Source organism: Copadichromis virginalis, linkage group LG8, assembly GCF_057382275.1.
Source record: "Copadichromis virginalis isolate Kocher_CV1m ecotype Utaka linkage group LG8, C_Virginalis_male_GT1.1, whole genome shotgun sequence".
Classification (NCBI taxonomy): domain Eukaryota; kingdom Metazoa; phylum Chordata; class Actinopteri; order Cichliformes; family Cichlidae; genus Copadichromis; species Copadichromis virginalis.
This window is the reverse complement of record NC_140625.1, coordinates 21,206,317-21,452,136: the sequence shown is the minus strand read 5'-3', so window position 1 is coordinate 21,452,136 and position 245,820 is coordinate 21,206,317. Positions and strand designations below refer to the sequence as shown.

Genomic DNA, 245,820 nt, shown 5'->3' with positions numbered 1-245,820 from the left:
TCTGTAGTGTGGTTATATAAAATATAAGAGAAAGAGAGAACTTTAAGAAATTAATATAGCCACTACAGTGACCATCAGAACGATGAAAAAAATATTGCCGTAAACAGTTTATTTTGCGACACCACGAAACAAACGATAGCGTAAAATGAAACGATAGACGTTTTTATATCGTCATCCGATATATATCGTTATATCGAACAGCCTTACCATATCATAAAGCTCAAAATATTTCAAAGGGGTTTCTTGAAGATGATGATGAATTCACTGTTCTCAGATGACAGTTACCTGATCTCTTAAACCAAATGCTCCAGATACAATTACTTCAATTATGTCTGAATTTAGAATCATAGCTTGTTCAGACCTTTGTGGGCTCAAGATACCTTTGAGGTGTGACATTTGATCAGGACTCGGATAAACATAAAAAACACAGTGTTTTTTAATAACATTGATTAAGGATCACATTTGTATAGTGAAAATTTGGGTTTTTATATTTTTGTTCATATTATATTCATGTTCTGTTTCCTTTAACGACAATATGTTTCACTGTCTGTATATAATTGTGTGATAAATGGGTGTCATAGGCAGGATTAAGATAGGAAGACAAATGTGAGGTTGAGTCAGTCGTCTAAACCTATTTCATGATTGTTGGTCACCACTGTTGTTACTTTGCTATGACGGAGTCGTGACATAAATAATTTGAAACTGTTTTTCAAATATTTAAGAAGTAAAAGTGAGGTTTGCTGAAAGACTTGGAAAAAAAGTAGGGTTTTTAGGTAGATGTTTTTACTTATATTTAATATTGTACCTAATTGCTTCCCTAAAGCTATAAGGTATCTGTAATAGTGAACCCCATATACAAAGTCATTTGTCACTACTGGGCCACAAGGTTTCTTCAAAGCCTTATTAGTGAGATGGAGGGCATCCATCAACAGCTTACCCTGCTCTTTGAAAGCATGCAGCATGTCTCCAGCACAGTAAAAGACTGGAGATTAGGAATGGATGGCTGGCCACAGGGACAAAGAAAAGTCTGTTGGACAGCGCTGTGGTGACTGGGAGGGGAGGCTGAGCGGAAATGGACATGGAGATCAGACCAGAACATAGTGTGACAATGTAACAAGGTAAACTGATCCAGGCTGTAATTCCTCTAAAAAACTGAATCAATGAGGGTTCTGTTAAAATGGAAATTCTCCAGGATATCGAGTTTAGGTGAATCTGGAAGTACATAATCAGCTGTAAATTTACAGCTGTCCCTTGCTGTAGCTGTACGAATATGTCTGGTAACCTGCGGATGGGTGTTCTGAACATCTCATTGAACCAGAACATTCATGAATTGAACCTATCGTTTGAACCTACAGGTGTCCAACTTTGACCTCTCGTCATTCAATATGGTCCCAAGGGTGGCTAGGTCAGGTAGCTGGTTTGACATTTTCTTTGTACAAGACATGGAACTCTTGCAACTTAGAGATGAAGGCCTAATCCCTCTTAAATAACAGCGAACAAGCCGCTGTCTCAGCCACAACCATTGTGTTTCTACACCACAGTAACTGTACTCACATAGGTCAGTCAGTACTTGAGGACTTAACTGTTTTTCCTCTCCAAAATGTTTGCTGCACTCCCTTTCACCTGCAGTTTCCCACTAGAATGTCAGCACTGCGCAAATCCAACAAACAGTTTGACCCCATTATGTGAGCGGCACATCTTCTGTGATGTTGCTGCTTCAGCTCGACTAGCTCAAAGGTTCTGATCAGACCCAGGTCAATGCACTCTTTTTAACTGTAATATTTTCTGAGATGCAAGCCTGTTTCATCTGTAGAGGGCCCTAGAGATGAAATTGTGTTGTACTCAGAGCCTAACCCTACGTGATAACCCTGTGGTTTACTGTAAGTGGGGAAATGGGTAGGAATAACTCCTGGCTCTGGTTGTGCCCTAACATAAACACTCTGAACATCAAAATACCTGAAATTGCCAGTGAATTTGTATTCAGCAGTTAACAATTCTCGACTTTACTCTGCATCTCTTATCTGCCTGTAATTACAGCGGCAATTTTGGTCCCGGTTTTGACACTTTAATGTATCCTGAACTCAAAAAACTGGCAAAATCTTACACAATCACCAGAACAGGTCAGGTCACCCAAATTTGAAAATGCTGTTTTTCTTACTTAAATCTGGCATGTGTCCATTTTTGAGTTATCAACCACATGGGATTTGGCTAAATTCAGTGTAATTAGTGTAAAAGCTAATTCAATCTGTTCATGGAAAGGTGTTATGACAATGGGTGGGGTGGGGGAATAAATCCATATATTTTGAGAAATTTCACAAAAACAAAACTGATCAGAAACCCTACAAATATTAATCGAATTATTGCAAAAGCATTACCAATGTGTGAAATGGACAAACATTACAGAGTACTGTGTGCTAGTACTAAGATATCATAGTAGATAAGTAAAACCTTGTACCAGTTTAGTTCAATTAAATTTTATTTGTGTAGCACCAAGTTGTGACAACAGTCGCACATTGAAAGACCCTCCAAAATTAGAAACCATTAGACAGCGCTCTATGATGAAGTACTTAAAAGTGAAAGTGGGAAGGAAAAACGCACTGTTGGTACTTTTGTACCAACAGTTATTCCAGATTTTTTTGGTCATGGATCTTACAGACCAAAAAGCTTACATCCATCCATAAACTCACGCAGCTAAAAATCAATGGATACACATTTTAATCTCCAGTAAACATATTTCAATCTTTATACTAAAGAAATAATGGGGCCAGGATTTGTGAAGATGTAGAAAAATGAATAAGGAACAAAATTCTGCTTCCCAAAACTAAAAAAGAAACAATCGAAAGAGGTAAATCAGTTATGAATCATTGATTGAACTGACAGCTCAGAGATGTGGGTGACAAGAGGGTTGAAAAAGGCTTACAAGCAAACCACTGCTATACTTTAAAGTGTTGTGATGTAATTTTATTGCATGTGTGAATAGTAAATGCTTAAAATACTCACGTATAGCACAGTATCCATGAGGAAATCAAAAAATCATGAGCTGGGAATAATCCTGAAAAATATCAGCAAAAGCAAATAGTAGATATTCCCCCTGAGAACTTTCTTGGCATCTGTATTTTTATAAAACTGATGTATGAGAGGGTTAAGAGTGCTTAAGAGAATAATGTACTGGTGTAACACAGCGAAAAATCTTTGAATGCATTTTACTGCAGCATAAAGTGTAATTTTGGTGAAAATACAACTGCAAGCTACATTTTACAGGCTTTTATACAACTACTACAATGTGATGATAAAAGGAGACGAGCCGCCCCTCTAATGCCCACCAACCCCTATTCTGTCACCACTACTTTGCTGAACAGCAATAAAGCTTTCAGAGTGTGAAAGCAGCAGGACTCGTAAGAGATTAAACATTTTCCCGCCTCTTGCGGATGTTCGAAATTAAGTGTCATCGAAATTCTATTAAATGTTCAATTTAATGTTTAGTTTTTAACACATTTCAGTGTCCGGGAAAAAAAAAGAAAAGAAAAGAGGAAATAATCAAACAGTTGTGTATTTATGAATAAATAAATAACGCAGGCAGGAAGAGACAGGAGGCTGCAGAAATTAGCCAGTTTTGAAACAACTTTCAAAAGCACCACACTTGAACGAACCTACAGGACAACAAAAGACATACAGGAGTGAATAAAATAAAGCTTCCTTGCCAATTACTGTTGCGAATGCGGCCACGGTGGGGCTTTTTGTGCTTCACACAAGCAGTCTTTTCTCCCCTTATCCCCGGCTATTGAGAGGGATACATTAGCCTGGCAGGATGGATGTGGTGGAGAGGAGCAGAGCAGAGAGTTCGCAGTCATACAGCTCACTTCACGCCCGGTATTACAGATCTCTTATGATTTCACTCACAGTGCTCGCACACGATGTGATTTTTCCAAGTTTTTTTCTGCTTCCTAAGACTTCCACACAAATCTGCTCACTGTGCTCTTTTATCTTAAACATTTGGGTACAAAAGAGATTTTAGTCTTGGAAGTCAGTCTACTTCATTAAAACACGGACATTTAAACGTTGCTGAAAAACTGTAACCTAAACAAGTAAACCACTTCGACACTGATATGCTTTATTATGCTGAATATGCTTTATTTTATTTATTTATTTTGTCGCAATCATACCTCTGGACCACCTCAGCTCTTTATTATTTATGACAATTCCAGCAGGCTCTTCAGAGTCACAGTTATGTGTGAGTAAATGCTGGGTTAATGCTGCGGATAACAGCATCCATCATGCAGTTTCATTAGCACTGTCCTCTGACCCCTTCCACATAATGTTGTGAAATGTGTCAGGTGCCAGATTATGGGGAGGCATGACGATCAATACAGAAATAAGAGAGACGCGTGCGATGTTTCTGGCCCGGCTGCAGAATAAACCTTCATCCAGCATTCTGCCGCCTGTCACAAATCTGAAAAACAAATGCACTTGCCCACGGCAAGAGCCATCAATAATAATATAATGTGTGGACAATGATGAATTAGAGCCAGACTTCTCAGTGCATTGCTGTTCTACACACAGAAACATTATTGGATGAATGAATTGATCTCTGTGTTCACATTAGTTTGCTTAATCTGTATTTGAGTCGATGGGACAACATACTGTTTCACTTCACCGAATTCAGAAAAGTTTATCATGTCCAATAATCAAAAACTGTTTATGAAAGCATCTCCTTTTTTGTCTCATTGATTAGGCAGCATAATGCACCGCAATCACTAATCACTCAGACAAAATGCACTTAGAAAATGACAAATGTATTTTATATTCAATAACATCGATTTTTCCCCCCTTGCTTAGGTAACAGGTTGGAGCTTAAACAGAGGGGCAATCAAATGTATTTCTCTATAACAATTACCGACGCTAACTTTGGACAAAGAACATGTTTAAAATAGGTCGTTGTGTTTAAACAAAGATGTAGTAACAGTTCAAATTCCCTTCAGTTTTTGTCACTGAACTGCTTGGGATCTGGGATGTTGCAGTATGATCACATCAACAGTTGCTGCAGGTTTGTTGGCTGCACATCTGTGATGCGAATCTTTCGTTCCACCACATCCCGGTGCTCTCTCTTCATGTTTAAGAAATAACTCTGAGATGATTCGACCAGAACTTTTTTCTAATGTTATGTTGTCCAATTTGGTGAACCCGTGTGTATTTTAGCCTCGGTTTCCATTTGGTTGCTGCTTCAAGGTATAACATGCTTTGGGTTCAGAGATGCTCTTCTGCATACTTCTTCATACTTCATACCTCTAACCTCTGGCATCAACAAGGCATTCCCTGGAGATGGTTTAGGGGAAAGATCTCAGTAGATCAACTGTTTCTGAAATACTCAGACCAGGCCATCTGGCACCAACAACCATGCCATGTTCAAAGTTTCTTAAATCATAGTTTTTCCCTAATGATGCTTGTTTTCAACTTCAGCAGGTTGTTTGGCCATGTTCACATGCCTAATGCACTGAGTCATTGCCATGGGATTGGCTGATTAGATTTTTGACATAATGAGCAGTTGAACAATTGAACAGGTGTAACTAACAAAGTGGCATTTGAGTGCATATTATTTAGCATCAGTACTGCCAAATATCGTAGTATAACTTGTAGTTTTTAAACAATACTATGGTCAACCTACATAAACGTCCACAGGTCCTTGTATAAACTAGTCAATATTACTGAATACAAAGAAAGCTAATACCAGAAAACAGCTCCAAGCAGCTTCATTTAAGTAGTTATGTTACTCTAGACCCATGAGATCCTCATGGCCCACAATGACAATAGCATTGGTATACATGTTCCTGTGATCAGTGTCTTGACCCAAATGTCACAGGGCATATACAAACACAAAAAGCAATAATAGTCCTAAGGGTTTTCATTTTCTTATAATGCAGGATTTAGACAAATAAATAAGAAGCAAATATAGATTGATAGTGAAAAGGAAATGGACTATATTGATTTGAACTGAAAATGAAGGCCACTGGCTACTGTGGCTTTTCCTTTCACCCATTGTGACCTGAGTGTTAATATAAATGCAAGTATTTAACCTTAAGCTATGCTGTATGATTGCATGGTAAGCCCAAGTTTAGCTGTGCCTTCTTCTATTTGACACTAACACTTAATTGTCTGATAATGGCTGTCTTGAAATTGTATTCTGCAAGGGATTTTGCCAATAACCTCTAATAAAGCAGGTTGAAATGGATACAAGGAGTAAGTTAAATCTTGGCCACACTCACCCAGAGGCACAGAGGAAACTTGAGCCTCAAAGATTTGGTGCATTAGTTCTGCTAAGCTAACCGTGAATGCTAATTGCAGGAAGGACAAACTGTAACCCCTGCCCTGTGGCCATGAACCCATTAAACAGCACAGAGAGTTCATAGGTATGGAGAGTGCACAAAGAGGTTTGCCTGAAAAGACCTGCAATCTGATTTCAGTTTAAATGGGGATACCTACTTACTGTTTTTCAAAGGTTCCCCGGGGATGTGCCCTCCCTGTATTTAAAGTAAGACTGCTTGTCACTCCAGAACTGACCGCAAATCATCTGTACAATGCAAAAGGTTCTGGAGTCTGTTGTGTGAGACAGAGAACTTGGGTGTCTCTCTACAGAACAGATCAGTTATGTCTAAGTGCTTGTGGTTTCACGCCCTGGAGGGTAACAACCCAGTCATGGTAACATATGACACCCTGTACATGGAAAAGGTGTTCTTTATGATCAGGAGCAATAAAGCATTGCCACTGAATCACCAACCTTAATTATTTAGATTGAACTTTCATTTAGGCATAGATTGCTAAAAACACGCCAGACAAAATACAAAACCATGCTAGTGATAAAACATTACCAGGAATGCTATTATGCACAACAGTATCCCAATTTACATTGATTGCATGCTAACGTTTGCTAATTAGCACCAAACGTAAATGTGTTTGCTCAAAACCAGATGCCGGACAAACCAGATTTATATTTGACATTTGATAAAGTATTTGTCCCTTTCATGATTTCTTAGTTTTTTCCATATTTCTCACACTTAAATGTTTTAAATCTTCAAATAAATGTTCATATTTGACAAAGGTAACTATAAAAAAATCTGCATTTTATTACTTTATGAAAAAGTCACAGCTACTTTCTGCCACTGAATGTGCCATCTGCATCTGCTAACCACTCTTCTAAAGAATAAGTGGTCAAATGGTCCATTTATGAGACCTTGGACAGTTTACATTGATGGAAGATACACACAAGTGTAACTGATAACCTGGTAGCCGAACGTTCCACATATTAATGCTTAAGTTTGTTTACGCTGTTTGTGTAAAACACAGAAATACATTTATTATGCGATGCCCTTTATAGTGAAGTTAGTCTAAATGTAAAACCTAATAAGATGTGGTAGTGTGATTAACACATTAGTGGCTCAGTAATTTAAAACAGCATCAATTGAGTTTTTATACAAGTTTGTTACACTGGTATAATTTCTTTCAGTTTCTACAGTCTCCAAAGTAAAGATCATGGTCTTGTCCTCCCCAGATTTAGCATGCTGTGTCCACTTCATCCAAACTTCGGGGGAACGAAACCCAACCCTTTCACTCGGGCATGGCTGTGGCCTGCCTCGCTCCTATCTGCCCCTGCCCCAGGGAGGCTTTTAAAGGAACTTTGGTGGGCGAGACAACATCTTCTCAAGAGCATTGTAGTTACATTAGAGCGTAATTAGGCGATAAAGCTTAAGGCCATGTAACCCACTGCTAGGTGTCACACTCACAGCTATCCATCTCTTTTACAGGGCTGACAGGGGACAGGGGCACTCCTCTGGGAGCTGGACTATAGTAAATTAAAAATCTCTGGGCATGACAAGGGGGGGTCACAGATATTTGGTTTGACATTCCATTTTGGCTCATAAGCTTTGCGCTGGAGATTAGGTTAAATACAGTGCAGTCCAAATCTTTATTTAAATCATTTAAAAATATTTAGAGACCTTATAAAAAATAAGGTCCTTAAAATTATAAAATTGGATTACATTTCTTTATTAAATTAAATGTATGAATGATATTTTAGAAAAATTACAAAATAAAATACTTTTTAACCTCACTGGTGGCATAGTGCTATGAAAAAGTACTTTCCCCATCCATATTTTTTTTTTTGCATGTTTTTCACATGTTTGAGATCATCAAATAAATTGTAATATTAGACAAAGATAACTAGAGTGAATGCAAAATGCTATTTTGAAATGATGGTTTCATTTATTAAGGGGAAAGACCTATCCAAAGCTACCTCACCCATGCCAAAAAGTAATTGCCCCATAAAACTAATAACTGCTTGTGCCTCTCTTGGCAGCAAAAACTGCAATCAAGCATTTGTGATAACTGACAATGAGCCTTTCACATCACTGTGGAAGAGTTCTGACCTACTGACAATTTTTTTTTGATTCAGCCCATTGAAGGGTTTTCGAGCGTGAACCTTCTGTTTAAGGTCACACCAAAGCATCTCAGTTTTAGGGCTAGACTTTGACTAGGCCACTCCAAAACCTTCATTTTGGTTTTTTGAGCAGAGGTGAGTTTACCGGTGTGTTTTGGATCTTTGTCCTGCTGCATAAACCCAGGTGTGCTTGCGCTTTAGGGCACAAACTGATGACCAGACATTCTCCTTCAGGATCAAAGCAGCTCCAGACTATCACTCTATTGTAATTTTAAAATTTGTTTGATAATTTGTGTAACAAATATGCAAAAATAACTGAAAAAATGTTTGCCCAGGAAGAGGGCAAACATTTTTCATAGCACTGTAAAGTATTAAAGGAGGCTTTGTTAGGGTGTCAGTAAAACCTCGAACACTGAACCATAGTAGGTGTGCTGATATGGTTATGAAATCTTGTAATCAGTTTTCTTCCAGCATGAAATATAATTTATGCTCATTAAAAATTACCATAGTTTAATTTTTATCATTTAAAATTGTGATTTCACAATTAAAAGCTTGAAGAAACTGCATTATAGCATGGTGTCAGTTTGTGTCTTTGTGGTCTACAGTAAGTAACAATGAAACGTAAGACAAACCAGAATGTGGTCAATATTTTCCTGATGCATCATGTGATTTCCCCATTTTTCCCCAGCTCACGAACGACGCAGGGCTATCATCAGCTTGATATAATATTAGAAACCAGTCTTGAGAGATAAGGTGTCTGCTGAAGGTCATCTGCGCCCTCTTGAGTGAACATAAGAGCCCTTTGTGGTTGGGTTAAATGCACCTGACAGGCTGTTGGAGGACAATCACCCATTTTAATTGTCATGTAACGGTTTCATGTAGAGCCAAAGTGTCTGCAACACTTCAGTGGTTGGAAATCAGAGCCCAGCCACACAACCACAGATGTGGTTATCTGAACATTTGCTAGAGGAAATAAAAAAAAAAAAGACATTTGGAAGAACATGCTGATAGATAATCCAGCTATCTGCAACAATTTGTTAAATTATAGAGCTTAATACATCTTTTAATAAAAGGGTTGGAAAAATACTAACTGCCTTAATGCACCTTTCAAATAGACTGCTAAATTACTTTTTCCTGTGTAACACCTATCCAATATGGGTTTAATGAACACACTAAATTTCGCAATTTAGTAGAAGCCAAAAATGGCAGGAAACAAGGTAATTCACTACACCCATAATAACAAACCCCTGCCCATTCTCCCTCTATTTCCATGAATGCCATTTCATATTAAGCTGCAGTCCTAATCTAACGTCAAAGACAGACTCATTATCGACAATCACAGGAATTAGTTACATCATTTCACCAAAGTGGACTAATCATTTCCAGGATACTGCAGAAGCAGATAAAACCATTTGGGAAAAAATAGGATCTCTTAAATAGAATAACTGACATCTATATCTTCTCTCATGCTTAGGCTGAAAGGGTTCAGAAACTGCATTAGATGCCATTGAAAATCTGCGGGAAAAAGACATCGCTTATATTTTTCCAGAGCTGCACTGTGCCAGTCGTATATTACCAAATACTGCATTACAAAAGCCTGTGTTGCATCTAATTCTGTCATCAGTGTAACAACTGGCACAGTCTATAGATAAATTCAGTGATAATAATACACTTTTAAAAAGTTTTAGCCCTCTGAAACATCACTGCTGTCATCTGCTAAAACAGCAGAATTAGCTCATTGTTTATAGGTTGGAAGTTACCATAAATCCACTACTAAGGGATATATCTATATCTGGGGAGAGAGAGAGAGACAGAGAGGGAGAGAGATGTATATACACACACACTTAAAAATGGATGATGAAAAAAAGGATGATTAAATAGGCTGGGTCATCAAGTTTAGTTGTTTTTTTCTCCCAATTTTCCCCAGTAATAAACCTGGATCTTGTTTAGGCCAAAGACCTCTGATGTCTATCAGCAGAGGTCACTGTCTGGGGGCAAGTGGAGCCCACAGCAAGATGAGTGGATCATCACTTTCCCTCAACACATCATCAAGAGAACAATCCTTATTGCCTTGACACATTCCTAGCATTTCTCCAGCTGTTGTTCATGCAGGTAGTATGTGACAAAGTATAAATTAACTTCATGATGGTCATATTTGAACATTTATTAAATTCCAAGTATCAAACTGTGAGCACTGAAAGACTGATCCACGAACAGCTGCAACTGTGCCTTGTTAAAATGTCAAAATACCAAAAAGACCAAGGGGAAAGAAAAGTCAAAAAGGTACAGTATATACAAAAATGATTTTAGTCGAGAAAGAACAAGACAAATACATAAAAGAATGAAATATTTAACACAGACCAGAAACGAGCAGAAAATGTAACAACTGTTACTTAAATTACAAATGCGGTTTGGGAATGGAAAGAAATGACAGGAAACGATATAGTAATGGTACACTGGATGCCAGCAGATAAATCCAATGTGATAAAGGCTTCAAAGGCAGAGGGAAGTCTTCCTCTGTGCACTTAGGTTGACCTGTAAACCAAAAAACACAAGAAGAGATTCAATTAACTTGAGCAATCACTGAATTGATACATGGAGACAAGTCATATCCCATTTGGTAACTACAGTTTTGTATCATTGCTTCTTTTCGAAGTTCTCGACAAAAGCCACTCACCTTTTAATTAAGTCGGTACTTTAAAATTACTTTTAACATCTGCTTATTGAGATTACAATCAGTCTTTCTACATCTAAAAGCTCCAATGAAAAAAAAAAGCACATTTAAGGCATCCTGAGGCGAAGGAAAAGATAACCTTAAAGAGATTTGGATTTTTGGCCAGAGTCCCAGTATAGTCATGGCTATGATATACACCACAAAGATAAGCCTCAAAATGCCAGGTCGTGGTTACCAAACACATGACAAGAAACTGTTGAGCTCTGCAACCAGGTTCTAGGGACAAGTATGGCTGACGGTGAAAGAGACAATCTGGTATTTGAAAAGTATGTTGTGATGTTTATAGACTATTATGGATGTTTACCTGCCAGTACCTATTCAGCTTACTCAAATAAAGCTGAAAATGAACTCTAATAAAATCTATGATTTATTTCAAATTAGATATAGAGGGAAATATTAAGAATTCCTTTTAAAATACTTTAGGTCTGGATTGAAAAACAAGTCAAAAGAACACCTCAATTCTTTTGACTTTGACAAAACAGGGGTAGTATTTATAACAGGCCCACTTTAATGGACTGCCTCATGCTATATAGAAGGTTTATGTTTATTTGGTCACTGAGTAGATATTTATAACAGCCACAGATGTACAAAGTGAAAGGAGGACTTCAAGTTCTCATCTATCTTTCACTATCGGATATTGAAAAGTGGATGGACAGAGATAAAGATCAGCATATGCTGCAGCTCGACCTGCACATTGTAAACAGCACTGCTCAGAGATTCAGCGGTATGAAACTGCCATTCTGAGCACTTTGCACAGCAGACAAGAGGAAGACTCACTTGGGCTTTGTCTCGGCATCTGTGACCTGGCGGATAAAGATGGCATCCTCTGGGTGGCTGATGTCTCCTTTCTCAAACATGTAGGAAGCGGCGATTGCAAGCATGGTGCCATCATTATTAAAGGCCAGTGATGCAATACTGGTTGGATACCGATGGAACTGACACAAACGCTTCTTGTTGAATGGATCCCAGATGTTCACAAAGCCATCTGAGCCACCTGGTAAAAGGAGAGGTTCAAGGTCAACCTCAAAAAGTTTTCGGCCTTGTTATTGCTGAGATATGGATCTATATTAACAAGAGTTCTGGATGCAACCTTGGCAGTTAAGAGGTGAAGGTCAGAGAAAAATCTAAGATATTTTCTGTAGCTGACTCTTTTTGTATATACATATATAAGCTAAGACAGATCTAAGAATAAACAAATACCTGCTTTTGTCAAGTACTAACTAGCCAATCTTACCTGTGGCAAAGGTGTTATGAACACTGTGAAATGAGATGGCATTGACAGGATAAACATGCTCGATTCCTTCTTCCTTCAGCCTGTGGCACTTGAAAGCGTATTTCTTCTTCTGAACTTCCTGGCTTGGGTCCAGGTACTCTACAGCTACACGTCCCTCAATTGAACTCAAGACATACCCCTGGAGCCAAGACAGAAAATATGAGGTTAAAATTTGACTCTATATTATCAGGTTCTATTAAGAACAAATTATCAGCCAGGTTTTAACAGTCTTCATATTTTATAGTCTACCTGTTTGTTGGGGAAGGCTCTAATGCAGCGCGTCTGATACTTCAGACTGGACTCTCTTCTTTGCTGCACATATCCCATGTTTCTCAAATCCCACACCAGTACTCGTCGTCCTGCTGTGCCAACAATCAGCCTATCTCCAGCCACAGAGAGGGTATACACCTTTGACAAAGACAAGTTATGAGACAAGATGGCGACATCACTAGCAGTGCCAAAAATCATATGAAATGTATATGCATACAACATTACTTAACCACATGCAAACATATTAAACTTAACATCTTTTTCTTTGTTAACCATTATGGGAAAGTAAATGAATACAATTACAATGTCTAATGTAGGGAGCTTTCTAGAAAATATATTAATAGCTACATCACTGTGTACCAGTATTAGGAGTAAAGCCAAAATAAAATGTAAATAAAATCCATCAAAAAATTTTCCTGTTTTCATTAATAGTCTTATCAACTCATTCTCAATAACAACTGCTAAACCTGTAATGCCCTCCTGAGAATCCAAAATACTTTGTTGCTTTGAAAAAGGATGAATCTCCAAAAATGTCATGTTTTCTTTTTTAAACTTTAATAGCAATTCTAGTGATTTAGATCTGAAAACATGTATATAACAATCTTATAAACAATATGGTTAAGCTCAGTGGTGGCTCTACTGCTTTACCTTGTCTGGCTGAGTAAAGGTGCCAGCGTTGCAGGGCGTTCGTGGGTCCCACAGTCGAACTGATCTATCCCAGCTACCTGTTACCATGACATTAACTTCTGGGCAGTACTCTACACAACGAATGGCAGCATCATGTGTTCCAACAATTGTGTCTGTTTAAAGAGAAGAAACCAGCAGAATATAGATGAAAGCATTCCAACAAATATGTTTTACTACTGGAAGTTTTTAATCCACCTACCAGATTAGTAACATACCTTGGTCTGTGTTCAAATCATGCATTTTTAACTGTGCATCTAAACCTCCACTCCAAGAATGTGTTGGATCCTGAAAGTTAAAGGTTTATCATTTGAGCACACCAGACTTCAAGGCTATAACATAACAAGAAGAGACCTAAGCAGAAAATATGTGACCTACATAAAATGCACAATCCAGAACTGGAGCCGTGTGCTGGTACTTCATTCGCATGGTGTTGCCTCCCACGTCATAGAGACGGACAGTGCAGTCCCAAGAGGAAACCAGGAGAAACTGGGCTGTGCTGGGACTGAACTTGACAGCAGAGATGCCATCCTCTGGTCCCTGATTGAGCTTGTACTCGTTTGAGCCTGTCATCTGCAGCAGAGAAAAATGAGCAGGCGATTTCAACTTTAATAGTAATCAACCCTGCAAGGTGTTTTAATGCAACCTAACTGACATTTAGACTGGAATCACAACAGGACACAACAGAGGTCAAACATTATAAACTGGGCTGTTAATTTCGATCTAACTGCCCAGTTTTAAATACTGCTCCACTATGAACATCTATGACACTGTCAAAACACATATTTTATTCATTTCCTCATTCATTTGGAAAAAAATGTCTGTACAGAAATTTTTAACACTTTATTGGGCAAGGAGCTATATTTGGTAACTTAATAGCCAAAATTAGCACCCCAATGCTTCATATTGAAATTGTAGAGCCATGGATTCCTCCCAGTGAGTCAGCAAAGATCAGGTCATATATATATATATATATATAGTTCCAGTTGTATAGTTGTGATAGAAGTTGACATAGGTGTTGTTTGTTTAGGATTTCTAGAAATTTGAGACGTGTGTGGCATAAAAACTGTAGCAACATATTTGATCATATGACCTGTTCACCTGAAACTGGTACAAGGGATGTCAAGTCCATTTTAGACATACACCGGATGTATCTAGCAAGCCATACTTGTGTTATGAAAAACAAACAAAATAAAAAACTATTATAAACGTAGGACAGCAGATGTCAATTGTATATTGAACCTTGCCACAAGTTTGTGTAATAACATAAAGTGATTCAGTGACAAATGTATTCCACTTGACATTTTCAGGCTATAAATAGAACCACAGATGCTATATTTAGTTCATTTTATAAGCATACATCCATGTATTTTTTACCGTGAGTCTTGTTACTGCTAAAATTGACTTAGTATTTCAATATATGCGATTAATTTATTTTGGACTGAATTACATGTAAGAGAAAATAAGTGGTACCACCACTAGTTATACCATTTTTTACTCCTTGTTATACATTTACAATTTCTGCATCACCGTTTTAGATTCATTTTAGGCTTCACTGTTAATGCGCACCTTCAAAGATGGCTGGATATTTATGTTCTCTCTTTTATTTTGCATTTGTGTAGTTGGAACTTTTTTTTAAGTACCATGCCGTATATAAACCCTAGATCCAGGTGGATACACATGCAGCGAAAAAACTTAAATTGTTGCTGAAAATGATAAATATTTAGTTACAATGTCTTATTGGAAATTATGTCACCTTACAGAAGCTTCAAGTATCATAAGGCCTGTGACAGAACAGGACTGCTGTTATCGTTGTGACAAATGCCAGTATTATTCAAGATAAAAATGTTTCCCTAAAATCTCTAAGTTTTTCCAGTACTTTATTTTATAGACACACTTTTTGGAAACATGTTTACCTAAGATGGGGAGAAGTCATTATACTGATTGTGATTTGCAACACAACGTGCTCCAATGACACTTCAGATTTGAAATTTTGAATTTCCACGTCTTTCAGTGACTCCCTTATAAAGGGTTACTATTACTTAGAAGTTATTAGTGGCTTCAGTGAAAACCAAACATGCGTTTTCATACACATTATAAAGCTACATAAATTCCCTGGTCGCAAACACAGCCTAACAGCAGTTGGTTAAAGGCTTTGTTGCTTGTTTTCAATGCAGCCCACCGACAGAATACCCGCCCCAAATAGTAGCTAGCAACCATATAAACTAAAATACATGTTTATATGCCTTTCTGTCAGTTGAATGACTGCGCTACTTGTGACTTTATAACCGCATTACTTTTTGTTCCACACTGACTGGACTCATTGTTCAGTTAAATCCAGGAATTACACCAAGCCCACTACTACTCTTGCCACTGGTGTTAGCTAATGCTAGCTCGAAAGGGCAAAAGCAACGAGCACAAATGTTAGTAGTTTCACTTCACTTACCGCTTCAGTCAGATGTCGTTCGGACGTGATCAGTTGGTTTATTTGCCAAGAGCGATTATTATACCTTTTTAGTTAACTATAAAAATATATGAATATACGAGAACACAATGTGGCTGCGTGAGGATAGCTCGCTACCGACGGTCCACAAGGCGCTGATTGGTTGAAAGAAATGTTCAAGTTCGCGCCTGCGATTTCATTGGCTGAGCTGATTTCTATGGTTATTTCCGTTGTCTCAATACAGAACACGTGACATGGGTCCCTTTTCTGTCTTACGCCGTATTTCTTCCTAGAGCCTACTTTCTAAGATGAATAGGCCTGATATCTATCTATCTATCTATCTATCTATCTATCTATCTATCTATCTATCTATCTATGCAAGCATTTATCTGTGGTTTTACTCTAAAATCATGAAGTTGTATAGCTCATATGTTAAATAAACAGGTAGCAGAAAAGCTGAGAGAAAAGTGAGCACATTTTGAAACAGGCACCTGTACAATGCGCCTTTTTTTGTTGTCCATTTTTTTGTTTTTGGCTTTTTGCTTTTGCTTTTTGAAGTTTGACTAGGAGTTTACCACATAAATTAACCACCATAAATCAACCATATTGAGGCACATGTAATGGTATATTTTAGTTTAAGCTGCTCTCAAGCGCTATTCAATAAGGAAAATAATAAAAAAGAATAATAAAATAAAGCATATAGTAACGTGATGACTTTATGAAAAATTAAGAAGGCCGGCTCTCAATCTTTCTGATTCATTTTGTAATTTAGGCTAGTACATTCTAATTTGTGTGGATATGTGACAGTTTTCTTCTTCTTCTAATTATAGGACATGTTTTCCGCAATACTTTTTCTTAATTATATAAAGCAAAAATTATATGATGAAAAGAGCTGACGCTGAGGCCTAAATGCTTCACAGAAACCCAACATTTGGTTCATCCAACGTTCCTATTATTTAGAATGCAGTTGTTTATTTTTCTAAGTGATCGGTATAAATATTGTTGCCACTCTAATGCTGATCCGTGTTTTATTTTCGATAGGCTCGAAAATAAAACACGGATCAGCATTAGAGGAAGCTTAAGAACCCTTAAGAACATACCCCTCACAAATGTTTGAAACCAAGAACGACATGACTTGAATAAACATTCGTGTTGCACACACCAAGGCTATATAAAAGGAAACATTTCTTGCTTGAATTAATTTTTACTGAGTGCGAGACCATATAATATACAGAATTTCAATAACAACATCAGAAGAAAACCATACACAAAAAACAGAGGCTTTTTTGGCTTTTTCATGGCTTTAAAATTACGCCAACCACTGCGTCAAAAAGACAAATGCCTGTATCATCTGCAGTTGTTTTTTTGGTGGTGGGGGGGGGGGGGGGTCTTTTAAGAATGACATGATTGTCCTGACTATTACCAAGTGAGCTATAGGCCTATGGGAGACAAAGGCTGGCAGCCTAATTTAAAGCCAACAGTATTGCACAATATTGAAAAATATTAAAATATTTAATTCCACATTCAAACACTGACACAAATCTCTGTAAATTACATATAGACAGCCAACCCTGTTCAACTTAATACGTTCAAATATATGCACCCAAAATGGATCATAATAATTAAAAAGAAAAAAGAAAATAACCAGAAAATCCATTACTTTTGTTCCCCACACGCGTGGGAGCTGTAAAAGGGACCCTGTCTTGCTCAAGGACACTTTAGTAGAAGAAAGCATGATTACAAATAATAATAATAATAATAATAATAATAATAATAATAATAATAACTGTGTCCGTTCAATCTACAAAATATACAAAACAATTTTTTTTCAGTTAATCACTCTCATTTAAAAACAAATGTACAATGCTTTATGACACAAATGTTAAACGGGTCTCAGCAGTGGGACTGGGTGAGAATAGTACATGTGGTGGGGGAAAGCCAGGAGTGCCTGGCCGCCCGGTGAGTTTGTAGCAGGGCCCCCGCTCGTTTCTGGGGCTCCATTCTCGTGGTAGAGTATGGGAACCCGCACAATCCTCTGTGCCGCCGCATGGCTCAGGTTGGCCGCCTCCAGCTCGGCGGCCAACTGCCTTTTCCACTTATTCCTCCGGTTCTGGAACCAGATTTTCACCTGTGTCTCGGTTAAGTGCAGAGACGCGGCTAGGCCTGCCCTCTCTGAGCTGCTCAGGTAGCGCTTAATGTCGAAAGTGGACTCCAGCTGAAAGACCTGACTTCTGGAAAACACGGTGCGCGTCTTCTTCTTCCGACAGGGCTTCTTCTCGGAGTCCAGCTCGTCGTTTTTTCTCCTCCAGTCGTCCTCCTGGTCTGTTTCTTTCTTTGGCTCCTCCGAGTCACTTTCATCCAGGGCGATGTCATCGTCGGCGCTTTCATCTTTGGCATCTTGATCACTTTTCTGGAGATCCGGAGAGCGCCTGTCCGGTGCCTGTGATGCTTCTCTTAAGCTGACCTTCTCAGACCCTGGAGAAAAACATTTTATTTTGTTAAAACCTATTCTTCAACGACAAACAATTCTGCAGTGAAAGCTATCCTACCTCTATTCTATTTTCCCCTTTATGTAATTGGTTTATTGTTGGGATACATTAAGTTTAATTTAGAGTTTAAAGTATTTAAAACGTTTTTATTAAGATTTACGTATCCATTCACGATGTTGAATACACCACAGCTTTTCCCGATAGAAGAACGTGAATTAATATTAAAACACTATACGTCCCTCGTCTAAAGCAAAACAATAATTTACCTCCAGTCCTAAAATGTGCTCCAAGCGTGTAGGGGTACCACCAGGTAGATGCTCTTTCCAGATATTGCGCGGATAGTCCAATTCTCTGTGCTGGCAGCTCAAATCGAGGAACAGACAAATCACCGAGCCGAGAAAAGAAACTGCCTTCCAAAACCCCCTTGTGCGAGCTGAGGATGCTTTTTGGCTTCGTGGGTTTGTCTTCAATATTCAGCAGGTTCTTTATGGAGAACGGCGAGTCTTTTGCAGGTTGGCGAGCCTCTTGAGTATCAGAGTCTGCCATCACCGTTTACTGTCCGACAGGGATCACCATCAAAAGCTGAAAAAAGATATTAAACAGATCTAAAGGATTCTCTGGCGTTAAAGTCCGAGCTAAAATAGTTCGCATAAGATGGAGGGAAAACTCAGAAAGTCGCGTAAAGCTGTGCCCAGCTTCCCCCCCACGAGAATGATCAGCGTGAGAGCGCAGAGATCACTGAGTCAGACTTGCTCCCGACCGTAGTGATGAAATAAAAATGCCATCCGAGTTAAAGCGTGCTCGGTCGCTGCTATTGGACAGGTACAATAGCAAATGGGATTTGAGATGAAACCGCGTGGGGGTCTGACAAGAATGGACTCCAAAGAAAAAGGCCGCGCGAGAGTTTTGGCTTCGGGCTCAGCAGTACGCACCCACTTGTCAACCAATTAGATAAAAGAGGAAAATGTATCAGGGTTATGAGGGGTGTGCGCGAGCCACAATTACCTGTCAGTAAATTGAATAAATGGTCCATTGATTAAATGGTCCAGCGAAATCAAGCAACTTAGCCTTATTAAACAAATTACGCATAGGGTTTACGCACGAATGTAAGCTACGATATACAATAACAAAATGGCGAAGTATTATTCTTAACGCACAAAAAGATTCAGAAAATTGTTAAATATTTAGTCATTTAATGATTTTTGTCATTAAACGCGGACGCTGAACACTATGACGCACGATTTCGGCGTGCCACTATTCTGTTGCGTCCTGACGCGCGTGTGTTCGGCAGGAAAGCTGTTCGTTTCACCTGCACCGGAGCGCATTGACTTCGGTGTAATTTTATTAGCCAGGAAGCGCTACAGGCAGACATCAAATTGAATGTTTAACCATCGTGATAAAGTCTTTTCACATCAGCTTAGTACCAAAGCAGACAAACCCACAGGGGCAGCAGGTGATCTAATGCGCGAGGATGACAATAGGCCTGTTTCTGTCACACATACAACAGTGCTAGTACTTGAATTAAGCAAATTTCAATTGTGTACCTGAAGAGACATGTATAAGAGCTGTTTGGTCACATTTTATTTGTGCGTATGATGAACGAAAGAAAGACCAGGAAAGAAAATGAATTTATAAGTACACTGCTTTTCTGATCTCTATTTAGACTAAGAGCATATATCTCCAAAAACGGAAGAGATATCAACATTTTGCGTGTCTATTTGGTATAGGCATACGCAAAGAAAAAAAGAGACACTAAAAACATTTAAGATGCACCATTTAAACCAAAGTTGAAGCAAATGCAGAGAACTAATCAAACAAATTGAATTTGCTCAACCTGCAAATATGCAGCCTGTCCTTTTAGCTCGTGGAGCGCTCTCCAGCTCTAGAGGACAACACTGTGTTTTGTGAAAAGCTACTTGAATCCTTGCATAATTAGAGGTCTCATAGCTGTGTTAAAGATGGGGGCGGAGAAAGAGGCTAGCTGAGCAGCATTTTGCCGATGCAAAGTGAAAAGCAAATAGCTGTGTTTTCATCAGATTATGTTCATTAAAGAGAGGGGGGGAGGGTCCACGAGTCAGAGTGGATCAGAGGGGCAAACAAAGTACACTCAATCAGTGATGTAAATGCAGGCTTGATTTTCTGTTCTATCTTTATGTGATTAAAAAAAGACAGAAATTTAGGTTTAAAGAACAGGTGTTTGTATGCAATTACACTGCAGCCTAGCACGTTTGATTCTAACTTCTATCAGCAAAGTCCCAGCAGTAAATAACACTCAATTCATATTTAAATTCAAAGCTTTTGTTACAGATACAGTGGTGGTGTCAAGAATTATACTGATCGTTTAGAAACACACACATAATCCTAAATTTTTTATGAGGGCAAATACATTTCAGTCCCTTTCACTCTTCAAATGTATTATACAAATACATGAAATAAGAAGCAAAAGCAAATTTTAATATAAAATTATCTGCTACAAAAACATTAAGTTTCTGTATTAGGAAACGGTGTGACTAATGAAAATCATCAAATAGTATCCGTGTCTGTTTTAATTTTTCCCTCTCCATTATTTAAAAGTAATAAAAAATATCACCACATAATTATTTGTAAGAAGTCTTGGCTAAAAGTTTAAAAGCTGTTCAAACAATAGACCTTATTTTGCACAGCACATGTAGCCTGTGCAAATTTAATCAGTCACACCCACAAAATTATCAATGAGTCAATTATGCAAGGCGAGCTCTTTTCATCTGAAGCACCGGCATAATTAAATTGATATAAAATATCATTAGAGGTGACAAGCTGTTAAAAGACATGATAATTGACTGCCGCTTCTGTGAGCGGCTGTCACTCGGGAAAATGCTGCCATCTAGTGAGAGAACTTGGTATTAACCTGGACTCCTCAGCAAATACAAACAACCATACACTGCACTACAGCATACTTCACATTTAATAGTACTGACAGATCATTCTTTACAGATGACTTCCTAAAAGGATGTAGAATCATACAGAGAGAACACACACCTTTACATCACTGATCTCAGTAATCGCAAATCTTACGAAGGCACCAAAACATAATCCTAATCATCAGCTTTCAACAACTAACTCCCACATTGCAAATGTATGGATCATTTATGTTACTGTTACATTAATAATAATCCTAGAACAAATGTGGGGTGAAGGTTGTAAAGGTCTTAAAATGATATACAGTTTGTTACTCATTGTATTTGAATCGATGGAAAGCTCACTGAATACAAAAAGCAAAATAAACATCATTAAACCAGAGCAGCTTTATCTCTAAACCTGAAGAAACGTAACCAAAACACCAGTAACTATGAGCTGCTGCACGAGAACTAATCTATAGTAGTATGGTCTGGATCAATCCCATTATAATCACTGGGGGGAAAAATGCGGAGTGTAACATCGCAGAGTACAATCGTTTAGGCTTTGCTCATAGAGTTTCAAACATTGTACTCCTTATCAATGAACTTGGCCATAGTGGACAGCTGGATATTCGTCGTGCCCTCATAAATGGTACCTGCACAAAGAGAGAAAACAAAGCATTAGCACAGATTCCTGCCATACACAACAAAGTCCATTTTGTCAAACTCCTCTGCACACTACATGCATCCGCCGCTTTCACTAGCAGGAGACAAGGAGGCTTAGCGTGCAGCTAGGTCTGCCGGTGCTCCAGCCAGAGAGCTCGGGAGCCAAAGTGGCAGTGATGAAAGGAAAAGTAACATTTTGAAATGGCAGCTTCCTTGGCTGTGTGCTGGTATAATGGCACTCTGAGGGGTCAGACTGGAGAATTCCAGCAGAGTCCGATTACAGCCACTGCTATCGGGCCTTCTCTCTCCGCCCCACTCTGCTCCAATCACGAACATCTACACCTGACCCTCCTGTAGCACTCACAAGTTTCGTTCTTTTCACAGTAGGACTCCAGCCACAGTTACACTAAGTACACCTTATTTAAGCAGCAATCTCACTAACAGCATACAAACACAAGCCAATATTTGCAGAGTGATCCAGAGTCCAAGCACGTTTGTCGAGTTAGGCTCACCAATTTTACAGTCTCTGTAGTATTTTTCAATAGGGTAGTCTTTAGTGAAGCCTACTCCTCCCATCCACTCGATGCACTTTGATGTGGTAAGGGTGGCAACCTGAAGAAAGTAAATTATAAAAAGATACAGAGAAAATAAAAAGACTTTTTGAGTTGAACTTGTAAAAATAATTACTAGCTGAGACAGCAGCAGAGATATCACAGAAATGATAGGATGTAACAGAACCTAAAAACTGCCATGGCTTCAGGAGAGTCTCAGCAACAACTTTTACTTCTTCTACCATTGGTTGTATGAAATCATGACACAAATAACGTTATGGCAACATACCTAAACAGGTCCAAAAATATCCTTATTCTGTCCTACAGTGTACTACCACAAAAACAGTAAGCTCACCTCTGCGCTGAAGTATTTAGCCATGCAGGCCTCTTTAATGAAAGTTCTTCCGGCTTCTTTCAGACGAGCAGCGTTGTACGTCAACAGCCGAGCGGCTTCAATCTGTGTTGCTACATGGGCAATTTGGTGCTGCATCCCCTGGAATATAAGGAGCACCAAAAGCAGCATCAGAATTTATTGAACCAAGCCTTATCACCACAAGGTGTTGTAAAAAATCCAAAGTCCAAATATGGATCGTGACCTGGAAGTCAAAGATACGTTTTCCAAACTGCACCCTCTGTCTGGTGTAAGGAACAGTGTGATCAAAGCAACCCTGTGCCAATCCAAGCATCTGAAACACACACAGAGTTAGAACACCGCCCTGCTGAATTTGACATTTTAACAGAGCAGATTTTGTGTTTTAATTTACCTGTGCTGCTATTCCAATCCTACCCTCATTCAACATCCCGATGGCATACTTATAGCCATGACCGATCTCTCCTAAAATGTTCTTCTCTGGCACCTAGAACAGAGAGCAGAGTTTAAAAAAAATCTATCTAACGCACTTGCCAGGCATTTCTCTGGTAACGTACATGATGTATGGTCGCACCTTGACATTGTCAAAGTTGAGCGGGCAGGTGGAGGAGGCCCGCAGTCCAAGCTTGTTCTCCTTCTTGCCAATTTCTAGCCCCTCGGTGTCCCGGTCCACGATGAAGCAGGTGATGCCTCTGTATCCCTGCCAAACAAAGATGACTTTATATTTACCTTTCTGTCACAGGGGAACGCATTTAATCACCACAAAGCATCAATAGAACCTATAGAGGGTGGGTATTATAAAGTATAGTTTCACTTGATGTTTTTGTTAAATGAATTTGATAAAAAAAAATCCAGCATGTCTTGGTAATTTCCAAGATAAAGAAAAAAACGCAATCAATATATTGTTATTAGCTTATAAGCTCAGAAGCGACTGTTGAGAGGGGCCTTAAAAATCTAGGCTCAAAAAGAAATACTGCACACTCTGAGAATAGAAACATCAGCAGTTACTCACAGCAGAGAGATCCACATTGGCCATTACCAGGAAAACACCAGCATGCTCTGCATTACTGATCCACATCTTGGATCCATTGATTACATAATAGTCCTTGTGCTTTTCAGCACGCGTCTTCAGAGCAAAAGCATCGCTTCCCGACTCTGCTTCAGAGAGACAGAAGCTTCCAATCTGGTATAAATAATACAAAAATACTAATATAAAATACAAATAAACAAGGAACAAATATAGAGAAATTACACATACGGTTTCCAAAAAAGAACGGCATATATATATGTATATATATAAATAAAGCTCTTTGACTTAACAGCAGATTAAACCAGTACAAAGAACACAAATCACATGATGAATGATAAAACAAAGAATGTTTCCTTTTTTTTGATGATTTTTGGAATCAAATAGCAAATCTTTGGACTAATGAGGAGAAAGACCAACAGTGTACAAGCTCAAAAGCCAGAATTCGTGACAGTAAAGGGACACATAAATGCATATCGAAGGTGTCTTATTCAGTGGAAGGCCATGCTTATTTCATGATAAAAGGCAATTAATCACTATTGGTTATGGCCAAGTCCTGGAGAAGAGCATCTTTCAGTGCTCTTGAAGCAGATGAGCTGGAGCAGCAGAAGACCACACCAGGTTTCTCTTGTATAAACTAAGAACAGAAAACTGAGACCACAATTTATAAGGGCTCACATAAACTTGGCAATATTAAAATGTAAAATCACTGTCTGAGATATTTTCATATTACCCTTTAGGCCCCTTAGTAGCAATTAAGCATCATTTAAACACTTCAATTAAATAGTCTTGTTGCTGACCATGTCCACTCCTTTACTCAACTGCTGCTGTGAGCACTAAATAAATAAATAAATAAATAAAACTAAACAGAATTGAAAGCATGATCAGAAAACATTAATCAGTTGCACTTGACAACATTAACATTGAATTGATGTACACTGTTTTTATTTCTTCCAGATTATCAAGCTGCTTACCATGTCTGTTGACAGTCGATTGAGGTACTTCTCTTTCTGAGCTGGGGTACCGAGTTTGACAAACAGCGTGTTGATCAGAGTGTTCTGGATGTCACATAGTACAGCCACAGAGGGATCCACCTTCGCCAGCTCCTCGATGACCAGAATAGAGGAGAAAAACGAGGAGCCAGTCCCGCCATATTCGGGGTCGATCTCAATGCCCATGAGCTGCAAAAATCAAATGAGTCACTAGAAGGGGAAAAAATGACACACTGGCGTACTTTTAATGACATATACGTTAATTCACGATTAAATTAGTTACGTACACCTTGTTCAAAGAGGGATTTGATCACTTCCTTATCCATCTGCGAATTCTCATCCATTTGTGACACAAGTGGGAAGATGCGCTCCTGTGCATATTTTTTCACTGTCAAGCAGCAATGCAGATATTTAGCGTTTTAAGAAACCCTGTCTCCAGCTGTGCACTACAACATGAAACAAGAGGTCCTGCTTACCTGCTTCCCTCATCATGCCTTCCTCCTCTGTGTATGTCTGAAGTGGAGGGAAAGAGGAGACCACCTCGGCGGGATGGTGTGAAGCCACATCTGGGACAGATCTGGAGGAAGTGCTCCTCCATCCTGCCTGGCATGCCCCCCATGGACGAGAGAGTTGTTTGAAAGACTGAAAAACAAACAGCAGTAGAAATATGTAACATCGCTTAGAAAATAATTAGTAATGAACACACAGTGTGACTGAGCATTACGCAGTAATCTCGGGCACGGTTGACCACTGTTTGAGGATTGAGTGTTGAAACTATTTTGGGATGAAACTACTTAGGTTTGAGCTTCAGCAAATATTAGCATCAGTTAGCTAAAAACGTCACGTAGGCAAGAGCCAGAGAGGTTACAAAATTCAATGATAAAAAAAGGGTTATACCGTAGAAAAGATATTCAAATGAGCGCAGAAACTCTTCAAATGCAAATAATAATGACCTAAATATTCTGTATAACCTTTGAGAAAATCCTGACCAACGGGATAGCCATGATGTTTGTTATGAAACGTTCAGCAGCGTACGTCCACCAGAGGGCTCATTTCTATTTCTGCCTTCAGTGACCTCCTGTAAGAGTCAGACACGAGAAGTTACACTATGTAGGAGACTTTAATGGCAATACATTAATCATTAACATGTCCTTGTGGGATTATCGTTATGAGCAGGAGTGGAGAAAAAAAACATAAATGGCAAGTGCTTCACTGTCTGTCCTGTTAATGTTGTGAATTTTTAACTTTTTGTATGTACTTATTAAATTAAGAAATCAAACGAAATATACAAACTTATGTCAGTGTCATATATGTGTCCTGTGCAAAAATATAGGGCCATTGTTGAAGACTTGTGAGAATGTGCGTGTGTTTCCATCTGTTTGTGCGTACTGAAACCCATGTGCGCGTATTCAGATCTCTGTGTGTGATCCGTGTGGTTCACGCAGTCAGATTTATACATATTAAAAAATATAATAAATATATATATATAAATATATATTAATGACAACCAGTTATATATTATAGATAGAGTGAGAGGGAGAAAGAGAACGACAGCCCCATACGAAAATAAACATAGGCTATGTTTTTCCGATAATAGAGAAGGCAACAGTTGCGTTTGGGTGGCCGCTAACATATCAGAAAAAACGGAAGCGATCGCATGTTCGCCAGGTAACAGCATGAGATGATAAACTGTCCCAACTCTGCTGTTAGCTCGAAGAAAAAGCGTTTGTTAGAGTTGTTACGGCAAAATATGGACCACAGTAACGATTGTGCTTAATTTGGGTGTTAAAATTTAAAATACAAGAGCTTAAATCTAGGTAATGTTAGCGCTGCTGCTAAAAGCAGTAGGCTAGTCATTAAGAACGCTAGCAGCAGTAGGTTAGCTGCTGTCAGAATACCAAAGCAGACTTGTAGTACATCGCCATCACATTTGAATCTTTTTCTTCAGGCTCAGCACACGAGAAGGAACATGGAGGCGATAAAGACCGAGCCCGTGGATTTTGTAAAGGAATTTCAAGAATACCTGACCCAGCAAACCCAGCATGTCAACATGATTTCAGGCTCCGTGTGTGGTGAAAAAGAGACAGCGGAGTCGTTTCAAGCCGGTGAGAAGGAAGCACACTAATATACAAACAACTGATTTACGTGTTTTCTAAGAAAAATCATATGTTGAAGTCATGCTGTGTTTGTTTGTAGTTGCCCCAAGGTGCGAGCAAAATGGTCTGGACCCCCCGTCTGTGGAGGTGAGACTGTCTGTGGAGGATGGGTCAGATGTGCAGATGGATGGCCCGGAGAGGACCTGCGATGGAAAGTATAAATGCAGCTACTGCAGCTATGCAAACAAGGGCATGGCTCGCTTAATAGAGCATATCCGCATCCACACAGGTCAGCGTTCCCACCATGTAAATATTCCCAATATACAGCTGATAAAGTGAAATACTGAAAAGCTTCACCTTGTCTAAACCTTGTCTAATAGACACTTCCCTACCTCTGTGCAAACCATCACAGTAAAATATGCTGGTTAATATCAGAGTTATAACTGCAATTATTTCCTTGCCCAGGAGAAAAGCCTCACCGCTGTCAGCTGTGCCCATTTGCATCTGCGTATGAGCGTCACTTGGAAGCCCACATGCGCTCACACACAGGAGAGAAGCCCTACAAGTGTGACCTCTGCGCCTTCCGATGCAGTGACCGCAGCAACCTGTCACACCATCGGCGACGCCGCCACAAGCTTTTCCCCACCAGTGTGGCACGCTCTCCTTTCTCCAACAAGAGAATGCTGAGCGCTTTGCAGAAGAGGACAGCTTCGCTGGGGTTCGGGCGGCGCCTCCTGATCAATCTCAACCCGGCCTCTGTGATGATGCCAAAATCGGATTTTCTGACTGACTTGTCTCACAAAATCCACCATTTAAACAGCAGCGAGTATAAGAACGCTGCCAGGGTAGATGAGAAGGAAAGTCGCAACAGGAGTGCTAATGGTTTGACTTTTAAAAACCCACTCGACCAGGTGTCTACACTAGCCGGTCAGTTGGCTGAGCTCCACCCTGAGTCTCAGACTCCCGTGTCCCCAGACAGGGAGTCAATAAAAGATGAGAAGCCCATCCTAATACATAATGTCTCCAGTGAACAGGTTGCAATGTGCTCAAATGGAGTGCAGATATCATCACTTAAAAAAGAATCTCCCACCTCACGCCACGAGAACTGTAGTCCTGCTCTGAGCCTTGGCTTTGAGAACAACATGAACGCTCTGACTGCGTGTGTTAGCAACAGCCAGTCGGGCACACCCGCCCCTGCCCTGACTATACCGGACCAGCAGGTCGTGTATAATTGCCAACATTGTGATATTCACTTTTCTGACAATATCCTCTACACTATTCACATGGGCTGCCACGGCTATGAACATCCATTCCAGTGCAACAGCTGTGGGCATAAATGCGCAGACAAATACGATTTTGCCTGCCATTTTGCCCGTGGCCAACATAAAAAGTGATTCCTGACAGCACAGACTTATATGGAGCCCTTGTTTTTATTATATTGGTTATATTTAGCAACTAAACATAGTGAGACTGTTTAACATTTCATGTTTTAAGTTGTTTTTTCATTTTACACTTCTACATCTGCACTATACTGTTGCCTTACTGCTTTTCTACCTTGATCCCTACTTTGGGCTTGTCGTATTAGTTGTGAACGTACAAAACCACAAATGACACTTTACAACACATCATAGTTTGTTGTGAGAGTTAGTTAATGCCTTGTGATATCTGTACTCCTTTGCTCATGCAACTTATTGGGTTTGGCATTAGACTGGGATGGGATTTGCAGTGTTTCATCACTTTGGAGTGAGTCATTAGGATTTCATTCAGCCTGTTGAGTAATCACATTTATAAAGGCAGCTATATACACTGATCAGCCAGAACATTGAAACCACTGACAGGCAAAATGAATAACAGTGATTATCTAGTTACAGTGCAATGAAATGGGCTTCTGTGGCCTGTCTACTAACTGGAAGGTTGGTTGGTTGATCCTCAAAGTATCCTTGGGTAAGCTACTGAACCCTCAAACTGCCCCCAAAGTATCAGTTGGAGTGTACGTGAGAATGTTACAAAGTGCTGTGTGAATGTGTGGTGTGATTGGGTGAATGAAGTCTTGCAGCTATACAAGTACCAGTTCATTTGCCAGTGTTCAGATGGGAAGATTTTGCATGTGGCACAATGTGTAGCACTCACGTGGCACATATTAGCACACCCATAACAAGCCCCACAGTGAATCACCCTGCTTCCAACATCCCAAAGGTGCTGTGTCCACACTGTGAATGCTTAGATCTCTGTTTTCCAGCAGGAAGGTGGGGCCCAATTCAATATTATGAGGGTGGTTTTAATGTTGTGGCTGTTGGGTGTGGGGCTTTTAAAAAAAAAATACAACACCAAAGCAGTATTAAGCACCAAACATTTCAAGCTCAACCAGCTTTGTATTCACAGTGGAGCCGTCGAGGTGCCATTCTCACCACCATTTGTAAATTGCTTGTATGCCTAATAATTATACACCAAAGTCTCAATCATGGTTAAATTAGCCAGACACATTCCTCAGTGGGAGTTGTAGTTCTAATATTTATTTATATGTAACCTCAGAGACTACAATTAGTAGGTTTTTTTTTTTTTTTTTTACAGTTGTATTATATCCCTTTTTAAAAAATATTTATATACTGTCTCAAGTAACTTTGTGTACATACAACTTTAAAATTAATTGTAGCCACTTACTGTCTGTATATTAGCCAATGCTGAGCCATATTAAAGATCCCATATAACCTGGGGTGGTTTATGATGCCAGCTGTCTGCCATCTATAATCCAGTTTGAGTTCCCTTCCCAGACGCCGCAACGCCCATTCACATTCTGGGCCATCTGACCTCAGGAAATCACATGATAGGGTTTCACAATGAGCTTACATGAAACCATGGCTGATTGTGACCTACACCCGTTTTCACACCTTGGCTCGTATGATTAGGTAGAGGATCAAAAGGGGGTCCATTGTCCCTCTTGGAGGGACACTCCCACAGGGCTTAAAATCTGGGACTCTCCACCATTTGACCCTAGAACTGAAGAAGCTTCTTGGATGAGAGGTGAAACATCTTCAAGAAACTTAAAGAAGTCCAGACGCTTTTCTTTCTAAGCTCTATAGATCCCATATAACCCTCATTATGTTACATGTAATGTGAACTAATGTTAGTGGCTTTTCGTTTGTGCAAATCTTGGACACATTAACTTGTTTGTACATGATAATGTTAGTATGGGCAGAAAATGTAATAATGATACTCTTAATTACACCACTGTACCATATCAGGAGAGAAGTCACGTAGACATCTGAAATCAGTTGAGGAGAATTTATTTTAAAAAATAAACATTTCATTCACAGTTGTAATAACCAAGTTATTACATAACAACCATTTACGAGTGTTTCACTTAGTAGCAGAAAAATAATTTTAAAAAAGCATTTTTAAATTCTTACATTTAATAAAATACAGTACATTGGCTATTCAGTCAAGCTTATTTGTCATTCATGATTCTAGACAAGATTTCTTTCAAGTCATCATTAAAAATTTCAGCTGCTCTCTTCGCTGCATGCTCTACGTTGATTTCTTCTCCTTGGATAAATGGCACTTCATGGAGGAAATGTTTCCCCAGGTTATGAAGAAACGTTGCTTTGGATTCACTCAGCTGAGCAGCCAAAGACCTCATGCGTTCAGGAGGTACTTTATTCTCTAAAATTAGGGAAAGACGAGTTGATCATTTAGCTAGGCTTCAAGTGGCAGCATGCTCTGGTAAACTTGAAATAATAAATATTATCCAAAGCTGACCTCTGGCAGTCTTCATGGCTTCAGAGATGAGGCGTCGACAGGCCTGGTCAGCCTGGTGGACAACACTATTGGCACATTTCAGACGATCAGCATCCTGCAAAATAGATGATGATATATGTGCAGGTGCATGTCTTAAGCCAATACCAATGTATATATGAAAACAGCAACATAGATTAAAAAAAAAATCAGTTATGCATGATGGTATTTCTCTGGCTTCTTGTATTTCCACTACTAATGATGCATTCTTATCTCAGTGCAAAACCGTCCTTTTAATATATTTCTAATTTTCCACTTATAATATGTAGTATTAAGGGACCTGTTATTACTATGTAATATCAAGACAAGACTACCTGCTAGTACTGTTGTTTATGATCATGAGTGAGTTTTTTTTTTTTAAACAGTATGTGTTAATAATGAGTCATTGTTATTATTATTGCATGTTGATGATGATGGTAATAATTGTTATATCTTAACCCCTCCCCTTCATTTTTTTCCTTCTCTGTCTCCTTTCCCATCCCTCATCCATCCCCTTAACGGTAGCTTGGTGTAATGATGTTCCAATATAGCTGACGGTTAAAACTTTCAGAGTTACATGGAAGAGGCTCTGGGTCACTTTCTTTACCACTGAGATAGACAAAAATCTATTTTACTCAACTGACAACCCACTTATAAACAGTCTCACTCCTTAGGGTCTGTGGGCTGTTTTAAAGGGGGGTCATGCTTGAGGTTGGCCCCCTCTGATTAGGTACTGTTGATTTGAGGACTCTTGACGATGCGTTATTTCATACGTTAAACCTTTAGAAATGATAGAAATGATCTGCTTCTGTAGCTACATCACTAGCATGTGTCTCAAGTTTACTCTACAGTGACGCACCTTTTGTTCTTTGTTGTCTTCTCCCAGGCTTAGTGGGTTATTTAGTGCAGAGGAGATCAACTCCATCACCCTCTGGCTGAGGATAAGCCACATAGGAGAACACAGAGGCAACAAATTAAAGCCTGACTTATGAATTGACTTTGGTAATTAATCTTTATGGCTGCTCTTTCTGCTGCCTTACATGTCAGATTTGGACACAGTTCCTGTGCTGTTAAGTGTAATGCTGTTAATCTCCCATGAGTTCTTCTGAGGATTCGGAGACTCCAACCGCTTCACCATCTCCAGTATCACCTCAGTGGGAACGGGCTGAGACCTGCTCTGGTTTCTGCTGATGCATGATTCTAAATCACACTGTAGGTAGACCTGGCAGAAACCCAGCGAATCTGCAACATCAGAAGACGTTAACCTAATATTTGAAGAGCCGCATACGTTAAGTGGCATATTCAGTTGATAAGAGGGGTCTTACACTTCCTTGCAAGCTGACAAACTTCATATCTCATACTTGGATAGTAGAAGTTGTCGTCCAGTAGGAAGACGAGAGGTGGCTTCAGACCTTTAGGCCCCATCAGACCTTGAGTGCACTGTTCCCAGGCAGCAACACTGATCCCAGAGCTGCTTGGTGCCTCTGGCAGTATTTCTGACTTCTGCAAGAACTGCTCAATACAGTACAACACAGCTTGTCTGTGTGACTTCCATTCAGTGTGCTAGAGAGGAGAATCAGTTCTAAAATTACTAGGACATACTCAAGCTACTTATGATGTATGGAGACAATATGGATTTTAAAAACAATCTGCTGCAGAATAAAAGTACTTTGAATAATTAATACAGTCACATATCGTGTAGCAGAAGGTAACATTACAGGGAAATTAAGAAGCTTGTTGTTTATGTTGGCTCAAGACTTACAGCAGGTTGTTTACTAATGTTGGGTCAATCCCCAGCTCCTGGACTGTATATGATGAAGTGTCCTTGGACAAAATACTTATCCTCAAATATCCTATGATGCAAGTGCTAAAATTTACCATGGCCTAAACTATCTGATGTTTTATCTATGTCAATGTTTTACCCTTTCCTAAACTGGGAAAGGGTAAAACATTTGATGGAAAAGTGTAGTGAGAGTTACCTGAATTAGCCAAAAGACCCCAAAACAAATCTAACCTCTAATCTTCAAGCACTGAACACATGCAATTTACTTACATGGATGGGTACATTGACCTAACTTAGTGCTGTCAAAGAGCTAAATTTTTTATTTATTTTTTTACCTTTTCTGTTAATTAGCACCAAACTATGTTATTTAATGTAAAGCTGTACTATTTTGATTGCGTTCTCTAATAGTCATAATGCCCTACTATAGATAATATTACGCAGGATGGTTGGTTCACATTACATTTGAATCATGTCCTTACCATTTCTTGCAGGTTAACACCATCCTCGACCACTTTGGTTCGAAAAGCTTGCTCTGGGATCAGGTCATCGTATGGCACCACAGTGGCTCTCCATCCATGCTGTGCGGCGGTACTGAGAATCCGGCGGGCCAGGGTGGACTTCCCAGCAGCGGGTAGCCCGCAGAGGACACACAGACAGGCCGAAGCCCTGCTGACACTCACGGCCTCCTCAGTTGCCATGGGCTACGAAAGAGCAGCTTCACAACCTAGCCTCTACTACGTACAATTGTACTCTGTTTGCAGCCATGTTGGATATTAACTTCCTCATATTCTTCCGCGTGCCATTTCCTACCGACGTCCTTCAAAATAAAAGCACATAATATTGTAAACGACGTCTTGACCAACCTTGTGTTGTACAGTACTAAATAATATTGTAAATAAAGGATCTAAAGGATTGGAATATCCAAATAACTTTCAAATACAAAATACAACGACTAGTGACATAAAACGAATCGCAAATTGTTTTAATGACTTTTTTCTTGATGTTGGTCCTAGCTTGGCTAAAGAAATTGTAAAATCTGGGCACCCTCCTAAAACTATCAATGTAGCAAACTCAATGTTTATGAGGGGAGTAGATGAAGAGGAAATTATAGATGTAGTTACATCCTTTAACTCCAAGAAACCAAATGACTGTGATGGCATTGATATGGACTTAATTAAAGATATTATTGGATGTATTGTGAAACCATTTACCTACATTTGTAATCTGTCATTACAAAGTGGATTATTTTCAGATAAGATGAAAATCGCAAAGTTAGATCCAATGTATAAAGCTGGAGATAGCAAACTATCGGCCCATCTCTCTACAACTGCAGTTCTCTAAGATACTGAAAAAATATTTTACAATAGATTATATGACTTTATCACAAAAAAACAATGTACTATATATAAAGCAAGTATGGATTTAGACCTAAAATGACCACAATGCATGCCTTAATGGAGTTTATAGATACAGTAACAACTGCTATTGAAAACAAAGAATATGCTGTCTGAGTTTTTTTTAGATTTAAAGAAAGCATTTGATACAGTTCATCGCAACCTTTTACATAACAAACTACATATGGGGTCAGAGGGGTGGCATTATCATGGGCTAACAGTTACCTTAAAAACCGTAAACAATTTACCCAAATAAATGCCATAAAGTCAGAATTGAAATCCGTTGTGGGGCTGCTGCTTTTCATATTGTACATTAATGAGATATGTGCAATTTCAACATCTTTGAAAATAATATTATATAATATAATACAAACTTACTGTGCTGTGGAAGTAACTTGGAACAACTTCTGAATGAACTAGAATATGAATTAAATAATCTGAAGACCTGGTTTGACCATAATAAATTAACATTGAACCTGAGTAAAGCAAAATTCATAATATTTGGGAAATGCACATATTCTACTAATAGTAAACTGACAATAAATAACAGTACCTGAAATAAAATTCCTTGGTGTGATAATACATCACAAACTATCCTGGATTCCAGACATTACTTATATCAAAGGGAAAATATCGAAGTCTCTGGCAAGGTTAAGGATCTCATAAATCAAACATCATTATATACTCTGTATTGTTCTATCATACTGCGGTACATGACATACTGTGTGGTTGTGTGGGGAAACAAGTACAAAACACACACCCATCCAATATACATTCTGCAGAAAAAGAGCAATAAGGATAACAAATAAATCTACTTCAAGAGAACCTTCAAATCCACTTTTTATCAATGAAATCGATGAAATCAAGAAAAGTAAATCAATGCAAAAATTCACACATTAAGCAAGTGTTAAACACAGGGTGATTAGTTTATGTAAAAATGTAGTTTGTTGTTGTTTTGGTTTATGTGCTGAAAATGGTTTTATTTGTGTATGTTCAATGTGTTAGACTTGTACATAGTTAAACATATATGGATCAAATAATGTTGAATTCTGGAGATGGATTTGTAAGCAATGAAATTTGAAATAAGGGGGTAGGAACAGGAAAAGTGTAAACTTCATCCTACTCCTTTTCAAGCACACACATTATGTAGAAATATATATGAAAACTTGATGATTTTTAAGTTTTGTTTTTTCTCTCTTGTTATTTCAATTATATTTGCATGTTTGAAATAATATTCTATCATCTTTCAAAATATGTCAAAAATATCTGATGTGATGAAATGATTTCAAGTTAGTTTTGAGTCACATTCCTGTCACACTTTTATATACCCTTTATTTAAAAAACAAAAACAAAAGAGTAAAAAAGAGGCATAGTATTGAGGGCAACAGAAATTTCAAAATAAATAAATTGCAGTTCTATCAACACATCTTAAGTGGCCAAAATGGGCTGGATGCTGAAGCTTTATTTAGTTTTACATTTTATTTATTTTTTTGCCATTTTGACTCTATGATTCTACACACAGTGTTTCTGTTTCTATTCTTAGTGTAGAAATAATTTAAAAGCCACAAGAATTTTTTACTCAGTTACAACGAAACAATCAAAGTCCATTTTTGATACCCTTCATTATTACATCGCACACATTATAACAATTGCATTTAACTGCAAGAAACATCAATAATATTTATTTTTTTAAAAGCACGATGATGTAAAATATAAAACTCTTTTTGAATTTTATTTGCATGTATCCCCAAATAGTAAAAAGACCTAATAAAACAGTCAGTAAACATTTACCAGCCTCATCCACTACCACATAATAACAGTCAATCTTACAAACAGCGTGCCTTTAATTAGTATTTTAAAATAGTCTCTTCATACAGTTTTGATCTGTAGCAAATTCATAACTTCAGAAAATAATTTAAATGATACTGTATGAAAGCAATTAGCTTGGTAGATGTTTCGGTTGGATTGGTCTGGGTACTCCAGGGCCTTGTACAGGAGGTGGTTGTTCAGGGGGGTCATGACTGTTTTCATCATCCCAGTAGTTCGTTTCTCCGTACTTGAAACTGACAGATTATGTTTAAAGTCAGAAACCAATCACACATGTTTGTTTGTGTACTGACAGCTTCAGTTTCCATTTATCTATGAGGGAAGTATGGATTTAGTTAAGTAAAAAAGTAAGTCCGTTCATACCCAGAAACTGGAGTTGAGGCAGCTGCTGGAAATGCAGGCTAGAATAAGAACAAGGCAAACACAACAATGAGCAACACTAAACACTAAACATCTAACAGAGTTACCTTTCCTGTTTAGGGATTTGCATTTTCACTAGAAAATAAACAAACATTGCACTTCACGTCCTTCACACAAGTACACACTCTTTAAGTTTTAAGGTTTTACGCACAAGGATATGACATATTGCATGATGTCAGCCAAAATGCAGAAACAGTGTGTGAAAAATGAACTACACCCTGTGATCCAACAGCATCTAAAATCACTTTAAACAGCAATAACTTCATGTAATCATTTTCTCTATAAGTCTCACGTGACTGTGGACAATGTTGCTTCTGTTAATTGAGCTTTGCATGCACAGCTCTCTTAAAGTCCTGGTTTAAGTCTGGACTTTGACTGGGCCATTCTTTGACTTGGCTCCTTTATTTTTCAGAATGTTACAAATTTGCTTTGCAAAGTTTGGTCAACTTCTTCCTCTTGCATTTAAATCATTTTAGAACCTGTTAAGGACATTTGTAACATGCCCTAAGACGTAAAAGCCTTGGATCGACAGAGAGTGTACTTTCTTTTTACCATAACTATGAAGATAAGTGGATAAATATATTTACCCGGTTGGTGGGACGCTCAGGTGGAGGTATGGGTCTGGCACCCGTTTGAGCATTGCTGTTTGAGCCTGCATTTGTGTTTTTGGTCTGAGTCTTACGTAACCTGAAAAAGAAAAAAAAAATCAAAATGTACAACACCATATGAAAAACAAAACTATTAGTATGTACACTTAATTTGAGTTGAAGTTTACCTTTTGAGGCAAGGCTCTAAGGACTCTCTCCTAAAGATGTAAAGGAGCACCAAAATGAGAAGAACCAGAAGAGGAACCACCAAGAGGAAGAAGATCAGCAGGCCGTTTCTGAGGGAGTAGTCTTGTGCAAAAAAGAGATGTTTGTTCAGATGTGAATTAGGAACAATAGTGAAAATTTTATTGCACCAGGAGGGAACTTTCTAAAAGTTCTGCTTTTTATTAGATGAAAATTAATAGTGAACTATCACATTGTTTTTGATTCAGCAGACATACCCTGCATGTCGTTGGTAAAAATGAAAATTTTCCCATACAGATGATACAACAACAAATGCTACGGCAATAATGTCTCCACTAATGAGGGGATAACAGATGACTGTGTATCTAATGATGAATTCAGATGGTCATATTGCCACACATGTGGTATTAGGGGACTTATTTGTCATAGGTCATAACCGGTGAATTAAGACGTACCTATTTGAGCAGGGCCACTGTCTATGCTGCCACCCCACCCTGACCTGTCACAGTAGGGTGGGCCCCAGCCATTTTCACAGTGGCAGTGACCTAGGTTGTTACAAACCTGAAATAAACATTAAAGAGTAAATATCCAGCAGGTCCTAAGTGGCTGGAATCTGAGTAAAGAAAGACAAAAAAAAAAAAGAAGAAACTTTACCCCTCGGCCATTACAGGTGGTTTTTGCATCACAGATCAAGTTGGGCAGGAGAGCAGAGGCATTCACACACTGAAAGTTCACACAGGTCTAAAAGAAAAGTAATGTTACTTACTGGTGCAGTTAGATTGAGTCATTAGCAGTTTTTCCTTATGATGTTGACAGTATTTTTGTAAAAAAAAGTGATACCGTATTTGCATTAGTTGTTACATTTCTTTACTTTGTCATTAAAATAGTTTGCTCACCTTTCCTGTAGCACAGGGGCTGCCAGGGTTAACATAGGCTGGGTCCAGCACATCTGTGCCAAGGTTGAAGTCTGCATTAACACAAGTCTTCCCAGCAACTATTTTGATACTGACTGTGGCACCAGGAGGAGGGTTATTCACATTCACGTTGGTGCACTGCACCTTTCCACACATGGTATTTCTGTGTAACAGAGTTAAATTAAGAAAATGAATCACAGTTGCAAATGACTTAAACACTGGATGAAAAAAAAGGTAAATCTAATCATTAACTGAAATGCTACAATTGTATCTTATCACTCAGTTACTGCCATCAGATAAAGTAATGCTACTTTTTTTTCAAACACATTCACATATGCTTAATCGAATACATGCTGAATTTAGTGTACCAGCAAAGCTTCACATGCTCACGATGAGAGAGGAGATTCATGACATCATACTTATCAGCAATAGGTTGAAGTTAAAACCCAAGAACCACACTTTTATTTTAAAAACAAGTATAATCTACACTTCTGGTTTCTCATGTTTTTGTTCAATGAGTAAATATAATCTCACATTTAACATTTGGCAAGTAAAAGGAAACAAGTTTGTTCACAAATAATGTTGTTCCATAAGAAATCATGGCTAGATTTAAGTATCAAACCATAGTTAGGAAGGTGCTTATTTCAACCAAACATCTTTGAAAAGTGAACTCCAACAGGGGCTCAAAAAATGGAAAATAAGAGGACTTAGAAAGTGCCAAATTATAAGAGTAAAATTGTCCATGTTTTCATTAGATATCATTAGATATAGCTATACATCATTGTACAAAAAGAGCAAAGTCTGAGGGGATGGGATTAAGATGGGAATTCTTCTCAGATTTGACCAACTTTATAAAAACAAAGTCGATGTTCAACATGACTAGCGCAGTACTTTTTCAACACATGTTATCTAAAATCCTTAAATTCATGAGATGATGAATTAATGACATCATTAGAGAGTACTTACGCTAAAGTACATTTGATGTAGTTTCCATTGCTGTTGGATCCACAGTTACCAAACCGATCTCCCTGAATATTTGCATCTTGGAAACAAATATCTGCTGCTTTTATTGCATTATCTGCCAAAAAGAGAAATAATATCCAGAAAAAAGAACAAGAAAAGTCTGAGAAGTCTTGCCTAGTGATCGTAACCACATTACTGAAAACTAAAAGCATGAAAAAAGTAATGAATTATTATTAGATGTACCTGGTGCAAACAGATGTCCGCACTGATAATCATATGTCTGGCAGCGTCCTTCATAGCAATACGCAGCATTGTTTTCACAGGGCAGACCATCCATGAGATAAAAGTCATTCGGACAGGATTCATTTCTTCCATTACAATATTCAGGAAGATCACAGGTATTGACAGAATTTCTGCATGGCGTTCCTGCAACTTTCAGCTAAAAAACAGAAGAGAGAAAAAAGTTAACTCACCCACATTTCCAAATGTTTTTTCTTGGTGCAAAAAGCACAATAATCAACCATAAAGCTAAATCCAACACATTTCAGACCTGACAGTTTTCACAACATGCTCCGTGAGCACATGCAGATCCGTGGGTAAATGTACATGTGGCAGCATTGCAGCACTTATTCGTACATTCCTGTATGAAACAGATGAAAAAAAGACAGTTATTAATTATTTAAACAAAAGATACAAAACTTCAACACCGCCAGAGCATTTTCACTCTCAGAGGCATGAAGCAGAAGTGTAATTGGGTAATTGTGCCGCAATAAGTGAAATTAATTTACAAAAAAGGTTGCAATTCTTTGCACATTGTATTTACTTTGTAAATGTCCGTTCCCATATTTAGACATCCTGATATGATATGATATCTAATATTCCCTCTTAAGACTTGACGCAATTTAACAGATGGTACTGTTAATTCAAATTTATAAGGCATGTAAGAAAAACCTTTACATGATTACCTATTGTTAATGCTTGTTATAAAGTATTATTTTCAGTGTGTTTGACTTTACAGTACTGAGCAAAAGACTTAAGCAACCCTTTATTTCATTATAGTTTGCAAGGAAACTGGAAAATAATTGCAGTGATTTACTGAAATTTGCAAACATACATGGAACTACAGTGTTTTTGTTTTTTTCATTTGCTGCAAATAGATTTTCAGGTCAGTCACTTCTCCCTTCCCCCCCCCCCCCCCATCTGTCCAGTTTCCTCAAAGATTTGCACACCATACCAAACATGCCATGTTTTTTGGCTAATGGCTCTTTGGCAATCACCTTGATGGTGCAAAAATACAATTTATGATTGCTAAACTACGCTATTTTTGGTATTTCCTGAATATTCAAACATTTAAGTGAAGTAGCTTAAAAAATATAATAATAAAAGAATAATAAAAGAAATGACCTTTAGATGAACTCTTAGAAAGTCTGAAAAACTATTGTTCAATAAATAAATGGAAGCAAAATATAAAGAAATGAGGGTTGGTTCAAGACTTCTGCACAGTACTATATTTGACAGTAGTACTCTACCTGTGGTTTGCCACAATCACACTGCTCCCCTTGTTCCAGTAGGCCGTTGCCACACTCAGGATTGCTAATCACATTTGATGCAGCGGGCTGATTTCTCAGACACAGGCCTCCTCCTCTTAAAATCAGTGCTTCAAAATCTGCTTCACTGCACTGGCTAAAATTTGTGGCACCACTGCAAAATAACAGGATAAATCATTTATAGAAATATACAGTTGGACAGGCCTCATATAGATGTTTTTAAAAACCGTACTATAGTGAAAGGTTTCTGTTGTCAAATTCTAAATATCTATACTGATCTAAAACCTTTATATATCTTTCAGCACTGATGGTGCCATTCCAGATGTTAAAGCTGCCATTTCCATAGGCACTAACGCTCCTCTTCAGTTCAGCACCCAGGTTTCCGAAAAAGAATTTCAAATTTTGATTCGTACAACCACAGAACAGTTTTTCACTTTGGTTCAGTTCATTTGGAATGAGCTAGTGACGGCGTTTTCAGATAACGTTCGCATACAGCTAGACCTTTACTAGTGATTGGATTCATTGTTTCCTTAAATTTGACATATCGTCCCAAATTTTCAGAATTGGAATTGTAAGGAAGGTTAAAAAAAAAGACTTCTACGGAAAAAACAATAAATTAAACATTTTTTGAACATTAGTGAAAACTGTATTACCTGGCACCTCCTGACATGATGCAGCTTTTTCCATTACAGGCGCAGTTCGCAGAGTCATGATTCATGCCCAGGTTATGACCCATCTCATGAGCCACCACAGTGGAGACAAAAGCCAAATTGTTGTTGCTAAACTGTAAAAAACAAACACAGGACATTAAATGGTGACATTTTAACAAAATTTATGCCCAATTTGCAGCTCCTGAATTTGAAATGAGAGTTTAAATCAATGATATGATAAATCATTATTCGTGTATAGCCAGAAGAAAAAAAATGTAAATGAACTTAAAAGCATATATCAAATATATCTACAAAAAATATAATATTATATAGTACATATAGATTTCTATTAATATTAGAAATCAATTTATTGATGTAATCACTTTCTCAACTGCAATAGTAATAGCAATTGATACATGTTATACATTATGTTGTTGGACTAATAAGAAAAGCAGTTTCCAAAAAGACTTTGTAATAATACAAAGAAAGATGCATTGTCACGGTGGTGGAGTGCATTCAAGTATAACTTGTTTGACTACAATAGAATGTATTCAAAGCCTGCGAGAATAAGCTGCAGTTTTTATGAATAATGTATGATTGGTATCAGTTTCTGTGTGTCAGCTGGTGTTAGAAGTTAACAGAGATGAACTAACCACATTGATTCCTCCAGAACTTGAGGCAGAGCAGACTGTGCCCACAAAGGCCATACCTAATACACCTCCTGGATATGCCCCAGACTGACCACTAACAAATATGGAAAAAGGGGTAAATGTGTCAGAGAGCAGTTGATATTCTGATATTAAGCATTATTGATACAACATCTTGCTCAGAATAAATAAATAAACCAAAGGACAAAGACCACGTGTTACTTACACAATGAGTTGTCCAATGTCATGCCTGATTTTGGGTATCAGAAAAGTCTTCCTCCACTGAACAAAATTTCCCAACACATTTCCTGCACTGCCGTCCACACTAAAAGGATTACTATCCTTAAAAATCTCCAGGCCCACCAGGACAACTCGGATGTTCAGCTGCTTGTAGTACTACAGCAAAGAGGAAAAAAAATACCAGTGTTTTAGTACAGAATCTAGTTTAATTAGGCACGTTTTCTTTTACAAACTACTTAAAATCTCACCCCGTCCAGTAGATTAGCCATTTGCACCATCTCCTCTCTCACTGCTGTTGCATTGTTTTTCTTAAAAGTATACTGTCAACACAATTAATTTGTATTTAATGGCATTTACATTAACATGCTGCTCAATAGCTTTGGCACTATATTTTACAATATAAGCACTCCAGATTTTGTGGGAAAAGTTATTTTAAAAACTATTATATGCCTGGTGACACCAGGAGTAATATATTCATTTACTGCATCAGTTTACAAAAGCCTAGTCATTATTTCCATATCAGTGAGTTCATAGACACATATATATCTATCTACATATATATTTACACACTCACCCTGAGATTATCCACAACCAGCACCAACTCCACATAACTGGTCTGTGGTAAATTGCGTTTTCTCTGTTAAAGCAACAAAAACCCCAATGATTTTCATGTTGCATAACCTTTTAACACTGCAAATATATGTTGAAGTAACAAATGAGCATTTAACCCGCAGCAGAGAAGTCAGGGATTGGCCAGGCTCAAAGGGTTCGTGGCTCGGCACTGAAGTAGCCTCAGTAACGACTCCACAGGTGATGGGCTCGGTCTGAACGTCCTCCAAAAGGTAGAGAAGGTGGTCATTGGTGGTGGACTGTGGCACAGGCTCCAGGCCAAAGGCCTTATTTTCAAAGAAGATCACACCCCTACAGAAAAGCATTCAAGACATTCTAAGTGACAAACGCTCTAATTCTATTCAGGGGCTTGGCATGGCAATCCTGTAGCAGGTACTATGAGCTCAGGAAACTTAGATACTATTCCTCAAAAAGGTTAAAGCAAATCATTGGCCCTTATCGAGAGCATTTCCCAATAACCAGAATAACTGGAAAATAATTTGAATTGTTTTAAATAGGGATAGTCAAACCTGAGACCAGAGCACGTGCTCAGCGCTACCATTGAATCCTTATAGCCTTCCACCTCCCCGTGGTAATAACAATGTACCTGAAAAAAACAACAAAATGAAAACAGGTTTTAGAGTTAATGCTCAAGACCAGCCTTATAACTTAAGGTGTGTTTCAACGTACATGTTCTTTCGGATACGATGTGTTGTAGTTCCCGGCAGCGTCACGTGAATATTGAACAAAATTTGGGTGTAAGAAGTCTCTGAAAAGAAAAGATGTATATATATTTGTCTGCAGCATTAATATAAGCTTATAATGTCACTACAACCAAATTCACATACCTGTTCTTTTTTAGATGAATGACATGCTTTTGGTTGTTTATGTTGACTGCATATGACACTGTCTCATCTCCATATTTCTTAATATGTAAAGAGCATTTAAAAAAAAAAAGTTCATATTAAACCATCAGCTGAAAAGATAATTCAGTCAGGTATCAGGTACTCACATCTTTTAAATGATGTTGTCTGTTGATGCTTCTAGACCCTCTATGAATCGCTTGAGGATTTACAATGGAATACTTGGAAAGCTTTGATGTAAACCCCTGGAAAGCATCTGCAATGTAAATTCAACAAGATACTATAAAAAAAGAGAAGTCGCTCCATGATTATATAATGCTAGTCTTCAGGAAAAGAGACATTTAAGAATACACGCAAATTAAAATGACCAGAACAACATTTAAGCTTATTTTGCTGTACTTTCAGGAGCTAAATATGTCCTGATTAATCACACACAGCTTTTTTTTCTGGACTTCCCCCCCTTTTTTTTTTAAGAATGAAAAATTCCAAGTTTTCGTTGTATGTCCTTTAACATCGACAGCCTACGCATTTAGTCAAGCTCAGAGGAGTCTTACCTTTGTTATCGATCCCAGAAATAAAGGAAAAAACAAAAACAGTTATTAGGATGTGATTTTTGATGATCATTTTTGAAGTCTGTAGATTGCGTCCCGGTTAGGCCCACAGAGTGCCTGCGTTGTGTCTTTGCTTCCTGCTCCTTGTCAGGTGGCTAACGATGGGTGTGGCTTTGGACAGGTGAGCGACTTAGAAAACCGGACTTTGTTGCAGTGACAATTCAAAGCGATTTGTCAGAGGATTTTTATATGAGAAGTTTTCTTTTAAGCGTTAAAGGTTATATTTCAGTCCTACCTTACAACTTTGTCCCAAATAACTTTTCTACCAAGAGACGCCTCCGTTTGTTTGTGTTGTTAATATAAAGATTGCAATCTTTTAACAATACTTGCTGAGTGGATATTTTCGATATATATTACGTCAGGGTTAAGATCTCGGAGGCTATTTGGAAGTCAGAAATTCGAGGAGCTTCTGGATAAACCAACTATAGCATATTAGTCTAGTGATGACATAGTATAGGCTACACACAGAAATTATCATTACGTTCTTTATTTAAACAGGTTGTATCACTGAGATCAAGATTTATTTTCCCCAAGAAATACCTGTGTACAAAAGACATTTACAGTCTAAGTTCAAAAAGTAGGCAGACAAAGCACATTATTCACGTTTACAAACTAGAAGGCATGAAAAAAAATAACTGCAGATGGATGTAATTATAACTTTTTTTTCTTTTCTTTTTTTAAAAACAACCAGAATTTAGCTTCATATTTTTTTTTATGAATTCATTAATATTTTATTTTTGGTAGCTCATTTCATTGGTCAAATCCATTCTTACCAAGTTCAGTGTGACAAGAAGTGCAGCTAAAATGAGCTGTAATTAAATACCTTCCTGCCTCATTATCTTTGATCAGAATCAGGTGTTTCTCATTATCCTGCTTTGTCCACTTCCATTGATCACTTTGTATGTATTTAAGCCCACTTCTTGCTTTAGATTTTTGTTACATTATACTACTTTTGGCTACTTGAGCTGCCACTGGTTGAATTTCTGGATTCTGTTTGTATAATGGCCTTTTGGATCTTTGGCTTCACCTTAATAAAGTACCTTTTCAGTGTACTTTGAGTCTGCATTCCAGACAACACCCAACCAAAGGTACACCTATTTATGACAACCAAGCATTCAAGTTTCGTCACCATGAAAAGTTTTACTATGTACCATTGGCTGCAAACTGGTTGTCTTTTAAAAGCAGACTTGAGATTTACAATGGCCAAATCAAAAGAAGATCCTTTGTGAACTGCATGAAAATATACATTACAATAATGACAGAAATAATAATAGTTACTTACACAGAATTTCAAGTCCAAAAAGCTGACCTGATAAACTCTAGTCTCAATTCTCCAGTCTCAGGTAGGTTTATTTGGATTTCAGCAAATAAAATGGCTCGCACTATGATGCTAAATGGGTGCAAGGCAGGGCAAAGGTGACAATAAGGAGCAAAGGGTCTGATTGATCCAGTGAAATGTCTCTCTGCCTTGACTTTGGAGTCTCTCAGTGCAGAAAAGTATGCTTAAGGTTTAGAAGACGGATAAGTAATTAGAAGTCAATGTTTCAAAGTATTGAGAAAAATTAAAGTGATTGTTCAGTTTGTTTGTGTCAGAGCTATTAACCGTTTCTATCATTGATCTCAATCCACTGACCTGTGTTATTTGTCTACAAAAGCTTTTAAAATAGTGACCCCTGCTGACGGTTTCATGACAAAACTGAACCACACATCCCTTCTCCTCTATTCTTCCAAACTGAACCTTTGGCTCATACATGGCTTTCCTGAACAGGTATTAATGATAAAAAAAAAAAAATACAAAGGAGAACATGAACCGGAACTGATAGTTTTTCTGCATTCCAACATTCCAGTTCTCCATACCAAACACTGACATTTAATTCAAGTGAAACCAGTTAGGCAGATCAGCTTGTGTATCTCCCTTTAAGGTAGATGTGAAATCAGTGAACATAAAGATATTATTGAAAGATACATTAAAAATATGAGTTTAATTTTAATTTAGTCAACTTCCCTTGCCCCTGCACTGATTACATTTTAAGCAAAAGCATCATTTCTTCCTTAAATAACAACAAAAAAGGCAGTGTTTCCTTTCTCTGTCGAGATGATTAAGATATTTACAGTGTGTCTCAAAATGTAGAGCGACACCAGAATGAGAAAGACCAGAGGATGAACCACCAACAGGAAGAAGACCAGGAGGCTGTTCCTGAAAGAGCAGTCTGTGGTAGAGAAAGTCTTATTACTTAATGGATTAGCAACGTATATCAATAACTTTTTGTTTTGTCATGTTTTTAAATCAGATTACCAAAAATCAGTGACTTTTAATAAATAGTAACAAGTAATAGTATCAGTGCCAGAGGCTATTAAGAGGTGCACAAATAGTTCACTTGTTGTGACCAAATTTAAACCAGATAAAGTTTTAGCTTTTTATCTGTGCAGGCATCAACTGTTAGATAGAACATGGATGATCACACATCATAACTTGATAATTATGTTATTTCTGATCCAACACGCATATAGTTAAACTGGGAAATTTACACAAAACAGTTTCACCAAATTGCCTAGATCAGAATAAGTTACCACAACCATGTCAGTGGAGGAACAGAACAATTTATTCAACAGTAATTTGAAATACTGTGTCTCTAATGATGAATTCAAAGGACTTTGTTAGCCCAACTCAGCATTGATGATCATAGGTCTATTCAAGTCCACCTACCTGAGCAGGACCACTGTCTATGCTGCCACCGTGCCCTGACTTGTCACAATTAGGTGGGGCCCAGCCATCTTCACAGTGGCAGTGCCCTTGATCATTACATACCTGAAATAAACATTAAAAAGAGAAAGTCTGACATGTCCTAAGTGTCTGTATGAAAAAAGAAAATGCAGTTTTACCCCTTGGCTATTGCAGGTGGTATTTGCATCACAGTCCAGGTTGGGCAGGAGAGCTGAGGCATTCACACACTGAAAGTCCAGACAGGCCTAAAAAAAAATTACTTACTGCTGCAGTTAAAATGAGTCATTAGAAGATTTTCCTTCTTATAGAAACACTATTGTCATAGAAAAAGTGAAATCACATTTGCATTACTTGTTACATTTCTTTCTGTTGTCATTAGCAACGAGAGTCTGCTCACCTTTCCTTTACCACAAGGGCTGCCAGGGTTAACATAGGCTGGATCTACCACATCGGTACCAAGGTTGAAGTCTGCATTAACACAAGTCTTCCCAGCAACTATTTTGATACTGACTGTGACACCAGGAGGAGGGTTATACACATCCACATTGGCGCACTGCACCTTTCCACACATGGCATTTCTGCATCAGGAAGTCAAAGAAACAATCAACAAACCTTTAAATGGTATGCCAAAGATGCCATTATTTTCTTTATTCTAATCAAAGGCTCTTTGTAATTGCACTTTTATTAAAAGTTTTCGCATTATCTCACTTGGACGGAAAGTATAGCTTATTTGAAAATTTTAATCTTGCCACAAAAAGTTTCAGCAAGCGCTGATGTGGGTTCACAATAAATGATTCAGGTAGCTAAAAGTAATCATGTAATATTTACGAACAGTGAACTTCATTAGTTGGCACTGTACACCTAGACAAGGTGCCAGTTTATCACATTGAGACAGACATTAGCTCATGCTCACATGCACATCTAGACCCAATTTAGAATCAACAGTTAACCTAATTGAGCTGTGGGAAATAAGCAGGATACCCAAGGGAGAACCAATGGAGGTACAGAGAGAGCAAACTACTTAAATTCACAACATGTTAAATTAATGATGTCTAATCATTAAAAGACAGTACTTACGCTAAAGTACATTTGATGTAGTTTCCATTGCTGTTGATTCCACAGCTACCAAACCGATCTCCCTGCATATTTGCATGTTGGAAACAAATATCTGCTGCTTTTATTGCATTATCTGCCAAAAAGAGAAATAATATCCAGATAAAAACAAGACAAATCTGAGAATTCTTATCTTGCCTAGTGATCGTAACCACATTACTGAAAACTAAAAGCATAAAAAAGTAATAAATTATTACTGGATCTACCTGGTGCGAACTGATGTCTGCACTGATAATCGTATGTCTGGCAGCGTCCTTCATAGCAGTACGCAGTATTGTTTTCACAGGGTAGGCCATCCATGAGATAGAAGTCATTTGGACAAAATTCATTTGTGCCATCACAATATTCAGGAAGATCACAGGTGTTAGCAGACTTTCTGCATGGTGTTCCCAAAGCCATGATCTTAAAAAAAAGAAAAAACGAAAAAAACCCAAAACTCAAATCAAACCTACTTTTATGTTTTTGGAATGCACAAGAAATGAAAAATTGCAACACAGAAGCAAAGTCCAACACATTTCAGACCTGACAGTTGTCACAACATGCTCCATGAGCACACATGGACCCACGAGTAAAGTTACATGTGGCAGCATCACAGCACTCATTCTTGCATTCCTGTATATAATAGATGGAAATAATTATTCTTACTTACACAGACAAAAAGATATGTCATGACGCAGATGTTTATGTGCACCCTAGTTAATAAAATGCGTAACATTTTAGATTTTGCACTGCACCAAGAATACAAATGATAACATTAGGTATTTTTTCCAGTGTGTGTGACCGTATCTTAAAGTAGTACCTCTGGTCTGCCACAGTCACACTGCTCCCCATTCTCCAGTAGGCCATTGCCACATTCAGTCACATATGATGCAGTGGGCTGATTTGTCAGACACACGCCTCCTCCTCTTGAAATCAGTGTTTCAAAGTCTGATGCACTGCACTGGCTAAAACTGGTGGCACCACTACAAAGTAATGGGATAATCCATTAATAGAAATATGCAATTGGATATGCCTCATATCCAATTACATAATTGCATAATAATAATTCATATGATTCCACTTGAAGGAATAATAAATGCTGAAAAATTAAGCATGTAGAAAACACAATAAATCACACTTTTTTATTTGTGGAAAATGTCTTACCTAGCACTTCCTGACATGATGCAACTTGTTCCATTACAGAGACCGTTCACAGTGTCGTGATTCATGCCCAGGTTATGGCCCATCTCATGGGCCACCACAGTGGAGACAAAAGCCAAATTGTTGTCGCTGAACTGTAAAAAACCCCCCACCAGTATATTTAAATTGTGACATTTTAATAACATTTATGCCAAAATGTATATATGTCTCTGTAAGCAATATGTATATATATATATATATATATATATATATATATATATATAACATTATTACATATCCAGTGGTATGTAGCCTATGTATTATCTCAGCAGGGCTGCTGTACATTGAATGGCCAGCACATATCAGGAAGCAAAGCAGAACATAAAACATGCAACGTGAGGGACTGTCAAAATAAAACAGGAACCAAACCACAGACATTCCAATTTACAGTAACATAGGGAAAATGTGAACAAACAATGAGAGCACACACACTTTGAAGACAGGACACAGAGGCTGGACAGAAAGAGGGGGAAAAAGCCGAGACTAGAACGGAAGACATGGGGCACAACTGTAGGGACAGACAGGGATACAATATAAGCAAAACAGAACAGAACTAGATAAGAAACAAAACTATAGATTGTTAATAAATAAATAAAAACAGGAAATGGGAAAACAACAAAAAACGCAAAAAAACTGGGACCAAAACGCAGGGATCCTAACACTGAAGGAGGAACTAGAAAGCTACTTCCAGTTATCAGGAGAAGGAGTACAAAACTAGCCTGACTCCAGATGAAGTAGAGTTGTTTATACCTGAGACCAGAGCATGTGCTAACTGCTACAAGTGAATTCTTATATCCTTCCACTTCTCCGTGGTAATAGCAATGCACCTGGGAAATGCAAAGAAAAAAACAGGTTTTAGAACTAGTCTTCAGATCCAGCCTTACAAATGAGTTTGAGCTTAAACTTACTTGATTTGCTGGATATGATGTGTCGTAGTTACCGGTGGCATCACGCAAATACTGAACAAAATTTGAGTGTAAGAAGTCTCTGAATGGAAGAGAAAAAAAAAATTATTCTAAAGCACAAAAAAGGAACTTACATTAATATCTGTGTGGCCTAATGCTGCACATACCTGTTCTTTTTCAGATGAAGGACATGCTTTTTATTGTCTATAGTGACTGCATATGACAAGGTCTCATCTCCATATTTCTAAATGTATACAAAAAATGTTAAATGTTCCATATTAGACCATCTGCTGAAAAGATGATTAGGTCAGGTATCAGGTACCCACCTCTTTTGAATGTCGTGGACTGTTAATGCTCCTAGACCATCTGTGAATCATCTGAGGATTTACAATGGAATACTTGGAAACCCCATGGAAAACATCTGGAATGTAAATTCAGTAAGATACTATAAATACTGAGAAGTACTCACTTATAATCTCATTATCACTTATCAGTAAAAGGTCTTTTAAATGCCAACACTCAAAACACAATCAGATTTCTGCGATCCAATCCTTTTAAATGAGAAAGAATTAAGTATACACTATAGAGCAAACAAAGCTCTTAGTCAGAGTAATAATGAAAATACAAATGAACAACAATATGTAGCAATTGTCGTTATGAGTGTACAAAAGAAAAAGTTCAGCAGACAAACAACACAACATTTAGCCCATCTCAAATGTGATGTATCCAGGTCTCGTGCCTGTTGAGTCTACTGAGTGTCTTTTATGCTTAATTCGAGGCAAACCAAAGTAGGTCTACCTGTTTTTTGCTTGCTTGTAATAAGGAACCTCCTTTGACGGGAAAAACAGGTATGATAAATTTAGGCGGAAAATAACAGCAATTTAAAATATTTGTCATACAACAGGTATGCATTGGTGCACCTATTTAATTTTAATTATATGTGTGGACTTTTAAGACAGGTGTGTGTAGAGCTGTTGAATGGAATGAGCTCCCAAATACACCTCAAATATGTGAAACACTTACGTAACATGATAAAAATAACGATTTTCTCTGTTTCTATAAAACAATGCTGTAAACCACGACGGTAGTATCGTGTGATGGGTGTGATGCAACAAGAGCAGGTTAGACTTCCGGCCTTCGAAGGGCGCTTTCAAGTGATGTACGTTTGAGTTATCGCGTTTTTCTCGTAGACATCTTACGTCACTCTCACGGAAGTGTTTGTTGTTTTTAAAGTAAGCTAATAAACTGTAGCATCGCTTCAGTGAAGTAAAAAAGTACGGGTCTACGGTTTAACAATAACAAAAGGCTGGAAAAGTTTCTATGCTGTCCTTCGAGTCTCTTTCTAAGTAAAACGCTATCGATTAACACAGCAGCTGCTCAAGTTTTTTGGATCATTGTTGGCTCAAAAATAGTTAGCACGTAGGCTAACCAAAAAGATACGACTGCGTGAGTCGTTTGTAGATAGCCTATCAACTATCTGCTGAATGTGAAATGCAAACATATGTTTCCCTTTATTGCCATGCATTAAATTTTTAGTGTGATAACTAGTAAGTTAATGGGCTAATTTAGTAATTACGTTCATAACTAAAGCACTGGCATCTACTTTCTAAAAAGAGATTGCGTTATGTATGGCTGCGCACCATTTTTTAGGATTTGTTCATCTACTGAAAAAGGGACTGTATAAGAATCAAGTCTGTGCAAAAAACAGCATCTTATCTTTGGCGTCAGCTCAAGTTGTCCTGTAAGTGCACATGTACGGTGCAGTCTTCAAGTTTAAATTGAACCCGCACGGCACGGACATGTTTTATGTGTTGTTCTATTCTTTTGTAGAATGACTGCACTGACAGACTTAGAACCTTTAGCAAAACGACTAAAGGTGGGAACAAGTGCTCCATTGTCTTCTTCATCTTCTCGTGGAGGTATTTGTCTAAAAATATTTCCCCCCCTGCAGAGCATATTACTACATTGCAGTATCCCCCCTTTGTAAAATAAAAATTCTGTGTTTTATTTGTCAGGCTCACTTTCGAGTAGTCAGAGCGTCGGTGCTGCGACTTCAGATCAAGAAAGAATGGAAAATAAAACCGAGAGAAAGGTGGTAATAAGGCCAAAAACAAGTGGAGCAGGTGACTTAAGAGGTGTCAAAATGAAAGGTCGCCTTCAAAGAATTGGTCCAACACAGCAACAAAAGTTCAGAAATACTCTTGAAAGATGGTTGATCAAGCCAATGGAAACCTCGAGTACAGGAGATGTGTGCCAAACCCAAAATGATGAAGAAATGATGGATGATGATGGTTTTCAAAGCACCTCAGCTCAGTCTTTAGAGTCCAAAGAAGCTGAAATACTTTTTGTCACTGACACAGATGAAGAAACCCAGCCATTAACTCCAGCAGACTTAGATCAAGATCCTCCTGTATCACCAGCTGCCAAAGATTCTGCAGGGAGTGATCTTACACCAACATTGCTTCAAAGTGATGATGATTTAGAAACAACAAAAATGGACACATGCCCAGCAACCTCCGATGGTTCAGTCAAACTCAATTCTAAAATTACAGACTTCTTTTCGGGGGTGTCATCACCAGGTTTTCCTGGGAAACGACGCAGGTCAGAAAAGTCTCCAGAGAAACAAGATACAGAAAATAAACCTAACCCTTCTGAAGTCAGTTGGCTCGGGACACCAATAAATGAGCTAAAGAGGATGCCAGAATGTGGCAAACCACTTCCTCCACTGAAGAATGTTCCTGGCCATCACACCGTGATGATTAGGGTTTGATCAGTTCTCTTCTATTCAGATGACAGCACAGATATAGTAATATACCTAACAATTCAAGAAGTTAATGTTAAACCTAAAAATTCAAGAATTCAATATTAATTGAATTTGAAATTCACATGTGATTTTAAGAGATTTTGTTGTGATTTCATCTCAGTGTTTATCCTGAATATATAGAGTAGACATACTTGTATTATTAATCATGAGACTGTTTGGTTTGTGTACGTGGAATGTCCATACTAATGTCATTTATTTTGATTCCCATTAACAGACAGATCTTCTTCAAAAGGATAAAGTTCCTGTTCCATATCCCACTAGATTTCAGGATGCCTGGGATGATGTACATGTCAAGATGCCTTGTTCCAGCAGGAACTTATTTCCTATAGAAGATGAGGTAAAGGCTCAAGTGTTTAAAACTTATTTTCGATGTGAATTAAGAAATGCACATGAAGTTACAGGTTGAGGGCATAAATTCGCAAGTTCTACTTAAGTTGTTTAAGTTGTGGGTTATGTAATCAGTGCAGTCACATGATACACATTACTGAAGGCAACTATTTAATTATTTAAAGCATCTAAAGAGAACCATAATTAGATGGCAAAACTATGGATGATGAATGAATGTAAAAAAAACAAGATGTATGTAAAAAACAGTCATAGTAAATTAATAGTATGTGGAAAAGAGAATATTTAGGACAAATGTGCATGGTGCAATGTCCTATCTGATGAGGCAGTGATGCTTCATGCTCAAATAACTAATCACATAGTGTTTTGAGTGTCACGTCTTACTCGTATAGTGTCCTAACATAACAGTGACAGTGGATGCTAGAAGCTTCTCTGCACCAGTGCTACATAGGCCATCACTGTAAACTCTACCCAGTTTAGCCTTTGTTTACTGTCTGTAATAACCTTTGATAACATAAAGGTATCATAATTCAGTTAGTTTTTAAAGATTTCTTTATATTAAATCAAAAACTTTTATTAATAATAAACAACGTCAGGAACATTCCATGTACTTTGTGATTTAAAAAAAAATCTTGCATTAATTAAAATTTAATGCATAACCTTTAAATTTACTGTTCATCAAATGTCACGTGCTTAGGCCTTACCTTTGACCTCAGTATTATCTTTCTCTCCTGTCTTCTCTTTCATGCCTCTTTCTTGATTTCAGAGAGTAAAGCTGTCACACTTTAAGATTTTTCTTCTTCTAGGGAAATAGAGCAATTGATGCAGGTTGTGTTACAAACTGCACAGAGGGAGTTTGTATGTTTGCTGATATTTGTTGAGCTGCATTTAAAAATGAAGCATCTTAAACTCTGTTTATGGTTGCTCATGAATTGCTAAGTCCAAAAACTGCAACTTTACTTGCTTTAATGACATGAACACATGACAGGAATGAGAAGTAAAAAAAAACAATGTGTGCAGTGTGCAGATGGGACCATGGGGTGGCGTTAATTTCTCGCTGATATCAGAGGTAAGCAGCACCAGGCTGCAACACAGAAAAAAAATCAACTCCTTTGATATTTTTGTGAATTCAATGGACTCTAAAATGTGGTTCACTAACTCATTAATGCTGCTCTGGATCCTGCCAGCTCACTTTAACTCCTGCTTGTTAGTTGCAATAGTTAGAACAGTTCTAAGTTTGTAACATTATAGCTGGCAAGATGTCAAAAAATAGCAAAGCGTATGGTGCTTATTCATCCAGGCTGGGGTTATTCCTTCAACAATAGCTGTAAAGATTCCTCACATCTCTGAAGTTATGAAGTACAACAAAACAACACAGTATTATTGTTTATACATAAAAAATCTCAGACCTGAAATGTATACTTCCACAGGAAACACAAGAACTGCAGAATAAAAGTCGGTGGGAGCTGATCAAGGAAACTTTAAACAAGACATTTACAAATCCTCATGAGCTGAAGGTACGTTTTGTCCCTTCATTGGCAAGACAGTATGTCTCCTCTAGTATGTCTCAGTTGTTGTTACCAGACTCTACCATAAGATGGCATGATTAACCCAGAAACCAAAATACTGTCACAGAATTTAAGTAAGCTGACACTTTAAAAATGCAGGGATGCATACATATGGAGTAATTGTGACTTGAAGTGATGTTTAAGATTAATTTTGATTATCAATCTTATATGTTTATTTTTGTGATATTACAGAATGCAATGTTGAAGTACAGTGCATCACATGCCAAGAAATGGGACTTCGCAGCGCTTCATTTGTATTGCACAAAGGTAAACAGCATAGCTATCAGAGTGTGATGATTAATAATTGTTGATTTTTTAATCGCGTTGAAAATATAGTGAATTAAGCATCTTTTGTTTGGAGCTGTCATCGAATTAATACTGACACAGAGGTCTGTAATCACACACAAGCACATCTTAAAGATGTCAAAAGATTAGCTGTAGTATAATAAAGTATTAAGTAGCTAAGTATTAACTGTCCAATCACGATGCTTAATTGCCAGCAGAAAGCACCGTGTTCATCTGTTAATTGTTCTGCTATAAAAACACTATTAAAAAGCAGTATGAATCATTATCAGTAGATAAGACTAATAACCAAATTTGCAGCTCCATAATTGCAAATACTATGAAGACATTACAGACACAACTTGTTTGAGGTTATTGATACTAAGAGAGATTTGTCTGGTTAAATCCTTGCCATCCACACCTGGACTTCATTAAAAGGATATTAAAATGATACAATTGTACCTTATAAAAACTTAAGATAATTGTTTTAACGGAGAATATAAGGTAATTCTAAATTATTCTAAAGTTCTCTTACTAATGTAAGGAAATCAAGTTTTGATAGATTCCCCTTGAAAACATTTGATTTGTTTTGCCCTTTTTCAGACTTTCCTTTTCCAGCATTACAGACATGAGAGTGAAAACATTGCTCATAATTATAGAGAATTTCACAGGTTTTAAGATGTTGTTTACATGATTTTTTTGGTACTGTCCCAAGCTAAGTAAAAGCACAAACAAAGATGAGCCTGAGTTGCATCATAATTTCCAGAGCACTGTTGGTTCACAGGTCTTTGCTCAGAGTTGTCAGCGTCTTCTCCGGCCTTGTTTGGAGCCCATCCATCATCTGTCTTAATGTGCTCTGTGTCATTCTGTGTAGAGAATCACAGAGGACTGTACTACAATCTGCCTCATGAAGGGGATGCGAATATTCCACTTGAAGCGATAGCTGTGTTTTTATGTTTAATATAAGTAGCACTGAGCCCGTAAGAGTAAGAAATACTCTTTTTTTTTCACGGTGAAGTATTGCTACATCACCATGTACTACATGGCATCAGCTATATGTTTCACCGATATCTCTTATGCCGCATGAAAAAGGACACGTAAACCTTTTTTCATCAATGTCATTATACCAAATGGGTTTCTGTTATTTTGCTGAGCAATAATGGATTTAACAGCGGGACAGAATCCTGCAGCCCTTTACAGGCAAAATGGGAGTCGAGAAAATATTTGGTCTTTAGTCAAAAGGTCACATTTAGTAACTTGTCAGAAATGAAAGTGGTTGAGTTTACATTCTCGGAAACTGATTTATTCCAGCCTTATGATGTTAAATAAATTGTATGGTGTATGTATGATATAATTTATGTTATAAAGGGAATTCTGTTAGCAAATTTTCAACATGTTAAGGCTGAGAAGCTTTAGCCATAGGCTAAGTATTATTGTTTCAGCTGGCTTTGGATTGTGTCATTTGTCAATTTGAATGACAAAGTTGTCTTATATCATACAAAAAAATACCAACTACCAATGAACATTTCATATAAAGTCACATTTTAGATGAGGCCCCTTGTAAAGTGTAGATAGAGACATCAAACATCTGCTTGTGTGCACATTTGACTGCTAAATTGTAAAAACAAAAATTGGTATAATTGAGGGTTATGTTTGATACCAGCTGATAACTAGTGACGTAAGTGTCACTGATGGGCACCGTACTTAACTCTTTTACTTTTGTGCCATATAGAATTTACTCAGAACTTTCATGTGTTACAAATCTGTGATTTTTATATCATTATTATTAAAGGGCTGAGGCCACCAGAGCCGAGCTCCACCTCCCGATAACGAAATCACTGCTTGTTAGAGCTCAGCTTTAGCTCCATCAGCATCACAAACTCGCATACAGAATTGCCCCTTAAACACAGTAAAGTTAGCCACAGTAGACTTATTATTACTTATTATTACAAATTCAGGAGATGCCAAGTGAATAAAAAGTAAAGAATTAAAAGACAGCTATTCCAGTTATTCTACTAATGGAAACACAGTTTCTTATATTAATCCTATAAGCTCTTTTAGATACAATATTTTATTGAATGATAATTCTATAATAAACAGAAAAAATAAGATTGCTTGTTTTTTAAATGCACAAATGACACAATAAATTTAAATAACTGTCAGTCTTCTGCTTTTTATAGTTTCAGTGGAACTAATTTCTACTAAAGGGTAATTCTCCCAGTTGAACCCAGAATTAACCCTGGAATAAGCCAATAGTCTTCATGTGTGTAAATGATCCAAGAGAGCAAGTAGAGTTTAGTATTTGTTGACATTTAATTAAAAATAAAAGCGTTTGCTTTACTTCCAATTGTGTGGAAAAGCGAACAGCGTAGAATAATGCACGCAGCTTTTCACCTCCTGACGTCTCCCGTGCTCCTTGCCACATTGTATGATTTGAGTGTCAGAGAAAAGGAGGGATTGAATAGCATGGAGTGACGGGCCAGGCAGTTTCATTGAATATTCATCTGAGGACGGATTCCTTATGAATAAGTGAACAGCTGTTGACAGAAAGCATCAGTTTTGTTCTCTTTCATCCGCCCAGTCAGTGCTGTATTTACAGTTAGGAGCATGTGTGTTTTACTTTTACATGGTCTCATGTCCGTGGACTTGGTTAAGCAGATTGCTTTAATTTGTAGACCTGTTGGGAAAACCTCTGGTTTCTTGCTGCTTACACCCCCACGTCTTGGTTGATTGCTTTGTCATTTCGGTGCGATGTACAGAGCAGTATGAGGTCATACAGAGAGTTAGTATAGCTGATTTGATGCACGTCTTCTTCTGATTTAAAGAGTTCAGCTTATACTGCCTCAGCTATTTCTACTGTCTCCTCCGTCAGCTGCCTTAATTTATAATGCCTGTAGGAGCAGTTTACGATGTCAGCTAGGTCATTACTTACAACACTGTTTAGTCAGGCTTCTTTTGCCATAATATAAATGTCCAAGGCTAAATCAACAGTAAAGGCTTCATGTGCTGGGAACACACTGTCCTTTCTATTTCAGACACTTGGTCATTTGCATCTCTTCCAAGAAGACTGTTTAATCAGTTGGCATGCAAGTGTAACCTTGATGAAATTGCTCTGTTATTGATCATTCTGACATTTTGTAGCCAATATGGATGTAAAAAAAAAAGAATATATAATGTCTGTTATCTATACGATTCATAAATGTGGTGTAGTCATGGAGGATATGCTACTATGGGGTGATATTATTATTAACATAGATGAACTGTCCCACTTAGACTTGATGTATTTTTATAATATGTCACCACATCTTTCACATTCTCTTTTTAATTATCAGTATAAGAAGAGAACAGTTAGCTGTAACAGTCATTGAGCTCCCATAGATGTTTTACATCTGCATATTGTGGATTGGAATGCCCTTTGATTTTCTATAGTGCAGATATTTCAACAGTATTTGTTTCACCCTAAAAATTTTGATATGGATCATAGCTCGTGATTTTCTCTGTCTGTCTCAAACTAATCAGCCGAAACAGCTAATAATGTCACAGCTGATATTTGTGGCAAAGCAACAAATATAAACAGATCTCTGGTTCTCTCCAAGGTCCTGGAGCCTGATGCTGCTGAACATCTGTTTGAGTCCCTGCTGCCAGACATGGTGCAATTAGCGCTGAGAGCATCTGAGCTCTGTACCAAGGTAAATCCGTTGCTAACCAATGGAGACCGACATACTGGTCTTTAACATTATAGATCATTGCAGCACATTGATCAGAAAAGTCATATAATCCTGTAAAATCATAGTAAAAATTATGAGTTCAAAACACATAAGATGAGATGTTTTGATCATCTGGATCTTACATCGTGTAGTTAGTGTGTTTTTGCAGTAGGAAAAAAATTCATGCCCTAATTTGACCAAGCAGCCTATCATCTTGTTAAATATTACTTCACTGCATTGATTTTATTTCTACTGTGATTCATTTAAAAACTCAAACGGTCCCTCACAAGTAGGCACATTAGCCAAACAGATTTGTAAGGGAACATTATTCATGTAGCAAACGCCGCATTGTTCTTCCTTGCTTATACAAATTTATTTATAAAATCATAACTGTAAATCTCCCAGACATGAGGGTGTATGGACTTTGATTTAAATTAAAGGTTGATTTAGGAAGCACATAATGGTGCAAGATTATTAGGATTTTTTTCAGCGTCTAATTCAATAAATTGACAGAACAAATTATTTTGACCTTCCTCGGTTGTACCTATTTTCCTCTTCTAGCCAATACCCCTCCTCAAGGCAGGCATGAACCACTCCATCACCATGTCTCAGGAGCAGGTGGCATGTCTGCTCGCCAACGCCTTCTTCTGCACCTTCCCCCGACGGAACTCTAGAAAGACCGAGTACTCCAACTACCCAGACATTAACTTTTTCAGGTAATCTGGGGATGTACTACTCTTTGACTCATGGTGCTAAACGTAATATGATGTTGTTCGGTAAAGTATGTATTCGGGACAACTAACTTCATTCACTATGCATGCTTTCCTTATTGTCACATGACATAATGCTGGTCTTTGTCAGGATTATCAATGTAGGTCTTCACTTGGAAAGTATGAAGCATGGCTTGAGGGAAACCAGGGCCCAGGATGTGCAAAAAGGGAATCTTGTAGTAAAACATTTTGAACATAGGAGTATCAGTGTTGGCTAATTGAGCCACGCAGCAAGCTCCTGGTAAATGCAAATCATCCATCAAGCCTATCATTGAACTTTTTTCATACATAGAAGAAGATAGATAATGGCGCATTTTCACATGGATTTTTTCTACTGAGTGAACACAGATGTCTCAGGAAATGTTTGTTCATGAAAATTTGCTTCAGAGATAGATGTAAAAGCATCATGGGAATTCATCAGTAAAATGTATGTGAGCTCAATTCAAGAATTTAGAGATATTACATAGTTTTGCATTTTCTTTGCATTTTGATTTTAACTTTCATTTCCTTTTTCTTTTTTGTTTTTAATGCAATCTAGTTCAGTTAGAGTCCAGAGTAGATTTTCTTGTTTCAGTTTAGTTTTTGCTGTTTGAAAATATTCAATTTTAGTTTTCAATGGTTTCATTGTTAATTTTTTGTCTTTTTGATTATTATTATTTGAAGGTGATTTGTCAGAGGAAAGATTTAGGAAATTGGTACAGCTATGAGAATAAAAACACAACTTACAGAGTCTCAATAAACACGCCCATCAGTGCCTCAACAGGCACTTTGTTAATACAATTTTACCAAACTAACAAATACTAGAAATATGGATGTTCCCTGCATTTTTTTAAGTTTTCTAAGTTAGGAAAATCATTAAAGTTATTCAATTAATTCTAATTAGGTCTAGTTTCTATTTTTATTTTTGTTATGTAAATTTTTACACACCCGCTTTTAGTTTTTGCTTTAGTTTCAGTTAACTATAATAATCTTGCAAAGATTAAGTGACAAACTATGACCTAAATGACAGGTTGAACAGAAATGTGCTAGAGCCAACCCTGAAGGGAGTGTTTCTCTGAACGAACTGGTGCTGGTGCTTTCCGTTGAACATAAATTTACATTTATTCATCGAATTTGAACGATGCTACTGTTTGCTTTCTCTTGCACTTGAACGTTTCTCCAGTATGAGAATGTAAAAACAAGTGCATTCCATTCAAAAACACTGCATGCGACAAACATTAGGGTGTTTTCTTAATTCTGCAAACTTTCACTGTGGAGATTGTGTGGGCGGTGTAATGTAAATGAGTCTGCAGTTCACTGCAGAGTCATCTCTGTTGGCATCACATTGTAATTATCTAAATGGAAGAGGAAATTAGATTAACATTGACTCAGATGGCTGCTTGTGACAATAGAGAAGGCCGTTGGCTATTTTGCAAAAGGCAGTAAAGGAGTTCACTGGCATCTGAATTTCATTTATGTTGTGGTTGTGCTGTAATTTCAAAGAAACTGCAGCATCGTCCCCTTTTCTTCCTGCGCAAAAGTGTCCTAAATATCCTATGTGGTATGAGACAGAAAATTAAGTTTATTTCATTATTCAAAATCCTTAATACATTTTTATTTCACAGGAATACCCAGAGGGTTACTAAAGGAAAAACAAACACTCATTATCTGCGAATTTATTTATTTATTTTTATCTCAAAGCAGTCTTCTTATTTGCATTGAGATAAAAGTGACTATAAACACTATTATCTTTGAGGGTTTTTTTCCAGCATTGACTCTGCCATTCAACATGTTCTTCCTGAAACTGTATCTATTATTTTACCACAGAGTGCAGCTAAGTTTATTAGAAACCCAGCAGTTACACTAAATGTAGCTATATACACCCTTTTACTGAGTTGCATCATACCTTCTGTACATCAGTTGGAGGTAAATTTATGTTATATAATTATATATTAATACCGTATTCCCTAAAGACTGTATGGCGATCTGTTACTAAAAGGCTGCCTTATGTAGTAGCTACCTTATGTCTAAGACATTTTCCCCAGGGACTACATGAGGCATGATTGTTTCTCGAGTCCACGCTGACAAAGAGAAATGAGTGCTGGAACTGACTTCAATGAATGAGTTTCCCATCCCCTAAAGGGCTCTCAGTGCACTGAGCTTTTGTCATTATTTCATTTCCTTCACTTGGAATTTCTCTCTTTATATTGTGGCATGTGGGGTGAGCTGCAGGGTTTTTTAGAGTGTGCTTGAGTGGGAGATGGTGGGCTTAATGCTCAAAGTGTATTCAAACCCATCCACTGCGCCTCGCTGTTAGCAGCTTTGTGTGTATCTGTGCTATATTCCAGGGGGATTGCCTTTTTGCCTCCTGAGGACTCTGTTGCTTAAAAGGGACGCGGGGCTTCTTAATGTATCCCCAAAGAGGGAGGCCTGTTTCCCTCTCTCTCTCCCTTTTTGAGTGAGTGCTGTGAAGTGGCACATGAGTATTGCTCTGTGATGGCAAGCCTGGGGCAACTCCGTTGTCGTAACAGCGAAGGAGCTCCTACATAACCGGCTACTGACTGAAAAGGGAACTGAGTGAGAGGTGAACTAATTCATATCAAACGTTAAAGCATGACTGAACTCACATGGCTAAAGTGGACATCCTGTGTCTCAATTTTTCTTGGTCCTAGCTGTGGCATTTTGATTGTGAGGGTTGGGCATTTGGTTGGGATGCTGTGTTAAACCAACTTTCTTAAGAAGTAAGCTTTTAATTTTTGTTTAAAAAACCGGATGTACAATATCAACAGTTATGTAATTAAATCCACGATTTGTTCTCATCTGCAGGCTTTTTGAGGGGTCCTCTGCAAAGAAGACTGAAAAGCTGAAAACCCTTATGTGCTATTTTAACAGTGTTACTGAGAAAAGTGAGTGGTCACATTTTCTTCATGTTAAAAATTTACTGCCACATAATTGTCTTGCCAGATAAAACATTTCCCTTGTTTTTTGCAGTGCCTACAGGTCTTGTAACATTCACCCGAAAAAGTCTGAATAAGCCACCAAATTGGAAAAGGTATAATAATATGATGTCAAAATAATATTATATGATGTATTCATTGGGCTGTTTGGAAACTAGCATGGATACATGTTCACATGTTCTTGATGTTGATTAAAAACTGGAAACTGTTTCAGCTCACAGACTCCACTCACGAAGCTCCACATCACCTGTGAAGGAACCATTGAAGATGATGGGTATGGAATGCTTCAGGTAAGAGAGAGTATGCGAGGAATGCACGAGTTGGAGAGACTTGAACCCATTGAATCTTTGCCCAAACGAGCTGTTTGTTGGAGTGTGCTTGGTTCCCATCCTCTTTCCCTTTACTGAGCCGCCTCATTCTAGAGTCTTCCACCCAGAATGCTTACTACTGCTGAAAAGGCCTTTGAGGGAGCATTTGATGTGTCGGAGGGAGTTTGCGCTGGGACTGGGGTCGAGGCCTCTGAGCCTCTTGTGCTCTCTGGGTCGACGATACTTCCTGTATACTGTCAGGATGGCCTGCTCTGGCTTTCACCTTTTGTTTGCCTCCAGTTGCCACAAACTGACAGTTGATGTGCACATATGAAAAGCTCCGGGGCACACTGCAACTTGGATTGATGGATGCTCCATGCTTTGTTGGGGTGGGGGCTGTGGTGAGGTGTTGACAGCCTGTCAAAGCAGACTTTGGAGGCTGGCTCGCTGTCCCAGAGAAGAGTGACCAGTTTAGGGAGATCTGCTCTCAAACTGCTGCTCATCCCTTTGCAGCTTCTTCCTGGGGTTGTGAGGGGTTTGGTCTGGTCTGTCTACAGGCCAATGAGCAACTGTCAGAGATGAAATTGTAAGATTATATGTTCCACATGGGTGCTTTCTGACTAAAACAATCAATTCACGTCTCTCTGAGCTGAATCAATGAGATGAACGTTTGTTCTGAATCACAAACAGACTGAAATAGCAGTATTTGTGACTGGAGAAATATGTTTATTTTCACCTGTAGGACTGCTCTCTTCATTTGAAATTTGCTACTGGCAGCCTCATACCTAAATGCCTCTCCTGGGAAGAGTTTATTTTGGCATGGAGGACAGATCTCTGAGTAATGCCAGCACCTTAGGGCACCTTTCCAATCAGCTTGTCAGGGATTCTGTCACAAACTGAATAAAAAGGGCAAAGACCATTTCATGAGGTGCTTTCTTCCTGTTTCCAAAGCTGTCCATTTTAACGTCAGACAGAATGTTAGCAGTTAGATATTTTCTTTTTATTTTCTAACATTTTCACATGTGACAAAACAATAGATGCTGCAAGAGTATTAATAATGTTTCATAATCTTTCCTTCATCATCAACCATCTGTCTTGATTTGCAGGTGGATTTTGCTAATCAGTTTGTGGGAGGAGGTGTCACCGGGTCTGGTCTGGTTCAAGAGGAAATACGTTTCCTTATTAACCCCGAGCTAATTGTTTCTCGTCTCTTCACTGAAGCACTGGATCATAATGAATGTCTGATTATCACAGGTAAGTGACAAACACTCTTTAACCTTGTTAAACAGTAGTTGTTACTAAAGGAATCCTATTCAATGATTCACAATTTAATCATATGATTCCGATCAAATCAATAACGCCATAGTCTCATTCTTCTACTTTTCTTCTACTTTGCTTTTTCGAATTTGACAGTAGAGAAATTGCATTGATTTCTAGTCAAACCCAGCATGGAGAACACATTGCACAGCTTCAGTTTACAGCTTTCTGACTCAGCATGGGGCTAAAGGATGTTTGTGGCAATTGTCCTGTTTTCTGTATCTGTCCTTGTCACCTGTTTTCTTTTGATTGGGTACACACGGTAAATTCTGGAGACAGACTATGCTGTTCTGATTGCGCTGTTGGGGCTTTCTGTTGAGTAATACTTCAGAAAGGAGTGTTTGCCACAAACAAGGCTGGAACAGGCCAGTAGACCCAGTAACAAGAGCATCCCTTAGGGAGCCCCAGCAGGAGGCTGATGGCACCTGTCTGCTTTGTGGCTTGATTGTGTTCGATGAAGACTTTAGACAACCAACCAAGATACAAACTAACAAAAAAAACAAACAAAATAAACAAACCATACTCAAATTCTCAAATATAATGTGACAGTAAAGGCCGCTAGTGGAACCAAGTCACACTAGTGAGTATGGTTGATGTGCCTTCTGATAGAAGTAAACAGAAATAGATTAATTGGTTTCACTGTGCAAGTGACCCAAAGCATACTGCTAAAGCAACCAAAGCAGTTTTCAGGGCAAAGAAATTTGATATTCTTCAGTGGCCAAGTCATCTAATCTCCGCTCAATAGAGTGTGCTACTCAGTTATTAAAAGCTTTAAAGTGAATACAGAGAAACTCAGAAACAATCATCAACTTAAGTACGTTAGGGCAAAGATTTGGCAGACCATCTCAAGGAAGAAACAGCATGTGGTGATGTTCATGCGCTCTAACTTCAGGTAGTCATTGACAGAAAATTATTTTCATCCAAGTATTAAAGACAGTATTTAAAATTCTGTTAGTTTAGTCCATTTACCGTAGTTTTCAGGTCATAAGCCGCTACTTTTTCCCCACACTGTGAACACTGTGGCTTATACTGACGTGCGGCTAATGCATTTTTTTTTTCATGCGGCCAAAAACATTTTGCCTGGTAACAGTAGACCAATAAAATTGATAAGTAGTATATATACAGTATATATTTTTAGCGGTTGTTAAGAGACTTTGTAATGTTGTTTGTGCACTGTTCCGTAAAAAAACCATAAGCAACGTAATTTGTGTGTTACCGATACGTACGTATACTTAAAGGTAGCCGTGTTACAGGCGCTGTTCGAGGGAAAAAAAGCATTTGCAGTATGTATTTTTGTATGTTACCATAACGTTTATGTTACCATGTTTATGTTACCTTACGGATTGAATTAAACGTTAAAAATCCTCACATGTAGTATTTCTGTGTAAATATCTCATATTACGAGTGAAACGCATACGGCTTAAAATCCGGTGCGGCCTGTACAAGTACAAAATTGATTTTCTTTCTAAAATTAGAGCATGTGGCTTTTAATCAGGTGCGCTCTGTAGTCCGGGAATTACGGTACTTTTGAGCCTCTGGCAGATGTCAGAGGTATGTAATGTAAATAATTCCTTTGCAGTTAATGCAATTCTTTTGTTAAACTATTAGAATTAAAGCTAAAAGTCTGCACTTTATTCACAGCTTGAATTTTTGATTTGACAAAAACAAAACAATTTGTCCTTGTCTAAATACTTATGGACTTGACTGTGTACCATTGATGTATATGTGTATTAAAAAAAATTAAAATTAACCAGATCTATCTCTCTTTGGCCCCACCGGACTTATTTATGCACCATTTATTTGAGTTATTTTATTTTGTATAACTGATAGAACATATAAGCTGCTGTAATTAATCCAGGTGTCTGCACAGGCCACATATTACACATTTTTGAAATCATGCTGAGTAAAATCACTATGAAGTACTCCAAATATCTACTATGTTTTTGCCTATTTCAGCTTGTTGTTTTGCATTGATTGCAATGTTTTGGTTAATCCACAACTCATTTCGATACCCTTAAGGGACAACAAACATCATGGATTACATTATATCATGTTTAAATAGAAACATCTTAAATTAAACGTCCTCCTTACATAGCACGTGCATTGGGTAAGAACAGGAAGTGAGGTCCTAGAGGCACCAGTCATACTGCAGCATAAGAGTTTCTCGCTCTCATAGAGTCACCTTGAGACTTCTTGCTGGCCGCCTTTCCCGCGTCTCTGCTTATGCCACTTAACTTTATTACTTGGGCCCAGAATTAATTATAGCTGGAAGACCTGACTCAGACCTGCTCTACTAATGGACTCTTCCATTCCATCATCTTTATTAAACCTGGGCTGTATCTCTTGTCCTCCACGGTAAAAGTCCAAGCCTTTGCTGCAATGTGGTCATGTGGTAAATCATGTTCCCTTGTGATACATTTTGGCATACAGTACTGAAGCTAATGGATCGTACTCCTGCACTGAAATTTGCAAAAGTGCCTTATCCTAATTGAATTTTCCTTGATTGCTAGATATCTGGCTGCCAGTGGGGCGGTCACAAGTATAAATAGTATCAAGGAGAACTCATATGAACCATATGAATGGTGGTGCTGACCAGAAAATGTGGTTCATGCTCGGTGCATGCAGGAGACAGTCATAGGGATTTTTCATTTTTATTTTTTCACAGTATTTTTTTTTTTTTTTTACAGCATCTACAATTTGAACATAATTAAAGCTATATTTTACCCATGTGCTATCCTCTTTCGTTCAAATGCAGAAGTAAAACTTGTTAAAATGAGATACACTGCTGACTTTCTAGTGTCTGGTCTTCCACAAGAATGTGAGACAATTTGTTTTGATGCATTTACACATGAATGGGACGACCTTCAGTGAATTACACCCGCTGTTTTTTAATACGACCTGTTCATTTATAAATAATTTCTAAGGAACAGACACATCTTCTTCTAGCCAAGATCGATCCTCTTCAATTCTTACTAGAATAAATTTTTAAATGGCAAATGGGTTGAATAAAAAGCAAAAGCGTAATCTGTTTTGCTCCTGAAGAATGTGCCATTCAAATGCAAAAATGTTTGAGAAAAGAAATCTTATTTGGAAAACCAGTAAAGGTCAGGTGTATGCATAGTGTATGCACACAAAACCATCTAGTACAACAGCTGTAATATCCCATCTTTAGATTAGATATCAACATCACGAAAGTATTTATTAAGTAGTAGCTTTATGGGTTTTTTTATTCAGTTATAGTGCTGGGTGCAAGTTGACATGTGTTTGCCATCAATAGCGTGACTGAAAAGTACCTTTGCATGTACCTCAGTCTTTTGCAGACCTTTTGACCCAAAGTATGCATCTCTAATTTCAAATGTGCCAATGGCACTGAAGCTCAAAAAACTTCATATGGGCACATAAGTCATGTAGAAGGTTTATTTTCTAGCGCTGTTAAACTACACGAGGTATGTCATTGTCTTACTCATTTTGCTTATTTAAAAAAATAGAGGCTGGTTAATTATTAATGATGTGTCTGTCAAGTGGAGTGCACCCTAGAGATTCCCCCATGTGTTACTAATAATAGCTGCTGACCAAGGCTTCTCTACTAATCGCTTGGTTTATTCACCTTGCAGCATGAAGCATCTCTGCAAGTGCTCTCAACAGCTAGGTACTAATGAGTGTTAATGAATGGGAAGTTAATCTGTGGCCCAATTATATTGACTGTCCTGTTGTCTACCCCCCTCTGCTCCCTCTTTACGGGTGTTGAGTGCTTCGCTGTGTGCTGGTGGTCAGTCATTGCTGCTTGCATCATTTCAAGAGGGGTAACAACTTGACCTTCTGTTTTTCAGCAATCGGATGCTCTTCGATCACTTTTAACCCCCTAAAAAGTACTTAGTGCAAAAAATTAGTAATAATTTGTTTTCTTTTTCTGTGTGCATGACTTGTTTTAACAATATTAATTTTCCTTGTGGTTTTAAGCATTGAGCTGGGTTTAGGAGCCAGTTGTTTGTGTTACACTAAAGTATAGTAACATGGGGTTTCAACTACTGATAGCATTTAGGTGGGAGCCCTAACAGAGTTTTTAAATGTCATTGCTTTTACCTATCAAAGATTTGTTATTCTGTATGTTAACACAATAAACTAACCCACATATTAGTTTTGAATCATGAAGAGAAAGATAAATAATCTTTAATTCTAAGTATGTGTAAATAAAATTGAGATTTATATGTTTATATGTTGCCTGCTTAAGTGTGCCTGAAGTTCCTGTTTGTTATTAGGAACGCAGCAGTACAGTAAATACACAGGATATGCACAGACCTACCAGTGGGGTGGCAGCCGTTTGGACACAACTCCAAGGTATCTGGTAATTTTACTTGGTTTAAGACCTTTAACATTTTAAAATAATAAATAAAAACTGTTGTAACTTTGTTAGATCTCCTTACATTGATTAGCTTGTCTTTTTCACCACCTTGGTCTAAAAATATCTTGTAAAATAGTCACACTAGTCAAACTGTAGCATGACCAAAATTACTGCCAGCGTGTGCAATGAACCTGTGAAATTGTTGCTTCTGAAATAGTTGCTATGTCAACACAGCCATAAAACCCAAATGAGATGGAATCAGTTTTTTATCAGGCTGAGACCAAGTTGCCAGTTACAAGCAATCTGTTTGTGATAATATGGCCATTCACTCTGATAAATCAGCAGATATTGCAAATCTGTTGCCATCTACATACATAGAAATTCACAATTACTAATTACTTTCAGAGTCCAGACAGAATTTTGTGAATCTGAAAGAAAAATTTATATATTTCTCATTAAATAGTGATGTGGTAGCTATGGAATTTAAGCTGCAATTATTAAAGGAGTTACTGAAGGAAACATGCAGTGGTAGATTCTTTCCTTGAAATGCATGCAAGCCACACACAAACTCAACCAAGGTTTCCACTGGCCAGCTGGCCCCACTCTGAGATCCCATTTAGAAAGGTTACCATATTTAGTACACATACGTTTTCCTTTAACTTTAAATCTCACAATGGATGGATTGCCTTGTCTTTTCTGACTCAGGGCAGCATTTTGTTCCACTAAAACATTTCAAAACCATTTCTTTGATTGAATTTTTATTTCATTTTCAGTGATGGCTGGCAGAGAAGATGCACTACGATTGTGGCCATCGATGCGCTGCAGTTCAGGAACTTTCTTGAACAATTTCAACCAGATCGACTCAACCGAGAACTTAACAAGGTTGTCTTTTACTTTTGTTTCACTCCTTATTTTGTGTTATTTTTTGCAGTTGTTTTTCTTCGCTCTGTATGTTACGATGAGTTGAGTAAAGTATTTGCCCAAAATTGTTGAAATTAGGACCATAAATCTCGGAGTTCGGTGTGGTCACTTATAGCTAGCTCCAAAAGTGAGTGAGTCCTCACAGACTTCATGGACAGCTTTGCAGCAGAAAGAATTATGTTTACAACTTCCTATGAAGAATTTTACCATAGCACACATCTTTAAAGGCCTAAATTTAGTATAATAAGGGATGTGGTCTCTTTGCATGCCAGGTTGGTTTTGTTGTAAGGCTGTCTCATATTAGCCAGTATTAACATCCCATTTATTATCATAGTGAATAATGGCTGCACCTTCATACCTATTGTGTGCTGACTGTTAACTCGCCAGTTCTATCCTTGTAGTAGATTCACTCCGGTAAGCGTTAATGACTTTGTGCTTCATCTCTGTCATCTCCTCTGGCCCTGCACCGGCTACATGAGGAGAGAGAATAATTATCAGGTGTGCCTGCTCCACCCCTCCCTCCAATTCTTGAGTTTACTGTTGCTGGAATTTGACACTATATGAACTGAAATCAATTGAATTGAAACACATAGAACCCCACAGCCAAGCCACTGCAATACCCAGATGCAGTTAAAACAATAGCTAAACAACAGATAACTAAACTTCACAGATGTAATCCACAAACCAGTTGGTTATGTCATAGTAGGTGCAGCCATCTTTTATATCCAGTCTATAATTTGTCTTATGCTTCACACCTGTTTAGATAGAAAAAAAAGAAAATTGTCATACATAGTGAGTGCTGCTGAAAATATACTTCCCCCCCCCTTTTTAAGGGCAGCACTGTACGTTTTGATTTGGCAAATTTTTACACTGCATGCAGAGGGATATGTGTAGCAGCCTAGCCTGCCAAGTGACTTTGTTAACCACTACACTATAGAGCAGCTAGGTTTTAAAAAAATCTACTCTTAATTTCTAAATTCTCGGTTAATTTTTTACAAATTTGTATTCATGATGGTGAATCTGTAGGGAACTTCTATCACTGCCACTGAAGTAATTTCATTTTAGAATTTTGATTTGCATTGTTTTAATGGTCTGAAGCCATTTGGTTGCGAATGGGGAAAAAAAGTCTCATCACAAATGTCACCTGAGTTGATATTGACTTGTGTTTACTTTTCTCAGGCTAAATAGATGAATTATGACGTGCCATATGCATGTAATACGTACTGATAGATTGCTGTATTTGTAAAGAATAAACATAATCATATTCATTACACTGTCCATTAGGCCCAGCATGAATTCTAATAAGCATAATTAACCTTAGTGCAATTAATCACCGTTAGCACATTTGCATCATGTTAAAGACACAAAAAACAAAAACAAAAGTCCTTTGTTATGTGTAATCTTCCCATGGTTGTCATATCTATTTGTAATAGAAAATCAAGATGTTGATGTTGTCAGGTCTGCTGTCAGAAATCATGGAGGGGTTTGACAGCTCTGACAAGGATTTAAAAAATGGACCAACATGAAGATCAATCCCAGTTCGACTATTGTTCAGTTAACTGTCATATCTGCCCTTTCACAGGAAGAATTTATGACTGGTCAGTTGGAGGACGGGCACTTACAATTCGTTTTCAGTATACATCATTAATGTTAAGAGTCCCCTGCAGATATCTCATGTAACAACCTTTTGCAAATAATTTGCCATGTCACTTACAACCCACCCAACATGTGATTTCATATGTATTTGGTTATAACACATGGGTTTAGTCAAACGAATCGATAACATTGAGTGAATAGCCATGAAGTGGAACAATGATGCTAAATGACATCGTGTTAAAAAGACATGTTCAGCCTAGTCAACCAAACCTTATTTTTCATGGCCTGTCAGCAGCATGATTGTTATTACAAAACAAATATTCAATTACTTTTTGTAGTCAAACCATTTCACTTACATCACAGCTGGACAATTACACTATTTTACCACTTCGTTAGGTGTACCATGCTTGTACTGGGTTTAACTGCCTCAGTTGGCCATGGCATAGATTCAACAAGGTTGTGGAAAAATTTATCAGAGACTTTGGTCCATGTTGACACAATAGTATCACAAAGTTGCTGTTTATTTTTTAGCTGTACATCCGTGATGTTAAGATCCCATTTAATCAAATCCCAATGTTGCCCTTTCGGACTAGGATCTGGTGACTGTGGATTTTGAAGAACAGTGAACTCATGGTCATGTTCAAGAGACCAGTTTGAGATTATTTGAGCTTCTTTACATGGCATGTTATCCTGCTGGAAGAAGCTATCAAAAGATGTGTATACTGTGATCAGAAATGGATGGACATGTACTCAGTATTGAACCCTACAGCCAAGCCACAAACCACATCCTGCCACTGCAATCCAGAAACACTGAGGTAGGCTGTGGTGTTGAAGCAATGCTCATTTGGGGCCAAAAAATATCCCCCATAAATTACAGGACCACCATCAGCAGCCTGAACCATTGATACAAGGCAAAATGAATCCGTCCTTTCGTGTTGCTTACAATATAATTACATTAAATGATTGCATTTCTAATTTTCTGCTGTCTTTGTGTAGGCTTACTGTGGCTTTGCATGCCCTGAAGAAAAAAGTCAGAACCTTTCAGCAGTTGCGACAGGAAACTGGGGCTGTGGGGTTTTCGGAGGTGACACACGTCTGAAAGGTAAGCACTGACGTAACACTGCCGTCAGAGGATCTCGTGGCGAAATGGGCTCCTGTAATCTTTGTGCACTTGGCAGTCTAATTGGAGTCTCTTCCTCGATATAACAGAATGTATTTTAGATAGAAAAGCTCCAGTAGATCAGTGTGAGCTCCATTTGTCTTCTGGGAATGCGTTCATTTACTTAAGGCCTGTTCGTTGGCTTCCTTCTATTGATCAAATGACAAAGTTAATATGTTTCATTAATAGAGAAATTGATCGCCTGCTTGAGTCCATCAATCTGTTGCAGCTTTCTGTCTGTGCCTTGTATCACTGTCACAGCAAAGGGAGCTCCTTTTTGCCAACAATTTGCAGTAATAGCTCTGCTTCTCACTTACTATCTGACTTGGAGACCTTGTGCTTACAAAGTATACATCCATCCATTTATTAATTAGCTGTAGCAAGGTACAGTCCGTTATAGGCACTATCACTACTGTCTGCTTAATGATGTGCCTCCAGGGAAGAGCTCTGTAATTCAGATGCTGTTCTCTGCCTCGATTTATTGTCTGTAGCATCGCATAGACCCCCTTTTTTTTAATTGCCGGATAATTTTTGAGGAAAGAGTTGAAAGGAGAAGGGGAGAGAAACAGCTGAAATGAAGAGATTCAGCTCAGAAATCCTGTGAAAATGTTGATTCAGTTTTGCTCATTAACTTGGCAGTGTACTAACATTCATTAATCAGTAGACACATTTCCGGTCTCTTAAAATATTCACAGCTCACCGGGGCCAGACCTGGACTCCCTTTGTAACTAATCCAGCATACTCAGTAGGGGTGAGACCAGTTCCCCAGATAACTTACCTTTTGCTGTAGGCTACAGAAGCTGATACTTCTCAGTTTTAAACAAAAGCTATTGGATGACTTTTCAGACCTCTGTTTTATTTGTCTTTGTTTTGTTTTTGCAACTGAATCTATGAACGTGTGTGGAAAACTCTTCAAAAGAATGTTCAAATTGTTTTTAGCTTCTATATTTTCCTTTCAAGCATTTGCTTGAATCCTTAATATACTTGAATACTCAGTTATTTTCCTTTCGAACTATAAATAACATTTTTTTTAAAGTCCAGTTTAGTTGATATACTGCATTGAAACATATTTTGTGTCACATACACTATTGAGGCTCATCACTGCCTTCTTTTCCTCCAGCTCTGCTCCAGATGCTGGCAGCTGCTGAGGCGGGCCGAGACGTAGCCTACTTCACCTTTGGTGACAGCCAGCTCATGACAGATGTCCACAACATGCACTCTTTCCTCATTCAGAAAAATATCAGTGTTGGTAAGGGGAACAGCCCAGGCATCATGCCAGCTTCTTGTTTTTATGAAACTTTTTGCACTTTTACATTCAACATTTTTAAATTGTCAAAGATGCAATTAAAGAAATAAAGTAAATACAGATAATATGTATTGAACACGCCACCAATTTTCTAAGTAAATATAAGTAATATAAGTTTTAAAGGTGCTATTGACATTAAATTCTCACCAGATGTCTGTAATAACCAATCCAGTCCATACATGCAAAGAAATCAAACCATAGATGTCCATAAATTATATGTAACAATGAGAAGTGACACAGAAATGGTACTGAACACGTGAAGAAAGGGAGGTGCGAAAAGGCATGGGAAGAGAGGACACCAGCTGACATCTATCAGTAATCAGAAAGCAATCCTGCCACTTTGTGCAAATTAATATCAACTGGTTTGGTTCCCAACCGATGGCCTATAAAAAGGTATCTCGTTACCATGGTGTCACACAAGAAACATTTCATGATGGGTAAAATCAGTGCGCTTTATCAAGACCTTTGCAGCCTTATTGTTGTAAAACATACTCATGACATTGGTTACCGAAGAATTTTTAAGCTACTGAATTTTCCAGTGAACACTGTTGGGGCCACAATCCAGAAGTGGAAAGAAGATAATTTCATCATAAACTGGCCATGACCAGGTGCTCCCCACAAGATTTCAGACAGAGGAGTGAAAATAATTATCAGAAGAATTGTTCAGGAACAATGGAGTTGACTGACTTGTGGAGAGCTACAAAAAGGAAGGATGAATGGAAAAACTGGGGATATTTTTGCTAAAAATCTGTTGCCATCTACCAAAAGACAATGGAAACATCCAAGGAAACTTTCAGTTGGTTTTGGAGAAAGCACATAAAGCTCTATGGAAAGCACTAAAGCTCAGAGTTCATAGAAGGGGCCCACGAAACCTTCAGGAGTTGAAGACTGTGTGAAAGAATGGCCGTGGCATGACAAGCTGTCATCACGATCAGGCTTTTGCATGTTCGATACTTTTTCTCGTGTCACTTCATTATGTAACATAATTATGTTACATCTATGGTTTGATTTCTTTGAATGTCTGGATTGGATGGGTTGTTGCCGACATCTGGTGAGAATTTCATTACAATAGCACCTTTCGAAACATATTTACTTAGAAAATTTTTATTATTTTTACCAGCTGTAATAATCCAATTATTTTTTGTTATGAGTTTTGGAAAATAATATGATCTCATGAACCATGAAATTTCCATCCTATATTTCAGTCTAATATGAAGATTAGACAATATCTCCTTGTCTTGTTACAGGAAAGGCGTATGATCTCTTGGGGCAGTATTACAGCTCAGAGTGCAAGAACTGCCTTGGTCGACGCCCTGACGTCAGCCTCTATTCCTTCATCTACCAGCAGGTCAACTCCTCCCTGGCGCCTGATGACTCCAACATGGGTTCAGCCAGACAACACGCACCCACTGACTGCCATTAACCCTTCGCTGACCCTTAAAAATGAGTCACCGTGATTTGCCTTTAAAAAATGAACATTAAATGAATAAAATATTTTCAGTTCCTTTGCTTTTTTAACAAAATCTATTTTCTTTTGTTCATATGATGGTGGATGTACCAGATGTGGTTTTAACCACAGGCTGATAAAAATGATAATGAAGGTCTAGCATGCATACCCTTTAAAAAAGGCAGGGGGTGGTTAGTTATGGCCGCGTCTGGCACTGTACTCCAAGATGTGTTCATTTGGCTGTAGCTGGTAATACTGCAGTAGATTGAGCTTCAGTGTGACGCGATTGTGATTTTAATGGTGAAGCAAAGGTTGCCATCCATCTTCTCAGTTTGTCATGTTGCCTATTTTTTACACCAGCACATATCCAGCCTAATTGAATTGGCTGTCAGAAATCAAGTTAGAGGAAAAGAGTAATAAGAATTGTGTGTTGGAAAGCTTGCGGTCCCAGAAAAGTGGTTTGATTTAAAGAGCAGCCTATTTCTCAGCAATAATCGCTTAACTTCTGTGTTTATTTATTTGCAGGCATTGAAAATGGATCCATTCAGATTACATTGTTGTGGGTGTTTCTCTGTTTGTGATTGCAATTAAGATATTAAAAAATAAGTGTTTGCGTCTTCCATTCATTTCAATGTAAAACAGTTTTCTTTGCCTTTTTAATTTTTATATAACATCACTAGAATTAAAATAAATATTCTTGGCAAATTTTGTTTTTCAAAGAATTAAAAAAGGTTACATTAAAAATCAACAGCACAATTTAAATTGAGCCACAAATCTCATCTCTGACTTGATGAATGATGGTTCCTTGTCCCACAGATGTTATAGCAAAATGACTTTCTACACAGCCTTACCATTTATCTGTCCCCAACTATTGCTTCATCCTTTCCTTCACAGTTTAATAAGGTCACACCTTTTATATAAACTGCACATGACACCTCATTAAGTGAAGAGTAGATCATAGAGCATCCAGTCAGATCTGGGAGTCAGGTAGTGGGAATCTGTGTGATTCGTCTGCCTGTTATACAAAATGCAGCTTCTTTTGCGTCAAGAAGCTGGCTGACCGAAGTTTCTGCAGGTAGATCTTTGGCACAATGTGTTTAGCTTTCATGGATTTCCATGGGTCTTTATTACAATTATGTATTTAAGCCAATTTGTGTTAAATAAAAGCTGATTAACACCATTAGCAGTCTGACATTGATACAGTTTTATCCTTTAATGGTAACTAAAGCATGGGCTCAAGCTGTAATTGTGTACTTCAATGAAATAGATGATGTTTTATTTCACATTTGACCATCATTTATTCAAACGCAAAAGTTGTTATCTTTCAATTTATAGATTGGCCAGTCTGCAGAGGTCTATATGCACTATTGTGCAAAAATCTAGAGCCCCCTGTCATTTCTTTATTTTGCTAGGAAAAGTGAGTTTGAAAGGCAATATTTGGTAGGACCACCTTATTTTTCAAAATCAGCCTGAACCCTTTTAGAAAAGTAGTCTTCAGGAATAGTTCTCCAGTCTTATTGAACCACATTTATGGCTCTTCTTTGCTTGTTGGCTGGCTTTAGTTCTGTTCTCTTCAAAATGACCCCACACTGATTCAATAATGCTGAGTACCAGGCTTTAAGGAGACTAATTCATGACTGATAGTGTTCCAGTGTTTTCTGTCCAGGTATGCTTAAACCGCATTGGGAGTGTGCTGGAGATGCATGGTGGATCAAAATCTAATGGTACCTTTCAGTATTTACAATTCCATTGAGTTTGACAAGATCCTCAAAACCTCAAAATTACCTTTGCAAACATTGCAATATTTCTGTTAATAGCTATTTGGGGCTAAATACTCATTTACAACTGGCATTTTTAATAAAGTCAACAAAAGAAAGGGCAACAAATTGTGTTTTTTGTGACACGTTGCTAGTAACAAAGCTCTACTGAGGATTCAGTACAATATAAAATTGGTTCTTTGCTAAGTTGTCTGTTGTGTGGAGACACACTGGTTTATCCCTTGAGTTAGGTGTCTTTTTCAGCTTCAAGGATGTATAGATGATTGCCAAGTTGTTCAATAAATGAAAATAAATTCTTCTGAAAATTGTCAGGTACAAAGACTGCACTGAAAATGAGTGAAAAAGCAGCAACTGTCCCAAGAAAGCCTGACTCATTTGAAAGTAAAACATAAATTACAATCTGCTCAAGAATTTTGCACAGTACTATATGATATTTTTTTTTGTTGAATGTTAATTTAGTTTTGTTTGCTGAATGGATTCATGGGAGCTTGTAAGTAAATGAGAGATATGTAGGTGCCTCTAAGCTTGGTGCTGTCTGCCTTTATAGAATCAGGGCCTGAAGCAGGGGGTCTCTCTTTGTACCTTGCTGGCTTCAAAAAAGCCTTTGGTGGCATCTCTCCAGAGGGGTTCCACCATAGACACACAGGGGTATCCTACTGGACTGATCCCTCTACAGTGAGCCTCATGTGTGTTTTTGACCTTTAGCCTGCCATCTGTCAGAAAGTCACAAACATGCCCTGTGTTTAGTCTTCTAAACATCTCTGTAATGCAGTCTGGTAATGAAAAGTCCTATTAATAATGGAGTTTCGAGATTGATCTCAGTATGGAGTGGGTCCTTTAAAGTAATTTTCTGTTGTGTATGCTTATATTCTGTTAGCTCTTCAGCTTGCTTCCACTGTGTTACGTCCCCTGGCTAGTCTAGGGGGTTGAAGGGACGAACATAAATGTGGATAGAGAAGGAGGAGCCAAGATGGTAAATTTAAAAGGTTTATTTAATACTGGTGATGGGACGTGGGTTCAGACCGAGGTGTAACGTCAGGGAGAGCCAAGGCCAACATAACAAACAAAACATCCCTGACGTAGAAATAAAAGAAACTTACCTAACTCCAAAGAAACAAAATATACAACCTATAACCATAACCTACCTAACAACACATAAACAGGAGAAAACAGGGTGTCAAAACAAAAGGCAGCTCTCCCCTACAAGCAGTCTGAACATGAAACAATAATGCTCACACAAAATACAAAGGCATGCAAGCCTGCACCAGTATGGCAACCAAAATGGCCGGAGGGCCCAGAAGCACAGCTCCACAGGCCTTAAATAGTGCTCTGCTGATTACCAATCAGCCGGACTCTGCACAGCATCCAATCAGGACAGAGGAGGTGGAGCCTGGACAAAACAAAGGGTTAATAGGGAGAAGAGACATCCTCCTGGGGGATGTAACACCCCCACCCAGAAAAACAAACGTATAAGTTTGTTAACCTTACACCATCACATTCTTGAGAGGGCATCGGCCACAATATTTTCACATCCTCTTTTATGCTTTATTTCAATGTTGTAGTTTTGTGAAATTAAAGCCCACCTCATCAGTCGCTGATTGTTGTTATACATACGAGAGAGGAACACGAGAGGATTGTGATCAGTGAAGACCTCTACAGGTTGGGAAGTAGATCCCACATACACGTCAAAATGCTGAAGAGCCAGAAGCATGGCCAGAGTCTCCTTTTCAATTGTCGAGTACCGCCTTTGATGAGTATCGAACTTCTTGCCAAAGAAGCAGACAGGATGACTCACTCCTTGTCCATCATCCTGAAGAAGAACAGCTCCAGCCCCCACCTCACTGGCATCCACTTCAAGCTTGAAAGGTTTAGAAAAGTCTGGAGCGACAAGAACAGGTGAACTCGACAGAAGACCTTTTGCACATTCAAAAGCACGTTGACACTCAGGACTCCAAATGAATGGTACCTTCGGGCTGCACAGGTTTGTCAGTGGTGTTACGACTTCAGAAAAATTCCTACAGAAACACCTGTAGTAACCAACCATCCCCAGAAATCTGCGCAGCTCACGGCGTGTTGTTGGCACAGGAAAGTTAAGAATGGCATTAACCTTTGCACTGATTGGGCGAACCTTGCCCTGCCCAACTTCCTTTCCAAGGTAGGTCACTGTAGCCTTACCAAACTCGCATTTAGCCAAGTTGAGGGTCAAGGAAGCATCAGCTAAACGCTTGAACACAGTGGTTAAGGTGTCAACATGCTCTGACCAGCTGGAAGAATAGATGACCACATCATCAAGATAAACATTACAGTTTGCCACACCAGATAATACAGTTGACATTAACCTCTGAAAGGTAGCAGGAGCATTTCTCATTCCAAATGCCATAACTGTATATTGTAAAAAGTGATGAGGTGTTACGAAAGCTGAGATTTCTGATGCTCTTTCTGTCAGAGGTACTTGCCAATAACCTTTAAGAAGGTCAAGCTTACTCACATAAGCAGCAGATCCGACGCTGTCAATACAGTCCTCAACACGGGGCAGTGGGAAGGAATCAGGTACTGTTACTGCATTTACCTTGCGGAAATTTGTGCAAAAGCGAGGTGTTCCATCTGATTTTGGCGTAACCAGGCACGGAGAACTCCATGGACTATAGCTTGGGATAGCCAATCCATGCTTCAGAAGGTAGTCTACTTCTGTGTTCATCATTTCCCTTTTTGCCATATTCACACGGTAAGCATACTGCTTAATAGGCACGGCATTCCCAACATCAATGTCGTGCTCTATTACAGTAGTACGGGAAGGCATGTCCCCAAAGAGTGTTAAATGAATGGTGACGAGCCTTTCAATGTCCAACTGTTGCTCACGGGTCAAGTGAGACAGATATACAGACAACTGGGACAGTACCTCAGAATTAAGCATTCTGGCATTCTGGTAGCTGGCATCACAAAGTTTGAGCCCGTCTTCATCTAAACTTGACCTCAATCCTGAGGAAGAGTTCAACAAGAGAGGTTCTGGAGATGAGATTGGCTCGGACGGAGATGCCACAGACTTATCTGCAGGACCACAGAGAGAGTCAGCTCGGACGGAGATGCCACAGACTTATCTGCAGGACCACAGAGAGAGTCAGCTCTAGAATGAAAAGATTTGAGCATATTGAGATGGCACAAGCGTGTTTTACGCTTCCTGTCTGGGGTTTTAATCACATAGTCAGTGTCATTTACTTTCTTATCCACCTGGTATGGTCCACAGAAGCGGGCAGACAATGCAGAGCTAGCAGTTGGTAGAAGAACCAAAACCTTGTCACCTGGATTGAAAGATCGAGGAACGGCTTTCTTATCATACCAACTCTTCATCTTCCCCTGAGCAGAGGAGAGGGCTTCTGCAGCTGCCAACCTGGCCTTATGGAGGCGCTCTCTGAACTGTGAAACATAATCCAGAACATTAGTTTTCACAACATGGTCTGTTGACAAGAACTGTTCTTTCAACAACTTCAAAGGTCCCCGGACAGAATGACCAAACACTAGTTCATTTGGGCTAAACCCAAGGGACTCTTGCTTAGCTTCGCGCATGGCAAACACCATCAGAGGTACTCCCTCATCCCACTCTTTTGCAGTATCCAAGCAGTATTTCTGCAATGTTGCCTTGAGTGTCTGATGCCAGCGCTCCAATGCTCCTTGAGACTCAGGATGGTATGCACTTGACACAACATGCTTAATCCCCAGAGTCTGCATGACCTGCTTGAAAAGTTTAGACAGAAAGTTAGTTCCTTGGTCTGTCTGGACTACTTTTGGTAAACCAAAAGTAGTGAAGAACTTTGTCAAAACTTTAATCACCAAAGGTGCAGTTATTCTTCTGAGTGGGACAGCTTCTAGAAAACGAGTCGAAGTACACATTGCAGTCAGTAAAAACTGATTACCATTCTTTGTCTTGGGCAATGGACCAACACAGTCCACAATGACACGTTCAAAAGGTTCACCAAGTACTGGTATAGGATGAAGAGGAGCTATAGGAACTGTCTGGTTTGGCTTTCCTGCAATCTGACATGTTTTACAAGTGCGGCAAAACTCAACTATATCAGCCTTCAATCCTGGCCAAAAGAAATGGTTGAGTATCTTGTTGTACGTTTTTGTAACTCCCAAATGACCAGACAGAGGGTGCTCATGTGCAAGGGAGACTACGTAGTGACGATACTCAAGAGGCACAACAATCTGATAAGTAGTGCTCCAGTCACAGTCATCAGAACAGCTTTCCTCTACGTCTGCTGTTAGACTTGGGTGAGCAGTCCACTTGCGCATCAAGACCCCATCTTCCAAGAAATAAGAAGCCTTTTTATTTCCTGTTTCAGAAAGAGAAGTAAAGCATTTAGTCAATGAGGGATCAGACTTCTGAGCAGCAACAAGGCTTTCACGTGTGACTGGCAAGTCTAACTGTGGAAGATGTAGATCCTTCCACTTCTCAGTAGTATCCTTTGAACCACTTTTAAGATCAATCAGGGTTTGCAAATCATCTGTAGCCAGAGCCTGAGCCAACGAAGAGTCTGACAAATCAATTTCTGCAGCTTTACGTCTTGCTTGAGCCCTGGTGAGAACACAAGCAGGAAAAACAGATGGGAAACATGTTGCTAGGTCGTTGCTCTTCAAGTTTGATTCTGGATCATTTATTACTTCGGGAACAGGTTGCACTTTTCCACCAGCAATATCATTTCCCAAAATGAACTGCACCCCTTTTATGGGAAGTGAGGGGCGTACTGCCACAGAGAAGATGCCATTAACCAACTTTGACTTGATGTGTACATAATGCAAAGGAGCTTCGACATAGCCCATTTCAACTCCTTGAATCAGAATACTACCATGACAAGAGGAATGGTCACTCAGGGGTAATACATCAGATAAAATCACAGATCTTGACCCTCCCGTATCTCTGAGTATTCGAATGGGTTTTTCATCCTCAGGCTTCCCAGTCAATGACACAGTGCCATCTAAGAGGAAGGGTTTGAAGCAGGGATCAACTCCTTCACTTTGGTCCCTTCTCTCAGCACGGATGGTTTTAATTAAGCCTACTCCTTTTGGTGACTGGTTCTTGCGCTTCAAAGCGGGACATTCAACAACAACATGACCAAGTTTATGACAATAGAAACATTCCCTTTCAGTCCTTGGAGCAAAAGTCTGTCGTGGGCTTGAAGGATCCTTTCGTGGGGGAGGTTCTCTGGTGGTAACTTCACGTTTCTGCACAAAAACAGTTTTATGAGTCAGCACAAATTCATCAGCTATCACAGCTGCTTCTTTCAAAGTGGAAACCTTCTGTTCATTAAGGTGTACAACAATGCGTTCTGGCAGGCCATTTTTGAACTCTTCCAGCAGTATCAGTTCACGTAAGGAGTTGTAGTCAGGAACTTTACTTGCTGTTATCCATCTATCAAAAAGAGTAGCTTTTTCACGAGCAAACTCTACAAAAGTCTGATTTGCTGTTCTTTTGTGATTGCGAAAGCGTTGCCTATACGCTTCGGGAACAAGTTCATAAGCAGCAAGGATAGCAGACTTCACTACATCATATTTCAAACTTTCTTCCAAAGACAAAGCAGAACAGACTTCTTGTGCTTTGCCTACCAATTTGCACTGAAGAAGCAATGGCCAAACTTCTCTCGGCCAGTGCAATGAGGCAGCCACACGTTCAAACACATTGAAATATGTATCAACTTCTGATTCACGAAATGGAGGTACCAACACAATGTTTTTACTCACATTGAAACCACCTGGGTTTACAGGGGAGGAGGTTGTTTCACCAACAGATGAATTTGCAGAACTAGGTTGAGTAGTAGTACTTCTTGAAGTCTGTGCCTGTAACTCCAACTGACGCAGTCTGACCTCCCTTTCAATCTGCAACTCCAGCTCCAACTTTTTCAGCTTTAACACCTTTTCTGTCTCTGCTTCCAACCTGCGAAGTTCCAACTCTGCCTGACGAGCTTGGGCTTTATCCTGAGCCTCAAATTGTAATTTAGCCAAACGTACCTTGAGTAATACTTCTTGTCTTGAACGAGGAGAAGATGGAGTAGCAAAAGAAGGTGAGCCATTAGTGCTTAAATTTTCCACCATTTGTTGCTCCACAGCAGCAGGGTTTTGCCCTTGGTCCTTTAACACAGCAGGCTTCAGTCCTTCATTAGGGGTCCTGTCAAGAGGAACTGGCAAACGAGGTGATTTAGAAACAGGAAGCAGGCCTTCTTCCACAAGTTTGTTTGAAACAGCAGTTTTCAAGTCCTCTTTCACCATTTGCCTTGATACATTTAACTCAAAGTGTGCTGCTATAGCAAACAAATCACGTTTTCTACACGCATTTAGCTCCTCCCAAGAAGGATTACTCAAAAATGCACTCAAAGCAAAAACACCAGTTGCCATACTAACTACCTCTGCCAAATACACCAGCAGAAACAAACAACTCCAAACCTTCACCATCCACAAATGGATTAACCAGGACTTTTATCCCGGACGAGCCCCCAATTTATGTTACGTCCCCTGGCTAGTCTAGGGGGTTGAAGGGACGAACATAAATGTGGATAGAGAAGGAGGAGCCAAGATGGTAAATTTAAAAGGTTTATTTAATACTGGTGATGGGACGTGGGTTCAGACCGAGGTGTAACGTCAGGGAGAGCCAAGGCCAACATAACAAACAAAACATCCCTGACGTAGAAATAAAAGAAACTTACCTAACTCCAAAGAAACAAAATATACAACCTATAACCATAACCTACCTAACAACACATAAACAGGAGAAAACAGGGTGTCAAAACAAAAGGCAGCTCTCCCCTACAAGCAGTCTGAACATGAAACAATAATGCTCACACAAAATACAAAGGCATGCAAGCCTGCACCAGTATGGCAACCAAAATGGCCGGAGGGCCCAGAAGCACAGCTCCACAGGCCTTAAATAGTGCTCTGCTGATTACCAATCAGCCGGACTCTGCACAGCATCCAATCAGGACAGAGGAGGTGGAGCCTGGACAAAACAAAGGGTTAATAGGGAGAAGAGACATCCTCCTGGGGGATGTAACACACTGGTTATTTATTTTATAGTATGTAGAATATCTTTTGCTGTTTTAGGCATCGAGCAAGACACTGTGTACATAAATTCAGTGATTAATCCTAATTAATATGGGAACCCACTTTTGCTTTAATGCTAAATTCTAAAAAAAAATTGTAAATGGATTGTGATGAAATTTAGTGCAGACAAATGTACACATCTCTAAAGCTAAATTACAAAAGATCGGCCCCTTTAGTGCTTCAAAGAGAAACAAAAGTTGGCATTGGAGTAAAAGGTGATTCTTTTGTAGCAGGCTGATCCAAATAAAAACCACTAGACTATTAAAAAAGCTTTTTGAGTAAATAAATTTGGACTTTGGAAAAAGGTTTCCTGTGCCACTTGGGGTATTTTTCCCCATGGTGACTGCACTGTTAACAAAGTAATTATTAACAAAGTTTCCAGCAGTGTACGTTTTTTCCAGGCTTTGCGCTAGGCTCCAAGTGCGGTACTCAGGAAGTTTATCATTGAAAAAGCTGTCCTCGAGAATCGTCTACCATATCCTGACCACCTGTCCAGTGGTGGCTGAACGGGATAAGAAGTGAATGAATGGATGGGTGGATGGTTATTATGTTTATTAATTAAGGCAGATGTGGCTCAGGAGTTAAATCATGTCACCTATTAAGGTTGGTGGTTTGATCCCTGTCTCCTCTAGTGTACATGTTGAAGTATCTTTGGGTAAGGTACTGAACCCCGAGTTGACCCGATACATCCATCACAATGTGATTGTGACATTAAATGTGCGTAGGCATCACAAAAGGCACTTGTGGAACTGTGTACGTGAATGGTTGGATGGGGCTTGTTTGCATCATTAGGAGGAAATTATCAGCAGTATGATAATAAAACAAACTCAAATTTAAGTTTATGTTTCATATGTTAAATAAGGCGAGTTAGCAGAAATAATTACACATGCACTGTAAAAATAGACTACATGGCGTACTAATGTAAAGCCATCTTATTTGATGATTATGACCGAATCATCAATGCAGCCCAGACAACAAAGACAACACATTAAACAGCCCATTAATAAATTCGTTTTGAAGTTTGAAAAATAAAAAAACGTCCACTTGTGTTTTGTTTCCATCCAAGGGGGTCAGCTTGGATAATGTAGGGTGCTGTATTATAAATTGGGAGGCCTATTAAAATTAATTATAAGCTATTTACTTCATATTTCCTCATCATTTTTGATCATTAGTGGAAACTCCCTGTAGCATTTTGAGGAGTTATGCAAGGTTTTCTTGGCCACAGATTAAAGGTATTATCAGCTGAATATTGATATGTTTGATGAAACCCTGGGAGCTGCGGCTTGTATTTGTTTGGACTGAAGACATAAAACCAAAACAGGATTCGCTGTCACGAGCAGCCTTTTGCTAATTATTCATACTGTGTCCTTTTCCATGGTAAAGTCCTTATGGGGAAAAAAAAGGATGAATGTTGCAAATACACCTGGGGAATTGAGTTCTAATGGCATGCAGCTAATTTGCAAATGATTCTGATCTAGGAAAATAGGTTATGTTTTTTACAGTATTGGTAGTAGCATTGATGGTTAATATATGTAAAAATAGTCACTGCTAACACCGAAATAGACAGAACTAAGCGTACTAACCTAAAACTTCACCCAAGGTCAGCCTATGTAGAATCAAACTGGGGGATTTGTATGTCCTAATTTGTCTTCATTGTGCATATAAGCAGTTCATTTTAAAACTGAATGACTGAACTTTTAAAGAAATGACCTCTTTATAATTAAATATTTAGACATCAAAGAGCTCTGAGCGTGCTCTAATTAATCTCCGCGCTGCAGTTTTTATTGCACAATGTTCTTTAGCAAGATCTTTAACGCAGGTACATCCTATTAAAGTAGCTACATTGCTGGTGCGGGACACAGTCAGCTAAGTTTAGAGTGACCAGGTTGTCCCGCTTTATGTGCAGGACATTTTTGTCCCTTGTTGCACTTACTACGACAAAAGTCAAAGGTAAATGAGAAGAAATACGAGATGTGTCATTTAGGGATGCACTGGCAGAACAGCAGCTGAAATAAATTGTGCATTAGCTTCCATTTTGGTTTGTTTTATTTAATTAGAGAAAAGTGGGAAATTTTCTTACTGAAGTGTAATGCAGTGGTAGTTTGTTTGTTTTTATTTTTAAGTTTTTAAGTTTAGATATACACTTTATTACTTACACCTTGCAAATATTAGCTTGGACTCCAATCTAGTATTAGAAGACCTGTTAAAACGCCCTTTTAACAGGTCTTCCTCTTTAAAGGGATTTTTTCCTTCCCACTGTTACCAAGTGCTTGCTCAAAGGGGTTGTATAATTGTTGAGGTTTCCTCCGACTGTTGTAGTGATTTGCTGCTGCATGAACTGAATTGAACTGAATTAATAGCGTCACACAGTTGCTCCATAATCCATGATGGGAATCTCCAGTTTGACCACATCCCAAAAGAACTCTACTGGATTCAGATCTGGTTACGCCATTTGAGTGCAGTGAACTCATTTTCATGTTCAAGAAACTGCTTTAAACCACTGATACAAGGCAGGATGGATTCACGATTTCATGTTGTTTATGCCAACATATCTGACCTGGCCTGAATGTTTTAGCAGAAACAAGTTATTAAACCAGACAACACTTTCTAATCTTTTATTGAGGTTTCTCACATGACACCATAGACATATTGCTTGATATTTTTCTGCCATATTGGACTTAATAAAACCACTAATTCCTCGACGTGGCTGACTCTCACTGGCACCAACAAACTTGTTATATTCAGAGTCACAAAAATCACCTTTCTGCCACATTCTGATGCTTACTTTGAACTTGAGCAGGTTATCTTGATCATTTCTAAATGTCAAAATGCACTGAGTTGTTTCCATGTGATATTTGTGTTAGAGAGCAGATGAACAAATATACCTAACAAATTTCAGACTGCTTTGCGCTTTAATCAGATTTGTGCCATCATGATTCACAGCTGTATCTGTAAATGCCCTCTCACACAGCTGTATCTGTGTGTGTGTGTGTGTGTGTGTGTGTGTGTGTGTGTGTGTGTGTGTGTGTGTTTGAACTCAGTGTGACCTAAATGCGTCCTGTGTGGTGCCTCAGCAGTGGCATAGTTGCCATCGTTTGATGGTAATTTTGTCTCTCCTCCGGCTCTACACATGCTGAGATGGTTCCTCGTCCAAAGGCAGTTCCTTTGCTGCCCAGAAAATTTGCTTGCATTGTCTTTTATTTGGCCTAAACAGCCAGCAGCCAAAATAAATATGGGCTGTTGTATAGAGCGTGGAGGTAGTGGATAAATCCATTTAAACAGTTTTTATTTATTAGTGACAGCTTTCTATGACCATTTTTGTTTAAATGTTTACACAGCAATTGATCCAAAAGAAAAATCAATTTTAATTGATAGCCAGCAGTAATACCTAAACTGACTGCTCGTTCTGTAAGGTCAAGGAGTGAGTGAGTGAAATAATTTTTTGCTCCTTGTGTTATTTGATTGCCTATTTGTCACTGGAGTGTCATGTGATTGATACTGACTCGGCTTCAATGAAAGATGAAGGAAGGCCATCGCTTCTGGCATGCAGGAGTAGGAATATGTTGGCTTCAATTTGTGTTTTGCGAGCATTTCTTTTTTTTTAAACCTCATTAAAGACATTTGCTGTACAATCATTCCACACTGGAAAAAGAGCAGTTCTTCTGGCCATAATTGTATATGGGAGAAAATGCATGTGTTAGCTTCCTAGCATTTCTATTGAATTCAGTGTCAGAGTTCTTAAAAATCTGCTGGATAGGCCTTTGCAGAAGAAAGAGCACATTCAAATGTGAGTGTATAAAACTGAGAGAACCTGCAAAGTGCTGACCACTTAAAATTGCATGAACTGTTCATTAGTGCCCATGTTTGCTGATTTTCCATTTTTGCCATGCATTTGGATTCACTACATCAAATTTAACTCTCTAAATGCACCATGCAGGAAGTTGTCTTCTTCTTCTTCTTTTTTTTTTTAAAGTTGTGCTGGTTTGCTTTCTGGAGTTTGTGTTTTTGAATGAAGTAGTTCCTCGGGCCTTTAATTGCACACTTGTTGCTTCACTCACCCGTGAGGTAGATAACACCATCTGTTCCATATCCGCACAAGACCAATCATAATTTCAGAAAGAGAAAAACACATTTCGTTCCCTGGCAAAAATTTCAAAGCAGTGAATCTTATTAGGGAATATGAAACACACCTTTAAAATAGGCTTTAAAAATATTTCAAATTACTGTATTATTTGAAAAAAGCCACACGTTCAAGTGAAATGTATTGATATACATGTCAGTGTTGATCTTCGGGTACTTTGGGCATGTTACCGCATCAGACAGATGTCTCTATCGGGGTTTCAAAGGTGCCGGAGGCAGATGCTTCCCAAACATTTCAAAGGAGACATTTTCCTGGCTTTTGGCCTTGATCATTTTCAGGATATGATTAGATTCCAACACACGGTCACTGGGGAGAAAACAAAGTAACAAAAATAAGTTTAAGTAGACTTTACTCACTAAGACGTAGATAATGAATCAAAATATGGTGGGTTCTAATTTAAACATGAGGATATGTTGCACTGCAAATTGAAGATCTTTACAGTTTTTCACTGTTTATCGGACAAACCTGCAGTTTTACATTTTTTCAATACTGAGATTAACTTTCAAACAGTTAAACATTCAATAGAAAGCCATAGCTGCAATTTTTCCTTCAACGTATCCCATAAAATGCTTGATATGTTGTTTTGTGCATGTATGTGATGGGTCTTTGACAGGGTGGGGACCATGGAGAATAGCACTGCGTGGTGACTCGAGGCAAGGACCCGTCACGTGTCGCTGGTTGACTCTGTTTCTGTCTGTCCGTTGAGTGAAGGGAGTTGTCTGAAAGCGCTTTCAGGGCTTTTCAGAGTAGCTTTGGCAGAGTGAACCCCAAGGCTCTGCTGTGCACTGGGCTTGTTACAAAACTGTCACTGTTAGGGTGGCAGCACACAATGCAGTGGTCCCTTTGCTGGATGTAGGACAAGAAATGCATAGCTGACTGTTAGTCACAGATAAATTAAGAAACCAAATGTAGTACTTGTCTTTGTTCCCACAGGGTGAGAGTTGAGGATTTCCTGGTTAAAATGTAATTTCCTGCTTGGCCTTTTTAAAGCCCCCCGGTCCTTTAGGAGACATATTTTTTTAATCAACACATAGTAAATGAAACATAATAACATCTAGCAGCTACCTCAGATAACTCAGGGGATTTATGGCTTCTAATTGAAAAAGACTATTTTATCTTTCCTCTCTGCTTAAGATTATTCATGACTGAGTTCTTAACATGAGGTTAATATGATATATTAAAGCGCATCACAAAAGAAAAAAAGTGGATAGATTTACAAATGTTGGCAGTTTTTTCTCGTTCTTTTTCATGCGACCATAATATAAAATCCTTATTCTCTTATTTTTTCTTTGCATAGCTGTCAGTGTTGTAAAATTTTATGATGTTTGGCTTCTGTCTGGCATAAGCAACGGTGAATCTTTGCTAGCATATATTTCTGAGTCAGTCGCCTTATAGTTTATCTCAGTGTTGGGTAATTGTAAACTACAGACACAAAGCCTATTTGTTGTGCCTATCTGAGCTGTCTTGTAGGCCACTTCCCTTGACAAGTGTGGCTTGAGGAGCTATAAAGCAGCACTACCGTCATCCCTCAGCCCTGTCCTCTATTACATATGAACCTGTGGCTAAACTGACAAGCTTATTTACACCAGGACACATGTAGCCCAGATAACGCCATCGCTCCAGTGCCAAACACTGCAAGTTCACAAACACATCTTATTGACATATTCCTAAAAGGCGACAAAGAGATGGAGAGTGGGATCCCCATTTCAGTTCACCAGTCATTTAGTTTAGATACACTTCCTTCACGCATAAGTGAATGAGATCTTTTCCGCTGTTGCTGCTCAATTACCTGAGCACCCATAAAAAGCCGCAGCTTCGGTCTTTGGAGTGAGATATTGTTGCGCTGCTTGTAGAAATCAGAGGATGATTTAAGATGAGCCCTTCTCTTGTGAGAGAGACTCGGCAAAGGGATTCTCTGTGTCACCAGATATTGCAAGCTGCAGCTGCTCATTTACCTCGGGACCATTACTTTGCGACGCTGACTCGCCTTCTCGGCACCTCCTTCATGTGCCTTCACGGCCCCGTGGAAGTAAATAGACACAAATGAGCCCAAGAATGTACAGGAAACACTTAAGCTGTATCTGTGAAAAGAGGTCACGCGGCATTATTTCACAGCTGTGCCGTCTGTAAAGTTTTTAATCTTATTTCTCATAAGAACTCTTCATGGTTGGATTAAGTTTATATCACAGGGAAGTCCCCTGTGAACTATGTTGCATAATGTGTTCGTTGATCACAGTATGTGCATTCCCTATGGTATTGTCTGTATTTCAGTTGTGATATTTGCTTTACCAGTAGGGGAAGAATGATAAACAAAAATCTAAATTCCTTTCTGCTAGTTAGGTTCGTGGATTAAAATAAAAACTACTTCTACCAACATTCCAGGTATCAGGTAAATGTAGCTTTGTAAAGGCTGATGAAATTAGCTTATATCCACAGTACTTATTTTGCTGATTTGGATAGAAACTAATGGGAATGTATGGTCTTTGTTGATATAGCATAAACTATATTTATGATAAGGTCACACACAGAAACATCGGTAACAGTTCATCTTTCTTAATAGGAAAGATGAAAAAAAATAATTTAATAAACAACAATACCGGTACATGTTAAAATAACACTACAAAGTTTTTTTTCTTAGAATTCACCTTAAAATCTTTTTTCCTTCTCAAAATCTGGCCTTAATTATCTAATTTTGGTGATCTATGTGTGGTAGAGATATCTGGCTTTTCATGAATATAAGGATACTTGCTCTGCCTTTCCGGAAAACCTGGATCTGGACCTGGATAATCAGAAAAGTCCACAAGCCTTGAGCCCCTTCATATAGGACTTTTTTATTTCTACAGAATGACAGAAGAAAGTATGCACCTACCCATGATGAGAGGCTCATGGTAGTGCATGACCGGTGTCCCCCTTATGTCAGTTAACTTCATGCTTCTGCAAAAGAAAATACTTCCTGCTTCAAATTGCACACAACAAGGTGTGTGGATTTCTTTTCAATAACTGTACCATAATTTCTGAAAAAAAAAAAAAAACATCAATGAAACTGCTTTTTCAGATGTACATTCCTGGACAATGCTGTTAAGTCAGGTTGGTAAAATGTCCCTTTAAAACACCCTCTGGCATGTTAAGAACTGAAATGTTACGTGAAAATAAGAAAGTAAAGTTCAGTTAGATGAGAGGTTCAAAATAAGTTTACACTCCTCTTTCACAGAACAGGCAAATAAACATTTATTTTCTTCCATCTGCTGAAGCAGCAGTTGTTTTTCTTAATGGGTCACTGTAATTGGCAGCGGTCAGGGAGCGAGCCCTGCTTCGTGGTGTGTGGTTTAGTTACTGACGTCTTGAGACCGATGGAGGCATTGGCAGCTGTGGGCTCGAGGATGCTGCTTCTGCTGACGGGGGCCTCTGTTCATCTCCTCTTCACCCTACACAGTTCTGCTCCACAGGGACAGTGCTACTGGGACAAATGGCCACCTGGGATTTGAGCACTTAATGAAGCACACCTTTTTTCGCCGCTCTTCTCCTCAGTCAACCTCTTTTTCCTAAGGCCAACGATCCCCGCACCTCACATCTGGCCTGGCAGCTAAGTAGATCTGTTGGGGGAATTTAGGGAATGAGAGAATTGCCTTTTTGGAAAACATGTCTCACATAGGGTTGCCAACTCCCTGAAAAATAAATAAGGGACACCTCGTGGCCAGGGCCGGGCGACCCAGTTGTCTTCACCCTTCCCAGTGTGGTGAATTTTCTAGCTCTTTTTTTGTGTGTGAAATTATTTTTTTTAACCCTTTGACTTGAATTTGCTTTAAGTAGATGTGTATTCTTTGTGATATGAACACATGTGAAACAAATGATCATTTAGCCATTTATTTTTAGCTCAAAATGACAACATTAACACAATAAAACAGGTCTCTTTCTTAAACAGAAGCCTGTCATGCTTAACTTTTGAGAATATAAGTAAATCTTTCTTTAAAAGAACTCTGTCCTGCTTAACTTAAATTAATAGAAAACAATAGAAAGAAAAACATTCTTGTAACAGTGCACATTTAGTGCATTTAGTACAATTGGCTTCAGCTGAGGTATTATTTCAGCTTTTCTAATGCTAATCAGCTGCTCCCGTTTGAAAACCCGCTTGTTCCCATGATTACGCATCTTAACTCATCATCATTATTCATCTATGTATTACTTTTATGTATTAGTCATCTATTTGTTGTAATCATCTATCCTTGCAGTTGTTTATTACACAAAATAAATTATATTATCACACTTCTGGCCACATAGCGCTGATATTCACTGCACATGCCCATATTAACTTTTTCCAGCCAGGTGTTTTCCTTTTCCCATTCTTCCCTTTCTCTGAGGGGAACAAACATTGCTGCTCTAATGCTGGGCTCACACTGTGCGGTTTTAGGCCCATTTTGAGCCGATTTTTGAGTGATCGGACCGATTTTGGCCTTCATCGTGCGTCGTGTAGTATACGTGGGGTAACGAGAAGTGATTAACACCTCACGACCAGCTCCCGATCATCAATCGCTCGTGAGGGTGTCACCACAGGCGCTCACACTGCTCACGCGCAAACGTAAACGTTGGTGAAAAAGACGGCGCAGCACGGCTGTGCAGCGTGTGATCTGGACACAAGCGATGGAGGCACAACTTGTAGAACTTTGAAAAGCTCATCCGAGCCTTTTCGATGTGGCCTCACAAAATTATCACGACCACAACAACCGTGAAAATAGTTGGATCTACATCGCTGCTAAATCACAGCTGCCTGATCATGTTTTTCATTAGCAATTTAGCAAAGTTGATGGTAGTGGTGTGTCTGTGTGAGTGAGAGACAGAGAGAGAGAGCGACAGATTTTCTGTTATAACCTTAATTTTATGGACGCACAGTGTGAGCACTCAGGTCGCATCAGAGCATCGGGCGGTATAGTGTGAGAGTACATCGTGACCTACCAACTTCTAACCCCTGCGAGTCAATCGTGCAGTTTGAGCAGGAGCTGAATAACGTGACTGAAAAAAATCGCACAGTGTCTGCCCAGCTTTAGGTGTACTGTCGTCCGAGACTTGCACCGCAGTGACGGCGTTTGTTCCCCTGTTGGCCATGCTTCTTGTTGTGGTCATCTGTTGTCTTCCGGTATTTTCTCCGTAAGCGACCTTTCCTCGACCAATGAGATGAGCGGTAATCTGAATTGTCATACTCGAATTGTCATAAGTGTGCTGTCAGCTCATTGGTCACAAAGCAGGAGAGGGGCTGGGAATTATGTTTTCAAACAAAGCGTTAATTCCATAAACATTTATAGACTACTTTTGATTCTCACTGTATTACGGGACAAAGTGCGTCCCTTATTAGCTCAATACGGGACGTGTACTTTTGTTTCTAAATACGGGACGATTCCGTATTTTAAGGGACGGTTGGCAACCCTAGTCTCACATGACCAGAGCCACAAAGCCTACATGCATGCGAACTCATGCCTTTTTATTTGCCCTCTTGACAGCATAGCCATTAGCTGCCTGGTGGCGATTTTCACTTGTCAAGTGTTATGAGATATCCTTCAGAACTCATGGCCAGTTTGCAAATTTCTCTGCATTACTGAGATAGGGTTTGTGAGGAGAGTGCAGCTCTCCTAATGACTTCCTTCCATCTAACTTTTCTCCCTCCTGTCGCCTTGGATCCAGTCATATTTTGCACTTATGCAACCAGCTCTCATGCTGAACTGGGAGGTCGTGCAGTCAGACGAGCGGTTGTTACTTCGATGTGAGGAGAGCATTTAAGCGTTTGTCTCTTCGCAGCGCTTTAGTGTATGATTGACTCTGGTCTTAAGATGATGGCCTGGCACAACCATTTACCTTCTTAACTTGCTCAAGTCATGGACTAAGACTTTCTGTTTCTTTTTGTTTGTCTCCTTAAATATAATAAGCGCATGCAAGTGTTTCAAAGACATAGAGACATCTTTATTGCTGTGAGGTGCTTATAGTAATGATTATGCTGATGACTGCAATGCTCAATGACTCTTAAGGTTTTTTCCTCCTCCCCGACACACAACTTTCTTCACTTTTTCTAACTGTAAAACCCTTACACTTACCGTCCCCACTATTCACACAGAAACCTCCTTTATCAAGGCCACTCAAATTAGCCACGCCTGTTCGATGAAAGCACAACCACTGCTGGACTCATCGCAGGGCCGAGGCATAAATCATTCCCCCGGAGCAGGAGCCTGTGGCAGGCCTGGACACACATCCACCAGCCGAGATTTACACTGCACATCGGAGCATAGCTTCGCAATCTTGATCCTCTCCACCAGGTCATCTTCAAATTGGTTATTGATCTTCCAATCACAAAATGAATCATACGTTGCCAACACTGTTTAGGTGCTACGTTTACAGTAGCCTGGCTTGGATAATGTGCAGTCTGGGGATGGATTATAGTTTAGAAACCATGAGAAAACAAGTACCTGGGCTGAACAGAGTAAATAGGAAAATAAGTTAGAGGCAGTGTGCTTTGAGATGAATGGGTGTCATGCTGTCATCCAACAGAGCCTCATTATAACATTATCACAACAGCTGAAGAAACTGTTGACAGTTGCTGAAGTGAAGAGCTTGAAGTTAGCCGCTCTACTACAGTGAAATTCAAGTGTGTGATAAAGACTGGAGTCATTTCAACATTTTCATTCAGTAATAATTATTGCTGTTATTCTGCAGTCCGTCAGAAAATATGAATAGTTAGTTCTTTATTTGATGGAAACAAATCCTTCGCCTAGCTTTTAATGTTGTCTTTCCTTCTCTGAAAAAGCTGCTTAATCTAAGCTGAAATGCACCAGGTTTGGAAATTACTGTGAATGATCCTCTCACATCTACATTAAATGGGACCGGTACTGTGGAAGTAGTTCATTTCAGCTCTTGGCACATACTGTTCTGTGACATATTATTTAATGGGACCTCACTTCTCACCCAATTAGGCTTCAAGAACATGTCTAAATGTAGCTCCTGCCCTGGGATCAGCTTCCCCATAAATGCCAGTATGGCCATTATCAGTATACCTTTGTGAGGGAAAACAGACAGCTAACTATAAACCCAGCCTTAATTGAAATATTGTAAGAATGGCAGTGGTAATGTCTTTGAATTCCCTCATAAATGTCAATATTTGAGACACAAGACAATAGGACATTTCTTTCCTGTCCCATTTTGGAGGGAAAATGTCAAGCTCATTTTCATTTTCAAAGCAGGCTGCATGAGTACTTGGGTTTCTGAATTACCTGATGATAATATTAACAGTGAAAGGACAGGTTCAGAGTAACTAATTAGCTGCTGAATGGAGTCATGTAATCTTGTAGCTTTTTTTTTTAAATATACATGTTGCATATGTCCAATTACTGATCCTCATTATGAGCACAGTACACCGGGATTAGTGATTATAACAGTTGCATGATTTGTGATCCTCAGTGCTTCTGCACTCTTAAAGAAGTAATATTTGAAAATACTTTCTCAGTTTTCAAGAACTCTTCTCCTACTTTGCCTTCGTGTTTCTCTGTTACAGAGAGTTGCTTTTCATTTCTCTTGTACTCTGCCAAGCACACGAGCAGGAAAGAGGATATGTGAATGGACAGCTCTGCTCTACTCTCCCTCTCTAGTCGATAGCAGCTAGCAAGCAAGGTCCTGACTCTGTCGGCAGTGTGGCAGAGGCTTATTAGTGGTAATGTTCTCCCATCATCCATCTCCAGGTGGGCTTCCGCCATTGATCTCACCGCCAAGTCTTGTCACAGGCTGCTCCTCATGAAGTGAAAGCGCTGGTTGCCATCAGCACTCACTTTTCACAACCAATCGTAGTGTTCTGTCAATAGACCTTTGAGCTGGACAGCCAATATTGGACCTTTGAGCTGTTTGTCCCTTATTGTGGAGCTAAATTCAGCCAATAAACAGCTCAGAGTTTATTGAAAGCAAGCATATAGGCATAATGCCATATAGCGTTTAGGTTGAAGAATTTACACCTGCATTCTCACTCAGTTAATTCATGACGTCATGTCAACAAACATAACGGAAAAAAAAGTTATTGCATTAGTTGGCGTCCTGAGCTCTTTACAAACAATGCTTATTCTTTAAGCACTTTATTTGTCAAGCCACTGCTTTGGCCTGTCAGATGCAAGTACAAATTCCTGTTTAATCACTCTGTGTAAACAGTACATTTGTAGGATTATTGTAAGTGGTGCATTCATCAGACTGGGAGTGCGCGTGTGAATGTTAGACACAACAAGTGCTTGCATGAATCTCTTTGAGATTCAGAATAGAAACGCACTGCCAAATTACAAGTCCATTTACCATTAGTAGGAACTGGGTGATGTCAGATAGCGGACTGTTTTTAAGCCTTGTGCTGGTCAGTGGCATTTTAGTGTGCATCACTTTTTAGACCATCATGAGGGTTACATCCATCTGTATCCATATTTTATACACTGCTCAAAAAAATTAAAGAAACACATCAGATTTCAATGTAAAAAAGAAAAAAAGATAATAGATATCTATACTAAAATGCATTCGGAATGAAAGATTGTTTGTTTGAAATGAAAATTATCAAAATACAGAGGGCTGAATTTAAAGACGTGGCAAGCTAGTTCATTTTGGTAAAATTTAATTCCAGCAACTCAAAATAGTGCTCAGTAGTTTGTATACATGTGCTTGTATGCATTCCCTCCATGCATCATATCCCCACACCATCACAAACTCACCACCATTCTGGTCATGCTGAACGACGTTACAGGCAGCATTACGTTCTCCAGTCTCTGTCACGTCTGTAACATTTTTGAAAAACACAGGGTGCCGATGGACTTGCTAATTTGGGTATTCTATAGCAAATGCCAAGGCCAGGCTTAATGGTAACAGGCAGTGAGCACAGGGCCCACTAGACACTGGGCTCAGGCTCTCAGGCCCCCATGAAGTCATTAACACCAAAGCAGGTGAAACGTATTAACAACCCCCTCTGCTACTTAACTGGCCAGATCAATATCCCAGAAAATGAATTGACTTGATGTTATACTCTGATTAAAAAAGTCTTCCTTTAATTATTTTGATCAGTGTAAATACAATATGTGTGAAAAGGTTGCTCTCTCACAGCAAGAGAGAATTTCCTGTATCCCTGTCTCTGGTTCTCTCTGGGAATGTGAGCGGGAATGGTTTGCTGTCGCTTTGTGTTAACCCTGAATTGGACTGACAACCTTTCCTTGGTGTATCCTGCCTCTCACCCTGTGACAGCTGGGATAGGGTCCAGTTTCCCCCTTGACCATAAAATAGGGCGACCGTGGTTCAGGGGGTTGGGAAGCTAATCTTCTAACCGGAAGGTTGCCAGTTCGATCCCCAGCTCTGTCTGTCTTGGTCGTTGTGTCCTTGGGCAAGACACTTCACCTACTGGTGATGGCCAGAGGGACCGATGGCGCGATATGGCAGCCTCGCTTCTGTCAGTCAGTTCTGTCAGCTGTGGCTACTCCACCAGTGAATGAATAGTGGAATTGTAAAGTGTTTTGATATATAAATATAAATGCAATCCATTATAAAAATGATAAGTTGGGTGGATTGTTGAAGAAGACTTGTTAAGAACTCCTGAGACCAAATTGAAACTCCTATCTGTGGAAGAAGCAGACCCAAAAAGACATGGGAGCTCAGCTCTGCCCGTTTCTCTGGTGGGTGCCACTTAGACTAAAAGCCCCTCAGTGGTTTGGCACAGTTTGTACTGCAGATGATCATCATCTCAGGCTGCAGGAGGTCAGTCAAATGGAAACTCAGATACTGGCTGTCATTAAAATAAATAAATAAATAAAATAAACCAGAAAACACTTCTCCTTCCCTTAGCAAGATAGAAGACACGGACCGATTAGTTCTATAGTGTTACTACCAATAGTAGTATTTGCTAGATGTAAATACTTCAAGATAGAAGTTGCTTGCAACTAATTTATTTCTTCAGCTGATCCATGATATAGAATATTTGCTTGACTAAAGTAAAGGCAGCATCAGAAAATCCCACATTAACCTGGAGGCATTTGAGGCACAAGAGTGTATCCTGTATTCCTGGGTGCTTTGATTCAATTAAACATTTTTCACTGTTTCACTGAATACAGAGATGATGATTTGCATTATTGTGGAACTGGACAGCTATGAGCGTGCTACCACTGACACATTGAGCTGTTTCATCCACATGAGTCCACATTTTTCTTTAGCCTAATTTTTAGTCCAGATTTAATTGGACCAGTTCATGGAAGCTTTGCTAAATGGGCACTTGGTCGACCTGGTTCAGTGGTTTAACCAATGGAGAATTAAATGTGTCTCTCTCCCTAAAGACCTCATCTGATGCCAATGAAATTAGGCCATCTGTTGAGAACGTGTGACTCAAGTGGCAATGCTGCAAACAGAAAACCCCATGCAAATGAGTCCAGTTACATACAGCTGTAATTGAGACTAATCATCATTGTTAGGGTTTTCTTTAAAGCTATGTTAGCTTTGCACTAACAGAAATTAAAGTAAGCTCATTTGTATTTGTCTGTCTGACATTCTACTTCAAGATGAGGCTGTTTTGCTCAACTGTTAAGACTACTGGACCTGAAACCATTCACAGCATCTGAACAGTAATAGTTAGTTATCTGATATTTAATTATTAGACTGTCTAGTGCCAGGCATTTTGGTTGTTGATTAAACAGATTTTATTGCATGTTTGGAAGATTGAAAAAGCTACAGCTGCATCAGTAATCGAGATGATCAATTAATGTTATAGCAATTCGTGACATACTTATTGGATTTTAGGGCTCAGTTTCCGAGTTTGCAGTGTGGTCACATTAACAGAAAAGAAATGAGGGGGAGGGCAGGTATGGATGACAGTATCCATTCCCAGTTACAGCAGCATAGCAACATATTAACTGTGCAAAGTAAATGTTTAAATTAGCAGTTCAAGAATATGTTAAACGATACCCCATTTAAACAATTCTGTGAATTTCAAGGCTTTTCTCTTTTAATTGAGGTTCTCCAGTCATGTGAAAAAGGAAATTTACTGTATTACTGCATCCATAGGAGTTAAGAAGGTAAGTAGCAGCCAGGCATTGCTAATCAAATGCAGTTGTTTAATAGATCATTGGAAGGAGTGACCACCTCTAAAAGCAAAAAAGTCGAAGTTGACATTTTGCAAATCTGGGGCATTCAGCTGTATTTTAACCCAATGACAGCAAATTCAACTTAAAGTCAAACCATGCATTTCTCAGTGAAACTGCAAAAAACCCATGAGCTACATATCATACTCTACAGTCCTTACATTTTAAATTGGGTGACAGTACAATAAAAAAACAAAAAAAACAATGCCAGGATAATGACTCTTCTATCTAAAAAGGCAGCATGGCTTCAGTTTGCAAAGCTGCATGCAACAAGCCATAAGACTTCTGGAGCAATGTCCTTTGGACAAATCAGACCAAAATGAAGAAACACAAACACAGAACTTTAGCACAAACACCTCATACCAACTGTCAACACGGTGGTGGAAGGGTGAGGATTTTGGGTTTGTTTACAGCCACAGGAGCTGAGCACCTTGCAGTCATTGACCATGAGCTCCACTGTTCACAAATTATACAAATGTGAGACCATCTGTCAGCTAAAACTTTGGCAAACTGGGAAATGATCCCACCATAGCAGCTAATCTATAACAGAATGCTTGAAAATGAAAAGAATCAAGGTGTTGTAATGGCCCACTCAAAGTCCAGACCTCAAGCTCATTGAAATGCTGTGGTAGCTTTGCATAAACAAATGCCCGCAAACCTTAATGAACTCAAGCAACGTTGTGAACTAGTGTAGGTCAAAATTCCTCCACAGTGATGTGAGAGACTGAAAAAGTCATGCAGAAAATAACAGACTGCATGCACTGATTAGCCAGTGAGTGGTGACACTCGATGAGTCATGAGCGTCTCCTTCACAAAAATCAAAACCGCCATAAAACCTGATTAATTAGCAAGACACGGCATCAAATTTCTAAGAAAAAAAATAAAAATAAAACACTGACGCGATTTTAGTTTTAAGTTATTTTTATTTATGGAATAGTTTCCAGTTTTACTACATGACAGTTTTATTACAGCTTTTACGTGTATTTTCTTCTGTGAACAAAATATTGCTACTGCCTTTCAAAATAAATTAGCATTTTGTTTTCCTTGTCAAAATAAAGAAGACTGGACTTTTCACTGCACTTCATAAAACACCATGTCTGATCTGCCAGAGACATGTTACACATTAATTACTTTTATAAAAATGTTATCATGGATGAGTGTAACATTAATTAAACAGGCTGCTTTGCTACAAATATATTCTTTTACATGTATCACCAAGATTAGACAGCAAACACCAAGAGGAAACACATCAAATTAACATCAAAGCTTTGAACATCAATAGATTATAACAATTTATTGAAATTATTGAAAACAGCTTGCATGACTTTAGTTTTAAGGCATTTTTTAAATTCTCTTTAACAATATTTCACTATATTATAAGACTTTCCACACAGACATATAAAAATACAGCTATTATTCTAAGAATAAACATGGATGTGTCACCTAGTAATTTTTCTGGTCATAGTTTTGGAAATTGTGACATTCACTTTGGCTGATGATACACAGATACATATCCTATGTGTCATTTGCACACAACTAATATTCTCACACACCGCACCACTAATTAACCATGGATTTGCTTCGTTGTAACACAAGCCACCACACGAGATTAAAAAAAACCACTCACAATTTATATGTGTAGACAAATCTACATCCCAGTTTTAGTGAACATTTAAATGCTATAACATCATGCATAATGTAGATCACCGGAATTAACTGAAATCGTACTCTGTTTTATTCTGAATATTAAAAATGGTCACTGTAGTTAATTTAAAATTACACAAGCTCCATGCATTTAATGATCTGTTTTGGCAAATTGCACATATACCCTTGATTTTGTGTTATTGCACAGAGAACCTACAGTGTAGCTAACATCAACTTCCTTCTACCTCCAAGTGCAAATAAAAAGCACTTACATAAGTGAACACAGTGGTATGCCTCAGTCATTAGTGGACTGTATCTTGCTTATAATGCGGCACTGTTTATAACACTTTACACATAATATAACTATTGCTATTAAATACAGTACATACATTATAGCTAGACAACTTTGAATGTGCCACTGAAACCATATCACATAACTCACTTACAGCCACTTTTCTATGTTTGAAGGTATTCACACACACGTTGACATAAACATCTTAAAGTTCATCATCACACAGACTTCACATTTGCACAGCCTCTTTGGCAACCTGATGGCATCAGAAGAATAAAAAAACTAACTTTAGAACATTTAAATCTTACAGCACACAACAAGTGAGGTTTGCAGAATCACATTTACAGGATGTTATGATTGTTATAAGTGACTTTTATTTAGTGTTGGTATTTTTTTTTTGCCATGTAAAGTATGTTACTTTCTAAAATATACACTAGGATCATTCGGCTGAATCTCTCACTGACTGAGGAATTGACCCTCAGATCAGTGCTACAAAGCGGACATGGCTTTAGTTTCCTAAAGGCAGCAGACCAGTTAATGTCAGTCTACCAAGTCAAGCAGGATCAGTGCTGGACCAAAATCGTTCTGTTGTCCACACAGATCCAAGAGAAAACTTTTTGTTTCTTCTTTTAGTTTTCATATATATATATATATATATATATATATATATATAATTTTTTTTAAATGTACATGTTTTATATACAGTTACATGTGAACTTTAAGGCTTTAAATTTTGTTATGAAAGTAACACTATTGCACAGACAACAAAGACATGTGAAGGCATCTTAACTACTGAGTCTAATGCTAAAGCCTAACAGTGGTGAGTGGAGCAGCTGAGTGGGCGTACTCCCTCAGTATGGCTTACTTCCCTGATTTATGAGGCTGGCTGGCTCCCTGGCTGGAGACAGCAAGTTTGCTAGCTGTAGCATTGCTTCTATTGCACAAGTCCCTGATTTCCAGCAGGCCCTCGTTCAAGGCTTTAACGAAAACGACCGAGCTAGTCTCTGTGTTGTCCCAGAAACTAGAAATGCAGAAGATGATGTGGTCTGACTGTGGGTTGTAACAGGCGCCATAACCGTTGGGCACTACTGGGCCATAGCAGCAGAACATTTCCACAGTGGTAGGAACCTGGAGTCAAGACCACATAATTATAATCATCATCATAATAATACTACATTTTATTTATAGGTGCCTTTTAAAACACTAAAGGACACAGTTGAAGACATCATAGAAAGGTAAGAAGCAGATTCCTAAAATTAATGTGATATTTTACAGGAAGCCAGTGAAGCTGCCAAAGGACGGGAATAGACCTGATTAATTTGCTACTGTGGGGTGAAAATGTTCTGAGGGAAGCAAAAGCTAAATCTAAAGATGGTCTAACAGAATAAACTCACTATCAGGGGACGTCAGATTCAGGTGAAGTCTAGCAAAGAAACAAAAACAAAAACAAAATGTTTTGGTTGGATAAACAACATCATCATTGTCATCTTCCTTTTCTTCTTCTTTAAGCTGTTAGTGGATCATCTACCATCTCACTAAAAACACCATAGCAGGCCTTATTACCGTCTTGTAAACCTTCCCTTTCACTGTTGCTGCTATCTGCACCCACCCACCCATACATCCCTTCTCTATCTCTTTTGTGGGCTGTCCATTGGTTTGGAGGGTTGACCATATAGGTATTTAAACTCGTCTACCTTAACTATGTCTCCTTGCAGCCTCACTGATACACCTGTCTCCGTCTCATTCACAAACATCTGCTTCTTTTCCTTTTCATTCCTATTCTCAAGCGCATACCTTCACCTCTCCAGGCTCTCTTCCACCTGCTCCCTGCTCACACTACACATCACAATGTTGTCTGCGAATATTATAGTCCATGGACACTCCTGCCTGACCTCATCTGTCAACCTGTCCATCACCACTGCAAACAAGAAGGGGCTTTCTCTTATTAACCTAGCTTCAACAACTCTTGCCTATTTATTTATGGTGTTGTTCATCAGCTTTATCCCTCTGTAGTTATTATAGATGTCCACATAATTCTTGTTTTTAAAAACTGCTACCAGTACACTTGTTCTCCATTCATCAGACGTCATCTCAGTCTCTAAGGTTGTGACAAACGATGTGGTGAAAAAGTCCACTGCCCTCTCTCCTCCGCATCTCCTTAAACCTAATATCTTTAATTAGGCTTCTGCAGTTTGGAAATTGGCACGTGCACATTTGCAGACTCCATTACTGCTTTAAAATAATTACTTTATGGTTTAGTGATTCTCTTTAAGAGGTCTCTTCATTGTTCTTGATTGTCTTTGTTGGTTATAGAGTGTGGTACTGAATGAAAATTTGCCCTTAAAAAACTCCACAGCGGCTTAACTTGAATTAAATGCACACGAGTATCCTCAAATTGCAGAAAACACAATAGCAGATTTATTTGTGCTTTACAGGTATATTAACACATCATTTTTTTCTTTTTCATTCTTAGTTTGTGGAAAAGCAGAGAAACATCTGTATTTCTCTTTTTGTCTCCATGGAACATCTGGTGTTTCATCTGTCCCGATAAAGGGAAACGTATAACTTGAAGAGTGTAGGTTCTGCAGAGGATTTGTATTTCTGGTATCAATTATATATATATTTTAATAGCATATGATTATGTAGTACCTGACTGGTAGAGAGGATGAAGTGGTTACTGGCCAGATATGTCTCATCACAAAAGATTTCTGGCTTTTCCATGTTGAGCTCCTTTGCGATCCTCAGAAGTCCAAGGAGGTGATTGTCTATCGCCATTCCTGTAATCGCCTGAAAAACATATTTTTGACAATTTAAGGGTTTTATGAATAGTTACTTTTCCACATCCATTCACTAAAACGGACTTCTTTATCCCAGAAATGTGGCTCACTGTTCTTTGAAATACAGCTGAGCCACAACCAGAGCCTCATCAAAGCTTTCACCAGCCTCTTACTGTCATTTTTGGGGCAAAACCAAAAAAAAAAAAGAATTTTGGAAGTAAAACTTGTTCTAATTTTTTTTTTTTTACCAAAAATTAGATGAGGAGATTAATGTAGAATTTCCATCTGTGCATTATAGATATCAAATCTAGAATCTAGAATCTACCAATACTTTTAAAGCTAATTACATAGCATGCTTTATTGCACATGTCGACCATTTCTTGGCTGGTGTGGTGAGAACTTTGGATTAATACTCACTGCAATTGTATAACTTGTCTGGGCTTTAATTGCATCCCCCAGTCGCTTCATCTTTTCTGAGTCCTGTCAGAGAAGAAAAGTCATTCAATGAAAAAAAAAGTGGACACAGGACATTTGTTGCATCGAGACAGCAGCAAAGCCAGCCATTTTTCATAGATCCGCTAAATCTTCAGGGGGATCATCTGGTTGACTGACTTTTCCTTGCCAAGGTTGCCAGTCGCACCTGTTTCATAAGTGAGGCGCGATGAGCAGTAAAGTGGGAGTTAGTAATTAAAGCGGAAGTGAGAAAAATGACTCACAGAGAACGCTCCCCTCTCATCTGCCATAGACTTTACAAAGGCCAGGGCCTCGGCGGTCGCTGAGCGAATGTTATCTACGCGACCTTCTTGGAAACGCCGAATTGATGCACTCTCGTAAGTGGACACGAGCCTTCCAGTGCATCTAAGTGCAGGGCAGACATGATTTGAAATTGCACCTTGATGGCAAACAGTTCAATTAGAGATATGCTTATGATATCACACATTGAATATTTGTTACTTGAAAAATGCAAGCTGCAAGGCAACTTGTATGAAGGCATCTGGACTCATCTTCTGCTGCTTGATAAATTCTTTCCCATAATCTTTGAATTTGAAAACATTCATGTCAAGATTATTCACCAGCCTGAAGAAGAAAACAGTAGATTTTTGTGACTTCCAGTCTCAAAAAAATCTGTACTTATTTATAATTGTAGTTGTGTGTTTGTGCTAGTCTTGCCTCTGCAATCTCTCTGCAGATGCTGCTAAGAGTCCTTGGATATGTGGGTTACATTTCCAGCGTAGCCTCCTTGGAGGAGGAAGCTCTCTATAGCTGGAGGACTTGACCATCTTGGAAGGACTTTCCATTCTGTTCAGAACAACAACACGTTTCTTTCAGACACTTCTGGCCTCATCAGCATTCATTTAGATGACCATATTCAGTGTGCAGCCTGTCTTGCTACAGTGGGCTAACTTACATATATTTCATTATGTATTCACAGCACTGCACCAGAACGATCCCTTCAAATGGTGAATGCTCACACACCACTCCACATATCCCATCCATGCCTACAACAAACTGAGAAAATGGGGATTAAATGATTATCCAAATTTTACAGTCATGGAAAACTGAAGCACCTGCAATATCGTCTTACCTGCATTGACTTGTCATACCAGCGGTTTGCACCGTTCTTTTCATGTCCTCCACCATGTAGCATCAACAGGGCCCTGTTGGTGTCACTGGGTTGCAGGCCGCTGGGCTCATCCAGACACACCACACAGATGCAGCTCTCAATCAGTGCCAGAGAGTCCCTGTTGATCTGATCTGGACAGATGAAAGAAGGAAACCCATGTCCTGGATTTGCTTTTTCTAAAAAAATTTGATTAAAATGTTAAATTGAGTAAGAATGAAGTTGTGGTAAGACCTTTTATTAGTGCCTCTCTAGCTTGCGCCCATTCTGTCCTTCCATCAGATGTCAAGATGCCAAAAGGGGGGAGCTTCTCCTCAGCGTTTTCAGACATTTTCACAATCTTCTCCAGCTGGGATAAGATCTCCTCCTCACTGAGCTGCTTGCTGTTTGCGACTACATCCAACACGAAAAACTAGTGAGAAAAATAAATTACAGCAATCACAAGTCTCTCAACTGTTCCATCAAGTACAGCTTCACCAGGGTGATTCAACTCGACAAGAGAATATTTAAGTTAAAATATTTCCTTGCATGCTAATTGCGCTTTATAGCTAACCTTACGGCTACTGTTTGAACAGCTGAGATAATAACGACATTAGTAATAATGACAGGGACTGAGAAGGGCCAATTACCTGCTTCTCTTCCACGATCAGTTTAACATGCGACTCAAGGAAGCTCTCAGACAAAGTGGCCGATTTAATCTGCAGTAATTAAGTTAACTCGCTGTATCTCCATAGGGACGGGCCCTTAGAGGCTACAGATTGATGGCTCCCAGAATCATTTCCAGGGGAGAGTTCCTGAGTTTTTCCATGTTAATTTGCAGTCTCATTCTTAACCTTCATAAAAATCAATATATTAGCCATGGGCTATAGATGCTGCAGATGTTGGTGGCATGTGTTTGAATGTGGATCGGTGACTTTGATGTGACTCTGAGATGAGATGATAATGAGTACAGGCTGTTTTGTACAGGGGATTGTGTTAGATGATAGGTAAGGAAAAGACCACACATACACATAGAAGCCCGTTCAGCTATCTTAGTGAAGACCTTCATTGACATAATGGTTTCCCTAGCCCCTTACCCTAACCATAACCATTAAAAATGAATTCCTAACCCTTACCCTTACCCTAAACCTAACCATAACCTAATTGTAACCCTGAAACTAACACCACATTTTGAGCCTCAAAAAGGCCTTCAAACTTGTGAGGACCGGTGAGTGTGTCCTCACAAGTGACTGTTGGTTCTCACAAGCATAGTAGAATGCAGATTTCGGTCCTCACAAAGATAGCTAGACAGGAACACACACACACACACACACACACACACACACACACATAATTCTTACCTGCTTTATTTTAAAGCTGGGTTAAAAGCTGGGTTTAAAATAAAGCAGTTAAACTATAAAAGTCAAGTAGGAGAGCCTTATTGGGGATTTAAATGACTTCTGTCACCTGGCTCCTGCTGTGAAACTATAGCTTACCTTACCGCTACATGCTGTCTATTATGACAATTCCTTTTTAGTACTTCCTGGTCCGTCTTGTCCCAGTATGAAACTTTGGCCAGTTTAAATATTCAAATAGACACAGTCAGCCACAGATAGTCACACTTTCATAGCAGGCGCTGCTTTTTGAGAAAGAACTGACTCCCCTGTTACAGCAGAATTAAAATTAGTCAAATAACTAACAGGTTTAATTCTGTTCTATCTGTCCTTCATGCAAAAGGTCTATAAGATGATCCTCAGGAGGTGCAGTAGTGGGTACATTGGGTAAGTTTCTCAGATTCCTTTCAATAATGACTTTACTTACAATTATTATTTTTCTTAGCTTTTTTTCTGTATTTGAGAGGGGTGTAGAAAAGGTTTCTTTATTTACTGTTACCACAGGGAAAAAAAGGTATAATTATATTCACTCAAGTAAAGGTGCTTAGACTAGTCCTTACTTTAAAATCTGACTTGAGCATCTCTGCTACATAGAAACTGACTTGTATGTCACTCTATATGTATTCTCTCAAATGGACAGAAAACACTCTTTAATCAGCAGTATTACTGAGTGTGAGAAGTCTCCTCAACGGCCAGTGTCCTGACCTGATTCTTGCATGCCACAATCATGTGCTCCAGTGCTGAGGATGCTGCCTTCATCTGGACCTTCAGCGTGTCTGTCTTTAACCCCGGATAGCGGTAGGAGGTGAAGAGGCGATAGTACTGCTCCATGCACATAGGCATGACAGCTAGCTGGCCTCGAGTGAAATCCACTGGCAGCGATCGCCTGAGAGACATTTTTACACACACCAGATCACCTATGAAAAGACTTGTGATTCATTATTATATAATTTTGGTTTTAATCTTCAATCCACATAGCTTGCAGGTTGAACTTACGTATCGATGAGAGCCTTGTATTCCAAAACTCCACTGATGAGACGGGCGGCAAATCTTAAAAGAGCAAGAAGGAGGGTGAAATTTGAAAGTGGTATTGTTGTGAAACACCAAAGTTATACAGCAGAATGGCTTGTGATTGTAATTACATATACTCCCATCTCTCAAAGAACTAACAGTAATCACATTATGGTGAATTACTGGGATACAGTGTGAGAGTTGCGTGTGTTCATCTGCGAGAGGGAGAGAGCCGGTCTGTATGTGTGAGTGGGTGAGTGGGCAAAGAGGGAAAACGCAGCGGCTTGTCAGGTCTCATGTTGTATATCATTTGTCTTGGTGTTATTACGTTCAAAGCCAGATCAATACAAAGGAGGCAGCCTCAGTGCACCACACCCCTAAATGAGGCCTGACTAAGAGTCTCCGTGGAGAGCTTGGCCCTGTCACTCCCAATCTAATAAGTGGCCGTGTCAGTAGATTACCAGCTGCTTGGGGTGCTCTGGAAATATTCACTTAGTGGCTGTGCAAGCTGACAAAAGCTAATGTTGAGCTACAGGGCTGGATGGACCGGTGTAATTTCTGGCAGACCACAGCTCATTTAATAACGGTCAAAGATTCTTTCCATGACTGTAAAATTCAGATAATAATCTGAGTCTGCATCTATACAAAAGAACATAAAAATCTGTCAGCAGCTAAAGAGCTGATTATGTGTTTGCGCAGTATTGTGTGCAACATTCAGCATGTGGCCTTTTTTTCCTTTGGTACAGAACTTACAGCGCACACTCACTTTATGCTCAGTCATTGTGTGACATATTAAGTGAGTTACTTTGTAGTTCTCCCACATTTGCTTGCAGCTTGACAGAGAATATTGGTTTTAAGGATAGATGATCAGAGAATAACAGTAATAATAAGTAAAAGAATATTTTCAGCACATTTACATACATTTAAAACAACTATTTAAAGGTTCCAGCTTGTGTTTTCTGGATCATATAGAAAAATAAACTCATGATTTCGGATGGTTTTCAAATTTTAAAAAAATCTGTTATTTAAGACAGTAATTGAAAGGTAGATTCACTGTTAATAAAAGAAAGCTATATTTATTTTTGTTCTGACTTATTGAGACTTTTCCCCTCTGGATAAATATGCTTCTTTGTCATTCATTCCCTTGATAGACACCTAGAAAGACAACTTACAGAGAATCAAACTAAATTTGGATGTTTATCTGACTCAAATATCACCTGCTAAAGAATTTAAATACCGAAATGGAAACATCTGCATCTTCGATTTTGATTAGTTTGACCTTTTATTCTAAAAAAAACTTTGGTTTTACAACCTCCAAAGGAAGGGTGAATAAAAAAAAGTCATCATAGCAGAAGTCCAGAACATACCTGAGGGCGTCTTTATGATCTTTAAACATCTGCTTAGGAAACACCATGGCAGGACTGGAGTTGACTGGCAGGGCCAACCTGTTGTTCAGGTACATGTCCTCCAGCCAGTAGTCATAGATCTAAATGTGAACACAGGGACAGTTTTTGAGAAATGTTGCTTTGTTAAATGTGTTTGGACTCAAGTTATTACTTTCAGAGTTGAGACCTGTGCAGTGAAGTAAAAAGCCATTACAGTGTATCACTGCCAGATGAAAAGGAGAGTGGGAGAGTGGTGCTAGTGTGAGAGTGGGAGTGTGATAGATTTCACTGAGCTGGATGTCTAGTGGACTGACCGATCACCCAGACAAAGCACAAGCGGAGGCAGGGATAAATGTTTATCACGGAGTTTAAGACTTTTTTAACTAATTTTTTATCCTAAATAAAATAATTTACAGCTGATTTCAGCAATTCAACTATCTAACAAACAGTGCAAAAATACATGCAGGTATTTATATAGTCATAAAGTCAAAACAATACAGAAGCTCCTTATTGATAGAAGTAGGATGCACACTGTAATTTTTCCTGTTCATGCACATAAACAACTTTTCATCTGTTAGGTCTGTGTTTACCCAGTTTGCCATCTTGTCCCTCCTCTCTAAAAGATTCTTCTGGAGAGTCTCTCCCACGCCCCCAGGAGCCCCAAACTTCTCCACGATGGCTCTTGTTTTCTTAAACTGCTCCTCCTTCGCCAGGTGTTGAACGCACTTCAAGTAAGTGTCAAGGGTTTGTTTCAGCAGGGGAACGGGGACCTTTGGCAGCACCTGATATCACAAAAAACATCACACGAAGAGTAATGGAAGGAAAGCAACTGTCAGCATTTTAATGGGATTCAGTGTTCATTAGCTAAAGCAGTCGTTTATTATTAGAACCTAAGTTAATAATGCATTTTGACTGCTTCAAGGCCAATTTGAGAATAAACTACACAGTCTCCTGTGCATTGCAAATTACCCATGAGGTAAGTTCAAATTGATAATATTATCTGTGTGATGTTTGGTCATTTGCATGCTGTTGGTAAGCCAAGATTATAATATGGAGACGTGCAGTGCAAATGCAGAACAATGTATCTGCAAATTCTTGGAAATCTTTAGATATTTTCAGAAGGTCCTTAATTGGTATTTAGAAAATAAATAAATAAATAAATGAATAAATAAATAAATAAATTTAATTAAGCACTGGTTTGACCCTGTAAACGCAGCATTGTCTCTGTTATATTATAGTCTGCTGCATCATTTTGATCAAATTTCTGCACAAAATTAATGTGTGCTATAGTGTCTTGAACATACTTTCTATGTTCACGAATGAGGGGTTTTTTTTGCCCCTAGCGGCCAGTTAGGCAAATGAAGCTGGCGCTTTCCGTGGTGCTGAAAGCCAGTACCCTTACTTTGCCAACTTAGGCACCACGGGCGGCGCCCGGCACAAAAAAAGTAAAGCTGACTTAAAGAAGCAGCGGTGTGTGTTCATACTTGGCTGTCTCGGTCTCTCGCCGTCCCTCTCTCCAAGATTGGCATGATTAGTCCAGTCTCGACCAGTGAATATAACTCGGAATCTCCCCCCACCCTTAATAGGGTCTGGCTTCAGCCGTTCCTGCATGAAGCGTGTTCAAGGAGAGAAAAGAAGCAATAAATAAATAAAAATTAGGCCTGTTGATAAAATGTAACTACACATTTGTGTGCTGTCTGAAAGTGAGCCAGCAGGCTTCCATTTTTGATCAAGTTACAGCCTAACGCAATTTACTTCGTGTGCTTGCATTCCAGCTGCGCCTCCTGACTCACTGCAGACAGATAAACATTTTAAAAAGCCCTTTCCTATTTCCTTCCCTTCAAAAAATCCAAAACAAAATAAAGAGGTTTTTCTTTTACATCAATTTTAATATTAAAAGTGCTAAAATCCTAAAGAGACACAATGAAGAGGAGCATCATTAGATGCAAGTCCTTTTAGTGGAAAACAAGTGGACTGATTAACTAAAACTTAACTTGAGCAAAACTGTAAAGTAAAGAAATCTCCCCCCGCTGTGCGCCAAACAGGCTCAGAAATATGATGATGATGGTAACTTTTGAAATGAACACCAAGTCTCCGTTTGTTACAGTTTATCAGAGCCTTACCCGATCAGCGAAGCGATCAAAAGGTCAGAGAAGTGTGTGAAAGTTGGCATCACCTGCCACGTCCAAGCGGTGAAAGCCCATGTTAGAGGAAAACTCCGTTTAGACGCTGGACTGCTCCCCTGTCCCCACGCGTCGCCATACGGCTGTGGCTCCACATTAAAGCACGCCTTGGAAAAGATGCTGAAGGTGTTTGCGTTTACCTACCCCCTTGAGGCAAGAAACTCCTCCCATCGAAATCTATTCGCGGAACATATTATCTGACAGCTTGCTTCCCCCCTCCCGCCCACACCCTATAAAATTTTTAATATATATCAAAAACGGACCGAGCGTCTGGTTGTCATTCAGGTGTCCTGTGATCACCCTGCGGGGTCCACAGTTTTGTTTTTTTTGTTTTTTAGATTTAAATGCTAAGCTTGTCTCATGGTCTCGGGTTTGACAACGTGGTGAGGTTATAACCGAGAACTAAATCAGTTTATGCGTGTTACACTTGAATTTGTTCGATTTTTGTTTACGCACTGTGACTAATGTGCGCCTCCTGTGTCAGCAAGCAAACATTCAAAAATAAAGATTTTTTCCTGATCGTTTAAAAAATAAATAAATAATGAAATCAAATAACACTTCTCTTGTGTTTTTATGTTTGCAGGAGGGGTGATGCGGACTTTTAGCCACTTTTATCGTCTACAGTTCCTATATTAATATCGAAACAAATCCGGCATTTATGTTGTTTTATTCATTTGAAATTAAAATTATGAAAATGAAATCACCACCGTCACACTGATCCAAACAGAGATTTATTAAAACCACAATTATTCAATTAATACACATTAGTTCATCTTAAGGGGACTGACATCATTAGCTACGTCTTGACAAAATGTTTCGTACACACACACCCGCGCTCAACGGCATACACACTTTGTAGAGATCCACGGATATATATATTTTTTTATTTGAACAATTTACATTGTGCGTGTATCCACATATGTACAAAATCCATTTATTATGATACATTTAATTTCAAACAAAATAAATAAATAAAACAAAGAGGCCTACTTATTAAAATCCACAATTTTAACAACAAAACAGAAAGAGGCCTTTGATGTGCAAGTGAAAAAAGTTTCCTCCGAGACTAAAAATATAGGCTATTTTGAGAAGGGGAGAAATGTGCTGCTTACAGTTGGTCCCATATAATTTTGTACGCACATTATATCTATTTATATAGTTTGTATATATAATACTGAATAGTACACACAAATTCAACGGCAGCTGAAAGATCTCTCACAAAACTCGAGTTATACATCCTTGACAAACGCTACATAGACTTGTTTGTTGACACAATGAAACCACAGTCAGAAAAAAGATGAAAGAAAACTTTGAAAAACGAGTCACACAGTTGTGACGTTGGTGACTAGGTGTTTATATTGCACATCGGTACTTACATAAAATTTTAAATCACTACATTGTAATTTGTCTGCCTCACAAATCTCACAAATGTTTTGATTTGTCGGTCGGATTGTAACCGGTCTAAGTGCACTCCGGGCCGGAGGACTCTTCTGACAAGGACCGCTGTCCTCTGAAAGGGTCAAACCCATTCTCATCTACCGACAGGCAATTCCCTGCCGAACTGTAGCCCTTCTTCTTCGCTCTCCTCTCCTCCATCTTGATTGTGTCGTACAGCCCCTGCGGAGCTTCGTCTAGCAGGTTATCTCTCTCTGAGTAGGACGGTTTCATTTGGCACACGTTGCGCAGCAGCAGCAGGGCTGGTGCGTAAAGCACATTGACAAGACCCATACCAAGATTAAGTTGTACAAAACCGAGACTGTGCACTATCTGCCCGGCTACTATGGGACCCATAGCATAAGCGACAGAGTAGGAAATATCTGCAATAGCATAAACACTACCATACACAGAAACATGACGCACATCAACTAAAAATGCAAGTGTGGGCAGCAGGGCAGTGTCTACCAGCGCTATGCCAAAACAGATGCCGCACAGCGGGGCGATAAGCTGCCCAAAAGTTTTGCATGCGGGAACTGTGCAGGAGCTCGCCCCTATGATAACCATGCCCACAGCTCCGTAAAACCACTGCAAATTTGGATGTTGTGCTGCCAATTTAACCGTTATGTAAACACCGAGAACGTGAGGGAAGAAGGCTGGGAGCCAGGTGAGCCCCATTTCCCACTGAGATGAGTGCATGGTGGTTTCCATCCAGTTGGCTATAGTTGGCTCTAGAAAGGCAAGGGGGATGTTACACACTGTCAGTGCCCCGGCCACCACAGCTATGTAGGGATCAATCATGAGTCTGTATATGGGGGTGCCGACTGGCATGTTCTCTCTAGTCCTGTTAGAGAATGGCTTGATCACGGTCAGTAGCATTAAGCCATCCGCCAGGCAAATGCAGGCGAGCACGATGAACGGCACTCGTTTGCCGACAAACTCGTACAGGACGCCCCCGAAGGGAGGCGCCACCAGACTCCCGAAAGAGATGAACGCCAGAGCAATGCCGAGCGCCCTGCTTCTCTCTCCCTCCTCCGTGTATTTGTCAGCTATCATTGCGATTCCAGAGGTGTCTGCGAAAGCAGAACCGAGACCCTGCAAACTTCTGGCCATAAAGAGAGTCGCGTAATTCTCCCCGAAAGCGAAGATGCAGGTAGAGATAAACATGACAGTCAGTCCAATTAAAAGTGGAATGTCATAGCCCACCCGGTCTATGAAAGTTCCCGACAGGGGGTTAACTAAGAGCTGGAGGATGGCTTTTGATGCAAAAAGTATTCCTATCTGGATATCTAAATTGTCCTTGTTGCTTTTGTCCTGGCTTGTGCTGTTTGCCGAAGTGTTGGAGTGCATCACAACGTGGACGTGTTCTGACTGCTCAAGCTCCAGATCAGCAAGATAGTCTGGAATAATTGGCACGATTACCATGTAGAGCATATTGTCCAACAGGAGAGCCACGCAAACAATCACCAGTATGATCCGTCTTTGCTGGTGAGGATCCCGCATCGCGGTGCCTAACTGCTTGGTTCTTTCACCCATCTCGGACAGTTTTACAGCGGCTGATTTGGCCAGCCCCGAAGAGCCTCCTTCTCCATCCATGGTGTGCTTTTCTTTAAAAAAAAAAAGGATTTTCGATTCAAAACTGTATTTGTGCTTCTTCCGTCTGATGCCGATCTTTTTAACACCTCGGATGACTCATTGGTGCTTTCTTTACACTGAAGTAACGCTCTCCGTCCTCACCTCGCCTGTGCGTAAAGGGAGAGGCGCAGATGAACTTGGTTGCCTCATCTGTGAAGATGGTTTTCTTCAGCTTTCTCCTCTTGTCCTCGGCTCAGCCACGTCCGATGATGTTTCATGATCTCCCGAGAAGTGACGTGGTGAAATCGTAGATTTTCTGCACCTTGCAGAGGTTTCAGCTTCTATTCTTACATATCAAAGTTTTTGTTTGGAGCGATTTTGATAATTATTTGCACAACAGAGAACACTCAATCTCGCTTATCTCTGTTGTCATACCTCCTATCACCTGTGGCACTTTTGCGCTCTGCTCCGAGACCACGAGTGACTCCGTGGCCATTGGTGCACATTAACCCGCAGGTTCGGCGCTATTTTAGTCCCTTTTTTTGTCTCCTCTTTTCAGCAAGTGCTATGACGCATCACCAGCTTGCCCCCAAGTGGATCCCTTCTCCACTTGTCTCTTTTATGTTAATCTCCAACCATTGGCAGCAATCACTTCAACCAATAAGAGCTGGTGAACACTATTACAAAGGCGCAGAAGAAAAATCGTTTCGTACTCTCAGTGTGTGACTCTAGACTTTGGAGATATAGAAAAATATATTGCGCTTTGTCATCACCAGTATATACGCACAAGAGACGGTACATGTTTTCAGAATAAAAGTCTATCCATATCAATCGCACAAAACACAACATTTACGACATTTCTTAGACTTGCCAGTAACGTCATTGACCTTATTGTTTAAAGTTACTTTGTCACACTGCCCTTTTCTGCACCCAAAAGACTCCAGTACCGTGGACAGATTCAGCCCCCACGGGCTCTTTAAACGGCCAGGTTTGAGTCTCTCACTCATTTTTTGAAGCAAAGATACTTTTCATGGCCTTCTTAAAAATGTTGCCTAAACTCCCAAAAGTCATGGCTCTTGTTAGCGTTTGCATTTACACGGAATAATGTCGCATTCAGCTATCAGCGCAGACACTGTGCAGGGTACAAGTTTAACATCGGCGACACCTCGTGGAGAAAATTCATTGGTACAAACAACAGGAGTGGAAATCACTGCATTACCTTTACTAAGTACTACAGTCCTGACATTTTATACAGTTGTAGAATTATTTACAGGCTATTACTACCCAAAGGACCCATTAAAAGAATTTCAATTAAGTGCTTTAGTTTCGGTTTCTTTCAAATATTTGTCTTGCGCAGTACTATTGCTATTTAAGTCTGTTGTTCGTTGTATGACGCTACAAAAGAAACTGCAAAATATTTTTTTTATAGTTGTTATTCTTACTTTCTGTCAGTGTGTGATTCTAATATATGCATTTTAACAAGACTTCTTTCTGTTTGTCAGTAGAGGGCGATAACGACCTACAAATGATTAAAATCACAGGGTAGCGCATGCTCAAGGACAGACTACAAGACTGGCACCTCTTCGTTGGTACTAGAAAACTAATATTAATTGAAGTACAGCAATCTGGGTAAAAAAAAAGAATAACATTTAAATTTATTAAATTAAAATTTGCTAATACAACAACAACAATAGTAGTAATAATAAGAATAATAATTAGGCTCAAATAGTTCTTGGTCATTCCTTTAAAAATAATTCTGCTCTATCCCTTGGAAACACGGAATAAGGAGATGGGAGAGGTGGCTCAGGAGTTTTGCACAGGAAAGTGTATGAATATATATGTATGCACATGAGTTTGATTAAATATTAAATATTGAAGATAAAAAGATTAAAAAAAAAGATATAAAGATTAAGCAGCATGTGCTTTATGTAAGTGACGGTGCCTAAGTGATTTATATACATATATGTATATGTGTAGGTACACACACACACACACACACACACACACACACACACAGAGAGAGAGAGAGAGAGAGAGATAAACATACATATTACATAAACACTTAAAAAAATGTATAATATTATTGCCTTATACATCATTCATGCATAACTTGGCAGAGTCAAGAGTTTCAGCCTAATCCTCAGAGCTGAATTATGGATGATGACTCGGCCTCTGACGTGAAGACAGTACAACAGAGAGGCTTAATGGATGAGACTAGGGGCAAGGTTTTCTAGATGCCTAGTGACACAGGCGTGATCTAATTCTTTAAAAATCATTGCATGAAAAATCCACTTCAGATATGTCACATCTTTGACACAGTTCGTGGTCTAATGGCATCAAAATTTATGATAACACTTGTGACCGAGAAACTATTATGAACAGATAGTATTATGTAACACTAAGCCAAGCATCAGAGCTTGGGTTTTACCATCTAACGTGCTTCCTTCCACTGATATGATCTGACCTCTGGACTGTAGTGTGTAATATTTAATGGAGGGTTTAGTTGCCCTTTGGCTTTCTTCTTTGATAGGCAGCTTTCACCTTTGTCTCTTACATGAGTAAACACATGCTCAGTATTAATGCTGTAAACATGCAGGACTTCACCAGCTAGGTCCATATAGTGTCTCTGGAGGTTTTACAAATAGTGTTTTCACTCAGCCGCCCCTTGTGGCTAAACTTCAAAGATGATTTTTGCATCACTCACTTTTCCTGTTTTTAGATATTTTAGGGCCGTTTAGCAAAGCGAGTGTTCTTCGACCAAAATTCTTCAAAATGTTTTCACCAATTTAATTCAGCTGCACAAATAAATGCTTTTGGAATGATACACTTCCATTATATCGGCTTGCTGTTTCGGAATTAAACACTATTGTGCCAATTTAAACTAGGATAGAAGAGTAGGGGAGGGCATGTAACAAACTGAGGTTCTTTTGAAGCATGCAAAAGAACAATCTTCACAAGTGATTACAACACTGGAAGTTATGACGCTTTTTCATTAACCAAGCCTACAATTGATTGGTGTTGACGTGGTAGGTCAATAAGTGTTTTTTAGAACTGAAGATAATGTTAAAGCAGTGATATCCTCTGTATTTTAGTGACCTAATTTATTTTTCCAGCCAAATATAAATGGCACACAGTAGATTTTTAAGGCTCTTCTTTAAACATCTTGGACTTTTATTTTCTAGGGATGTATTTATTTATTTATTTATTTATTTTAATTGAAGTTATTATTATCCTCATCCTTATATTAGAGAAAGCTGCCAAATAAGGACAGGCATCATTCTGTTTTCTAACATTGTCTGTGAAGAGTAATAAATTTAGCACACCTCTATTTTCTATTAACCTTCAGCTTGCCTGGTGGGTGGATCCCAAATCTTAACGTTTCTATTGGATGAAAAGGGTTGTAATCGCTTATTTGTTTTGGGGGAAGGCTCAGTCAGGCTTTATCTGTCTGTGACAGGTTCTACTTTCTTCCTGTGAACTTTCTGCTATTACCACAGTGTCTATCTACAGCTCTGACCAAATTAGATCACTAGACCACACACACACAATCAGCCAACTGTTTCTAAGAACTTGATGCTGATCTTTTAGTTCTTTAATCTTTCTCAAGAAAAGTCCTGATCGCAGCAGGAGACGTTGGAGGAAGGACATGATTGTGCCAAATATTTAACTCCTCCTAATGAGCAGAGCTTGCTCATATACTGGAAGGAAATCCGATGCTAATGAGCAGGCTGCATAACAGCATTCCCGAGGCAGCTTCTGATTAGGCGATGCATTTTTTTTCCCCCTGCTCAAGCTTTTCAACTTACTTTTATCCCCACTTGTCACATTTTTACATTCAAGAAAAGATACAGAAAAAAATACAAATTCACAAAGACAAAGCAACTTTAAGAGATGCCTTACTGGGGTAAAAATGATCAGGGCTATGACTTCATGCAATTCAACATTTAAATGCAGGGGTTCATCATTCTAATTTAAGCAGCCAACAGTCTAATTTCAGGACTGCTTCACTGTTGCTCATTAGGCTGAGTCCTTCTCCCTTAAAGAAGGCTGCCATTGATGGTGAGAGAATTTAATCCCCTTACGACCAGCCTGCGGGCAACAACGTCACACCTCGGAGGTTAGTGTGACAAGGATCGTCTCACAGTGGATTATTTCTGCTGTGGATACATTTAGCATCAGAGCTGGAGTTGTTTCTTCTACAGCAGAAATGGCAAACTCTTTTTACATCGTGGGCCACATATAGCCCACTTTGATCTGAAGCGCCTTGAGGAGACTTTTGTTGTGATTTGGCGTTATATAAATAAAATTGAATTGAATTGAAGTGGGCCGAAGCAGGGAAACCCCTCTATTTGTCAGTGTAAAGAAGTTTATATAGACATTTAATCCAATTTAATCCAAGAAAAAGAAGTGCAATTTCAGCAGTACAACTCAAGTTTTTCTACACAATAAAGAAATGCTGACATCTGTGAGCATGTCTAAAATGACAGAAAAAGCTAAATCTAAATTTACTCTAAAGCTTAACATAAATTTCTTTAGTAGATTGCGATAAAACCGTTTTTTTGTGTTTTGTTATTGTTTATCTATTACTTAATTACTTTGATGTAGTATGAATGACAGTAAAGGAGGTTCCTTATTAGTAGGAAAAACTGTAAAACAGTTAAAAATCCAAAATCTATGCCCTCCTTCACATTTTCCAAAGTCATCAAGTGGGCCGGAATAGAGTCCTCCATGAGCCAAATCTGGCCCCCAGGCCTTATGTTTGACAGCCCTGCTCTACAGTATGTGCCCCTTCTGTGGTGATCTTTGGAATATACGTGGCTTAGTAACTCAACCCACAAAGACATTTCATTGCTGGTATTATGAAATTGCTAAGCCAATATAGCTTAAGGGTAACTGTGTTCCTGCTCTGAAGCATCTATTCATGTGCATGCAGACAGAAAACGCAAACGTTTGCCTATTTACTAAAAAAACTACAGCATTTGTTTTAGAACTATTCGGCGCACTGAAAAGTAAAAACAAAATTGTTAAATATGTTTAAATATAACTGAATATGTCATCAAATTTAGCTCAGTGTAAGTTAATATGAAATGAAGACAAAACGCTACCAAACTCTGTGTAGTTTAGTGTATGCATTTCCTAATTTAGACAAGTACCTGAAATGAGATTAAGTCCACGTCGCCTAAGAAGGAGCTTAATTGCGCAACGGGCTTAACACAGTAAATATTTCCTCACTGTACAGAGGGGCTGTATTATTTAGCTGTCTACAAAACAAAACCACTATTAAATAATCTGCTTATTAAAATACTTTAGATTTGACACTGACATGTGATAAAAGGCACATTTCTGCTTGCAGCAATTAGGCTTCTTGCTTACAAGCATCTCCATTAATCGGATTAAAATAGAAAGCGCAAACAGCAGAAGAGGAGCAACATCTGTGTTTATTGTCACTGGATTCACGTGGATGCTTGAGCAGTGCAGGTTAAAGTCAAGCTGCTGAAAGAAAGAATGCATGAACATTTAAAATGGTCAGATTACCTGCAGCATGTTTTTTTGTTGATTGAGCTAAGTCCAACATGAGGTATGGTGGCTCCAAGCAAACAGACCGTCCTGTAATGTCATGTACTGTACAAATATGAAATATGAAAATAACACAACTGTACATCTCTGACCTGGCAATGTTTATTTCAAAACATCCTACTACGTTTGAATGAGGAACCTATCATGAAAGCAGTTGATGATCTTGGATTTTTGCCCGATTTTACTGGGTTTTCTTTTACTTTGACTTCTTAATATCTGGTTCAACAATCTTCTGTCCAGTGAGGAAATGCCAAACTCCCCCTCGGTAGAACTCATTTCCAAATGAGTAGAGGAGAGCGTTAAATATAGGATTTGTCTTTGCAATAACTGGAAGCATCTACAAGGGAAAAGGCACACAAAAAAGCAAAGGTTTAAGTTGTCTCACATACTATGGCAAGTGTGACATTAAAATGATTGACTCCTTTCATTGTCTTGCTTGTGGAATAAGTCACAAGAATGATGACTGAAACTGCAACTAAGAAACTGTTAAACTAAAAGTCAACAATAAGAAGAAGAAAGAGGTGTTTAACTGTTTCACTTTCACATAGTGTTAGGTTGCAAAAAACAAAATAAATACATACCATTCTTAGCTTTGGAGAGATGAGCTTCACATTGTCAAAGCAGGCATAGACACACATGATGACATATGGGCCCCAGCACATCAGCAGTACCCTCACAGGCAAACTGGTGTTAAACTGTAAAATAAAATCCATTGTGTTACATACAACAAGGCTTCAAAAACAGAAAGAATGTGTCACAATTAGTCTAATAATGATAGTGATAGTGATCTTATCAAGCTTGTGTGTAGTTGCTGAAACAAGAGATGAAGTAGAGATGCACTTCAGTGGTTTCGTGACCAAAAGTATGTGGTCAACACAAGGTTAGAATGTGGCATAACTGCTGGATGAATAATTAATAGACAACAGATCACACTTGAATAGGATGGAAACCAACTCAGAGCCTTACATGGGTTGCTTTTCAGATTGCCATCTTTTTGAGATCCCCTGCATGAATCGCCACCTTATCACGGTGGAGGGGTTTATGTTTCCCATTGATCTAGGAGCTATGTGGTTGGGGCAATTTGCTCTGGTAAGGACTCCTTACCTATGACAAAATAGTGGTACACATAACCTATGCAGCGTAACAATCCAGGGGTCCAGTGCTCTCTGCCTGGGATAGGGTTACTGGGGTCTTACCCTGGAGCCAGGCCTGGGGTACAGTCTCGAGGACAATTGTCTGATGGCCAGGCCTTAAGCCATGGGGCCCAACTGGTGTCAGCTTGAAAAAGCAACATAGGTCCATCCTCCTGTTGACCACCCACAGGAGGGGCCCACAGGAGGTGTTCAGTGCTTAGTGGATTGACTGGCAGTCAGAGCAGAGGTCCTGGTACTCTGATCCCTGGCTTCCAAAACTGGTTTGTGGTAGATTCAATATCACCTCACTTATGAGGGACGAGTCCAAGCTGATATAGATATAGTCTGACTCACTCAACGTACAACTTGGGGTATGGAACCAGTTTCCTTCTCACTGAGGGGTTTGACTCTGTTCCATTCTGGAGTTTCGGTGAGAAGCTATGGTCAGGCTTAATGTTGTTTTTTATACTTGTATCCCTGTTTTTTGCTGCCTGTGTTTTGGGGTTTAGATTAGATCCAGATCGTTGTTTGTGCCTATATGCCAAATGACAGTTCAGAGGGCCCAGCCTTCTTAGAGTCCCTTGGTGAAACCCTCTCCAGCACTCCACCAGAATGCTGACCAAGTGTAAGTCGGACTTAATTCTGATTAGTGTTGGACAATGCCAGGGCTGCCATCTGAGCTTTCTCTCAGGGTTGGTGAGGAGCTTGATCATTCAACAGGGATTTGGAATAGAGCCGCAGCACCTCCACATCAAAGGGAGCCGGTTGAGGTGGTTTGGGCAGACTAGGATGCCTCCTAGGTGAGGTTTTCTGGGCTTAACCCTTTAAGACCTACCATAGAACCAAGTTCGCCAGAGCTTATATTATATTTTTACATGCTGTGGAGCCATTTTTGGGAGCATTTCAAGTTGCTATACATCAATACAACCATTATAGCCCAAACTTTAATAATATGTCTGCATTAGGTGCATAGTAATTACATAAATTGCAAAAAAGTGCAATAAACTACAAAAAAATTGAAAATCGTTTTTGTTTTTTTAACATATATTTCTAGTTAGAGAAATTTAAGAGGCTTATCCCTCAAAACTGTAAATACAAAAAAGTTACACAAACTAGTTTCCCACCACAGGAAATTTATTTTGAGTGTCTTCATAGTTTTATTTTTGAAATACACCAATTTTTATATACTGCAGGAAAAACGAAAATAAATATTATAGTGCAAATTTGCAAAATAACAGCATATGCATCAAAATAAACTATTTCCAGCAGTGCAATATGAGTCTTAAGCATCCCAGAAACGACACAGAAAGTCATAAAGTCAAACATAACTTTTTAAAACACATAACAAGTAAAACACAAGCTCATAAGGCCCCGATCGTAAAAAACTACATTTCCGCAAAATGACGTCACTTCCGGTTTCGGGCAGGTCATGCGGTCATGTGATAGTTCGCGCTGATGGACGTAGGAAGTGTTACAAACAGCTGATGGATCAGCGAAGCGTGTTTCTGGAATATCATGTTTTTGTTGCTGCAAGTGATTTTTATGCAGTTTTTGCAAAGCTATATGTGGAAGGAAACTGTGACCTAGGACAAGCTGATGGCATAAGATGTAAGTACAACTCCTCCAGTTTCATATGCAAAAAAAATTATTGCGCTAGCTTACTTGGTTTCAGAGCTACCGGGATTTAAAAATAGTTACGCAAAACAGAGCGTGCCCGCTCCGATCGGCTGTAAAGGGTTAATACCCCTAGATGGGCAGGAGGAAGTGGCTAGGGTGAGGGAAATCTGGGCTTATTTGCTTAGACTGCTGTCTAAGATAAGTGCCGTGCCTTTATCAAGCCATAATTTTCATTTTCTATACAAATGAATCATTATCTCACATTTTTGGAGGATTTTCTTCTTTACAACTTTGCTTCAGTTCATTGTCTGTGGACTTTAAGCAAAATAATACAATTTTGGAAATTAACAGAAAAAATAAATAAATACAGAATATTTTTTCAGAGAATGTTTTTCTTGACTTTTCCTCTGTAAATTGCCCTGTTTTTATTTTATTTTATTCATAACCTTATTCTTGGAAATTACTTTTTTGCCTGAGTTTATTATCCTTTTGTACCTGAGTGCTTTAATAATAATAATGACTATTTTTACCTACAATGGCCCTAATATTGCAACCGGTCTCACTTCTATGCTCAGCATAAAAAAACTACAATAAAGAGTGGCATGCAAATAGAAGAATGGAGAAATAATAAGCCTGTTAAAGATTAAATAAAATAAAGAAGAAAAAGAAAAGCACTCACTAGCAGGTTTAAAGGTTGTGTTTCATTATGCGTAAAATTAATCTTCTTAAACTCGTGGTTTGATTAGAGCCCCTTTGATTAGAGCAAAATAACATTTAAGCTGCTTTCTTCTACACAGCCAGTGATCAGACTCTTTTGTACGACTGTCCAATACTTAACAAAACAAAATATTTTGAAGGCACAATTGGATGTGCTAATACACAATGATTTTTAGTAAGACTGCAGCATGTATTACCCGGTGGTGATGGATCTTCTTGAAATGCTTGTAGATCAAATCATAACACGAGTACATGTTAAAAGCTGGGAGCATCAGGTAGAGCACCACCAGACTTAGCATGTAGGTGATGTAGTCCCTGTTAGAAAAATAACCATGAACAACAACAACAGCTGTAAAAGTCTATGTACCCGTTTTCCATGTGAACTGGCAGGTATGAAAACAGAAAACTATTGTTCATGGTAAGATTATCTTTTAATATTTACACATTTACCTGTCCCCTTTGGTGTAGTCCAGCGTGCAGCACGTCCTCATGGGCTCAAAGTCATAGACGCCCCATCCCAGTAGAGGAACAGCAGACCAGAAGATGGAGAGAATCCAGATGATGCTGCTGATCATGATAGATGTGGTCCAGAAAAGCTTCTGTCCTACACAGTGTTCATTTTTTAACAGAAAAATCTGATTTAGTTTTAGTCACAAACTTTTGACGTGAGCATAACTTAGTTTTAGTCTTATTTTGGGAATCGAAATGCTTTTATTTTAAGTTGACTAAATATCACAAGGTTATCGCCGACAAAATATAAAGTCGATTCAGTTGACAAAAACATGAAGAAATATAAAATGTAAACGTTTAAGAGTTGCTCCACATGGTTTACAAAGCGGCTTATAAAGCGGCTTATCCCCTGCCCAACATGAAACAAAAAATGAATAAATAAAAAGTTATACCATTTCCCAGGGGCAGATAAAATATGCATGTTTCAGTTTTTTTTAAGACTGACTTTCTCTGAATATCTCATTTCAATTGTGTATAAAACTGCATTAACTAACATTTTGAACACCTATTTGTAGTGCCTTTACTCACTGGTGCAGTACTGGTGATATCTGTCCCAAGCGATTGCAGCTAAGAAACTGATGGATGCCAGTATGGATATCATCCCCTGGAAACCATGATAGGCACAACCATCTTGACCAAATGGCCAGTATCTGAAGAAGACAAAGAAACATGTGTCATACTACAACTTGCAGAAAAATGCACCTAAAGTTACACAAACTTATATATAAAAACAAAGTGCTTAGGTATAAAGGTATACAGCTCAATAAAATAAAATAAAATAACCAGAAACTCATTGATGTGGAGGCTATTCTGATCACAACCCATCATAATTCATAGGTTGTTGTAATTTGTGAAGCACAAAAAGTTTTTTCGTCATTGAGTTCTCTAATGAGAATTTAAATTGAAAGAAGTCAAAAAGTTTCACAAATAGTCATATACAGGACATATTAATGTAGATCAACACAAAATAAAAGTGTTTAAGTTGAGGAGTGTTATGACTACATGGTCAGCAGTAACCATCGCCATTCAGTAAACGGCATAAATATATGTGACCATATCACTGATGTTAAGACAGTGGTGACAGAAAGGCCCTAACTGGGAGTCAACCAGTAGGATCACTCCCTCCATAATTATGAACAATAACGTCATTATCACCATGTAGGGCACATGTGAGGCAAAGCAAAAAGTCAAGCTATCACCTCATTTGGTATTTCATGCAGTTTTCTTTATCATTTTGTGCACACTAAATTCAAACTGTAAATAAAATCCATAAAGCTTATGTTGTGAAAAGGGAAAAGTCCCAATGTAACACCAAATGTGTCTCTGACCTTGAGCAGAATTTGGGTGAAGCATCAATAGGTTATCGTTGTATGCACGTGTCACTAAAATAGGATCGATTCTCTAGAAGGAGAAGTCTTTGAATTGTGAATGGATGGATGCTTTGCCACATATTAAAAGCAGCAGACAACAAGCATATGAAATATCATATGATGGGTCAGTATACACATCTGTATCATAATAAGTTGTTGTTTTTGTGTTTCATTATGTTCAACTGCACAAACTAAATAAAGTTTAACTTCATTTTATGATAGCTGTGACACTACGAGTGCAGTGGGCTGCTGGGTTCATGAAGGTGTACTTACAAATGATCCCACTTAAACTTAAACAATTGATTCTAAAATTTGAAAAAGTGGTTAGCTTGATAACTGGATTCCAATTAAACACGTGGACATTTTTACAATAAGCAAAAAATGAGAAGAGAAATGCAAAAACCAAGTTGATTTTACTTAAATAAATGTATTAATTAAAACCCCCCACTGTAGTTTGTACAAAAACAACTGTCTTGCGTAACACTTTACATAATAATTTTAAGGAAAAATCAGCTTTCTTAATAGGTCAAGCTGGAAATGTCTCACAACATCAGTGCACATTAAGTTTTATAAACTTTGGGCTGTTTGGTCACTTTCAACATATTTTCTTGCCAAATGTGAACAAAGTAGATTGTGGATTTTATTATGAAACCCCGAGACTTAGTCAGCTTGTGCTGGACAGCTTAATATGAAAACTTCTGCTGAAAGATTCAGATATAAAGTGACTGTAGAAGGCCAGAAAATACATTTCTAACAGAGCATGCCCTGTTTGTTACCTGAGATAGCTTGCATAGGCTGCAGTGAGTCCATTAATATTCAAACTGAGGTCAGCTACAGCAAGGTTGAACACCAGGAAGTTGCTGGGATTGCGCATCTCCCTCACCCTGAGGAAAGAAAGGATGCTGATGGCATTGAGGAAGAATCCCAGCATCCCTAAAAGTGAAAACAAAGAATAAATTACGTTTCTATTATTTGGTTTCACATTTAACCTCTAGCTGTATTTGTCTGCATGGCCGATCTTATTGGTTTTTTGGCCCACAAAGTGTGCAAACAAACAAAATGCAATTTAAGTAGTTTTGGTTTGGAACTTTTAACATCTAACTCATCTCCAAGCATTACCCCCCCCCCCCCCCACCCCCCAACAAACAAAAACAAGGAATCCCGCTAAAAATACAGCTCTTCCAAATTTATTCATGGTTATCTGGGTCCTTCCTTCTTGTATAACCATACAGCGCGCTTCACTTACCGCCAACAAGGAGTGCTGAACCGAATGTAAACATGTCAAAGTCTGTGAATCCCTCCGGTAACGTATATGTTGCCATGATGAAGCACACAAATTTGACTTTGCAAAGAAGACGAGTCGTTTTCCTGCAGCGTAGCCACCCACAGTCTGTGCCACAATAAGGCCTTATAAAGGTGCTTTCACGTGAAAAAGCACGAACGCGCTAATCTTAGCAAAGCCCTCTTTACAATCCCCCGAAGAATGTCCTAACAAGCAGACTTCCTGCACACATTCTGCAAGTGAGTGGTTGCAAACACTTTGCAAGTTTTCTGCGCAATTCTGTCATCTAAAGGCTCTGAAAGTTTATTGCCGAACACTCTGTGGCGAAACCAACCTACAGCTTTGTAAGCGATAAGAGAAAGGAAACATGGGAAATGTTGTCTTTTAACTTAAAAGAGTGTTGGACTCTTAAGCAGACTTTGACCGGCAGTCTGGACAGTTACAACTCTTAAATGCACTTTAGGGCTCACCCCACCGATTGGGGTGGGCATAAGAAGACAAGATGAAGCACAGACTAATGTAATAATGGTGTATAAACACATGGGGAGTGGAGAATAGAGGTGGGCGGATCTATGAAATTTTTGCAAATGAAAAAAAAATATACCTCGAACATGCACTTTTTGTGTTGACCGTCCTGTCTATTTTATTTATAGTAAATAGCATATTCAAATTACAGACGTTGACCCAAAGTGCTTTAGAAAAAGAGACCTTTACAGTCCAGGTTTCCAAAAAACTAGTAGAGAAGGTGTCTTTCTCCTGAGTTAAAACTGGGAGCTGGCTCCACAGGAGCCTAAAAGCTGAAGGCTTTCCTCCAATTCTACTTTTAGCTCTTTTCAAAAATCACAAGTGCTCTGTTACGATAACAAGGGAGGTGTTCAAGACCTTGTACCTGAGAAGAAGGATCTTAAATTCAATTCTGGGTTTAACAGGGAGTCACTGTTGAGTTTTGGATTAATTGGAGGCTTTTCAGGCAACTTTGGGAACAACCGTAAGTTACTTAATGTCAAGAGCCAGTACTCACTTTCATGACTACATCAGGCTATCTCTTTTCTTTCTGCTGTAAGAACGAAATGTTTTCCAGACCAGCCTACACATCACTTTCAGGAAGTAGACCTCTTTTACCTTCAGAACTGTTTTATTTCCTTTTGGCATAGATTCAGCACGGTACTGGAAAAAATCCTAAGAGATTGTGGTCCATATTGACAAGATAGCATCATAGTTGTTGCAGATTTATTGGTTGCACGTGTGGGATTACATCCTGTTCCACCACATCCCAAAGGTCTGTGATTGTATTGAGATCTGGTGAGTGTGGAGGCCATTTGGATACTTGCTGTTACGTACTTGCTGTCATGTTCAAGAAGGCAGTTTGCGAGGATTTGAGGATCTGTGACATGGCATGTTGTCATCCCATGTCACAGCTGTCCTAAGTTACCTTTGGCTATTGTGGCTGCTTAAACCTTTTAAAATGTAACATTTGGGTAGAGTCTGATTGCACCACTAAGCTTGCCACAGATTACCACAACCTCATTAACTATGAAGTAATGAATTGTCCCAATGGACTTATAATACCCTTTTCTAAACTGTCCATATTGTCTTTTCTGTAAGCTCTGTGTTCAATCCACACACACAAAAAAGCTATGACATGTGTACTTGTCATCTGCTGGCATCTGCTGCTCTGGAACATTTGGGGCGGTAAAAATGCCAATATTTCACAGATAAATTGACAAGTTGGAGCATCTGAATCACATCGCAGAATATTTGTGTGGTGCCCTCAATCCCAACAAAAGGCCTAGCGAGGTGTTTGTTAGAAGCTGGTGGAGCAGTGTGATGCCATTCAGGAACATAAAGCAATGCCAGTTTCTCAATTTCAAAATATTTAATAGCACAATCTGTTAATCTGCTGGGGCTGAGTGTGAAGAAAATAGGATTAAAATATGAGCATTGAAGTAACTAAAGAGCGTTTTGAGGTTGAATAAGTTTTAGTCCAACAGCTGCACTATAACCTGCACTGCCAGACTTAACATAATGCCAGAGATCAGGACTGTAGCTTTCTTTAATTTAACTGTTTAATTAACATCATCTCAGTCAGAGAGAATTCGTCGTGTTTAGCCACACACAAATGAAACTGTGGCATAAAACACAAGGCTACAACTCCCTACAAAGGCTAAACATTGATCCGTTGACAAATAGTTAATTACTGCAGCATAATCTGTTGGTTTTGCAATGAAACAAAGGCTTTATTGTTGAAACTCCATTTGAACAAATGACCAGGAACTGAAAGCATTTTTAAAATATATTTCCTAATTTAAAACTAGAAGCAGTTAAATGGGATAACTCCCATTTTCTAGACACTGGTCTTTTTCTACCTTTTTCTCATAAACAGCTCAGATGGAAATGCCCCCACCCCAGTGCACATACAGGCGCCAATATACTATGTTTACATACAGCACCTACTTTAGGTATTGTACTTTCAGGCATGTGAAAAGAAAAGTTTTCACAGGACTCCTGTGAAAAACTAAGAACACCCAGTGAGCAAGAGCTTGTAGAACCACCGTTATAAACAATAATAGTAATAGTTTTCTGTGTGATTTTATGAATCTCTCATGTTATTGTGGAGGAGTTTTATCCCACCCCTCTTCAAAACAATGCTTCAGCTCACTGAGGCCTGCAGACATTAATTTCTTCACAGCTTTCTTGAGGTCCTAACACAGCATTTCACTTTGACTGGGCTATTGCAGCATCTTGATTCTTTTCTTTTTCGCTCCTTCTGTTGTAGATTTGCTCGTGTGCTTGGGATCATTGTCCTACTGCATGACCCAATTTCAGCCAAGCTTCAGCTGTCGGACAGATGGCCCCAAATTTGACTGTAGAATACTTTGTATTGCTTGGTAGGCAGAGGAGTTCATGAACTGGTCAAGGACAGGATTTCATGAACTGTGCATTTTGGCAAATATCTTTCCTTCCCTGTCCAAAGGATATTGTTTTAGAAGTCTTATTATTTCTTTAGTGTGCAGGCTGCCGTGTTTGACTGTCAGCCCCTTGCTGCTACTTGCCTTCTTAATTCTTTTGTTTTCAAAAAAAATCTATGCATAGAGTCCTGTGAAAGCGATACATGTTTTTTTTTCCATAATGTAGAGAATTGCTTCTATTTTGACTTAATATTTTTTAAATTAATAATTGTATTTATTTAAAATGTATATTTTTGGTAATTAAAAATGAAAAATGTCATTTTGCATCAGTTTCTTTCATTATTATAACACTTTCCCGTTGATAGATCATTTATTCTTGTAAATAAATCTTAATTGCTATAAAGGCATTATTAAAAGATGCGCCTTACACCCCAATTCAAGATGTGGGGTCATATGGGGAAATGTTATAGGGACAGATGCGGGGTTGGAGGTTTTCCTGTCTGGGACAGCCCTCTTGAAAGAAATGGAACAAAGTTGTATTATCAAGAGACTGAGAGATGACTGGATTAAAGGATTTGAAAACCCTGCCGAGCAGCCATGTCTTTAAACCTCTTTACCTGTGAAAAAAACCCCTCAGACTGTGACAATACATCTGTCATCCACAAAGTATGTCATACTCAGATAGCCTGCATATGATGATGTATGAATGTACATGTGTTAATAGCACAGAAAAAAAATCACAAAGCATGATGAAATCCAAGTTTTTATTAATGTTCTTTTTGGGGGGAAGTAGATTCATGCAGTCTTGCAGAGATTAGAAATTCTCTCCATAAGAAAAACTGTTTTAAAATTGTATTCAAACCCACTGATTACCTGGACGGAGACAAGCAGTGTAAGTGTTTAACAATTGTTTACACTCAGTGACTTCCCACTGCCATCTAGTGGTCGCTCACTGCTACTATTTAACTACAGTCTGTAAATGAAGTTTCTAACAAAAACGACGGTTTGAGGACATTTAAACCTAATTGAGAGGAGTTTTTATCGCCTTGTGTTTCATATCAGAATTTATTCAGTTTGTTTGTTTTTGGTGAAACTTGGTCAATTTACGTGGAGCAGAAAGCCTAGAGACGGATAAAAATGATAAGATAAGAATAACGTTTTAAATGTGTTCAGATATTTCCCCTTTTACTCGAAGAAAAAAAAAGAAGCAAATGCTCACTCAGGTATGGTAGATTTAGCGATTGTAGTTCGTCCACCTGCTACTTCTTTATGTCCTATAATTGCAGGTAGTTGTGTCATAACTGTCCATCCAATCATTGCTTGGAAAGTATGTCTAAGAATGAAAGTAAAAACGCGGTAACCTATCAGCTTCCAGGAAGCAATAGCCTAATCTTGTGAATGAAAATAACCCAAGTCCTTCTCTAATCCCTGCCTATCCTTTTTATCTCAGGATTCAGACCAGTCGGAGCAGAGTGGATCTGTGAGCGTGCAAAACACCACGATGCATCCCGCGTCCCGTTAGACCGAGTAGCGGCGCATGCTTTGTAACTGTAGTTTAGTTGCATAGTGTTCAGTAGCTTGCAAAATGAGTCGACATTTTCCTGCAGCTTTTTGTTTGGCTTTAGTTTTTCTTCCTCTGATGAGCAGTCCGTGTCCTGCCCAGTGCAGCTGCTTCTTTCACAAACTAAGCGACGGATCAAAAGCGAGGTAAGCTCTGTGAATTGAATTCAGAGCACAATTGTATTATTATGCTTTGCCATAAAAGTGAGAATATAGCTTTGCTATATTCAGTGACTCCGTGTGCTGGAATTAACTTGGATTTGTTCCTTAATCCCATTTGCGTATAACTCAAAAATAGTCTGCTACGTTTTTTCTTTAATAAACTGAACTTTTTAAACTTATTTTTTTATTTAAAACTAACGTATAAAATATGCTTTCATCTTGAATTTAAAAGTATCTTTAAAATATTGTTACTGCTACATGTTCTGTAGAGGTAGTCATATTTTTTTATTGTTATTTTCTTGCAGGAGTGTTCTTTGCAATGATCCGGAAATCACTGTGGTTCCTCAAAATTTCCCAACTGACACGGCAAAGCTCCGCGTTGAGAAGACGGCAATCACACGGATTTCTAGCAGCACCTTCCACTACCTCAACAGTCTGGAGTTTCTCTGGATGTCTTTCAATTCCCTGAACTCCCTGACTCCTGACAGTTTCCGGGGTCTTTACAACCTTAATGAGCTCAGGCTGGATGGCAACTCCCTTACCTCCTTCCCCTGGGAGTCTCTGACAGACATGCCAAACCTGAGGCTCCTCGACTTACACAACAACAAGATCTCCAGCATGCCTGCAGAAGCCATCATGTATATACAGAACATAACCTACCTGGACTTGTCTAGCAACAGTCTCACAACCGTTCCTGGTGAAATTCTCACAATGTGGCTAAGTGTGAAGCCACCCCAGGACGCTGATTCTTCTAAACTAATACTTGGTGAGGATTGAATGTTAATGTATTAAGATTTCTTTGTAATCTGCCTTGTATGAGAGCTACTTCTTTAAAGCTCAGTTAGGGATTAGTCTAAATATACTGTGTGTGCAGTGTGTCAACTTGTTAGGCTAATTATGTTTATTTATACTCAATCCCAGGTAATGGTCTGGTCTTAAAATGACTCAGTGTTGGGTAAAACAACTTAATTTATTGTTTTCACTAATAAAGTCTTTCCATATATTCCTCTGCAGGTCTTCATGATAACCCGTGGCTGTGTGACTGTCGACTCTATGATCTGGTTCAGTTTCAGAAGTCCCCCTCGTCCTCCGTGGCTCTCATTGACACTCGACTAAGATGCGCTGATCCTGAGAGCCTATCAGGGGTTCTTTTCACTGAAGCAGAGCTGCAGAGGTGCCAAGGCCCTCGAGTGCATACGGCTGTGGCTCGTGTTCGGAGCTCACTGGGCAACAACGTGCTGCTGCGTTGCGGCACAGTTGGAGTCCCCATCCCAGAGCTGTTCTGGAGCCGTGCTGATGGCAAGAAAATGAACGGCACCAGTGAGTTTTGTTGCATTTGTTCCAGATGTGCTTAGATTTGATTTATTTCTGCACACGTGTCAATTACATTAAAGTTATTCTTTTTTTATCAATCTGCTTATCTCTGTGGATCTCTACCTTTTTGTTTTTTCAGTTCAGCAAGAGATCTCAAAGGAAGGCATCATTTGGTCGATTCTGAGCGTGCCTGCTGTCTCTTACCGGGATTCTGGGAAATATGTTTGCAAGGCGACCAACTTTGTGGGCACGGCAGACGCTGTCATCTCCTTGGTGATCACAGATTCCTTTCGGTCAGAAGAAGCAGGAGGTGGCGGTGGTGGTACTTCTAAGAGATCAAGGGGGAAGAAAAATGGTGGCATTGGCAGAGCGGCATACCAGGAAAAGCTTATTGCCAGATACGTTCCTCCACCTACATCTACAGCTGCACAGCCCATCATTGAACCTCTTAATGGCAAGGGGGTGACTGGGAAGTATGAGATTGAGAGCTACAGCATCTCTGATGGTGTTTCTCAGGGACGAGGCAAAGGTTCGGATGCACAGAAGCCACTGGACGTGCAACAGGATGCTTTAAGTAACCTATCGGCCAATGCCTCATCGTTACAGCAAGCTCCTGAGAAAAGGATAGTGCGTTCTGTAAAGGTGATTGGTGACACTGACCATACTGTCTCTCTGAACTGGCGAGCCCCTACAGCCACAAATACCACCGAGTTTAGCGTCCTATATGCTATATTTGGTGAGAGAGACATGCGTCGAATCAATGTGGGCTCTGGAAGAAACAGAATCACAATTGACGGCCTTGTGCCAAAGACAAAGTACATTGCCTGTGTTTGCGTCAAAGGCCTGATCCCAAAAAAGGAGCAGTGTGTAATCTTCTCAACCGATGAAGCAGCCAGTGCCAGTGGCACTCAGAAGCTCATTAATGTGGTGGTGATAACGGTGGCATGCGTGATTGCTGTTCCTCTTACACTGATTGTGTGCTGTGGGGCAATAAAGAAACGTTGCCAAAAGCTGCTGGGGAAGCAATCCAAAGAAATACAGGACTCGTATGTCACGTTTGAGACCCTCGGCCCTGTGACCAAAGCTAAGGGGATGGAAGGCGAGTATCTAACGAGGCTAAATCCTGACGAATCCAACAGGCTGCTCTCAGCGAGATCTAGTGTTGACTCAGAGGCCACAGCCAGGACTGAAGGGCTACCTAATGAGTACTTCTGTTAAAACCAAACATATGCCTCAGTTCCCAAAGGATGCACTTTGCACCGCCGTGCTCCACTGTTAGAAAGATTCAAATGATCCTCTTTTTAAAGGGGTATCCAGAGGACACTTGTAGCTCTTTTAGGACTGGATCTATTCAAATAAATTACAGCCTTGTGGGAGTAAAAGCTACCATTCATTTGGTGGGAAACAACAAAAAGGGAAAATATACACAGTAACGCAGTTGTAAATTTACAAGTGGTGTAGAAATAACTTTTTTTAATTCATCGTGCACTTTTAAGAATAAGAGAAAACTCTCTCGATGCCCTAAACTCTCTTAAACCCAATACATTCACTTTTCTTTGTTTTTTCCTAAGATGTAACTTATGCTTTGTGTGAAAATCTTTATTCTACACGTATTTAGGGAAACAATAGTTTATTTAGCCTGTTTTATATGTCAGTATGATGTGAATGTGCCAGGTTTACTGTTGGGTGAAAAACCTGAAATACAGTACATTTTGTAATGTGTAAATATTTGTAACCTAAAATATATGTGTATGTATGAATGTACTGTATAAAAATAAATATTTTTATATTGATTTATGCTTACTTTTTTCCTACATCTTTACTTTCCTTAAAAACACCCACACGTATCCCCTGTATCTATAAACTGCTACAAAACATGCTTAAACTAAGTAAATACAATCAATTAATACAGCTGTAGGCAAATCCAAGGCAGTTTTTGTAGCATTAATATATGAATCACTACAGTTGATACATATAATGGCATAAATTTGGACTAATATTCATATTTTCCATTGGATCAGTCTTTATCATTTTGATTATGGGTGCTCCAGCATCTAAATTACCTACTAGTACAGTCTCTGTATGATTAACTCAGCATTCAAGCAAACTGTAGCAATAAACGACGATTATGATATGCCTTATGTAAAAGACATTTCCTGAAATGCTGAACATGTGGCTAATCTGTTTATCTGTTAAATTATAATGCGCATGTATAAAAAGCGTGGGTATTAAAGGATGTGAAACTGCAGAGCTATAGTGTAGATGTTTGTTTTCGCACTCGCTTTGGTATATGCTGATTTGGCCTTTATCAACCTGAGAGACAAACAGTGTTTAGATTATTGAGGTCAGTCCTCTCCAGACATCTGTCTCTGTCTCTGTGCAGCCCTCCCTCTCAGTGTTGCTAAGCCTGACGGGCTCCGGCCCACTTAACACAGATGGGCCTCCTGTCATGTCAATGCTGCTGCTTTAGTGGGGAACAAATAAATTAAATTAATCTGATGCGAAGCATTTTGGGGTCATATCTGAGACAAGAACTACTATCAAGCCGAACTCATAGCTCTCGACTGAAAAACACTTGTGAATGTTAACTCTTTATGTCCTTTTGAAAAGATCTAACATTGTGTTTAGAAAAAGTGGACCATTGCTATAAATACACCTGTGTCTCACATGTCATTTGGCCTCTTAAGGGTTACGTCAAGGGAGATTAAGGTAATGGGCTTTCTTTCACGCAGCCCATGAGCATGTCCTGCCCTGACAGGCCTATTTCATATGCGTGTCTAGGATCATGGACGCCTTTTATGTCACATTGCATATCACTTTGGTATTCCAGTTCATCTCTTTTGGATCGTCAACTTGTTTGTTCGGTTGCTCCTGCACAGATGATATCTTAGGAAGGTAAGTGGCCACTAAAAATATGCTACATTGTAAAGCTCGGTTGTATATTTGCTATGAGTCTGTCCTCTTTTGAATAAGTTACGTGCTACAATAAACATTACTTATAGCATGACTAGTGTGAAATGCCCAAATAAACACTATCCAAAATTTGCGTTTAAGCTAAGTGTACTACACCATTATCTTTGTATAGCACAAATTTTCTTGTCTGTCATTTTAGGTCTTTACTATGTATGGAAACCTCCATGGGAGAAATCCCAGTGGACATCCCACATGATTTCATTAAAATCCGAATTGAAAAATCCCATCTGACTGAGTTACCTCGAGGATCCTTCTCAAAAGTGCCTGCCTTGGAGTTCCTCTGGCTAAATTTTAATGAGATCGCTCTGATGAACATGAAAAGCCTAGAGAGGCTCGCTAACTTGACTGAGCTAAGGCTACAAGGGAACAAGCTGACTTCAGTACCATGGACAGCATTTCAGGATACACCAAAACTCAAGATTTTGGACCTAAAACACAATCACCTGGATGTGCTACCCGAACATGCTCTGAGATATTTACCTGCACTGACCTACTTAGATTTATCCTTCAATCAGCTTAGTGTCATAGCAAAAGAAGTCTTCATTAATTGGCCCCTTTTTCAAATAGCTGAGAAAGCCTGGGCAAAAGAAGGGATGGTGTCAAATGTGGTTTTGGGGCTGCATGATAATCCCTGGTTGTGTGACTGCCGCCTCAAAGGCTTTGTGGAGTTCACCAGGGCAGTCAGCCCTCCCATCATCCTGATGAACTCTTATCTGATGTGTTCAGGTCCAGCTCTCAAAGCTCACAAGTTTTTCCACGAGATTCAGTTAAAATCATGCATGAGGCCAGTGACCTCTGCCCCAGAAACCAACATCACTTTACCTCTGGGAGCAAATGCAACCCTAACATGCTTAGTGAAGGGCAGGCCAGAGCCGACCATTCAGTGGATGTACAGTCTGAAGATTATAAGAGGATTTGTTGGTAAGATTTTTTTTTAATCACTACCATCCATTAAATTGTTGTGAACCTGCTGTTGGAGCACTTAGCGAAGTATATATAGTGAACTCCCAGGCTGCAGTGTTTTGAAAGAGACAATACTTACTGCATAATATCAGAATACCTGAGCATGTCATTACCAGATGAAAAAAATCCTGTGATTTGCTCTGATGCTGTTTTCACCTTGCAGCATCACAGACAAACATCGATGAGGAGACCTTCTCTTCCCAGCTCCTGATCCCCTCTCTTCATCTGGCAGACCGAGGACTCTACACCTGCACGGCCAACAATTTCATTGGCAACTCCTCTGTCAACATTACAGTTAACATCGCCTCTTCTGATTCCTCCCTTCCTCTCCTCCCGCCTGTCCCTATGCTGTCATCTGAGGAGAATGCCTACATTGAAATACACATAGCCAAACAGACAGTTTATGGAATTACCTTAGAGTGGCACGCAGCAACTGAAAATCCTGCAGAAACTTGGTTCACCATCCACTTTGGCAAATATGATTCACCAAAGAAGGAAATGATCTACATTGGCCCGGGCATCAACAGTTACTCGGTCAGTAATCTGCTTCCTGTCACCAAATACGAGGTGTGTGTGACCCTGAAGAACCACCCACCAAGGGAAGGTCAGTGCATTGTGTTTGTAACAGGAAGTGACATTAGTGAGATGGAGCAGAAAGAAAGGTTAATCCACATTATAGTTATTGTGTGCGCAATGGTGCTGGCTGTGCCGGTTGGCATGTATGCCTGCACCACAGAGGCCAGGTTCAGCTGTGTGGACCGGTTTGTGGATCTGTGGAGGATGCACAGAATGCATGATGAAAACCTGCAGGAGGGGGCGAGGCAGGGCACTTTTGACAGCCTGCAGGCAACCAGCGATGAAGCTTTGTGCAAAAGTTCGATGGAAAAGCCAACAAAGAGACGGAGGTCTGAGGATAAGTCCAAAGGAGGAAGTGCAGCTTACCTGTACTAGCATCAAAGTCAAGAACTGCATTCATAATACATTTCTACATGAAGTTTATTTGTAGTTTAAGTTTGTGCCTCTAAATGTATGTGTTACAGTTGAATTACAAAGCTAAGTATACTATTTTCTAAAATACATGCACCATTATTTTTCTGGTTCACACTTTGAAGACTCTTGTGACCATGTAAGTAAAAACATTAAAATAAAACTTTAAAAAAAAAATTGAATTGTACATATATTATGTGGTAAAGTAACACATTTGTTCATGGGGTAAACATGTTTTCCCTTTCAGTTTTGGACTTTTGTTATAATTCCTCTTTTTGACTTTGCTGCTTATATAAACTCAGACGCACACATCCACTTTGAATGTATGTATATTGCAAGCTGTCACCTGAAAATGGAGATGCCTTTCTTCCTTGTTAAATGGAGGGTTTATTTTCTATTTTAGTGTCACTTTGTGAAATAAAAAAATTAATCGTGTGTAATTAAGTTATCATGCAGTACTGCAATATGATGTTGTGGATTGTACGTGTGTTTCTGGCCTGCTTTGATTTACTTTGTCTTGAAAATGTTTTTAATCTTTTTGTGTTTTCTCTTAAGGACTGCAGATTTATTATGACTGAATGAAATGCGTTTGATGTGGATTAAAAAGAAGTCAAAGACAAATGCTGAGACATACTCAGATTTTTTTATCACAATCACTCAGAGGATTTGTTACGTAAGCTGTATTTTCCCATGAATTTATACATACACTGCTAAGCAGATTAAAGTGATTTTCTATCTGAATCCTAGTCAGCAGAACATGATATTTCCATTTAATGCCTCTGAGCTGATTGTGTCCACACGGTGACTGTATTTTCACATGATTTTTACATGTGCATCAGTTACTGCATGTTATAATAATTTTATGTTTTAATAGATAAATAAAACAATTGAAAAAGGCTATTATTTAGATAATATATTAATATATAGTACTTTTTCCAGACATAGTTGTTTCAAGAAGTTAATCACCGAAAGGTGATTAATTGATTAATAAATTGATTTAATATAATATGTACAGCCCAGTTAAAAAGAAAGTGATGTTATATGAAAAGTAGGGACAGTAGTAGTAAAAGACTGGAAAAGTTATGTAATGCTGACTTTTCTTTTTCTTCTTCTTTTTTGTTACCTGTTTCTTTCAGTATAGCAAATTATTCCAAATAAATGTATTTCTAAATAAAAAAAAACAAGGTTAATTCAGCTTTGATCAATTTTAGTGAAGGTTTTGCTTATTTTAGAAGAACAATGGGAACCCTAATGTACGTTCATTATAGCAGCTAGTACTTGTCCAAGCTATAGAAACTTTGTGATTTGTATTTTTTTGGTGGTTGTTAGGTGTCAAAATAACATTATAATATTGGATCTTCATAAGTACCTGCAGGAGCCTAAGATGCCAACTCTTGATCCTGTTGTAGGAGTTGGCTAAAAAAAAACAAAGAAAAAGACTGATTTTGTGTATTATGGAAAGATACAATACAATACAATACAATACAACTTTATTTGTATAGCACGTTTAAAAAACCAGCGGTACACCAAAGTGCTTTACAATAAAAACAGGTAAATTAAGACATGATCAAATAAAAGACTATTTACAAAGTACCACATATGTCATCAGGTTGAGGGCACTAATTATACAGCAATAAAAGGGAATATAAGAACAAAGTTACTAAGAACAGATAAAGCTAAAAGGTAAAGTACATAAATAAAAATTAAACCAAATATAAAATAAGTACACTAACTAGATGGAAAAGCTATGTTGAATAAGTGAGTTTTTAAACGGGATTTAAAAGATAAAATGGAGTCTGACGCACAGATAGCGATGAAGGTTATTCCACAGATTAGGTGCAACCAGGGCAAAAGCACGGTCACCCCTAGATTTAAGTCTAGATCTAAGCTGAGTCAAGAGTAATTGGGCTGAAGACCTGAGGGCTCGCCCAGGGACATATAGACTAAGAAGATCGACAAGATAACGAGGGGCTAAATTATTTATAATTTTAAAGGTGAGCAACAATATTTTAAATTCAATGCAATATTTTATGGGTAGCCAATGCAAATCAATAACAACAGGGGTGATGCTTTCTAGTGCCAGGCAGGAGGCGAGCCGCCGCATTTTGGACAAGCTGGAGTCTGTGAAGGAGAGCGGAGTGAAGACCAAAGGAGAGAGAATTACAGTAATCCAATCTAGAAGTCACAAAAGCATGAATGAGCCTTTCAAGATCTTTATGAGGAACATAGTGCTTAGCCTTAGCAATAAGGCGCAGTTGGTAAAAGCTAGATTTGATTACTGAGGACACTTGTTTGTTAAATTTGAAAGAGCTATCCAGCAGGACACCTAGGTCACTAACTGAGTCAGAGAAAGAAGTGGCAAAGGAACCAAAGGTATCAGCTAATAGGCCCCAAGGGATATGGTTGCCAAACACCACAATTTCCGTTTTCTTATCATTCAGGATAAGGGAATTGCCTGAAAGCCATTCTCTGACTTCTCTCATGCACTCGAGAAAGATTAAGCCTAGGGGGAGCATATATAATGAGAATAACACTGGGCCAAGTACAGAGCCTTGGGGCACACCACAGCATAAGGATGCAGTTGAGGAAGAATAAGTACCCAAGGTAACGGAGAAAGACCTGTTCAAAAGGTATGATTTGAACCAGTTAAGGGCTTCACACCGAATGCCCACAGTGCGTTCTAACCTCGTTAATAAGATATTATGGTCAACCATATCAAAAGCTGAGGACAAATCCAATAAGACTAATACAACAGAATGCCCTGAATCAGTAATTAAGAGAAGATCATTAAGGACTCTCAGCAAAGCTGTTTCGGTGCTGTGGCGTGGTTTAAAACCAGACTGAAATTTATCACAGATGTCATGCGCATCCAGGTAAGCCTGGAGTTGCGAGAGAACTATCTTCTCTAGGATTTTGGAGAGGAATGGAAGTTTGGATATCGGCCTATAATTAACAAAATCACAATGGTCAAGACACCTTTTTTTGAGAGCAGGTTGCACTATAGCATGTTTAAAAACAGAGGGAACATAGCCAGAAGACAATGATGAGTTCATTAAAAATAGAATACTGGGCCCAATTACATCAAAGCCGTCCTTCACAATGCGAGACGGAAGAGGTTCATATGCAGAACTAGTAATTTTCAGTTGCTTGACAATTTGCTTAAGTGTACAGAGTGACACTGGCTCAAACTGATGAAAAGTAGAAGCACATTCTCCAGTGAAAGCAAGGCTCACCACTGGGGGGAGTGAGGATTTGAGAGATAGAATTTTATCAGTAAAGTATTTTAGAAATTGTTCACATTCCAGACATTCTGGAAAGATTGAGAAAAAACCAAGCCAAGAAAGTCTTGAAAAGGACTTGTACTAGTTGGCTAGAGGCAGAAATCAAGCTGGAAAGGATGTGCAGTAGATTAAGTGAATAAGGTTAGAGATGCAAATATACTAGTGAGTGAAGACATGGTTTTTAGAACATACATGAGGGTAGCAAGACTGTGAGGAAAGGTGCTATTGGAGTAACAGATGGAGGTAGGATTACATCAGGGATCATCCCTGAGCACCTTGTTTGCAGTGGTGATGGACAGGTTGACCGATGAGATCAGGCAGGAGTTTCTGTGGACTGTGATGTTCACAGATGAGACTATGATCTGTAGTGAGAGTAGGGAGCAGGTGCAAGAAAGCCTGGAGAAGTACAGGGTGGGCCATTTATATGGATACACCGTAATAACATGGGAATGGTTGGTGATATTAAAGTCCTGTTTGTGGTACATTAGTATATGTGAGGGGGCAAACTCCTCAAGATGGGTGGTGACCATGGTGGCCATTTAGAAGTCGGCCATCTTGGATACAACTTTTGTTTTTTCAATAGGAAGAGGGCCATGTGACACATCAAACTTATTGGTAATGTCACAAGAAAAACAATGGTGTGCTTGGTTTCAACGTAACTTTATTCTTTCATGAGTTATTTACAAGTTTCTCTTTGTTCACAGCCATTGACATGTCGAAGAGGTTAACACGTGAGGAGCGGATCAAAATTGTGTTGATATCTGGTGAATGCAATAACCGGGTCATTGCAGCAGATTTCAATGCAAGACACCCGACGAGACCACCACAGTTAGCAAACTGCTTGCTAAGTTTCGTGAAACTGGTTCAGTGTTGGATTTGCCAAAATGTGGACGCAAGAAAACTGTCACTAATGAAGAAACATCAGTGGCTGTCCTAGCTTCATTCAGCAAGAACCCACAGCGTAGCACTCGCTGCACGTCACTGGAGAGTGGTTTGGTGTGGTATATAGGGTACAACAATAGTGGGTCCATTCTTCATCAATGGAAACCTCAAGGCCACTGGATATTTGAAATTGCTACATGATGATGTGTTTCCCTCTTTATGCACTGAAGCTGGCACGTTCCCTGAGTTTTTCCAGCAAGATGGTGCACCACCACATTATGGGTGCCAGGTCCGAGCATTCCTAGATGAACAGTTTCCTGGAAAGTGGATTGTTCGTCGTGGGCCAGTTGGATGGCCCCCAAGGTCTCCTGATCTGACCCCCTTAGACTTTTATCTTTGGGGTCATCTGAAGGCGATTGTCTATGGTGTGAAGATACGAGATGTGCAGCACCTGAAACTACGGATACTGGATGCCTGTGCTGGCATTTCTCCTGCGGTGTTGCTATCAGTGGGAGAAGAGGGTTGCATTGACAATCCAACACAATGGGCAGCACATTGAACACATTTTATAAGTGGTCAGAAACTTGTAAATAACTCATGAAAGAATAAAGTTACGTTGAAACCTGGTAGGCTGGTAGAAAGGTAAAGACGCAAGGAATCGAGATAGTGAAGTTGGATGAGTTTAAATACCTGGGATCGGCTATTCAAAGCAATGGACAGTGCACACGAGAGATAAAGAAGACAGTGTAGGCACCATGAAGCCGGTGGAGATGAGTGTCAGGGGTGAATTGTGATAGCAGCAAGAATGAAAGGGAATGTTTACAAGAGGGGTGTGAGACCTGCTATGATGTTTGGTTTGGAGACAGTGACCCTGACAAGAAGACAGGTGGTGAGGCTGAAGATGCTTAGACTTTAGTTGAGAGTGACTAGAACGGACAAGATTAGAAACAAGTCCATCAGAGGGACAGCTCAGGTTGAGCAGTTTGGAGACAAAGTTAGAGAGGCAAGGCTGAGATGATTTGGACATGTGCAGAGGAGGGATACTGGAGATATTGAGCAAAGGTTAGACAGAAGGAACAGAAGAAGACCATAGAGTGGAGGAGAACATACTCATGATTGGCATGTCAGAGAGTGCTAGGGATAGGATGGAGGTAGACAACCTACCATCATAACCCCAATAAGCTCAACAATTAACCCTTGTGTGGTGTTCATATTTTTGTTACTCAGCCAGTGTTCATGGGTCTGGTGGACCCGCTAGTTTTGGCTTTCCAAATTAACACTATCAAACAATTTTATGTTAAATTACTCAACAGATGTTTACTTCATCCCAATTACAAGCCATATGAACAGTAAACATGGTTAATTTTTTCCCTTTACCTTTGTTAGATCACATTTATGAATTAATGTGCTTCTCGTTTTTTTTTTATTTTTTATTTTTTATAAAATGTTATAAAAACATAAATCAGTTATAATCAAGTGGAGTGAGTGGAAAGACAACACATTTACACGTGAAGCAATATGTTTCACAACTAAATGGGATCAGCTGCTCATCAATGGTGACATTAGGCCCAGGGTTGTAAAACAGGGGTAGGTGGTGCACACACTTATCCCACACTGTCCTGATGGCAGCTAGCTTGTCTCTCTGCCGTCGAGCTGGTCTGTCGTCTCGGCTATCAAAACGGATAATCCTGGAAATTTTGTGGAAGTTTTCCAGAGACATTGATGCACGGAAAGGTTCTTGCCGGTTTCTGCATCCCACAGGATTCTGTGGATTCCCCTTTGGACCTGAAAACTCCTGCAAGGATAAGAACCCCAAAGTAGGCCTGCAGATCAATTTGGTCCATCTCCTTCCACCTCTCTCCAAAAACACACCTTCCTTCTAGATTACTGCAATCCAGAATAATTTTCTGGATGTAATCTGGGATGAAAAGCTCAAATGAAGACTTGATGTCCTGCACATGAGTAACTGTCAGCCGTGTTGGCCCTGGCTTATCACAGTAACAGCTCTGCAGGGTGGCTCATTTCTTGGGCAAGAAGACCATTCAATTTCACCAGTTATTGACATCCATATTTCTTCACTTGCTGTCTGGTGGGCTTGTTCTGGTCCTGGAGCTGGCTGCAGATGGGGTGCTCGTCTTCGTTTTGTTACTAAATGGTGCTCAACCTCATCCTCTTCTTCAAAGTCACTGTCAGACTCTAAATTTTCAGAAATGTGAAATATTCTGAAACCTCTTTGTCAACATCATCATCCGAAGCCACTCTCTCTTCCAAAATCAATTGGATGGCCCTCGCAGCAGATAATCTTTTGCCATCTTGATCAGTTGTGATAAAGAACCACACTGGCAAAGTCTTATTTATAGTATTATGCCCCTAATTTGCAGGTGGGACAGGGGATGAGAAAATTTGGATCCCTCAAGAAAGAGGGTAAAATGTGTGGAAATGTAAGAGCAGACGGTGTTGATAGTTGAATTTTCAACAATGTTGCAACTTTGTGCGGAGCAGGAGGGGAAGAAAACACCATCAGCAGCACCAGAAAGGAGGAAGACAGAGTGTGGGAACACAGGACCTGCACTTTCAACACTTTTATTAGGCCTGGGTCCAGTGGACCCGAACACCTTGTATGTAATGTAAATGCGTGGGGGGAGGTACAGTATGAGGTCATTGAAAATTAGTTCGGATTCATGTTCTTCACAGAAAATAAGCCAAAGCCAATGAATTTCAGGTTGAAAAAATAATTAATTGTTTAATTTTTCTTTTGAGAAAAACTGAAAACGGGTCTCACAGACCCGAACACCATACAAGGGTTAAAAGAAGGTAAAGACTTCTATGCACTGGTCAAACCCATGGCTACAACTGTACTGGAATTTGGACATGGAAAGGGTGGCCACATGTTACCACTTACTGCTGTAGTATTAGTCATGGTGGTTCATCGATAGCCAGGTTGAGTTCCACCCTCAGCCATGAAAACAGTGACATTTACATTAGAAATTCACAACAACAACAAGAGACTAACAAAGCACAGCTGCTATAACATTGTGATTTACATTACATAACAGACTGACATTAGTCCCACGCTTGTTTGCACTAGTGATCCCTCCCCTTGCATTGCTATGATCTTCATAAGGCAAGATTAACCATAAAAACTCTAAGTACCAAAACATCAAAATTAAGCGCTGTACTTAAGCCAGTCCACTTAAGCCAATGCATTATTTGCAGTGAACTTTTCAACTATGGGGACAGTGTTGCTGTGTAAAAATAATGTATGTATTGTTTTCTTTATTTTAATCAGTGTCTTAGTTTTTGTGTCTTTACCACAACCCCAAAAAACTAAAAAACTACATCAAACCACCAGGACAAAATTGAGCACAGACCAAGATATTTTTGAATATTTATTCAAAATCAAGACAGTACAAAGACAGTACAAATATGTTACTTTGAAATACCAGGCAAGTGTTATTTATATGTAACATATATAGTTTTTCTAAACTTATTTACAATAGTAAGCTAAGATAGAATCAAGAACATCATATTTCTTGCAGTGATGACACTGTATTTGCCTACATTTGAAGGCATTTAAAAGTAACCTGGAAAGTAGCAGTGCAAAGACCCTACATTTTTGACACTACATTTAAATACCCATATGAATTAAGTGTCCAAGCAGCTTATATAAATAGTAATCTGAGCTTAAAAATTTCAAGCATATGACTGATTTTTATCAACAACATCCTTCAAGAGGAGTTAGATGGTCTAATTTTGACTTTGCTGTATTTACTGCATCATGATACAGCTGCGGTTTTGCCATGTTTACAGTGCTGTACAATTAAAATAGATCCACATCCACTTATATAAAAGCATTTTCTACAGTTACTCACTCAACAAAATAAAAGCAAGATGCTCTTACTGTGAAAACCTACAGTGGCACATTTTCATCATACAAAAGAGCAACTTCTCAGCTTTCAATTTCTTGTAATGCTTCTTAATGTTAAAATGATAATCCTCCTCAAGATGGCAGTGTGGTGAATTATCTAGTACTGTACTGCTGACTCAAGCTGTCTCCTGTTTTTATCTAAAGCAGGTCAACTGAGAATACACTGCAGCCCACTTCTATCTTGTCTTAAGACATAATTATGTAAACCACTCTCTTCTTTTGTTTGCTTGTAAATAACATAAAGGTAGGCTCACGTAACCTCATCATCACACAGAACTCGGATGAAGTGAGTTAAGAGCCATCAAAGAAGATATTTGTGCATTAAAGTTAATAATAACCTTGGTTGTTCTCGTGTATTTTCTGCTCAAGCTTCATTTTAAGCTCCGACACTAAAGCAGAGCTGATGTTTCCCTCCTTACGGCGGCTGGACTTAGCCTTCTTGGAGCCTTTGGATGCCAGTGCGCCAGATATTGTTGGGACTGCACGCAGCCTTTCATTGGGCCGCACGTTAGAGGGAGGTGGAGGCGGAAGACAGGGAGCAATGGGAGGTGGAGGCTTCAGCCGGGGGCTACCTGTCTCCTGCTGGAGGCTGCTCTCCGGGTTGGTTATGAGGAACTTTTCTCCAGGGTTGGTGAATTTGATAACAGGTATCTTGAAGGTCCAAGGCTGCTGGTCCCTGGGTCGCCTCTTAATGATGCGGCGTGCTGGCATGATCCTGTTGGACTTTGAGTTGCGCATGTACATAGCCGTAGAGATCAAGACAGTCCCTCCTACCAAAACACTAATGATAAAAGTGACCATGCCTAGAGCTTTTAAAGGATTGTCCCTACTTTTCATTAAAAAGGCTGCCATAGGCCCCTTGAGAGGAGTCTGTAAAAGAGCATAAATAAAACAGTTTGAACCTGAATTCCAAGTATTTGTCAAAAGCATGCAAACATGAAATTGGATGCCAAAGCACTGACAGAGGAGGCCCAAACAACATGTCTATGAACACTCTAGCACTTTCACACTCGCACCCAGACATCCATCTTCTGCCCTACAATACAGGAAAGCTAGCAACTACATATGTCTCTAATGTTTAGGAATGCGTCTGGCAGTGCGATGCATTAGGATTTCTCTTTGACTGACGAGGGCTAAACAATAATAATGACCAGTTCATGGGACCAAAAAAGTTTGTGGAAGTAAAAATAGTAAATAATAAAAAAGACTTTTCTTTCAATGTACACCGGTACTCTTTTACAGACCTAACCCAGCCAGTAAACATTATTTTAATGTTCATGAATGAAAATGAAGGAGAAGCATTGGTTATTTCTCACTTGACTCTGCGGACCACTTTAATGTAGTTACTCTCAGGGTTGATTCTGGACTTTTTCACTGCGTTACAGTACAGGATGGTGGATATGCAGATTGTTAGTAAAACAAGGGACGTGAGAATGCTCAAAAAAATTCCAAAAACAGTCAGCGGACGCTTGCTGAGGCCCATGAAGTATGAAACAACTCGACCTTTTATCTGAAAAGCACGATACACAACACACAAACAGAACCAAAAACATCATGGAGAGTGAAATAATGGATTCAGGATGAAAACACAAAAAGTATTAGAAAAATATGGATCAATGCAAATGAGCAAAAACTTCAAAGGATAATGCTAATGTTTATATCAATATTTCAAAGATCAAAATGAGTGTGAATTTTTCCATCAACAAGTAAAATGTGTAGCCATGACCATATATACTCACTGGCCACATCATTAGTCACACCTTGCCAGCACTAGGTTGGCTTTGGCTCTTTTGCCTTCATAATTGTTGTAATAATCCAAAGCATACATTCAAAAAGGTGCTGGAAACATTCCTCAGAGCTAAGTATTGATTTGATAGCGTCACACAGTTACTGCTGATTTGTTGGTGTCAAATCCAAGATGCAAATCTTCTGCTCCACTATATCCCAAAGGTTCTCTATTGAATGACTGTGGAGGTCATGACCAAGAAACCAGTTTGAGATGATTTGAGGTTTGTGACATGGCACATTATCCTGCTGGAAACAGCCATCAGAAGATGGGTACATATTGGCCATAAAGGGATGGACATGCGCAGTAACATTACTCGGATAGGCTGTGGTGTTTAAACAATGCTCACTTGGTACTGAGGGACCCAAAGTATGCCAAAAAATTTCCCCACATGATTACACCACCATCACCACCACCAGCCTGAACTGCTGACAAGGCAGGATGGATTGATGCATTCATGTTGCCCATGCCAAATTCTGACCCACCATCTGGATGCTGCAGCAACAATTGTGACTCATCAGTTTAGGCAACATTTTTGAGTCTCCTCTTGTCTTATTTGGTGAGCCCAAATGATTGGCTGATTAAATATTTGTGTTAACCAGTAAATGAAAAAGTGTAACTAATGAAGTGGCCTTTGACTGTTCAGTGGATCAATCCCAGAATGGTTAAAACTGTTTTTTTGTCCAAATAATTTTTTATGATAAAACTTTGTTCTGAAAGGGAAAGCTACAAATTTAGAGTTAATTGGTTTTAAAACTCTGTAATAATTCATATTTAAAGCCACAAATTAGATTGCATTCAGAACCTGATAGTCCAGTTAGTATTAATGGATTTTTTTTCACTTCTTAGTAGGAAACTTTATTGTTAGTTCTGATCTTTAAATAAACTATAAGAAATTACCAGTGTTATCCTTTAAAGTAGATGAACTTAGTGAAATGTGACTAGCTGAAACAAGGACGCTGATTTAGCAGAAGCATATAGTAGCATGGCAACAGTCCCTATTGACTCATGTTAAAATGCACGTCTACAGCTCAGCTCTGGGACAGGAAGCACTGCAAGCATGCTCCGAGTCGGAACAAGTCTTACCGCCTCTGTGATATCGATGTTGACCACAGCTGTTGTGCTGAAGGACGGAGAGCCTCGGTCCCTGGCTTCGACCACCACAGACCACTTGCAGTCCTTCTGCTTGGTGATGTTCTGTACAATCTCCATAGACTTAATATAAGGCTTCAGCTTGATCTCGCCAGTGTCAGCATTGATGTCAAATGCATTGTCAGGATCTGCGGTCATGATGGAGTATTCAATGACGTTGTTTGGAGACTCCGCATCTTCATCCACGGCCTGTAAAAAGCATCATGCATCAATAGCGTTTAGTTAAAATGTAAACGAATAAATCTTTATTCTTAGGCTGTGATGTTTCTGTAAAATGCATTAGATTTGACATATTGCATGCAATATGTCGTTCTTTAACCTAGCTTTGGCACATATATGCATACATTTTAAGATGAGTCAATTTATCATCCGTATACTTGGCTATGGAATTGTTGTTTCCCTATTAATAATTTTAATTAGTCACACTGATTACTTTATAAGAAGTGTTTTAAACCAGGTATTAATGCAGAATATCCACTGCAGGCTTCAGATTTTCCTTAGATTTTAAATCAAATTTTATTTAATTTAGTTACACGTTTCTAGTTAATCCACACAACTGAATACATTTTAAACAGCTGTTTTTTGTAGTCTTTATCAGAAAGGCGCAAATAGTGTTTTTTGTATTTATAGCCATGGAATATTAACAAATTTAGAAAGCTCTACACACCAAAATCTTAGTCTTTTGATGCCAAATTATGCAATCATAACTTTTCTAGAACCAAAGCTCAATACATTGAATGTTTACTGTTATCTAAGCTCCCAAAACATTCAGTTTACAACAAAAAAGCTGAAACTTGGTGAAAGTAGAATCACAGATTAAGCTAAAAGAGACGAGATAGATCAATTTCAAAGCAAAATGTACCTCTATTTTGACAGGCGTGCCAATAATCATCGTCTTCTCCACGAGCACTTCATCAAATTCTGGCGCGTGGTCGTTCATGTCAGTGACTGTGACAAAGACTTCAGCCAAGCTGTACTTCCCCTCTGAATCTTCAGCCTTGACATAAAAGTTGTACTTTGACCTGACCTCTGCATCCAGGCTGGTCCAGGGCTGTGTGGTGATGAGGCCTGATGAAGCGTTAATGGAAAACCTGCAGTTCAGATCACACAGTGCATGAGTCACAACCACAGATGTCCATTTAGCTTCATCTCAACTAACCAGGCGTTTCTAATACAGGCATCGTAATTCACAGCTCAAGTGACAGATTTTCATTGCTCCCTGTGAATCTCTACATGACTCACACTTTGCTATAAAAAACAACTTTACAGCCATCGTTGGACAGACGTGTTGTACTGTAAGGCTTCAGATGTTAATCCAGTTGATTTAAAAAACGTGTAGGAAAAACAAACTTGTACATTTTTGCTGCTTATGCTTATTTGTTTGGGTGAAAAATCCTGAACCCTGATTTGCAGGGAGAATATGTTTAATGAGTTGCTTCCTTAAAGACAGATCTCCAGCATATGAAATGCATATGTACATCTGTAGAGAAATATTGATTTACACAATAATTGCCAAGTTTTTTTTTTCAATTTTGTTCTTATTGTTATACACTGTTTGTGTTTTCTGAGGATCTGGAACCACAAAGCTTCTAACTATTTTGTCATTTCAAACATTGTGAATGTATATTTGAGATTTTCAGACTTTCCAGAGGTTGTTTTAAAGTGATCACTAATCAGGAGAGCTTGACTATACCCTGTAGGGCTTAATTTTTTTTTACCACCTGTTATATTTCTCTAACCTAAAAACACATTCATAACAATTTCAGGGATACAATAAGGAATAAATACTTGCTCGTACACACAGCAGGTTTACTCATTTTAAAGCTTGCCAGGAGCTTTCTGAGTGCCTTCTAGTTCAACATTGGGCATGCAGCCATTTTATTCAGCAGACTTTTCTGTCTTGTTTTTCGCTGTGAAATTTCACAAGTTTTCTTGGAACTGATAACTTTCACACAATTAACTCAGGTTGCAGCCTGCAGACAGGCATAAATTCTCACTTTCCCTTCGCTGTATGTTGCCTTGCTTCTCAAAGCTGCCGTTTCTGTGGCTCCAGCTGTCACATTGCATATTAATTGGCTCTGCCTATGTGAGATGGGCCAGGCTCTCTATTTTTAACCTACCAATCCAATTAGGAGATTAGCCAGCATCTTACAGCCATTTTAGAGCGAGCTGTTTGTGCAGCAGAGGGGCCGATCAAACCAGTTTCCCGCTTACCTCTTTCATCAAAGACACAAAGATGACTCAAGACTAGTGTCCTGCTGGCACTAAACACCCTGAGCCTCTGAGCATTTTTGACTCATACTTTCAAAATAACTTTAGGCTGTGAAATGCATTTTGTGGAAATGCCAGAATTAAAGATCTGATCAGAATGAACCTAAATTGGCAGCAATGAAAGGTTCATACTCACAAATCAGATCCTGATCCATAAATCGTATATTTGACTTCACCCCAAGACCCGGAATCTGGATCGTTTGCCTACAGAGAAAAAAAGGAAGGCGATTATACACCTACATACTCCTACATACCACACATACATACTCATGCTTACACAACAAAATATTAAAAAATTACACTTTAAAAATTTTTAATTACTTATTTGGAAAATTACATCATAATAGTGTATAGATATGTAACTTAAATAAATATGATTACTTTAAGGTGACTGAAAATAATTTATTGTGTCATTTATTTTTACTAAAACCCCCTGTGGACAACTAGATAGAGTCTTAAGCTCATATACAGTGTGTTGCGAGGGGATGTTCAGCAAGCATCGGTCAACATGATTAACCTTGAAGCAAAATTAAGCTTTTTACTTCTCACTGCTTAACTTGGACACATTGCCTGGTTGCAGGGTTTCTACAGTATGATGACAAGCAAGGGACAAATGTGCCAATATATTTTTTAATAATCTCCCTCGATGAGGAGTAACATAGGACATATGCCAGATTGTGACATGGAGATAACAAATTTCATAACCAGGAGTAGCAAACTGAAGCAAGAGAGCGCTAAGCCTGTTTTTGTCTGGCACCAATCTGCTTTTATCTAATGAACTGTGCTGAGCAATATGCATTTAATAGAGGAAAGATGGATTATATAATCACTTTGATCAGGTTAAAGCTGAGTTTAACTGTGATTGACTCACTGTTACAGATGAAACACTGGAGCCTCCAGGAGAGTTCTCAGGGACCCTGGCGATGTAATACTCAGATGTGAATTTAGGGATGTTGTCATTTGTGTCCAGCAGGTTGATCACTATGTCCGCTGTTGCGCTGAACCGTTCGGGAGTGTCAATCTCCACTGCCAGGAGCTGCAGGAAGACACACTCAGAGTGATTAAATTAGTGCTGAAAGCTTTAGTCAACTCATAATTTTTTCAGGCAATTTTTGTTTTTTGTTTTGTGCATTTTATGTTCAATATAGGTATTTGTTGTGCCTGAAAATGAACAAATAAATGAATGAATGAATGAATAATCAATGAGTTCATGGATATACAGATATCTAAAGCCACACTGGCTACTCTGTGAAACTGTAAACCAAGCAAAGAAAATATTTTCAGATTTGATTCATGATTTTTAAAATTAATGTCACTGCAGTCAGTGAAATAAATCAGAGACTTGCTAGGGCGCTCATGTTGTTATTGCTTATCTACAGTCATATTGATAGATGGATTTCTAGCCTGGGTCCTTTACAAAGCACAAATGATTGGAGTAAATTATCTTTGTGGCAGTTTACAAAAGGTGAGCTATGTATTTATGTTGCAACATTCACAAAGTATTAGTATACAGGCAAAGCTTAAGTTAATGAAAATGCAGTTAATTCATGGGCTAAAGCCATTAATCAAAATCATATTTCCTAGTAACCAAAAGAGATTACCCACCCAGTAAAATAACTAACAGGATTATTTCTTCGACACTTGTTAATAATAACGTATTGTAATGTTGTAATATTGCCCATACGGCGCCTCACCTTAAAAGAGAGAGTTGGCCCCTTTTCATAGTCGATGCCGGATGTGTCTTCCACAATGATGGTCACCTGTGCTTCATTCAGGACTGTCTGGGGAACCACACGAAGCACTCGGCTCGGCCCAACTAGCCTCAGTTTAAATTTGGCATTTGCTCCCTAAAAATGTCAGCACAATACAGAAATCCATTACATAAACTCACTGGTTCTTTTAGAACGCTTTTCTACTCTACCTAAGCACTAAAAGCGCTTTATACAACATGTCTTATTCACCCATTCACACAAACACTTTTTTATGCTTAAGTGCTTTTGACATACATTCATACACACTCACACGCCATTAGATGCAACTTGGGGTTTGCAGTTAGCCCAAGGATTTCGCATGCAGACTGGAGCAACCACCAACTTATTATTAACATTATAACATAACTTGTGCTACCTCCTGAGCTGTTGCCACCACATAAATAAGAGTATAAGAGTGTCATGTAATGCTACATGAGCTATTATAAACAGGTAGAGGAGACTAACCATGGTGGCATAGTGAGTGACATTTTTACTTTCAATACTTTTGCTGGATATTTGCAACTTTGGGGCGGCATTATTGCACAACACGTTTGTTTTCACATATTTAGTTAACTTTGTACGTAATTTCTTTAAATGGATCTGTCAACTGGCTAATATTCTTTAAATTTTAATATTATTGCACCACCTTTGATCACAGTTATTGATTAGTAATAGCACACTGCTGCATGTCCAAGGAATGAATCAGATATTTGCAATTTGGGAATTCATGTACCTGATCAGAGTCGTTGACTGTGATCTTGAAGCCACGGAGGATCTCCCCTGCAGGTGGATGCTCATACATGGTGACTTCAAATTTGTTCTGTGGCCCATTTTCTCCATAAAAGGTTGGGGGATGGTTGTTGAGATCAACCACACGGACAGTCACTGTGGTAACATCATAGTCCTGGAGCTCATTGTTTGGGCCTATCTCAGATGCCTTCAGTTTAAAAAATACACAAGTAAATAAAATTATAGTCAATGAGAGTAAGAAGCACCGGTGAAAAAAGGTTTTCATGGGACTCTATGCAGTCCTGTTAAAAACTATTCCAGAAGCAGAAGAAGAAGCAGCAAGATGATTCTAATCAAATGCATTTATTTAACCGATCATCAGCGAGACCACCTCTGTACGATAACAAGTTTTGGAATTTTGCTGGTCTGGAGCATTCAGGTGTATGTTAACACAATGTAGCAACTTTCCTAGGAGTGGACATCCCAGAAAATACGCCCCAAGGCCGGGCAAAACCTGACAAACATGTTTTAGAAGGTTTGCCAGAGGAAAGTCTCTTCTGTCTAAAAAGAATATAGCAGAACAGCTTAGGTTCGCAAAGTTGTGTCTGAAGAAACTCCAAGACTTCTGGAACAATGTCCCTTGGCTAGACAAGATCAAAGTGAATGTTTGGCCTTAATCCACAACACTACATCTGGTGAAAATCAAACACAGCATATCATCACAAACACCTCATACTGTGAAACACGGTGGTGGAGGGGTCATGATTTGGACTTGTTTTGCAGCCACAGGACTGGGACACCTTGCAATTATTGAGTCAACCATGAACTCCTTTCTATACTTTCTAGAGTCAAATGTGAGCCCAGCTGCCTGACAGACAAAGCTTGGCCAAACTTGGGTCATGGACCACGATGATGATTCTAAGCACAGCAATAAATCTACAACAGAATGGCTGAAAAGGTAAAGAATCAAGGTGCTGTAATGGCCCACTCAAAGGCCAGACCTAAAACTGATTAAGATACTTTGATTGGCACTTAAGAGAGCTGTGCATAAACAAATACCTGCAAACCTCAATGAACTGAAGCAATATTGTAAAGAGTGGACCAAACTTTATCCACAACCATGTGAGAGACTAATAAAGTCGTACAAAGAAAAAAATCTATCCGTTCAACTTATGGCTGCTGAAGGTGGTTTCAAAAGCTACTGCGGTGAAAAGTTTCTTTTAAAAATGAAGATAAGTAGAAAATAACTTGTTACCTTGACTTTGATTTCATACAGCTCATTTTTCAGCAAAGATGGAAAAGTTGTCAGGGTGATGCAACCACTTGTGCTATTTATGTCGAACACACCATCACTACCTGAAAGGTGTTGATAGAAGTTTTGTTTGAAATCTGATCATAATCTAAAAGAAGACACAGTAACACACTTTTGCCTTACAAACAAGCAACTAAATCTTGCACTTTTCTCTTTTTGCTATTGTTCTTACCATTAATAATGGAATAATGTATCGGGTTAGGATTGCCTTGGTCACCATCTTTAGCGTACACTGTGTATATTTCAGAGCCCTAGAAGTAAAAAAGTACATCAACACAATGGAGACAAAAGCAATAACTGAAATCAAATTTAATTCAGTGAATGCGACAAGAACTTACAGGAACAGAGACCTCATAGATGTATCCAAAATATGGTGTTCCTACAAAGTATGGAGGCATGTCTTGGGAATCAATAACATTAATTGTTACTGTGGCTGTGGAAGTCAACACCTGATGCTTCCCCTTGTACTTTCCACCTCCATCCTGTGACAACAACAAGGTAAAAGCAAAGTTACCACATGGCATAATTAGCTAACCCTTTATATTTAATCAAAGACATGGTTAAGTTTATTTTACATTTGGCCATGTTGGGATTATGGGATCTCTGCTACATGTTATCTGTCACAACAGCTTGAAGCCAGCTCACAAAAAACACTAAAAATTTAGTTTAACCAAAAATATACATTTTTTTAGTATTCTAACCTAAATGCTATGTTACTTGCACTTTAAAGAGATGTCTTGCTTGAAAAAGTTAAGAGTTTGTTTTTTCTTAACTTGCTAAAAATCACAAACTGCAGAAAGAACATGCATAAGATTTTAGATACATGTTCATGGTTTAGTATAATTTTAGAAGCAATTATTGTCTGATTTGCCACTTTAGTTCAGTGCATTGAGCTTGTGACCACGTGCCATACAACTGAGATCTGCTGGCCCGGGTTCGAGTTCAACCCAAGGTCCTTTGCTGCATGTCTTCCCCTCTTTCTCTGCCTCTGTTCTCCTGTCCTATCTTCACTGTGTCTATCGACTAAAGTTGAAAAAGGCCAAAAAAACCTAGGAAAAACTTGCACCTTAATAAAAATCAAAAGTTAGGCAATGAAATTCATTTTTAATTGGGAACACTATAATATAATATTTTTTATACATCATAGCTTTACCTTTTTAATAACTGGATTATCTACTAAATGTTACACAGCCAGGTATTTAAGTAGCCAGAGCCGAGGCTACAAAAAATAAACTAGCTTTCACCACCAACTATTATTCACAGTGATAAATTATACTTATTTTTGGGAGCAGGACTTTCAGTGCGTCAGCAGACCAGCAACTTAAAATCTCACCACTTCCCAACAGATTTTTTTTTTAGCTCCCTGTTCCCCTTTTTCACTCTTTGCTTTTCTCTCACCCAAATCAGTGAAGGTAAAACAACTTTTACTCTGAATCTAGTTCTGCAGCAGGTTTTTTTTTTTCATATTAAAAGGAAGTTTTCCTCTCAGTCACTGCAATGGGTTGCTCATAGAACATAATTATGTTATGTGTGTATTTAGTATAATGTTGTTTTTGTTTTTGTTGTTGTTGTTGTTGTTTTGTTGTTGTTGTTTTTTTACAATATGCAGGATTTGGTTCTATATGAACAAATTGTATCAGAAGGAATGTTATTGATAAACTCCAATAACTAATTTTTAGATTTTATGTAATTTTCTACTTAGAATTAAATAATTTTAAACTGCAATTTCATTTATCTTTTTTAAACCCCATGATTGATGCAATTGCATGTCAAAAATACATGACTTTAAAGTTGAAAATCCTTTACATTTGAGGACAGAAATACCTGCAAACTAAGCTACTTACTGTGTTTACATGTATTAAGACCATTTGATTAAGCAAATAAAGGCACAACCCAAATGTAAAAGTGTCACAGTGACCTCTCACCTTTGCAACTACTGTCACAAAATGCGTTGGTGTGGTCTCAAAGTCCAAAGTCTCACCAGGTTTAACTCTGAGGATCCCACTGTGTCCATCAATGGTGAACTTGGTGAATGGGGAGGTCTGGTAATATAACAGTCACAGTTAATAAAGATAGTAGGAGTGCTTTATTTCGACTTAAATTTAGCAATGAAAACCAATAAAGCTAATTCTGATATGGTACCGATCAATTTTAGCCTGGCTCATTTTAACCTTGGCATTTCAGGGTAGCTTTGTCTCACAATTGACACATGGAGACTAACAACCACTGTGCTGTCAGCTGTTGGCCCAGACCAAACCTAAGCCCCTATTAAGCTTTCAATGCCATGCTCAAATGTAATTGAAATTTAATCCACTAAAGTAACACGATTTCCAGACTGCTCTATGGTATGAGATTAATCTTTCCCTGCATCACTGTCCCATCACTCATATGCCCTTTTCCTCCCTCCATCACGCGCAATGCTCGTGATGTCAGGTCGACCTCTGGTTATCCCTGAGTGTTAGGGTCATACAACGCTAGTTAAAAGTGTTGCTATTTGCTTATTTTGCATTGCAGTCTTGGTAATAAAAAATGTAATTGATTTTTAAATGGATTGCAAAGCAGAAATTGAATCAAACCATAGAAGAGCTTAAAAAAAAAACCTAGAACAAACAGAAAAATTAAGATATGAAAAAAATGAAATGCTAAAATTATGAAAAAAACCCAACTTGTTAACAGTTTTAAATACATTTTGGGCTCTAAGAGGATAAAGGTGTTGGCAGACTTCAGGGAGTATTCCAGGATGTGAGAGTTAAGAGAGCTGAAGATGTAAAGAGGTGTAAAGCTATAAAGAGCCCTCTCTGTGATTAGTACTCTCTTACAATCAACTCAGTATTCATCTGGACGCCATGTGCAACGCGGCTAAAAAAAGCTTTAACTTTAGCCTAGGTTACACTGGGTCACTTTTCAGCGCACGTGCTGCCGTAGAAGCCTAGCTGCTATATTTTGGAGAGTGCTTTTTTCTGACTGATGGCTCAGTAAACATAGATGCAGTAGCCAGAATTAATCAAGTATGATATTTGGATCTTTGTGCATTATATAGTTTCTAATTTGTGATATGTGGCTGGCATTTTTCACCTGAGTTTAAACAAAACTTCTTAAAATTCACAACAGCTTCTTTAACGTGCCTGAATTTTACTGGTGACTTTGTGCATCTTTACTTCAATTCAACTTCAAAAATATTTGCAATTTGGGAGTTACTACTCAAGTTGTTTTGAAGTTGCCATGGTAACAAAAGCACATTACAGTGAGGCTGTGAAACTTCACAGCCTCACTGTAATGTAACAGGTAACTACCTGTAGATAATAGGAAACACTTCCTCCTGAGCCCATATCTTTATCCACTGCTTGGACTCTGTAGATGCTACTTCCTGGAGCAGTGTCCTGGGAAAGGAGCAAAAAGTTCAATAATTTTCAAACATTATTGAATTTTGATTATTTCATTAGTTTAACACTTTTATTACATTCAGGAAAAAACACTCTAGAATGCATGCATGTAACTGTATAGTTATTTTATATAATATACCTCTGGAATATCAATAATAAAAGGCAAATTTAGAAATTCAGGTGGCTCGTCATTGGTATCCGTGACAAAGACTCTCACTGTCTCAACAACCTGAAACACATGTGAAAAGCAATTACAAATTTCCAAAACAGCTGCTTTTGCTACAGCTTATAAAAAAAATGACATTGTTTGCAGAGAAATAATCTAAATAGTGAGCAGAGAAAATGTCATGATGCACAGTTAAATAGATTTTACAGGCTGTCATGGCACTTTTTTGAAGTACTATTTAATCCTAATATTTATGATAGAGTTTCCAGTTAAATTGCAGTATTAAAATGTGACTGTAAACTGAATTGCACTGTAGCTTATAGAGCTTACTTTATTACGGCCATCCGTTATGCTCACGTGCACTGAGATTTCATCTTGTTTCTATGAAAAATAAAGATGTCACATCACTTTGAGCCAAAGTGGGGTTTTTTTTTGTGTGTTTCCAAACCAGGAGTCTTTATTAAAATGCTTACCTCTCTGTCGAGCTCCTGAATTAGAGTCACATTTCCTGACTTTGGGTCCACTCTAAAATATTCTGTAGAGCCCTTTTCAAAAGCAAGACCATATCGTACTGGATCTTCCTCCGGATCTGTGCCATTCAAGACATATATCTGTGTTCCTATGAGAAAAGAACACATACAGGGACAAAACCTTTGAAATGGGGCAGAAACGTGACATGTCTATATGCAGCACTAGTGTAAAAGGCACGTTTGACAGGTTAGGTCAGATGAGCCTCTACCCATAATGTTTTCTTCCCGTAAGACTGTGATGTACGTCACAATCCAAAAGATCTTATAGCGATTAGCTGGAGCCTTAGCACCATGTGAGATCATTTCATACAACACTTAGGCACTTAAAACACATCTCAAACTACACTAAATGTAAAAACATGCTCAAATTATACCAAACTTAAAAATATTAAATTATAACAATAATAATTTTTAAAAAAAATTTAATTTTACGGGAGCCTTACCAATGGGTGTATCCTCAGAGATGCTGAACAAGGCCATATTTCCATTTGTACTGCTGGGACCATTATCGTAAAAATATGGAGCATAGTCTGATTGCCCTTTGTGATAAAAAAAAAATAAGAAAGAAAAAGACGATTCACATTATTTGAGCAGAAGAGAGATATAAAAGAAAAACAATGACCTAATCTAAAAGGAAGCTGCTCCACACACTGTACAAACCCCACAAATGTCTCTCACCACATCAAATAATTTTTCTCCTTAATTATTATTTTACAGTGAGAAGAGTTGCACTCACTTGCTAACAAGGGCAGGAATTGAAAGCAGGGAGGAGAAAAGAGTTAAATTAGAAATAATAAGGCTGTAGTATTAAGACCCAGACAAAAACGGCATTGCATGTTGAAATTTATGAAGTACAAGCAACATGAAAGTCCACACTAAGACAGACATGCCCTCTCTGTGTTAGAGGATTAACCAGATAAGTGCGAGGCAAGAAGTCTTAACCACACACAACAAAGACAGTAAAAGAAAAGCAGAGCCTTACCCGAGGTGAAGTGAAGCATAAGGAGAAACAGTAAAGCATGCGTTTTCTTTTCTTTCTTCATCCTGGTGGGGAGGTAAGGCTTGGCTGGCTCATGTGGAAGGCTTGGTGGAGGGAAAGCGAGCAGTGAGTGTCGTGCCCTTCTTGAAGCGTCTCAGCAGGCTCAGAAGTAGGAAGAGGCTGGGACAGCGTCTCAGGCACTAATCCAGTGACGCATCCCTTCTCTCTGCACACATCTTCTACCACATTGCTCTCACTCCAAATTCTCCTGGATCATTGAGAGACGAGAGTTCAAGTTTCACACAATATGGTGTGATCATCGCACCTCGCCACACATATGACAGGCGCACACATGAGGCACAGAATCCATGTTTAGTCTGGAAACATTGATAGGAAATGTTTGCAGCTCAGATTTTTGTTTGGTTGTTATTATCAGCGGTTTGTTTTGTCATGTTTTTTTGTGCTGAGACGGGCCACCTGGCAGGTCACTAGGTTTCCTGGGGAAAGTAGACTGCAAGATCTAAAGAAAGCTTATTGGCTGTAAGTGCATGAGTGCAGCTAAGGCTAGTGTTGGTAAATGAGCAGGCAAGGTTGGCAACAGCGGGCAGTTTAGGCCACCTTGGCTATATGTGACTAATGGGCTTGTTAAAACCCTATAAATAAAAAGGAGAGAAGCCAATCACACCATGTGGGCGAACAAAAAACAAAAACAAGAACAAATAAAAAATAAAATAAATAATACAAAATTTAAACTGTAATATGTCCTTCCGGTATGAATTACCAGCAGACAAATCAGGCGAAAGACAAAGCATAATGCTCGATTAAGAAGAGCTGATTTTATGAAAGAAAAAAAAATTGACACTCTGAAGAGCAGAGTGGAAAAATCAAGTATGACGTTTTGAGCTTGCAACCTTGACAACAGTTAAAGAGAGAGTTTTGCACCATTTCATGTCATGTGACTGCACGTTTGCCTGTCATTTGAGCTACCGTGTTAACTGTATTCCAAGGTGTAGAGTGTGCACTTCCTGTATTCACAGGTATAAAAATAGTCCCTGGCTGAACATTTTCATTTAAGGCAGAAAAATGTTAGAGCACAAGCATAGAAACTCAGCATTATTAATTAGATCTCCTACATTCACAATAATAGATGTACAGTAGCATTATATAATTTTTTTAATTATATTTTTCTATTTTAACATTTTGATTAAAGAGCTTGAGGTGGATTAACCAGTAGAAAAACATAAAAAAATTATTCTGATAAGTACCACTGTCAAATACCAAAATAATATAATATGAAAGAAAAGATCAATATGCATATGCCCTATACTGCATTATATTACTGGATCATTATTATTTATAATGAATTAGTTTGTCATTCTAATGTAGCTGAATATGATTTTATTTACTCATTTTGTGCATAGCTTATAATAATACTAATAATACAGCATAGAGGCCTTTTATTAAATAAATGGTAGAATAATTAGTAAATAAAGCTTTAAAATAAATTCGATGGAGTTAAAAATGTGAATCAAACATTCAAACAACTAACATTAAATAAAAGCACTTAAAAATGTCAGTAACTTCGGTAACTTCTGTTAAAGCTGTAACTTCTGTTAAGTAAGTTATCTATCTTATCCGGTGGTGCTGAGTATTGAACAATTCACAGTAGTCTTGTCCAGTGGCTTTTGCAGAGGAGATAACTGGGGAGGGGCTATACCACCCCATGCCACACCCCTGGACATAGCCCCTGCTTAGAGAGCAATAGACCTAACAGATGCCATCCTTAGAGTCATGCTGCTTGCTTGAACAATCATGTTTTTTAAAAACAAAACACTGACAACAGAATAAAAATAGCACTGATGACGCATCAGTTTCTACCGTGTCACGGGTTGAAGTGACAAAACGTCCAGCACAGATTACTGTCATCTGAACTTTTAATCACAAACTGCTTCATGCCTATTTTATGCAGCAACAGCCTTGGAACTCTACCAAATATTGGTCATCAATCTGAAAATGACTGGCAGTCACATATCCCCAGTAATGGCAGGTTTCTGCAAACTGGAGCTTTGTGCAGGCTCATCCATTATTGCCCTCTTTATCCCTCCCATCTGTGGGATTTTTCAATACACAGTATATATGAATCATACGTGTCCTAAACGTGAACATTATGTGAGATTTAAAACCATGCCTGACAGCTGCGTGCGCCACGTGCATGTGCTTTAATGAAACACCTGCATATTTACAGATGTTAGCATCTGTTGCAAGTGCCCTGGTTTGAAGGTTTAATTTTAGATGAACAGCCAGATGGTACACAAGAGGATTACTACACTAAGCCTTTGTCATCTGCTGCAACACGCTGACTGTTTATAGGGAAATACAAGGTGGACTCCCGCTGGTCTCAGTCTGGTCTGAAGTGGGGAGAGCTAAATAAACATAAAAATATTTAAGTTTGAGGTTATTTAGTTGCAATTTTTTTAGACCACAGTTTACACCAATTAAATTTACAAGGTGCCCTAAGCTTGTTTTACAGGTCACTGAACTTTATCGCTCTGACTTACTGGCCAGAGCAGATATTTTTACTGCACCGTCGACACGGCACGTAAGCACAGGTGTTACTAAGAATAGCAGCATTTCATTGTGTACGAGTGCACCTGTGGGCTGTAACAGTAACAGAAACTTCTAGAAAGAATTCAACCACGGTTCTACTATTTATCCCAGTGTTTCTGTAAAATGTAAAACTGAATATCTGATTTTCATTGCACTGGATCCCAAAATTTGCTTTGCTATCTAATAACTTTAGTCAAGTGACAGAACATGTATTTTGGAACCTTAAATAGAAACTATAATCCTACTTAAGAAGAGCAAGTTTTAGAATGGTCTAATCTTAAGGGCTGCAAAATTTGAAACAGTCACACAGCAAAAGATCTATCTGTGCATGTTCATGACTCTCTCCCCCCATATTTTTCATAGCCGCATGAATTTGCATGCTGTCCAAAGGAGGGACATGTCACTGTGACAACCAAGAAACCACAGCTGTAGAAAAACTGTTGTATTTTAACCCAAACTGATCTTTTTCTAAACCTAAATGAGTAGCTTTTAATTCCAAAACTCCACAAAGCCATTTCCCAACACTAACCAAGTTCTTTGTTAATGTTTAAACTGAACCAAGTTGTTTTCAGTGCCCCAACTAACATATTTGGAATAAATAAATATAAAATACAATGAATGTTTGAAATATGGAACATGCCATGAAATTCATGTTCTGAATGAGCAATCAACAGATTAGAGGTCATGACAATTTTACAAACTGCCATGACAGTGTGTACAGCAACGGAAGTAGAAGCACTCCTGTAGAATGTCCTTTTTCAGTATCATACCCTGAAATATAAACCACATATCCATTAATCGATCATAATTAACTCGTAATTACTTGATCAAAAAAGTTTATTAATATGCATTATTATAATGCATATACAGCACAAGTATAGTTATTTGACTGTGGGCAGTATTTCATGTCACTTAACTAAGTTATCATTCCCAATACGTTATCCAGTGCAGACAAAATTCCAAAAAAAATCTCCATCAGCAACATGTGCCAAAAACATCACATGGACATATTTACTTTGTTTAAATTACTTTTATTCCCCCCCCCCCCCCCAAAAAAAAAAAAAAAAAAAAAACACATTACGAACCTCTTTAACCCATTACATAAGTGCTATACCAGAGAATTTCTTCAGCAATTACATCCAGCACAGTCTGTTTATTGTACTGTGAATGTGGACCAATCTATGGTTGACATATGTGGCCTTTTGGTTGTTTTGTGACATTTTTCTGTATTTTCACTCCAAATAAAACCTGAAACACCACCAAGTGGAAATAAATAGAAACCAGAGAATAATACAAATGACTTCTGAGGGATGCAAAATTAAACTGACAGATTTAACTCATCTGTTAAAGCGCCCCAGGATAAACCAGATACTTTCAAAAATCAAAGTAAGATCTCTGTGTTATCTTCTTTACTTTGACAGGTATCTTGTACCACACAGTGCAATCCACATCTTTACATGCTTTCAAAGCATTCATGTTGATCTAGCAGTTAGATAGGATTTGTCTCTATAAGATAACATCTGGTTTATGCTGCTAGCAGTAAACATGCTGTCTCAGGCTCCGTGGAAGATAAAAGTGAAGCTCGAGTCATGATGGTGTTTACTTCCTCCTGCCGCTACCGCCGTTAGCTAGAATCATCACCAGCCTGATGAAAATATTCAGTGTGTCCATGTAAATCCCCATACACCTGTAAGATTAAATAAATGTATCAGATCCACATATCGGTACAAGTAGATTACCAACAATAATCTTCAAAACCAGTTATTTTTAGTGTACTTTAATTCCTGAAGTGACTTACGCATTGATAGGGTCATATTTCTGTACGCCATAGAGTGGGTGTGTCTCTGCCTTCTTGATAACCTTCTGTGTATCATAGAGGAGGAACATACTGAACAGGACCAGGCCTCCATAGATAGCAATGGAGTAGAGCCCTGCTCCAAATGCTGAGGTGGGTGGCAGGAACATTGATCCTGAAGAAGACAAAAGAAAGTTCAAATTGAGTCTGACAAGTACAATTTCTGTGCAGCTGTCAACTAAAAGTTACAATATAGAAAACTAATAAGTAGGTAATGATACAGCTCTAATACTGCACAACACACATATGCGAGTATGAATCTGATGTTTGGCTGTAGCTTCTGTAAAAACATTTGAAACTTGTAGCTGGCTGTCACAGACGTTAACTTGGGAGATTCAATTGTTAACCACCTTGCAGTTATTTATACATTTATATTAATTCATAAATATGTCTCAACTGCAAAGTGAACTGAATTTTGAAATAACTTCTGTTTTGCTTTTCTGGACAGAGACGCACACTATCCACCCCATTTTCTATTTACTTCTTATACCCAAACTACACCGTAGGTGTACACCTTCTCTTACAAAGTATCCAATAAGAAGATACGGAGAAGACTGAGAAAGCCCTTTTACAGGTACATTTCCCAATATACATTTCACTTCACCGACTCCACTACGGTTTAATTTGAACATATGCGTTACCCCTGACAACACACAAACACTGTGCTATGTATTACTTTTTAGCATTTAATTACTGTATAGTATTAAAATGCATTTCTACACAAAAATGATATCTACTGTAATCTCATGGGAATCAAAAATCATTTGGATGAAGAAAGAAAAACTAATTTACTTATCAGATTGTGTGGTTCTACAGGAACAAAAACACAATAAATACAGTCAAAATCCTGCATTCAATACTTTGCTTTAGTCTTAAAGCATTTAGTGGAATGATGTGCATTTAGAAATTGTTTATCATAATATAAGTACTTCAGCACAGAACCACTTTGATGCAAAAAGGACACTGCAGTTTAAATATGTGACACCCTATAAATAGAGTGCATTGCATTAGGTTGGAGATCAGACTTTCAACAATGACAAAAAACACAACAACAACAAAAAAGCAGCCGCTCCCTTATACTTTTCAATGAAACCACAGAGTGAAATACAAAGATAATATTATCAGGAACATTTTCAGCCTGAATGTTCACTAGCTTGTAATACTCATGGCTATCTATAAACAAGATTGATGAAATAAAAGTGCTTTATACTAACCAAGAGAGGAGGCAAACACCACTCCAAGTCCAACAGCCAATGGCCCTCCCATATTGAGGAACTTCTCACTTGGGGCACACATTGCAACAGTAGACAGACCTCCCACGATGCCCGCGGTGTACCAGGCAGCCCTCACCATCAGAGGCCCTCCCAGGAGAGTGAGGGGGGCAATCACAGCACCCATCACGCCTTATCAATTATTGAAAAAAAAAAACCAGTTAAAAACAAAACAAAACGATTTCTTTTAAAAAACAAATGATATTAGTGCCATCAACTAGTGTATCGTTGAAGCAGCTTTTTCCTCTAACCTGTTCTAAGCCTGCCTTCTAGTGTTCACCCAAGGCAACTACATACCAGAGACAACAGGGCTGAGAAATTTCTTAAAAGATATTTAAAAACACAAACCTGCGTGGAGCATCCAAGCAAGATGTTTTGGCACTGGGCTGTGCTCATATGAAATTGACCTGACCAGCATGCCCGCACCAATCACAGCAGCAAAAGTTGCTCCAATTGCCTAGGTGGGAACAAACAAATCATCATATTAATAAGTTCAACGGAAAAATTCAAGCACATCAGATAAACTACGGTTTAAAAATTGGTATTTGACTAAACAAGCTCTGTAATATGTAATTCTAAGGTTAAAATAATAATGGTTCAGTGGAGTGAAGACCATTAAAAAACAAAAAAGCAAGCAAGTATTGTAAAGCTTACCAGCCAGGATCCTCTCATCATCAGACCCATTAAAGCTGGGGTCCTACTCACAGCTACAGCTGACAGAGCCGTCAGCCCAACACTGCCTGCAAAGTACATGTAGGTAGAGTGGATCCTGTCCTTCACATACTGAGGCCAGATCCTGTACAAAGATGAAAAGAAGCCTTTAGTTTGTATGATACCATCACTTTTCTACTGGTCTGCATTTCAAAATAAAATTCAAGTGCTGTTGGTAAAATAAATCTGTTACTCACATTGCTTTCTCTATGGCACCGATATCATTAGCCATGCCAAGTCCATAATAGCACAGAGCTCCAAGGCCAACTGCTGCACCTCCAGCCAGTATCATTCTCCCCATGCTATCGACTTCAGACACAACACAAAAATCATTTGAGACACAGTTTACATTTTTGCCTCAGAGGAAAAAAGATTTACTATAACAAAACCATTTCAAACCATGAAATCTCACATTTTTCTAAAAATGAAGTTGCATTGCAGGATTTACATTTTAAAATACTTGTTATTTATCTAATACTGGGTTTTGAGTCCCACCCCCAGCCAATTAATCACAGGTAAGACAGTTTTTTTTCCTCACCTGAATGTATGACATATGGTGTAAACAGTATGTGATAATGAAATCTCTTGGTCCCCTTTCAACACTTGTTAAATCATCTATCAGAAACCTTGGGCTAACTTTTGATTCCACTCTCACTTTGGATGTTCATGTCAAATCTCAGGTTCAGTCTTGCTTTTATTACTTAAGAAACATTAATAAATTAAGTCATCTTTGTCTTGAAAGGTGCTATACAAATAAAATTTTACTTATCTATCCATAGACATGAATAACAAAAAATATGTGAAAGCTTAACAGGTCACCCTTAAGTCAGTAGACAGCATAGAATTCAGGCTATATATGAGTAGAAAATATGTAACGGTGCCAAATGAAGTATGTATCAAAGCATTTACTTTTGATGGCTGTATCAGTGGCTGGTTCAAAAGCTGCTTCCTTTAGCTGGTCTCTGGTTGTCTTTGCACGGCGAAACCCAAACCTGGCCTTTGAGGAATAACCCTGAAAGAAGAAGCAGCAGCTTTACATGACTCTTCAAATGTTGAACATGAGTTAGGGTTTCACACCCACCATCAATCAAAAGTAGGGAAGCAGCAAATACCCAGTTTCAAAAAAATACCATGTTTACATAACAAATTAGAGCAGTGGCAATCTGACATTTGCACTGTTTCTAGTCCAGCTGCAAGTTGCACCCCCTGTGATCATTACAAACTTATGACTAAAATTTCTAAGGTGTTCTACCAATATTATCCAAGATGAAAAATTAAGCATAGCTGCATTTTTAGTACTTTACAAAGCAATGGTTTTTAGGCATGTTTTGCCCATACGTGCATTGACCTGTACAAAAAAGCATCCTAAATTTTTTTTTTTTATTGTATTGGTTAAGAAAGGCATTATTGACCATCTGAACCGATTGCGTGTTGCTTTGCCGTCCACTCAACTTGATTATAGCTTGCCTCTACCACCTTATCAGACAGCTTCATAAAGTCGGTAGAAGTCCATAAAACTCGGTTCCAATACTATTTTGAAGGCCACAATTTTCTTAAAGCACATATGTTTACTTTCTAGGTTTTTCTTTGGCTTGATTGGCAACAATCGTAAACACCTCCCAATAAACAACGCTGACATCTGTGAAGCAGCTGAAGCCATAACATGCAAAACGATGAAAATGTGGCCCAAGTGCAACCCACAATTGATATTAAAAGCACTGACTCAGGTGTCAGCATTACTGCTACAACTCAGCCATATATGTGGTCCAGATGGCAGGTGTGCCTAAACATACAGTTTATCACAGCTGTCAAAACCAGCACATGTAATAACCCGTGTAAAAAGCCTGACTCATGACATTTGGACCACACAACAAAGATTAGGCCCAAATGTGATGGTATATTTTCTACTGACATTTTTCCTTTATTTTACTTCACTATGTATTAATTGGTGTATAGCTGAGACGAAAGCCCAAATACTTGCCAGGAGGCACTATATTTGGGAAACACTGCTAAAAAGTCTGGCTAATGAAGCATAGAAATGCCACAAAGCATAGAAATGCCAAAAAAGCTGTGTGTGTGTGTGTGTGTGTGTGTGTGTGTGTGTGTGTGTGTGTGTGTGTGTGTGTGTGTGTGAGAGAGTGAGTGAGTGAGTGCCTGGCGACAAAGTTTACAGTACCTGCTGGGGCCTGAGCAAGGGTGAACAGGTCTTCAGGATGGGTGACCGCAGGGCTGGGGAGCCCTGAGTGAGCAGTGGTCGGAGCCCAGCAAGCGGGAGAGCCTTCAGGCACGTTAGCCTCGCCACCAACATTGTCACGATATATTACTGTCCCGTGTCACTCTAAAACACAAACACGGAGAAGAATTTTTTTTGAGAGGAATTCGTGTGACAGAAAGCTGAACTTTGAGCTAAGAGTCACAAAAACAGTGTAAAATGTGCTCTTGCACTAAAAAACGCCACAAAAATTGAGCTAGCTAATGCCGTAATATCATGCGACTAACCCTTAGCCTAACCCTTAGCCTAACGACCGCTGAACAAACACATATTTAACTACAGACTAAATATGTCTTATCTGTTATATGATTACAACGTTCAAAATACTAAATAGAAAGTAAATGTTACATACCGAGAGAAATGTCGTCTATCACCTTTCCAGAAACAAGACGCCACGGTTTTGTAACCTTCCTGAAAATTCTTTACTTATGCGTCATCACTAAGCGACAGATTTGATGGGAATTGTAGTTCTAACGCAGTGATCCTCAATATTGCGTTAAAGACGTTATACCTTTTAAAGCATTCGGCTGATAAAGAGAAAATGATCTTAATGCGAATAAAGTACATGTAAAATTTCCCGTAAACAACCTGCGGCTGCAAGAGTTTATTCAACAACCTATCAGAGGTTAAGTCTCCATGGCATGACAGTGTTATATAATTTGCATTATTACATCATTGTTTTTTAAAGTTTACTACTGAGAGAGTAATAGCAAAAATGTGTTATGTTGTTTTTAACCGATCAAAGAACAGTTAATTAAAACAATGCATTTTGTTTAGTAATTATTGTCAACAGTTCTTTAGAGGGTGGCATTTTCAGTGTTTATCTCTGATGTGCTCTAATCACACTGCTACCAAAAAACTGTTTATCATCTTTTCTCAGAAAAATATTTTTTTAAAAACCTTTATAAACAACTGAATGCATACCTAACAACTCATTATGATGAGTACCAATCAGATTTCATCACCAATTAAACCCATCAACAACCTAAAGACCTAAAGATCACCAGTAATTAGAAGACTCATGATCGACACTGACTTCTTGACTTCTTAATTCAAAGTCTTTATGATTTTGTTGATTTAGATATGTCATCATGTCTAAAGGGTAGAGGTTTCTACATTTCGATTAATAGTTTGAGATCAGCACAAATTTAAAAATTCAATCAGTGGTTCCTCAAATGTCTGTTCTTGGTCCATTACTCTCGAATCTTCCTGCTCTCTCTTGGCCCTATCATAAAGAATAATAAATAAAGAAGAATAAAATATCCAATGCGGATGATACACATAACTGTGTGTGCGTGTTTACGTTTATTTTTTGTAAACCTATATTCCTCTGGGGTTTTTTGTTTTTACTTTAATGTTACTGTACATTTTAAGTTTTTTTATCTTGATATTAACCATGTTAAGTTTAAATGTAATGAAATGTGTCATATAAATAAAACTGACATTAAATTGACACTTCCATACTGTTGTGTACTCAAACCACTTTTAAAAGGTCATATGTTGAATTATTACGTTATCCATGTATGCAAAAACAATATCATCCTGCAAAGAAGCCATACAAAATTGCTCTTTAGGTTACACTAAAGTAAAAATGTAAAGTAAGATTGACCCAGCCTATCTTTAACGACGCTATTATGATATCATATCATGTAAAAGAAAACCATGTTTATTTGCAGACCACCTTGTTCTCTCTGTAACCTCTATGTTATACTTTTCTCCACTAGGTGGAGTGCTCGCCCTTTTTTTTGCGACGACATTAAAAACTAAAAAGTAAAACCTAAAACTGACCCCCAAAAGGAACACATAGGCTATTATTTAGGTAGCACCGCTATATTTAACCTATATTGTTTACCATGTCGTTTATGTGTGCAAAGTCAGCTTTTTACTTTAAAGAAATGGTCCGTGAGGGGCAGTGGCAGTGCGCCAGTGCACCCTGAAGCTCCGCTCCTTTGGACCAAAGTTTCCCGTGTGATTCAGTGACTCGCAACTGTTGGATAGATTTGTCATTCAGATCAGCGAGCAGCCTGACCTGCAGCCCCCTCAAACATGATTTCATCTCATCTACGAGTTTTGCTCACTGAAACTAGGCCAGCCTCTCCTTTTGAATTCGATTGTTTTCTGTCATACAAGTGAAGCAGTCTTGGCAAAGTAATGGAATTAATTTCTCTCCGGAGTCGCTCTTTGAGGGAAGGCTGATCAAGTGGATGAAAAGCGGGACGCCTTCAGAGACCGCAGTTCATTTATAATGGTGGGTACAGAGAGCGGACAAGCTGTTCTTTACATATTCGCATGATATTTTAGAAATGAATAAAGAAAAACTAACACGTCATTAATAACACTTGGCTACAACGACATCACTCCAAGTGACTCGTGACTTTTCATTCAGTTTTTTTTCTTTTTTTTATTAAGAAAGCATGATTTCGGTTTGTCCTTGTGACCCTTTAATGCGGCACATGATCTCCAGAGAGACTGCTGCTTCAGTCTGACTTCCTCCCCCCTTTGCCCTTCTGTCTTTTAGTGTGGCATCTTTATAAACTAACAGATAAAGTTGCCGGAAAATTAGCACAATTTATTTACAGTAAAAACCTGCCCTCTGCATAAACAACTGCATGCATATGTTTATGGCGAACAGATGTGTTGCATGACCCCCACAGCTGCTCTGAAATAACCACAATGACTAAACACACATGCATATCCCCCAGCATAATCTTAATTAATGGGGTATAGGTCATATCGTGGGGAAAATGGGTTGTTTCATTCTTGTCTATTCTATGTCTATTTTACTCAGACCTTTACCCTTAAACTAAAACCAGTTAGGGCTGCGTCCATACAACTCGAATGATTTTAGCAGTTTCTACAGGTTTGTAGCCCAAACTCATTCACTATTAATTCAATAAACTATTGGAAAAGTTTTTAGTGACTGAGTAAATAACTTAGAGTACAATATTTCCTCCGATGATTATAAAAATCTTCCCATAATGACTTAATGCAACTAAATATATACAAAAAATTCCCCACTGTAATCCCTTTATCTTTTTTTATCTATCAGAAAAATGTGTTGGACACCGCAGTGCACATTTGCAATGCAATCTCGAGCAAGATGGGTTTGGTTGGCTGGTGTTTAATTTGTCTCCACATAAGATTTACATTAAATAAGAGGCAGCTATTAAAAGCATTTGTAACAAGATGATAAATGGTGCAGTGGCAGTTTTGTTATGAGCAGATGATCAAACGTGTCATATGCCTCAGTGGTTTGTGAATATTCAAGAATGTCAGCTTCTTTTTTTCTGCTTTACCCAGCAGATGCAATAGGCTGAGATAATTGGTGTACATCTAATTTACCATATAAATGACAAAACATCAGACTACTTATTTTCTTGATGAATGGTTGATGTTGAATATTTTTGTTTATTTTGAATCATATATGAGGAGAACTACACACTCAATCCCATAGAACTGTAAGTGTTACAGAAAGAGACATTTTTGTTGCTAATCATCCTCTTGTGTCTTATTTATTAAGCTAAATCATTTTTGCTATATGTCGTAATTTGTTAATGCACAACAGTATTACACAGAGTGCACAACAGCTGTACTCTATCTTTCCATGTGCTAAATATCTGTTGGCTTGGTCAGACATTGGAAATTCATTTGCTCACTTTAAAAACTCCCATGGGTTTGAAGACTCACTCATTTAATTTGGTGCAGTTGTCTTATCTGACCAGTTCTAGATGACTTGGAACATCCACGAGCTTAGTCACTGACCCTGTGACGTCTGAATGACCTGAAAGTTTATGTTCTGCAATCTCTACCCAAAGGAAGGTTTAAACTCACTCCATGTGTAAAGAGGCCTTTGTGGTTGTGGCATGCGGCAAGGTGGTGCAAGACAGCGCTGAGTTTTCCTTCCAGTGAAAACGTGTCTCAGTATACAGGCTGTTCACCTTTTCATTACGTGCCGTTCCACGTCAACAGTGCTCTATTGGAGCTGTAAACTTCCCATTCCCACTCAGAGAATTTCACAGGGAGTGTCTAACCATTCCCCGTGTTTAGACTGCAGTCATCTGAACTGGCTTCTGTTCTCAAACATGGCCCTGGACAGAAGTTGTAACAGGATGTGAGAAGCGGACCTCCAGGTGTGAAACACAGAAAGGCAAAGACATTAAAGAATTGAGAAAACAGTGGTCATCCAACTGGGTTTCCAACAGGATTTGGCATCTTATCGTAGCCTGATGCAGTTAAATGAAAAGGTTGGCCTGTTACTTATGGATCTTAACCCCCACCTCCACCCCACAACCTCCCAAAAAACAGCAGTTTGATGATGCTTTGCAAATATCCTCCAGGTGGAGGCTGCCTCATTTGCTCTTGCTGTGGTATTGACCCAACACTAGCAGACAAGGTAAGCAGGATTATGCTTAATTCTCAAGATTAGTCAGGGATCTGAGTCAAGCTGCCATTATCTTAAAAGTGAACCAATATTAATCTTTCAAGAATGTGCAAGACATTCACAAATAGTCCCCATTAAATCCACCCTTATCTTCATTTGATTACCCACCACTTGCCCTCTGCAGACTTATAAAACAACTGAATGGCCTCCAGGCTCAGAGCACGGCAATTTATGGTTCAGTGACAAGCAGGATTTCCCCTTTCAATTCCACGACTCTGCAGTCCTGTTAGCATTTGGACTTCTATTAGTCCTTGTGTAAGATATCCTCCTGGTGTTGAGGAGGAGTAGCTGGCAATTTGGACTGTTCTGTTATCTACATCAGTGGGAGGTAAAGGATCTCACTCCAAGCCAGACAACTCTGGAGTTTTTTTGGCAAGCAGCTTGACAGCTGTGGGATTGCAGTTTAATTGACAAAATTGTCCTTGATTGCAGTCTGTACCCACATTTCTTTGTGCCCTAATAGTTGTTTATCCACTCATTTTTGAAAGCAACTTCTACAAAGACTAACTCATAAATACAGTTTGCACCATCCCTCAGACTTGCAGTGGTGGGTGGGCATGTACCTGAAACGCACTGCTGCACTTAAAGATAACAAGTACTTCCTCATGGCAAGGACTAGCTTAAATTCCAATGGGAAACAATGTGTTATACCTTTTTGTATTTTTAGCATCTTCTTATAGGTGGGTTTTTTTCTTTAGTAAGTGACTCTCATCATAGTTTTGCAGAACACAGTGGTGCTGTATGCAACTAACAAATTCAGAAATAAAAGAAGAGCGGAACCTCTGTGACTCAGCATCACAGGGCATTGTTAGGTTCCCCATTTACAAAAATAGTGTTCTACCACAGCCTTGCTCAAATGTGTAAAATTTGTAGCTGACAGTTTGATGTTCATTTCATTTGCAGGATAAAACATTTTCTACAACAGGGAACACAAATAACTGGATGGCTCTTTAAGAACGCAACTGGTGACTTGGCGAGATTGGCAGAAGCTATTAAGAAGCAGTCTGTAAAAGCATATCCAGGCTCAGCCACATCCAAGAATGAAGATCAAATACACTCTACCCATTGTCTTTTTTATGGCACTTGTTATCATTGAGAAAGAAAACAACATTATCTCAAGGTAAGTCAATTTCAATCACGAAAGGAGGATTGAATTCTTTTCTGAGCGAGATATTAGATATTAAAAAAATGCTTTAGACGTCAAGGCTCTGACTCTATGTTAACCTGAAATGTAACATGCGTTTGGTTTCTCTCATGCTTTCAGGGTGTCAGATAAGCTAAAGCAGACCCCTCAAACCTCTCAACAACCCAGCAGTTTGTCCAACGTACTGCTGAAGCACAGTAGTTTCCGTCTGTCAATCAGCAAGAGGAATGTCACGCTGATGAAGCCGCGGGTGGAGGACTACAGCGAGCACCGAGGGGCATTGAGAAGGGGTAGAAAACACATTCTCCTGCTAACCACGACTAGGACAGGCTCTTCATTTGTGGGCGAGTTTTTCAACCAGCAGGGAGAAAACATGTTTTACCTGTTTGAGCCTCTGTGGCACGTGGAAAAGATGTTGACTTTGGACACTGGAGGCACCAATGCTACAGCGGCAGCCAAAGCATACCGTGATGTGCTCCAAAAACTCTTCCTGTGTGACTTTTCTTTGCTAGAAACCTTCATCGACCCCCTTCCCGTGGACCACATCACCCCAGCCCTGTTTCGCAGGGAGTCCAGCAGCTCTCTGTGTGAGAAGTCTGTCTGCAGCCCTGTTGTCAAAGGGGTTTTTGAACGATATCACTGTAAGACCAGACGCTGTGGTCCCCTGAACCTGACAATGGCGTCTGAATCCTGCCTTAAGAAAGAGCACATTGCCATCAAGTCGGTACGAGTGCGCCAGCTCGAGACTCTGCGTCCTTTGGCTGAGGACACACGTCTTGATGTAAAATTCATCCAGCTGGTTCGCGATCCCCGGGCTATCTTGGCATCACGTATGGTGGCCTTTGCAGCCAAATACAAGAACTGGAAGGAGTGGGCCATGGGTGGAAATGTTCCTATTGACGATGACGAGGTGAGGAAGTTAAAAGGAAATTGCGACAATATCAAAATGTCTGCCGAGTTCGGCCTCAGACAGCCATTTTGGCTGCGCAGGCGATACATGCTGGTGCGGTATGAGGACATTGCTCGGTTCCCCATGAAGAAAGCAACCGAGATGTACAAGTTTACTGGAATCCCATTCACTCCACAAGTGAAATCCTGGATTCTGAAGAACACCCAGGCCTCGAAGGAGACAAGCGGAGTTTACTCTACACAGAAAAACTCATCTGAACAAGTGGAGAAATGGAGGTTCAAGCTTCCATTCAAGATAGCCCAAGTGGTACAGAGAGTTTGTGGACCAACAATGAAGCTTTTTGGGTACAAATTTGTGAGCAGTGAGGAAATGCTAACAGATAAATCTATCAGTCTCATTGAGGACAAAGTGTTCAGCTTTTTATAGATTTTAAAAAATGTTAACTCCAACACTTGATGCAGAAAATTTCAACCTTTCTAAAGCCTCTGTGATAAATTATTTTTATGAAGATCCTGATACAGAGTGATATATTTTCTGATAATGTCCTATTTAAAGTTTTTTTTACTATTTAAAACAATTTGACAAAGAATAGACTGTTGAGCAGAAAATACACATGAAACGTTTAACTATGAAAGCAACAGTCTGGAGTTTTGATAAAATCTTCACATAGAGCACATCTTTGTTTTTGCACTCTGCACAATTTCTTTTCCTGTCTTACACAAATGGTGCTTTCAGCTCGTCCTGCAAACCACTCCCATATTTGTTCCTTAGCAAATATAGAAAGTTATTAGGAAGAGCTTTTGAGCAACAATGAGCTGTTTCAAACATTTCCAGGAACCTCAATTAGTTATTTTTGTAAAGTCACTCCTTAGCAACATATGCTGCTCTTATGCCAAAGAACCTTGCAGAAACCGCTTTGTATAGCAATGCTCATATACTTGAGAGGAAATACCAGTGTCTTGCCAGGCAACTTCACTTTCGTCATTTATAGGTAATGTCCCATGATGATTTATTTATTTTTTCCATTTGCTAAACAGTCATTATGACAAAGTGTCTGAATGTGCCCCACAGGTTCTACCCCCACTATGCAGGGGTGTTTTTGCACATGTATGCTGTAGTTTTTTGTACATGAAAATGTGTTCAGGAATATAAGCACCCATCCTGTAAAACAGACTGTAACAGTGCTACTTTATGTTAACATTCCAACTGCAGCTGGTTTGCAGAATCGTGCAAAGTTTGTCAGGAGGTCTCTGTCTTTTGAAACAAGCCTCTTGGCTTTTGGTAACAGGCCTTGACGCTCTGGCCTGTCAGGCGATTTGTTGACACAGAACCTGTTCTTTTTTTTATTTTTGAAAAGAAAAAGCTTGTTGCAATAAATCTTTACAGTTGAAAAACGCTTTATTTCTGAAGAGGACATATTTTTCACATGAAAGCACTCCATCCAGGAGTGTTCAAATTCAATAAATTGTCTGAAAAAATTTTACATTCTGCTGACAGGAGCATATTGAGCATGAGCACATCCCATTTTGTCATCTTTGTCAGATATTTTTTAAAAAGAGGCTAAACAATGACAGTGTAACAGGAAGCAAATATGGCACATCACAGCCATACATACACAGATGGTGTAAAATAAAACAACACAGATGGCGTAAAATAAAACAAACACAGTAAACAGCTCTCCTGTAGAATCCCACTTCAATCAGTGTTAGCGGGGGTTTGCTTGTAGCTACATCCTGTATTTGCTTATGTAGCAACATTAATTTAGCAAAGAGTGATGAAGGATGGACACAAGTGGACACTGAAAGATTCTTTGCAGTCTTTAGAAAAAGATCACAGTGAAATCGGTGTTTTCCAGATGGTTTCCGACAATACTCTAACATCTGAAGAGACTTTGCGTGGGTACAGTGGGCACAGTTGGACTGATTGAAACTTTGACCAGATGTTGGGGCTAAATGAAAAATCAAAGCATTTATCACGATGGTGCCACCCAATGTCAGGTTCAATGTCAAGTGCATATATGGTACAGATATCTGTGGATATAAGGGACAGAACAAGTCATACCAATAGATAAAAATATGAAAATGAAATAAAAATGTATCCTTTTTTAACCATGAAGCATTCACACTATTGAGATCCTGTTTCTCTTTATTCTATCTTCTACCTTCTACCTTATTATTCTAGTTGCTCAGTTCTTTGCTGGTTAACTACTCCCCCAGTTTTCATCCGATTTTCACCATTCAAATTTTAAACTGTTCTGCTCTTTCTGCTAATGCCTCCTATATTTGTTGGTGCTAGTAACTTTTATACTATACGACACTATAAATAGTAAGCTTTTTATGCCATGTTTGACCCATTTACAGTGGGGCAAAAAAGTATTTAGTCAGCCACCGATTGTGCAAGTTCCCCCACTTAAAATGATGACAGAGGTCAGTAATTTGCACCAGAGGTACACTTCAACTGTGAGAGACAGAATGTGAAAAAAAAATCCATGAATTCACATGGTAGGATTTGTAAAGAATTTATTCGTAAATTAGGGTGGAAAATAAGTATTTGGTCACCTCAAACAAGGAAAATCTCTGGCTCTCACAGACCTATAACGTCTTCTGTAAGAAGCTTTTCTGTCCCCCACTCGTTACCTGTATGAATGGCACCTGTTTGAACTCATCATCTGTATAAAAGACACCTGTCCACAGCCTCAAACAGTCAGACTCCAAACTCCGCCATGGCCAAGACCAAAGAGCTTTCGAAGGACACCAGGAAAAGTATTGTAGACCTGCACCAGACAGGGAAGAGTGAATCTACAATAGGCAAGCAGCTTGGTGTGAAAAAATCAACTGTGGGAGCAATCATCAGAAAATGGAAGACATACAAGACCACTGATAATCTCCCTCGATCTGGGGCTCCACGCAAGATCTCATCCCGTGGGGTCAAAATGATCATGAGAACGGTGAGCAAAGATCCCAGAACCACACGGGGGGACCTGGTGAATGACCTGCAGAGAGCTGGGACCAAAGTAACAAAGGTCACCATCAGTAACACACTACAACGGCAGGGAATCAAATCCCGCAGTGCCAGACGTGTTCCGCTGCTGAAGCCAGTGCATGTCCAGGCCCGTCTGAAGTTTGCCAGAGAGCACATGGATGATACAGCAGAGGATTGGGGGAATGTCATGTGGTCAGATGAAACCAAAGTAGAACTTTTTGGTATAAACTCAACTCGTCGTGTTTGGAGGAAGAAGAATACTGAGTTGCATCCCAAGAACACCATACCTACTGTGAAGCATGGGGGTGGAAACATCATGCTATGGGGCTGTTTTTCTGCCAAGGGGACAGGACGACTGATCCGTGTTAAGGACAGAATGAATGGGGCCATGTATCGTGAGATTTTGAGCCAAAACCTCCTTCCATCAGTGAGAACTTTGAAGATGAAACGAGGCTGGGTCTTCCAACATGGCAATGATCCAAAACACACCGCCCGGGCAACAAAGGAGTGGCTCCATAAGAAGCATTTGAAAGTCCTGGAGTGGCCTAGCCAGTCTCCAGACCTCAACCCCATAGAAAATCTGTGGCGGGAGTTGAAAGTCCGTGTTGCTTGGCGACAGCCCCAAAACATCACTGCTCTCGAGAAGATCTGCATGGAGGAATGGGCCAAAATACCAGCTACTGTGTGTGCAAACCTGGTAAAGACCTATAGTAAACGTTTGACCTCTGTTATTGCCAACAAAGGTTATGTTACAAAGTATTGAGTTGTATTTTTGTTATTGACCAAATACTTATTTTCCACCCTGATTTACGAATAAATTCTTTACAAATCCTACCATGTGGATTCATGGATTTTTTTTTCACATTCTGTCTCTCACAGTTGAAGTGTACCTCTGGTGCAAATTACTGACCTCTGTCATCATTTTAGGTGGGGGAACTTGCACAATCGGTGGCTGACTAAATACTTTTTTGCCCCACTGTAGATGAATAGGACCACATTAGAAGTGTGTTCGCTGATTTAGCTTGCCAGGGTGAGCTGTGTTCGAATCCCACTCATGGCAACATTTTTTTCAGTAGACAGGTTAATTTTTTAAACTCTTTTCAACCAAAAATTTCAGCTTCTTCACCTCTTTTCAGCAGAAAATTCAGCTTTTTCACCTCTTGTCAGCACAGATTTCAGCTTCTTCACCTCTTTTCAGCAGATAGTTCTTCAGCTGTTTTCAGCAGATTCCACTACACAGCATTCACACTGCATTTTCGCAGGAAATGCAAGTTTTTCTAGTTGAAAATGCCTTTGTCTCATTTCAGTCTCAACTCAGTTTTTATTGTTGTTGTTTATGTCTGGCCCTTTTATCTCTGAAACAATCAGCACTTGAGATATAAATAAGAACCAAGCAAGAGTGACTTATAAATGATACTGCGCTATATCTCAGTGAGCAGATTCAAGTTAATTTGGCTTCATTCTTTCACCTTTTATTTCTTCCAGTGGTACTTTGGCAGGGTGTTGCTTGAATTCCTCACAGCACTTCTAGCAATTGCCTTCCAATGCTCCTTTTCTTTTGAGTTTGGAAAGCTTTTTAAAAAAATTTGAAATCTGTACATGAAAGTAATCCACAGAGAAAAAAAACAGTCAGTAAACATTCACAGTTAATTTCATTGTTTTAGTTGTGAAACATGACCACTCACTTATTTCCCGTATGAGTGGTTATCTAAAGTGACCATTGCTTTGTTGTCATATCTAAATATTTAAGCTTTTGGTACATTATGTTTGTCTTTAAGGAGGCAAGGAGGAAGGATACTGCAGTGACAGCTGCCTTGACTTCCAGTGTGTTTACCACTGTGGGCCCAGCTATTTAAGTCTTTCAACCTAGTAATTACCCGAACTTTACATATAATGTGGTCCAAGTCATTTTTGTCCACCTGACCACACCCTCTTACAGAAATGCAGAGAGACAGTTTATAAAGACTCTCTATCTTTTTTATATTAAATAGAGAGATTTTATAAAAAAGGATCATTCATTATCCATTCCTCCTCTACTGTTGAGCTAAGCCACCTCAATGCAAGTGCATTCACTCATATTAACAGGTCATTATCTGGTTATTTTGGTCGTTCTATTTGAGTAATAAAGAGCTGCCAGGTCTGCAGCATCTGAGTCCAAACCTAATGGGTTCAGTATTCATAAACTTTTTTAGTGGAGTGACTTTATGTGGGATGTGTGGAGGGTGGAGTCACTGTATGGTTGGGGCAAATATAGAATAACCACTTTCCAGTGAATTAAAGCCTTCTCAGCCCCCCTCCTCAGCAGTTAAATAAGGGCATTTAGGTAACCACACCCTCGCACTCTGTTATATGGTGCTTTGCCACATCAACCATGAGGGGTTTGAAATATGCAAAACAACCCTGCGCCGTTGATCCGAATGATAGTGTGTTGTACGATCTGCGACAAACAGACACAAAATTGAGGTAATTCAGACATGTCTCAGAGCGACATATAAAACTGCTGTAGGCGATAATGATGGTTTAGCAGGAGACATAAATCTAAATACACAGCAAATTATCTCACACTGAGGAATGCAATTCATAAAACTCAGGTTGTTGCATGTGATAATGAGTGACTACGTGAAGTGAGAGCAGAATTTCACTCAAGAACTCATCCAGTACACAACTTACTAGCTGTTAAGAGCAAAGCTGGAAGGTTTATCTGTCATTTATTGACACTCCAAAGCCAGACATTTTCCTTTTTTGTGCGCTAACCTGGGCGCTAACTGCTTTCATTTCTTTTTTTTCCACAACATACGGCCAGGGACAGACAACAGAGATCTGTGGTTGCACCACAGCTGCACTGGTGTGTCTGCTGTTAGCAATGTTTCTAAAAGCAATGTCAAAATGAAAAGAAAGACCTTTTTCTCTCACTTACATACATACATTACACATTTTTTTCACTTGCATCTATGTACGTGTCCATTGATCTTCCAGTAAGATGGTAGGAAATGCTTTATCAAGCCGTGTCATGGAAGACTTGTGAAATCACAATGTACTGAACTACTGAGCAACATTTTCAAATTTCTGCGTGACATAACATTTTTCAGCTTTTTTTTTTTAGTTTGTTTTTCAGGAACTCCATTGTGGCTGACCACAACATAAAAGCCTTTGACAGAACGGAAATTAATGCCCATTTTCTCTGGATTTAGACTCTACAAAACATGTGAAAAGTGACTGAGAGATGTGGGCATGAGCTCGCACTGTCTGACCATTATGGTCAACAGAATGTATAAAGGCAGAAAATTACAATAATTGTGATGAATTGTGGCAGCTTAAAAAATGCAGTACCCAGTTTTCAAAACAGTAAAGTGTCTAGTTACTTTCTCTGATGTGTTTTCATAAATGTAAAAATACTCTGACAACAAATGAATTCATAAAAAAATCAAAGCAGAAGACAATTTTGGGTTGTGTTTTGGTGTTTTGACTAATACATTTTTTTATGCTTGGTTGGGTTTTTTTTTTTTTGGTTGAATGACCCCTTGGCTGCCAAAACATTTGGTTACATTTGTTATAGGCAATGTGACAGGTGATGAACACCAGGGGTTTTCTTTCCAAATACAGTACAATCTTTGACTCCCTCATTTAGTTTTCTTTTCTTTGCATTTGTTTTCACTGGAACACCCTTTATCATTTAATTGTGACCTCAGTATTTATGCACCGTACTGCCAACCCTTACCCGTTCCCATAGGAAAACATAAAACATGGCTCTCATTTCAAATTTAGATATCCATTCTAGTTTAGAATAGCTTAAACATTTCATGGATATGTCAAACTAGTGTGGCATTTACTTTCAGTTGGGCCCCTGCAACACAAACAATGGGTTTGTGGGTGAGGGGAGATTTAAAGCAAATACTTGGGGTGAGGTCTGCAGGTGGTGCAAAGAAAAGAAGCTGACAAAGCTATGCTTTGGTTTTTCTGTGAGTAAGTATCATGCTAATACTTGTGCATTCTTTTTTTGTTGCACTTACTATGAAACATGGCTTTTAAATATAATTTAAAACCACAAAACTAACTTGTGGAAAACATGTGGAAAACACCGAGTGTTCACTTTTCCTTCCTTCAATATACTTTGTTTCTTTAGGCTTCACAGAGGATAAGTTTACGCCATAAACACTGTTGGAGAACAGGACTGTGTGGGGGACATTAACATAACATAATAGTTAAATTATGAGAACTGCCAACAGGAGCAGAATTTAATCATTCACTAGATCAATCAACATCAAAAATCACAAAAAACACTGTCATTTCTTACAAGTCTACTTTCTGTTCTTGAAACGCAGCAGAGCTAAAGTAAAATGCACCCACTGTAAGTGCTACCATTTGCATTTTGAATTCATGTTTGCGAAAGAATGGCTTCCTATGCCACAAAGCTTCAGTCTTTCCTTACATCAATACCTCCTTTTGTGCCTGCACCAAGCTAGAACGAGGAGGTCTTTAAAAAGAATTTAGAGCTACTGAATGGGTCACTCCATTTGTCCCACTCTGCTGGCTTTGCTCCAAACACAAAGCGCCTTTCTACTGCCACTACTAGTCACAATAAAACAGGCATTACAGTTGAGGTTTTATAAGGAGCAGGGGTGGCTAATGAGAAACATTATGCATCCCCGAATCTCCTCATTTCCTATAAGAAGTGGTGCTGATGCATTTACCACGTACAGATTAATCTCCAGCTTCAGCAGTGCAAAGACAGGTATGTTTTGACAAACCACACGTCATGTGTGCAAGACCCATGTGATTCTACTGCATGGTTTCCTTAGAAGTTTGCCCAACAGACCAAAATAACCACAAGGGCCAGACAGGGACTATACATTCTCACTACTAGAAAATGTGAAAATTTGGAATAAGAATGAAGTCTAAAAGGTTTTATATTCAAAATTTTGTGTATTTATGGCAAGAAAGCAAACCACCTGCAATCACGACAGGTAATTTCAGGACATCCAATCAAATAAAATCCAAACAATAAAATTGCAAAGGAAGCTTTATTGCAGACAGACAGCCGTCTTTTGTCCTGTTCTATCTCTGCCCCTCTAAATATACCCTCTCTTAAACTGTTTGAGGACTCAACATGGGAGAAAACAAGCCAGCCTTATACAAAGTGGTTACTCACTGATTGCAGGAGCAGGAAAAGAACATTTTCATACCTTTCCCTCTGCCACTTTTCACACACAAAGCCACCCTATTTCTAGTGCAAAGGACTGTGGTCTTATATGGTATGTCGGTGACGATAAAGCTGGGTAAAATACCCACTTGAGAAAAACATGCTATATATAGGGAGAGCCAGTGCTTTGAGTGAGCCAACATTTACCTTCTTTTATTGAAAGATTCTTATCAAAAAATTGAAGTGCTCTGTGAACAGGACATTGGAAAGATTTACTGACATTATTCCCACCGCAAGAAGTAAGCTTGCCTTACATAAGCCAAAGTGGTTTACAGTAACAATAGTGCAGCAGAACTGCTGCGCTGCATGTATACGCTACACTGTATCCTTTACAAAGGGCAAGAGTTAGTAAAAAATTGACAAAAGATATGTTTTCATACAGTGCCAGTCAACAGCAGCTATACTCTATGCTAACTTTAAATAATGTGACACCATTGCTAGTGCTGCATGGTTGTTCTCAGTCAGTAAGGTGGCACCACTCATAAAATAACAAAGACCCTTTCTTAACTATATATAGGCACTTAGCACTTGCAACAGCTAAAACTAAATTTAGTTAGTGACCATTCCTTGGCTGTTATTTATTAATGAAAACATTGTTTTTGATAAAATTACATACTTGGTTCAGTTAATTATTCTGCAGCTTAAAAAGGTTGTTGCTACTTTGAATCATGAAGTTTTTTCCAAGCTAAAGAACTCTTAACTAAAGCAGTCGATTGCTGCCAAATTGGCCTCTGGTGTTCAAATCGTCTGAGTTTGACTGACATTTCATATTTGAAATGTATTTTTCTGAAGTAATTTAAAACATGTTCGATTCATTTTTGTCTTAAAACTCTTTAAAAATGAATTTCATAATTTTAAGTTATGATACCATAGCAAAGTGTAATGGATTATACTACTGTATGTTTAACACTATATTATAATATGTAAAATAGAGAGCTGAAAGAAAATTTAGAAAGTGCATTTGTCATTGTCTGAATTATCAGAATTTTATATGCAATATGTACGTGGGTCCTATGCTGTTAATTCTCTTGGGGATAAAATAATAAACCCACAAAGTCATGAAAATAAAAGCACTGAACATCATAAACTATATGACATGCAGTTTGCCAGTCCACTTGGAAGCACCTCTCTACCTCTGTTGTAGAGAAGTATAAAAGGCAGGTGTTTGCTGTGGTGCACATAAATGTCCCTGCGAGGACAGATTCAGGTGTGCACACTTTTAAACACATAAGTCTCTTATAGTTACATTGATTATTAGCAAACTGGACAAGTGCTACACATACTGGGCAAAGCAATGCCCCTTGAAATACAAAAACATCTGCGCAGCAATAGAATAAGCAGAACAGGTGGTAAGGCTAGGACCCTTCATTAATGCCTGATGACAGATAAGCACCAGTGTGATTAGCCTCTTGAGATGACAGACAGTGCAGGGTTTTTTGTTACATTATGTAAACCATTAAAAAAAATGCTCACTTTAAAGGTTCTAAATTCATGAGCTACCAGAGCATTGATAAATGGGAATTTTAAACAAGCACTCTTCGGAAGTGATTTATTGTGTACACTTTAACAATTTAGGAACCTGATTCTCGGTTCCTAAATTAGAGATTAGGAATCAAGTCACTAATTCACTCTCTTTTCTACCTGACCAACAGCCATTCCTACCTTCATATCTGTGGTCCTTTGGCCACAGAAAGTTCAAGAGTTGCTTTTCCCTATTTACTTGGTACGTTTGTGCAGGAAAGAGGCCTCTCTGAGGGAAAACACACATCTCTCTTTACTTTTCCAATGGCAGAAGCTGAGCTTAAGATGATGGAACCCCTTGTTCCTCTTTCTAAGTAATTTGTCACAGTTGATCTTGATAGTAAAACACCAATTTAGTTTAGATCCAAGGTTCACAAAATCTTTCTAAATGTACAAAGGAGACTCTGATCGATAATAAATTATAAACAAACTGTATTTTAATGTGTTTTTGTTTTGGGGGTTTTTGGGTTTTTGCAGTGGCAATAATGAATATATCTCATACAGTAATTTAGGAGATGTGTGGTTAAATTACATCATAAGAAAACTAAACAAAGCTCTAACTCTGGACACACTGACCTCCCAGATGGCTTGAAAATGACCAGTTTCTCACAGGCAGATAAGTCAGCACCCATGCTCACCCCTGACTTTCGTCTTTCACAGATGCTGCTAATCTCTGGCAGACTGACATGTTACCCTACGGCTGATAATCCGACAGAAATAGGTTTAAACAGTAGAAGCTGTAACTGTGGCAACGAGGTCTCTCCAGTGGAGTCACATAGTTAGTGTCTGGCTAAAGGAAACAAATCTGTTTTGTCAGTTTGCAGTTTAACATACCTCATAGTTTATGTACTCAAACTAACAGGATATTTAAGTGTATACACTAAATTATATTCACTGATGTTACAAATACAGTTGTACAAATATACAACAACTCACAATATCAGTGAAGTTGAACTAACTCATGAAACCATTAAAGGTAGACAATAGACATAAAAAATAAAATAAATATGTACATAAAAAAATAAACTTCTAAATATTATAAATAACAATTTACATGTCTTCACGCTACAAATATAGTTCATATATAATATAATATAATATAATATAATATAATATAATATAATATAATATAATATAATATAATATAATATAATATAATATAATATAATATATGGTCCATGGGCTAACATCAATAAAAATAAATAGACACTAAAAGTGTGAATCTGCTTTTTTGCTTTAGCATTTAAACATTTATTTTATTGTTTGCTTTGCAGCCGTTTCCTTAGCAACATCTCTTTTAAAGTTAGTTTATTGGCTCCTAGTTTTTCTTTTCCCAGCCCGCAGCTGCAAAAGCACCAGAAGCTGGATATACTGCTGAAGTATTGATGATACTGTTTTACACATGATGTGATATAAAGCAGAATTTTTAAAAGTGAGTAATCAAAACAAAGATAAAACATAACACAGCCCAACTGAATCTCTTTACAGACTCCTTACTGGGCTGCAAGGGCATGGCTGCACCTCATAAAAGAGATAATTCATATGTTTGTGTTTCGGCTGCACGTAAACCTAAAATGAGTAAACACCCGTTGCAAGCACCACAGCACAACTGCAGCCCTTAAAAATGCCTCAAGACTCTCAGTTTATGTGCAAACTTTAAATACAAGTGAAATCTTCAACCTTCAATTTAGGCTGCCCCTGGTTTTTACAAAGTCAGTGATTTAAAAACAAAAATACTGAAAACAGCTCAGAGAAGGTGAACAAAGCCTCAGTGCTATATACAACACCGTAAGGTTGGCTTGGACGACATGCTAACAGTTTACCAGAGAGACCACCAGAGCAAACCAGAGAGAGAAATCTGCTTTTTTTATGTGGTCGCCACAGACAAAACATGTTAAGTATTTTAAATTTACAAGGATTAAACATAATAAAAGAAAGCCTTTATTTCCTGTGAGAAAATTAACCTTCTGTCCCTGCAGAGGTCAGCATGTTCAAATATATTCCACAATAACTAAAACTGTTTTCCGGCAGCAGAAGACCAATTCATGCCCACTAACATATTTTTCAGTTCTCTAAGCCTCTCAATGTGACATCATGATGATCCCCTCTCTGACTACTTTTATAGTTCAATTTACAGCCTTATATGCCCTCAAATATATTGTGTTGACAGATATATGAGAAACTGTGAAGCAACTATGCTGAGTTAGGTTGACTCCACAAGCTCATAAACAAAGAAAAAAGAGAAACATTTGATCTTACTGCTACCCTTTCCCCCCCTTCAGTTTTTAACTGGACTCTGAGGATTTCCTGCTTATCCTGATGTCCGCTGTAATTTTCTGATGTGCTAAGTTTGCACAAAGGCAGCAGCTACTCCAAGTCTTAATTGTGATTGAATAAAAATGGTCCCGGGCTTCCCTGTCTGGACCATCTGCATGTTTTTTTTTCTATGATTGCTTCCTGATTTTCTATAGCAAGGAAGTGTGAGGAATTACCTCTTCAAAGAGATGTGTGACCCACCAGCACTAATCCCCAGTTAATGGCCAGTAGAGGCAACAGACCCCGACAACCTCACAGCCTGCAGAGGTTTTTTGCACTTAATTCCCCTGCCAGGTTTAAAAAAAACCAACCTGAGTCCCACCTTATGAAAGCACATTAGGGTCATGCAAAATTGTTTTAGGGGACAATTTCAATGCCAAAATCTCTATCCTCTCCTGCTAAAGTGCTAAAGTTCAGGGTCACATGTGGAGGGATAGTGCAAAGAAAAATCTGAAGGAGTGGGTGATCATTACTGTTACAGTAAGGCTGAGGCTGCTGGAGTGGCTTGTTCCAGTGACGCTGAGGCACAGCTCTCCCTGGTGGCCTCAAGCTGAACCAAAGGACAGTAATTAGACTCAAACCTCTCCGGTTTACACAATTAAGAACGGACTTCAGCCAGTCTTTATTTTGCTCATTTGTTTGCTCATTTTGTTTGCTCATGGCAAACACGTTGAGCAATATAGACACTGAATCTGAGCTTTCCAAAACACGATGACTGAGTTTTTGAAATGTTAGAAAGTTTTGATGACACCAACAAAAGGAATTCTCATTAAATATCCCCCCATTACACTGCAATGCTAATTTCTTGCAAAGAACAACGCCAATTAATAGTTTAGCACTTCAAATTTGAATATTTACTCTAATACTAGCGCAGTTAATTGGGATTAATATAGTGAAACATGGATGTTTTTACTGCACACATGTAGAACAGATGCCACTGAGCCTTGGGGAAGTGCAAACACTTCACTCTCACATCGCTGATCTCTCTGGCTGCTTTGCAATGATTTAGCATTTGTTCAAATTATTCAGACATCTCAGTTTGTGCCATGTGACCTGTCAGTGCTCGTTACAGGACGGATAAGGCTGAAGAAATCTGACACGTCTAGGCCACTGTATGCACCGGCTGGTTTGAAAATGCCTATGTTTTAGACTACGTTTGATAAATTCAGGATTCTTTCTGTGAAAATAATCTTTAAATGTATTATAATAATAATAAGATCAGATTGAATAATGTGAAAAGGAAATAATTTCATTAAAAGGTAATCTAATATCCCCATGATTCAATGTTTTCCAATGTGTTATTTATTTATTAATGGCTACAGATGAGATTGTGATGTTGATTTTAAGTATTACTCACATCGTAATTTCTCTCTGACAGTTTGATTGGTTATTTCTGGATTATTTGTACTCCTCTTCCAATATTTATGTCCTCCCTAATGGATATCAAGACACTTTTCAGCTAATGTTAGAAGGGAACCCACCAGAGCTCAGCAAAGAGACCATCTATTGGCCAATCCACAAAATGCTGAATCTTTAATCACTTCACCTTTTAGGTGATTCATAATTCAGTGAACTGGGAGTGAAGCATTTAGCTTTTCCTGGCTATGGCCCGCTAAGTGAAATGGTGTGGAAAGTGTGAGGTCATTAACCTGTTACAGGTATGTTCTCTCCTAATATTGGGGATAATGTATTCCACCCAAGTGTGACAAAAAAGAGGGAAAGCTCGTTCACAGGTAGGTTCTGAGCATTCGTTTTTTTAGAAAACTTCATTTCAGAACATTAGGTTATGAAAAGTTAATATCGTTTTTAATTAGGAGACAAATCCCTTCATATCTGGGTGAGATTTTACACTCTGCTGCTTGTGGACCGATAGAGGAAGAGCACAGGATAATTTCATTATCCTCCTGTGCATATCAACGTGTGCTCATTTATAACACTGAATTCTTATACTTAATATGTTCTTTGCAGCCGAGCCTAAATATTCAACTTTGATAAGATTGCATTCAAACAACTTGGTTAAAAAATAAATAAATATATGATAAAAAAATACGATAATAGAATGACAATCCATCTGCTCTTCTTTGCTTTGGAGCAGAACATTTTGCTTTTTTATTGCTTATTAATGAAAATGGTATTTATTGTGCAGGACACAATGGCTAAGTGATAACTGTATCACAATAATTTGAACATATTGTTTTACCAAACTGCATTGACTCCAACCATATGGTAATTAAAACATAAACAACTAAAAGGAGATTTGTCAGCTGCTATACATTATGTCGGACCGCAACTCATTGCACTGAACATTAAACTATGTTTACGTGATGCTTACATTCATTGCGTCTTATTGGGCTTTTCGTTTTATGTCTTGTTCTCAATAAAATAATAAAATTGTGCACATGTGCTCTGCATGCTGCAAGCACAGAACTGCAAAATATATTGATTGCAGATTAATGCAGTTAAAAATGTGTAAAACTAAATGTTAAAATTTAGTAACAATGATTAGAATACATTGTTTGTATATTTAATATATATTGGGGAAGAGCCCAATTTTTAATCATTAACTTACTTTTTATTTTACCTACATATTACCTGCTATGTTTAATTAATTTAATTTTGGGTATCATATATTATCTTTCTAATGTATTACTAGTATGCTACATGGATGCTGTAACACCACAGCTATGCTTTATATCATTTGAAATGTTATATGATTTAGATAATGCCAATATGTTTGGCATGGTTTTATATTTTTTGCAACTCCTGCATACATCTCACTTCATGTTTTCGCAACGCTCCCTTTGACTCAGTACCGACAATGCCATAACTCCTGATGTTTATCGATCCTTCAGCCTCTGTTGAATTTATTTCTACAAGTCTATACAAATCTGTTTTTGTGCAGCCTATTGTACCAGAGGGGTTAATGTATTATACAAAGTGTTCAGATCAGGGATTAGATTTTCCCCCAATTCCATCAGTCAATTCTCTGTGCTCTCCAGGGCATTCATCATTTTGACAGTTGCAGATAAGGCAATTATTTTCCTCAAGAAACTACAAAATGTAGACAAGTGCTTCTCTGACAGTGTGTCTGTTTGAGGGTGGAACACAAATATTATTCCACCAGTCACTGATGGCACATATTGCTTGCTACAAAGCAATATCCTTTGTAACACAGAGGAAACAGATGTTATGAGCATTTCTGTGTCTTAATGCATTTCACTATTTCATTTTTTTTTCAGGCACGTTCCATATAGCAATCCAGTAGGTTGCTTTTACGAATGTTTTTCAAGATTCAAGAAGATAAGATTACCCAGTAACAAAATATCTGCTATTTAACTAAAAAATAAAAAGTAAATTATAGAAACAGAAAGCATTAATTAATGCCTTATTTATATTTTATGTATTAACATTTTACATCGTTTTGAGCAAAATTTCTACAAGCACACAATATCCACAACACTTTATGAGAGCTGTGCTATCGGCATGATTGGACACATATGTTAAAGCTGTACCACATCAAATGAGTGTTTTATGAAACATAGAGCTGTCTGTGATCTCTTGTACAAGCCCCTGGGGGGCAGCAGAAGACCTTGGTTTCCACAGCAGTTCAGCTGCTTAGCACTGACTTACACTGCTGTCACCTACTGCTGAGGCTCAAGTAAGGACATGATTCAGGCTGCTGATAAATCTTCTCAAAAGAAACGAAAAAAAGTTTACTCTCGCAAACACAAAAGCCGCAAATTTAGATCAATGGTGTTTGTCTTTGAGTTCACATATAGCTAAGCTAGCTTTGAATATTACTTTGTCATAATTATCAGTAATGGATTATTTACTGGCAATATATTTAGTATTATGCGTTTATACAAAAAAATCAATTAATCAATCAAACCTCATGCATTCAATAAATGTAAAAGTTAAAATTAGCTTGTCTCAGTTGAATAAAAAATCAATAAACATCCTAATAAGATGTAAAAACGAATATTTTTTGATGATACAACCAAAACCTGTCTCTTTGTCTGTAATTTCTGTTTTGCTAGTTTGCAGAAGAAAACTCAAATGACACCACCTTCCATGCAGATACTTCACTCTTTGTGGATTACGGTCCTTATTTCTCATATTTCTTTTCACATGAATATTTGAAGTGTTTTCACTTTTCAAGTGGACTGCTTTTCTAGGTGAAACTCAGAGTGAGAGAGCAGAGCCAGAGTAGAAGGATGACGTTAGGCTAAGCTCGGGTCTGTCATCGGATCAAAGTGGGAACTTGTTCTCTCATCGCTGTCAGCACGTTTTAATGATTGTTGAGCCAAGCCAAGCCATTCCTCCCTAAAACTTTCCCATGCTGAATATCTGATAGATTCATAGCTTAATCATTAACTTGCACTTAATTCATCCTGAGCAACACTGAGCTCAAATTACAAAGGGGATTTTGGTAAAGGTCAGTCTTCTCCGTCATTAAAAATGCTAATAATTTAAAAAACACAAGGTTAACTAAACACTGAACAGAGGTAATTCCCAACAAAATGTAATTTCAATTGTTACCTGTGCTATGCTTAAATCTTAAAAAATTTGACAAGTGGAACACAAATCTGCTATAAGTGTTTATAAAAAGACTGTAAATAAGGATATTAAACATCTAAAATAAAAAGAACTTCATGTCCACCTCTCTATTATTAAGTACTAAATTATTTCTAGTAGTATATATCAAAGCCCGACTACAACTAAAACTGATCTTTATAATGTTCACTATCATAAAAAACTAGTAAGTAATTATTTGGTAATTCCTTTTCAATCATAGAACCAAGAATTACTGCATTAGTAATATGAATTATAATAAACTAATAGATCCATAACAAAGGTATTAATACAGCTTTTATGACTCTTCTCTACTGGCTTATGTTTCAAAATATTGGACTGTAATATTTAGCAGTAGAGGCGGCAGGGTTGTACAGAAAACAATGGATGATAAATAGACAAAAGAAACAAAAAGACTAAAAAATTTGTGCTACAAATAAGAAAAACAGTGTCAACAGTGGACTGACTGACTGTTTCACGAGTCCGTCTGAGCTGAGTTACAGTGACAATAAATCAAAACACAGAAAGAAGGCCAAGGCCTTTATGGGGAGTGCCACCCATATATTGACTGCACATCATAGCAGCCCTCATGTTGTAGGCTGGATTTTAAATCACATTTCTAAAAGATATATGAGACTTTTGATGGGAAAGACCTGCCTCTTTTTTAGCTGTACCATACTTGGATTTTCTTCTTCCTATTTAGAACCCAAGTATTCCTAAATCTATTTAAAGGTTAACAGACCTTTAAGTAATCTAATCACTTGTACAGCAATAATTTAGAAAAGTATAAAAACGTATAAAATCAAAATGAGCTTACCCCTTTTTTTTGCCTGAAAGTGTCCTGCCACCTGCACTGTAAATCTGACAAAATGCATGTTACATGTAATGAATCAGTCGGTTGATGTAAGCTTCTATAGGACTGAAAAAGAAGTTTCAGGGAGAGTAAAAGAAAGAGAGAGAGGGAGAGAGAAAGGGATCAGTTAACAGATGAAGAGAAGAGAATTCAAGCTGAACCGGGGATCAACCCCTTCAAACTGTCCCAAAAAGATTTCTGTCCCACCAGAAACTTAGATTTCTCAGCCTGCCAGGGCTGCAGAGATAATATGAAACCTCAATACTTTTGCAGCACGTAGCATCAAAACTAAACGTGAAAACTAAATTAAACTAAAAAGAAAAAGAGATAGAGAGTTAGATTCTTAAATTCTTTTTTATACAGCTGCTAAAATGTTCTTATTGCATTATTGCATGGTAATGATGTTAGAAATTCATGACATACTGAACACTTTTGTTTTTGTCCTTGGATTTTCTTCCTTGGTATGTGCGAGCTTTGGTGATTTGAGGTGATTTACATTTTACAAGTGGAAGTTATGCAGTTGCTGTATATTAACTAACTACACTATACTATATATTATTTATATCATATTGAAAAGAAAGAAAACAAAAAAGTTTTTGGTGCTGGAAACAGATTTTACAACATAACAATCAGTAAGTCTAGCATGTAAAAAATTATTGGATTCAAACTTTAGAATACACAACTGAAGATTAATTACTTTCTTGTGGGAAAATAAATAAATGATGTAAGTAACGTAAGTAGGCAGCTTTTGGTGTGTTTAAAAAAATCTACTTTCCTTGAGGGTCTTTGTGAGATGCCTGGCCAAGCCATCGTTTTCTAGAAACCCTGCAGTTTGCTAGTCCTTCCGTAAGTTCTCCTCGCTCAACTCTTTGGGTGATGCACATTTATTCTTTCAGACAGGAACACTTTGTGACAATTAATGCCTCTACACCGTCTTTGCATAAGGAAACATATTTACATTTCCACTGCATGGATTGTGCTGAAACTATTACTGTGTCTAGGGTGACTTATGGTAAGTTTACAGTCAGCGGTTCAGAGCACAAACAGATATACACACATATATTTAGACAGAGCTAAACAAAAACACGTGCATGCGCACAAAATGACCATGGACACACACACACACACACACACACACACACACACACACACACACACACACAAACACAAATACACCATCCTTCAGAACCATTGATCCCGTTTTGAATAGTATATTTTTTTCCTTCAGTCTAGATAGTCTTGCTACTGCCCATGCTGTTAGTGCGCCAGGCATTTTCAAACTCTTTACATCCATTACATTCCACTAGGTAAATACCTAATGCTGGAAACATTTGTCAATGTATGCGCCTGGCTGAACAGAATAGATTATTGGGGGCTGAGTAAAATACACTGCATTTCCAAACAGCACTATGCCTGTGACATATTAAAAACTTCACACAAGACCCTATGCAGTTTCCGCCTGCACCAAGGCTAGTAATATTTCAAGGATATAAAGCCTGCAAACAATAGTAGACATACTTGGTAAGAAATAGGAATGTCACTGTTTAAAATGATATCAGCAGCTAGGCTATTTTTGCCCATTAAGCAACAGTACACCATTCTTGATACTTGCTTTAAAAGAAAGGGGCGATTAGCAACACCCACTTTATTTAAACTGAGCGGACTTTATACTGAAAGATCATTATTCAACTAAATCACCACTGGATGTAATATACAATCAGTTATTGCAAGTACAGCATATTGAAACTTTTTTACTTACTTGAGGTGAAGCTTAACATTTTCTTGTCTGCTACTGGATTTCAGTATGCTGCATGTTTAAGTATCAATTGGTATCTCGCATTTAACTGCAGCTATTGTATAAGTTATGTTTTCTTTCCTTTATATTGTGTCTTTCTGTTTCATATAATTTGAAGTCAAGTGTGTTTCTGGTTTTTAATTTGTATACTTTATACCTGCCTGGGGAAGACTTAAAAAGGCCCCAAACTTAATTTTGTCCATTAAAACTGGATCAAAACTGAATTAGATCATTCCCTTTTCCTTCTCTTTCGATGGAACCCGTAATAGAAACATTTTAAGCTATTACCACAGCATTCAAACAGGGATAAGTGGCTCATCTTGGTATCGAAATACACCTAAATAGTAATGGGTTAAGAGCAGTTTTTGTCTCATTAACTGCATTAGCACTTCTCTAAAATGGCTGGTATAAATATGCATGGAGCAGTGGGACATCTCTAAAATGAGAGGTACGGAAAACGATAATTTTCTTCAGCTTCAAGTAACAGGAATGAACTTAATAGTCACTGCTATGTATAAAACAGAGACGGACATTAAAGTGATGAATTCAATGGCTGTCCCTTGTAGGCCTAGTTATTCTTAGCCCCTCTCTGTTACTGAGATATCTCAAGAAATTTAGGATTGGGTTTAAGGTGTAAGGTGGGGCCGAATGATTCATTAGTGTAGTTTGATACAGAATTGTTAAGATTACACAATGTAATGCTTTTAACTATTCAAAACATCTACTTTTATTAATAAAATCTTGCATACATAGCTTATCTATTTATTAACATATTTGCATGTACTTTAATAGCAATAAAAAGCCGTATGCAAAGTCGAAAACTGTTTATAGGACTCGGCAGTGTTGGCAATAGCCTTCAAAAAATGTTCATCCAGGTCTAAAAACGTTTTGTCCAAATATTTTTTCAAATAATCTAAAAACAAAAAAAGTCCTTTCTTTAGTTAAGCATGCATTTTCTTCATGCCTCTTTGATCTCCAGTAATTAAAAGAGAATGGGACTCCTGTGGCAGACCCTCTTCAACAAAGATACACAATAAAGAGCAGGAGCTAAGAGTGGACAGGGGTGATACTGGGTCTCTTATTTGGGTGCATTTCCATTCATTCCTTCAATATTCCATTCCCGGTTCTGCTTCATAGGTTTGTCTATTGTGGAGCACTGAATGGGAGAGCGCAGAAGCGTCTCTGCTTCCGTTAATTAGAGCTCTATGCAGCTTCGGCGTCTTGAAGAGTCAAAGTTTAAGCAGTGGAAAAAAGAAACCCTCTGTGTTGCTCCAACCCCAGTCCTCTATTGTGGCTTCAAAGACATGAAAGGTATAGTTTACCAGTGTTTTATGTGTAGGTGGATGCGATGCTGGAGTGGCCACAGCTAGGAAAACAATGAAAAAGTGTATATTATATGGGGTGGTGGATACTAGTTTGGAAGTTTTAAAAGCCATATAGATTTTAACTTTTTTTAAAAACTGACATGACAGTAAAGTCCTGTGCATCTGACTGTGAAGTTTATATGGAGGTAAGAGTCATGGGGCATCCCAAGGACTATTAAATGCATACTGATTGTGCAGAAAACCCTACTTGTCTTTACAGATGAAATGACCAATTGTTCATGCAGGCTTAAGTGATGCACGAGGAAAAAAGAGAAAAAAAGAAAAAAAAGTCCTGGGGTCTGTTATGACATGTGGCTATGGGTGTCCTTTTATACCTTGAGATTCCCTTTGCCTCATTAGTTAACACACTTTCTTAGTTTTGAACAATACCTTAGCTTGAGTTCTCCCAGCAGAAATCCCCCGCTCAGTCGATATTTCCAGGGCCTGCAGCAGAGTTTCAGAGAGAGGGCCCTTTCTCCCCTGTCCTAACAGCTTTAATACTTGTAATTATCTCTTGCTGGGGGAGGCTGGAAATTGGATTAGGGTGGTGAGTCTCAGCTGAATGAATTACCTCCATCTCCCCACTTGGTGGGCCACACACTGATAAAGTGCGGAAAAACGGATTTGGATTCAGCCTTAGCATTCATGGCTTCCTTGTGGAAAAATGAAATTTTCCAACAGAAGGGGCCAGTGTGCCAGCAGTATCTGTCCACAGCATGTTTCATCTGCTCCTGCTCTTCTGGAAATGCAATTACCTGCGTTATCAGGGCCTAAATGGTGACAGTTTGGCAGGGGAGCAGTTTCACCTGCCAAAGGCATCATTCCACACTGTTTTTGTTGCACTCGGTATTCTTTGAAATGATTCCCCCTTAAATCTACCAGTAAAAAACAAAGGGATTTGCTGATTTGTTTACAGGTATAATAATACTGTTGGTAATAGCAAGGTTAGGAAACTCAGTATGAACAATATTAACTTTAGTATAAGTTTTTCAGTAATTGTGTTATTTATTGCGTCTTAGAATGTTATTGTTCGATCAATTAAAAAAATCTCAAGATACTTTTTAAACATTTGCAATCTTTTGTAAATACCAAGAAACTATAGTCGAGAGCAGTAGAAATACAGAGCATAAACCAAAGAAAAACAAGCGGAACAACCAATAACACTTTTCTGTACAGTATGTGCACCTTCCCTTGAATGACTGCACATACAGTAAAGGTTGATACTAAATTATTTACCAACATCAATTCAGGTAATGTTCTACACATGTTGTTTCTCTCAGAGGGGAATGAGTAAGCTTTTCCTGAAGGTCTACTAAATCAATATTTGGGAAGACTTGCCACTGCGCAGCTCTTATATGTCAAACAAAAAGGAAGATTTTACACTATTGTTTTACACTACAAAGTCTGTTTACTTCTCATCTTTTTTCTTTACTTTTTCTTTTTTTTAAATATAGATGCAAGACAAATGATTTTGAAATTGGGATTTTATTACAGATCATCAAACACTTCCCTGAATGTTGTGATTAAATGAAGCAAAAATGACTCCAGATTAAGCCGAACTAAAGCGATAATGCTCTGAGGAGAAGTTAAAGACTTTCACTTCGGTTGGAATCGAGCCAACTTTGTTTTCCCGTTGTTCATTAAGCAGTGGTTTAAATTCAGTTTCATATTTAATTTCCCGCTGTGTCATTGTAAGGAATCAGATCAAACGGAGGACAAACTAGCCCTACACACCCAATTCTTGCTATCAGACACCCCCCTTGTCTTTTTCACTTCCCATTCTTTTAACCCCCCACTGAGGACAATCCTTGAAGGTAGATAAAAAGAACAACAAAAGATAATTAAATCTAAAAACGGAGGGAAAAATCTCTGCTTTCTCACTCTAACAGTTGGGGATAGATTTCGGCACAGTAAGGGTTTGGCTAATTTATACAATGGCCTGATGGGAGTCCTTCAACATTTACACTCTGTAACACACACTGTAACATGGATGGGTAAAGAGAATATTACACTTGCCTATAATTGTTATATGTTCCTATTTTTACTGTCTTACCTTATCACACTTCCCAGCACAAATGAAGTACACTTCATTTGCATTTGTCCAAGAGGACAAAAAACGAAACTCATAATTTAAGATTATCAATTTGAAGCCCCGCCGTTATCAGAGGAGTAAAGACTGCTCTGACGTGCCTTGTTGTTCCAACTCAAACCCGCGTCCCATCACTGACAAATCTAAAATTATAATACAGTAATGCTTCACATAGACCCAGCTATTTAGGCGTGAATTTAATATTCATTGCTTTTGCAGCTTGGTTGGTTTTAAGGTGCTATCACCCTTATCCACCCTCCTCCCAACCCCACCCACTCCCAACATCGCTGCCATCTACACTACTACATCCAAACAGGGGCAAATGGCAGTCACTGGGACAGACGTGCAAACACACATCCAGCCGTCTCTTTGTCCCTCCCTCCTTCAGTCATTTTCCCCTATTCTCTTTCTCTGGCTGCCTCTCTCTGTCCCCCATCACTCTCCCTGTCCTTGTTTTTGATCTTCAAACGCTGGTAGGGATAATGACTACAAATCAGGGATGAAGGTGAGTGATCACAATGTGGCCCACCCATCCCAGCTGGCCTTTTTACTCCCCTCATATGATGCATCTTCCTGACTCTTTTTGAGAACCCACTGAACTGCACCACAAGGGTTTCATATGTGGCTCACAGGGGACTGAGTACAGTTGGACGGATTCAGTGTTTAAGACTTCCTAAACGGTTTGATTCACTATGTGCAGGATGAAGACTTAATGACAATTTTTAAGACAATAGCTCACTATACTTACATATGATTTCTGTAATAAAATCTATCTGAATAAAGGTGTTGTTGTTTTTTAAATTTAACAAACTAGAAGAGAAAGTTACTATTGTAATTATGACAGCTGCTGTTTCAAAGTAAAAGCATCAAGGCATTCAGGGATGCTTAATGGAACTTTTACGGATGTATAGTAGATCTTATTCTTTTAAAATTAAAATCCTAAGATGCTTTTATATGGACGGTAGATGCATAAAGGTTAAAAATGTCATTTTGCCAGGTGCTTGCTGTATGTGTCATAATATAGGCTATATTGCATAGTTTTGCTTTTTGGATCTGAATTAGATGTTATTTTTCAATGGGATTGTGAAATTAAAGATTTTATTATTAAATAAAATGGGCGATCGTGGCTCAAGAGTTGGCAGTTCGTCTTGTAATTGGAAGGTTGCCGGTTCAAGCCCCAGTTTGGACAGTCTCGGTCGTTGTGTCCTTGGGCAAGACACTTCACCTACTGCCTACTGGTGATGGCCAGAGGGGCCGACTGCGCGATATGGCAGCCTCGCTTCTGTCAGTCTGCCCCAGGGCAGCTGTGGCTACAACTGTAGCTTGCCTCCACCAGTGTGAGAGTGAATGAATAGTGGAATTGTACAGCACTTTGAGGTTCTCGAAAAGCGCTACATAAATGCAATCCATTATTATTATAAAATTATTTGGTCTTATTATTGCACAAATGTAGAAAATTTGCCATTTTTGCATGTTAATAGGTGGTTGCTAGCTAGCATGATGGTATCATATTGTCTGATAAAGATGAGAACTTCAAGGGGGCCATGATGTGCTTCTGTGCCAAGTTTGGTTACTCAGCTCCTAATGGTCTGGGAGGAGTTAGTGGACAAACAAGCAAATACACAGGCAGACAGCTGCTGTGTATTATAATAAGATTATTGTTTCCTTACTATATTTATGCAGGCTCAAAGGTCCAAAACTCTATAGACATTTACAGTAGACCTGAGATTCTAGGTTCTGTCACGTTCGTTATCATATACACTTTTAAAACTTGCCACGAGTTCTATATGTGTCTCTCCATAGTAAAACTACTAAACATGGCAAAGAGTAATAACTGGTTTAACGATGAAATTCCTTTTCAGACATGAGGTATCTAATATTTTAGGCATTATCAGTCTATTACAGTGAATTAAGTGAATTGACATTTAGACACAGGTGATTTTTTTGTCATATTTCATCAGGGTTTATTTAGACAAACCCACAACAACTGTACAGAGAGCTGTGCTATGCTCACAACTCACAACATTTCCCATACAGTATGTGTAAAAGACGTAATGCACTTGCAATGAGTGGACTGTACCCTAGGGATGTGTATTTATGCTATAGAAAATTCATCTATATCCTCCATTGTCCTGGAAAACCAATATAGCCTTGTGTATATATTGCATGTTGCAGCAGCAGCTGTCCTCAACCCTCACACCCAAGCTCTGGCAGAGCGATATCTCTTCTTGATTGGGAGTCGCAAAAATGCATCATAGATAAATGATTTAATCTTATTGTAAATTAAAAACTGAGTCAGACATGCACAGTTTTAATACTGTTGCACTGACCTTTCTGCCGGCGCAACAACACATAGCTCAGTTATGAAGAGAGTCACTAGGTTTGACCCTTAATTGCTGCTGTGACTTTTATGGAAAAGTGACCAGGGTGGTCATTAGGATGTGAAACCGACACAGTCAGAAGCCATCAGGTTAATGGTAAGGAGAGCATGTCTGAAAGGGGCTTAATTAAAAAATGTAGCAACTTCAAGATCTCCTTTCTGTTTAGACATCAAATTAAAAAATGCCCTAGCACCAAGAGTCCTATCCTTTCACATCATAAGTTTCTAATGGGCAGTTTAGATGATTCATGCCAATCAAACATCTGGTCCGCATTCCCCTTGTCAAGAAGAGCACCTGTTGACCTCTACCTGACCTCTACAGGCAAGCAGTAGTGGGAGAGTGGGACTATGGTTTCCAGTTTCAGGCAGGAGAACAGAAAAGACTAGGAGGTAGTTTTATGACCACTGTTTACCTTCATGGAGGCCTGCCTCTTTTCTTCTTCTTCTTCTTTTTTTTCTTAATGTGCCCAGAAAAAAAATGTTTCACTAGGGAGCAGGAGGTGAAATTTTTCTCATCCAAATGGATGGCAATTTCCCACCATTTAGCACCTGAAGGTAATTAGCTTGAAGAGATTGCGGAGTGAGAAACACGTTCATGGAACATTAACTCTCGTACATTCTCCAGTTGCAGAGAATTAATAGGAAAGATTAAAGTTTAAAGAGAGCAAATGCCATTACCACAGAAACCACCTCTCTGTGGCACCATCTTGGGCTAACTTTTTCCCCTCTTCATAATAAGTCTGTATTTCACAATGGCATCAGGGTCTGGATTACAATAGCAGGTAATAAGTGGTAGAAATGGGACAGTTCTGCAGGTCTGCAGTGAGTGGGGGAGAGGCTCAACAGCCTGCAGCTTTATTTTTCTCCATAACAGCTTGCTGCTTGCGTCTTTTAAATGCTGATGCACTTTGCAAATACCTAAATTAGGATCATTTCTCCTAATCCAATATTAAACAAATTAATAGACAAACCTCGATTTAATGAAAGATGGGACATCATTCAGGTGCAGTTCTGAAAATAAACAAAGATAAAGCCTGTTTTGGATTTTAGAGCATAACATGTGAACGTATACTTGTGTTTGTTCTTCATGGGGCAGCAAAGTTGGCCCCAGCATTTCTTTTATTAAATATGACCAAAACTATATGATAAATCATACATTCAGATTTTAGAGCCGAAAGAAATTAAATTGAGACATGGTGGAATTTATTGCCCAGAAAATCCCATTCTACTATCTGATTTGAAAAGTCCAGTCCTCCAAGCTCTAGAAAATCTATTTTCCACATTTTAATACCCTGCATAACAGTCCTCATAATTCATTCGAGTGTGTTAAGCACAGTTTTATTAGATCTGAAACAAATTTTGGTGGGGGATCCTATAGGCCATTAACCATGGAGTAATTTTATCCTTGTTTCCTTAATGATGCCATAATGGCAAGTGAATTTCTTAACTAAAGACCAAAGAACATTTTGAAGGTCAGCTTCATCTGCAGACTCCTTCATGCGCTTCTCTGAGAGATTGGAAAAGTCTGAGATTTTTGAAGAGTCATTAATAACGCTAAAGCTGAAGGCCTATTTGCGTTCTCACTTTCTACCTTTTAATGCTACAATTTATTCCTGTTCTTTCTCTCCTCTTTTCCTTGCTTCCCCCTGTTTTGCAGTTTCTCTCAAGCAGAAAGAATGGAGTGCTGATTGAGAGGGTAAAAATGGCAGCGCAGTGACATACAGATCCCAGATGTGGTGCCTCAATAATTCAAATTTTATGCCTTTGTTATCACTTTAATCATTTTCTTTATTCGTTTTGTTTCAGCGAATGGAGAAACAGTTGATAGGCCAAAATGCCCTGGGAACAATTTTTATTTGGTGTGTGGTGCAAAGTCTAATTAGAATTAGAATTTTGCTGAGGCTTGAAATGGTTGGTACTTTATCCTGATCGCCTTAGATATTGTTCGAAGTCAGTCATTTGTCATAGCAGAGCATGCTGGGAAGCTGGCTGCTAATCAAGGCTCCATCTCATCCACTCCTTTTCTGCTGCCATTGCACCTCTGTCCAAATAAATGCTGTTAGCTAAGGATGAATGCAGTCTTGGCTCTGACACCGAATCTTACAAAATTCCTGCCATGCGGCTCTCAAGCCATGTTAAACGAGACTGGAAGAAATTAACAAATTACATCTCTCGCTTTCATTAAGTACCGCAAGCCATATGATTAACTTCCTAACTGAGACTGTAAATGATGGAAAGGAGAAGATTTAAGTGGCTCGGTGTAATACCTAAAGTAAAGCAGCATGAACTTTTTGGGACTTTTTTCGGGAGAAGAAGGGCCCCCTTCATAATCCAAATAAGTCACAAATCCTTCTGGTGGGTCTTTCCTGTAAAATGACACACCTCTGAGCATGGCTGCCCCCCTCCTTCCTGCTTTGAAGATTAGCCTCGTAGATAAATTAGACCCAGGACAAAGGAGCTCTTGCTGCCATGCGAAACCTCACTGCTACTGGTGGATGGCCATAAGCAGTGGCATTTTCTGTCACTGTCTGTCAGGAGCTGAGGAGTATTTCCCCAGAAAGGCACAAGCCTTTTATCAACTGGATTGGCCAAGAGACTTTTAAGAAATTGAAGCTGACAACCCTTAACATTTAGAAGTCTACCTGTAAATCGCTTTTATGCAGACATATTCCAATGCTTTGGTGGCACATACTGTCAGAGCCAAAGCCATTGTTCCCAAGTGTCAGGCTGACTGAAGCTGTCAGTGCAGGAAAATCCTCTCCAAACTAAGACCTAAGAGAGATACCTAAGTGGCAAAACCACATTAATTGTGTGGGCCACCAAATTTCCTTTGATTCCTGCTCTTATAAATGTGTAACTAAATTAACAAAGAAAATATATTTTATTATTATTATTATTAAAACTATAACTATGGCAAACTGTGACATTCATATTAACCAGCAGGCCTTTTTCTTTGTGGCTAAAATGCCAGTAGAAAAGATCGAAATAAACTATCTGAGACTGGGCAAATTCATTAATAAACAGCCAATACGAATCTCAAAAGGGCTGCTTTGTTCAGATCAGCTCTACATGAAGAATTGCCCGGAAGCCACAACCTCCCCTGGGATCTTTCTTCCAAATGTTCAGAAATTACCTTTGGTGGAAAAAGACCTAACATGGCAAAATGTGCCTTTAATAGCCAGAGACATTTTCTTTTTCAGCAACAAGTTTAATTGGAAAGAAGTAGAATTCACTTTGAACGGGCAGAAAAAAATAAATCGGTGTGACAAGATGATCGATTACCTGTAACTCCACCTGACACAGAAATTAGGGTTTTTTAATGATGGGCTGCCTCTTCTTGGACATGAAATTCAAATGCTCTCCCAAAGTCTACCTTCAGCCATCACTTGTCTCTTGCGCTTGTACGCTCCAAACGCAGGCACTTTGTCTTTGTCACCGGAGAAAGGACATTGTTATTACCGACATGCCTTTGTATTAACCAATTTCATTCCTCTACAAGTAAAATCTCATTGGTTTTACCTATGCTGCTGGCTCACATTTATTCCCGGCACACAAGTAACACTATATTTTTATGCATTCTTTTAAAGTTAGTCACTTTTTAAACCTTTTATGAGTTATTTTACCTATATTTTTGGATTATCACTGACCTCTTACTCTACAGTATTCTGAGGAAGAATAGGCTTTGATATTATTTTTCACAACAAATGAAATGGCATCTAATGCAAAGTGCAATGCTGACTGTGTAGGATCAGTGATTAGCTACACCCTTCCCTTCCTATGTATTTAATATATTTTGACACTAAAATAACCACCCATGAAGGGACACTCATTTACAGTTCATAAAATTCACATATTTCTCATTTATGACCATAAGATCAGTTGAATGTGACACTTGATCAAATTATAAGATGAAGTGTGCCAGAGGACTTGTGAAGCTTACGTGGAGCTTGTGAAGCTCGGCAGAAAAGTGGGGAGGGGGGCTGCAAGTGGGGCTGGTTGGGGGTGAGGTGTTTGCAACTCGGTCGCCTGTGAGAGTAGTGATGCAGCTCCCAGCCGGCTGTCCACATGGCTGGAGGTATTGATCCAGTTATCATTGCTAGATCATCACTATATAGACTCAGCAGCACAGAAAGCTGGGACACTGACTGAGCTGATGGGAGGCTCACTGACTGTTTGCCTGGAGGGGAAAAAGCCAAGATGCTGCGCTGTGGGGTGTGGATGAAGAAAAAGAAGAAGAAGAAGAAGAAGAAGAAGAAGAAAAAGCTTCTAGGTCAGGGCTAGCTCAAATCTTTTTAGGGGCTAGAAGTGGCATCTGAATTCTCCACCCAACCCATTAGTCTAATGTCCAAACATACCCCTAATTTTAAAAGTTTAAAAGAAAAAAATGGGAACAACGTATTGTAACATATTTGTTCATTGAAATTGATACATAATTTCTAATTTCTTGAAGTCGAAATGTTTTATTTCTTTGCTTTTTCGCATTTTAGTTAAATGTTTCTTATATTCGATACATTTAACTCAATAAAGTCACAGCATATTATATTGCTCTGACAAAACCGAGTTGTCACGCATGGAAATCTAGAATACTACCTGGGTTGGTTGGATTTTTTTATTCATAAGTGGTTTCTTATGAGTGTAATACCTGGAGTTTGCTCAATTAACTTTGCACTCACTCAACACAAAAAGTTGAAACACAGGGAAAAAAAAGAATCAATCCATCTCCAGGAGCTAAAGATATTATTACATTTTTAAAAACAAAATTCATTATAAATTTTTTTTAATTTTTTGCCGTCTTTAAGTATCCAAACAACATGAGCAACTTCTCAAACATGCAATTGCTCACATGGACAAACCCTTTCAGAGTAAAGATAGAACATGCAATAAGAGAAGCAAATTGCCCAGGACATGCAAGGTAAGGCTTCCTCAGAGCAAGGGCTATAAAGCTCACCTCACCTCACTGAGTTATATGCTAAAGCCCAGATATTTCATTTGCTTGATCACTTTGCCTCATCATAATCACTTTTATACAGATTTATTGCAGCGTGGGTCACAGTGCAGTGGAGGTGCAGCATTCTCCAGCTGTTTATGCCTCCTAAGAGCTTTCTGCTCACATGGTCTTTGTCTTATTTAGAACGAAGAAAATGTGAAATATGACGGGCGATGGTGCCCTCATTTGTTCTGTAGATTGCCTCACACACACCTCCCCACATGTCGGTGCCAGTCTCGGTCTACCAACACCTCCTATTCCTCCCCCCATGAGACAAACCCCCAACCCCCCATCACCACCACTACCACCCGCTACCCCCAAGTGTTCTGTTGTCCCTGGCCTACACAGTGAGGAGGAGGTGGGCACAGGGCTGTGGAGCACAGCCGCCACGACCAGCATTGCCTCTGAAGGATAATGCTGTTTATTGCATTTGTCAGGCGAACACAGCAATACTTTGTAAGTCTATTGCCCACTTACTGCCATGTACTTTAAGCCGGCACTGATGTGCCTCTTTTGTGTGGTTCGGCCTGTGCTATTTGGCAAAGTAACTTATGGCTGACGGTTGGAAACAGAGCTGAAGAGAATTATAACGCGTTACATTTTCCTGGTCTTTGTCCCGCTCGTCTTTCTTTTATACCAGTAAATATTCTCACTCTCTTTTTATGTACCCCTTTCTATTTTCTCATTTAAACAGCTAAAGATCAACTAGCACCGATGATTCAAAATAAATAATTCCATTATTTTATTTTTTTAAGCCACAAGCCCTAGTATATGAGTCCCAGTGTAACATTATTGATGAGATCATTATTATGTATAGGATCCCTCAGTGAATAATAACCCATTATCTTTCATTTTTCCTGTTTTTGTCACTGGATGTTGGAAAGGTTAGGCAATTTATTTTAATGTTAAAACTGTCAGGCTCTTGCACAGCCATGTCTTGGTTCCCAATACATTCAGCACTTGGGGCCATGATTGGTTTTAAAGTAGGCTACATCTTTGAACAAGCTATTCCCACAAATCTCAGTGCAATTCTTTTTGCTTGGCTTTTTATTGAATTGACTTCAGGTCACATTAAGACAAAGTACCGAAAGCCTAATAGTTAAAGGTATTTAAAATAATTTGAATTTGACCCGTGCTAAATACAACAACTGTGCCGTTGAAGTCTTCATTTTTAACCCTGCAGTGTTACAAAACATAAGGCAGCTTGATAGTGATATAAATATACTCCCACTCATAGACAAAGGAAGAGGAGAAAAAAAAAATCCTCTGAACGCTTCAGTGCATTTAAATTTATACAAACTCTCTCCTTGACAGTGATGAATGTTACACTGTATTCTACAATATGTTTAATGCATAGGCCTGTTAAGTTTTCTATTCCAGTGCAGCGCAATGGAGTCACCTCTATAGTTTACCAGATACCACGTAACATTACCAGAGCCACAACATGAATATATCAGTCAATATCTGCATGCATGTTTTCTTGTAGATTATGTATTTGATGGCTCATGGTAGGTTTGAAAGATACACTGTTAAAACAATCTATGCAAATAAATCTGTAGCTGTTTGATAGCTGGCATTACTATATACAGATATCAGAAATGGCAAAAGAAACAATATCACTATATACCAAACCATTTTACTATCACTTATCAACAAGCCTATAATTTGTAATTTGTACTTCATTATAGCTGCAATGAGACTGGGATTAGCTGATTAGCTGACTGACAGAAAAAAGAAACTAGATGACTCTGATTTTTCTATCAACAGATAAATTAGAACTAAAAAATGATTGTAAATTACTAAAAAATATCCTGTAGACTAAAATATACTTTGCAATTTTGGAAAATAGTAAAATCTATGATGTTGCAAACACTTCCATACTGCAGCTACCTCACCTTTGTAGGACAAGTGAAAGTACACAAAAAATAAACAAATAAACAAACTGAATCACCTACCTTGACTTGCAGACAACGTACATTGCTTGCAGCTTGTCAAATCATTTTGTCATGTTCAGTTTTGATATTTGAAGTAGTTTGCTTACAATCTTATAATGTCTTTTTCACTTTAAGTATTTTAGTTTTATTTTATTTAGTTAATTTTACAAGGAAAGAATCAAATTGTTAAATTTGAGTAAAATACAATCAGTGCAATGCATATAGGACTTCTTGATACAGTTAATTTGCATTCTTTGGCCTTGGCTGGAACTAAGTACTGGAGAACACTAAGCTCAACACTTAAACCAAAATAGTGACAATACAAACAATAAAGAAACATAGTTAAGCTCCCACTACTGACAATCAGAATTAAACAGGGAAAACAATAGAAAATTGTATGTTTGAAATTTTTTCATTAATATAAATGCTCTGAAACATTTTCTAAAATATATATATATATATATTTTTATTGGAGGTTATTCCAGATATGTTGACCTTTAACCTAGACTAAGAAAGCATCATTTTGAAGTAAAGTGAAATAAAGAGAGGAGTAATTTGGTTGCTACTTGCAATCCTATTTCTCGCAAAACATCTTTGTAACTAACTTCTGATACTTTAAATAAAACATGTAAATTTCTACATTAACAAATAAAAGTACATCTTATTTATTTATTTATTTTTTATTTCATTATGTTTGCTGGCATGTCCTCAATGTTAACTTTTATAGATGCATGTAAAACTCCATTTAGCATATTGTTACGATACAAAGCTAATGTTAAACTTTGAGTTAAACTAAATTTAGTTTAATTTGCAAGAGCATTTTTTTATTATAACAGTCACTGATTGAAAGGACTGGTAGGATGATTGTCACCTGCTTTGTTTGAAAACTTTGAAACTGTAACATCTACCTAATTTTTTTTTTTTACATGTACTGTCTTTCTTTATTCCAAATAAAAAAGTCTAAACAGAAATCGCAGGCTATTTAACACAAGCACCTACGGGTTTGCCTGAGTGAAAATATTCACGAGTTCTTTAATGTAAAAGAACAAATCATGAAACATTTTGACAGTTCATCTGCATCACAGCAGCAACGTGGCAAAACTGAAATGTAGTTATTGTAACACATTGTTGGTGTGTTTGTTCAGGTATCATGCATGCACCATCAGCAATGAATGTTTGTATAGAGGAAAGAGAGGGAGGGAGAGAGAGAGAGGGTGAGGGACTTATCTGTTCACACAATACATAGTCACTCAGGCAAAGCTTATAGATTCAGGGGAATGGATTCCATGTCAGGATATCACACTTACCAAACCTTTAGAGTGTGGCACCTTGTATCCAGTCCTGATTTGATGTTGACACAAATACTCCCTGGCCCATATAAAATCACCTCCACAGTCAACGCTTTACAGATGACCCGCTACAACAAAAGAGTATAAGAGAGGTCAATTAATTAGATCCCGAGTAATAAAATCTGCTGAACGAAAGAGCCACGAGCAACATGTCTGGAAGCTAAGTTAATAACCAAGTTTTATGACCTCAATACTGATCCAATATAACTACACATTGGTAGTGTAAATACTATTAAGTGTGGATGTGCAATTAAGTAAAACCTTTACGAGTGTTTTGATTTAACTGTTGTGAAAAGAGTGGGAATATACTGAAAAGTTTGTGTGATTACAAACTTGAAGGTGACAGCAATAAGTAACGTTTTACAAGATTACAGAGATGTAATTTATAGTGTATTGAAATACAGAGGCTATTATGAATGCAAGAGGCAGTTGTGCGGTGACCTCTTGATGAGCAGACAGAGTGGTAAAACAACAAAGACATATTTATTTATTTATTTTTCACCGTTTTATCACAGCTAATTTCTAAATTATATTTTAGTGGGAAATCTTACAACGTAACCAGAAATACCCTTAACCCTATAACCTAACATTCACCTCCTGAGAAATGTAACTACACGATGGGTCAACGAGCCCACAACTTCTGTGACGGTCCTGTTCCTCCTGTGCATTTCGGCTAATTCTTCCCCACAGTTTTTTCATTTTTCAGTGACAGGATAAGTATAAAGAATAACAATCACAGTGTAAATATAAGGACTCACAAATGTCATTGAGGTCCTAGAAGGAGACTGCTGAAACTGCCAAAATGAACAAGTCCCAACACAGTTTTTTAATATCTGCCGGTACAGCATAAACAACATTAGGACACGACCGCACAATAATTCACATGTACCCACACAAACAAATGTAGGCAATGTTGTTGGCCATTTTCGTAGGTCTCTACAAAGTCTCCCTGCCGAAGTCTAAATCAGGGATAAGTGTAGTAAATTGCCAAGGCACTGCTTTAAATTGCACCACAGCAGCAGCAGTTAAATTAGGGTTAGTAGTATTTTCAGCTACAATACAATTCAAGTGCATTAAACTGAGTGTAAAGGCAGGATGTACTCCTGCTCTCTGTTGTTTACCTGTTTGGTTGAATACAGGTGAGTGTGAGTAATTCTTGTTGTACCTTTTTTTAATGAGTGTACAGCAGCACACCCAAGAGTTCAATAAAAAGTAACCCTGTGTATTGTTAAGAGTTTTTCTTTTCTGGGTCACTAAGGGTAAAACTTGCTTTTAAAGAGGAACAACAACTTTTTATCACATTTGAATCTGTTTATAGCAACACACTTTCCTCTTTTTATATGTATATATATGTATATCTTTATCTATATCTATCTATCTATATATATATAGATGTATAGTTTTTCAGAACTTGTCTTTCTTTTTCTGTTGCTTGAATGTTGACATATTCTTTGATGTTTCTATGTGTACTAGTCTTACAACGATGCCCCAGCTCACTGTTAAAGCAGCAAACCACAGCAGCGTTATATTCCTTCTGTAGTTTTATGAGCCATACACAGAGGCAGGGTGATGTAAGGGCTGCTGAGCCCTTCAGACTAAAGTAAAGACTGTAATATGTAAACAAAGCTGCTCATAGGCATACTGATTTACAGTCCTCCCTCCCTTACCTACAAGCCTAGCTCAAAGCTGAACTGCTCCTACACTTTAGTGGTAGTGTGAACTCTTAATATTTTTTTCTTGCAGCTTTGGATTCAGACAATTTTGTTTTTCCACAAACATGCAAATACATTTTTTAATCCTCCCCTACAGAAAAAGAGCTTATGTTGTCAGAGATCAAGCATATCCTCCGCCTCTTGATATGCCATCTGTATCTTCACCCCTCCTCGAGATTAACTAAGGTGGGGTAACCAAGCCACGAAAGGTTTTTAACATCTGTGCTGGGCTGCTGTAAGTGATACTGAGGAATTATAATTAAAGGTTCCGACTGAGGGAACAGTGTTTAATGTGGAGCACCCCTCTGCTATCCATCTGAAGTAATGGGGTGCAATGCAAGCACCCGACTGCCACTCCCCAGGCCCCGTCTCACACTCTCATCTTTACCCCAACTCTGATGGATGGGGAGGACCGGGGGCCAACTCTACAACGACTTCGACTGATAATGTGCCGCACATCTCGTTCTTGCTTTTGGCTTTCTTCTCATTTAGCTGGCATTGTGCGACGTGTACCACGGTGTAAACGATGGCTGGAAGAGTGACTGATTCCAGATTGCGTCGTGTCTTAATTGAGGGAACGTGAATGTGATGAGGATGATCTAAAAGAGCCCAAATGACAAATATCGTCAGGGCTGACTTTCAGCAGATTGACCTTTTCCGATGATAGTGAAAGAAAAATAAATGTCATAATGCGGGATAAATCAAGCGCAGATCATTGCATTAACATAAGGACAGGCTCTTAGGTTTGATGGAGCCTGGAGATGAAGTCTGTGATAAACATGAGCTCCTTATACGAACATAATGCTCTCCAATGATGCACCTACAAACCTGCGTGCTATAGCAATAAGGCAATCGTGTGATTAAAAGAAGGCATTTTCAAGCAAACAGATGCAGAACTCAGGATTTAAGTCATGTATAAAATAACACAAGCCAATAATCATCTAAAGCAAAAGACATTCTAGCTCCTTAATGCCACTTTTATCTGTTTCTCTTCTTATTTTTCACGTTGAGAAGAGAATGACTGCCTTCAATTGCTTCAAATGGTGTTGCTCATTTTTCATGTCTGCTGGAGAAAATCAGTTGTGACAGGTAAATTCTGACAGTACAGAAAATCTAGCCTCAGCCATTAAAGTTAATATTATGTTTCTTTGGCAATCCCTCATCATTTTTGGGCCTCATTGACTATTTTTCTTTATAAGATATTAAGTATTCAAACCTCATTTACATCCTTATTTTTCAATTTGCTGCCGCAGTAGTTTAATTTATTCCATATAATTTCTTTTTCTGAGAGGGACATTAATCATTGCCTGTTCCTTTTAGTGCCTCTGGGATTTTTTTTAAATCAATAAAATAAAGGCTCTTCTTTTGCTGAATATGATAAAACATTTTGCCAAGGGATATCAGTGTCCTAGCCAGCCAGCTTCCTGCTTCTTGTTTTATTCATTTTAGGCTTTCCAGGCTTGTTTATTTATCTGTCGGCCTGTGCTTGTCATACACACATACGGTACACAGAAGGAGAGGTCAGCCCATTCAGCAAAGAAAGAAAAAAAAAGGTGAAAGTGCAGCCAGTCGTTTTATCATTCCCAGTGAGTGGCCTTCCCCTTGATCATCTTCATAAGACACCACGTGATTTTTTTTTTCTTTCCATTTTTAATAGCTGATGTGGGATAGTCAAGTGTGAAGAAGGGGGAGGTTGTTATAGAAATTTAACTATCCTTTACAAATTGATTCACACTTCACCAGCGCACAAGGTCCAGTAGGTAAATTACCAGGAGGACACAATCTTAATTCTCTTGCCTCCATGGCATTGCTGCTGTGTCCGTAGATGATCACAGCATTAGTGGATGTAGATACTTGTAGCTACTTTGCACAGTTATTCAGGAAATGTGTCATGACATCTCTTATTTGTCTCATAATGTTTGGGAAGACTTGGTTATACTATAATATCCTGTCAGTAGTTTTAGCATTACACACACACACTAAAAAAAAACTTCAGAGAATAAAAGACTTGACCATAAACAACCTAAAGTTTTTAATGTGTACTGCTAAATGAATAGTAGGGTCTTACTTTAAATGGCTGCCCCCCTCATAGTCAAACTGCTCATTACTATGGGGCGTTAATCTATATTAAATTATTATAAAAATGGTCGCCCAAAAGAGTTCAAGTCAGCGTTTTCCAAACATCCACTCCTAATGACATCATTCTTCTGCTGTCATTAAGGATATTAAAAATTCATTAAGAAGAAAAGTACTGCTGAGTGGTGACAAATCAGTGATCATTTCCCCTTCAAGACTAAAGAGCAAAGAGTGTGGCAAAGTTTGAGGTGTATTTTTAAATGACATCATGGGGCTGAATTTAAATGCCACTGCAGTTGTCAAACATGGCTGTCAAATGGGCCATAATTTAATTTGTTAAAGCACAAACACCGCATTAAAGTGTTTTTTTTCGGGATCCTGCATAACTAACTGCATCAGTGAATGACAAGAAAAAACATGTTTTTGGCAAAAGATGAGGAGTAGATACTGAATTTTATTATTTTGTTTGGTTTTGTTTCTATGTGTTCATCATACATAATGCGCGCAAATGTACTCCTGAAAATTTAAAATGCTGAACAAAAATCTTAAGGTGCCAAGTACGGTACAATCCTCTGGTGACTTTTAAATCTCATAACATGATATAATTTTTTTTCCTCCCCTATGGGTGGGGTGGGAGTTGCGGGTAGGGGGATGCAATAATAAACACATTGCTATTAAAAACCGTAGGTAAGCTACACCACTGCAAGGACTGTTCCCATTCTCTGGTTTGCTGTGTTTTATAAGCTAATACCTGCCCATAATGTGTTTGTACTTTACATCTTGCAGTACTTAACATTTGCACTCCATTTTGTCGGTCAGGGCCCAGTGAGTATGTACAACAATTTCATTTATGCTATAGGGTTCTCTCAGCATTTTAATGGTTTCAACTGAATACACATCTCGTTGGATATATACTGTATACACAGTACGCTGCATTTTATCGATGTAAGCCTATGTTCAGTGCCACCACGGCCCATTGCTCTATCAAGTTTTCTATCAAGATGCTGAAGCCTCTGAGCTTCTAGTAGCCTGTCGAATTCATCTGAGTAAAACAAGTGAAGTCTCCGACCCCTTCGGTGTCACAGCCGATAACACCCACATTACACCCAGGTCTTGGTCTTGGTTTCTACAATAAAGTCTTTCTACAGTATCTCCAGTTTAAAAAATAAATAAATAAATTAGGTAGTGAGTTTTAGGAGCTTACCGAATGTTTTGGAAGAACAGCATTTGAGATGTATAGTCGCTAGAGTCAACCTTAGATAGTCACACCGTATTATAGCGGTATTCTGCAAGAGTATTTTTTTTGATGGATCAGGTGCAACTAATGACCATTTTCATTACAAGTTCAGCTACGTATTTTCTGAGACGGTTGAAGCTGTGTTCAGCTTACTGCACCTTATATCAGTTGCATGGAAGTAGCTGTAAGTAATCTGGGCGCTACAGCTTTAAGTAGCTGCGCGCGCTCTTCGGACGGCAATCACTTTTCTACCAGACGATCACTTTCTAGCACAACACCTGGCGCTAGGGGGGCAAAACAATGGCATGAGTGCTGCTGTTTGACTGAGGAAGAATAAAGTAGTCGTGGTAAGCCAATCACATGACCACTTCAAGATGACAAAGCAACAAGGTGATGTATACCAGTTTTTAAATTGTGTTGATAGGGCACGTAAAAACCAGAGTCATGATAAACAATCACGTTTACTGTCTAAGGACAGCGCTAGCAAGCACTCTCTGCTTATGACCAAAAAACAAAACAAAACAAAAAAACCCCCACCCCTTTGGTGTTGGTGGAAAAATGCACCATGCCGACCAATCAAAAAATGATATGGCAACATGACATTTGGTTGTTTAGAAAGAGGGAGAAGTTTTAGGAGTGATGGCGAGAGAGCAGAAAAAGAGAGAGAGCGAGTTTTGAGATGTGAGAGATTTGTGACGTTTAGCATCTTCGGAGTGTGTAGTTAATGTGTTGTCTTGTGTAGTTAGTGTGTAGTGTTGTGGATAGTTTTCTGCAGGTGTCAGGCTTGTGATGTTCTCCTTCATAGTGGACAGAAATAATTTTTTTTGGAGTGGTACAAATAATTTGTGTGGCATCTTATTGAATGCAGAACACCTGATTGTTCTGTAAATAGTTTGAAATGGTTATTTAAAAAAGGGTAAAAGGTAAATGGCTGCGAATAACTTTGTTTGCAAAACCTGTACATAAAATTGGCAATTTATATTTGCATTTAAAGTCATGAAATATGATTCAGTAAACATGTTTGTGGTTGTTACAGTATAACATATAACTTTTTCTACACAGATTTTATGTTTTTTGTCTGATTTTAGATCAATTGTGTTAATACAGTATGTCAAAATGAAAACATAACTATAAATTCAGACACGTGAGGTTGTGCTGAAAAGAATGATACCAAACAAGGCAAAGTAAATAGTTTTTAACGGTGAAATGTAGAGGGAAAATCAAAAGTAGTGAAAAATGGCCAATTATACCCTGGACCCCAGAGGGTTAAAACATTTTTTTTAAAGTAACGCAATAGTTACTTTTCAAGTAATTAATTACTTTTAGAAACTTGCAACTCAGTTACTAACTCGGTTACTTTTTTGAAGAAGTAACTAGTAACTATAATTAATTACTTTTTCAAAGTAACTTGCCCAACACTGGTTATACCGCATCAGATGTCAGAGCATCTCTTTGATTTGTCACACTAACATTTCCTTGTCATGGCGGAATGACTGAGAACAAAAAACTGAGACATATTGTTATGTCTGCACCTATTTTCTTAAAATATCTCAGGATGTACATCACTGGTTTGGTGAATAAGTTAGTTGAAAACATTCATTAATGTAATAAAGTATGTAATTTACAATGGATTTGCTACATGAACTAAAATGAATTTGACACCGCTACTTGAAATGCTTAGAAAAAGCAAACATTTGGGCTTCTTGCTTAAAATACTTCTTACTTTCACCATCTATTATAAGCTATTATGCTTTCAATAACTATGAGCCACAGTGTCAAAAAATTGTGGGGAATTTTTTCAGTAACTACATGACTCACTTAAGAGTTCACAGAATCTTGTCCTGTGGCGTGTGAACATCAAGCACTCTGTGTCTGCCATTATGAGTATTTACTCTAAAAAAAATTGCCAGAAGTATTAAACACATGACCTCCTGCAGCAAAACAGTAACAAAAAAGGGAAATATGAGGAGGGGGGGGGGGGGAGAGTCAAAAATAATAATAAAACAAAAGGTAAAAGAAGGGATGACACTTCCCACCAAAAAATTCCCACAAATTTAACCCAATCGTGTAAAAATATGATCATGCAAAACAAAAAAACAGACGGCAATGATAGGATGTGTTAGCCCAGGCCGGGCTTGCGCCGAAGAACACACATGGACAGTGGGGAAGGAGGTGGTAAAGCACAGGAGTAATAATGCTGATGAGATCTTAGCAGGGTGATCTGATTTCAGTGTGAATTAGAGTTAAAGAGAGCTCCCTGCTGGGCTCATACTTAGGACAATCTCCGTCACTACCAGACATTCATTGTTAATATGACATTCCCTGTGAGCTTGGCTAATAACAGTCTCAGAGGGTGGGGTCTTTTATGGCTGTAAGAAAAAAAACAAAGTCACAGCTATTCTGCCTTTTGCTTAATGTTTATCTCTCGGGAATTGCACAGTGGCATGGCACAAAATGATATGATCTTTTTTAATTCTCTTTCTGGTCTGTTTACACTCAGAGGAAGCGCTAAGAAATCAAAAAGGCAGGGGTTCTTCAGCAGACACACTCAACCACATCTACCCTACAGCTGCTAATGCCTCAAACCCATTATATTCTGATTGGAAATCTAATAAACAAATCATCGATCTTAATGCTAGCCCACTCTAAACATTAGGGGGCTGAGAGCCGCTACTGTTTCAGATCTGACACAGCTACACATACAGTAGCTAGACATGATCGCCTATGACTTAAGTCATCCCTAAGTCGTAGGTGATCTTCTGGCAAGTTTTAATTAAGGCCTTAGCCTCTAGGATAGATTTTCCTGTTTCTTTTTCTTCACAAATTCAGCAAATATATTATTGAATCACATTATCTGTTTTTGCTTCAGTCCCATTACTCAAAGAGAACAATCTGTAATGATAGTCTATCATCCACGTGGTGGGTCGTGTTGCACCATTGATTATAATCTTCCAAACAGCTTTTATGTTTATGAGCGATCACCCTAAGAGCAGTCTGCATTGTATTTCCCCTATCTGCTTCATGTAATTGTACATTTTAGTCCGATTGCAGATAAAAATTTACTATTGATCAAGAGGTGTTGCACACACAGAGACAGAACTGCAAGGCCTTAGCTCCTTAGCTTTCTATTGTCTGTAGTAGGACAAAAAATAAGGCAGAGTTGAAAATCCATCAGAGTTGACAGGTCCATTACACACCAACATCAAGCTGCTTTGAGTTGTCTCAACCTTTTTGTCCACTATGACCCACTTGAAGTATTACAAGCAACTTGAAAGATTGCAGAAAACATTTTTTTTCCTGTAACAAACAGAGCAGTTTAATTTTGTGACCATGTTTGTTTTAGGTATTAAATTGCAAAAAACAATAACTGCAGTGCATTGAAAGCGCAGGCAACTTTTCAAAAATATTTATTCAGTTAGTTATAATGAGTGGTATTATGAACCCTTCATCACACATACAGTAAAGTCTAAGTGCTGAATTTGAATTTACAATGAGGAATACCCAGGATGTTCATTATGAGAGACTGCTTGCTATTGTTGCATAAGGGAAAGAGCCACTAAATCAGCTCCCACAGGACAACTGCTCCACCAGGTCGCACACTGCTCTGCTTACCCTTTGATGCGTCTGGCTATAAATTCTGAGTGCCGCTCATCTGTTCGTGGTGAGGCAGTCTGCTTAAATACAGGATTGGACATTTAAATGATTTCACTAGTGACAGGCCTGCTGTGACAGAATAACAGATTCTGCTGAACAAATAGGCCGTGGAGGCTGCTGGGGTCCCAGGAGTCAGTCTCAAGCCCTCAGGCTCTGTTTTGTTAAGGACTTGTTTCAGTATGGCAGCACTTCTGGAAACATATTGGCCTTGTTACAATGAATGAAATGCTAATTCTCACAGACTGTCTGGATTGTGGTTCTTTGTGCGCGTGCATGGTGGTGGTCACACGTTTTGCACATAGGCTGAAGGAAGAGTAAGATTAATAGAAGTACAGAAGGAGGAAGGAATTTGAATTTAAAATCTGAGCTTTTCTAAGATGACACGTGCATCTCTAGCAACATTTGAGAGCCTAAATAATAAAGATTTATTTGCCCCTTGCAGAACAAAGTAGGGGAGACTCAATTTATGCTTGCACTGGATTAAAATTATGCGTTATTTTAAGAGTGTGAGTGGTGCTGCTTGTCCTTTGACAGCCTGCATAGGTGGGAGTCCCTGAAGGTATTATAAGTTTATGATGGGATGATGAGGAGTAGGCCAGTCACCATGTGCTTAAAAAAGCCAACCCAAGCTCTTTCTGAACTTACCTTTCTTTGTGAGGGGGAATTGGACAAAAGCCATAGTTCCCTCTGGTCTGTCAAAGCTATTCTATAATCAACCAACCGTGGCCCTCCCCTTAAAGAATAGGAAGACATTATTCAGCTTCCTCCTTCTGATCTTGGGGCCACAACAAACCATGTAAGCCATGGCTGACTGGTTAAAGCTAAAAAAAAAAAAAGACAAAAAAAAAGAATGGTGGGGGCAATGCCCTCCTGTCAGCAAGTGCAGACACAGAGCCCTATGAGCCAGGCATCACGTGACCCTTCGACCAGCACCTCGACCATGGTGGCCATGCCACTGAGCTCTACCACACAGAGAGAGGCCTTGAACCTACCTTCTGTAAAATCAGATGTCAGGAAGGAGGGGTTGGGTTATTTCAAACTGTGACTACAACACAGAGATGTTTGTTAATCAAAGCCATTACCACACATGTAATAGTCCAGTGAATGAACTGACCGAAGTGAATGTCACCCACTTGCTAAGTAATTCAGCCGTTCTGCTTGCCAGTTGTCATTTAAGGAAGAATTTGTACAGAAAGAAGCCTGAAAGGGTAAAATAAAGGGCTTATTTTATATGTGTAATCAGCAAACTGAAGCTACCACAACACTAGAAGCTTGAGCTCATTTCCACGACTGACTGAAATGTAGAGACTTAACACTCACCCAGAACATTTACTGGCTGGATGGTCTCAGTTTGTCAAATGGCATAAAGGGATTTAATTTCAAATAGGAGGCAAAATCTCAACACTGCTTCGCTCATCGGAAACTTCAAAGGAAAAAAAGAAAAAAGAAAGAAAGCAAATAGATGTGAGTATTACAGTTGATAGTCCACCACCGACCACTCTTGAGAAAAGCATTTCTTGTCATTAAGAAGAAACAGACATTTTTAAACTAAAAATGCAAAACATATATGTATACATATATTTTTATTTTTTTTTTGCTTTACAACCAAAATAAATGTTGATTACTTGTATAAAAAAAATACACTTCTTGTTGTGCTTGTAGGCTCAACTGAATCCACTCTAAATACGGTTATTATTCCACTGAGCAATGCTGATTTCATAAGTGTACTGCCAGTGATCAAGGAGTGAGGCACTGAATGTTAAATAGGTAAAGAGCCCCGTGGCAGTAGCATTGGCCCCCTGTTACCACTTAGTCCTATTTGGCTGGCCTCACTCACACTCATAATTAAGACCCCCTACTGTGAATATAAATGGCCCCTCAATCAATAGTGATAGAGAGAAATAAAAAGAGAGCGACATGAAGACCATGGGCATATCTCTGGGGCAAACATGATAGCATTATGAAAGGAGCAGCTTGAAAGCGGCTTTTACTCTGACAAGGGAGCTAACATCGTAATTGTCCCTCGGGGGACGAGAAGCTCTTGTTATTAGAAAACAATTTCTCCCTCTAGGCCACTTTTTCTTTAGCTTGAGGGCACAGATCTCACGTTTCACTCCTCCATCCTGTTATCTCGCTACAGTCTCCTGTGCGAGCAATAAACGATGCTGAAAAGTTCGAAACTTTTGATTCACCGTACTAAGAAACAAACACAGACTCCATTTTATGAGAAAAGGTTCCTTTGTACTGTGTGTAAAATTCAGCTAAAATATGATTCAAGATATAGTAAAGCAATGACACAGTTCCAATTATAAGAAGAAAACTACATAATGTGCATTTGGTTGAGAAATAGGAGTAGCCTTGCACTGCCGCTTTGCTATTTTTCCAGTTTCCTTTGTTCTGTTTGCACCTTCGTGCAATTTACACTGTCCTGTGCCAAACATATATCACTTCAAATAGTTACCTCATTCGCTGGCTAATTTCAAAGGTTTATTTCCCAAAATGAATCCCCTTTGTCAAATCCATTGATCCTTGTAAATCTAGTGCAATATCGTTGTTTGTTTAATAAATTGACCTGTAATGTAGATTAAGTTAAAGGGGGGAAGAATGAAGGAAAAAAAAGTGAGGTGAAAAAAATGCCCATTAACATTTTGCCTTGTGAGTTTGTGTGGTTAATTTAAAACATTTAAGGCTGGAAATGAGCTTCTCCATCAAATGTCCCACTTCCATTTACATTTCTTGCATACAAGTCAATTTGTGGCTGCCCCACACCATAAATCATTGCCACCGGAATGCTGTGTCTGTACCTCTAGACATTACCCTGGCGCATGGTACTTAAAAAAAGCAATTTAGAACTCCATTTGCTCAAAAAACAGTGTGCTTTCAGCAGACTCACACTTCTCCTAGCAAAATGAAGATTAAACAGCATTGCCTAAAAGAGTTTTGTAGTATATGAATATCTTGCAATTGTTCTAGTTGTCTTTTTTCTTCTTCTGTGTGATGTATGGTGTATGAATTGGTTGAACAAACAGGTATTTATTATGTTATTACTAAACTGGGTCATTTTTTTCTCCTCAAAAAAATTAAGATATTGAGGGACAAAGTATTGGTACGATATTTGTAGAATTGGGTAAATCAAGCTAAATATATGTTGCTATATGTTTTTTCGCTATCTAGCTTCTTCTCTGTGTTGTTGACCTCATTCCTTGCTTTTTAGTGCTGCAGCACTGTGGCAGAGAGAAACTGGAAATAAACCTACAGGTCTGTTTACTGAGCTTCCGTTCACCATCAATAATGGGCTGATAAAAGAGATGCAGTGGTCAGTAAAATAGGTACAATATTGTGTCACGTATCAGGAAATAATTGATGACCCCCTTCACAGGGATCTCAAACGGGGCATTGGGAAATCATTTTCAATCTATGGCTTAGCAGATGAAACAAATGCTCCCGGCTTGCTTTGTCAATTCTCACTCCTTAGGGTCAAACAAACAGCTTTTCCAGGGCCAGCTCAAAGGCTAGTGTGCAGGCAGCCAAGCTGAAAATATCCCTTGTCCTCCACAAAATGATACAACGAAGCATTTCATATACCAACAGTTTGTTATTTGTCATTGACAAAGTTATAATAAGCGGGGCCTTCATATTCATTGACCAGGTGACCCTTGCATTCCCCAAAGCCTCCAGCTCCATCCACACAAACTCTCTAGCCCATATCTCCTCTGTGCTCTCATTAATGTCCAGGCCAGTTCTTTATTAAGACACAAAGGGGCAGAAAGTAAAGAATAATTTAATAAAAACAACAAGAAATCATGAAATGCACAAATACATGTATTTGCATTGGGCACATGTATTTTCCAACATGCATCATTTTCCGGAATGATTCATTGACTAAATGATTGAGCAAACACAAACAATTCAACTATTTTGATAACTCTTAATTGTAGTTAATATTTCATATTTTTTAAGTAAACCTGCTGAATATTTATAGGCTACAACTTCAGTTTTGAAAATAAAATATTTCAAACCCATTCACAAAAGGCGATCTGAAGGTTTCACTTTTTTAAATTCTAAAAGAACTAAAAATAATATTCCATATAAATAAAACCTGGTGTATGTTTTAAAGGTCTGTGTTGTCTACTCAGCAACTTCTTGAACCTCAGTGCTACCATGAGCCAGACAATGGAAACTATGGATGAAATATTCGCACAGCCCACACAAAAGACACAGCCCGAGTAATGCTGTACTGCTGTGCCAATAGCTAATGAATCAATAAATTAAAATATTTACAATTATTTGTTGATGGAGGTTGCTGCTGTAATTATTTGTTGATGGAGTGTGTCTGAACACACAAATCAAAAATGATGTTTTAAATTAATCTAAATAGATGCAGACTTGACATGTTGCTCTGTTTCATTTTTAACATCGTTGTCAATACAAAATTCACGATGATTGATTGACATACTGAAATTATAAACTGGATTTTAAATTCATGCACCTCAAAGTGAGACATCAAATGATTTAGGAAAAAAAACCCCAAAGTGACAGTAGATGGGATGACCATTATAATCCATCCAAACCAGCATCAATAGGTTTCAGAATGCTCAGTTGTTCTTTCTTATTACAAGGCGAGAAAATACCTTCAATTTTTTGATTTTTTTCCTTCTTTTTTTTCTCCAAAACATCCTGCTGGGAAACAGAATTACTTCTCTAATGCTAAAGGAATAGTTTCCATTTCTTCAGCTGGCCCGGCGCTGGCCAAAAGGGGAATTGACCGGGCCACGCGCGTAGGAGCCCCACATCTTACACACTTCTGTGTCCATGGGTGTCCTGCTTGCCTCTGTGAAACCAACAGTCTATCCTCTACCAGCAGGGCCTGAAGCATGCTCTGAAGGGGAGGGAGGGGGGCATTGTATGGTATTATCAACACAATAGGGCCATATGGGGAACAGAAGGATCTCCCGCTTGCCTTTTCAGCACACAAACAGTGCACCATATTATGTGTGGCAACGGTCACTTTAAGGTTACAGTTTTTAGCATAACAACTGATGAGAAAGGGAAAGCAATTTTATTCCCATTTAGTACTATTATTGGCACACATAAGGGTGTGAGATTTATGGGATTTGAACAATACCCTTCTTGGTCAACATGCTGACAAAGGCTCGGGGAGAGATAATGGTACCACATCATGTTCATCAAATCGACATCATGTCGTAGGCGGCTGCTCTGTTGATCTGCGTATGTTGACTCCCAGGCCACGTGATGTGATTATTCCTTTTCCCCTTGCTTCTTTAAATGCATATTTGCCCCCCAAGAGAGACCTCAAATAATAATCCAAGTAACAAAACACATGCATGTGCCAATTTATCTTGCTGGCAAATCCAGCAGTCACAAACGTGAGCGTGGGCAAACACAAACGAGGTGGCCGTGACGTCACATGCAGGGCGCTGCAAAATGATGCAATTATAAATGTCTGAACATCTTGTGTGTTGATTGGAGCATCGCAGATCTTGTGATGGTAGACTGAAGATCCAATCCATTCCCGGTGTATGGCATCTTCACACACAGTCAGCAAAGCAGGAAAAATCATATGGTGAAGTGTTGCTTGATCTACGACAAGTGCATCAATGCCAAGAGACTCTTTTTTTTTCTTCGAGAGGATGCTTTAAATATCCTCTTCAGTGAACGGCTGGATTCTCCTGAGATTGTGCAAAAGCTTTAATGAATTCAGCTGAAGGTGTTTAGTCTTTATCACTTTTGCAAAACAATTCTCTTTTTAAAATAATTTAGAAGCTGAAAAATATATGCACTTGAAATTATTATTTGTACCTATGGTGTCAATAGTTATTGGCCTATCTGCATGTAATGAATTGACTATCCTCATAATCTGGCTCATAATGACTTTAGGACACCAAAGGGTCCTCTAAAGAAGATGAGAGCCTATTGATCCACAAGATAAATGCTCTTTAGGATGTTAATAGTCTAATTTGCTTTAATGATTTCTCCTAGCACTTCCCCAGTCAAGGACAGGATAATATACACTTAAAAAGGCATTCTAAGCAGAGGCACAGCAACTGGACGTTTCCTGCATAAAAATGTAGGGCATTTGAGTCGAATGTTCGAAATTGATGATCAACCCCGCCATTAGTTTGTCTTTATTTGCTTCCTTCCGAGGTAATTATCATGGATTAATGCTTTTCTGAAGTGTCGTACGAAATAACATTAGCAGTATCCATTTCAAGAATAACCTGCCCAGGCTTAATAAGCAGAATAATAACGCTGCCAGGTTTTTCTTTGATGCAGCACTAAACTGCACAGTGAACACACGGTCTGTGGAGCGGAATGATAATGCATTATTTAATTAATAAGCTGTCAATTATCAATCACAAATTATCCTAAAGCTGTTAGTGCCATATATTGATTTGCTTTATTGCTAATTATTTGTGTAAGAAAATCAAACCATTCTTTAAACCATAACAAGGAACAGCATTTTTGGTCATTCAGTATTTTAATACTAATTCATATATATTGTACTTTTGTTTTTTCATTTCAACATATTCTCGATGTATCTGTTAGTAAATCTTCGCCTCTTCCTATAAGTAACATTTTAGGATTTTAGCACACACCCCCAGAGCAAATTTTAATCTCAGACAAAGGCAGTGTAGTATGACACACCAGAGACAAGATGAGCTATTGCTTTAGCAGTTTCAGGCATAAATGACATTGACTTCTGGGAGATGGAACTCTTTAACATGCTTTGCACCAACTGAGTCACATCTGCCGTTGACAAACAGCTAAGGAGTAACCTGAGTCTATGTTCTCTTTACTGGCAATTTTTACATTTTATCATTGAAGTCAATGAGCCAATCTGCAATTTACGCCGTGGAGAGCGGGATGAGTGTATTCAGAACCCGGTCACACACCCAATCTCCTACTAAAGAGCAGCGATAATGTAATAATGCCTCACTGATGTGCCAGGCAGTAATGGTGCTGAACATCTCCCATTCATCCAACACTACCTGATCATTGCTTTAACGGAATAATACATTACGGCTGGAAATAGCTGTAAACCTCCAACTTTATCTTGGGAATGTGCACTCCTTTTTACCTCAGGAAATGTTCCTGTCCCTCGGTAATAAAAGGTAGAGCTATCAGGATGAAATGAAAAAGAGATTGAAACCTTTCTGTCTCTGTCAGGCAATGCACAGATACACTGAGTATGGCTGTCTTCTTATTTTGTAGCCTACAGGCTGTTTGTATTATTATGAAAATAGGTATTATGATCTTATGCTTTCACCAGGGGGGGAGAAAAAAAAAAGAAACACCGGAGATGGCTGCTCTTTTCCCTTATGACTGTAAAGTAGGTTTGATTGACCGTTATTTCTCCCCGTTTCTTATCCCTGTCAATTCCTTCTTCCTTGACAAATGACACTTAGCCGGCTGTCAATAATGGCCCACGTAAATGTGCTTAAATGGGCCAGGGCACACCAATGTTATGACTGTTCATCCCATTCAAATTACTTTCTGCCTTACATAATTACAGAAACACGATATAAGAGGGAAGTTCAAGCACAGGAGCGGTGTAATGTATGTAAGGAGGAGAAGAAGACAGAGATACAGTATAAAGCCGTGTTATTTAAGGATACAGAAGCATAAATGACACAATGAACAAAGCTTTGTGATAATTAAGAAAAGACAGAGGCGCAAGAAGGTGACATCAGCCATTAACCTTATATCAGGCCATTTTGTAAATCAATGTCACTCACATTTAATAACAAGTGTAATCAAAGGAATTATGCAAATTTAATTTGATGCCTCTTGCATTATGCAAATCTCAGCCAAATATAATGAATCCTGACACCTGACCGGTGCAGTATACAGCATGGGTGGCTCTCATTGTTAGGGGCTGACTGCTGACAGTTTTCGGAGGAAAAGATCAAATTGAGAAGGGAAAAAAATCCACTGGAGAACATCAATTATATTATTGCTACCATCTATAAAGAGTCACTGATCTGTGCTGTGTTTTCTGTGTTCTGCATTTGGTTGCTATAATAAAGACATTTAGATTGCTGTGATTCCATATCCAAGCTACACTGGATGTTATTAAAAGGTCTTTGTGTCTAGCGATTCACAAAGTGTTTCTGTAATGGATTGAACGCACTGGAATACAAGAAGGAAAACAAACAGCGAATGTCTGTCGCAGAAGCAATTTTCCGTGTGCTGTATTAGTGACCAACATGTCTGCATGACCCACCCACTCTGACAACAACCCCACAGACACACCGTTACAAGTGGTTCATAATAACAAGGGGGACTCCTCGCATCAGACTCAGTCAACTGGTTCGCTACAACCAAATGTTACGGAGTAAAACAGCATGTCATGCTGCCATTTGACACGGTGAAATAAGATTAGATGAGATCCATTTGAAAGCGCAGGATGTGCAGTGGCTTGCCAATTCCAGCATACAATCTGCAATATACAAACACCAAGCAAGAGGAGGCATAAACAGTGACATGCTTACAGAATGATCCTGCTGGCTCTTTTTGAAGAATATTTATCCTTCTATCAAGTGGAAATTGGCATCCAGTAATAATAATAATGCATTCATATCTTTACAAGGGCACTGGTTTTCATTCTCAGTCTGCAAAGGAGTTCTTTAGCGTGCTGCATTCTTGGAGTAAAATGAGCTTCGATCTGTCCCAGAGGTAGCCCATCAAGAGGTGGGGAGGTTAGTTGGTCGTCACGGCCATCTAGACCCTGGCCTGTGAAAGCCTGCCAGAATCAATGCTAATTATGCTGCCATCTGCGAGGTGCCTGTGCTAGCTTGACACCTGTTCACTTCCAAGTGACATACAGAAACTTCAATCAGGGTGGAAAACAAGACGCTAATGCTGCTGACGAGGGAAATGATTGGTAAAAGTATTGACAGAGATGAATGTTAGTGGATAACCATCTGAAGAAGGGATACCTGCCCTACCTGAATGCTAGCTGGCCAACATCTAAAAATGTATGCGTTAGCCATATTTTTAACCTCAGTGTTACACATCAAGTCTGTCATAGCTAGCTCAAACAGAACATATTCAGAAATACCTTCTCACTGTTACTGAAATGCTATGTACAGTACATGCCCACAGAAAATGTCTCATTGACCCCTTCCACTTTGTCAGCATTTCCGACTCAGCCTATGTGTGTGATAAATGTCCCTGGGCTAAAGTAACACTGTCCCTGTCCAGATAATTTATCATGCAAAGACAATCAGTCAGAGCACTTGATTAATATTTTCTGGGGGATCTTTTCAACTTTGGAGGCTGATCTAGGCAGCCACATAGGCAGAGTGTTTGCAAGAGGAAACCAATAAACTAGGTTTGGCTGTTTGCTCACCGAGACCGGGGGCCTGTCAATTCTTTGCCCCTTGAAAGAGATCTGCCATTAAGGTGACGTGAGAAACAAATGAGGCCAATTTCTCCTCCAATGTCCCATCTGATATGTCAATAAAGGCCCAGCAGCCGCAGGATGCTCTGAGATGGATTTTTCCTTGCAGCTAGACAATCAGTGGAATACATCTAACTTTCCTCCGATAGGTGAATCACTCAGACAAAACCAATGGACTAGTGTTAAGTAGTAAGTGCAGATCTGGTTTCAGACAAATATATGAATCAGATCAACTCCTGTGGGTTTAGTTTTTGATCTTACAAGATAAGCTAGCAATGCATTTGAAATACTTTATGTTCGTCCTGCTAGGTTTAAAACTAGGGGTGGACCCGATATGAACATTGCGATGTAGCAACAAGCATTTCATCTGTATTTTTGGCCAGTCATCAGGGTAGAGCTGTATGTGTAAGAGGTTTATGAAAAATGTATTCCGATCCAACAGAAGCAATTTCTGTTCATGCCACATGGCAGGTGGATTGACACAGCCGACTGAGATTAAGGAGCTAAATTTCAGTCGCTTAAATCAGAAAGTGGGTGGCCAAATCAGAGGAGAAAAAGATATGTTATTAAGAAGGCCAGCTGTCAGCGCTGCAGATCAGGATTTTGGACTTTTTTGCTGCATGGGAAGGAACTGAACAGAGAGAAAAGGAAGCTGTTAACCTTGGGAGGAAAATAAATGAAAACAGATCACATAAACACTAAACGAAACCGGTCAGAGCACGTGGTGAAGCAGACCGGTGTTTGAGCCAGTGGCAGTCAAGTGCTGACAAACAGGAATTAGTATGGATCACAATTAGAAACAACATTACAGGCCCACATGTGGTTGTGATACTTACATGTAGAATTATAGCCTCATCTGGTGAGCCGCAGCATCGATAAGCATTCATTACGTATGCAGCTCATAAAGTCAAATGTTTTTCAATAAATATCATGGGAATGAGGCTGGAGATACTCCACATTCACAGACTTACAATGGCAGCATATGTTGAGGTGGATTGAGTCCTCAGGCTCCAATCTGGCTCTCTCTCCCTCGGACTTAGAAGATAAATTATGTGGGCTATTTTTCCATTATGTTAATCAAAACACTTGCCATATGCATTACTATTATTAGATTGGTAACAGAAGACATCCTGTTTTCAGTGTGAAATTGTGAGACTGAGTCTTAATTGATCACAAACACTCTTTTTAGGATAGTCAAAGATAATTCAACAGCTGGCTTTGTTTATATCGCTTGTTAACACGTTATATATGCTTTATGGTGTGTCAATTAATGCCGTTTCATATCGCAGCGGCAGCGTATTTACAAGAATGTCTCGATGTGTAATGAAATGCACAAATGACAAAGAAGGCACTCTAACTTGATTTTTGAAATGCTAAACACAATATCCATTACAGCTGCTTTTCCCCAAACCGTTTATGTGCTATCCTTGTGAGTGCAGGACGTGCTTTATGCGGCTTTAAGTAAAACAAACAAAACAAGTGCGAGAGTTCTGGCACATAAAAGGGTCTGAGAATGTGTGCCGGCCTACCTGAGTCGTGCTAATTGATTCCGAGATGCACAGAAGGACTCAGGCACCATCTTAAATTCCAAGGTTGCACTTACAGACTGCTGGACGTCCTTGACTGGAGCCAGACGCAGGTCTAGAGAGGGCTGTTTGGCCAACAATGTCATTGTTATGGCCTTTGTCATCTCGATTAGCAGGCTGGTGCTAAAACACAGAGCCCTAAGTGGTGGCATCAGTGTTAACCTGGGACACAACACACTGCCCATAAACTCCAGCACTTATGCCTACTGCTGACCACGCTGTTTGGCTCTCATTACCTTCCGGCAGCAAAACGGGGCCCAGAGGTTACACTAATGACCCGCTCTTTCACAAAGTTACTGCAACTACTCTGTTGTTGTCAGATGGAGGTATGAAATGAAACGATTAAGTTATTTTCTACGCTCAGGTCTGGTCGCTCTGAAAGATCTGTCAGCAGTTTTACTGGTATTTGAGCTGGGTGGTCCAGTAGAGCTCTAAAGAAGGAAGGTCAGTATACCATTAAGAGTGCGTTTCCACTGTCAGAAACAGTAGCTGATTAAATTAGGACCGTTTAAGGTCAATGTATTTCATTAATCAGATGTCCGTTTTGATCATCCCTGGGAAGACGGCTCCTCAAACTCATTCCTTTGTAATTGGTCCTCCTTACTGGCTCACTGTGTGTACTTTAATGTTTCCAGCATTTTCGGCACAGGCAGAGCACATAATGCTGTGCATGTTTAACAGTCATTTCCATAAGTAAGTGCAATTTCTGTACAGTTTGTTCCTGTGTAATGAACTGAAATCTTGTTTGTATTCCCCCTATTTCACAAGGAAACCCACTCAAGCAGCTACACGGGAATTAAAGCAGCTAAAAATTAAAAACCGGCACTATCTTTAACTGAATGTCACACTATTAGGAAATAAAATCAATTACTTGCATACTAAGTAGTTCTGTTTTTGTTATTTCTGGTTTTATATTCGGCAAGGGTTTTTTTTCTCCCCCCCCCCCACCCCTCGTTGTTATTGTCTGAGTCTATAAGTGACCTTAACAAGAAAAAATGCAAATGATGTGCGAGAGAAAATGGCTAACATTTATTTATCCTCGCTGTTCTCTTGTCTTGTTGGTGTCATTAGAACAGTTCGCTGCGTCCCATTCTCTCCCATTATCTCTGCTATCAACGCAGCACAGCAAGATTCCAGCAGGGCTATAAATACTTCCCCTGGACCACATACGGCTAGCACATCATCTCCCAGACACAGCTTAATGATGGAAAAAAAATCTAATGTCTTTTTGCTCCCTTTTTTCTTCACATTCTCACAACAGCATGAAAAAAAGTCAGCCAGCTTGCAGAAGTTACACATACACTTAGTTCAGAAAAATACATTTGCACCTAAGTATCAGCAACGTCTAAGAAGGTGTGAGAGGAATGATAGATGTCTGTCTTGATCATCCACTGGCACAGGTTTTCGTCGATTGCACCAGGGTCACTGACTGGCTCGGTAAATCCATTAGAGCGAGAATGCAAAAAGGACACTTTATCTGAATTCATTATAAATGGATCTATATCTTATGTTTAGGGCCAAGGACACGATTTGTATCACAATGCAAATATCTATCATTAAATGTTGACAGTTCATTTTTCCTGGCAAAGAAAGAAAAATGTTTTCTGTCCAGCACTCTTTCTGTGCTGTTCTTTTCCCAATAAGGCGCCACCATGTAGTTGAAGCTGATTTGTTGTCTAAATTGAATGGTTTGTCATAATTTCATAACGGGAAAGTATCCGCTTTTAATATTTGCATGTATTATAACATTACAGGTAAACAGCATGATAAATGTTCGGAAATATAACCGGTGATGCGAGCATACAGCAGAAAATCCTGCTTGTGTGGATTTTATGATATTGGAAAACAATATCTAAGCAACTGCAGTAAAAACTTCACCTTTTATACCAAATTGTGGGAAGATAATATTACTGCTTGCTTCTTGTGTATTTCGTGTAACCCTGTCCAAACTCTCCTTCATACAAACTGACACATCATCACTTCTCTGCACTTTGTCCAATGCAGGGAGTTGAATTGCTGAGCACATGGCTGGGCATGTCAGTCAAAGAGCAAAAGGAGCATCCCGTTGTGTTGCTATCTAAATAATGGCTATAAAGTGTAGCTAACGGTGTCCTCTGAAACGTGCTCAGGTGGAAAGGACTAGACAAACAGAGACAGCCACTGCAGTGCTCCCTGACACAGAGGACAAAGTGAGGGCCTCATTTCCTCCCTCTAATCAGTGTTTACATCCACCCCAGTGCCAATGGCTGGTGACTGAGCAAGACGTGTATCAATCACCAAAGGCAGCCGCGCTGGGGAGGACACACTGGTACACAAACTCACAACACAAACTTCGACAAACAGAGACGCGGCAGCCTGGCGCCGTGGAAAGCAACACTGCTTTCATCTTAACCTCTTCATTTCTCCCGTGTCCCCTCATCTTCTCTCCCACTCTCTCTTCTCTCTTGCTCTCTCTCTAATGGAGGCAGAGAAATTACAGCTAATTAAGGATGTAAATGGTGGCAGAGAGTGACTTCTAATTCTGCATTAAATTGTCTCTTACCTCAGCAGAAAAATTTATCATAGGAGTCAATGTCAACTTTTACTGGAGTGAGTTATTTGCATTTTTGCATGCATTAATTCTGGTATGTGCTGTGCCTACAGAGCCAACCAGAGGGCATGAGCTGCCTCCCAGGAATCACCAGGCTTCACAGCTCTCCCTGTCCTGTATTTTAATAGCTAGCGAGCATTTTTATTCACAAAATAAATGCTGTGCAAGACGCACTAGGAAACACAGCAGGCAAAGACAAACATGCAGAGAAATCCATGCACCAAGTCGGCGTACGCCTGTCACTTACTTCGTTCCACAGCTGTTTACAAGGTCACAGCAAGACCATAAAGACTGAACGAATGCACGAGGCACAGCACAACGTGAGGAGAACCCTCAGGTTAGCGTTGCAGCTGAACACATTAATTATCTTTGTGGCCATTCTTCAGGTGAAAGCAGCAGATCTGAGGCGCGGCCAACAAAAGCGGTCTACAAGGGCCGCAAAGTCAGAGGGCACGGCAGCAAACATGTGGCAGGTGCCAGGCTGCTGGGTTTGAGAGCTCGGCACCAGGGACGAGAGTGATCAGACTTGTTTCTGCAAAGTCATTTAGTCAGCCACATTTCAGAGAGTAAAAGATATCCGTGCATAAAGACATTTGCGCTGCATACACGCGGCGCTGCCTGAACAGATAAAAGACAAAATACTCCTTGACTCTGACCTCACGGCGGCCCATAGATTGTGTTTGCCTGGCCATTGATTGACCCCCAAGTGAAGGACTCATCATTCTCTCAGCTGTTCCTAGGTTTCATCTAGCTCAATCCATTTACATTTAAGCACAGCTCTGCTCGGCCTAATTAGTTCCATGGCTCCATTAGTCTACATTGTGGTCAATCCATTCATCACTTTGCATGTTAGTTAAAAGGCCATTTCTCTGATCCTGTCACTATTGTCTGCCTATTACTGTTCTTTTTTTTTTCTTTCTTTTTTTTTTGAAAGCAGAGTTAGGGGAATTATGGGTAACTAATTAACAACAATGTGACATCACAATATATGTAACCTTACTGGTACCTTGTGGCGATTAATATGTATCTTTTATAACCTGTGCAATTTATTTCCTTTTCACATAACTGACCATAAAACAATATGTGAAAGTGTATATATTCAAAAAAGTAGGCTTCATATACTGCATATTTAACTAGGACAGGGGAAAAAAAAGAAGAAGCAAACTAGGAAGCAATGGAGATAGATAATACAAAGTACAGAGAGAGGGGTGGTAATGATCCCTGCATTGAGAGACTTGGCTCACCCACTGGCATACTGGCTCGTATGGTCCACTGCCTCCAAACTTGCTGAGGTCTAAAACTCACATTACGCCTCAAAAAAAAAAAAAAAAGAAAGAAAGAAAGAAAGAAAGAAACAAGGCAACCAGGACTTCAACAGACTAAAGCTAATTAATTCTTGAGCATAATGAGACATTATCATCCTTGATGTACACTTTATATACTCTCAAGGTACTCTGTACTTTGAGGAAACAAATAATTTGCAAAAACTTTCCCTGACAGAGAGTCACTGAGTCTAAGGTGATAATACTCATTTGGCGGATAAAGGAAAGGTTATGCAGAAGGATTTATATTTTGCCAGTCTGCTTCAGTTTTAGAAACTAAAGCTTCCATGTCCAGCAGGAAAACACAAAAAGAGAAAATGAAAGTGAATCCTGAAGAGATTCACATATATATCCATTGTGTTTGAGTAGCTCTGCTGCTTCCTTCGTTCATTATATCCCTCTTGTATTCACTTAACCTTTGTCAGGTCACTACCACTTTGTGTCTGCTTTCTGCTCAAGACAAGAGGCGCGAGTATACATCTCAGGATGATTCAGTGTCTGGTACAGTCCCTGAAAGCGGAACTCATTTCCAGGCCAAGCTACCCCAGAGTCCCAGCAGGGAGACATGAAGCAATCTCAGGCCTGTGATGCCCTCCCACAGTACCTGCTGCCCTCTCACTCCCACATCCTTCCCTTTTATCTGGAATCTATTTTCCTGCTCCCCCCCGTAAGGTAACTCCTTCTGAAATTTTACATCTTCTCTCCCTCTCTCTCTCTCTCGCTCTGTCTCTCTCTCTCTCTCTCTCCGGTTTCCTCTTCCCATGATGGATGAGCTCCACTCGGGGGTGTCTGAGCCTGTCCATCAGAGCCTACGATTAGGAATTAAAAATTGCCAACGTTTCACAAAAGCCACCCCCCATTTTTTCTCCAGCTCCCCTAACGCTGCTTCTCATCCAACCAAACTTGCCACACCGCTGCCAAAACCGCTATATCGAAAAATACCTCATCACCACCACCAACATGACATACCCATGCAGCCTAACATACTATCCCCAGTTCAAATGCACCAAACACCTACATTCATCTAAGTGGAGGAGAAAAAAAACATAATTTATTTTGTACTTCCCAGATAATTTACTTTTTTTTCTTTCCTTTCTACAGGAATTCTCCATTTCCCTATAAAATGAAAATTCATCTAGAATTACATCTTATGTCATCATTATGTTTATTAAGCGTGGATGATGTATATGAACAGCGCTGGCTTGCCGCTGAGTGCTTAATGATGCATAAGATTAAGCCGAGGCTCTCAGCTGCGCTGTGACTCCCCTCTGGTACCCATACTGCCGAGGCATGCTGGGAGTACAAGCTCCAAACGGCCATCAGGTGAAAGGAACTAACATCTCTCTTTTTGTCTGTGTGAGTGAGACTGAATGTGTGTGTACTTATGTTTTGTGCACATCGCTGAATGAGAGTGTGTTTCCTCTTGTGCACATGTAAGAGCTGAAAAGGAAGGGTACACTATCAGCGTGCTTTATAGCATCTGTCCACCTATATTAGAAATAACTTGCTTTTTTCCTTGCTCACTGTGCTCTGATCACGCAGTTTTCTCTCTTTCATATCTCTCTCGTCTCTGCTCCTCTATCCATTCCCGGACCCCTTCCCTCCACGTCCTTTTTCCCTTCATTTCTCTTCTCCCTTTCTCTCAGCCACACTGCTGTTTGCCGCAGCAGTCTATGACAAAAACATTATCCTTCTGCTGCTAAACAATCCAATAAACCTCTCCACAGGGAGGAAGTTAACCTCTTGTCTGTTCGACTGATGCCTTCCAGACCACGTGATGGCTGCCACAGTAAATTCAAATCATTAGTCTCCTTGCCCCCCATCAGAGAAAAAAACTTCTATTAGTAATGGAGACCTCGTAAGAGACCTTCCGCAGAGAGCACTGCCTTCCCAATTCCCAGTGGAGAAATCCTGCGCAAAAAACTAATTCTACTTTTAATAATCTGTCATCAGGACCAGAGGCAGTCATAAATTATGTGGGGAGCATGTGTGAGAGCGAGCCACAAGAGGGAAATCAGGGTAGAAAATCAGAGCCCGAGTTTGACAAACTTTCCTGAAGATAAATAATAACTTACAAACCGGATTAGTTGTTAAGTCACAGCTGAGTGCATAGTCAAGCCATTCCAATCAGCCAATGCAGATGAAGAATTTATAGGTAGAGCTCATCATTTGTTTTCCTGCTCTCCTCCCTCTTTTTATATGCATGCCACCTTTTCTCATTCCTGTCTCCTTCAAGCTTATTATATTCAGGGCCTGTTGTCACACCCTGGGCTGGTTTTATCATTAACTCCTTGCGTGCCAACCACAGAGTAGGTGTGAAATCTTTCTCAAAGTGAAACCGGTTTTATTTGAGGGATAGGCTAAGGCCAAAAGACGACAGAGAAAAGAGTGCCTGGCTTGAGTTGGAAAGTAACCAACCAGAGCAATATGGAGCTTCTAGACCTTAATTGACAAGCCAAACAAAGGAAATCATCATGGGAGAAGCACGGGGTGGGAGAAAGACACATTTGAAACATGACCAAGGTGCTTTGTGGGAGTGTGAGAGAGAAGGTTTTCAGCCGCAAGGGTCTGCTCTTTGTTCCTGTGTCAATATCTCTGTAAACCATCGACATGCATCATAATCGCTCCCTTCTATCAAGTGCAGACTAAAGAACAATCTCCATTAGGTGACAGCGCCCCGGCAGGTTGATAAATGCTCCCTGACGAAAGGGAAGGAATTGCGTAAAATAAAGAGGCATGTTCCAACAAGTCTTGTCAAAATGGTATTGATTTAATCATCTGCAGAAATACACATTCTTGGTTAGTGTAGCGTGCAACAGAGATGGCAGGAGCAGCAGAAGCTGGGATACGCTTTACAGTTGTTGACGCGGAGACGCTCTCCCTCATTGGCTTTGCAGGTGATGAAACACAAACTGAGCTGTGCTCTAATTTTTTTTTCCCCTCGCTCTCCTTCTTTCCCTCTTCAATCAGATGTTATTCTAAGAAAGAGTCTGTAAATCTCCTTTTCTATTTTTATTTAGGGCCAACAAATATAACTTAATGTGAGTGGGTGAGTCTATATGTAACACATCGCTGTGACCAGCCTTCTCCTTGGCCTCTCAGCAGAATGCAGAGGCGATAGATAACAATAGCCCTCCATCATCTAGACACACCAATGGTATTCCAGTAGCTGGAGTGAGGTGGCCAGAGGTCTGGGAGTGTTTATTTAACATCGGGGTATTGGAGACTGTGTCTCACCTTGGGACAAATGGATCCGCTTGCCTTCCTCCGTTGGCAGCCTCAGAGTAAACACTGTGGCAGAAAGCTGGAGGTCTCATTGCTCTGAAGTACAAGTTCATCAAGCAGGTGGGTCGGTTCATCACTGCAGTCCTACTGCAGGAGGGAGAGCCTATAGAACATGGTCTATATGAATACACTTGATGCCTTCTAATCTGAGATGTAAACAAGAAATAGCTGCCACTTATGACTTCAAATGAAAATCAAGCCTGAAGTCACAACTCAAGGGGTGCAACTGGCAGTCAGAGCAGTTGTTTTCTTACAATTGTAATCATTTAGAAGGTTAAAGGGAGCATTATTATCTCTGCACAGCCCATCTGAGCAGTGATGAGGTGAACACAAATAATGTGCATCCCCTACAGAGGGAAGATGTGTGGCTGCGGCCGCTGGGGGTTGGAGACAATCCCACAGTGACCTGACCTTGACATGTCTGAGTGAAATGGTGGTGGAGGCTAATACCTCATCATATTGGGTTTGACTTTGGGCTCACTGTAGCAGGCGCCATAAAACAAAGCATAACAGTGTGGACAAACAGTCATAAAATATAGACATTCAAAAAAGCCTGTTGTTTGCTTAATTATCTTTGGGAAATATAGAAAAAGACTACCAGAACTCATGTTATGCAGATTTATATATCAACTGGTATTTGTAGATTTTGATAATATACACAATATTATAACAGTCGCACCAAATAATAATAAATTGCTGACTATGAATGCATGATTACATATCATTTTAGAGGAATGAATGCAAACCTACTTTTCAGACATTCTTCCTCCTTTCCTGCATAACAATTTTAGCCACAGTTACCAACTAAACACAACTAAAAGCTGGTGCACGCACAGAATACACCTGCACAGATTCTTTTTTTATACCTTAGCCCATAATGTGGCCAAACCACAGGTCCTTTCTAGCAGTAAAACCTTGATTCCAGTAGCATGGAATCATATGTGAATGCATCATTAAATGTCTACATTACAAAAAAATGAAACGTCCACTCGTCTGAAATCAGGGTATAACTCATCATATCAAGCTGAGACTGAAGACTCAGACATTATTCAGTCCAGGAGGACAAGTGGAGAGGTGAGGGAGACACCTCATGTGAGCGCAGACCTTTATATATTACCTCCTGCTCCAAAGGAAGGACAAAGGGAATGAAGATGACTACCCTGTCACAGGAAAAACAGATGAACCAGCCAGACCTGACTGAACTGTTCACTTACTGCAAACTGGCCCCAAACAACACAGTGCAACTTGACTAACATCTTTTTATATATTTTTGATCAATAGCCACTCTAGTGGAGTATGTTCATCCATGCCTTATGTCTGCTTTCAAAGTATGTCAAATACACACTGAGCATTTTTGTTTTTCTAGGTTATTGATGTTGATATGCTTACGGTCTCCCAAATGATTTTGAAAGAATGATGACATGATTCAGGCTGTTGTACAGACTCTGTCTATGCTGTGTAATAATTCAGGAATCTTATTCAAGAATTTTTAGAACTTAAACCACTCAGACCTAATATTTGTGATTTCCCTATTGCTTTTTAAGCTTAATGCTTAATCTGCTAATCATAATTGAGGCTGCCTGTTACCTTTTTGTAAGAATGTATTGACGGGTCACTTAGTATTGTACTTAAATATATTACAAATCAAATGACTGCTAGTATTAAATAATATTATGCTATACATGTAGCATACATGACATTTAAAAGTTAACCGTAATCTCTGAGATCCTATATATAAATATACTAAATAAGTGGGACAAGTTATTTGGTACCAGGAGCTTTCTGATTTATATTTCTAGTCTGCTTGAAGATGACTACCTTTGGTTATGCATCGATGATGATAGCAGCAGCCATGGTAGTTGACTAGGTTTGCCATAACGCAACTATTGTTGTTTTTGTTTTTGTTTTGTTTTTTTACATTTATTAGCATTCTACTACTACTAACACTATCTAATGACCATAAAAATAAATCCTGGAAAATGCAAAAACTGTCCACATAGGCTTAGCCAACTAGCTAGCTGGCTAGCTGGCTAGATGAGAAGCAATATTTTAAAAAATCTAAAACTGTTATGGGTGGCCAGGTTTCTTTCAGCCCCTGATCTGATTGTTTCTCTTTGTTAACACTTTCTATTAAAAGCAAAAATGCGCATCTCTTCATTTGTATCCATGTTATGGTGCGGTAATGTTGCCTAGCAACAATCTACAAATGGGCAAAAATGACCTATTTGTAGCATTTACGCAACTACCCCACCTTAGAAAAGCATTGTTTTATTTCATGACGATAGCAACTAATTCATACTCACAAAACTTTCATTATGTATGATATATCATCATGTTGCTTAGCAACCACGTAACACTGTCCTTGATCGTACTCCAAATGATACTGTAGCATTGGCATGTACTAGTAATTAAAATGTGTATATTTTGTGAGGTAGATCAAAATAATATCCTCTGTTCACTTAACCTGTAAAATTCTGAACTATGAATAAAAGACATCATCACACCTTATCTGCATATTTGTTCCAAACAGAGGTATGCTTTGCCCCCAATTTTTGCTGTCAAGCTTGTAATTTTTTGTGACACCTTTCAGGCCACAGAGCAATAGAGGCAACAAAGGTCAAGACAACATCAGAAATGACAGGTAAGACAGATCATTTATGATTTGTACCAGCCTCAAAGTGAGCTGTGTTCATTTTGAATAGATTTCAGATGAATGCATCACTTAGGGTTCTCCATTTATCTAACAGTTAAGGCAATCTTAATCTTTCTGTCGATAATGAAGATGTGTGTGGTATCAACCAGTCAGGGTAATTAATAGGAATGTCAGCGACATTGTATTAATAGCATAATGCATAACATCAATTTAGCATAAATTGTCGTTTTGACAAGCCACTTTAATTAAAACTATCACACAAGAATTAAAAGGACCGTGGTAGTAATTTTGGGAGACTATCAAATAATGTTACCATCTGGTATTTTTTGCATGTCTTCTCCCTGCTAATTATAAGTAATACTCAAAAGGTTAGAGGCACTTTGGCAGATGCAGTGATCACCACCATACTGTTACTGCAATAACCCACAGGTCATTACACTATAGTGAAGATATTATATGGTGACCGGCTGTTCTAATATGACAGACAATAAGCATGAGTGAGAAGTTTAATACCTCTGACCGCTGTCATCCTATTACTAATAGAAATTGTTATATTTCACCATTTCTAAATGTCCTTTCAAGCCTGCCGGGCCACATGATGCATGAGTTCAAACCGGAAATCACTTCAGTCTTTTATCAAGTGGTGATCGAGCCCAGGAATCAAAACTTCCTGACCAACTGAGTGGACAGGAGCAAGCTCAGTGTGGAATTTCATTCCTGTGGGGTCTTCTAGGGAAGAACTGAAATAGCACTCCTGTCACACAGTCTTTACACAAAATGTTGCCTCTTATTCATCAAAATTCATTCATCCAAAGCCACAACTGTTCTTTTGCTTATAGGAACAGTGCTTTTTTATGCAAAGGGATGCTGTGGAAAAGAGCCATAGATTAGAACTAACTAATAATTGCATGCAGAGAGATGTATAAACACATAGTCAGTGAAAAAAGCAACTAACAAAGAAAGACTCAATGCATCATGGGAATCCCCCGGCAGCCTAGACCTATTGCAGGGCCACCTTCTCCAACCCTAACTATATGCTTTATCAAAAAGAAATGTTTTAAGCCTAATTTTTAACCTCCTAGGACCTGGTGTCCACATTTTGGGTTATTTAGACCAAAATACTCGATTTTGCTCTACAAGGGCCTGATATCCACTTACGAGGACATTATACTGCCACTGTTCTATCACAATTTGAAACAAATATCCTTATATGTGGCTCTGATTTTTCTTAGAAACAAAAATCAGGTTAAAAGAAAAATCAGGTAATTCTTTGTTTTTACATTCATTGGGTCCCAATATGCCCAAATATCATAGAGAAATTTAAAATGCATGCCGTGGAAGAGTTCGGGTCTTAGGAGGTTAAAAAAGAGACGATGTCGGTCTCCCAAAACTGGACCCAAACTGGAAGCTGGCTTGAAAGCTGAAGGCTTTGCCTCCCATTCAACTTTTAGATTATTTTTTTTTACCACAAGTAAACCCCATTCTGAGAGCAAAGAGCTCTAATGGGGTGATGGGATCATCAAGATAACATGGGGCCTGATTATTCAAGACCTTGTAGGTGAAAAGCACAATTTTTGAATCAGCTGAAAGCTTTTCAGGGAATTTTTAGGACATCCTGATATTAATGAATTAGTCCAGCCTATAAGTAATAAATGCATGAACTCGTTTTTCAGCATCATTCTTGAGACAGCATGTTTCGAATTTTGCAGATATTGCACCAATGGAAGAAAGGAGTCCAATATATTTATTTAATATGTGTTCTGAAGGACATATCCTGATAAAGAAAGATTCCACGATCTTTAGGGCTGAGTACGATAACCTCAGTTTTGTCTGAATCTAGAAGCAGTTATTCAGGTCTTTGTGTCTTTAAGACATTTCTGTAGTTTAACTAATTGGTGTGTATTATCTGGCTTCATGGATTGATAAAGTTGGGTATCATCTGCATAGCAGTGAAAATGTATGCTATGCCTACTAATGATACTGTCTAAAGGACGCATGTATGATATAAACAGAAATAGGCCCAGTGAAACTCTATAATTATCCTGAGTGTGTGAAGAGTCTAATTGAAGTCTATTAGAAAGATATGATTCAAACCACTGCACCACGGTACCTTTAATACCTACTACACACTCTAATCACTTATAAAATATTATGGTCAACAGTTTTGAAACACAGAGATGAGTCAACTGTCACAGACCGTGACAAGAACATTTGCAACCTTCACTAAAGCTGTTTCTGTGTTGTGATGAGCTCTGAAACCTGACTGAAGCTCTTCAAATAAACCATTCCTCTGCAGATGATCCGTTAGTATATAATTGGTATATAGCCAATTAATAGAGATAGGTTGATCATATTTAAGATTGAAACATTAATTAATGCAAGGACTTCATCTAGTACCGTAGTCTTGTAGGAATGGGGTCTAAAAGACATGTTGCAGACAGAGTAAAAAGTTTACACTCTACCTTTCTGAACAAAATGGAGCCACTTAGATTTGGTGTCAACCAGCTTAGACCAGAGTAAATGTTCAGTAAACACAACTGGCAAATAAGCTAGAACTAGATGTTTCCATTCTTTTCAGGGAATTGACTGTTTTGAAAATGTGTTCAAAAATATGTTTTACAGCATCTGCAAAAAACAGTGCAACACAAATAATTTTCATTTTTAGAGAAATCTGGTCTCATCAAACATCTGATCACCAATTTGAACTAAACACCACAGCATTAACGTTTGGTACCTTGGTGTCATATTGTTTATTGCAAAATGCAAGCATTTCCAAAAGATTAGTGACCAGTTATTTATCGTATCTCTGCCATTAGGTACTGCTAACAAAAAGCTGACTGAAGACCAAAAAGCATTTGGAAAACACAGAAACTACACCACCCAGTTTGTTGCTTGTGTCCATAACTGTTTCTTTAATTTCTAAATGACCCTTAACAGTATGATTTAAGCATAACTTTAGCCTGGGATTGTGCAGTCAAAAGAAATATGAATGTTAGTCACTTTGTGACTAAAGACTTTCTTCTTGTTGTTGACATTAAAAAAAGATTCAGAGTCTGCTTTTCCTCAGATCCCAGGAGTGCACAAAGACTCTTGTGCTTACTCCTGTAGCCAATTTTAGAACATTAGGGGTACTTTGCACATAGCTGACACATTTTTACAGTTATAGCTAAAAGAAGTATCTAAAGCCAGTGACAGTAAGGCAGACTAGCCACTAAGCAGGCATTATGCAAATCCATTACAAGATGTCACACACTGTATAAGTAACGGAAGAAAGAGTAATTCAAGAATAGTGTTTTCTGGTGAAAAATACGTCTATAGTCTTTTGCCTTTGATGTGACCTTTGCTGTTTGGAGCTATGCAAAGATATTCTATGCATGAAAAGCTATATAAGCTGCATTTAAAGGTTAGTATAAACACAGCACAATCTACAGGCATAACTATCTCCAAAAGTGGTTTCTACAAAAATTAACTTTTCTACTCTGTCTGTCTAAAAAAATTTGATTAAGTTATAGACCTATCCTGCTCCAACATTGGAAAAATTTCCTTTACCACAGCACAAAGTTTCTTTTTTGAAAAATAAAACTGTTGCTTGGCAACCTTTAAGATCATTGCACTTAGAAGAGGGTCAAAGGATGCCAGAGTCACAGGGCCAGAAATAGACATTAAAGATGGATATTTAAGAGCTACATTCAAGGTTTTCATTCCTTGGATGATTAGTCAGATAACGTAATTGTATTGTATCTTTCTATAACAAAAATATGGCAATTTATCATTTCCCAATACATGAAAACAATTGTTTTTTAAAGGTTTTTTAAAGTTCCTGTCCCCAAACAAAAAAACTGAATTCTTAATCTAACAATACAGAAATCTTTCCCTATTGTCAACCGTTTCATTGACATTTCTCACAGTAATTTTATCACAACCTATATCAGTAAGTGAGTAAGTGAGTGTGCGAGCAATAAAAGAGTGGAGTGAGAGTGACATAATGGGAATATGCACGAGTATAGCGGGTGTTTGCAACAAATGAAAGAGTGAACAGCCTGACCTCTTTGCTGACTTGTGTTTTCAGTCAGTCTTCCTGGTTACTATCCGTCATGCTTTGTTTCACCTGACGTGCAATTATTTTTCCCATTAAATACACAACATGTATTTCACTTAGTTTTTCTGAATGAAATTTCAATCAAAGGCCATTACACTCCTCAGACAGAGAAAGTTTAGAAAAATAACAAGACGCAATGGAAAAGAAAATAATGCTCTGTCAACGGAGATGGAAAACACAAAAATAATCATTTGCACGAAGCAGGTGATGCATATGTTAAAGTGTCAAGAAGCACAGGCGAAATTAATAGCTTTCTGCCATAAGCATTCTCTGATAAATATGATTACATTTGCATACTTCATTTTACTCTTGATCTGCTGTCTTGGTGATTCTTGTGATTCTTGTGTACTGGTTCCAAAAGAAAAGTAATTTTCATTACTGCTCAAACATGAAACAAGTATTTCAGAGTCTCATTAGGGATTTCCCTGCAGTTCACCCGTCGACAGAATCAAATGACACAATACAGAAATCATATGTCAGCCAGACCTTGTAGAGTAATTCTGGATCAAGATTAAAAGAAATGGCTGAGTTAGGTTTAGTTCACGAGGATGCAACCTTTAATTAGCCAGACTATTTCTGCAATGTAAACAATACAATGTGAATAATGTGTAAATCAATAATTTGAGTAGATGGTTGTGGGGTGGGTAGTGGACAGGTTTTCTAGGAAGTGTTTTTTGCCTCATTAACTTATCAATAAGGCCATCTGACACTGTCTCCTATCTGCCCTGATGAGGAAGGCTAACTCAGTTTCCATTTTATTTTTAATACCTAAATGCATGAGAGTTAACAGTATATTTAGAAAAAGAACTGCATGTATAAGGCACCAACTTGTAAATCTAGATCTCACTATTAAGCTATTTCTCTAGCTCTGGCTACACTGTTTCTAAAACATATTCAAATATGAGTCCTGTATCATATGTTGTCAATTAACATTAGGGAAAAAAGCTAATAAAATATTAGGTAACCCAACTTTATCTTGCTAAGTAATTTGAAAAGAGTCCTATTTAATGGCGCCTAAAGTCTGTGCTTCAACATTGTTAACATTTCATGTCTTTGCCAAGGATTGGAATTGACACACATATTCACAGTCTTCATATGGTGAATCTCTGGGTGACAATATTTGCACTTTCCCCTGCTGTTTTCCAGTTCAGAATTCCAATTAACCTGTGCAAAGCGTGACACCAATCACAGGACGCCGTATCGACAACGGGCATGAAAAGAATAATGCTGTTAGGATGATGTAGCTTACTGTGGGGGACTCCTCCCTCACTGGTGACAGAGAAGTTTGCTCAAGTCATTTATCAAGTCCTCTCTGGCCACCAAGGGGCTGGCGAGTCCCTGGGCCGCCTGCTGCTTGGGGGGCCAGCGTGCAATATGTGCATTTTAGGCCTCGGGTGGGCTGGCAAAAACTGCTGATCTGCTCAGTACTGCTAAGTTTGATGGATTTGTTGTTGTCATTTTCTTTGGTTGTGTTCCCCGCAACAAAACAAAGAGAATCATTAACTCTTTTGTGCTGCATGGAACTTTTATGGTTTAGGAATAATGCAAAACGAGATGGGGTACAGATGGGGTCAGCTGGAGTATTCTGTTCCTGGAGCCCTCCAGAATAGGGTGTTGAACATGCATGGATGAGCCTGCATAGAGGGCTGATTACAGAATGATTTAGCGACCACTGATATCCCCTTTCTTTCTCAAGCTCCCATCAGCGGGCTCATTTCAGCCGCAAGAGTGCAACTGGCAGTGTTCGCTACTTATATTTATAGCCGTTTGCTGTTTAGCACCTCATGCGACGCTCTGGCCAGGCTCATGCCTGAACCATTACTGTGCATCACCGTTAGAGGCTTGCTTTGTTTACTGATGCAGGCTTGGCACAAGTCTGTTCTACCAATTTAGGGATGCTGCTATGATCTTTGGTAGAGTTTAAAGTGCAGTGCAGTCATTTTTACACATGATAGAGTCACAGGGAAAACAAATGAAAGTAGTGTTAAAATTGTTTGTCATTTAGTTAATCTTCATATTTATGATTAATTTAATGTCTTTCTCTACTGCATCTTGTAAACTGAATCTTAAATAAATAAATAGCATAACTTTTTAAAATATGTTTCCAGACACAAGCAGCAAAACTGTGTATATTGCATGCATATTAAAGACTTTTGGTTTCAAAGTAATGTACAGTAGAAGGGAAAATTAAATGCCAAAAAACATCTTGAAAATCAAGCTCACTATATTAAAGTTTTCAGCTGAAAAAAACTGACATTTCACAAAACTTTGTGTGTGTACATGACACTAGAGAACCTCCCTCGTCACTAACAAAAGTACACTTTGACCCAAAGTAAGTGACCATGTGGTTGCTAAACTTCAAGGTGCAGACTAGTTTCCTCGAGGGATAGAGTTGAAGATCAAGACAAATCCTCTTATTTTTCTCTGTCAAGTCATCTCAGTCTGCGACGAAATACAAATTGAGATTGTAGCAACGGGCTGTGACAGTGTGCTGTTGACTGCAAGGGTTACAGGGGTGATTGAGTGTGTGTTTGACCGCCCGAGGCCGAGGGCTAACAGTAATGTTACACCGACAAGGTCGTCTCAGAGAGAGAGAGTAGCCTCAGCACATAATCCCAGTGTTCCTGGCTACTATGAACACAGGCCGGCCACAAAATTGATTAAGGTGGAAGAACATTATTTGGGAAATGAGATCATCGACACAGATTGAAGCTTATGGTTTTGACCCAAAAAATGTTCTGCAATATATTATTTTCCTCTTAGTTTTAAATAGGCATGTGTTCTTATTTTTGGTGATCTCGCCACCTAAAAAGAACCAGCGACTAATGCTTCGGCCTGCGTTGACTCATACGGCCCATTGAGGGGTCACCAGTCATGGTAATAATTTAATTTAGCTTAATGTCACATAAGCGTCCAAGAAAAATGGCTAAACTATACAGTAGCAATATTTTATCAATACTGACCAGAGGCTCAAGCCAACCTTGATATGTCCCCCTTATTCTCATCAATAACACAAAAGAGGAAAGTTATTTCCCCATATAAAACTAATCTTTCCTTTTTATTGTATTTTAATGAAACAGACTTCGTTCTAAGGCAGTAATTCATTCCATTTGTTATGTTTGGACAACTCATTAACATTATCATCTATTATCATTAGACTGAAATTTTAAGCTTCTTCTCCCTTGAGATGCAGTGCGTTTCTTCTCTTCAGTTTGCATTAAAACAAATGTGGACCTGCTGATGCATTAGATTAATGTGCTCACTCACTGCCTGCTATTCCAGCTTGAAAACTAGACCAAGTTTCTATCTTGAGCATCATCTAAACCTGTTTTTGTCGGGAAAAACCATTTATATGATTGTATATAGCTGTTCTTTTTCATCACTCGGACAGCAAAAAGTCACAAAAACGGAGTAACAGGGAAGCCGGTGCTGATATATACCAATTCATAAATTCCCGGAGATTTATTTGTGTTCTAATTTACCGACTGATATAATCATCTACATGTCAAGCATAAGCAGCACTGACTTCATGTAACATTCAGTAAATCGTGATGCTAATGAGTTATTTAGACTACCAGATCAAATTCAAAGTTCCTAATTCTTGCTGAGTCTGCTCTAACAGATCAAGCCAGTTGCTAATTACAAAGTTAGCTTTTTTTTTCCTGAATAAATAATGTTGATTAATTAGCAAGTCAAAATAAGTGAAGATGATCTATGTCGTATATATCACTGTCATAAAAACTTACTGAAACGTTTCGTTTACATTGCCTAACTTCTTAATTACATGCACCCAAACTTTACAAATCTGATGGAAAATGAATTGCATGTAAGGTGAAAGGCTGCATACAAAACCCGCCAACTAAAACCGATCTAGTGGCTGGAGTCATAAAAGGATCGAAAAAGTACACCCACGGCTCGTTAGCAATTTAATAAATTATTTATAAGAAGTAAGGCTCATCTCTCAGTTAAGTTCATCTTTCAGTTTCCAGTACTCTTGCACTCTGTGGATGATTGAATAAGGTGTGAAGTTAATACTGAGACATGCTTATATTGATGTCTTCGTGCATTGCGGATATATACAGACTAGGTGGGATGTATCATAATGTATCATCATCACAAACCGATGGTCTCCAAAATGACTACAGAGTTGGATCAACACTGTCCTCACAAAAAATATATATTTTAAACTTCACAGAGAAACGATTGCCTTACAGAGTGGAACCCCATTTAGTTTCTCTGCTTTTTGTTCTTATTTTGCAAGCATCTGATAATCTAATCTTTGCATTATATTATCAATTCTTTGTTT

At 38.8% G+C, this 245,820-nt stretch overlaps 17 protein-coding genes and 1 long non-coding RNA gene across 22 annotated transcripts; 5 read left to right on the top strand and 13 right to left on the bottom strand.

The window, feature by feature from the left end:
- Positions 1 to 10,577: 10,577 nt before the first annotated feature.
- bub3 (BUB3 mitotic checkpoint protein) lies at positions 10,578 to 16,038 on the bottom strand. 2 transcript variants are annotated; one of them, XM_085466510.1, is made up of 8 exons: positions 15,836 to 16,038; positions 13,768 to 13,962; positions 13,608 to 13,677; positions 13,354 to 13,505; positions 12,685 to 12,843; positions 12,397 to 12,574; positions 11,940 to 12,156; positions 10,578 to 10,963 (listed from the first exon to the last, which is right to left on the bottom strand). In XM_085466510.1, the coding sequence occupies exons 2-8, from the start codon at positions 13,960 to 13,962 to the stop codon at positions 10,954 to 10,956; spliced, it is 981 nt and encodes a 326-aa protein (XP_085322636.1). In that variant the 5' UTR covers positions 15,836 to 16,038; the 3' UTR covers positions 10,578 to 10,953. The 2 variants fall into 2 exon arrangements, with proteins under 2 accessions (XP_085322636.1, XP_085322637.1); XM_085466511.1 differs by lacking the exon at positions 10,578 to 10,963 and having other exon boundaries at positions 11,936 to 12,156.
- A 989-nt stretch (positions 16,039 to 17,027) lies between these two features.
- Positions 17,028 to 19,070, bottom strand: hmx3b (H6 family homeobox 3b). Its single transcript, XM_085466509.1, has 2 exons — positions 18,588 to 19,070; positions 17,028 to 18,307 (listed from the first exon to the last, which is right to left on the bottom strand). Exons 1-2 carry the CDS (start codon positions 18,865 to 18,867, stop codon positions 17,715 to 17,717), a joined length of 873 nt encoding a protein of 290 aa, XP_085322635.1. The 5' UTR covers positions 18,868 to 19,070; the 3' UTR covers positions 17,028 to 17,714.
- A 2,177-nt stretch (positions 19,071 to 21,247) lies between these two features.
- Positions 21,248 to 25,881, bottom strand: acadsb (acyl-CoA dehydrogenase short/branched chain). 2 transcript variants are annotated; one of them, XM_085466503.1, is made up of 11 exons: positions 25,775 to 25,881; positions 25,280 to 25,445; positions 25,091 to 25,191; positions 24,786 to 24,992; positions 23,797 to 23,967; positions 23,359 to 23,484; positions 23,179 to 23,271; positions 23,011 to 23,100; positions 22,770 to 22,907; positions 22,376 to 22,475; positions 21,248 to 21,853 (listed from the first exon to the last, which is right to left on the bottom strand). In XM_085466503.1, the coding sequence occupies exons 1-11, from the start codon at positions 25,805 to 25,807 to the stop codon at positions 21,777 to 21,779; spliced, it is 1,302 nt and encodes a 433-aa protein (XP_085322629.1). In that variant the 5' UTR covers positions 25,808 to 25,881; the 3' UTR covers positions 21,248 to 21,776. The 2 variants fall into 2 exon arrangements, with proteins under 2 accessions (XP_085322629.1, XP_085322630.1); XM_085466504.1 differs by lacking the exon at positions 25,775 to 25,881 and adding an exon at positions 25,701 to 25,752.
- A 536-nt stretch (positions 25,882 to 26,417) lies between these two features.
- On the top strand, positions 26,418 to 29,624 carry LOC146703328 (zinc finger protein Pegasus-like). Of its 2 annotated transcripts, none has more exons than XM_085466505.1 (4): positions 26,418 to 26,471; positions 26,752 to 26,908; positions 27,000 to 27,188; positions 27,365 to 29,624. In XM_085466505.1, the coding sequence occupies exons 2-4, from the start codon at positions 26,773 to 26,775 to the stop codon at positions 28,291 to 28,293; spliced, it is 1,254 nt and encodes a 417-aa protein (XP_085322631.1). In that variant the 5' UTR covers positions 26,418 to 26,471; positions 26,752 to 26,772; the 3' UTR covers positions 28,294 to 29,624. The 2 variants fall into 2 exon arrangements, with proteins under 2 accessions (XP_085322631.1, XP_085322632.1); XM_085466506.1 differs by having other exon boundaries at positions 26,438 to 26,620.
- Positions 29,625 to 30,167: 543 nt separating this feature from the next.
- On the bottom strand, positions 30,168 to 33,266 carry pstk (phosphoseryl-tRNA kinase). The gene is made up of 6 exons (XM_085466507.1): positions 32,933 to 33,266; positions 31,996 to 32,233; positions 31,711 to 31,912; positions 31,530 to 31,605; positions 30,656 to 30,749; positions 30,168 to 30,559 (listed from the first exon to the last, which is right to left on the bottom strand). Exons 1-6 carry the CDS (start codon positions 33,149 to 33,151, stop codon positions 30,345 to 30,347), a joined length of 1,044 nt encoding a protein of 347 aa, XP_085322633.1. The 5' UTR covers positions 33,152 to 33,266; the 3' UTR covers positions 30,168 to 30,344.
- Positions 33,267 to 35,162: 1,896 nt separating this feature from the next.
- Positions 35,163 to 44,016, bottom strand: LOC146703326 (disintegrin and metalloproteinase domain-containing protein 9-like). Its single transcript, XM_085466502.1, has 22 exons — positions 43,873 to 44,016; positions 43,468 to 43,574; positions 43,304 to 43,380; positions 43,146 to 43,224; positions 42,986 to 43,062; positions 42,575 to 42,767; positions 42,421 to 42,483; positions 42,095 to 42,166; positions 41,833 to 42,002; positions 41,613 to 41,703; positions 40,963 to 41,093; positions 40,292 to 40,463; positions 39,313 to 39,402; positions 39,006 to 39,201; positions 38,766 to 38,877; positions 37,782 to 37,962; positions 37,540 to 37,626; positions 37,341 to 37,446; positions 36,870 to 36,990; positions 36,682 to 36,781; positions 36,038 to 36,075; positions 35,163 to 35,910 (listed from the first exon to the last, which is right to left on the bottom strand). The coding sequence occupies exons 1-22, from the start codon at positions 43,940 to 43,942 to the stop codon at positions 35,787 to 35,789; spliced, it is 2,457 nt and encodes an 818-aa protein (XP_085322628.1). The 5' UTR covers positions 43,943 to 44,016; the 3' UTR covers positions 35,163 to 35,786.
- Positions 44,017 to 44,362: 346 nt separating this feature from the next.
- On the bottom strand, positions 44,363 to 48,927 carry LOC146703325 (disintegrin and metalloproteinase domain-containing protein 9-like). The gene is made up of 9 exons (XM_085467323.1): positions 48,911 to 48,927; positions 48,567 to 48,729; positions 48,290 to 48,379; positions 47,974 to 48,169; positions 47,732 to 47,843; positions 47,052 to 47,232; positions 46,813 to 46,899; positions 46,637 to 46,738; positions 44,363 to 46,139 (listed from the first exon to the last, which is right to left on the bottom strand). Exons 1-9 carry the CDS (start codon positions 48,925 to 48,927, stop codon positions 46,050 to 46,052), a joined length of 1,038 nt encoding a protein of 345 aa, XP_085323449.1. The 3' UTR covers positions 44,363 to 46,049.
- Positions 48,917 to 50,325, bottom strand: LOC146703324 (snake venom metalloproteinase acutolysin-C-like). Its single transcript, XM_085467242.1, has 5 exons — positions 50,178 to 50,325; positions 50,019 to 50,095; positions 49,855 to 49,933; positions 49,697 to 49,773; positions 48,917 to 49,041 (listed from the first exon to the last, which is right to left on the bottom strand). The coding sequence occupies exons 1-5, from the start codon at positions 50,226 to 50,228 to the stop codon at positions 48,972 to 48,974; spliced, it is 354 nt and encodes a 117-aa protein (XP_085323368.1). The 5' UTR covers positions 50,229 to 50,325; the 3' UTR covers positions 48,917 to 48,971.
- Positions 50,326 to 51,044: 719 nt separating this feature from the next.
- LOC146703323 (poly(ADP-ribose) glycohydrolase) lies at positions 51,045 to 75,305 on the top strand. The gene is made up of 17 exons (XM_085466501.1): positions 51,045 to 51,592; positions 51,682 to 51,770; positions 51,867 to 52,615; positions 52,890 to 53,012; positions 54,451 to 54,537; positions 54,781 to 54,855; positions 58,467 to 58,559; positions 59,139 to 59,293; positions 62,153 to 62,232; positions 62,318 to 62,378; positions 62,498 to 62,573; positions 63,698 to 63,845; positions 68,168 to 68,246; positions 69,024 to 69,132; positions 71,764 to 71,869; positions 73,047 to 73,175; positions 74,480 to 75,305. The coding sequence occupies exons 1-17, from the start codon at positions 51,480 to 51,482 to the stop codon at positions 74,653 to 74,655; spliced, it is 2,448 nt and encodes an 815-aa protein (XP_085322627.1). The 5' UTR covers positions 51,045 to 51,479; the 3' UTR covers positions 74,656 to 75,305.
- Positions 75,306 to 77,431: 2,126 nt separating this feature from the next.
- Positions 77,432 to 78,834, bottom strand: LOC146703322 (uncharacterized). The gene is made up of 2 exons (XR_014921986.1): positions 78,424 to 78,834; positions 77,432 to 78,335 (listed from the first exon to the last, which is right to left on the bottom strand). It is a non-coding gene; the product is annotated as an uncharacterized LOC146703322 (long non-coding RNA).
- A 22,558-nt stretch (positions 78,835 to 101,392) lies between these two features.
- Positions 101,393 to 111,177, bottom strand: chatb (choline O-acetyltransferase b). The gene is made up of 15 exons (XM_085466500.1): positions 111,031 to 111,177; positions 110,392 to 110,512; positions 109,498 to 109,689; positions 108,890 to 109,008; positions 107,508 to 107,561; positions 107,217 to 107,397; positions 105,373 to 105,550; positions 105,103 to 105,272; positions 104,926 to 105,026; positions 104,688 to 104,816; positions 104,472 to 104,594; positions 104,234 to 104,375; positions 103,935 to 103,997; positions 103,390 to 103,527; positions 101,393 to 101,868 (listed from the first exon to the last, which is right to left on the bottom strand). Exons 2-15 carry the CDS (start codon positions 110,434 to 110,436, stop codon positions 101,602 to 101,604), a joined length of 1,902 nt encoding a protein of 633 aa, XP_085322626.1. The 5' UTR covers positions 110,437 to 110,512; positions 111,031 to 111,177; the 3' UTR covers positions 101,393 to 101,601.
- Positions 111,178 to 111,808: 631 nt separating this feature from the next.
- slc18a3b (solute carrier family 18 member 3b) lies at positions 111,809 to 114,678 on the bottom strand. Its single transcript, XM_085466499.1, has one exon. It carries the CDS (start codon positions 114,118 to 114,120, stop codon positions 112,552 to 112,554), a length of 1,569 nt encoding a protein of 522 aa, XP_085322625.1. The 5' UTR covers positions 114,121 to 114,678; the 3' UTR covers positions 111,809 to 112,551.
- A 4,841-nt stretch (positions 114,679 to 119,519) lies between these two features.
- Positions 119,520 to 126,673, bottom strand: rgrb (retinal G protein coupled receptor b). The gene is made up of 7 exons (XM_085466498.1): positions 126,270 to 126,673; positions 125,800 to 125,956; positions 124,182 to 124,303; positions 123,594 to 123,747; positions 123,341 to 123,458; positions 120,258 to 120,371; positions 119,520 to 120,013 (listed from the first exon to the last, which is right to left on the bottom strand). The coding sequence occupies exons 1-7, from the start codon at positions 126,343 to 126,345 to the stop codon at positions 119,873 to 119,875; spliced, it is 882 nt and encodes a 293-aa protein (XP_085322624.1). The 5' UTR covers positions 126,346 to 126,673; the 3' UTR covers positions 119,520 to 119,872.
- Positions 126,674 to 129,549: 2,876 nt separating this feature from the next.
- Positions 129,550 to 134,043, top strand: lrit1b (leucine-rich repeat, immunoglobulin-like and transmembrane domains 1b). The gene is made up of 4 exons (XM_085466497.1): positions 129,550 to 130,921; positions 131,242 to 131,702; positions 131,951 to 132,256; positions 132,390 to 134,043. Exons 1-4 carry the CDS (start codon positions 130,800 to 130,802, stop codon positions 133,466 to 133,468), a joined length of 1,968 nt encoding a protein of 655 aa, XP_085322623.1. The 5' UTR covers positions 129,550 to 130,799; the 3' UTR covers positions 133,469 to 134,043.
- Positions 134,044 to 135,035: 992 nt separating this feature from the next.
- LOC146703317 (leucine-rich repeat, immunoglobulin-like domain and transmembrane domain-containing protein 2) lies at positions 135,036 to 137,728 on the top strand. The gene is made up of 3 exons (XM_085467241.1): positions 135,036 to 135,145; positions 135,363 to 136,144; positions 136,350 to 137,728. Exons 1-3 carry the CDS (start codon positions 135,036 to 135,038, stop codon positions 137,135 to 137,137), a joined length of 1,680 nt encoding a protein of 559 aa, XP_085323367.1. The 3' UTR covers positions 137,138 to 137,728.
- A 6,992-nt stretch (positions 137,729 to 144,720) lies between these two features.
- Positions 144,721 to 159,570, bottom strand: LOC146703316 (cadherin-related family member 1a). 2 transcript variants are annotated; one of them, XM_085466496.1, is made up of 18 exons: positions 159,327 to 159,570; positions 159,081 to 159,083; positions 158,788 to 158,883; positions 158,288 to 158,433; positions 158,145 to 158,195; positions 157,788 to 157,877; positions 157,559 to 157,645; positions 156,191 to 156,307; positions 154,604 to 154,747; positions 154,438 to 154,516; positions 154,209 to 154,309; positions 152,958 to 153,161; positions 152,168 to 152,320; positions 151,345 to 151,509; positions 150,610 to 150,677; positions 149,065 to 149,293; positions 148,137 to 148,391; positions 144,721 to 146,134 (listed from the first exon to the last, which is right to left on the bottom strand). In XM_085466496.1, the coding sequence occupies exons 1-18, from the start codon at positions 159,385 to 159,387 to the stop codon at positions 145,592 to 145,594; spliced, it is 2,592 nt and encodes an 863-aa protein (XP_085322622.1). In that variant the 5' UTR covers positions 159,388 to 159,570; the 3' UTR covers positions 144,721 to 145,591. The 2 variants fall into 2 exon arrangements, with proteins under 2 accessions (XP_085322622.1, XP_085322621.1); XM_085466495.1 differs by lacking the exons at positions 159,081 to 159,083; positions 159,327 to 159,570 and having other exon boundaries at positions 146,068 to 146,774; positions 158,788 to 158,877.
- A 3,179-nt stretch (positions 159,571 to 162,749) lies between these two features.
- On the bottom strand, positions 162,750 to 168,491 carry ghitm (growth hormone inducible transmembrane protein). Its single transcript, XM_085466494.1, has 9 exons — positions 168,392 to 168,491; positions 167,944 to 168,105; positions 166,677 to 166,779; positions 165,965 to 166,076; positions 165,711 to 165,852; positions 165,405 to 165,513; positions 165,000 to 165,188; positions 163,729 to 163,900; positions 162,750 to 163,617 (listed from the first exon to the last, which is right to left on the bottom strand). Exons 2-9 carry the CDS (start codon positions 168,073 to 168,075, stop codon positions 163,530 to 163,532), a joined length of 1,047 nt encoding a protein of 348 aa, XP_085322620.1. The 5' UTR covers positions 168,076 to 168,105; positions 168,392 to 168,491; the 3' UTR covers positions 162,750 to 163,529.
- A 1,554-nt stretch (positions 168,492 to 170,045) lies between these two features.
- On the top strand, positions 170,046 to 176,635 carry LOC146703314 (carbohydrate sulfotransferase 3-like). The gene is made up of 3 exons (XM_085466493.1): positions 170,046 to 170,287; positions 173,384 to 173,600; positions 173,745 to 176,635. The coding sequence occupies exons 2-3, from the start codon at positions 173,521 to 173,523 to the stop codon at positions 174,958 to 174,960; spliced, it is 1,296 nt and encodes a 431-aa protein (XP_085322619.1). The 5' UTR covers positions 170,046 to 170,287; positions 173,384 to 173,520; the 3' UTR covers positions 174,961 to 176,635.
- Positions 176,636 to 245,820: the final 69,185 nt, after the last annotated feature.

Bases quoted from the DNA above. Each gene is read 5' to 3' on its own strand.
- LOC146703317 (XM_085467241.1), top strand. From the start codon at position 135,036: ATGGACGCCTTTTATGTCACATTGCATATCACTTTGGTATTCCAGTTC. The intron at 135,146-135,362 runs GTAAGTGGCCAC...CTGTCATTTTAG, and splicing joins ACAGATGATATCTTAGGAAG to GTCTTTACTATGTATGGAAA. The intron at 136,145-136,349 runs GTAAGATTTTTT...TTCACCTTGCAG, and splicing joins GATTATAAGAGGATTTGTTG to CATCACAGACAAACATCGAT.
- slc18a3b (XM_085466499.1), bottom strand. From the start codon at position 114,120: ATGGATGGAGAAGGAGGCTCTTCGGGGCTGGCCAAATCAGCCGCTGTA.
- LOC146703328 (XM_085466505.1), top strand. From the start codon at position 26,773: ATGGAGGCGATAAAGACCGAGCCCGTGGATTTTGTAAAGGAATTTCAA. The intron at 26,909-26,999 runs GTGAGAAGGAAG...GTTTGTTTGTAG, and splicing joins AGCGGAGTCGTTTCAAGCCG to TTGCCCCAAGGTGCGAGCAA. The intron at 27,189-27,364 runs GTCAGCGTTCCC...TTCCTTGCCCAG, and splicing joins GCATATCCGCATCCACACAG to GAGAAAAGCCTCACCGCTGT.
- lrit1b (XM_085466497.1), top strand. From the start codon at position 130,800: ATGAGTCGACATTTTCCTGCAGCTTTTTGTTTGGCTTTAGTTTTTCTT. The intron at 130,922-131,241 runs GTAAGCTCTGTG...ATTTTCTTGCAG, and splicing joins AGCGACGGATCAAAAGCGAG to GAGTGTTCTTTGCAATGATC. The intron at 131,703-131,950 runs GTGAGGATTGAA...ATTCCTCTGCAG, and splicing joins TTCTTCTAAACTAATACTTG to GTCTTCATGATAACCCGTGG.
- acadsb (XM_085466503.1), bottom strand. From the start codon at position 25,807: ATGGCTATCCCGTTGGTCAGGATTTTCTCAAAG. The intron at 23,968-24,785 runs GTAAGCAGCTTG...TATTTATACCAG, and splicing joins ATCGACTGTCAACAGACATG to ATTGGAAGCTTCTGTCTCTC. The intron at 22,476-22,769 runs GTGAGCTTACTG...TACTTTCTTCAG, and splicing joins CTAAATACTTCAGCGCAGAG to GTTGCCACCCTTACCACATC.
- pstk (XM_085466507.1), bottom strand. From the start codon at position 33,151: ATGGCAACTGAGGAGGCCGTGAGTGTCAGCAGGGCTTCGGCCTGTCTG. The intron at 30,750-31,529 runs GTGCGTCACTGT...TCTATTTTGCAG, and splicing joins AAGACAACAAAGAACAAAAG to GATGCTGATCGTCTGAAATG. The intron at 30,560-30,655 runs GTCAGCTTTGGA...CCCTAATTTTAG, and splicing joins AGCCATGAAGACTGCCAGAG to AGAATAAAGTACCTCCTGAA.
- LOC146703314 (XM_085466493.1), top strand. From the start codon at position 173,521: ATGAAGATCAAATACACTCTACCCATTGTCTTTTTTATGGCACTTGTT. The intron at 173,601-173,744 runs GTAAGTCAATTT...TCATGCTTTCAG, and splicing joins GAAAACAACATTATCTCAAG to GGTGTCAGATAAGCTAAAGC.
- rgrb (XM_085466498.1), bottom strand. From the start codon at position 126,345: ATGGCAACATATACGTTACCGGAGGGATTCACAGACTTTGACATGTTT. The intron at 125,957-126,269 runs GTAAGTGAAGCG...TTTCACTTTTAG, and splicing joins TTCAGCACTCCTTGTTGGCG to GGATGCTGGGATTCTTCCTC. The intron at 123,748-124,181 runs GTGAGTAAAGGC...AACACTGTGTAG, and splicing joins ATATCACCAGTACTGCACCA to GACAGAAGCTTTTCTGGACC.
- hmx3b (XM_085466509.1), bottom strand. From the start codon at position 18,867: ATGGCAGACTCTGATACTCAAGAGGCTCGCCAACCTGCAAAAGACTCG. The intron at 18,308-18,587 runs GTAAATTATTGT...GTTTTTCTCCAG, and splicing joins AGCACATTTTAGGACTGGAG to GGTCTGAGAAGGTCAGCTTA.
- LOC146703326 (XM_085466502.1), bottom strand. From the start codon at position 43,942: ATGATCATCAAAAATCACATCCTAATAACTGTTTTTGTTTTTTCCTTT. The intron at 42,167-42,420 runs GTGAGTGTGTAA...TTGTGTTGACAG, and splicing joins TGGTTGTGGATAATCTCAGG to TATACTTTTAAGAAAAACAA. The intron at 38,878-39,005 runs GTACATCTAATA...TCTTTTTGGCAG, and splicing joins CGGACATCTGTTTGCACCAG to ATAATGCAATAAAAGCAGCA.
- LOC146703324 (XM_085467242.1), bottom strand. From the start codon at position 50,228: ATGATTCACAGATGGTCTAGGAGCATTAACAGTCCACGACATTCAAAA. The intron at 49,934-50,018 runs GTATGTGCAGCA...TCTTCCATTCAG, and splicing joins CTTCATCTGAAAAAGAACAG to AGACTTCTTACACTCAAATT. The intron at 49,774-49,854 runs GTAAGTTTAAGC...TGCATTTCCCAG, and splicing joins CATCATATCCAGCAAATCAA to GTGCATTGCTATTACCACGG.
- ghitm (XM_085466494.1), bottom strand. From the start codon at position 168,075: ATGTTGGTGGCGAGGCTAACGTGCCTGAAGGCTCTCCCGCTTGCTGGG. The intron at 166,077-166,676 runs GTAAATGCTTTG...TTGTGTCTGAAG, and splicing joins CACTGATACAGCCATCAAAA to TCGATAGCATGGGGAGAATG. The intron at 165,853-165,964 runs GTGAGTAACAGA...ATCTTTGTACAG, and splicing joins GGTGCCATAGAGAAAGCAAT to GATCTGGCCTCAGTATGTGA.
- chatb (XM_085466500.1), bottom strand. From the start codon at position 110,436: ATGCCAATCTTGGAGAGAGGGACGGCGAGAGACCGAGACAGCCAA. The intron at 105,027-105,102 runs GTAAGACGATAT...CCATTTTCTCAG, and splicing joins GGTATGACAAGTCAATGCAG to TTTGTTGTAGGCATGGATGG. The intron at 104,595-104,687 runs GCAAGACTAGCA...TTTCTTCTTCAG, and splicing joins TCTGCAGAGAGATTGCAGAG to GCTGGTGAATAATCTTGACA.
- LOC146703316 (XM_085466496.1), bottom strand. From the start codon at position 159,387: ATGAAGAAAGAAAAGAAAACGCATGCTTTACTGTTTCTCCTTATGCTT. The intron at 152,321-152,957 runs GTACATGAATTC...TGACATTTTTAG, and splicing joins CAGTCAACGACTCTGATCAG to GGAGCAAATGCCAAATTTAA. The intron at 146,135-148,136 runs GTAAGACTTGTT...GCTCTTTTACAG, and splicing joins ACATCGATATCACAGAGGCG to ACTCCTCTCAAGGGGCCTAT.
- LOC146703325 (XM_085467323.1), bottom strand. The intron at 48,170-48,289 runs GTCTGAAATGTG...CTTTTTTTTAAG, and splicing joins CATGTTGTGACAACTGTCAG to ATCATGGCTTTGGGAACACC. The intron at 47,233-47,731 runs GTAAGTACTGTC...TTCCTGATGCAG, and splicing joins TACATCAAATGTACTTTAGC to AAATGCCATGTGTGGAAAGG.
- LOC146703323 (XM_085466501.1), top strand. From the start codon at position 51,480: ATGGCTGCGCACCATTTTTTAGGATTTGTTCATCTACTGAAAAAGGGA. The intron at 62,233-62,317 runs GTGAGTGGTCAC...TGTTTTTTGCAG, and splicing joins TAACAGTGTTACTGAGAAAA to TGCCTACAGGTCTTGTAACA. The intron at 73,176-74,479 runs GTAAGGGGAACA...GTCTTGTTACAG, and splicing joins TCAGAAAAATATCAGTGTTG to GAAAGGCGTATGATCTCTTG.
- bub3 (XM_085466510.1), bottom strand. From the start codon at position 13,962: ATGACAGGCTCAAACGAGTACAAGCTCAATCAGGGACCAGAGGATGGC. The intron at 13,506-13,607 runs GTATGTTACTAA...CTCTTTAAACAG, and splicing joins TGATTTGAACACAGACCAAG to ACACAATTGTTGGAACACAT. The intron at 12,844-13,353 runs GTAAAGCAGTAG...TCTTTGTCAAAG, and splicing joins CCTTTACTCAGCCAGACAAG to GTGTATACCCTCTCTGTGGC.